At 33.4% G+C, this 288,358-nt stretch overlaps 14 protein-coding genes and 1 non-coding gene across 28 annotated transcripts; 6 read left to right on the top strand and 9 right to left on the bottom strand.

Moving 5' to 3' along the window:
* Positions 1-79,484: 79,484 nt before the first annotated feature.
* On the bottom strand, positions 79,485-81,749 carry LOC124534391 (glutathione S-transferase theta-1-like). 4 transcript variants are annotated; one of them, XM_047110245.1, is made up of 6 exons: positions 81,684-81,749; positions 81,294-81,463; positions 81,132-81,219; positions 80,671-80,821; positions 80,189-80,372; positions 79,485-79,658 (listed from the first exon to the last, which is right to left on the bottom strand). In XM_047110245.1, exons 2-6 carry the CDS (start codon positions 81,403-81,405, stop codon positions 79,510-79,512), a joined length of 684 nt encoding a protein of 227 aa, XP_046966201.1. In that variant the 5' UTR covers positions 81,406-81,463; positions 81,684-81,749; the 3' UTR covers positions 79,485-79,509. The 4 variants fall into 4 exon arrangements, with proteins under 4 accessions (XP_046966201.1, XP_046966203.1, XP_046966199.1 ...); XM_047110247.1 differs by having other exon boundaries at positions 81,294-81,455; positions 81,684-81,746; XM_047110243.1 differs by having other exon boundaries at positions 81,714-81,734.
* Positions 81,750-83,526: 1,777 nt separating this feature from the next.
* On the top strand, positions 83,527-99,811 carry LOC124534248 (ubiquitin carboxyl-terminal hydrolase 5). The gene is made up of 17 exons (XM_047109991.1): positions 83,527-83,760; positions 86,478-86,603; positions 87,582-87,767; positions 88,545-88,651; positions 89,367-89,532; positions 89,854-90,021; positions 90,796-90,957; positions 91,360-91,463; positions 92,158-92,338; positions 93,793-94,004; positions 94,632-94,754; positions 95,190-95,304; positions 96,584-96,697; positions 97,587-97,737; positions 98,236-98,454; positions 99,064-99,173; positions 99,493-99,811. The coding sequence occupies exons 1-17, from the start codon at positions 83,656-83,658 to the stop codon at positions 99,553-99,555; spliced, it is 2,412 nt and encodes an 803-aa protein (XP_046965947.1). The 5' UTR covers positions 83,527-83,655; the 3' UTR covers positions 99,556-99,811.
* Positions 99,812-101,132: 1,321 nt separating this feature from the next.
* LOC124534234 (28S ribosomal protein S18a, mitochondrial) lies at positions 101,133-102,258 on the bottom strand. The gene is made up of 3 exons (XM_047109962.1): positions 102,049-102,258; positions 101,691-101,975; positions 101,133-101,317 (listed from the first exon to the last, which is right to left on the bottom strand). Exons 1-3 carry the CDS (start codon positions 102,149-102,151, stop codon positions 101,175-101,177), a joined length of 531 nt encoding a protein of 176 aa, XP_046965918.1. The 5' UTR covers positions 102,152-102,258; the 3' UTR covers positions 101,133-101,174.
* A 2,098-nt stretch (positions 102,259-104,356) lies between these two features.
* LOC124533976 (perilipin-4-like) lies at positions 104,357-135,772 on the bottom strand. Of its 10 annotated transcripts, XM_047109550.1 has the most exons (31): positions 135,485-135,772; positions 117,621-117,632; positions 116,292-116,471; positions 113,282-113,416; positions 113,041-113,106; positions 112,718-112,816; positions 112,542-112,640; positions 112,370-112,468; positions 112,195-112,293; positions 112,009-112,107; positions 111,837-111,923; positions 111,650-111,748; positions 111,469-111,567; positions 111,302-111,400; positions 111,132-111,230; positions 110,779-110,877; positions 110,600-110,686; positions 110,239-110,337; positions 109,760-109,858; positions 109,592-109,678; positions 109,410-109,508; positions 109,144-109,242; positions 108,994-109,080; positions 108,829-108,927; positions 108,663-108,749; positions 108,210-108,308; positions 107,903-107,977; positions 107,631-107,717; positions 107,186-107,326; positions 106,562-106,755; positions 104,357-105,242 (listed from the first exon to the last, which is right to left on the bottom strand). In XM_047109550.1, the coding sequence occupies exons 1-31, from the start codon at positions 135,501-135,503 to the stop codon at positions 105,153-105,155; spliced, it is 3,018 nt and encodes a 1,005-aa protein (XP_046965506.1). In that variant the 5' UTR covers positions 135,504-135,772; the 3' UTR covers positions 104,357-105,152. The 10 variants fall into 10 exon arrangements, with proteins under 10 accessions (XP_046965506.1, XP_046965508.1, XP_046965507.1 ...); XM_047109552.1 differs by lacking the exon at positions 108,663-108,749; XM_047109551.1 differs by lacking the exon at positions 108,994-109,080.
* Positions 135,773-136,055: 283 nt separating this feature from the next.
* LOC124534490 (centrosomal protein of 131 kDa-like) lies at positions 136,056-150,504 on the top strand. Its single transcript, XM_047110392.1, has 16 exons — positions 136,056-136,280; positions 137,717-137,828; positions 138,288-140,370; positions 140,446-140,535; positions 140,640-140,769; positions 141,404-141,511; positions 141,830-141,988; positions 143,529-143,573; positions 144,542-144,747; positions 145,098-145,234; positions 146,058-146,146; positions 146,750-146,961; positions 147,509-147,621; positions 148,593-148,651; positions 148,918-149,060; positions 150,285-150,504. Exons 1-16 carry the CDS (start codon positions 136,149-136,151, stop codon positions 150,418-150,420), a joined length of 3,954 nt encoding a protein of 1,317 aa, XP_046966348.1. The 5' UTR covers positions 136,056-136,148; the 3' UTR covers positions 150,421-150,504.
* Trnae-uuc lies at positions 143,114-143,185 on the top strand. The gene has a single exon. It is a non-coding gene; the product is annotated as a tRNA-Glu (tRNA).
* A 2,786-nt stretch (positions 150,505-153,290) lies between the features above and the next one.
* Positions 153,291-155,355, bottom strand: LOC124534333. Its single transcript, XM_047110105.1, has 3 exons — positions 155,214-155,355; positions 154,889-154,984; positions 153,291-154,665 (listed from the first exon to the last, which is right to left on the bottom strand). Exons 1-3 carry the CDS (start codon positions 155,295-155,297, stop codon positions 153,577-153,579), a joined length of 1,269 nt encoding a protein of 422 aa, XP_046966061.1. The 5' UTR covers positions 155,298-155,355; the 3' UTR covers positions 153,291-153,576.
* A 10,268-nt stretch (positions 155,356-165,623) lies between these two features.
* LOC124534431 lies at positions 165,624-179,976 on the bottom strand. Of its 2 annotated transcripts, XM_047110304.1 has the most exons (10): positions 179,677-179,976; positions 179,477-179,588; positions 179,086-179,217; positions 178,741-178,799; positions 174,802-174,958; positions 172,865-173,033; positions 170,892-171,074; positions 169,145-169,292; positions 166,807-166,897; positions 165,624-165,961 (listed from the first exon to the last, which is right to left on the bottom strand). In XM_047110304.1, the coding sequence occupies exons 1-10, from the start codon at positions 179,705-179,707 to the stop codon at positions 165,769-165,771; spliced, it is 1,275 nt and encodes a 424-aa protein (XP_046966260.1). In that variant the 5' UTR covers positions 179,708-179,976; the 3' UTR covers positions 165,624-165,768. The 2 variants fall into 2 exon arrangements, with proteins under 2 accessions (XP_046966260.1, XP_046966262.1); XM_047110306.1 differs by lacking the exons at positions 178,741-178,799; positions 179,086-179,217; positions 179,477-179,588; positions 179,677-179,976 and adding an exon at positions 176,563-176,810 and having other exon boundaries at positions 165,626-165,961.
* Positions 167,714-168,893, bottom strand: LOC124534432. Its single transcript, XM_047110307.1, has one exon. It carries the CDS (start codon positions 168,698-168,700, stop codon positions 167,747-167,749), a length of 954 nt encoding a protein of 317 aa, XP_046966263.1. The 5' UTR covers positions 168,701-168,893; the 3' UTR covers positions 167,714-167,746.
* A 2,202-nt stretch (positions 179,977-182,178) lies between the features above and the next one.
* On the bottom strand, positions 182,179-197,329 carry LOC124534493. Its single transcript, XM_047110395.1, has 13 exons — positions 197,081-197,329; positions 189,376-189,534; positions 189,192-189,307; positions 188,858-189,002; positions 188,076-188,294; positions 186,205-186,340; positions 185,722-185,834; positions 184,821-185,018; positions 184,216-184,402; positions 183,934-184,049; positions 183,586-183,774; positions 182,979-183,083; positions 182,179-182,311 (listed from the first exon to the last, which is right to left on the bottom strand). The coding sequence occupies exons 1-13, from the start codon at positions 197,159-197,161 to the stop codon at positions 182,213-182,215; spliced, it is 1,863 nt and encodes a 620-aa protein (XP_046966351.1). The 5' UTR covers positions 197,162-197,329; the 3' UTR covers positions 182,179-182,212.
* An 895-nt stretch (positions 197,330-198,224) lies between these two features.
* Positions 198,225-206,036, bottom strand: LOC124534434 (arginine-glutamic acid dipeptide repeats protein). Its single transcript, XM_047110309.1, has one exon. The coding sequence runs from the start codon at positions 205,526-205,528 to the stop codon at positions 200,069-200,071; it is 5,460 nt and encodes a 1,819-aa protein (XP_046966265.1). The 5' UTR covers positions 205,529-206,036; the 3' UTR covers positions 198,225-200,068.
* A 346-nt stretch (positions 206,037-206,382) lies between these two features.
* Positions 206,383-217,798, top strand: LOC124534466 (zinc finger protein 33A-like). Its single transcript, XM_047110358.1, has 10 exons — positions 206,383-206,915; positions 207,215-208,487; positions 208,880-209,104; positions 209,347-209,513; positions 211,674-211,833; positions 212,919-213,112; positions 214,575-214,675; positions 215,071-215,181; positions 215,818-215,972; positions 216,989-217,798. Exons 1-10 carry the CDS (start codon positions 206,563-206,565, stop codon positions 217,448-217,450), a joined length of 3,201 nt encoding a protein of 1,066 aa, XP_046966314.1. The 5' UTR covers positions 206,383-206,562; the 3' UTR covers positions 217,451-217,798.
* Positions 217,799-218,371: 573 nt separating this feature from the next.
* Positions 218,372-249,692, top strand: LOC124534465 (von Willebrand factor A domain-containing protein 8). The gene is made up of 21 exons (XM_047110357.1): positions 218,372-218,711; positions 218,849-218,972; positions 219,065-219,200; positions 219,705-219,872; positions 220,281-220,445; positions 233,446-233,604; positions 234,517-234,856; positions 235,377-235,623; positions 236,615-236,755; positions 237,213-237,348; positions 237,583-238,480; positions 238,708-238,913; positions 239,771-239,958; positions 240,276-240,435; positions 241,102-241,257; positions 241,937-242,045; positions 242,457-242,577; positions 243,436-243,616; positions 244,924-245,069; positions 246,059-246,160; positions 249,305-249,692. The coding sequence occupies exons 1-21, from the start codon at positions 218,528-218,530 to the stop codon at positions 249,411-249,413; spliced, it is 4,176 nt and encodes a 1,391-aa protein (XP_046966313.1). The 5' UTR covers positions 218,372-218,527; the 3' UTR covers positions 249,414-249,692.
* Positions 221,981-225,423, bottom strand: LOC124534467. The gene is made up of 2 exons (XM_047110359.1): positions 225,159-225,423; positions 221,981-223,542 (listed from the first exon to the last, which is right to left on the bottom strand). The coding sequence occupies exon 2, from the start codon at positions 223,416-223,418 to the stop codon at positions 222,423-222,425; it is 996 nt and encodes a 331-aa protein (XP_046966315.1). The 5' UTR covers positions 223,419-223,542; positions 225,159-225,423; the 3' UTR covers positions 221,981-222,422.
* Positions 249,693-264,669: 14,977 nt separating the features above from the next.
* LOC124534425 (tryptase-2-like) lies at positions 264,670-277,885 on the top strand. The gene is made up of 10 exons (XM_047110300.1): positions 264,670-264,871; positions 269,060-269,103; positions 269,605-269,649; positions 269,805-269,934; positions 271,071-271,133; positions 272,336-272,424; positions 272,985-273,161; positions 274,355-274,574; positions 276,601-276,764; positions 277,671-277,885. The coding sequence occupies exons 1-10, from the start codon at positions 264,835-264,837 to the stop codon at positions 277,854-277,856; spliced, it is 1,155 nt and encodes a 384-aa protein (XP_046966256.1). The 5' UTR covers positions 264,670-264,834; the 3' UTR covers positions 277,857-277,885.
* The last annotated feature ends 10,473 nt before the right edge of the window (positions 277,886-288,358 follow it).

The raw sequence follows: 288,358 nt of genomic DNA, 5'->3' as shown, positions 1-288,358 counted from the left end.
TAGGTTCTCAGTGAAACGGCGGCCCAAGACTTGACATCGTCGGCGATGCGTACCCAACGTGCGACGATCAGCCTTTTTTCACTCCCCCGCACCCTGGACTACAAAAGGCGTACACTAACAATTCTCCTCTAAATTAACGATTGGGCTTTTCATTCAGTGATGAGAGCATGGTTGTTGAGCCCCAAATTACAAACAAATCTGTTGAACCAAAAGTCTGGTCTGACTCACCATGAAACCAGAATAACTTTCAATAAAAACTTACAATGTCTTTCTGCACTCCTTAACTGAACGTTAAATTTTCATTTCCAAAACATTCGAAAATAGAATCTTTTAGATTTGCGATGACAATAGAATTTCAAGGTAAAATTTGATTGCATTGCTTTCATTTGTGATGCTTCCAAATTCATGGCCCACCTATATGATTATCACCTTTGTCACTTATACTAATTACTTATAAGTCTGATTTTTTTATCTGTAAATTTTAATCAGCCGGCACTTAATTGAGCGTGTAATACGTCAAAATCCAATCATACTTTGACGGTCGGAATGAAAAACATACGAAGTTAAAATGAAACATATTCGACATTCGTATTCCCTTCATATTTTTGTTCGCGTGTGCAAACTGCACGTTGTGATGTTCGCTCGACCGTATTTATTTGAAATTTGATCTGATGCTGTAAGGAACTAAGCAAATAAATCATTACCCTATCCCTAGTTCAAAGGAAAATATTTATACATCTCCGTGAGTGCAAACTCAGTTTTTGATGCAGACTGTGTATGTAAAGTGTGTTTGTTTGTGGCAATAAATAAATCACAAAGTTTTGTTGATGAAACATTTTTATATTTTTAGTTTAGAAAGCGAAAATTAGAGAGGGAAAACTATGTATATGTTTTGCGAGTATACTTTTTGAGATAATTGTATGATGTATACGATGACAGAAATTACTTATTCACCCATTAAAAGCCGCCAGAGACCAATTCATTTTGATAACGTATTGAGCTTAAATTACTCGGGGTAAGAAAAGGCTCGTCACTTTAAGATCTATTTTCGTATGCTCAGTATGAGCGATTATCTGATTTACCGATCGAGAATGACATATTATTTGACAGTTTAAAATTCGATAAAGGAATAAATTTGAAAACCGACGCAGGTTTTCTTACTTTGACTATACACATTGCCGGTTATTACCGGTAACTATCATAATTTTTTTATCATTACAATGCAATTAATAATAACACATTAATACATATATATCAAATATTATATCACATAAAAAATTAAAGGAAATGATTAATAGAAAGACATGAGGAACCTCTATGCGTCGGAAGTAATTCGGAAACACGTACATCCGGTGATCTGAAACGGAATCCCGCAACGGACTAAACTTAGGATACGAAGTATCTCCTTAATAGATTAGGAGACCTGCAACTCCTGCTGTATTCATTACTTACATTTACATACGTTAAATTAATAGATATCAGACAACAAATAATCTTTACAAAAAGCAATTACATAATTTGAATGAATCTTACATAGAGTAGGAAAAAAATTAAGCATTTAAATTGCCGGACCTAATTAATTTCTTTGATTGCCAATCTTAAAGGTATTTTAGTATATCAATTAAATCGTCTTATTATTTAAATGTTAAATATACTAAAAAATTGGTATAAATAATATGAATGTTGTCTTAAATTTTCGCGATTATTACACATTTAAATAAATCTAGTTATAACGGATTGTATCGCGTATATTAATTATTTTGGACATCCCGACGTTTCGAGCACTTTACAGCGTTCGTGGTCACGGGTAGACTAAGGTGGCATTTGTCTATTTGAAGAAGAAAGAAATATTATTTGCAACTACCGCCAACGATTTCTCAATTGGTATCTTGAGTAACGTTCCGGTTGCACGCAGAAGGCACTGACTGTATCTTTAGGTCTTGCAGTCTGTTGGATTTGGGATTTTAAATTTTTAATAAGTGGATCCCAGGTGTTAGAAAGTCTCCAACCATCTTCTCTATTGAAGTTCGGATGTTTTTGAATTTCAATAGCCTCGCGTATCATTTTAGGAATGAATCTGTGTTCTTTAGCGAGGATCTGTGGTTTATCAAATCGGATAAAATGGTTAGGTTTATCCAGAGCATGTTCACAGACTGCAGACTTTGAAGAACGCCTATTTTTGACATCTCCTATGTGTTCCTTGACCCTGGTACTGACACTTCTCTTTGTTTGGCCTGTAATGTAAGATAAACCACACTCACATTTGAGTTTATATACTCCTGCAGTTTGTAAAGGAATATTACTCTTGATAGGTCTCAAGAACTGGCTCACTTTCTTATGAGGCTTGTAAACGGTTTTAATTGAAACGGTTTTAATAAATAATATGAATCTAAACAAACGTTTATAACAATAATAAACGCTATAAATTCCAAACAGATGCTGAGATCAGAGGTAAGAACGTACAGAGAAACCGACAAATATTTTGTAAACCTTTTCCAGTTATTACGGAGAGGAAATTCCGTTTAATCTCAACCTATTTAGTCCTGAACTCTAAGATCGCAAGGTAGCCTCGTTGCCAGACTACTTACACTAAATAGTTTCAATAATATTATTCAAGACGACTCAGATGAATCAATATGATTCTAAACCGTCTGGCGAAGCTTCACAAACTTACCTCTTTACCAGTCGCGGTTTCGATTCTTGCTTAGAAATATCAAACTGTTCATTTCTGTCCTGATTGCAGGAATTCGTATGACAAGTATCGAAGATTATAAACGGAAAAGATATCGAGTAGATATATACTTGTTTTAATTCTAAATAGTTTATCATATAACTTCGTTTAAAATCCCAAAATATTTTGTTGAAAACTATTTGCGAATAGCTAGATCAGATAACACAGATACATAAACAATATCGTTAAACAGATACCTCGGTATATAATGTAGCGTGTATGTATAAATATGATTACATAACTAGCGCACCGGCTGAATACAGAGCGAATAATCCGCCGCCCTACGCGAGCTATTTCCTAGAATTCCCGGGAAACGCATTCGAGGTATCGATTTTAAGCTTTATTTACGTAAAACTCAATTCCACAAAATATGTTTGAATATGATACTATTTTCACCAACAAAGCTTTGTGTTTTTTTTTTCTTAGTTTTTAATTCGCTTCATGGGGCGATTGTGCCTGTCAGGTGCAGGCTGTGTAACGGACAACGCAATGTTTTTGAAATAACACATCAAAGAAATTTTATCAATCAGGTGACGGTGAAAACAAAAATTATCGTAAAAAAAGTCTTTATATAATATTCTAGAAGGGATATAAGTTAACGCGAGTTTTTTCTTTTTTTATACAAACGTTTTTACGTATAAATAAATGAATATGTCCGTATAGTCTTTTTTCTAATTGTTCCAGTTCGAAAGGTATGGGTACAATACGAGTACTACTAAATCTATAACAATGGTTCACTCGCACGAGTGTTTGTTCCTGTATCGGATGACCAAAGAGCTAACAAGTATATACTTCGCTCTGAGACTTTGTTTCCCTATGCAGTAAGACAATACTGGCTGCGTCTTTAATTTGTTATAAGACCCCTAATTATACACAGCGCCGAGATGATCCAGTGGTTAGACCACATACATCTTAACCAATGTATGTGAATTCAAAACCAAGGCAAGCACCGCTGAATTTTGATTTGCTTAATTTGTGGTTATAATTCAATTCGTGCTCGTTAGAGAAAGGTAAACATCATAAAGAAACCTGCATATCTCTTATTTCAATTAAATTCTGTCAAATTCTGTTCATATATTTGCACCGACTAGCATTGGAGCAGCGTGGAGCAGTCGCCCAACCACCTCCTCAAACGGGGATGGGCGTCTTAGCAAAGTAGTGGGACATTTACTTGTTGGTACTTATTCTATATATATTACTTATAAACAGCTAATGTCTAAACCTGTAAAGCATAGGTTTGACTTCAACAACAACGTATCATTGAGAGACTCTAAGTCAATTCTTCGAAATATTTATCGCCTTTGTTACTGTAAAACTACAAGCTACTTTGTCTGGTGACTTTGTCTGGTTGAAATAATTATATTTAATTCCCATCAAGCTTAGGAACCTATTCAAATCGTTCAAAAGAGTTCAGTTACATAAATCTGCACAGATCGTTTATATGTCTATATAAATTTAATTTAATTTTTGACGACCTCCGTGGTCGAGTGGTGTGTACACCGGTTATCAAGGGTACGCCACTCCGAGGTCCCGGTTTCGATTCCCGGTCGAGTCGACGTAGATTATCATTAGTTTTCTACCTTGTCTTAGGTCTGGATGTTATTGGTACCGTCGTTACTTATTTTCCATTACACAAGTGCTTTAACTACTTACATTGGGATCAGAGTAATGTATGTGATGTTGTCTCATATTTATATTTATGTCTATATAAATGATTTGATTATTCATCTCTGTACGTATTTACCTAACAGATAGTACCAGACGCTCATCATCTTTTCAATGACTCGTAATGAGAACCATTGACGAGGAAAACATATCGAAGACTGAAATAGCTTGCAAGAACAAATTACGTCGTACTTGTTTCGAGTTAGCATGCGTCCAAGATATTCTAAGATTCGAAGAAAAACCGTCAAAGCATTCGAAGTAGGTAATAACAGGCTTATTCATTGTGCATCAAAATAAAATAAAAATATTTTGTACACAATATTCAATTTTAAAGAGCTGAACAAGGACTACAGGCAGACAAACAATAATCTACAGTTATATTTTATTATATGTCCCTTATATAATTATACATAAAATGTTTCATAAAAAAATTATAAGACACTTTAAAGTGGAGTATTATTTTTTAAAATATATTTATTCTCAACAAACAATAACTGTTCAGTTTCCTTTTTATCAATAAGTAAAGAAAACATTTCTTAGAAAAACATTTAGAAATGTAAATAGCCTACCTATTTACAATGTTTACTTGTTTTAATTTTAATCTGTTTATCCAATTAGATGTGAAAACAACGTTAAGCCTTAAAGTAAAAAATAATTAAAGTAAATTTTAAAAAATACAGTAATATTAAATTTTATCTGCATTAGATATTTCTCAACTGAAAATTATATTAGGAATTTTTAGACCCGACATAACATGAGTTAAATTTTACATTTAACAAATTATTTTACTTATCTTCTCGTGTAAAACTAAAATTAAAACTTACCAGCTTATTATGTCAGTATGACATACACTTCAATACAAACAATTATGTTTCTAAGGAATTTAATTTAGCTCATACTGATGTAGCCGGTTGGCGTAGCGTCGCGTAGCAAAGCGTAGCTTAACAAGGTGTGTGTGAAGAGACCGCATCAAGAATTCTATACCAATCTAAAAAGCTTTTATTCACTGTATATTATACTGTATTGTATTTGTCAGTCATGTAGTTTGTTTAGGTCAAATCTGCCTAGCTGAAGTAATACCAGTTATAAGTTTATTTGTAGGAATAGGTGCGGACGTGCTACTGTCACCTGATAAAAAGTGATCAGTACCACCAATAGACATTGGGGCTGCAAGAAATAATACCAACTAATTACACCTTCAATCAACCTCCAAAGTCCAAACCATAACATAACACTGCCAATACGGTACGACATTTTTGACGTCAGAATATCTACTGAATGATTGGTACCACACACGATCTTACATAATGCCACCAAGAAACCAGAAAAAGTTAAAGTATTTCAGGAATGACCCGACCACAATTTGCAATACTACTCTAATCTACATAGCAATATTCACTATTTAGTCTCTGGTTAGTATCATTAAATTGTAGTGTCTCTTGTTATACTGGTCTGGTTTTGTAGTGGACTCGCGGTCAGGTCGTTTTGCTTGATATATTTTGACACGGCCATCATTAAGTAATCAGACTAATTAAACTATTTTGTCTGACGTTAATCTTAACAAAACATTATTATGTTTAATACAAAAAATATTCAGTTGATATAATTTCATTTATAATTTTATTTTATTCAAATCAAAAGATACTATAAATATTAAGGGAAGCAAAACACATAAAAATATATTTTGATACTTTTTTTTATTTGCACGGCCTAGACCTAATTTTAAATGTCAAGCAACTGAAAAATTAATAGATTTTTTATTAACTTAAAATTTTTTTATAGGCATTTATAAAAATGTACTTCATGTCTATTGTGCAAAGCTAGACCAGGTAAAGCAGTCCTCATAAATCATATATAGTTAAACTACAAAATTTGTGAATATCATTTTTCGAAATATCACTTCACAAAGACCCGTTTGTTTTGCTTTTTTATTACGAGGTTATTTGGAAAGTTGCCATTCATTTTGGTTTGTCCGTAGTTCATAAAATTATAGTGTTATAATAAATAAGTAATAACCAATTAAGTTTGCACAATTAATTGCTTCGTTTCTCAATATATATTGATTGGCAAATCTTTTCATTATAAAATACATTTCGTTTGAAGAGAAGCAGCTGCCGCCACTTAGTACTCAAGCTTTCATTATTATTTGTCCTTTTGAAATTCTATTAACTTCTTCGTGCCCTTCTTATAAAACAATAAACAAAACCTATAATATTCCGGTAGCTGAGATGGCACAGTGGTTAGAACGCGTGCATCTTGACCGATGATTTCGAGTGATATATATGTGCTTAATTTGTGTTTATAATTCATCTCGTGCTCGGCGGTAAAGAAAAATATCGTGAGGAAACCTGCATGTGTCTAATTTCATTAAATTTCTGGCTTATGTGTATTCCACCAACCCGCGTTGGAACAGTATGTTGGAATATGGTCCAAACCCTCTCCTTAATGGGAGAGGTGGCCTTAGCCCAACTGTTACTTTACTTTACTTTTATTCTGGTAGTTTATAATTTAAAGAAAAGTAAATTAAAATTAAATTTAATGAACACTAAATAGAAGTCTATCATTAAGAAATATCATTTGACATCACCAATATTGAGATAAATTATATAAATAAGAAGAGCATTCAAATGCTAAATACTAAGGATTTAATTTCCGGTGTGTCACAACCAATGCTAAGATGTTAAAATCAGTACAACTGGCTCTCATTCAAGCTGAAAAATCAGATTTGTTTACCTCACAGGAAAGTTCGACTTTAAATAAAGCTAAATATTATGACTGGAACCAAATGATTATTATTTATCAATATCTATTTTGTATATGTATTACGAGCTGGTTCAAACCCAGGCAAGCACCACGATTTATATGTGCTTAATTTGTGTTTATAATTCATCTCGTGTTCGGCGGTGAAGGAAAACATCGTGAGGAAGGTTGAAATTCTGCCACATGTGCATTCCAGCAACCCGCATTGGAACAGCGTGGTGGAATATGTTCCAAACCCTCTCCCTAATCAGAGAGGAGGCCTTAGTCCAGCAGTGGGTAATTTACAGGCTGTTACTTTACTTTACTTTTATATGTAATACTCGCACTTAAAAGTTTTATTTATAGCTGACCTAACTAATCCTACTTTAGAAAACTTTTTAAAAGTACTAATATTTATTAACGTATCTCTAGTACTATATTAGCGGTTGATTATTTCATTCAATGTTGAATTTATTTAGCTGTACAGTTTTGATTTATTATTTTAAAATAAGTTGTGAATACGGGACTTACATTCTCGTGCCAGAAGGTGGCATCGCTTCTGGCCAGAATATAAAAACCCTGTGTTTCTGAGACTCGATGGTGCAAAACGTGTTCCAAATTACTAGTCTGTTCCTATTATTTTCAATCGAAACAATACTGGAATTATGAATCATTAAATTTACTCAAGTAATTTAACTTATTTATTTACATATATGAAAAGATAGTAGTTGCACAGAATGATAATCGCCTGATATCGCCGCTCGTACCTGGCAAAATATGAAAAAGGTTTTATTGGTTAATAACTATTAAAATTATTAATTGTTACAAAATAATTTTTATCTATTCGGATGAGTAAAATTTCATTAATACTCCTTAAAAAACTAATAATTATATTTAATTAATGAAATAAATCAGACTGTCTAATTTTTATTTGATATGTCTATATCGACGGTATTTTTATTTTCCATACCTATAGATACTATACGCAAATCCTGTAAAAACATTATTTTAATCATTATCACAATAATTACAAAATGCTACACAAGTATTAATTCTGTTTTTGCTAATCATTAATATACAAATATTTTAATTGTAACCCATTGAAATAAATCAATAGTTTAAATACATTTTATTTTATCATACAATGTACCGAACATTGTTAAATGCATTGTCATCGAAACTGCAGTTCGATTCTATAAGGGTTCATCGCGTAATTCGCTCGAGAAATGTTGCCAATCAACCTCGGTATTACACCATTTTGATACGTGTCCAATCCAATCCATCAGCCCATTTCCGCCCACTGCTGGACATAGGCCTCTCCAATTGCACGCCACTGATCGTTTTTGGGCTACTCGCATCCAGCTCCTGCCAGCCGTCTTGCGTAAGTCGTCACTCCACCGTGCCCGAGGACGTCCTACACTACGTTTGCCGAGACGCGGTCTCCACTCTGGAACACATTTTCCCCAACGGTTATCGGTTTGATCGGTATCCTGCAGATTTTAAAAATGATATAATCAATTTTGTATATCACATTCAAATGTCAGAATATGAGTTCTACGATGAGTTTCAAATGTCCTCTAATAGAATACCCCTGAAACAACATTACAAATTTCAACTCCGTATAACAGAAAAAATAGGTCTGTAAGCCTGTAACTCAAAAAATACTTACTGGTAAACTTATAAGTCTTTCTAATGTCTTTTTATGAAGTCTGTCTCCTTCTTGACCTAAATATTGAAAGTTTATAATAAAAAAAGATTTCATTTAATTCCGAATAGGCTTTATCTAAAACGCTATGTAAATAGGAAATCGTATGATCAAGTCACGTGATATGCAAAACCACGTTCCGAATTTTCATATCGTGTTCCATCCGCCACTAAAAGCTTTTTTAGCAATCAATCAAAATCATTTATTTGCCATATACAGGTGATTTCACAAATCGTCTCGTTTGCCTATTGGCTGGGTTATCTGACTGACTTTGAGGTCCGGAGTTTAATCTCTTCCTCAAATTGTTATATATTAATTTAATGACATGTATATATATAAAAGGATAAATACGTTAGTAATGATGATAATTTAAGTAAAAAATGATTAAGTTGTTTGTTTTAAAAATAAATTATTCTTAACGTATAATAGTAATAGTTTTGCATAGTCGACTAGTCAACTAAGAAAATTCAAAGTGTCGTTTTGACCATTACCTTAAGGGTCGTTTAATGAGAGTACTCGATTAAATTTAAATATTGTAGCGCTACAAAGCGCTTGAAGCGCTCGCGCTGTTCACTCACACATGGATGTTTACACAGTAGTTCAATCAACAGATAGCGTCAACAAATTGTTTATGTTTTTTCTCTGGATTATGATATTTTAAAATTGCATATCCAAATATAACTTACTTATAAATAAAGCAAGAATTAGTTGTAAAATTATAAATTATTTAAAAAATATATACTACCAAGGTCATTATGATATTCGTTATTATGTGATACAGGATACAATAAATTTTTGAGATGGCCCAGTGATTATAATTGTGAGTGTAATTTGTGTTTATAATTTATCCCGTGCTCAGCTGCGGAATACTTCGCGAGGAAAATTCTGCCACACATGTATCAACGAACCAAGGAGCAGTTAGGTAGAATAAAACGCAAACCTTCTCAAAAGACCGTGGAAGCCTTAGCCCATCTGTGGGACGTTTACAGTCCGTAACTATTATACGACAGTGGCAGTAAGTGGTCGCCTATTTCTTTATTATTTTCCTCAATAACGACAACAGCCATGTTAATAAAATACTTATATCCTGAAATTATTTTCATAGACATAAAAAACCATATTAGAAAATAATAACTTTATAACAAGACGAGTTGTAGCCTTCTCTCCTGCCCGACGTTGCCGCGAGTCGAGAAGTATGCGTGTGTCCTGTCACCACAACCTGCCCAGCGACAGGCGATACCTTTCTCACCCCTTTAGCGTTTATGTATATTCGATAAAATGAATTTTGCTTCAGTTGTGCAAATCCGAATATCTTCCAAACGTTTTGCGTTTTCAACGAATATACACAGATTTAATTATCAATATTTTTATGATATATGATATAGAATGACAGACGGAAAAATTGACCACCTGATGATCAGTGGTCATCATCGCTCATAGACAACGGTGTGGCTGTAATTACTCTGATTCACTCAGCCTTCAAACTGGAACAACACTAGTACTGCTGTTTACGTCGAATATTTGATGAGTGGGTTGTACCTACCCAGACGACCTTACACGAAGCTCAACCAAATAAACTGATTCTGTAGTTTTTTTGTAGTAAATCTTTAAAGGAACTGCCCAAGCCTGTGAGGAGGGCGTATAATAAAATGTGATTCTCATCCGTCGCCAGCACGGATTGGAGAGGCGACCGAGTAAAAACAACCCCCAAGGTCGTTTAAAATAATGCATCCGCAGCCACTCCCATAATATGCGCCGTTCTTAGTCCTACTAAGCTCTAATCAGTAAATACGTGTAAAGCTTAACGTAACCATATATTATAAAGCTATAAAAACTTTACGAGTTTTATTAAACATATTTCTCAACCGTAACTTTCAATTTGATGCCTTCAAAAATATACAGTAAAAGCGTTTTCTACGTACAGTCGGGGTAAGAAAAGGTTCGTCACCTTAAGATCTATTTTCGTGTGCTCGGTATGACCGATAATCTGCGTTACCAATCGAGAATGACATGTTGCGTCGCAACGATTTGATGTTTAGATTTAAAAGGTACTAAGAGACTCGATAAAGGAAAAAGTTTGAAAACTGACGAAGGTTTCCTTACTCTGACTGTACAATTGTTCTTAAGGTTCTCATCTCTTTAGTTTTATTAATGAGTTAGCCGTGATTATAATTATCAAAGGACAAATAAGAGACAAAGAATACGAACGCGTTTATCTTTGTAGAGCAGCCTTGAATGTTCCTTCTGATTCGCTATCGAAGCTAACTTAGAACTAGATGGTGATATTATTTTACAGGTTTATTATTCTTTAAAATGCTCTCATTAATTGTTCTTTAAAAAAACATGTAATATTTAGAAGATTAATTTAATAAGACGTAGTTAATTTTTTTAAGACAAAAGCAAATATATGAATTACTATAAATACATAAATATAAATATGAGACAACATCACATACATTACTCTGATCCCAATGTAAGTAGCTAAAGCACTTGTGTTATGGAAATCAGAAGTAACGACGGTACCACCCAGACCCAAGACAACATAGAAAACTAATGGTAATCTACTTCGACTCGGCCGGGAATCGAACCCGGGACCTCAGAGTGGCGTACCCATGAAAACCCGTGTACACACCACTCGACCACGGAGGTCGTCAAAAGCATGGACCGGTTCCTTTTTCATTGTCCTAATTTTCTATTTTTTGTTTAATTACCTACTCATAGCTATGCCAAATTTATCTTCTTGATATAATAATTAAAAAAATATGAACATAAAAAAAATATTAAATAAACACATGCAAGTCCTTTTACAAATCCCTGCCTGTGATAGTTACGCGCCAAGAAAAAAGGAAGAAAAAAATATCCACTATATCTTGATTTCTCATTGTTAGTCCTTGTAAAACGCAGTGTTACTGACAGACACTGGATAACACAGTTTTCAACAATCTCTCGTAACTTCGAGACATGAAGGCTCTGAACTTATGTAAGATCACTTCGACCCCTATAGAGGTGTGGGTAGACATAGACACTGAGATCGCTGGTTCAATATTGATTATTTATATCTATTATCATCTACTCAATGCTACATTCAAATAAAAATAACAAATAACGAGATGTATCCTAATAAAACATCTAATTAACAAAAACTACATTCGAAACTTAACAAAAGGACATGAAATCAATAGCACGCACGATTCCACATCAAATTAATAAGCCCTTCAAATCAAATCCCTAAACGCTCAAACAAGACGCCTTTGTTAGTGTCCCGTTTCATATCCTATAAACGAGTAATAATTTTCAACCTCCGGACCTAAACATTTCTCTCTACAAACAATTTTTATTCAAACGAAATCGAACTCTATATTTATCGTTATAGAATACATTATCCAACATAATTTATACGTAATCATCATATATTTCGGTCTAGACTGTAAGCTAGGTACAGGTAACAGGGCTGCAGCGGCCCCTGGAGTTGTCATGGCAACCGCTGGGATGCATCTCCGATGGCCCGGGGCGAGCTCGTGTAATAAAATTGTAAACAGCCTTTGATGTCGAATACGAACGCGTTGTTTTATGAAAATATACTCGATGCTTCTGTACAACTCCATAGTTTTATTGGTTTTACATGCAGTGACCGGTTTATCAATGTTCTTTGTTAATAGACGCGACAAAGAAATTCATATTTTATTATTCTTTTTTTTACTTTGTGATTTATGGAATAGTGATTGCAATTTTTATGAATATTAAATAAATAAATAGGGATTCTGTCGCCTATTACACCGTATAACCGATCCTGTGTCAATTTCATTAGATTCTTGAGTTGTTCGAGCGTTTCTAACGGACAAACATCCCAACTAACAAACTTTCAGATTTGTAATATGTATGTACAAGTACGACTGGAGACTTAAACTCCTGTGTCTTTACTTAAACGAACTATTTTACGGCCGATTTCCTTTCCTCTATAATTTTTACATTGAAATGGGGGTATCTACTACAATGGACATTAGAGTGTGGGATTTTGTCAAACTAAATACAATTGAACTATGCCCTAATTATATTACTTGAGTATAGAATGTCTTTAAAAGTCATACTAATCTGAGTTACGTAAATACATTTGATAACCGCATATTAGTTGGTGAATTTAATCTATAATCCCGACGTAACCAAAACGTCATAAAAAAGAGCGTACATTTGATAAATTTGTATATTGATAAAGATGATCAAAATATTAGACCGTAAATGTACCTGCTCGACAAAAATATGTTTACACTATTAAGGCCATGGGCTTTAGTTTATTAAGCATCCACAAAACATAGAACTGCATGTCTCCTTATAATTTTTTTTACCATCGAACACTAGATGAATTATTTATTTTTATTTTTAATTATTTATTTATTTATTCGTTACCACAATTTACATAGCATATTTAAGGTTGGGTCTCTCTAGTGAGCATGATTCATACTCGTGTCAGAGGGACCCACTCTTCCATAACATAATGTGTTATACATGCAACAAAAGAAAAAACAAACTTTTAATTTAAGATGAATTATGAACAACACACATGATTTGAACCGATACTCTTCGATTGAAGGTGTTATCCACTGAGAAATGGCTCAACTATTTGAACTGAAATAACTTTACGCTACTCGTTTCTGTGTACGCGTCCATATCGTTGCATATTTTATTTTATTATGTCACTGCGCCCACAACGGGGAGGTCTTTAAGCACTAAGTCTATTTCGGTACGTCCTAGTATTGATTCAGGTCTATAACGCTGGCATATTAATAAAGTGATCAATACGATCACCGGGTATAAATGTTAGTTCGCGTGCATTACTAGAAATGTCATTCTAAATTATTGTTCGCGTAGACTAGGCGTTTGTTTCATTTGCGTCTTAATGTAAATATCCATTATCAAGCCTGGTGGTTTATTTCTGTCTGTGTGAATTAGGTCAGTTTGTCATGTACTCGTTATTTACAAGTACTTAGGCTCTATGTTAAATCTTCAAAATTTCTATATCGCGATGGCAAGATTCGCTGTGATAAAAACGTTAAAAAATAATGAAATATTTAAGTCAACAGCTCTTACGCTCTTTATGCCGCTATTTTGGTTGCACGGCTTTTATTGATGCGTTTCATTTCTGGTTTGAGCTATCCTGCTTGTTTTTATAACTCATTAATATGATTAGATTTAACCGGTTGATATACATACATACATTATGTATTGATGCATAACAATATCGTTCATAACCAGATACCGTCAACGACCTCACCCCTGATGATTATTTTTTTTTTGTAAATTAAAATAATTTTTATCTGATTATTTTATAATTTTATTTTTTTTTTTCAATAAAAATTGCTTAACCAATATAGTTTTTTTTTGTCCCCGCGACAATTTGGATTTTTTACCAATGTATTTTTTTAAACGATTTGAATTTACGAAACGGCAAAGTTAAAAATGTCATGTTAGTTAAATACAGTTACACATATGTGTATATAATATATCCTGCCTGGAAGTACGCAAATACTCACTCTAAGCTTTTTATTTACGTTCCTTGCATCGCGGACAACTTTTGTAACTAAAAGGTACGGTCACATGTGCCTGTATACACTAGCTCACTCATCCTTCAAACCAGAACACGGCAATCTATATAAATATTAAAAATGTGAAAGTAACTCTGTCTGCTGTCACTCTTTCAAGACCAAATCAATCAACCGAATTTGATAAAATTTGGTGTGAAGCAAACTGGAACTCCAAGAAAGAACATAGACAATTTTTTTGCCTCACATATGACAACCCCTAAGCCGCGTGTGAAGCTGCGGGCAACAACTAGTACTATAAAATATATATATATTTCTGTTTTGGCGGTAGAATATGTAACGCGTGCGTAGTTCCTACTCAAGAGCGGTATTTGTATTTAGATATTAAATAGTTACGTGATCGGAACAATATTTATCACAAAAGCATAATAATAAATACTGAATAGAATATGTCCAGACAAAGAAATTTACATCAAATTAGTTGCCTAGTGGAGTGAATACGCTGAAAAGAAAACATAATGGAATAAAAATAAACTTCGCCGATGTCCCGCTCTATACCAAAGCTTTTAAATCAATGGATGCTTTTTAGAGTTCCGTTTCCATATGTCTTGATTTATTTTGTATAATTGTTAAAATGTTTGTGTTAATTTAAGAGCCTTGATAGCACACAAACGGCCGCGGAATTCATCCCACATAAGACATATTTTAATGATCGAAATAATAATAATAAATGCTACATATAATGAAATAAAAATAAATAACAATATGAGCCGAGATGGCCCTGTGGTTAGAACGCGTGCATCTTAACTGATGATTCCGGGTTCAAAACCAGGCAAGCACCACTGAATAGTCATGTGCTTAATTTGTGTTTATAATTCATCTCGTGCTCGGTGGTAAAGGAAAACATCATGAGGAAACCAGCATTTGTGTCTTATTTCATAGAAATTCTACCACATGTGTATTCCACTTACCCGCATTGGAACAGCGAGATGGAATATGTTCCAAACCCTCTCCTCAAAGGGACAGGAGTCCATAGCCCGGCAGTGGGAAATTAACAGGTTGCTGTTTTGTTGTTAAACAACAATATAGTTTATTGTCCCGCTGTGTCTGATATCGCTCTCAAACTAGATAAATCATTACAGGGATTAAAAACCAACCCATTTGTAATACTCAATATATAAATAATATATGCAATACCTTGTAAGCAGTTAAGCTCTAACTATCTAGAGATCTCAATACATAAATAATCAAACAAAACAAAATAAGATTACTTAAGAATGTTGGTTGGATAATGCTTTGTTTTAACTACACGCTACAGAAAATAAGATTATTCGAAATCAATTCAATTAATTAATTAAATGTTTTTAATCTGTGACAGCTTTTGTGACGTCACACTATTTCCTAGCTGTTGATGTAACAAAACACGCGCTATAATTATAAACTATTGTCAACGGGATTGCTGTCAATCTACAGCAGTTCACAATAGATCCGACATGTATGACATCCAATACCCGAGAATAATGATGGCGTGTCTCTAATTGGAATAGCCAGCCGCCGGTGCATTCACACAAAATACAAATAGCGGTTATATTAAGCGAACCAGAGAGTCAATACTTTTCACCCTCTCCGTTACAGTTTTTTGCCGATTCCTGTTTTTATAAAATGAAAAATAAATTTGTCGAATCGAGATGAAAATTCAATTCATAATATATAAGGAAATACTATAAACAATTTTAGTGTTACATGCATTGTTTATACGTAACAATCTACCACTTTAATATTTAATATTACTCTTTGTCACGTTTACCGTCACATGGAGACCTATGAAAATCAGTGCTGGGTTAATATTAGGTTGGGGAAAAAGTCTTTTCGCAAATAGTATGTATGAACTTGTAATAAAATCTATTTGGCTATACCATTTGTATCTGGCTGGTTTTGGTATCATTAAAAAGTTTTAATTTTAAAGAAGGCACTTCCAAATTCAAATTAGGAATTTGTGTGATTTTCATTTGTTTTTGTTGTTGTTAAAATGAGTGAATCTAAAGAAGAAATTCGATACATTTTAAAATTTTACTATAAAAATGGTAAAAATGCAACTCAAGCCGCGAAAAAAATTTGTGATGTTTATGGACCTAATGCAGTATCTGTGAGAGTAGCGCATGTTTGGTTTAAGCGTTTTCAAGCCGGAAATTTTGATATCAAAGATGCATCTCGCTCTGGTCGCCCTGTTACGGACAAAATTGATGCCATTTTTTAAAAGTGGAGCAAGATCGGCATATTAGTAATAACGATGTAGCTGAAGAACTGGCAATTGACCACAAAACGGTTTTGACTCATTTGAATAAAGCTGGGAACACAAAAAAGCTCGATATATGGGTGCCTCATGAACTCACTGAAAGAAACCTAATGAACCGTGTACTCATTTGTGATTCTTTATTACGACGTAATGAAACCGAACCATTTTTGAAACCCGGATTAACTCGCAACAAGGTAATGCTGTGTGTATGGTGGGATTGGAAGGGCATCATTCATTATGAACTGTTACCGCCCGGCAGGACCATCGATTCAGAACTGTATTGCGAACAATTGATGAGATTGAAGCAAGAAATTGAGAGAAAGCGGCCAGAATTGATCAACAGAAGGGGTGTGGTTTTTCACCATGACAACGCTAGACCTCACACATCTTTAGCCACTCAACAAAAATTACGAGATTTTGGCTGGGAGGTATTAATGCATCCGCCGTATAGTCCTGACCTTGCACCTTCAGATTTTCATCTGTTTCGGTCTCTGCAGATTTCCTTAGGCAGTGTCAGGTTAACATCACGAGAGGACTGCCAAAACCACTTGTCGCAGTTTTTCGATCAGAAGCCCCAAAATTTTTAAAGCAATGGGATCATGTCACTACCAACAAGATGGCATAAAGTTATGGAACAAAATGGCACCTACATACTTTAGTCAAATGTAAATAAACTATAAAAAAAACTTTTTGAATTTTCATATAAAATACGAAGAAACGTTTTCCCCAACCTATTATTATGCCAGCTTCAACTGAGAGATTGTCCATTTTGGATGCCACACCACTTTACAGTTCATTTTTTTAATTTTTTTTTTTATTGGTGTTACCATAATAATGCAATTCTCATTTTACAATTATATTTAATAGATATAGATTAAGATTTGTAAGTTAGTTATTTTTTTTTTGTTTATTTTTATTTATTTTTCTTTCTACGTCATAAATTAACTTAAATTCTGTTTTACTTTTGTCATTCCTTTTTTCTCTTCTTATTTTACTCATGTGGTGTGATCCAAATAAAGACTTTATCTATCTATCTGTCTATTAATATACACAGTTTTAAGGATCCTGTATATAATAGATAAATAAGCAACGTAAAAGAATTATCAAAGTACTTACTATACTTGTGGAATATGTTCCAAACCTTCTCCTCAAAGTGAGAGGAAATTTACAGGCTGTTGTTTTTGTTACTATACTTTTTGTAAGTTTTCCGACTAAATAATTAAAATTAGTTACTAAAACTGTGTGGCAATGGCACACAGTACCTAAAATTATGTGAAAATTGTACCAGACATAATACATAGGTCCGAACATACAAACCGAAACACAATGTACAAAATATTAACGAGAGGTCTTGGACTAACACTAAATTAATAGTTTTAACTACAACTTTAGCCGACCTTAAATTCACCACACAAATAAAATCTTTAAATTGCAAATAACTATCAAAAATTAAATAATATTTGGCATAAAAGTCAAGTTCTAATGATCTAAAAATAAATTATTCGATCAAGTAGAACTAAAGCAAAACAATCACATTGAGATACTAAGGGCATGAAGTCAAAATCACTGAGCAAATGAATTATCTGTAAAAATATCTTATATTTTTTTATTTGTTCATTGCAGAGTTCAGATGAATTGATTACAATTATGTAAGAAGAGTAGCTTCTTACATAATTGTAATCAATTCATATTATAATAACTGTAGTCAATTATGAAGCCATTTTGTGTCCTAATAAATTAATAAGTCTGGAAGATCACGTTTCGTTTTTCTTTAATTTGGTATATTTTTGTAAATAAAATCAGATTTATAATAACGTAAATGCTTCATCCCATGCTAAATGAAATTGCACAATAAATGTTGTTATACATATTCAACAAAACATTTTCATTTGGTGTGTACAGAAAATTTGTCTTTACTTAATTGAAGAAATCAAACGACAAACAAAATATAACAGGTTTTTTCAAAAACTGTTTAATTATTTCTTGTATTGTTATCGCGAGGGTTCGCTTACACCTTAAATTCGTGACACCAACAAAGAGGTATAATATTATTGATGTAATTGCGACGGTGTAAATTGAACCACTAATTGGAAATAGGGATAAACGCCACTTTTCGACATATTCACTTTTATACACTCTTACATTCTTTAGACGTAGGGCCTAAATATTATACATTTAAGGCAGGTCTGTCGGTGTCTCAGTACCCTGGGAACCCCCCCTAGGTGTTGGAGACCCGCATAGGCGGGCCAACCGTCAGGGCGTCACGGTAGCATGCGTAAGCGATTTCGTGGCGCCCGCCGAAAGACGGAGAGGGTACCGCTGGTTTTTTAGTGGGTAAACCCGGTGTGGACCTGGGCGCACTAGGCGTTCAGGAAACCGAGGTGTCCCACACACCCCCCATTTTCCATCACGTGGGGGAAGCGGGTAAAGCGTTTTTCCAGCGTAAAAAAAAAGCTCTGTCGGTGAATACATCAGGATTGATATTTCCTTAATAATCATTGATGTCCTATAAGTTTATAATTTGAAAGCAAAAAGTTATGAAGTTTTTTTTTTATTATCTCCGTTCCTATTTTTTTGTTTATTCCCTTCTTCCAATTGGTGGTTCAATTATAGTTGATGGTGGCTTAAAGTTGAACCGTTAACCGTTTATGTTTTGTCAGCGTCTTATTAAATATACGAAAAATCTATGAAGCATATGCGGATAAGTGAGTTATCTATACATATAATAAAATTTCGAGTGTCCGTTTGTAATATTAAAATAGCCCTTTTTTACTCAGTGCATATGTATTTATACACGGCAAATATACCAAAATATTTTTTTTTACAATTTTTGTCGTTCTATTTGACTGTTTATTCCGTCTAATATCTGGATCTGCTGGGCCGATTTTGACGGGATTTTCACTGGCAGATAACTTATATAATAGGGAGTATGTTAGGCTACAATTTCTTTTTGATATATTCAAAGTCGTACAAGGTCGGGGGCACAGCTAGTTTTAAATATAGCTACTCGTATGATATTTACTGTGACGTCTGATGATGTCAAGGAAGTATTGTCACGTGACTATCTGAAGAGGAAATGGAAACCGGTCCAATTATAGGCAACAAGTTTTATTCTAACAAAACCATAATATAATAACAACAGAAAGTCTTCGTTCAACTTAATGGAAAATTAGCTTTTCTTAGAAGATAGCAAATACTAAGATTTGTACTAACTTTAATTAATATCATTGATTGCTTTGTCTAGTTATAAATTGCAGAGACAACACGGCTGAGCCACACATCGCTGTAGTTAGTATATTTACAACACCTTTGAGTCTTGAAGTATTCACTGAGCACCGGAATTCCGATTCAACGGAGCAATTGCTTGCTCTTGCTACCTCTTTGAGATCTTATTAGTAACTTTTTCTTTTGCAGCAGTAGAAATACATCTACATTATATCCACTTAATATTATCTCATCAAAAACATAAATGTAAAATGAGCGCCAAGCTCAGTATTATGAAATATACCTTGGTAGTTGACTTCAACGACAAAAGAAGTGAGATCTAAACGGGTGCCAAGTTCCATTATCCTTCCTGAAATTCATTGAATACTACATAAAATAACATTTCTCTTTATAACTTAGAATAATGTATTGTAAACTAAGGTCTGACTTTTAATGATTTTATTGAAATTGGTACTTATTAATAACAAAATTACTACCAAATACTTGTTGTTAAACTATTGTTTAATTCTCTTTCTTATGTTACGTTCTATATTTTTGCACGCATTTGCCAAGTCGGGGCGGTATAACTTGCACAGACGGTTGTACTCTTTAATAGAGCTCTCTTTTGTCTTCATTTGACCTGAAACTAAATTGATAAGATGTACCTCATATAAGGTTTTAACTCTGGAGAGGCCAACGTAAGCCTGCCCTTTACTAAATATAGAGGAGCTTATATCGAGAAAAACACTGTCAAGGCTAACGTACTTGTGATTCGTGAATAGTAATAGAAGATAGGGAGCAAATAAGGACTTGTTCCCAACTTAATATCTGAAACTTAGTTTTTACTCATTCCAGTTCTTCAATTAAATTATTTATAAATTTTATTGTAATTTTAAGCACGCTATTGCTTTTGTCGACGTCCCGATGTACCTTCTCTATTTTTCAAATGGATCCATTCACAAGTCTTTTGCTGACATCAGCATGCTTGCTCGACACTCTTCTTCCAAGCAATTATATCCCCGCTTGGAGCGCTTGAGTACATACTTAAATCATCTCAGTTACGACATATATATTCTACTACAGTCTCATGAAACGTATTTGTTAAGAATATGCAATTGAATGGAAACTTTGAACTTGAACATTTTGTTAGGTGACTAAGGGCTTTCATTGAAAGGCATTGGAATATTTCTCTGTGCGCTCGGACACGTTCGTCAACATTTTACCGCAACGCTCCTATCCCGGTACTCCGGCGTCGTGTCACACGCCATGTACTGAAATAGTTTTGATCTATAGGTCAGTTAGTGATAAAAAATACGACTTTCGGACATTAATATCTACATAACCGTTTGAGATGAGTTTATTTAATTTGGAGCACATATGTATCTCGCAAGTCTTAATATATTTGCCAAATTTGATATGTTTATGTCAAACAGTTTTTAAGTTATGAAGGGGTCAAAAGTGGCTCCAAATGGTTCGTGTAAAATTACACACGGTGCTACTCGCCAGTTTTGTTAACTGAACTTGGCTAACACGCTACCGCGTGTCTAGATACACAAAAATATTATTCTATAAGAGGCAATAAACAGAGGAAAATTACTTATATCCTTGAGCTCGTTAAAACCTGTTATTTAGGCAACAGTGATTTTTTTTATGTAATAGGTAAGTGGGTTGGCAAATTGACTACATGGTGGTAAATGGTCAGTGCCCATATAATAATGCACCACCAACCTCGGCACCGAAGATGTTATGTCCCTTGTGCACACACAACAGAACACAACAGTACCAAGTATTTTGATGATAGATGAGTGGATGGTACCTAACTAAACTGTCTTTAAAACCCTACCACCAAGTTAACAGTATTTAACACCAATGAGTACAGTTATTATGTTTAATTAATTTAAACAAATGCTTATAAATTTAAAATATCCATCTTTTTTAGTTCTCAGTGATATCAAAACCGATTTCATAGAAATTTGTGATAATTCTAGTATTTTCTTAGTTTTAGTAAGAAATATGCATTACTGCTACATATATTACCAACAATGAACGACCGGTTTATTTTTAATATGATATATTCAATATAGATTATTTGTACCGAAAGAAAAGTCCATGTCAACGTATGTCTATATGTTATAGTTAAAATGCAAATTGAGAAAATATAATATAATACTAATTTTAATGTATTATCCTACTGCAAAATCTGCCGGGATTTTCCAGTAAGAACATAAGAGATTGTCGTATCTCTCGGTAAGAAGTATTAGCGCTGAATACAGGAGGATTACCTGATTGATTGACTAAGTCCTTTTAAAACGCAATACTAGCATGAATATTACACGATATATATATAGATACAAGCAGTAGATTATACTTGTTCCTAATTACCAAGCAGAAAAGTATCTTAATTTGTAATAGAATATTATAGTAACAGCCTTTAAATTTTATTTACTAAGACCTCCTTTCCTTTCCAGGAGAAGGCCAGGAGCATATTTGATACCAATGGTGGATTGACATGAGGCAAAATTTGACAATATAATTTGAAATAAGACATGAGGAAGACGGCAGGTTTCCTCGCGATGTTTTCCTTCGTCAACGAGCTCGACATGAGTTATAAACACAAATTAAGCACTTGAATATGCTATGGGTGTTTGCCTGTGTTGAACCCGCAATCATCGCGTGCATCTTAATCATCGATTAAGATGTACGCGTTCTAGCAACTAGTCCATCTCGGCTCCCAGAGCATCTCGGTTCATCTAACCTTTTTTCACTACTAATAGAAACATACAAGTAAAATGTAAACTTGACCCCTGCACGCATTAATAAATCATGATGTAATAATTACAAGTACATTAAAGACATGAAAATTGATTTGTATTTGCTTAAGAGTCAGTCTATAGTAACCTATTCATACCTACTCTGCGCGTAATAAGATTACTTAAATAGTTGTAATAACGCATATACATATAATACATTTGTTCATATTTTGTTAAATTAAAAAATGTAATTTTATTTTGTTGCTTAGCACAGCACTAGGTACTCGTTTCCATAATCATCAGTCTTTCAATAAAAACATCCTCGCGTCCTGCGATCAGTCAATAATTAATATCTGGACCCTCGCGTCCGTCTAATGCACGCCACAGCCGACGGATTGCATTTGGTGATCGATGTTTCACTCTGCACTTTTCAAAATTTTCGATCCGTTACACGTCATCTGTCTACATCCGTTTCCATTAAAACAATCCCAGTTCTGCGGTTTAACGGGGATTTAATGTTTATTGCGTATTCTTATTTCTAACTATTCAGGTGTGCATAGTATTAGTATCACGTCAATGATGTTCTAGTACACAGATATGTCATTAACGCGCAAAAAGTGAAGACTAGAAAACGTCCTAATTGGGATGTTTGCCTTTAGTCGTTTTCATCATAATACCAGTAATACGTTATAATACATCATAATTACGTAGCAATACGTTTTGCGTAATAAAAACAAGTAGTTATCCCTTTTACTTATTGTTTTTATGAAGCTATCCTTTTTACTTGTAACAAGATGTAAAATAAACGGTCCTCGGCGCGGCACACTTTTTTCTGTTGTTTAGTATGGGTATAACATATCTGTTTATTAGAATATCATTGGTATCACGTACTTTAGTGATTAAATGAATTCTTTCACCATAAAAAATATTGTGTACAAATGGTTTAATCTATAAAGATAGTAGAAACCAAAGGAACCAAACCTTACTAGAATGATAGTCCATTCTTACTTGTGTCCAACAATTTCACTTTCCGTTTTCAATGATTTCTTTAGTAACTCTATGACTGTCATCTTAAACGTCATAGTAGTATTGTCAAATGTCATTCTGTACGACTCATTCATTTTTTTCTCAGAAAATCAGAATAGCAATTCCATGGGAAAATGGTGCTGACATTCCTGCCAGCAATCCACGCGGTCATGACTTACACAGTAACTATTTTTAATTATTATATGTATATATAATTTAATATTAAAAAAAAAACAGCCGACAATTACAAAGTAAGTAAACTAGAGAAAATTTAGCAATCAAATATATGCCTCTACTCTCTTAGTTTCATTATCTGAAACGATCACAAGGGTCAGGCGCACAAACGTTTTTACATAGGTACTTTCACAGACAACATACAATCAAAGTAAATCAAATCAGAATAAACTTTATTCAAGGAGGCTTTTACAAGCACTTTTGAATCGTCATATCAATGTATTATAAACATATCTTTAGTTCTGTAGGAAAGTGTAAGCTCTCAGATATACCAGTAATAAAAATTGTAGTAGGTATATATATAAAATTTGTACTATGTGTATTATTACAAATTCCTAATACAAACAAAGTTATATTTATGATTATAAATTTGGTAAACAAAACATTTTCATGTAATTTTATATTATTATTTTTTATATTTAAAATATAAGAATAATAAAATATCGGTACTATAGTGCAAGTCACTTTGGAGCAGCTTTGAAACCTTATAGCTCAAAAACGAGTACTTATAATGAAATAAAAGATCAAAGAAACTTGTTCTTTATCTAAAATACCTTTTCAAAGTACGCGTACTCGACGGGCTTCTACATAGTTATAACTTATGTATGAAAAATGCCTATTTTGTTAGCCTGACGTTCATTCACGATTGAGTTGATACTTAATACATACTTTACAGGCTATGTAATAAAAAGTACAGAAGATACAACTCCGATGATGAGATATGGGTATTACTATATATACTTACTTATATATACAATAATCTCAGTCTCTATTATTATTCTCAGCTACCTACTATTTCTACGTGCACTTGTAATACCATTAATGTATGTTTGTCCATCCTTTATATAGAGCTGAGATGGCCCAGTGGTTAGAACGCGTGCATCTTAACCGATGATTTCGGGTTCAATCCCAGGCAAGCACCACTGTATATATGTGCTTAATTTGTGTTTATAATTCATCTCGTGCTCGGCGATGAAGGAAAACATAGTGAGGAAACCTGCATGTGTCTAATTTCATTGAAATTCTGCACATATACATTCCACCAAACCGCTTTAGCCCAGCAGTGGGAAATTTACAGGCTGTTACTACTACTACATCCTTTATGTAGATATGTATCTTTAAAAAATAGAAAAACTATTCGACGAATGTTTGTTTCAAATTTAAAAGACAGATAGCGACCAATAACATAACTAGCTTATTAAGTATATAGAAATTTGTCAAGTAAATTACATGAACATTATTCATTGTTTACAAATAACATATTACAAAATGGACGTCAGATCATTGACCAAGTGAAATCGGATACAAACTTAGACCAGTCAACTTTGACAGCCAAGATAAAAACAGTACACTAGAAAGATATTAAATTCACGCTACTTTTATTATCGGTATTAATTCGCTGTCATCAACTATACAAGCTGTCTAGAAGAGCTGAAGAATGTCGTCGACATTCTTTAGACGTCAGGTTCTCAAACAAGAAAAGAAATAACTTCACTTTTACAGCGCCCACTTCACTTTATAATTTCAACCTTAAAATTTTTGGATATTTTACACTGCGAAGATTGAATACTGTAAATTAATGTGCTTCATAAAAGAATCGCAATACAGCACTAATGACTTTCTAGTTGACTGCACACCTTGGGAATGAGATGATCGCCTCCAGGCTGTTTCAAATAACAAAAATATGTTTATTATTGTATAGTGTAAATTCATATAGTAAAAAAAACCCGCTGAGTCTCTTTCGCCAGTTCTTCTCAGTTCTTTGGTATTATATTCCGAACCGGTGGTAGATTTTCTACTGTCAATAAGAAAGTGTAAACACTTCCATTTTGAATAAAGGTTTTTGACTTTGAAAAAAAAATAGATAGACTATAAAATGTACTTGTAATATTGAGCAAAATTTGAGACCGTTTTTGGTTTACAGGTTTAATGCAAAATGATTTGCTTCGAATTTTCACGTCAACTACTCAATCGATTATCATACTGGGAAGAAATGAACATAACATAAGAAAGCACCTAATTCTTAAGAAGGGGGGTGTACTTACACGCCCATGTCACTATAATAATAATAGGCCAGACTACTAATATTATAAATGCTAAATTAACTATCTATTTGTGTTTCTTTCTGTGAGCTATTTCGGAACAAACCAAACCACTGAACCTAATTCGATGAAATATGTTAAGAAAGTAACATGAACTCCAATTAAAGACATAGTATTTAGTACTTAACACCTGAAAACTATCCTCTTAAACGCGAACAAAACCGCGTGCGACACCTTGTATAAATAAAAACTCGAGTTGAGCAATAAGAGTCGTGGAAGAAGCTGCATTCCGTCGCTCATTTAAAGACAACGGAGAGCTAGCTCAAAGAATCCAAATTAATAATACAAAAAAAACGTATCACAACCCTAGTTGCATTATTAATCTTATCCTCTTTCGAATTAATTGAAAATGCAATCAAAGGTACAAAGAGAATTAAATTCCAGTCTATTTTAAAAATATAAATCAAGCGATATATTTTCTAAGCATTCACTCCATGTAATTCAAGTCTCGAAAGTTTTATTTTGTTTTTCTTAAGTCCTGTTCGCATTTCTCTCCACTTTTAATTTTATTATAAATGCGATATTTTAAGCTTATACCTTTTAAGAGAAAAGCGCGTTTTCTCGAGTGTGTAATACATAAATATTTCTATGTTAAATGTATTGCAGGCCTAATAAAAAAATATACTTCGTAACTATAATAATAATAATATGAGACAACATCACATATGTACATTACTCAGATCCCAATGTAAGTAGCTGAAGCACTTGTGTTATGGAAAATCAGAAGTAACGACGGCACCACAAACACCCAGACCCAAGACAACATAGAAAACCAATGGTAATCTACATCGACTCGGCCGGGAATGGAACCCGGGACCTCAGAGCGACGTACCCATGAAAACCGGTGTACACACCACTCGACCACAGAGGTCGTCAAATTATCGTAACCAAATAATTATGACTTATATTTTAGTCTAACTTAGAGTCGAGAAGGACTAGCGGTTAGATCTGATTTTAAGAGTGCTCCTGAGGTCCACAAAGTTTCGTATTTCACCCACACTTTCTTTATGCAATTGAGTGATCGAAGTTCCTGCGATGTTTCCCAAGAAGACACGTCCGATAGAGCGAAGGGGAGGATAAACATCAGAGGCGTACGATCCGAATGTCAGTTGCGAATAATATAGAAGATCAATGATATTAGACACTTGCTGATTTCCTGATGATGTTTTTCCTCAACGTCGTGGACGTGATGTATTTTAAACACAATTTGAGCAGACGAAAATTCAGTGTGCGTGCCTGGGTTTGAAACCGTAAACATCGATTAAAATGCATGCGTTCCATCCCAACCTCTGGCATCTATCTTTATCCCCCATCAATTAATTTTTGGTTATAATTTGATGACAAATTTAAAAAAGTCTTTAATAATATATCTATATATTAAATATGCTAAGAAAAAACGAATGTATGACATACGATGATCATTTTTCATCCTTGAATTGATCATAACATCCAATTTAAAATATATGAAAGTTACATACTGATATTCCAACGACGTAGTAGTCGATCACATAATATTTTATAAAACGATATTTCAATCAGATCGCCTTGATATTTGTATCACAAACCTAACCACCTCTACGACGTAAAGCTTGGTTTACACTCTATCCGAAATACCTCTGCACCAACAACAGTAAACATAGCTCCATTTTTTTTTTTGTTGATTATATTCTGTATTTAAAAATAAAAAATACAATAAAGCAATCGTTGAGTGTGCTTGTAAATATCACTCTTTAAATTTCCGTTTAAATATGCAACAATGCTCGACAGTTGAAAAATTTAAACTGTTCTTCTTGTGCAAAATAAATATAAAAAGCAATCAATTGATAATTTTTTGGTGTTATCATCACAGATTATATAATATTGTTTGTGTGTATTATTTATTGATATTAATAGTTAAGGAAAAATACAAATATATCATGAAATCGACTTAGTATAGTATTCATATTATCGATAACTTCGCACGATTGCAATGCTGATACTAAATTTATTAAAAAATTTCTTTATTTACGACATCACATTAAAGAGTTCTAAAATTGTTAGTGTTTTTTTACTATATTGTCCACGTATTACATAAAAAACCATGCTCTCGAATGACTCTATCTTTTAAAAAAAACCGCATCAAAATCCATTGCGTAATTTTAAAGAAAAGCATACATAGAGATAGACAGCGGAAAGCGAATTTGTTTTATACTATGTAATAATAATGATAGTTAAGAACAAATACAAAAGTATCATTTAATCGGCTTAGTATAATTTTAATAATATCGATAAAGTCGCTATGACGATAAAAATCGCTCGCTAATGTATTGGAATCACGAGTCTACATTATTACAACGTGCAGTTAGTAGGATGCTCTGATCTATAGGTACACCTAGGTCGTCTGTGGGATGCCTATCATTGATTCGAGTGTATTTAGTCTGGAGCTTATTTAATCATTTTATTACACACACAGGAGTACACCCTTTTTGATCCGCATACAATAAGTTGGGGAGCTATTGACCAGATGCGATATTATTTTGTTTGATGTAATGACGTATACAACTATCACTATAATCCGTGCATATACAGGTAACTTTTTTGAATACAGATGATGCTTTGCTAAGAAGTATTCATCATTATGAATAAATAAATGATGAATTACTAAACGCATTATAATAAACAAATATTGCCAAATAATAATACTGAAAGATAATTCTTTCGGCTTCTTTAATATGTACGAAATGTGTTATTACATAATAATTGTTTCTCGTATTGTACAAGCTTACAGCTTACATGCAAGTATATAAATTATTCAATACGGGATATATGATCAAAAAGCGTGGAGCTAAAACCTATTGGATTTCAGGCGGGGTAACAGTTAACTGATATAACTTGTCTTTCAATTGTTAAAGTGGTAAAATTTACCGAAAGGTATTTTTAATTGATTACAAAGTAGCTGTGTTCGCATTGTTATCCTTCTAACATTTATCAATTCTATAAATCTAATCTTTATCAACAAGCATGTAATATATTCTCTTTACTAATATTATAAATGAGAATGTAATTCTGACTGTCTAACTGTCATTCTTCCAAACTTGAAACCCAAGGAAAAAAATAGGGTATTTATAACGCCCCCCATTATCGGACACCTTGACTTCGCGTCGGGTAAAAAGTTTTTTAAAATATAGTGATAAAGTATGATCAAAAGAGGGATACCAATTAAAAACTATGTTTCAAATAATTTCCGATACTATCTAATCGATATTCTCTTCATAATAGAAGGAATGTACAAAACATCTCTCAAAATATCTTTGAGATTAAAATCTAGACAAGGACTATATTCTACTAATAATTATAATGTCAATAAAAAGGTTCACAGTGCCCGATTTTCAATGTTGAATGTAAACAGTAACCAACTATTGTTCAAATACAAAATTGAAAATCATAATGTATACAAATATTAACATGTTAAATCAGAAAACATCTTTAATGAAGTCAGAAGTAACATCAATTGAAATATTGAAAATGAATTAAAATATTCCTGGAGCTTATAACTTATTCTCGCGTAAATAATAAACTTTTAAATGCAAGCATATCTTTCTTGCACTTCAAAACATCGCATACTTGTTACAGAGTAAAATTGTTAAAAACATACTTGTTACAAAGAAAAAATGTCACGTGTGCGTCTCGCTAAGAAAAATTATTTATTGAAGAACGTGTTTTCTCAATAACATACTTCGATGCTTAACGATGTTTATTACCTTCAGACTATTTTCAATTATATAACTCTTCCAATTTAAATAAATAATGAAGTAAATAAACAATTATAATTTCAAGATTACCTTCTACTGTCATTTTTTTTATAAATAAAGTAACCGCTACGTAAATTTTTAAAAAGCTTGGAACCTACAAATAGTGTTTACGATGAGTTAAACTAATCGCTGATACAAGACACGTAACTTATCTGATATAATAACTTCTTCTATATATAATCTTCGATATAATCTTCTTTTTTCCTCATAATGTATCTTTTTTTCCTGTTTATTTATTTTCTTTCTTTTAACTGAATATGGTTTTTGCCTAGTAAATAAACCAGCGTAGCATGTACTTTCTATAATTTAACATAATGTTTGTATGCGAGAGCATATAAATGATGATTTGTTATATGTATTTGTCATTTAATACTTTTAATTTCACTGTTTGTTTTTCTAATAAAATAAAAATAAAATAACTTAGATATCTTCTACTATTTTGACTAAAAAGTGTGGAATTAATACTTGTTGACTTCCAGGAGAAATTACATCCATGCATAAATAATTGTAATTAGCTGACATGACTGTATTTTTAAATGTTAAAAAAGTAACTACTGAGTTTCTTGCCGGTTCTTCTTGGTAGAATCTACTTTCCGAACCCCCAAGGTAGCTTCATTTAATATAGTTGTTAAATGACGATTCAATAGTCCTTGTGAAAGCCTACTCGAATATATTTTATTTTGATTTCGATTATCCAGATCATCAGGTAGTTTCAAAGTTGTAATCATATTTAAATCTGTGGGACGTACGAGTAGTAATAATTCGAGTCCATTGCCTCTCATCAATTGTTAGCGAATGTCAAATAGCTCTTTACATTTTTTTTTATTATAAGAAATCAGCCTCGTGTCATTCTGTTTGATCTCACATAAGTGTTACAGCAAACGCCTACCGTCGTTATTGACATGCGTTGCGCAACAAGCGGTCTCATCATCATGCTACATTTTTTTTTTCAAATGAAACATATGGAAAGAGGCAAAGACATAATTATATACATGCTACAGACGGTTCTAGTTTCTTTATACGTATAAAATTAATGAATACAAATTAATTTGACGACCTCCGTGGTCGAGTAATGTGTACACCCGGTTTTCATAAGTACGCTCCCGGTCCCAGGTTCGATTCCCGACCGAGTCGATGTAGAATATTTATTAGTTTTCTATGTTGTCTTGGGTCTGGGTTTTTGTGGTTCCGTCGCTACTTCTGATTTTCCATAGCACAAGTGCTTTAGCTATTTACATTGGGATCAGAGTAATGTATGTGATTTTAACCAATATTAAATACAGACGTGAACGATAATACTATGAGTAATATATTATGTACAGAGTCTCACAAATAGTCAATGTCCAGTAATATCTATACGCAAAGGTACGATTTAATAACAGCATTGACAAATACAGATCCGTATTTCAATTACATCCCTTTGATGATCGGATGGAGGCAGGCAACCTGGCAGTTGGTTCGCAGTCCGTCATTGTTGTTACCAATAGTCGCGCTTAATATCCTGTATGGAGTGTCTGAGCATTACGTGTGATTACATTCTCGAACAAAAATATATTGAAAATCGAATTGAAACGTAACGCTATGCATAGGCTGAACTTATGTCGTGTTGCCCTAACTAAATGGTAATGTATGGAAATAACTACCTACAAACTATGAAAATAAGTAGGAATGTTACATACCTACAGAAGTGGGCCAGGGTAGAAATAGAGATTGCTAAATTTCCATCTTATGGCTACATGTGCGTGTCCGACACGCTCTTGGTTTTTTACTCAATGCATATGTATCCACACGGTACATATACCAAAATAACATTCTTTAGAATTTTTGTCTGTCGGCACCACAAACACCCAGACCCAAGACAACATAGAAAACCAATGGTAATCTACATCGACTCGGCCGGGAATGGAACCCGGGACCTCAGAGCGACGTACCCATGAAAACCGGTGTACACACCACTCGACCACAGAGGTCGTCAAATTATCGTAACCAAATAATTATGACTTATATTTTAGTCTAACTTAGAGTCGAGAAGGACTAGCGGTTAGATCTGATTTTAAGAGTGCTCCTGAGGTCCACAAAGTTTCGTATTTCACCCACACTTTCTTTATGCAATTGAGTGATCGAAGTTCCTGCGATGTTTCCCAAGAAGACACGTCCGATAGAGCGAAGGGGAGGATAAACATCAGAGGCGTACGATCCGAATGTCAGTTGCGAATAATATAGAAGATCAATGATATTAGACACTTGCTGATTTCCTGATGATGTTTTTCCTCAACGTCGTGGACGTGATGTATTTTAAACACAATTTGAGCAGACGAAAATTCAGTGTGCGTGCCTGGGTTTGAAACCGTAAACATCGATTAAAATGCATGCGTTCCATCCCAACCTCTGGCATCTATCTTTATCCCCCATCAATTAATTTTTGGTTATAATTTGATGACAAATTTAAAAAAGTCTTTAATAATATATCTATATATTAAATATGCTAAGAAAAAACGAATGTATGACATACGATGATCATTTTTCATCCTTGAATTGATCATAACATCCAATTTAAAATATATGAAAGTTACATACTGATATTCCAACGACGTAGTAGTCGATCACATAATATTTTATAAAACGATATTTCAATCAGATCGCCTTGATATTTGTATCACAAACCTAACCACCTCTACGACGTAAAGCTTGGTTTACACTCTATCCGAAATACCTCTGCACCAACAACAGTAAACATAGCTCCATTTTTTTTTTTGTTGATTATATTCTGTATTTAAAAATAAAAAATACAATAAAGCAATCGTTGAGTGTGCTTGTAAATATCACTCTTTAAATTTCCGTTTAAATATGCAACAATGCTCGACAGTTGAAAAATTTAAACTGTTCTTCTTGTGCAAAATAAATATAAAAAGCAATCAATTGATAATTTTTTGGTGTTATCATCACAGATTATATAATATTGTTTGTGTGTATTATTTATTGATATTAATAGTTAAGGAAAAATACAAATATATCATGAAATCGACTTAGTATAGTATTCATATTATCGATAACTTCGCACGATTGCAATGCTGATACTAAATTTATTAAAAAATTTCTTTATTTACGACATCACATTAAAGAGTTCTAAAATTGTTAGTGTTTTTTTACTATATTGTCCACGTATTACATAAAAAACCATGCTCTCGAATGACTCTATCTTTTAAAAAAAACCGCATCAAAATCCGTTGCGTAATTTTAAAGAAAAGCATACATAGAGATAGACAGCGGAAAGCGAATTTGTTTTATACTATGTAATAATAATGATAGTTAAGAACAAATACAAAAGTATCATTTAATCGGCTTAGTATAATTTTAATAATATCGATAAAGTCGCTATGACGATAAAAATCGCTCGCTAATGTATTGGAATCACGAGTCTACATTATTACAACGTGCAGTTAGTAGGATGCTCTGATCTATAGGTACACCTAGGTCGTCTGTGGGATGCCTATCATTGATTCGAGTGTATTTAGTCTGGAGCTTATTTAATCATTTTATTACACACACAGGAGTACACCCTTTTTGATCCGCATACAATAAGTTGGGGAGCTATTGACCAGATGCGATATTATTTTGTTTGATGTAATGACGTATACAACTATCACTATAATCCGTGCATATACAGGTAACTTTTTTGAATACAGATGATGCTTTGCTAAGAAGTATTCATCATTATGAATAAATAAATGATGAATTACTAAACGCATTATAATAAACAAATATTGCCAAATAATAATACTGAAAGATAATTCTTTCGGCTTCTTTAATATGTACGAAATGTGTTATTACATAATAATTGTTTCTCGTATTGTACAAGCTTACAGCTTACATGCAAGTATATAAATTATTCAATACGGGATATATGATCAAAAAGCGTGGAGCTAAAACCTATTGGATTTCAGGCGGGGTAACAGTTAACTGATATAACTTGTCTTTCAATTGTTAAAGTGGTAAAATTTACCGAAAGGTATTTTTAATTGATTACAAAGTAGCTGTGTTCGCATTGTTATCCTTCTAACATTTATCAATTCTATAAATCTAATCTTTATCAACAAGCATGTAATATATTCTCTTTACTAATATTATAAATGAGAATGTAATTCTGACTGTCTAACTGTCATTCTTCCAAACTTGAAACCCAAGGAAAAAAATAGGGTATTTATAACGCCCCCCATTATCGGACACCTTGACTTCGCGTCGGGTAAAAAGTTTTTTAAAATATAGTGATAAAGTATGATCAAAAGAGGGATACCAATTAAAAACTATGTTTCAAATAATTTCCGATACTATCTAATCGATATTCTCTTCATAATAGAAGGAATGTACAAAACATCTCTCAAAATATCTTTGAGATTAAAATCTAGACAAGGACTATATTCTACTAATAATTATAATGTCAATAAAAAGGTTCACAGTGCCCGATTTTCAATGTTGAATGTAAACAGTAACCAACTATTGTTCAAATACAAAATTGAAAATCATAATGTATACAAATATTAACATGTTAAATCAGAAAACATCTTTAATGAAGTCAGAAGTAACATCAATTGAAATATTGAAAATGAATTAAAATATTCCTGGAGCTTATAACTTATTCTCGCGTAAATAATAAACTTTTAAATGCAAGCATATCTTTCTTGCACTTCAAAACATCGCATACTTGTTACAGAGTAAAATTGTTAAAAACATACTTGTTACAAAGAAAAAATGTCACGTGTGCGTCTCGCTAAGAAAAATTATTTATTGAAGAACGTGTTTTCTCAATAACATACTTCGATGCTTAACGATGTTTATTACCTTCAGACTATTTTCAATTATATAACTCTTCCAATTTAAATAAATAATGAAGTAAATAAACAATTATAATTTCAAGATTACCTTCTACTGTCATTTTTTTTATAAATAAAGTAACCGCTACGTAAATTTTTAAAAAGCTTGGAACCTACAAATAGTGTTTACGATGAGTTAAACTAATCGCTGATACAAGACACGTAACTTATCTGATATAATAACTTCTTCTATATATAATCTTCGATATAATCTTCTTTTTTCCTCATAATGTATCTTTTTTTCCTGTTTATTTATTTTCTTTCTTTTAACTGAATATGGTTTTTGCCTAGTAAATAAACCAGCGTAGCATGTACTTTCTATAATTTAACATAATGTTTGTATGCGAGAGCATATAAATGATGATTTGTTATATGTATTTGTCATTTAATACTTTTAATTTCACTGTTTGTTTTTCTAATAAAATAAAAATAAAATAACTTAGATATCTTCTACTATTTTGACTAAAAAGTGTGGAATTAATACTTGTTGACTTCCAGGAGAAATTACATCCATGCATAAATAATTGTAATTAGCTGACATGACTGTATTTTTAAATGTTAAAAAAGTAACTACTGAGTTTCTTGCCGGTTCTTCTTGGTAGAATCTACTTTCCGAACCCCCAAGGTAGCTTCATTTAATATAGTTGTTAAATGACGATTCAATAGTCCTTGTGAAAGCCTACTCGAATATATTTTATTTTGATTTCGATTATCCAGATCATCAGGTAGTTTCAAAGTTGTAATCATATTTAAATCTGTGGGACGTACGAGTAGTAATAATTCGAGTCCATTGCCTCTCATCAATTGTTAGCGAATGTCAAATAGCTCTTTACATTTTTTTTTATTATAAGAAATCAGCCTCGTGTCATTCTGTTTGATCTCACATAAGTGTTACAGCAAACGCCTACCGTCGTTATTGACATGCGTTGCGCAACAAGCGGTCTCATCATCATGCTACATTTTTTTTTTCAAATGAAACATATGGAAAGAGGCAAAGACATAATTATATACATGCTACAGACGGTTCTAGTTTCTTTATACGTATAAAATTAATGAATACAAATTAATTTGACGACCTCCGTGGTCGAGTAATGTGTACACCCGGTTTTCATAAGTACGCTCCCGGTCCCAGGTTCGATTCCCGACCGAGTCGATGTAGAATATTTATTAGTTTTCTATGTTGTCTTGGGTCTGGGTTTTTGTGGTTCCGTCGCTACTTCTGATTTTCCATAGCACAAGTGCTTTAGCTATTTACATTGGGATCAGAGTAATGTATGTGATTTTAACCAATATTAAATACAGACGTGAACGATAATACTATGAGTAATATATTATGTACAGAGTCTCACAAATAGTCAATGTCCAGTAATATCTATACGCAAAGGTACGATTTAATAACAGCATTGACAAATACAGATCCGTATTTCAATTACATCCCTTTGATGATCGGATGGAGGCAGGCAACCTGGCAGTTGGTTCGCAGTCCGTCATTGTTGTTACCAATAGTCGCGCTTAATATCCTGTATGGAGTGTCTGAGCATTACGTGTGATTACATTCTCGAACAAAAATATATTGAAAATCGAATTGAAACGTAACGCTATGCATAGGCTGAACTTATGTCGTGTTGCCCTAACTAAATGGTAATGTATGGAAATAACTACCTACAAACTATGAAAATAAGTAGGAATGTTACATACCTACAGAAGTGGGCCAGGGTAGAAATAGAGATTGCTAAATTTCCATCTTATGGCTACATGTGCGTGTCCGACACGCTCTTGGTTTTTTACTCAATGCATATGTATCCACCAGTGTTGGGCATTAATCAAGCAATTGTCAATTATTTTATTAATTGATTAAAAAAGTAATTGCAATTAAATTAATTACAATTAAATTAATCGCAATTACACTTTTAATTGCACCTTGCAATTAAATTAATTTGATTAACGTATGTCAATTGCAACTTACAATTAAAATAATTGCAATTAACTTTTTCAATTGTTTTATAAAACAATTAAAACTAACAATTAACTTTATATATCAAAATGAAATTAGTAAAGATTAAGGAAAATTAAGCTATAAGTATTAGATTTCAGACGAAAAAAAATGTGGTCAAAGGCTCTTTAAGTATAGCTTATTTTTTCTAAATCTCTCTTTCCACAGAAAAAAAAGTGTTTATTTTTATATTATATAATATAAAGTTGCATTGATCAATATTTCCGCAGCGTAGGTGTAAAACAAAAACATTTCAAGTCGTCGTCTTCGTTCAAGTCTTTTATTGGTTGCTAACATATTTATTTAACTACATGAAAAGATGGGGGGCACTATTCTACTACCCGGAACCACACGGGTATATTGTATATTTATATGTACCAGCTTTATATTATAGCAGTATTTTTAATTGTTATTTTTTAATTAAAATTAACAAAACAATTAAAAATTAATTAATTGTTAATTGTTACTAATACAGTTAACAATTAATTAATTGTTAGTTGTGATTTTCCACAATTACAATTGATTAATTGTTAACTGTATTAGTAACAATTAACAATTAATTAATTGTTAATCTTTAATTGTTCTTGCAATTAAAATTTGCCCAACACTGGTATCCACACGGTACATATACCAAAATAACATTCTTTAGAATTTTTGTCTGTCTAGCTTGTTCCGGCTAATCTTTGTAACAGGTGGACCTATTTTGACGAGATATTCACTGGCAGATAACTGATATAATAAGGAGTAACTTATGCTACAATAATATTTTTTTGTTAAATTCAAACGCGTACAAGGTCGCGGGCACAGCTAGTTATTGAATATTATATTTTTAATCGTAGTGATGTACTTTAATCGTATGATTACATCGATAACTGGGATCTTCATCGTGATAAGAAAACATTAATAGAAATTGACAACTTTTATCATCGTGTGGGCTGTTCGTCTTCGAATGAGGTATTACCTGACTAAGAATGAAAGCCATTAGGCTTGGTATATTATTGAACCAGACAGACTAAATTACGTTCGATGGAATATTAAATTACAGTTCGCATCTCCCACTCATATTTTCCAATATGTTATGCATCTGAAAATTTCATTCTACGTTATAAATTGTGAAACTTTTCTTTGAACGGAATCTCGTTTATTAAATTAATATACCTTTAGCATTTTGTAGGCGTAATTTCACGTTGTAACTTCATCTGTGCATCGTCTAGGTAATAATCTCCAGCTTTGTTTCGTGCCGTTTATATGTCAAAGCAATTTAAGCTTTATTTACAAATGAAATAAGGGTTACGCCTTTGTAATGCTTTGAGAATTTTAACTCTATTTATTTGAAGATAGAAAATCTTGTTTATTATGATTTCATACTCTCTGTAGGAGATGCTTAAGAAATATTTTCTTATCTGACCTGTTGAACGTTAAATTTTTATGACTTATTTTATAAAAAGCCTGAAGGTCAAGGAGACCGACGTTTCAATATTTACCTACTCCGTAGGTATAAGATTAAATTCAAAATAGACTGTTACTTAATTTATGTTATTATAACTATTCAAATTCCGATGTAACAGCATGTAAATTCCCCACTGCTGGGCTAATGGCCTCCTCTCCCATTAGGAAGAGGGCTTGGAACATATTCCACCACGCTATACCAATGCGGATTGGTGGAAATCTCGATGGTCCTTGTCGAAAAATATAAAAACGGCCAGTGCTAATTTCTATGCATTCTGAAAAAAATGAATTCAGATCGTATAAAATAATTAATTTAAATCAGTAATATCTATTTACGAATATCAGATACTTTTTATACAACAATCAGATCATACACCAACGCCATTATCTGTTGCATTCATTGCATGTATGCAAGCAACACTAAAATACAGGATAAAATATTGACTCCATCATATAAATGATTTACGAGACGAACCACGAAAGTTTTCTATATATGTCTAGATTTTATGAATACTATAGTATACGATACTCCGTACTCGGTACTAATCTTAATATTTTCATTCAATATAACATGAATAAGTTTACCGCTAAGTGCGATATAAGCGAGCTAAGTCCCAACACTGTTGATGTACATAATACCTTAAATCATAGCTTAAAAGGTTTTTCGAAAGAGTTGAATAAGTAACAGGAAATTCTACTAAGTTAAAAAAAACACTTCCAAATATAAATCTTCCTAATAAAAAGCCACATAAAAATATATTTCGGCAAAATAAACAAGCTTTCTTGTCCTATATTAAATTGTATATATTAAATTAATGAAGTATGGAAGGAGAAGACATGCTGCGCCGACCCCAAATAAAATTGGGATAAGAGCAGGAAGATGATGATGATGAACGCTGTCAGTTATTATGGTGACGTCATATGAAAATCAACGGTTATGTACGATAAGCACTTATTCAATGTTAAAAGCAATAAATATCTAATCAGTATCAATTGGGTGTCATGTATAAAGATACGCATTAAAACTCCAAAAAAGTTGTTTCTTAAAGTGGCAGGTGATATTGTAACAAAAATTTTTGCCTCTTTTGACGGCTTGTGTTTTAGGTCACTTGATATATAGACTAAAAATTACGACTTTTATTTCAACATAATAAATTAATACTTCTTTGAATACGTACCTTTTAATATAATATAATTTAATAAAAAATATGTTGTATGACTAAAAATGTTTTTTGTGAGTATATTTCATTCAGTGAGACATTTCTTTTGATTTTAGAATCGTACTTATTAATTAAAAATGTAAATTATAAATAACCAGTATCGATATGCCTTAAAAATTGTTGCCTAACATTATCCATATACTACAAAGCAACCATTTTTCAAGCAAATAAAATACACAATATAAATAGATCTCTTAATAACTATCTTATTACAATAAATATTCCTTACATTCATAGACCTTTAAATCATGGGCAAAATACATGCATACGCTTAACAAATAATTATAAAACAACAAGAACATCTAATAGTAAGTTCATTTTAAATAACAGCACCATCATATGTTGGTTTGGCTTCCGTAATAAAAATATGAAGTTCATACGAGAAGCAATCAAAAGAAGCTCCATCACAAGCAATGGGTTGAATTTACTTGACGGTAGATCTTTGTGCAAGCATGTCTCCAGGTATCACCTGGCTAACCGGAACTAAACAAAGTCTTAGATTACCTACTAATGTCTCGGAGTAGTCGTGACCATTAGGTAGGCTAACTTGTAAATCATTTACAAGTTAGCCTACCAATTTCTTTAAAAAAAACTGTACGAAAATAAGCTGTACGTTGAAGTAAACTGTGATAAAAAAATTCTAATCCTAGGATTTTATTTATCAAGAATATCCGATAAAAAGCTTAACGATCGTATAATTTGCAGCTCATCTATTTCCAACTTATAATAATAACAGAAATACAGGTTCATGAGCTTTTAAAGACAAGGGCAGACGTCAGACATCTTATCGGAGGCCAATTAGCGTGATTTCCTCTAGAAATGAGGATTAAAATACCTACGCGCGTCTCGTTTATTATTGATAAAAGCAAATAATATGTTATATTTTATTATAATGAAAATAAAGTTGAACATTCTTCGTACCTATTTCTTCTTTAATATTTTCTCTTATAAAATATATTTTTGCCATGAAACAAATAATCTTCACATTGAAGGTATATAATTATTTATTTGTTTTTATAAAACTTCGTCCGGTTCTAAAATATAATAACAGAATATTCTTTTTTCACCTAGATTCATACAAGCACTTTCTCAATCTTCATCTTACAGTTTTAAATTAAAAGCAAAACTCCTAGCTACATATAAATTGTATATTACCAATTATCATAAACGACACAAAACATAAAACGTTAAACAAACATTTGAATGTGAAATCCTAAACCAATCTTCAGAGTGTGGTCCCTCGACAGACATCGAATTAATTCGTACCATATTCAATAGACTTCCCCGTGATGAATTTTAGACGCACTATAGTTAGGTTTGGAACCTTTTAGGATTATAGCTTAGTTAATACCCACGTAACGGAAAGGGGTACGTATAGATTCTATGGATACGTTGGCAACTCTACAGCCAAAGGCGATTTACTCTAATAGTACTGCATGTCACACCACATTCGATGTACTGACGTGCATATCCAAACTAACTTTACCTGAATGATTAAGGGTCCTTGCACACTACGATTCATCATTACAGAAATACATTGGAACATTTTCGTATATATCAAAAAACCTTTGTTAAACAAATTAAATATACTTGTTCTAAATACAAATATGAATATTAAAAATATGAAAAATACATACAGTTAATTCTAAAGTAATTGATGTCAATTGAAAAATAAAAAGTAACAGATTACATGCTTTAACTTTGGCAAGTCCGTCTTGTTAGGTACTCTATTTACTCTACCGTCAAATGACATAACTTTGAATTGTCGTGTCCCGGTTTGAAGGGTGAGTGAGCCAGTGTAACTACAGGCTCAAGGGACATAACTTTGTTGGTTTTTGTTGGCTATTGGCATATTGGCGATGTTAGGAATAGTTAAAAAAAAATTTCCGACGGCAGTTACCTACCGATCGCTAGCCGTAAGTTGGCATATATGGTTACCATGTTATTAGAGATATTTTCCAGATTTATTATGCCCACAGATCACAATAAATCGGCGCTATGAGTCGTGGCAAATACGTAACAGTAAGTCTTCATTAGAACCTCATTTATTATTTCCTTAACAGGTAGTATCACATTAGGTAAGTCTTGTCATAAGATATTTCAGAATTCAAATCATAATTTGATGCAAATGTGCAAAGCGTACTTACATCGACGAGAGACATCTTAGTCCAATTAGCGAGATTTCAATAAAGACTCGGAATATCTGCATTGTATGGAATACATACAATCGAGTGTTTAGTCTACTCTCAGTAATATTAGCGTAATTATTAGATGAATAATAATTATTTCGAGAGAAATTACACTTTTTGTTTAATCTAAACAAAAATTATTGGAATTTCTTAGAAAATACGTAATTGGATTCACAGTGGAGGAAAATTCATAAGTCATGGAAACTTCCATTTAAAAATCTATGATGCAAACACTAATTAGAATATAAATCATCCCAGCAATGTAGATATTAAATATATACGGCTTTTTATAACATCTAAAAACTCTTGATTTATTCTTATTAGAAATGTGATTTAACCCAACATAACCAAGTTTCACATTAAAACTAAATTACCTCGGGGATTTTCCTGCAAGTGCTAAATGCTGTTTTTTTGTAATTCATTCGAGCAAAAAATAATATATTTTTGCCGGTTATATTCGATAAGTAGAATCGATATTACAATTTTATATTTCATAACCTGGGTCCCTTTCAAAAGCCTGAGCCGCCCTTCTAAATGTTTCTGCGAATTAAAAGAAAAGATTGTAGTGTTTTTACCAAGTAGCAATTATTACTTAAAAAAACATTTTGAAATATATTTTTGTTTTTAATAAACAGAATCAAATATTAAACAGAAAATGGGTACTAAAAGTAATTTTGTATTAATCTAATTTTTTCTCTTATTCGCCATGAACCTTTAAAAATATATCAACTTTGAAAAAATCTTTGTAGTAGGTATGAATTTTCAAGGCTCATAATGATATAGAACTTACCCTAATTACTACAAATAATGCAACATTAGATAGAAAAGTATTTCCCAAAGAATTACCACATTCGATCGAGCAATGTGTAAAGGGCTTTAATCCATGATATTTTGTTCTCTTGATGAGTTGATATTGGCGCTGACGTGCGTCGTATGCCAGGGGCTAAATAAACTGTAAAATGTACCGTACTGCACGCGTTAAATCAATTAAGCTGCCCGCTACAGGCTCGTAAGGTTTTCAATTTAATTATGCAGTTTTTCCGTTAATGGACGAAGAGATTATCCTAATCCAATGCCTAGTGCTCATATTGTCTCTTTCAAGGGGATTTTGTTGACATTATTTTTATTTTCCATTGCAGTGTAATTTTATTAAAAGCCTTCTGAACAAAGGAAGGCTTAGTATTTTCCGCCGACAAATGGAAATATAATTTTATACATTTTTTACACACATACTTAGTTATATAATATTTTGTATTATATTAACCGTATAAAAGCAATATTGAAATAACAAATAAAAAACGAAAAATCGTTTTAGCTAAAACATTTTATTAAATAAAACATTTTAAAAGGTAACTAAGTATGCATTTTTAATTGATTAATATTTAATTCAGCATAACGTTTTTTCATCATAATTAAATCTACTACCGAAAAATATTTTTTTGTAAATAAATATTATTTGCCACTCTACATTTGTTAGGTTAGGTCAGGTTAGGTTAGGTTAGTTACATTTTATGTTTACCCGTGTGTTATTTAAATTGTAAATAAAAACAATTATATTTGAAATTAATAATGTATAAATTAAATAAAAGTTCTAAAGTCTTGCGTCGATGCCAGACTAACCCACCCCTATTATTAATGCCAATTATGATCGCTAGATACGATCATCATACAAACCGTTTTACACACGTATTTCAAGACATCGGATAATTGGCAAAACACTTGGAGCGTGAAGCTAGCATCCCTACAAGAGTAATATAAATCAAATGTATACATAAAAAAGCAAGTAATGTAAATATAAATTATATTAATAATGTTCAATCATATATTTAACACAGAGATCAATTTATGGTAAACATAGCTCATTGAAAGTACTATTAAGTGAAACATTAGGAATTTTAATATGCTTAAATTTCTCGTACTCGGCGGTGTAGGAAGTCATCGTGAGAAAACCTGAGAGTAGCATATGATATTCAGCCAAGTGTGATTGCAATAAAAAGCTCTAAATCTACACCGTAACCAGAGAAGTTGTGCTTTTCTACACAACTGTATAACTTTTCATTGTACTGTTGAGGCTGAAAATGTTAAATAAGCTATGAAATATAAACTATTAAATAAACAGCTAACGACCTTTTTATCCGACGTGCTTGTAATGCCACTTACCCTTATAATCGGAAGTCACCAGAACAAAATATACAGAGTATTGCTTATAGCGATAGAATGACAGATCAGTTGGTTTTAAAACGTAGCTCCATATCTCCTTGGTGGTTTGGGTTTTGTGCAAGCCCGTCTGGGTAGGTAGCAACCACACTGCACGTCATATTCCTCCGCTAAGATACTAAATGTTTAATATTGTTGTGTTCCGATTTGAAGAGTGAGTAAGCCAGTGTAACAAGAACGACAGACGCAACGTCTTAACTCCCAAGGTTAATACAATTTCGCGCATTACCGATTTAAAGAATCGTTGCTATTTATTACAGCGCTAATGCCTAAGAGTAGGTCACTACCATCTGGTGTTCTATTTGCCCGCCAACCTTTCTATATCATAAAAAAAAACTTAATTATACCTTGAAAAAAATAAAGATTTAATTCTTGAAACTTCTTCAAACTTCAAAGTACATAAAAAATACAAAGTTTACACGAACGAAAGTCGCAACACGAATCTATTCTTAATACATTACAAGTTGATTAGCCATTCAATAATACAAAAGAAAAAAAATAAAAGCAATATCATGAACAAGGATAACGAACAACGTACTCGGTTGCAAGGATTCGTATTGCATATTCAGTTCGTATTCCGTTATTAAGGGTGCAATTTGATCAAATAATAGACTCAAATTAGAAGACCTAAGACGATGATATCGTAGGTACATTTTGGTTTGAATATTATTGATTATATTTTCACGGTCGACTGGGGTGATGTGCTTTCCCCTCGGAAACATATTTCTGTTATGCATACGTGTATTTGTAAGTGTCGAAATTTTTAGCATGCAAATAACACGACTTATGATAATGATAGAGCTAATACATATAATTCATATGCGTTCTATTTAAGATGCGCTACACTATAATAGTTATTGTTTATTATTATTTATGAGATGGCCCAGTGGTTAGAACACGTGCATGATTGCGGATTCAAAACCAGACACGCACCACTAAATATTCCTGTGCTTAATTTGTGTATAATTTCATTGAAATTCTGCCACATGTGTTTTCCACCAAACCGCTTCGGAATGTGTTCCAAATCTTCTCCTCAAAGAGAGCGGAGACCTAAGCCCAGCAGTGAGAAATTTACTCGAAAAAACTTAAAATTGTTATGGTTTATTATCCCTAAAAGATAGACATATACCTACCATCACGGACATTTTTTGTGAACATTTTTGAGGCACCTTATTTATTTTATTTTTTATTCATCTCGCAACGTTTTCATTATAAACAAAAAAATGTGTTTATTTTTTACGTTTCATTAAAAACTTATAAAATTATCATTGTTTCTCTAGTACATTATCCATGTATTACACATAAAAATCTTAATTTTGAATTACTCTATTAAAAAAAACGCATCAAAATCAAGTGGGAAGCGAGTTAGTTTTATACTACGAAACGATACTAATCTGATCACGTTGCAAAATATAAACTTTCATAATCTTATTACTTTGTATTCGATTAATCATTAAAAATAAAATTATTTACTACTTTCCTAATGCGTAGTCTTATAAGCCTATTTATATATTTATAGAAGTTACTTATTTTAAAGCTTGGGTACAACCATAGTCCAACGGGTTAGAATCGCTTGTTGCACAGCACTCGTATAGATTTGACTTTATTGTGATCAGTGTCGGATTTCCCAATAGGTAGGTTTTCCCAATAGTGGGCTAGGCCGGCAGATTTTAAGGGGCATCAAATGTAGCCCAACTTTGTTATTATCTTACAGAAATAAAAAATATATATAATAATATACATACTACGTCCGTAATCCGTATACTCGTCACTACATAGCCGGTACTGACAGAAATATCACCTAGTTCATAATCACACTAATAACGTGAAAAAGCCGTTATAATGAGGACGATAGAACACAAATCATAAAATTGCAATTTCTCGTAATCAATATGATTGTGAACTAAACTAACGTATTGAATATCAAGTCAGCAGGGGCGGCAAAAATTGAATAGCCTACTAGCGGCAAATTTATAAATCCGCCACTGATTATGATCTTAAATATAATTTAAATCACTTTTAAAGAGGTACAAGAACTGTAACATTACTGTACAAGAACTGTAGAAGAAAATTAAAACTTCATCAATTAAAATATTTCTAATCCTTTTTTATTGTCAAACGTGTGGTGTTTCGTATAATAATAATCAGCGCCAACGATACGGGTAGGGAGCCTGTACCTAACCTAATTAGCAGCGCTAATACATCTTATCGTAACGCCCAACATATTTTATACTGTTAAAATTACGGTAATTATAAGAAAAAGTATAAAAATGATTATGTTTTTACGAAAATGTCATTTAATATTCGTTTTGGTTAATACATGAAAGTTATTACTTAAAAAAAATCCATCAAATAATTTACAAAGAACTATTGTCTACTTATAACAATAAAAAGAAGACCTTTCATTTGTAATGTTAAAATTAAAAAAAAAAAACTGCTAATCCAATTTACCTAAAACTTATACCAGAAAATGCAACGCGTTTCGAAGGTGGTGATTCGATAGGTGCTTACAAGCACGTTAATATAATTATAACAACAATTTCCAAATCACGATTTCACCAAAAAACTCAAGAAACGCCGTATTTAATTAGAGGGTAATACGAGTATAGATATATAATACTTATTATGATATTTACCATGTTTTTATTTAATTATATTTTTTTTCTCTTAATGACATAATAAAAAGGGCTCTTGCCACCATCGACGTTCCTGCTCTTACTGAGCCTCGTGGAATTAGTCGTGATGATGGTAAGAGACCTGATGGATTAACATTGGTTCCCTGGGAACGAGGTCGGGCCCTTGTGTGGGACGCTACATGTGTTGACACGTTGGCCCCATCTCATATCCGAGAAACAATGTTAAGAGCCGGTGCCGCTGCGGAAAAAGCTGAAGCCAAAAAAATAACTAAATATTCGTGTATTATGTCTAATTACTTTTTTGTTCCATTTGCTGTCGAAACGCTTGGCCCTTGGAGTAGTGGTGCAAAAAGCTTCATCAAAAGTATAACACCTCGCCTCATTGCCTCCACTGGTGACAGGAGGGCTGGTTCGTTTTTTGCCCAGAGGATCGGAATTGCGATTCAACGGGGAAATGCTGCTAGCATTCTTGCCACCATTCCACGCGGTCAAGATTTATACAGTAAGTAGTTTTAGTTCATATTTGTATATATATATTTAAGCATTTAATGTTGTTAATTCTTATGTTAATAAATAAAAGACTCTGATTGTTTTTATTTTTGTTCGGTGGAGTTCGATATTTCGACATTATCTACGAATGTCTTGTGCACGAGACTCTCTCGTCAAACGTCAAAAATCAGTCTCAAGTCAGTCATGGTAAATATCCCGAAATTAATAACATTAATAATAAAAAAAACCATGTTAGTTTAAATTCTTATTATTAACAGTTTAATTTACAGTATATCTAACATGTAAATACTGATTACAGACATTAGTATCATAATAGTAAGGATATTCTAATTTATAGACTTAAATATATAACTTGTTACTTCAAGCTCTATTTCAAAAGGTCGTATATAAATTTTTTTCTCGAATCCCTTGACAGCAAACCTCATCCCATTTATAATATCAGTCTCATGTTCGATGTTCGAATCAAAAGCTTTGAATTCCTCATCAAGGCTATGAAGCACTTGTAAGTTACCTGTAATAAGTTCTTAGAAGCGATCTCATTTAATATGGAAATCAGGTTTTGATTGGAGTAGAAATATATAATGAATATTTATAATCAAGCGTTTCTTATATAATCAGATCGGCTACCTAGAGGACTTCTCAGGGAAACTGAGTTTAATTTTTTATTTTATGGAATGGGTTGAGCATATGGGCCATCTGATGGTAAGTGGTCACCATCACCCATAGACAATGACGCTGTAAGAAATATTAACTATTCCTTACATCATCAATGCGCCACCAACCTTGGGAACTAAGATGCTATGTCCATTGTGCCTAGTTACACTGGCTCACTCACCCTTCAAACCGGAACACAACAATACTGCGTACTGTTGTTTTATTTAATATTTTCGATTCTTGGCTGGGAAGATAGATTTGTCAAATACGTTTTAAGTTTTCATCGAAGTCAACTGAGTTAATTTCTTAAGTGACTTTTTAATAATTAAAATTAAACGCCTACTGATTCTATCCTCTCCTATATTATACTGCCATTATTTTTACTGTATCTATCGATTATTGCTGGTGGAACAGCATTACTTAAATAATTATTAAGTAAGTTATATTCATATAGAATATAAAGATAAACTTTGACACGATTCATATAAATCTACTTAAGTTTAGAGTTATCAATATATATATTTGGCAGGAACTAACTCATGCATTACTTAAAGCTTTACCTTAAGAAAAGCTCAGACAGGAAATATCTATCAAAGGACTTATAGGCATTATAATTTCATGCAAGCACCAAAGATTCTTACTGAGAGATTACAGGACAAAGACGACGTCTAACGCATTAGTTCTTAGAAATTCTTTAGCTTAACATACTTTACTATGTTTTCTAAAGTTCTCTATACTTTATTATATATTTTATTACTAATATTTCAATATTTAATAATATTGAAATATTTAAAAGCTTCTAATTATCAGCACACGAAATTTATATTTGAAATAAGAACAAAATTTTGATATGAACATATAAGTTTTATCTTTTTCCGTAATATTTAAAACATAAAAACACTGTGTAAATTTAATATTATTATTATCTAAATATGACTACACTTTGATAGTTAAATTGTTCCATCATAACAAGCTATCAGAATAACACATAATAACGTGTTTTGACTATGCGCATACCATAACAATCAAAACGCATTCAGAATGTATCCTTTAAATAATAATCCGCGGTGATTCAATAAACAATGCGAAACCTATCCCAACACAAATCCCGGTTAATGAACGTGAGGGTCCTCAAATTTACCATACAAATCGTGTAGCATTGACAAGATGATCGTGACTAAAATCACAAACAAATTTCATGTGACAGTCTAACCGAATTCTATTTTTAAAACGTAATTAAAAACACTAAAGGGAAGTTGTTGTAATTAAATTCGAACAGTGATAATGCGAAGTCTGCTCATGTCACTGCAAATTACAATTCATTAACAACGAGGGATCCACATATTAATACGTCATATAGGCGTGACGTCAGGCCGACGGCGGCGTTACGTGGACTTTAACAATGTTAACGAAGCATGTTCGCATGATCTTTATTATTTTCGCGTTGAAGTTATTATACTGTTACTTTTACAAGTAGAAAACTTTTTTTTTAATCTTATAAGGGAAGTAACGGTCTAATAATAAGCGGCTCAACTGTTAGCATCTTGAATTGGTCCAGTTGTTCAAAACTATGTTACTTGGTGGTAGGGCTTTGTGCAAGCTTTTCTAGGTAGGTACCACCCACTCATCAGTGATTCTACCGCCAAATAACAGTACACAGTATTGTTGTGTTCCGGTTTGAAGGGTGAGTGAGCCAGTGTAACTACAGGCACAAGAGACAACATCTTAGTTCCCAAGGTTGGTGGCATATTGACGACGTAAGGAATAGTTAATATTTCTTACAGCGTCATTGTCTATGGGTGATGGTGACCACTTACCATCAGGTGGCTCGTCCGCTAACCTATACCATAAAAAAATGTCACTAAGCACAGAGAATTAAAAACTCTAATGACTCAACACAGACCGATGTCTGTAATGAGGCATTAGCACTTGTTTGTTAATTTTAATATCACTGTTGTTATTTGATTGTTATTATGAATAACGAGGACGGATATCCTGATTTAAACATAACAAAAAGAAGGAGACGTATCCGTCTATATTTATACGCATACATATTTATATGTACATATGTCAATACATCTTATTATTAATATCTGTACTTTTCCACAACTTTTATCAGTTTATGGAAATAAAACAGTTAACATTAACAACTGCGACGTGTAAAGTGAAGTGAAAAGCGGTTGTTTTATCACTAGAGTTAGGCTTAAAAGAATGATTATTATTTATGTATTTTATTTATGATTTTTCAATACACACACAGTACACATTCTTAAAATAAAACAGTATAAAGGTTACACAAGTTATGTGCTCCTTCATTTATAGGAGACCAAAGCATGCTTATTATAACAAATGTGTGATAAAGTAATTTGTGAAGTATAGACTATATCTATATCCCCATGCTCCCTCTCTCATCTCCAATAAGATTACGTGATGCATATATTATTATAATCATCCACATTACATAGTATAAAAATAAAGTCGCTTACCGCTGTCTGTCCCTATGTATGCTTAGATCTTTAAAGAATACGCAACGGATTTCGATACGGATTTTTTTAATAGATAGAATGATTCGATAGAAAGCTTTTTATATATAATACATGGACATAATAGTAAATAAACATATTCTTGAGCTTACATTGCAAACAATGTTGTCTAATTATTGTTAATATTAAACTGTGAACGCTGTGAGAAATTCTGTACCATATTTAGTATCAGTATTGCACCCGTGCGACCAGGGTGGGTGTCTAGTAATTATTATAAATTATTTCAATAAAACCTTCGATTTCGATGTTTCAAAGAGACACACACTCTCCCCCTTCAATCCGGAACACACACATACTAAACTATGGCTGTTTGGCGGTAGAATAGATGTGGTGTTATTACAGTCATAGCATTGCAACTGTACCTATCACATATTTGTTAAGAATTGATATGAAATCAAATCAAATCGAAAAAATAGAAATCAGTATTATAGACCTAAACTGTAGCATAATCTATATAATTACCTACTAACTAACTCTCTCTGTCTGTCTATCGCTTTTTCACTTCCAAACCGCTGAACCAAATTTTATGAAATTTGGTATGAACTAAATTTGAACTCGAACGAACTACATAGGCTATGGACCGGGAGATGATAATGACAAAATATTTGGTCATTTTCGATTGTTTCATTGTTCGAATTACGAATAAAATCTTAGGATTTTGAAAAAATATTGTTGACATTCGCCGCCTTCCTCGTACTTCTTCCTCGTACAGGGAACTGATAAAAAAAGTTTCAGGGTGGCACAAAGCGTTTCGTGAAAAAAAAAATTACTCCTTTGCAGTTGTATGGCGGCCATTGGGAACTGTCGGAAAAGTATGGCAAGGTGATTTTCGTGAATGGCTACTCAACGATAATTAGCTATCCAAAAATTAGCCTGGTACAAATGGTTGAATTGTTTTATTAAAATTAATGTATTCGCGTCGATATGGCGGGCTGTAAGCCACACCCGAGAAGTATGGCATTACGCTACCGCCTGCTTCTTTTTTTTCGACTATCTGAAAATACAAGCATTTTTGTGGAACAAATCGTTCGACACTCGTTATTTTTCCAACGCGTTCGATTAAAGCCCACGCAATTGGGCCACCGGTGCGAGCACTATGACCATCATTTTCCTTTTTGCCTTTACGTGATTAAACCCCTGAAGAACCGCCATACTGGTACAAATGACCAAATTTTTTGTCATTATCATCTCCCGGTCGACTACTTTTTTTACCTGACACGTGACAACCAAACCTACAACTAGTAGTGAAATTGTATCTGTATTTGTTGTAAAACTTTATATAGGTAGTAATAATGAATACATTATTATTTAATTAAATTTATTATTTACTTAAATTAAAAAGTTTTTGCTACATGTTCGAATCTTACCGTACCACGTGACATTGGGAACGGACCCTAACCTAATATAAGTCACAACCCATTATACTAGCCTGGTGATACTTGGAACGGTGAAACATTCCCTACTTGGAAGATGTAATAGATGTTTGAGCAGATACCATTCTAGTCAATTGTGTTACTGATATTTTAAAATAAATAAAATAAAATAACAAGCCTTACATTTCTTTCTTAATTGTACAAATTTACAATAAAAATAAAACATTCTTAAGTATGTGTTCTTATTATTTAATTATTTTAAAAAATATAAATAATAATATATATTACTGGAATGAACAAGCAACATCAGTCTCACGTCACATAAATTCCGTTTAAAAAAAAAAGGCGGGAATTTTGCGGCTGACACATTTGGATCGCCATTATTACTGTGTAGTGTGATTATTGATGGTTATTTGTGTAGTAGATTAAATGTTTTTCTTTTGTGGTAGATTGATTGTTAATGAAAATTAAAGATAATTGATTTAGAGGTTAGCCTACCTCCTACTTCTGGTTATAACATATTTATATATTTTTAATCATATAAGTACATATATCTAAGAACCCTCGTTTCGAAGGTAAAGGCCTTCTCTAAGGTTCGCTATTGGAATTAATATTTATAGATACATAATAGGCTATTTGACAATGCGAAAAATAAATTGTGAATTATTGTAATCAGTGTATATTATGAATTTAAAAATGGTTATTTACTAACGAAAGTTGAAAATAATACTTAATTCATTCAAAAATCCATAAATAAAAATGCATTTTTTCAAACGTTTGTCACGTGACACAAAACGCTCCTGATTGGCCGAGCTTATAATGAAGTCACTTTCTTGTTAAACTTGCTTTTCTACTATATGTACCACAGATTAAAATACAAGAAAGTGACGTCACCGACCCCATTGCAGTAGCGTTTTTGCGCGCTATTTAAATATGGAATTTTTAATATGATATTTTTCAGCAAAAAATTCTAGAAACAAAAAAATATTTATTGGGTTCCTTAACTTCAATTAAATAACATAAAATGGATTTTAAAACCTAGTCAAATAGCCTATTAAGCTTAACTTTAACTGTTTTTGTACAACAGTATAAAATGCCAGTACTGTCATTCATGTACACACGGCACGTGCCTAACCTTAAATATATCAAAGAGTACTGGAAAAGTGCCGCGATCACATGTGTCTTACTGTTAAGGTAAACTCATAATAAACATTTTGCTAAAGCATTATCTTTATATATCTTCTAGTTAAAGCTTTATAAGTTATTATGTTATTTTAATAATATGTCTGAGGAATAACCAGCTATATAAATAAAATTTTAAACTTCCAATCATATATTTAAGGACAATAAATCGGTACAAAGATTTTAGAGATTTTCCATGATATTTCATCCCGATCATTTTTTATTTGTCGGAATCAATAAATTGAATTATTATTTTATATTTCAAGTTTAATTAAACAAATAATATTTAAATATATCTGTTTACTTTAATTCTGAAACTTACTTCTCAAAATGATCTATTGAGCGAGTTTCTAATTCCTATTAAAGTATTATTATAATTAACTAGCAGACCCGGCCACGCGTTGCTGTGGCTGAGTGATTAAGGAAGGATTTAAAAGACAAAATTTAACACAAATTAAAAATTTTCGTAACTTACAATTAATAACAACAATCAACTTTGATAATCAGTTTATTGTAATTTATAAATTATTGAGGCCATTAATCGAAATGAAAACTATCCTATCTCTTAAGTTGGACCAAATTACACATAAATGCCAAATTTCATCAATATCGGTTGAGTTGGTGAAGAGTTCACTGGGAACATACATTGTGACACTGGATTTTTATATATTATATTAATTAATATAAAGTGTGGGCACAAACACTGATGCACTCTCATCCTCAGGCTCACAATCCGACACGAGCGGAAACCAACTGCTCTGCGTGCTTTCCGATGCGAGGGAATGTACAAACTTTCAAATTCCAGAGACCAGACCGTTACTGAAAAGAAACCCCAATAATATTTTATAGAGACTACCTGACGCTTGAATGCAATACCTTAGGATCTGTGGTCTCATATCCAATCACTAGATCATCTATGTAATATCAATTAAAATAAAATAAAACGACTGGAGTTTCGTAATAAAAAATCAGCGTATGAAAAATATAACATTTCATAACAATTAATTTCCACTCAAAGCTGTTTAAAACTTCATTTTAAAGCATTCACAGCGTCAATGTGTGTCGAACACACACTAGAGATGCAAGGGTGACACTCCAACGATGTCACAGACATGCCAAGCAAAATTACCACCGAACTCCTGTTCGTATCGCTATTGTTATCCCCGATCACGTCAGAACTTAATTTAACAGATTATGTAACACAGGTTGAAGGTACGAAAGAGACGGAAAGCATCGCCATGTAAGAGCGAGATGAATATACTTTTCGCAACACATCCCCATAGACATAAACCTTTGTACAGTCCGCCCGGAATTTTCCAGAAACTGAGTAGAGTTATTTGAAAATATATACCGGATAAAATGCACACGTCAAAGGCTAATTAAAATCGTGTAAAAGGGACTCCGGACAGATTTCCGCAGAAGTGCAAAAAGTTTTTATGGAATTCCCCTTTGATATCTGATGCACAATTTAATATTGTATCGTGTTTCAGCAAACAAAACTTGTTCTCGCGTAAATACGACTTCGGGGAGCTGATAAATTAATTCTTTATCATATGTATTTTATTTTTATGTTAACCTTTTAATTTATTTTAATCTGTAGGTACACTTCTACCTTAGCGTAGTATAATGTACACCTATTATTTAACAATCAAAGGGAAACGGGTATATATATATATATTATATATACTTTTTCTCACAAGTTTTTTTCACCGCGAATATCTTGATGTATTTGCAGATAATTTTAGGTAACAGTCAAGTTTAGGAGTGAAATTAAAATTTGAACCGTTACATTTACTATGACGCTCTCTTCCTAGTAACATAAACACATGCACTATAGTAGGTACGTAACAGATATTCCTATTTAGTTTGTCATACTATAATCTTGTATTTTTCGACCGATTCAACCAATTTATAAGCTTTCTTTGCAAAAGACTGAGATGGCCCAGTGGCTAGAACGCGTGCATCTTAACCGATGATTGCGGGTTCAAACCCAGGCAAGCACCACTATATATATGTGCTTAATTTGTGTTTATAATTCATCTCGTGCTCGGCGGTGAAGGAAAACATCGTGAGGAAACCTGCATGTGTCTAATTTCATCGAAATTCTGCCACATGTGCATTCCACCAACCCGCATTGGAACAGCGTGGTGGAATATGTTCCAAACCCTCTCCTTAATGGAAGAGGAGGCCTTATCTCAGCAGTGGGAAATTTACAGGCTGTTACTTTACTTACTTACTTTACTTTTGCAAAAATGCTAGTAGATAATTAAAAACTTAATATATTTAACCTGTGCGACATATTACGAAATAATTATTGTATATATATATGTATACGCTATTGTCGCGTATAGACCTATTTTAAATAAATACAACGAAAATTATTTTTTAAAATGTAAATGATTTTGACAAACAATTTGGTGTCATCGATTCACAATGTTATTATATTACTAGTTCAAATTAATTGAAATAGTGTCCTTACTAATAATGAATAATATATGTACGGCACTTGTCTTTCAGATCTTCTACCTCGGGATTTCAACACACAACATCAGGATATCGCACGAGCTGATTTAGGGGTGACCAGTGACCACGGAATAGAAATGCTTTTAAGCGCGGAGCGAATTGAGTGTGGAGTTAACATTTTTCTGCCGTTTCTAAAAAAACACTACATTATCTAGTTAAAAAGTGCTTTTAGCGTGCTAACATTGTTTACGCTATCTAAACTATAAGAGATATAGAACTCATAGTGGTGGCATATGTCTATTAATAAATAATGTATATTTAATATGTTATTATTTAATCAATACATTACCATATATATTTGTGATAAAAAATGACAATTTGCAATTTGGAAAAGTAGCTTTAAAATACATTAAAGTATCATTTGTAAGTGATTGCATTATCATATGTACAATCCTACTAATATGTATAATGATTGTGCAATTTTATTTGCAATAGCAAGCCATAGAAAGCATAAAAATGAGAGAAGAAAATTGTCTGTGTTTTCAAAACAGGATTTCGAATTGAAGCCGCTAAGCGGCAGATACGGCAATGCTAATTTACTCGCAACATAGATATACAAAGTGTAAATCATAACCCTTGCTATACCGACAGTGACTGTTATTAGTGACGCCTTGGATTAAATTAATCAGACTGATAATATGCCTTAGCGATAAATGTAATAGGAATTATATTTTTCACAAACTTAATTTCATGTAATAATAATGTTTGTAAACTCACCCCAATTTAGTCCACAGCTCCAAGATTAACTAAATTATTACGATCACAACAAGCCGCCAAGACATAGCCATTATATTACTTTTACTTTCAATGTTTTTCATATATTAATTGTTTCCACATTCCGCGTTCGAAATTTAAACATATTTTAAGTTTTTTGTAATTTATGCGTGCTTATTACGTACCAGTTGTTCTTTTTAACAATGTATTTTTATTAACTTAAACGCACTTTATATTCATCTAAATAAAATCTTTTTGGCACAGATACATTAAAATAATACGGAATTATTATTAACTTATTTAATATTAAAAAAATGTAACTTAAGCAGTGTGACAATGTATTTTATTTTTCTTTTATTTTGTTGTTTCGTTCTGTTTTTCCGTTTAGATTCGAATTATGAAGATCCTAGCATAGGACATTTATAATAATCTAGTTATTGAAATATCAAATTGAATGCATATGAATATAATATTAATAAATTCAATTTTAAATTCCATTGAAACCTCTTACAAAACAGGTGCATAACAACATACACTAGTATGCGTATATCATTTTTAACATTTGTATCATGTTATTATTGTAGATTATGAAATAATCAGTTTTATCATCTTTTCTCCTATTATTATGAAACTTGAAATAAAAAATCTTCATTTCAGAATTTTCATTTTTAAGTTGAACCCAAAATTGTCTTAATTGGTCAGAACATCACTAACGAAATTAAATTAAAAGAAAAAACGTAGCGAAAATTTCCGGCATAATTTTACACCAACAAAAAATATTAAAAATATTTTAATTTAATATTATAATAATCTATATTTAACCATCAAATATCATAGATAAAAAATATTAGCTTTTGTAAAGCACTTATTTTTTGTAAATCGTCTAGGATACTTGTCAATTGTTATTAGAATATATATTTCAATAGAATTTTTTTCATTGTTTATCGATTGGGTATTATTGAACTGTTTTCATACAGAATCAGTGCAGTCTTTAATTCATATATACAATTTATTATTCGTATTTAATGATTATTTTATATGCAATCTTTAATTTATATACAGAGACAGATATTTATTAAGGGCAACAACAATGTTTATCTTTAGTCTTCAGGATACCCGCAATGTCATTAACATTATTCCTTTTCACTAAATTCTTTAATTTAACTAATTACTTTGTATTAACTTTTATATAAAAAAAATGTATCTAATTCTTAGAAATAACAGTGCGTATACTTCTGATATATAATATAAATAGCTAAATAAAGTTATTGATTTTAATGAAACTTCCAATGTAATCAGCACTAGAATTTTGGAAAATAACGGTTTATTAAAATTAAAGATTTATTATATTGAAGACAAATCGTCAGGGAGTCATAGTAGAAAGCGTAAGCTATCCCGTCTTCTTTCATAACAGATAATGTACAGCTGATTTTGAGTGAGTAGTAACAGTTCTAAGGTAACGTGAAGAAAGAAAAATATTGTCATGTTAAAATTTACAAAAACCACGCCTACCCTAAAGGTATCTATCGCCTATCGATACGCCTATCCAAGCTCTTCTATGTAGGTTCCAACCATTCATCAGTTATTCTACCACCAAACAACAATACTTATTATGAGGCGAGTGAGCCAGTGCAAATATTTGGGCTTAAATGAATTCCAAAATTGGGAGCGTTGGCGATGGTTAATATTACAAGTAATTTCATGCAAAGTCTGTCATACAAAGACAGTGCTCACCACTAAACATCCGAACACAACATAACACATTGCCCGTCACCGTAACAACATAAAAAAAAATAACTATTTGTTTCATTTCATGCCTTAATTTTTAACTTTAGTAAGATAGTAACTGCCTTACATCACGCTGATTTTACTTCGCCAGTTATTCTCGGGTCCGATATTCCTTTCCTTATTCAATTTGTATAATATTGACTTTTAATAATAACGTGTAATGCTCCTAAATCAATAAATATTATAACCAATGTTTTATATTGTACAATTATTTACCGTTGTATCGCCTATAATGATTCCTTTCCTTATACCAGTTATTTAATATTCGAGAAAAAAAGACAAAGTATTATCAAAATTTAAGTTAATATGACCCATATTAATGACCGCAGGTAAAAAACAAAATGTTTTAATATAGATTTTAATATGTTGCATTTAACTATGGAAAAGTGAATGACATCTAAACAATACTGCCTATAAAATGTTAAGTTCATGTAAATCAAAAAGTATTATTCAATAAAAAAATTAAAAGGCGCTTGTAACCTTTTGATAATTATAAAAATAAGTGATGGGAGTATAAATGTCAATTTATTTTAAAAAGTAACTTGTCAAGTCAAGCAGAAAAAAGTCGTGAATAGTGCCATTTTTTTCTTATTTCAAATTAAGAACAAATATAAAATTAGTGATAAAAATTAAATAATTGATAAATCAAAAATACTTTATTTTATAAATTGTATTTTAAAATAGAGCACATTGGCAGCTTCCAAATATATTCCTATTTTGTATGACGATCTTCGTTTGTCTACCCTTACTCCTTTTATAGCTCAGCTACATATGTGATGTCGACAAAGTGTGACGGATTTTACGGACGGCCGACAAACCTATCATCATCAACCCTTCTCTATGTCTCTCTACACAATACCGGTCGAAACGCTTTACTAAAATTCCCTTACTTGACTGTTGAAACCCAACCACGTATTGTGGTGACCTGTTCTATTCAATTCATGAGTTTTTACTTAAGAGCTAAACTTTAGCGCTTTAGATAACAATCTTGAAATTAAATTTTTATAATCCTTTAAATAATATTTATAATTTAAACTTTTAGACGTAAAACATCTCTTGACAAAGCTTTGGCAAAACAGCTCGCATTATTTTGTGACTTGTGTACCCGGTCATCAGAGCGGTTCTGTAAAAATTTAATTTGTATGTCACTCGTGAATAATATTGACAACGACGGTGAAAAGCCATATCGATCCGCGTATCCTATAAATTTTATAATTATTATAGTCAACGTTGCATCACATTTGACGTTTTCAGATTTTCCTCATACAGAATACTTCTAATTTGGCAAAGGAGGTTTGCCTCTTTTAGAGACAGATAAACAGATATATATATACATATCATTATCATTACATACGTATGCTTAGATCTTTAAAATTACTCAACAGATTTTAGTGCGTTTTTTTTAACAGACAGAGTGATACGAGATTAAGGTTTTTGTTTGGGCAATATAGTAAATAAATACTGACAATTTTAGAAGTTTGTAATGTGATGTTATACGTAAAAAAAACTTTAATTTATTTGCTAGTATATATGGATGTACTTAATTGGCGTTTCTGTTTTTTTTTAATTATTTTGTCTCAGTGAACATTTTTATTCTATCTATTAATACAGCGCAACGTAATTATAGTCAGTTATTACATAACTCATAATGGAAATGGAAATATAAATTATATTTGAACAGAGTTTATAAAACACTTTTACACCCAACAGTAAAGCCTCTATGAATAACGAAAACTCCCACGTGGGCGGGGGCACTCGAACGATAGCTGAGATACATTTTGTGTATTTCAATGCGCTTGCACCGCAAATGTGTAATCCTCTTACGAAGTATTAATGTTACACGATACGGGTAAAATATAACCATACAAGGCTAAGTAGTGTGCTGTTCACAATGACACTTATGAACAAAGACCACAAAGGATCGAGCTGACACAAAGTTTCTATAAAGTATTGACGCGACAACCATCCAGTTACTTAAAGAGAATTTTTATCTATTAAAACTAGAAAACAATAGAGCTATTGAAATACATAAGAATACGACATTTGATTGAATATATTCGAATATTAAATGTATTAATTGTTAACATACCTTCTGATGATATTTTATGCGAAGCACAAAATCCAAACATGGTACAATAACGCAATTTTAGACGATTTTTCTTTAATTATACAATTTCATTAATCTATCTTAATTAGTTACAGTCAATTGTTATGCATAAAATCTAATGAATTTTACATTACACTTAATTATAATTTGGGAAAGCTTCCAATCCTCGGAGCGTAAGTAGTAAGTAAAGAGAGTAGTCCTTCCTTAAAGGCCGGCAACGCACCTGCAAGCCCCCTGGTGCTGCAGATGTCCATGGGTGGTAGTAGTCACTTTACATCAGGCGAGCCACCTGCTCGTTTGCCACCTATCTCATAAAAAGAAAAGGTTATTCTGAATTTGTGTACTTTATATAATCATATTCCTTATATATGGCGTGCGTGTTATGTTATGGTACTAATGATTTCTTAGAATGTGCGATAGAAATAAAATCATTGAAATACAGTATTAACAACGCCTACACGTAATTTATTCTATCATAGATAGGTTGATATATATTCAGATCATTACATCTCAAAAAAGAACTTATTGTTTTTAATTTTATTTGATTCGGAAAGGAGATTCTACCGATAAGAAATTCAGGACAAATTTTCACTATTTTAATTATAGAGTATATCAGTAAAATACAATTAAATCTATATTTTTCATGGCTATATAAAGAAATAAGTTCACATTTATTACCACGAATATAATCTTCTATTGAATAATATGCATTATTTATTACATTTAAGTCTTTAATAAGTCAATATAATGTATTTATTTAATTATGCTTAGGTGTTTCAATTTATTTATTTAAAACATTTATCTGTTTGTTGGGAATGAATGATATCAAGCTTCTATTCTTAGAATACTTACTCAGGTATCGAAACAAATAATCTGGTAAACTGTGGTCATGTGCGATAAGCGAAAACAACAGGCGACATGAACGCGACGACGAGGTGCGCTGAGTCGAGGCCGGTTTCTTATTTTTCACCGTCATATCATGTCACGCCATTTATAATACTCATTTACTGTTTATCGTCTGGTAATTATCATCTTGAAGCAATTATTATGAATGAATTAAATTATAAAGCAATTATTATTATTTTTGCCTATTGATGCAAGCATTCTTGCCACCATTCCACGCCGTCAAGATTTGTTCAGTAACTAGTTTTAATTCATATTTGTACTCTACTACTCGTATCCGCGCTGTAGTCTCTGACAACCTTTGCGTTTTGTTCACTGACTCCGTCTCCAGTTGTACTTTTTTACTTACTTTTTTTACGTTCTTTTTTCACAAAGAAAAAATAATAACGAATGTATTGCATAGATACACACACTAGTCAAAAAAGATTGAGATTTTAAAAAAAATTTAATACAAAGACGGTGGAAGAAATTTCAGAAATGTTAGCGCGTGCGCAATCATACGCACTTGTATCATCAATACAAACGCAACAATCAGCGTCTACGGCGAAGACGCGCGCTCCTAATACGCGCGTCGCCTGCGCCTTTAAAATACGCCGTGTGTTAAAGTTGAGACTATTAAAACACGAATTTTGCAAAACGACGTATAACGATTTCGGCAGTTTTTTCATGTTGTCTTAAACTCTTTACAATCAGCTGAGAACACGTTCCAAACAGTAAATCCTGCCTGTTAAAATTCTGGTGTTAAAGTCAAAGTCAAAAATCTTCATTCAATATGAAAGTGATTAATTGCTTATTGATAGTCAAAAAATTTGTAACCACCGTTTCGGAAATTAACGTGAAAGAAACTTACCGGGGTATATATTTTTCAATTTTAATTTTCACATGTATACATATTCATAATATACATATATATCCAACGGATGGTTAGTGTTATGAACTATGATAAATATTTCTTCAAAAGATATACAGGTAGCCTTTTGCTTACAGGCCTATTGGTGCTTAAGACAATAATACATAATGTCGTTGAAACAGAACCAATATGAACGAAAACAAAAGTTCCGGAGCTATATAAGAAAAACAAAGAAGAGTAAATTGTGTATCGCACGACTAATAACATTCTTCTAATTATTGTTTAATTTAGATAACGAAGAATATTTTATAGAACGTCATCAGAATTTTTTTTTGCTTATTAATCTAAGACACAAAACTCATACACCGCAAGACTCAAAGTTTACTCGTGTCGTACGGATTGTACATCGGAGATTATACCCAAAAGCTTTGAGTTTTTCCTACTTTGTCCTATAAATGATGATCAAGATATATGCATGGAGTGGAAGGAAAGTCTGGTTGGAGTAGAACAATCTTGTCTCCAACGGGCAGTAACGATGATCGAGGAAGAAAAACATGTTGCACAAACTCTCAAGACGGCGCTCACTTCATCATCAAATAACGATATCTGATTTATTATTTACGAAAAATATCTTCTTTTAAGCAACGAAGATCCTCTGGTCATCTTGTGGAACCGGGCTTTGAGGTGGAGATTTGTCCCTTCAGCCTAATATGGAAATTCAAGGTTCCCGATTAATAAAATAAAACTTCACAACACTGAAATATTTATTTCACATTTAGATATTCAAAAAATTATATGTTAACATCAAGATATCGTGAATATAGCGTAACCATTAATCTAAACATCAAAAATATTGTCTATATTTTACAATTAACAATTTCGATTATATATTTTTCCTTACAGTTCTAGTAGATACAATATGGAGTATAAGATTTTATAAATTATATAAATAGACATCGAACATACAAAGGATTATATAATAGATAATAGTGAGATTAAAAATATAAGAAAAGATTTACAGGCTACTTTTATTTCACAGCCATGACGCGCTTATGAACATGTATTCAAATACATTATCGAAATTATCTATAATAGTGCATTTCCTCTGAAATAGTTGGCAACCTCTGTGTTTGCAACAGCTTGCTTCTCACTGTTAAAATTACGAACAAAACCTGATACAATGTCGACAACCTTAGGCTCTCGTTAATCTCGCCCCACAGACTGAAATGGAGTAAGCCAATTACTATTTCACGGTTGAATATCAAGTAAAAAGTTATCTTCCATAAGTTACCAACAACAACAAAACATTCGACCTTTGTTAACAACTCAAGACAAACGATTAATTTCCTCACCTCGTGTTTACAAAACAAGAGACGCCAACTTTATCTTCGAGGAAACGCAAAGTTAAGCTAATATATATAGTTAGGATTCTATAGTAATCATGTTAATATTATTGTTTTAAAAATAAAATATATTATGAACAAATTTATTTCTGACCCGTATTCACAAACAATACTTTGTGGACTTATATATATTGCTCAAGCTCGTATAGGGTCAAATATTTTATTGTCAAAATAAAAAATGAATGTCAAACTCTATGATTTAAAAAGACATTATATAGAATCGATCCAAACCAAAATACCACTATACTAAATATTGCTATATTGTTGTATAATTTGTGATAAATAGATGATACCTATCCAAGTTGGATTGCATAAAGGCCAACTTATAAACTTGTTATATTATTGTATTTTTTTTAATTGTGGTTTTTATTTGTACCGAGAGGCACAGATTATTTCGCCAATCACATGCGATGCAGAAGATATTACCGATAAAATGACAGTTGCTTTAGATTTTTTTTTATAATAACGAGATGAATTAAGGCAGTGAAATTGGAATTCATAATAATGATGACAATGCTTCCCAATTATATGCTCAAAATTACAAAAAAAGGACAGCCTTCTTTTTCTTAGTCCAAATATTATTTATAAGTTAGGTTTATCATATTGCCAAAGAGAAGCTCTCTTTGGTAATAACAAAGCATCCTTCGCTAAGATAATTTTAGTATGACTTGTGAATACGGGTGTGAGTTTGATTACTTTCCGAAATAAAAATGGTTAAGACGGGTAAAATATAGTCTAGTAATATATTTCGAAAGTAATGCATTTAAGAGCATAGTTGTTGCTTTTGTAAGCGTAGACATAAAGCGCAAACTGTCATTGGCCGATTTAAAAGTTTGGTCATACATAGACGGAGATCCGATTGTAATGCCCACGCGCATACACTCACTTCATTACGAAAACTTATTTTTTTAAGAACTGTGTGTGTGATTTTTTTTATTCCAAAAATATTTATTTAACTTTTCACTATTACTAAGTACGAAAATCATTTTACTTTCATCTAAAAATAGACTAGTTAAGGACTAACGCTCACTGAATCCTAAATTAAGTAAATATTATATGTGTACGTGATAACACACAATTCGTTAAGAATCGTGCACGCTCGTAGATAATTACGACTAAATTTGAGTCTAAGGTCAGCTCGCAAAGGATTTGTTTTGTATACTCTTTGGTTAAAGCATTTATTAAGAATGTTTTAAACGCCGACTTCTATATCAGTGCGCATCGACCAATGAGGTGCGAATATTTTATTCCCTGGAGGTTTAACTTTGGAATGGGGGAATGAACTATATATTCCTATATTTTAACGTATTGGCACTCTCATAAATATAATCATAGCCTTATTTACACGATGTCTATGTTAAGTTTTATGGTACAATGTTGTATTTTTAACATGTATTGATAAATTTATTGACTATTTCTCTGTTCTTTGAGTCACATACGACTCATATGGTAAACTATTGTATCTGCTGTGTATGCAGGAAACGAGTTAATGCTAACATCTAATACCTAAAAAATATGGAGATCTTAAGAAGTCGTAGACAAAATAGACACATCAATACTAATGCTACGAAGGTATTAGTACCTATATTATATTAAATTGCTATACACCCGGCGAATAAATTATATAGATTTAATAAGTAAAATAAATCAAAATATATAAATACTCAGTTGAATGTATATAAATACGTATACGTATGTTACAATCCAAAACCTTTTTACATGCGTAAAATTTAAACGTGCATACTTCATACACGTTAATAAATACTCATATATTTAATTAATTACATAAAAAGCTAATCATAAGGAATGTAGTATGATTATCTAAGCCTAGAATAATACATATACAATTACTGTTGGGTCATGTGACCCCAACTTATAACTACTTCATTGGTACGATAGCGAGACCACAGATTTTTATATTATATACATTTTATAGGTAGTTCATATATTTAAGTTGAGTATAATATTAAATTTTTTATTAACAAATCTACACTACTGATCTCCAGTTTCTGAAAGTACACTGGTCAACTATCAGCAGGTGACCAATAAACGTGCAGTATTTAGCTAGATTTATAAATACATATTAGACCATAATTTCAGAAACTGGCCATACTTATAATATTCACTTTATCATATTCTAACACTGCCTGATAGACAAAGCTAAGTCTACGAGTCCATCAAATAGACATGTACAAATATAGACTTTCTGAAATTTTATTTTTTAGGACTTTACGCAAAATTATTTATGGAGTTGGAGTCTACATGGAAATTGATGCTTAGATTTTTATTAATGGATAAAAGTCGGTATTTTTGGAATTTCATCATCACTCAAAATCGAAAGAAAAAAAAAACATAGTAACCAGTAAAGTTATACTGACTAAATGACTATTTATGTTGAATATCATAATGGGAATCTCTGAAATGACGATGTACAATTAAAAAAAAAAAAAACAATACAATTCTTATCAGCTCTCTAATTAGTCTGAGAGGCGTCTGCGCATGAGTGGAAAATTATACCATTTTTATTGTGTTGTCATATACACTCCAGTACATTTACCAATGCAAGTATTTTCCAATATTACTTCATATTATTAAATTTAATTACATTTATGCTGTACAATAGTGTAATATCAATTATCAAGTTAATTATTTAAATATAGACAAATATTAACACGATCAACTCCGATCTTTATGATCTAAGAAGTATATAGCTCTCGGAGTAATAATTACATATAATTTTAATGGTATTTCTATATATTATTGGAATCATATATGACACATTTATTTGGTAGTAATGATACACGTTTTAAGAAAAAACGTCACAAACGCCACGCGAATGCAAATCGACAATCGCTCATAGCAAGTCATAATAATTAGATTCAAGTTTAAATAGCACCTCGGCTAGGTTGGTGGTACATATACTCTTTTATCTTCGAGAGCTATTTAAAAAGAGATAAATAACGTTTCGAACACTCATACATACTCACAAGGCGCATGCATATAAATAAGATGCAAATAAATATTTCCTTCAGGAAAAGAGATTTGATTTTACTTCGAATTTTTTTGGACGGACCATTTGGGCTTTGGTATTTCAAAGATGTTGATGACATCCTTACCATTCTTTTAATTAATTAAAAAAAAAACTTTAAATAAAAATAAGACGGTAAAATTTTAATAAGTATAAAATAGTTTTACTAAAATTTGAACCCTGCGCATGACCTACCTGCCTCGATACCTAATTAGAAAAAAAATTATATACAGAAATTTATGTAAGTACGGATTCTTATCATGCTTTCCCTTGTCCGACTGACTTTTAAACTGCGCGGTTGTTTATTTTGTAAAAAATTCAAGTAAAAAAAGTAGTCTGCATAAATGTCGTATGTTATATAAAAATTAAGTTTTTTCCATAGACAAACCTCTGAAATATCTATTCATAGATGTAAATAAGCCATAAAATACTCTATCGCCATAAAACAATTTTTAATTGTTTTAATGCACCAAAGACACAAATATTTCAAGGACACTTTTAACTATGAAAGATAAATTAACGATTGAACGAACTTAAAATTCGATTGTTAAATCGTAATTACTAATTAATGATATGGAGTATTTTGCGAATACATTTGGCCTTGCATCTGTAAATTCTGTTGGTGAAGGTACTGTGGGTAAAACGACTGCTGGTTGTGAGGAGGCTGCTGATTTGGTACCTGATTCCCCTGTTGAGGGTACCGTTGATACGGCGTGCTCTGTGCGCTATAAGGCCTCTTGCAGGGATAGCGGTGACTCTTGCTTGCAGGTTCTTGGTTTGTGTAGTAACTTTGATTAGAGTAAGGCAGACTTGGCGGAATATTTTGCACCGGAGCTGGAGGACAGGGCGGTCTTGTGTTCTGCAAAAATATATTTAAAGATATTAGTTGTATTTCATTTGATCCTAATGAGGTTTTATTATTCTTACTTGTGCCAAATTTGGACCGGTCGTATTTGCTGGTGGTTGATTTTGTGCCATGTATAAATTATGATAGTGCTCGTAACTGTAACTGTTGCTGTTTTCTGTTGGTGGCTGAGGTTTTTTAGGTTGAGCGACTGCTTCGGTACGAGGTATTTCAATTGGTGCTTCTGGTGCAGGTTCTTTGTCCGCTCTTGTGATAATTTCCGGGAGATCAGCTGCACACTCCTCATTCTCTTCGTCGTCTTTTCTTTCCTGTTTCATTGTTTGTAATTGCAAATCTATTTCTGCATTTGTTTTTGTCGCAATTTGAATGTCTAGCTGATCGGGTCGACTGTCAGTGTTCGTTTCTTGATCACGTTTTTCAATATTGGAGTCGATTTCGTTGATAAACAAATTGACAATATTATCAAATATATCTGAAACTTTGCTCAACTTCTCGGTATTGTTACCAATCGTACCCGCTTTAAATAGCTTTCCTATCGTCAAAAATATTTTATTAACGAAAGTTTTATAATTCTGACTGGTATGATATATGTCTTTCAAGACATTGTTATCTATGATAGTCCTAGTCATGTCATTGTCTGATAATAAATCATTCTGATCAATAGTTTTCGGATTATCATTATTTGGAACCTCAGGATTTTTACTTTTATTGTTCATTTTTTTTGATGAAGAAATATTTTCATTACATATAATCATGACATTGGATGTGTTGTTGACGTTGGTTAATTCGGGTGGTTTTGCTGTTGTTGTTTTATTATCTGTCTGAGTTAAATGAGGTGGAACATAAACGTCAGGCGTGATTGCTTCGTATATTGTACCTACATTTGGTGTTAATGATATTAAATTAGGATTTGTTACTGCATTGTTATCTTCGACTTGCTTGTAAATTTCCTTTTGATCGTTTTTTGTTTCAGGTTCAATATGTTCGACGATTATTTTTTCCAATAGTGTAATATCAGTTTGAGTATTTTTGTCGGCAATTTTTTTTGGTTGAAATCTGAAACAAAGAAAATAGTTATATAAATATAATATACTAGTTTTCGCCCGCGGCTTCGCTCGATCTTTAGTAGTTGGTTGTCATGTCATGGGTTAGGCAAGAAAGTAGCCTATGTCCTTTCTTGGAGCTCAAGTTGCATACCAAATTTCATCAAATTCGATTCAGTTTCATTTGATCGTGAAAGAGTGACAGACAGACAGTTACTTTCACATTTATAATATTAGTATATATGTATATCTATACTATATCTACTGACGAGATTACTACTAGTCGTATGGCTAGTAGTAATCTCGTAGTAATCTCGTAGTAGTAGTCTCGTCAGTAGTCTACTCGCGCAGTTGTAACAATAAATTAATTTTTTTATCAGAAATACTTTTTCTACCTAACATGGATTTTATAAATTCATAGTACTTTAATTAATTAAAATATTGTATACTTAGTCTGCTCATTAAATTATTATAACAAAAATAAATCTTTTATTAAACCGTCACCGTCGCGGTTAATCATTTCAAAATGAACATCTTTTAAGATTTTCAGGCGTTAACTCTTATAAATTTTTATAGCTTAAACAATGTTCCAAAATAAAACCTTTTTTTTTAATTTTAAATATATAATTTTTAGTCAATCAATAAAATTATTCAACTGGTTCAATTATCGTAAACCTAATAATGATGATTTTTTAAATAAATGAAATAAAATTTATGAATTTGTTTATGAAGGTAATAAAAATGAAATAAAATATAATAAAGGTAACTCACATATTAAAAGGAATAGATATAGGTAAGGAAGATCGAGGGGCGATATCCTGTTTAGCTTCTAACACGATTTCATTTAAACCATCGTATAATTTGCTCCAACTTTTTAATTTTTTTTCAATTCTTATAACTCTTTTGTACGATTTCGATTTCTTTTCCATAATTTTATTGTTCGATATTACGTTCACGTGAACAAAGTTATAAAAAACTTCAAAACAAAATCAACAGATCGACTGATGCAATTAAATCAATAAGCACTTCGAGAAAAACAACACGCGTTATATTCTATCTCTTTTATTTATATATCCGTCTCTTACTAATATATACTCAAATGCAGTTCCAACTTACGACTCAAAAGTTTTCTTCAACGAACGTGCGATCAGTTAGAAGAGTGACTCCCGACTGCAAGTGCAGCGATTACGTCAAGCCCGGGAAATCAGACTTGAAGGCGGGTCCATCCCCAGTGCATTTCCCGGACCAATGAGGGGCGGCTGCGCGCGCATCTGACGCTAGACTTTTCGCGCTCTTTTTACGATGTAACATCGCTTACTCCGAGAGCTGTAAACTTTTAATTTAAAATAATAATTACATTAATTTCGTAATAGACACTCGTAAGTACTATAATTTAATAAAGAAAAATTTCGGTTTGATTTCAAATAGGATTGCCATATTTTTCCAAAATGAAATAATTGTTTTTTTATTTATTACTCGATTTTAATTAGAGACCGGAATACAAATGGTCCGACAAAAATATTCAATCATATTTTTTTTAAACTAGCTTGAATTTAAATAGTCCGATATAATATATATTAAAATAAATTATCCAATATACTAAAATTCAAATGATACTGATTAGTTTAAGTAATGAACATAAATGAGGTACTTAATTTGTTGATAAATTTTAGTGTTACCCAAAAGTCACTAACTCCTAGAATATAACATTATGATTGATTGTAAACACTGCAATGGCCAGTTTCGACCAATGGCAAGAACATACGTGGAATTCCATTTTCATTTATTTTTAGACTGCGAATCAAATAAATTGCTTTGTGTTTTATATTACAGGCACATGTATACGTCTATTGTATTATAGATCCTTTTTAATTAAGGTGGGGATTATATTACAGTACATATATAATAATATACATAATATATTACTCGCAATTATTTTGATTTGTAATGATTATCCTAGTATTGTATGTTTTTGTTCACTTACAATAATTAGTATATTAATATTTATTTTTTATTTTTTGAGTTTTGTCCATTTTTACTACTTATACAAAATTTAATGTATGGTGATGGGATTAGACCTCCTCCCCCCAAAGAAGAAGGCTTGATCTTTATTTATTTCAGCTTTGAAAAATAGAAGAATGGCATCAAAGTACTTCATTTAAAAAATAAAAAAATAGTTAATTATCACAGCTACGTAAAAAACAACGATTATTCTCTGGAAGATTCTCAGCGGGCTTGGAATGCATTCATTTTGTCGAAGAAATTTCTTACATTGTTATCTATCGCAACAGAAATAACTACTAAACTAACTAATAAAGGTGATTAAACTTATAGCCATAATATGCAGCCGAGAAAGATTTTTTTTTAGTATACAATATTCGTTATTATCATTTGTAACATCGTGCTCTTCGAAGTTTCACCAGCTTTAAATGAAGACCGTTTAGGTATAGCCTAATAGCACGTAAATTCAAATCGTTTGTGGAAAAATCATATTATTCGATACAAGATTTTATATATGATAAAAAAGCGTGGAGTTAATACCTGTTGACTTCCAAGCAGTATTAATTTAAAAAATTGTATTTAACTGACATCACTTTGTTTTTTTTTTAAATGTTAAAAAAAAGTAACTACCGAGTTTCTAGCCGGTTCTTCTCGGCAGAATCTACTTTCCGAGCCGATGGTAGCTTCACTTAATTATAAAATGACGACTCAAAAGTGCTTGTAAAATACTTGAATAAAGTTTATTTTTAATTGATTTGATTTGACTATGAAATATGGATAATTTCAGACACCATGCACTCAGCTGTCGTAAAGAACTAGCCGTGCCTATCGCCATTATTTAATGATATAACATTCCGTTGTGCCTAACCGTGCGTTGATTTCTATCACTTTAAAACGAATCCCATTATACAAATGACAGCAAGGAATTGATGGAGCAACAGTAGTCCGTGGTCGATAGGACGTATTCTTGGGTGAAATGCAACTCTCTTAGACACGCTGGCAATATGTCATATCGAGAGGGTACCGTAAGGCCATTGCAGATGTTGAAGCTGCACAAATATATCGATGCAAATACCCACTTCCTTCTAATGAATTCATACTCATGAACTTGCTGGACTGGGTTTAGAAACTTTAGGTCCTCACAACAACAGCCTGTAAGTTCCCACTGCTGTTCTAAAGGCCTCCTCTCCCTCTGAGGAGAAGGTTTGAACATATTCCACCACATTGTTCCAATGCGGGTTGGTGGAATGCACATGTGGCAGAATTTCTATGAAATTTGTCACATGCAGGTTCCCTCAGGATGTTTTCCTTCACCGCTGAGCACGAGATGAATTATAAAGACAAATTAAGCACATGAATCAGCGGTGCTTGCCTGAGTTTGAACCCGCAATCATCGGTTAAGATGCACGCGTTCTAACCACTGGACTATTTCGACTCAGGTCCTTAGTCATTAGATACCAAAAAATACATACAAGGTCTTCCTAAGAAACTGGTCGACTCTTCTAGTGACCATCGAGCTGAAGTTACTGTAGCTCAAAGACTGATTGCTCGACTGATTAATCATATAATATATAAAGTTTCGTTCACGTTTTTCAAAGAGTTTGTAAATTTATGTAAATAAACTCCGAATGAATATGGATTTCAAATGTTTCAACGATTTATTTGCAAAAAAAATACAACACTTGATAATAAAACAATCAGAGAAAATTTATTCCAAGCCCGTCTGGGTAGGTACCACCCACTCATCAGTTATTCTACCGCCAAACAACAGTGCTCAGATTTTTTGTTCCGGTTTGAAAGGTGAGTGAGCCAGTGTAACTACAGGCACAAGGGATATAACATCTTAGTTCCCAAGGTTGGTAGCACATTGACGATGTAAGGAATAGTTAATATTTCTTACAGCGTCATTGTCTGTGGGTGATGGTGACCACTTACCATCAGGTAGCCCATATACTCCTCCGGCGAGTTATACCACAAAAAAAAACAATCATAATAATTATACAGACTTCTATTATTATGCCAGACAAATATGTCACCTGATGTTAAGTGCATCGTTAAAATGTACAAGCATTCTTTACGTGACCAATGCGCACCCAAACAGGAACTATGATGATAGGTTCCTTGTATTTGTTTTTTATACTGGCTCACTAAAACTTTAACGCATCACAACAATTGTTGCTATCAAATTAGGCTTGCGCAACTATTATTTTTGTTATTGCATACACCGAAATAGGGATGTTAACAATGAAAAATTACTTGTGAAAAACAGCGTCACGAAACGATCGTTGCTTATATAAATATGAATTAATACTAAAGTATGTTTAATAGAAATTGTAATAAATAAAGATATCTCATATACTCAGTTTGATGTTTCATGGGTTACTTATTGAGAACTAGCTTGCACTTTAGGGGGTCGGTTGTGATGTATTAAGGCAAAAAACGTAGCCTATGTCCTTCCTTGAATTTTGAGTTTGCTTCACACCAAATTTCATCAAATTCGGTTCATTGCTTTGGTCGTGAAATAACGACAAATCAAATCAAATCAAAATAAACTTAATTCAAGTAGGCTTTTACAGGCACTTTTGAATCGTCATTTTACAATTAAGTGAAGCTACCACCGCTTCGGAAAGTAGATTCTACCGAGAAGAACCGGCAAGAAACTCAGTAGTTACTCTTTTTTAACATTTTAAAATACAAAGTCATGTTAGTTAAATACAATTATTTAAATTAATATACAAATATCTGACAAACAGACAGAGTTTCTTTCACATTTACAATATTAATATAGATAAGACAGATTAGTTTTCGCCCGTCTCGCTCTCGTGGTATGGGTTGTAGGGCACAGTTATAAAAACTACGTCCATCATTGAGGCACAAACTTCTTTGTAGCAAGTTTCTTCAAATTCAATTCAATGGTTCAGCCATGAAAACGTTACAGAAGGAGATACTTTCACATGATATTTCATGGATATTAGTATAGATTATGTTTTGTTTGTCAGTAACTATTAAAGGTACAATCTGGAATAGTTTATTCGAGTTAAATTTAAGGTTCCAATGTGAGAATTATTTAAGTCTAGAGCAGGAAAGAAGCTAAGAAGAGCAGGTAATTTATAAAGTATGGAAAGGTAGCCTTATGATTTAGATTTAGAGTGATATCTTCCAAGCAACATCAATTCAGGCAGGGAAAAAAACAGGCAAAATATGCAATTAGGTAATAAAATAACTTCAAAATAAAGTATACAATACAAATAAAAAAAATGTTTTATTCTTACATATACATAAATATATAAGCATCCATAAATATACACACACATACAATATATTTAAAAAAACGTAGTATTCATTATTCATGAAAAATAGAGTTTGAGTGTCGGTTTTTAACGATAATATGGATGTAAGGTCTGTATGTAATAATAATAAAAAAATATTTTTAATATGACATAGCTATTAATTGCATAATGCAAATCGTATGAGTAATTTAAATCTTTACATCAACTATAACAGGAAAAAAGACAAATGACAGCAAAATAACACGATGTCATTGGTCGAAAGCTTGATTAATCTATGATATTCACTATAAATTGGAACAAATGGCGTTTTGAACGTTGAACGAAACTGTTAACGGAAATTTGGGAATAAAATTAAAGTATATATAAATCGTGAAGGAAATAAAGATATTTTCATTTTTCATCATAAACTCTTAGTAGTGCACATTACTTTTTTTATGATATTGTCACCATCGCCCATAGACAATGGCACTGTCCATTCCTTTGCATTATCCATTCCTTTCATCGCATGTACCACCAACCTTGCGAACTAAGATGTCATGTCTCTTATGCCTGTAGTTACACTGGGTCACTCACCCTTCAAACCGGATACAACAATACCAATCACTGTTGTTTGGAGGTTGGTGCTAAGTGGGTGGTACCTATCCAGACGGGCTTGCACATAGCTCTACCATCAAATAAATACAAGATTAGTGCAAATACAGATTAGTTATTAAAAAAAACTATAAAATAGGTAATTTTAGGGTTTGTTTATATATTTTCCTACTTACATTGGAATCGGATATAATGTTTGTTTACTTTAGTTCTCCTCCCATTAATATATAAAATTGGTCTGTATATTTCCCTCGAATGCTTCCCACGTGACATATTACATAAAGAAGGCAACTCCATATGTTTTGGTATTTCCTTGAAATAATTTAAATAACGATATAATATAAAAACTTTACTTAACCATTATATATGTACTGTTATTTTATATGATATTGAGTGCAATAAAGTTTTTATCTATATATCTATCTATATAAAAACTTTGCCATTCAAATGTCAGAAGTGTCCCAATTTTAAAACAGTGATACATTTTTGCAAATCAATAAATATTATACTTTTATATTGAATGTCGACTTCAACCAAATAAACATTTATATAAGTTTTATAAAGACTTAATAAACGTCGCGAAGTCAGTTCTAAAGAAACTCGATACTAAGTTTCAAACTCGATACAAATATCTTTAATTTTATTATTCTATTGTGTAATACATTTCTATGATTCCAGCTGTTTCTCCAAGCAAAGTCAAATAGATAATACTGGGAATAGAACTACATTGTAGTTGATAATCACCTCAAAGAGTATGTATTAAAATGATTCTTAGCATTACATAGTCTGTTTAATGAAATCGTACATAAGTACTATTAAGTATAACCATCGTAACTATTAAAAGCTGTAGAGCTAAATAAAATTGATAGTTTTTTAGGCACCAAGCGGCCGCTGTACAAAACAGCAATGAGAAAACGTAAATTTTTTAGAAATTTTATGAATAATTTATTTGAAATCATAATCCATTGAGGAGACGGTTCTGGACCTCATATTTATAATGACCGACATTCAGAATTTCAAAGTCGTAGATCTGATCGGTTTCAAGATACAACACCGGTTGTGTCGAAAGTTTCACTACATGTATCAAAACTGATTGTGCCGCAGGTCACAGTACACTGTAGTGACCGTGACCGTGGCGGGGTGGTACCCTGGTTTTACCCTTACGAGATTCTCCCTACCTGTCTCAATACGGACGATGTTTAGGTCCATCGTTATTATTATTAAAATGTCATTTTTTTATTAAGTCTAAATACAAACGCCTTCGTAATGTATTCGTATGTCTAATTAAAAATATGAAAATATTCAGAGTTCTGATATTTCTAAATTTAAATAAAAAATAATTACATACCTACATGTTTTTCATATCATATTATCGACTTACCGTCATAAGTCTTCTTATGACGATAGGATTTGGAGCTACGGAACGGGCACAGCTAATATGAAGGAATAGGCTATTTGACTGCTTTTTAAAATCCATTTTATATTATTTAGTAGAGGTTAAGGAAGTCAGTAAAAATAGATTTTTTTTATTTCTAGTACAAATTTGCCCAAAAATATCATATTAAAAATTCCATATTTAAATAACGCGCGAAAACGCTACTTGGACAATATGGCGCTGCAATGGGGTCGGTGACGTCACTTTGCTGTATTTTAATCTGAGGTACATATAGTAGAAAAGCAAGATTTACAAGAAAGTGACTTAATCATAAGCCCGGCCAATCAGGAGCGTTTTGTGTCACGTGATAAACGTTTGAAAAAATGCATTTTTATTATTGATTTTTGAATAAATTAAGTATTATTTTCAACTTTCGTTAGTAAATAACCATTTTTAAACTCATAATATACAGTGATTACAATAATTCACATTTTATTTTTCGCATTGTCAAATAGCCTATTGTAGGTATGCGACACGTGTGAGATCTCATTACTATTTTCTTCACAGCTGAGCACGAGATTAATTACATAAACAAAAACGAAGCACATGAAAATTCAGTGCTGATTGCCTGGGTTTGAACCCGCAATCATCGGTTGCTGCTATAGCTGCACGAGTTCTAAGTACTGGGCCAAATTAAAAATAAAATCAATTTTGAACAAGCGATTCTGATATTTTAATTTGTGTTTATAATTCATCTCGTGCTCGGTAGTGAAGGAAAACATCGTAAGGAATCTTGTATATAACTAATTTCAACGAAATTCTGCCACATGTGTATCCATCAATTAGCAGTGGAGTAGCCTTAGCCCAGTAGAGGGAAACTTACAGGTTGTTAATGTAATGTAAAAATGTTATTTAGATCTTGACTACGTTGGTTATATACATATTATTTAAAATATATTTATTCTAGTTTTACTAATGTTCTATGTTTGACGAAGTATTGAAAGATTCATTTATGTCTCCTAGTGTATGTGGACACAACGATATAGTTTACGGATATTAATGAATTACTTGTTTGCCAAACTGAAAGAATTAAAAAGAAAGCAATAAGATTACTACGAAACTATTACTATCCATATTGATATTCAATTAACGTCTACGTATGAGAATAATCAATAAGTTTGCATATTTTCGTTGAGGGTCGAGTGTATCGTTGTGGAATAATTTGATTTTTTATTATTAACCACCTGTAATCCGCCGTGGGGCGTCCATTAAAAATTCTTTTAGTAATATCGCAAAACGCTAAATAAAATTTCGTACGTTCAAATTTTATCGCAATATTTCATAAACGAAACTCAAATATGTAATGAATATATGCACGGTTTGATTTAATTATAAAATATTAATAGTAGAAAATATTCGCAAAAACATATTCTGTATTTTTCTTTATTTTTTGGGGCGGCCATATTGTGGTAAAATGTATGATGTATGATTTATTTATTTAAAATGATTATAATTTATAATGACTACCTAGTGAAGCATACTGAGCCCAAACACTTTAAATCTTATCTCGTCGAAACTCTTCTACTTCTTCTTTAATTTAATATACAACACAATTTTAAATAATATATTTTTAATTATAATACGACATTATGGCAAAAGTAATTAATCTATGAAAATATTTAACATATTTGATTAGAGCCCCAGTTGTAGGGTATGTAACTATATTAAATCATAATATCATAAAATATAATGAATTAATAAATAATTCAACAATACATTATAAATGAATGTATTAAGTCCCTCAAAAATTATAACTATATTTTACAAAAGCTGAATATAACAAATATGCAAATATAAGAAAACAATTTTATAATAGATAATATATTATTCTCTACATAATAGTAGCAAAATATGAATCATAATCCCAATTTAATTGGTGCAACTGAATGGGAGTTGTTACAAGCGCGCTCGTCGATAGCTCTTCAAGTAAATACCTTGATTGCTATAATACCGACAAACGATACCTACTTACGTCTGAATCGTCATAATGCAGGCAATTTATTTTATTAATAACAACAGCTTGTATACAATTATGATTATTTGCATTCATTATTTTTTAACCAAAACTGGGTAATAAATACAAAAAATACTTTTGAATTTTATGCATTTAAACAAACATATTTTAATAAGCTGAATAGGGTCGGACCTCGAGCAAAACGGAGGTGATACTTTCAGCTGTTAATAGTGTCAGTGACAACTAACATTTTGTATAAATAAACAAATTTGTGTCTTATTACGTTTCAGTTGTTAAAATTATTGCAAATAAAAATATTAAAAATACTTATTCGTCTCAGAACGCCCGATAGAAGTGTTGACTTTAACTGATCTAAGATGAACTATATGCTATTAAAACTTTACGTTGCCGCATTTGCTAGTTCACATTTATTATTTACATAAAAATTTATTATCACCGGAACGCGTTACGTAACGTGGGCGGTTTACCCTCCCATAAGAATATATCCCTCCAATAAGCCTTGAAATATTCATTGCTTGGAATTAATCAAATGATTAATGAAGAGAATGTTCCAAAATGTATTAGGATATTTACAATCTAGGCATCCTGCGTCTCATTGTTTGTTACGCATACATAATATCTTATAATAGCTTATTTTGATCCTCTATAGAGAAAAGTTTATGATGCTTATAGAACCTAAAAGATAGTCATATAATAAATCATTTCAAATCGGTATCGGCATAACGATTATTCCTTCAATAATGACTCGAAAATCATTTCAAACCGGAATCGGCATAACGATTACTCTTTCAAAGACAATGATTCGAAAAACAGTATAGGTACATATATGAAAGCAAGAAATGAGTAATACGCTATTTGACAATGCGAAAAATAAATTGTGAATTATTGTAATCAGTGTATATTATGAGTTTAAAAATGGTTATTTACTAAGGAAAGTTGAAAATAACACTTAATTTATTCAAAAATCCATAAATAAAAATGCATATTTTCAAACGTTTGTCACGTGACACAAAACGCTCCTGATTGGCCGGGCTTGTGTTGAAGTCACTTTCTTGTAAACTTTGCTTTTCTACTATATATACTACAGATTAAAATACAAGAAAGTGACGCCACCGACGCCATTGCAGCGCCATATTGTCCAAGTAGCGCTATTGCGCGCTATTTAAATATGGAATTTTGAATATGATATTTTAGAAATAAAAAACACAACTTTTACTGGGTTCCTTAACTTCTACTAAATAATATAAAATGAATTTTAAAAACCAGTCAAATAGCCTATTACAGAAACGCGTTAGTTGCCCAACCCACACTAGATTTTCGATTGTCAATTGTAAAATTTCGTTTACTTTAAAAAGTAAAATAAAAATAGATCAATCTTCTATGCATTTTAATACAGTAAATGTATTCACGATTTTTTAACACGATAAATGTCATAATTACATGATATAAAAACAAAATCGCTTCCCATTGTCTATTCCTATATGTGTATGCTTAGATCTTTAAATTTACGCAACGAGTTTTGATTTTTATTTGACGAAGTTATTTACGCGGCTCACATTGGAGTGAACTAGCAAAACTCTTTACGTACAGAAAATGTTATGCTCTCTCTAATGGCGACCTTTCCCTCTTTTGCTAATGTAGAGTGTATACGGCTTTACACAAATTTGTTACTTTTAATTAACACTGGTTTTTTAATTAAAAAATATTTCTTGACAATTCATTATTTTCACACATTGTTAATTTATTCACTGCATGTGTATATGATGCAATGTATTCAATACAATGCAAAGACAGTTTCGTTCCAATAATCTCACGATAAATCTTTCTTGAAGCCTTTTTGTAAGGATAGCTATTAAATTCTATAAATGAGCAAAAAATAATGTAATAAAATTTTATTAAGTAGTATAAACCTTTACACATTATAAAATTTGTAAAAAATATATTTCTTTGTCATACAAAGACTTGAAAGGTTATAACTAAAATAAAAATAAAACCATTAAAAAAAAGTTTAATTTCAGGCTCATAGAAAAAAAATGCAATCAAAATGTGCTCAATTATTGTGATGCTTGTGACTCAATATGATTATAGTAATATATAAGCATAATTGTTATTATAAATCAAAGATACCAAGTTATCTCGGAGAGGTACAAAGTACACAAAAAAGAATTATTGTGATTATCAAAAATATACACACACTTTAAAAATTGATTAAATCACTTTTTTTTTCATTGAAACACAAATTGTATATTAAATGAGCCATTATATCTAAAATCTTTTAAATGCAAATTATTTAATTATAAAATTACATGTATTGTAACAATAATATATCAATCTCTTATTATAAAAATGTAAAAATGTCAACAGTATTCTTATGTTCTATAATTTAGCCGCTGATTTGGCTTTGTTAACAACTTTGTTTAAAATTACATGCGCTTCATCATAGTGAGGATTGAAATACTCTTGAACCTTCTTGGACCATTTAGAAATACCCTCAAAATGATCTGCGGGATTGTAGCCAGCCATTCCTAAAACAACAAAATATTATTAATATCAATCAGTACTAATAATAATATTAACCTTATGTTAATATGGTGAATTAAATAAGAATAAAGAAATATAAATTCATCGAAATTCTGCCACATGTGCATTCCACCAACCCGCATTGGAACAGCATGGTGGAATATGTTCTAAAAGCCTCCTCTTCCATTAAGGGGAGGGTCCTTAATGGAAGAGGAGGCCTTATCTCAGCAGTGGGAAATTTACAGGCTGTTACTTTACTTTTTTTAAAGAAAATATGTGCATGCAGCTTAAAAACTAAAACAGTGATTTTGTCTAGTAAAAATCTACCCTAGGATTTAAAAAATTGCAAGCAAATTACATGAAAACTGGTCTTAAAACAGATTTTATTTATTTAAAGCTCATTGGTATTTGCAAGTTTTCTTTATAAGAATATCACTATTAAGCTCAAATTAAATAAGGCATTATTATTTGTAAAAAGACTTGTATGTTATCATATTGGTGGATAGTGTTCAGAAATAATCATAAAACAAATTACTTGGTTGCTCTATTTCACAAGCCGCCAGCAGATCTGCCACTGTGATAGTATTGCCAGCTATATATTCGGTCCCATTATTCAGCCAAAGTGTATCAAACTTCTCCAATGCTGTCTCCATCCTGTCTGTGTATCCCTCGAGTGATTTTTCATCATTTTTTTTACCAAACATGATTGGATCCAAATACTACAAAATTATTTTTGGAATAAGTAACACAAGAATCATGGAGATTTAAACAGAAGTTTGCATATATACCACCTACTTATCTCTTGTTCCACTGCTATTACTACTTTACAAACTACAATAATGTGACTCTATGGTCACCATATTGGTGCTGTCCTCTTTATTTATATTTATAAAAGTAAATGTAATGATGAAAAGTACAGGACAGATTAAAATATAAGTATCATATGATTCCAAAGAATATTTTTTTAACAATATACAATTAATTCTTCGTTTATATTATAAAGCGTATATAGTTTACCTTCGTTCTAAAATACATAGCACAGTGAAGTCTCAATTCAATATGTTGCCATTCCAAGAACTCGTCAACACGAGCTTGCAATTTACTTTCTTTTGGGTATAAAGTCTCCGGTATTAAATTTTCTCGAGCTAAGTATTTAATAATTGCCACACTGAAAATACATTATATATGTCAAATATATAAATACTAATAATATAAATACAAATATATGTCATTTTAATTAATGTAAAAATATAATATACATACAAATGTATGTCATTTTGATCAACTTTACATTTAAAAAGATATATTTAAAAAAAAAATTAGTTCCAAACTAAATTCAGAACAACAAATGTTTTCATATTGAAATATAGTTTTCAATAATTGAAGTTTTTTAAATGATTAAGTTTTGATATTATGTATTATATCATTATGTTAATAATAAATTAGAACATAGTTTACATAGAAAATAGTATTCATACCTTTCACTCAATGAAAACCCATTATGATTAATTGCAGGAACTTTCTGAAATCTATTAATTGCTGCAAATTCTTCTGAAAAATGTTCCCCTGAAAAATATTTTTTTTATATTATTTTCCAAAGCACTTTGTTAACTTAGTAACTGGAAAGTCTCGGCTCTTACCTTTCATCAAATTAACTGCTTTTGGTTCAAAATTGCATTTTGCAGTTTTAAGCAAAATGTACAATGCTCTTGATGGTTGAGACATTAAATTATAGTATAATTTAAGTGACATTTTAATTTATATTCTTCTTTGCTTGCAACTTAATCGACGTTACGCCTACTCTGTGAAACTAACCAAAGTCCAAACTCCAAAGTTCATTTATATACCGAGACTAACTTGATAAAGTTAGTCACAGTATGTAAATGAACTTTGGACTCTTTTTTTCTATGGAAGATCCTTCCGAAATATATTATGTAATTTAAAAAAGAATTAAAATACTGATTTCTCAGCGTTAACCCGATTAAGACCAGGTACCAAATTGATAAATGATTATTTTAAATATTTTTTACTTTTTCAAATTTGGGCTACAACCGCACTACCGTAAACAATTCGCGCCCGGCTAGACTGACAATACAAATAGAAATAATCTATGGACTATGGACTTTATCAAGACTATATACTTTAAAATACCTACGTATCAAATATATATTTACATATTTTGACAGCATGCGAAATTTAAACAGTGTTGCCAAATATTTTGGCGACATATCTTAAACTAAGGATCGCCTAAACAATCCTCAACAAGCGGATGGTACTCATGAGACGGTCATGATGGTGACTCATGAGACGGTCATGTTGAGAAATGAGGCTATAGATATTTATTTAATCGAAGTTACTAATTGGCAACACAACTCAATATTTGTAATGAGAATCCCCTTTCTTATCCCCTTTCTCCTTAAAAATCACCTATTATATACCCTAACTTGGTTGGAAAACCCAGGTTGATAAATCCCGGAGGAAATCTCCTGATTTACATCCATGGTAATTGGTACCGGTAATACTATCGTCGATTATTTCATATTTGTGTCTTCCGAAATAAAACCTTAATATATTATGCTTACTTTTATAGGAGTAAATATATTGTTAAAAGTAAAGTAACAACCTTAGTTTCACAACTTCTCTGCAGAAGAATGTTTATAACTTATTCAATATCGCTTTTTCGCTTTGTCGTTCAATAGATATACGTATATAGTTGTATATGTAGTCAATTATTTTCCACACTTATCGGTTTGTTTTATCGTGATGTTTAAATTAAGTAACATAAAAGTAGCAAAATATAAAATATTTTCTTCTTGAATATCCGATAAAAAGTATTGATATTTTCAAACGTAACATTTTTAATTACATTGTTAAAACGGTATTTTCTTAATGGTAGCACTCTATTTCTTAAGTCAGTTTATTGTTTAGTGATGCTTTCGAGTAATCATTTTTAAATCGATTTTTTATTGTACTAAAACTTTAATCACACCAACGAAATTATAGAATAATAGTTTTTTTATAGAACAATCCATCGAGTCTCACCAAAGTTCAACAACCCCCGCTCCACATTAATCAGATAAAAAAAACTTTAAACTAAAGTGTACTCTATTATTAGTTAGTAGTTGTTTCTGCTGATTTTACGCTATCAAAAACAATAATTATATAATTTGTGTTCAGATTATAATGATTTACATACTATCTCGCTAAAGTGCCTGAACTTCAGATATATTAATAGTATCTTTAATTGCAAAAGAAAAAATAAATCATGTAGACGTTTACACAATATGTAGCTGCAAGTAGACGATTAAGAACAATAGGCTATTTGACAATGCGAAAAATAAATTATGAATTATTGTAATCAGTGTATATTATGAGTTCAAAAATAGTTATATACTAACGAATGTTGAAAATAATACTTAATTTATTCAAAAATCCATAAATAAAAATGCATTTTTTTCATAGGTCTACTTATCTATAAGTCATTATAACATATCTTTAATGTACGTACGTAAATTAATCTATGGCAGGTGATAACTTTTTGGATCGGCAAGGTATACATAAATATTTTTAACTTTATAACTATTTTACTAAGTGTTCAATTAATACTTTTCGAAAATTTAATTCAAATTATTAATTGTAAAACGTAACGTAACGTTTGAACGTAAACAGAACGAAAAAAAAAAATTATTCTAATATATTAAATAAATTACTTACAGTTATTGACAATGAATATTATTTTAAATACGTAAATTACTTTTAATAAATTATTTTGTATATTTTATGAGTTATCAAAAAGTGCCTTTTTAATCGAGTATATTAAATCGATATTAAATCCAATGTAGTTCATCACTATTAACTAGCAAATGACAACACTCAAACAATTTCAAATTTAAGATTATGATATTAATACTATAGTTCTAACTTCAAGTTGCGACGCCGATGATCATTAATATTATTGAAAAATCGTAGAAAATAAATTTTTAACGCGATAGTGTCAATAATATGGCATCGTTAGAGCTATTAACGCCTCATTTATCCAAGATAAAAGTACCATCATCTCAGCAATTGATTTACAAGGATGAGTGTGTATATTCCTTTGACAACCCGGTGAGTTGCATTTTGTTTCTAACCTCTGGTATCTTATTCAAAACCAGATAACCAAAAAGGTAATTGACCTTTATGAAGTACCGTGTTTATTGAAAATAATTAAATTTTCGATTAAGTAGCTGCTTTTAAATGTAAGTCTAATTCTATTTGAATGCATTTAACTAGCATAGAAAAAAATAATGAACAAAAGAGAATTTGGTCAAACCATTTTTTATTTTGACGATATGTCAAATTTACGTAAAAGATATAAAATTTGTACCGTATAGTTCAATTTGTGTCAAATATAGGTTATTCATCAACATTCTCATCTCCATCTAAGCCTACATTAATTTGTTAAAAGCTTGTCAATCAGCTTTTATGGTCAAGGAAACCTATCAACCAGTCAGCAAGTTGAATATTTTAAAGTAATAATATATAGCATAAATAAAACAGCATCTGTTTCATTTTATTAGCTCTTAATCAAGTACATAAAGGTTTTGAAAATAAAATTTAAATTCATTTTATGATTGTATAAGTAACAAACATTGTTTCATGGGTATTTGAACATTATTTAACACATAAAAAAAAATAAAAAAATATAGAATTTAATGGAGTCAATTCTTCTCACTTCTATGTTGAATAATAATGTTACCTATGATGTAGATTGGCAAATTATTTATGATACTTATGAGTCTGCTACTCAACACACATAATACTTTTTATTACTTCATGAATATACAAAGATATAATAAAAACATTATTGTCTGCTCTAGTAGTAAAACTGATAAAAACAAAACAGAAATATTTTTAGTTGCTATAGATCTTAAGATGGGACAATCACATTATCTTTAAAGTACCTTGTGTTCATGAAATTTTTAACAGCCTGGTATACATTAGCTATAACATTGAACAAAGATGTTCTAGTGCCGTGCATTGAGAAGGAACACATTATTAGTGACAGAAAGGTATCGAACATGACAGGACTCCAGAATAATATATTGTACAAGAGTTCTCTGGTTACGTAAGTCTTGGCATTAGGACGATTTATCTCCATGATATTGATTTTCGTCAATATGACAGTTGAAATTGTAATAGGGACGAAGTAACTTATAAATGCTAGCACAAACATGTACAGTAACATGCTTCTGTTGTCTGTAAAACATATCTGTGTACATTTTTCATTGATCTTCGGTCGCCTAGGTGATTTTGTTGTATTTGTGAATTCGAAATCTGACTTATTGTTAAAATTCTTTAAAATATCAAATACACTGTTAATTATTGAATCTATTTTATCAGATGAGTTTCTATCGTGTCTTTCTCTCTCAATGACTTCTAAATAGTTTAATGGATCTGGAGTATACTTTCGTAAATCCGTTTCATTTATCCATATACTAGTATTGAAAGTATTAGCACAGTCGTTGCTTTTTAAATCTAACATTGCCATGCAAGAATCCGCTGTATTCCGAGCTTCAACCATAGACATTTCCTTAACTCCCATTGGATACATAAACAAAGCAATCAGAATAGGTACAATCCACTGCAGAGCAATTGTTACAAAAGAGAAATATTTATTCCAAAATATGCGTAATCTATTCAATTTCACTTTACTTTCACTCCTGGAACTTTCTCCGATTGCTCGTACTAAGTCTTGTTCGTCTTTTACCTTAAGGTCCTTCAACATTTTATAATGCATGTAATTATCAATGATGAGACTCAGAAAACTATTAACTAAAGACACCACCAATGGACCGTAACTTAGCAGAAGCGAGGAGAAGCCACATCTCGAAGTAACATCCTTGCTCACACTCAGTCCTGCCATTCGTGATTCAATCTCTCCCATTTCTAGGTTGACTGGATTGAGTTCGTAAACGGCTCGGCACAGGAAAGCGATACCAATACACATTATCAGGATATTTTCCGATAAGAGCACTGAGGAGAATTTGTTCTTACTGGTCACAATACTTCTCAGATTGAGTAAACTTATCCCAAATCCACATAATACAAGGAATACTCCCAAGTACAAATCAATGGTTTTGAACATTTTGTCGCGTGCTGTTCGGGCGGGCGTGGCGACAGTTATGAACCACCATGATTTTGCAAGCTTCCGCACCGGGTGATAGCCATTATCAGTATGTAAATTATAGGGGCTGCTTAAAATGCAAACTTTAAATGGCGTAGTGAACTTTTCGAATTAGTTTTGATGTCTAATTGGAACACAGACTACGACTTTAATAGTAAAGTAAAGTAACAACCCGTAAATTTCCCATTGCTGGGGAAGGCCATCTCTCCCATTAAGAAGAGGGTTTGGAACATATTCCACCACGTTATTCCAAGCGGGTTGGTGGAATGCCCATGGGGCAGAATTTCGATGAAATTAGACACATGCTGGTTTCCTCACGATGTTTTCCTACACCGCCGAGCATGAGATAAATTATAAACACAAATATATATATAGTGGTGCTTGCCTGGGTTTAAACCGTCATCGGTTAAGATGCACGCGTCCTAACCACTGGGCTATCTTAGCTCATTCAATAACATACTAAAAATATTTGTTTGTAATAATTATGGAGTGACGATTTGCGCAAAACGGCTGGCAGGAGCTGGATGCGAATAGCCGGAGAAAGATCACAGTGTCGTGGAATTGGAGAGGACTGTGTCCAGCAGTGGGGGAATATAGGCTGCTGATGATGATGATGAATTGATGACTGATGTAATAAGTAAATATTTTGTTGTTACAGGAATCAGAGACAGGGTTGTACGTTTCACTAACGTCGTTTCTCGGCTTCGGGCGTAACTACGTAGAACAGTACTTCCAGAAGACTGGCAATGCTGTGTTCTTACACATATTTAGAGAGAAGAAACCAGTAAGTTATCACATCGTGTATTCTATTTGGCTTATTGGTGTACATTGTTTCCGAATTATGAGAAAGATTAAAAATCGAAATTTTTTATTAATAGCATCAGTATTAATACCATAACTAGTTTAACAAATATTTATAGTCATCGCCTGCAGCTTTGCTCCCGATTTCGGGATTGTCTCCTGGTTTTAGGTATAAAAAAGAACTTCATTCAAGTTGAAATTTGCTTTTTTTTTTTACAAAAATCATCAAATTCGGTCCATTGGTTTAGTTTTGAAAGCATAACAGACAGAATACTTTCGTAAGTTATAATACAATAGATATGTCGCAAAGGGGAACATGAAACCTTACAGTATGTTGAGAAGAATATAAATAGTCTCATGGTCAAACTTTACTTTGTCTGATCCTTTGGACTATTGTCTACCTATTATCTACCACCTCCTCTAAACTAACAACGAACTTGGTTGTTTATGATTTCTTTTTATTGTATAGTTTGGCGGACGTGGGCCACCTGATGGAAAGTGGTCACCATCACCCATAGACAATGACGCTGTACGAAATATTAACTATTCCTTACATCTTCAATGCCACCAACCTTGGGAACTATGATGTTATGTCCCTTGTGCCTGTAGTTGCACTGGCTCACACCGGAGCACAACAATACTGAGTACTGTTATTTGGCGGTAGAATAACTGGTGAGTGGGTGGTACCTAGTACCTACCCAGACGGACTTGCACAAATCCCTACTAGAAACACTGAAATTCAAGAGATATTCGATATTAGGATCAATTTTTATACATCCTGTTCATAAATGCCGTAATTTGTATATTTCGTTGTATTCTGACTATTACCCAATCCAAGTCTTATATTACAGCAATGTCTAATTTTATTACGATGAGTTCAGAGGCACAGACAGAATTACATTAAAATATATGTACATTTTTTTAAATCCTGCAACATAGTATGATGTCTTGAATGTCATAGATACCAGAACCAGAACAAACCGGCGATGGTCCAGAGAAAAAGATCACGCGTCTGGCGATCGGCGTCGAGGGAGGGTTCGACCCAGATTGCGGTAAACCAAAGTTCACATACACAGACCATTACAATGTGGTCGTGTTGCCTGGATTCCACACATTCCCCTGGCCGAACGACTCATTACCTGATGTGGTAAGTTTGTGCATTTAACTTCTTTGTATGTAGTAAACCATTCTTCTACATAGAATATGGCAGTAGTGAAGCCTATAAGGTTGCATGCGTTATTATTTAACATTTTCCGAATAAGTAGGCTTATATTATATTTTTTATATCTATATCTATGCAGATTCCGTAATATTCGTAGCCCTAAATTAAAAATCCGCTTTGAAATTGAATAGATACCCTAAATTGACTTTTATGTTTATCTTAAATAAACATAATTTATAGTTATAAAACAATTGAGAAATAAAATATCGATCGATGTTTTTGTCCGGAGTTTGTCAAGATTGAAAGGATCTAGTTCCGAGGGTGGCGTGGAAAGTAGAGGTCCTCACGAAGACATACGCGCCATTTCTTTAAAGGCCAATGGTGTTCTCACGATTTCAATGCTCCGAATATACTCTTAGTGCGCGCAATTTGTCGAGGTTGTATTAGTATTAGTGGACTAGTTCCTTCAGAGCGTAAATTTTGCGACATTGCTTCAATAATTGGAAACGATTCCTAGAGTGATGAAGACCGTGTATTGACAAAAGATAGACTCATCCAACTTGATGAGAAAGATCCAGTAGTTGACTGTGATTGGCTAAATTATAATAACTAGATCTTAGTTTCTAAAATGTTTGATTGTGATATTGTCTCTAGCTTGGATTACTTGGAACAAATGGCTTATATCCAAAGATGATCCCCAATTTACCACGCTAGTCAAGAATAATCAATAACTATATAAATGTGCATTATTGTGGTTCACAGGTAAAGCAATCTGTGCAAGGAGTGTTAGACGCCGAGTCGCCATTCAAAATCGCTGAAATGGAAGCTTTACAGGGCACTTGGGATGGAGAGAAACGTGAAGTCTCCGTGTAAGTTGCACGAGATATCTTTTAAAGGCTCAAAGGATTTGCTTATAAAATCATTTTTGGCTATTTTTACCAACAAATTGCATCTTAAGAGAGAAACAAACACATACTTTTATGTTTAAGTACTTTCGAACATGTAAAAGGGAAAATGTCTGTATTGTTATAATAAATTTATGTTTCTGTTACTTGGAACTTATTGATACGCTGTAGAATTGTATAGTTATGAGTATATTTTCAAAGGTTAAAATATTATTTAAATTTAATCAAATCAATATTAAAACGTACAGATGCATTTTTTTATTTAATTAAGTTTTATCGCTGATCTGAAGTATGTGATTATCTTGTATACAAAGAAATATATGTACATTGTATATTTATTTGTATACAACAATCTTAATCTTGTATGACTTTTATTCAAAACAAATAAATAATAAATATGAGACAACATCACATACATTACTCTGATCCCAATGTAAGTAGCTGACGCACTTGTGTTATGGAAATCAGAAGTAACGAAGGTACCACAAACACCCAGACCCATTGACTCGGCCGGGAATCGAACCCGGGACCTCAGAGATTTTATCTTACATTTTGTACAATGTGAAAGTATAGAGACACTACATTTCTTTAAATTATACATAAGATAGATTATGTTGTGTTTATTTTTATTCTAAAAAAAAATTCACTAAACTTGAGTTACTTATTTTTTAATTTTTAGTCACTCTGTGAGCTTAAAGCAGCTCGACAATGGAGTGAAGGTGCCTCCATCTGGATGGAAGTGTGATAAATGCGATCTCACAAACAATCTCTGGCTCAACCTCACCGATGGATCTATACTCTGCGGAAGACGCTTCTTCGATGGTTCTGGGGGAAATGATCATGCTGTAAGAATATACCTTATTTAAACACCAAGTCTCATAAAATTCAAAATATTTACTATGTTTCTGTGATCTGCATAATAACTTTTCAATATAATTTCCATTATGTAATGAGCACAATTTACAATCATATTATGTCTTTATACTAAAACATTTTGTTTTTTAGTTAATTGTGTTGGCTTGGTTAATCCTTAACTATAATACCAGAATTTAACTAAAAGTGGAATTGTAATCTTTTATTATAAATACATATTTATTTATCCCGTTACCTATATTTTATGGAATGCAAAAAATGTGAAGTTTATTTATATTATATTAATATTAAAGGTGGAACATTATCGTCAAACTGGCTACCCATTAGCTGTGAAACTGGGCACCATCACAGCGGACGGCAAGGGTGATGTGTACTCGTATGCAGAGGATGACATGGTCGAGGATCCGTACTTGGCTGACCATCTGAAACATTTCGGCATTAATGTGCAACAGCTTCAGAAGGTATTTTTGTATATAATATTATTGTATATAACTTAAATTTAATTGTTTAACAATGTCTCCACTACTTAGACAATATAGTATATAATATACATGGTTTAGTAGTAAATATAGTGTATGAATCTTTATGAACATAGCATTTAATACAAGTTCAAACCGAGGCAAGGATCACTGAATTTTATATGCTTAAATTGTATTTAATACTCGCATGCTTGGTGGTGTAGGTATCATCGTAATACACAATCTTACTTATAAAGACTTACCTTAGAAAAGACTTATATCTATCACTACATGTTATAAAACAAAGTACCCCGACCGCGTTTGTCTTTTCTGTATGCCCACGATAAACTCCAAAACTACTGAAAGGATTTTAATGTGGTTTTCAGTAATTGGCAGAGGGATTCATAAGGAAGTTTTGGGTATATAATTCATTAAGGTTTTATGTAAATAAGTTTAATAGAACTACAGTTACACATACCAGAAATATGTAACAAAATAATATAGTCTGCCAGTGTTACATATATCTATTTCACACACTCGTGAGCGGCATGTTTTGCTCTTTTTATACCCCTTAAATTTATATGGACTATGTATTATAGTCCAATGACTAATTATTGGTTGTTTTTTTTAAATTTCAAACATGTAACAAACATACGTTCTCATTTATAATTGTATATGTATTAGGATTGAGATACATCGCCTATTATATTTCAATAAAATGTATCTTGTATTTTTATGTATCGTTAATGTAATGTCCCTTCAAATCTCTAATTCCAGACCGACAAATCAATGGTGGAATTGGAGCTGGAACTGAATCGTCGCACGGGAGAATGGAACACTCTCCAGGAATCCGGCAGTGACCTGCGACCGCTGCATGGCCCCTCGCTCACTGGATTGAACAATTTGGGCAATTCGTGCTACATCAATAGTGTTGTACAGGTAAGAAATAAGTAAGAGTTGTAAGAAGAGAGCAGTGATGGGCCAGTGGTTAAAACGCGTGCATCTTTACCGATGATTGCTGGTTCAAACCCAGGCAAGCACCACTTCATCTCGTGCTCGGCGATGAAGGAAAACAACGTGAAGAAATCTGCATATGTCTAATTTCATCGAAATTCTGCCACATATGCATTCCACCAACCCGCATTAGAACAGTGTGGTGGAATATATTCCAAACCCTCTCCTTAATGGAAGAGGAGGCCTTATCTCAGCAATGGGAAATGTACAGGCTGTTACTTTAGTTTAGGTAAAAAATAATAAGTTTTTTAATGAATATATATACAAATATGTTTGATCTTATATATAAAAAAAGCTTGTGAATATATTGGTAAATTTATGTTTAAGGTCCTATTCCGAATGCCTGACTTCGTGCGACGGTACGTCGAAGGAGCGCCCGAAATATTCTCCACCTTCCCTGAGGATCCTGCTAATGATTTCAACGTGCAGACGTATGTTAATATTTTATTTTGTCTTATTAAAACATTACGTGATTACACACTAATCTTTCGCCAGTTCACATACCGTGAGATAGATTATAATTATAATTTAACGGTATTTATAATTTTATGGCGACATGTATAGCTGAGATGGCCCATTGGTTAGAACGCGTGCATCTTAACCGATGATTGCGGGTTCAAACCCAGGCAAGCACCACTATATATATATTTGCTTAATTTGTGTTTATAATTCATCTCGTGCTCGGCGGTGAAAGAAAACATCGTGAGGAAACCTGCATGTGTCTAATTTCATCGAAATTCTGCCACATGTGCATTCAACTAACCTGCATTGGAACAGCGTGGTGGAATATGTTCCAAACCCTTTCCTTAACGGAAATTTACAGGCTGTCACTTTACTTTATATAAATAAATCGTAGTTGACCACACTACGGTTACCTTCAATAACTATGTGTGTGTGTGTGTGTGTGTGTGGGACTCCAATAACTATGTGTGTGTGTGTGTGTGTGTGTGTGTGTGTGTGTGTGGGACTCCAATAACTATGTGTGTGTGTGTGTGTGGGACTCCAATAACTATGTGTATGTGTGTGTGTGTGTGTGTGTGTGTGTGTGTGTGTGTGTGTGTGTGTGTGTGTGTGTGTGTGTGGTGCCGGTTACCTTCAATTATTATGTGTGTGTGTGTGCCCCAGCGCGAAGCTGGGCGTGGGCCTGGTGTCGGGGCGCTACTCGTTCCCGGGCGCGGAGGGCGCGCAGGCGGGCGTGTCGGCGCACATGTTCCGGCGCGTCGTCGGGCGCGGACACCCCGAGTTCACAAGCAAGCGGCAGCAGGACGCGCACGAGTTCTATCTGCATCTACTGACGCTCATCGAGGTACGTCACACCTCATAGTATAGTACGACACAGCTTAGATGTCGCATCGGCAAAATTCGTAAAACCGATCACATCCGAATTGAGTACGCTATCCCAAATTATCAATATTTATTTCTCACGCGAATATGATCTTTGCACAAACGTAATAACTTGTAATATCATATGACCTAATATATTCGTCAATTTGACGCGTCGATTTACGTGCACTTTCTCTGACGCGTGAATCTATAGCGACGAATAGCGTCGAATGGCGCGATGGGGAGCTATTTCTATTGGTTGTGTAAATCGGCAGTAATCGGTTTTATTTTCGATGCTACATCTAATTAGTGTCGTATAGTAAGACAAAAATTAGATGTAGCATCGGAAAATGCAATGGAATGAAATTAAAACCGATTACTGACGATTTACACAACCAATAGAAATAGCTCCCTATCGCGCTATTCGACGCTATTCGTCGCTATAGATTCACGCGTCAAAGAAAGCAAGTGCATGTAAATCGACGCGTTAAATTGACGAATATATTAGGTCATACGATATTACAAGTTATTACGTTTGTGTAAAGATCATATTCGCATGAGAAATAAATATTGATAATTTGATATAGCGTTATCAATTCGGATGTGATCGGTTTTACGAATTTTGCCGATGCGACATCTAAGTTGTGTCACACTATACCCATTTAGATACATTTCATTTTGAGAACACTGCACGTCAATTTTATTTTCATATTTCATCACAAATAATAATCTTCGCTTGAGACACTTGCGAGTCTTATTACTAGGAATAAAACCCGAAAGTCTAAATCGTATATTATTTAAGCTACAATCGCTAGTTTCTTTGCACAGTACAAAGCCAAGTTGTAGAACGTTTTAGACAAAGACAGTTTAAATTGTTATTATGTGTTGGGGTAGTATTAAAAAAAAATATTAATAGTTGCGCCTGTGTAAATAAGATGATTGTCGCTTGTTGATATCATTGCTCTGTGAATTGTAGTAGGAGCCGCGACAAATAACATGTATGTTTAAAATTAAATTAAAATTATACGACGCTTGCAATAGACCTGACGTTTTTAAATATATTTATATGTGTGTAAATAAATTGAGCCGAGATGGCCCAGTGGTTAGAACACGTGCATCTTAACCGATGATTGCGGGTTCAAACCCAGGCAAGCACCGCTGTTTCATGTGCTTAATTCGTCTTTATAATTCATCTCGTGCTTTGCGGTGAAGGAAAACATCGCGAGGAAACCTGCATGTGACAAATTTCATAGAAATTCTGCCACACGTGTATTCCAGCAACCCGCATTGGAACAGCGTGGTGGAATATGTTCCAAGCCCTCTCCTCAAAAAGGGAGAGGCCTCATTTAGCCCGGCAGTGGGAAATTTACAGGCTGTTACTTTACTTTTTACATAAATTGAAGCTGGTATTGTATAAGCGATTTCGTTTGTATACAGCGTCACAGCCGCCACCGGTCGGACCCGTCGGAGTGCTTACGCTTCGCGGTTGAGGAGCGCGTGCAGTGCGGCGCGTCGCAGGCCGTGCGCTACACGGCGCGCGCCGAGCGACATCTGCCGTTGCCCGTGCCGATCGCAGCCGCCACAAACGCGCAGCAGCTGCGCGACTACGAACAACGCCGCGCAAGCGCCGAGGCCACCGGCCAGCGCCTGTGAGTGTGCCGCCCCCCCAGCTATGTACAAACTCAAACTCAAATAACTTTATTCAATATAGAAGCATTACACTTTCTTATTGATGGTCAATTGAAACACTACCACCGGTTCGGAAAGAAAATACCCTGACCTGAGAAGAACCGGCGAAAGAAACTCGGCGGGTTTTTTTATTTTTTTATTTGTCTCATATATTATTTAAACAATTTAATATGAGATGAAATAGCCAGGAGGCGATCGTTTCGTTCCCAAGGTGTGCTATCGATCATAAACTCATTAATTGTATAGTAACCTTTTGCACACAAGCGTTCCTTAATAATTTTCTTAAATTGTGTGCCGCCCCCCAGCTATGTACCGCTCAATGGCGCACTGACTGATGGAAAGAAAGAAAGAAAGAAAGAAAGAAATGTTTATTAGGACACAGTACAAATAAAAGAATAAGAAGTATAAAAATTTAAAACAAAAGGAAGAAAAAACAACAGAAAGATATAAACATATTAACTAACTATAATTACTTGCTAACTTAATATACAAAAAAAAAAAAAAACAACAACAATACAAAATAAAACAATGATGCTTAACGTGTCCTAAAAGGTGTACCATTCAGTTTAACGCGTTGTTACTTTCAGCGATTCGTCCCAGATGGTCCGGCCTCAGATCCCGTTCCAAGCTTGCCTGGACAGCTTCATGAAGGAGGAGACTGTCGAGCAATTCTTCAGCTCGGCCGTCAATAAAAAGGTCACTGCCAGAAAGTGAGTAGAAAGGAAAACTACTTAATGTAAATTAATAATAAATAAATATTAGACAACATCACATACATTACTCTGATCCCAATGTAAGTAGCTGAAGCACTTGTGTTATGGAAATCAGAAGTAACGACGGTACCACAAACACCCAGACCAAAGACAACATAGAAAACTAATGGTAATCTACATTGACTCGGCCGGGAATCGAACCCAGGACCTCGGAGTGGCGTACCCATGAAAACCGGTGTACACACCACTCGACCATGGAGGTCGTCCATGGTCGAGTGAATGTGAATGTGAATTAAATATTTTACCACTTTAATTTTAATTGTTGTAAAAAAAATCAATATTTCATTTAGTCTTATCAAATTGTATACTCAAAACTCAGATTGAGGAAAGGTTCATCAATACAGTTAAGAAATATATTATTTTAATTTATAGGATAACGCGTCTAGCTACTTTCCCAGACTACTTACTGATACAGTTGAAGAAATTTACAATCAAGGAAGACTGGACGCCTGCAAAGCTCGACGTAGCCGTGGACATGCCGTGGGAGGTAAGCGAATAAATAATAATATATACAAGAAACATCATATATAAACAAATAATTATCATTTTTATTTGATTTTAACTAAACTGTAAAATATATAAAGATTTTCAGACCTAAGCAGTCTTAAAGGCTTTCAACTTGAACTCAAAAAATAAAACACCATTTCGACGGGTCCCAAGAACAAAATAGTATCTGCGAAATTCCTACTTTACAGTTTGAAAACTATGTTTTTCATATACGGTACTTCATATACGGTATTGTTCTACTGGTTATCTCAAAAAGTAAACACTTAATTTGAAAGAAAAAACACACTACCGCGTAGTTAATGTTATACAGGTTAATAATCTACACTAATATTATAAAGAGGAAAACTTTGTTTGTTTGGTTGTAATGAATAGGCTCAAAAACTACTGGACCGATTTTAAAAATTCTTTCACCATTCGAAAGCTAAATTAATCCCGCATAACATAGGCTAAATTTTATTTTGAAAAAAATAGGGTTCCGTAAGATATTTTGGGTTTTTCGGACAAAAAAGGAAAATATCTACCAAAAAAGTAGTTTTTTTGCGTATGATGCCTAAACTATAAAAGATAGAACTATAAAATGTTCTAACTCCGGTCCTTAGAGGGCATAATGGCCTCCGACCCTAAGAACCTCATCAGATTCGTGGCTGATGTTGGTCTGGCTGAGGTGTTGTGATCACGAATTTGAGGTTTATCACAATAGATCCAAGCGCCGGTTGCAGTAATTCTTCAAATGTGACAGTGCCTCAGCAGTAGGGATATTAAAAGACTGATTATGAACCGTTATCTACGCGGGCGAAGCCGCGGGCGACCGCTAGTTAACAATAAAGTCGATTTTGTCTTATTTTTCCATAAGATTTTGTTCTTGGGACCCGTCGATTTGTATGTATAGTACGACACAACTTAGATGTCGCATCGGCAAAATTCGTAAAACCGATCACATCCGAATTAAGTACGCTATCCCAAATTATCAATATTTATTTCTCACGCTAATATGATCTTTGCACAAATGTAATAACTTATAATATCGTATGACCTAATATATTCGTCAATTTGACACGTCGATTTACATGCTCTTGCTTTCTCTGACGTGTGAATCTATAGCGACGAATAGCGTCGAATGGCGCGATAGGGAGCTATTTCTATTGGTTGTGTAAATCGGCAGTAATCGCTTTTATTTTCATTCCATTGTATTTTCCGATGCTACATCTAATTTGTGTCTTACTATACCCCACATATGAATAACACCCGCCTGTGAGCAGGTTGATCTAGGCGTACTGCGAGGGCGCGGCTTGCAGGCCGGCGAGGCGCTTCTGCCCGACGCGCCTCCCGACGTTCCCGCCCCCGTCTACGACGAGACGCTACTCGCCAAACTCGTCAGTACCACTGCCTCATCCAGCCTTTATAAATATAAATAAATAAATATGAGACAACATCACATACATTACTCTGATCCCAATATAAGTAGCTGAAGCACTTGTGTTATGGACAATCAGAAGTAACAACGGTACCACAAACACCCAGACCCAAGACAACATAGAAAACTAATGGTAATTTACATCGACTCGGCCGGGAATCGAACCCGGGACCTCAGAGTGGCGTACCCATGAGAACCGGTGTATACACCACTCGACCACGGAGGTCGTCAGACTTTACAACAACAACAGCCTGTAAATTCCCACTGCTGGGCTAAAGGCCTCCTCTCCCTTTGAGGAGAAGGTTTGGAACATATTCCACCACGCTGTTCCAATGCGTGTTGGGGGAATGCACATGTGGCAGAATTTCTATGAAATTTGTCGCATGCATGTTTTCCTTCACCGTCAAGCACGAGATGAATTATAAAGATAAGTTAAGCATATGAATCAGCGGTGCTTGCCTGGGTTTGAACCCGCAATTATCGGTTAAGATGCACGCGTTCTAACCACTGGGCCATCTCGACTCATCCAGCCTTTGCTAAACATTTTATTAATTATGTTACTAGATAAGAATAATCTCGTGGTACGAATATTTTGAGTGGGATGGTCCCCCATTCACAATCATTGTACTAACAATTATTATCAGAAATATAATTTTCATGTCTGTGTGTGTTGTAATAATTAATGACAAAACAGACTAGCTGCATATTTTTTAAAGTAAAATATGTTTTCGTATTCTTACTTCAAAATTTCAAAACGAAAAGGGTTTTCGTTTTAAGTTACATACACTTTCTCTTTATTTTTGACTGAGTATTATAAAGACACTTAAAACTTTCTAAATTTCTTACAGTTGGATATGGGATTCCCAGTTGAAGCTTGTAAAAAATCATTATATTACACGAACAATTCTGGCATGGAAGCAGCCTCCAACTGGCTCATGGAACACATGACTGATTGGGACTTTGATAATAAGTTTGAACCACCGGGCTCACAGAACACAGGTATTTTATCTCTTATATTATTTTTGAAAAAGTTGGACTTGCATTCATTCTACTATTTTGATTAAATGAAAAAATACAACCTCATTCCATTCCACTAATATATTTCTTATAAATTTTAAGACAGATTTCGTTGTTACTAGTTTTTTTTTTTAAGACTATACCTACACTCATGCTTATGCATTGGCAAATAGTATAAAACACTAAAGCTTAAAGCTCCACTAACCAAAACCTCACTTAACCTATAGCCCTGTTATAGGATGGAGGACATATGTTATAGTAATATTTGTATGTTACATTTATTATTTTATGTATGACAAATATATAATATATTATATGATTATATATATAATGTTTTATTTATATAAGTTATATAGTGTCGCGTTCGCCACAAATTGTATCGATCTACTCTCTCTAAAGCCTAAATATACATATGTGAATATACAATATATCAGTCCTATGAATAAATAAATAAATCAATGGGATATAATTTATTTTAAGGTGCAAGTGCAAACGCGGCTGTAGATGAGGCAAGTGTGGAGCAGATCACGAGTATGGGTTTCACGAGAACTCAGGCCGCCAGAGCACTGAGAGCCACTGATGGTGATGTGGCCAGGGCGCTGGACTGGATCTTCAGCCACGCCGACCAACTAGACAGTGAAGAGTTACCCACTGCGCCCGTACAGGATAGAACTCTGGGCTGCAGAGATGGACCAGAGAGTAAGTTTGCTTACTTGTTTTGAATTATAGATCACTTGATTTATTGCAGTCAATCAGGAAAATATGACATCCCTTTTATTAAATTAAAATAAATAAATTGACACATTTCATGAAATAGAAACATGACAATTTATAATGTTACATATAATACAGATTTTGTGCCATATCTGCGAACTGCCTGTGATATGTACTGTGATAACATAACATAACTTTTACTATTACAATCTTGAAGTGTCTGTTTAAGTATTTATTTTCGTTAATATATACCGAAATCTCTACCATTAATACGAAAGTAACTTATAGACTCACAGTAACGCAGATCTGTTGATCTTTCGTGGCCAAACCACTACACTAATTTTGATGAAATTTGCTATAAAGCAAGTTTGAACATCAAGAAAGAACCATAGCCTTACATATATTTATGCGTAAAACCTGACTACCAACTTCTAAGAGGCGAGCGAAGCCGTAAGCGAAAGCCAGTTGTTACTATTCTAAATTTACCTTTAAATGTAATATTGACTGAATACTGCGGCTTCTATATTTGCAGGTATTCCATAAAGAGTTGCACTATTGAGTGTATATATTATTATCTTCATTGAATTGTTTCAGAATACAAGCTCGTTGCATTTATTTCGCACATGGGCACGTCAACAATGGTCGGTCACTATGTCTGTCATATTCTACATGAAGGCAGATGGGTCATATTTAATGACAACAAGGTAATAAGCCACAATATGGTTTTCTTTACATAAAATATTAAATTTAGTAGTGAGGTTCTTTTTCTATATATCTTAAAATGGAGAAAAGGCCAGTTTTTTAAAACCTTTATAAAATTAAATTATTAGTTCTAATATATAATTATGCCATTATACGAGGGACTATGATTAAATAAAATAAATAATAATATTATTCAAGTAGGTAATAGAAATTTAAGAAACATAGCAATCCGATTGTAATTTTAAGTATAAAAGCATGGTTCTGGACCGGGAACAATACTGTAATCATTACATTATGCTCAAATATTGATTTCTGTTTCAGGTGGCTCTCTCAGAAAACCCTCCCAAAGATCTCGGATATTTATATCTTTATGAAAGGCTGTGATGTTTAGCGAGTGATCATTTAGCACCAAAAATGATATCAAGATGTCTTAGACTGCGCTAATGTGTTTTAAACAATTTTAAGGTGTACTAATTAATACTTTAGCGACTATTTATTTAATATACAAAGATTTATTAGGTATTAAAAATGTCTTAACAAACTAAAGAAATACATTTGTTTATCCTTATACCAAAAATGTTTGGTAATCTGCTTTTACTGTAATTGTTTTTTTTTTTAATATTAAACAAGCTCAATGTTCCATGCTTTTTTTTTGTCTAGCAAAGTTTTCTTTTAATAAACCATGGTAGTTTACATTATGTATGTTAATAAAATTTGTTGCTAAATAAATATATATTAGTGTATTATTAGAACTAATAAATAATTGTGAGAGAGTGTATTATGAATACTTATGTAAAAATATTTGAAATTGATGTCAAACTATAAAATAATCCTAGTGTTTAAAATGGAATAGACAACGAAATTAAAAATAAAAACGATATTTTGTAATTTTTCTTCTTGGTAAATAGAGCAACACTAATTGGAAAACTTCATTTAGTTAAACAAGTATATTTGATACAGTTGGCTTAATATGTATATATATATATACTCCTTTTTTATTCTCTGGAAAAATGCATTTACGCGTTGTTCCCGCATTAAAGAGTGCCGGCAACCGAGTGCCAGATATACACTAAAACGAGGGCCTAGCATCGACACCTCTCTCTTCGGTGGAGCGAGTCTGTAGAGGTACACTCCTCACACACCCGCTCGGCGCCACCTGCGGCAAGACCTTTTTGCAGAGGTGGTTTTCCCTCTAAAGAGCATTACATGTGGGGTCGGATGGCCGCCACTGTCGCTAGGCTTGCACGGATCCCACCCTCAATACATCAAATTTCAATCGCAAACATAAGTGTAAATTCAGAGTGTAATCACTTCCTTAAGCTCTCAGGCAGAACATATTTTTTGTACTATTGTATGTATTGATATTTCAAATTTTAGAAATAACTCTATAAGTTTGAAGTTTAAAATGAATAAAATATACTTCTAAAATAACATAAAATATTTATAACAAAGATAATGCGAAAACTGGAGTTTATATAAGCAATAGATGGCGCATATTACTAATGACTCATTTGAACTAAATACAACAAAACTTATGGCACAATTCAGATAAAGAGTAATTAAAACTCAGTAAAAAGTTACTTGCATGTGAAAAAATAAGAAATCCTATCTTCTATTTAAATTTTTTTAATTAAAAGTATGGTAATGTATCAGTTACATGTAATGTCAGTTTAACACCAATCGATTAATTTGAACTACTAGAATCATTCTGAATTAACGCATATAATAATACCCTGTTTCAGTAAAAATTTAATGAGTTTCATACTCATGTCATACCAAAATGAACCATACAAAAAAATTCCAATGCTTCTTCAATGTCAACTTACTATTAGGTTGTACTTCTATTTGGTATTTATCAAAATAATATTCAGAGAATAATTAATCAACTTTTAAAGTGTTAGCTAATTAATATATATTTTTTTCTAAAATAATAGATTCATCACAGCAAAATAAAAGATGTGTTAATAATCTATCACAATTTATTTTTTTACATAAATAACCATTCAACGCTCAAATCTATCTGTGGGTTTTGGTATTCTCTTCATAAATATAGTTTTTTCATCAAAGTATGTGTTGAACTTCTTGAAGCCATACCTCTTCTTGGGGTCTTTATGACAGTATGCTGGTGTTAAATTTATCATCAACCCTGAAAAACCAACATGAATAAATTTTTTAGTAAAATTGAGTACCATAGATCAGTTTTGAATAAAACTGTAAGATATTGACCTTATATTCTTATATACTATACTTCATATGTCTTATAAGTATAAGTTTTCATATATATTTTTATTTACACTAATGAACTTGTGGTAAATTTTCAGATTCTGCATTATCAGTTCTGTTAATATTATATCATTATCAAGTATAGGTTATCAGGAAAAAATTGTAAATTGCCCGCCCCACTGCCCTGTAATAACTCAAAGAATATAGATATTTAAAAGAATAACCTACATCCCACCAAACAAAAATATATAGTTTTATATTATGGTGTTTATAGGTAAGAAAAATATGTATCGAACCTGCTTTCTGTGCCATAGTGACTAGTTTTCCAATTTTCTTTTGCTGTCTTAAACATAATCCTGTTATACGTCTCGGTAACATACAACCGTCGGTCCTCACAAACTGACTCAGGATAAGTACATCTGTATGTTTCACGTCCAAATTTAAGGCACACATATAACAAGTATCTTTACATTGGTGTGCATTTTCTTGATTGTTTACCGGTTTTATTAGGAGTTCTGCCCGAGGAGAAGGAACGGTTACACCTTCAACTACTAGCGAAGAACCCTCTCTATGTTCCCGTACTAGAAAAATGCAGGTAAACTTTTAATAAGAGGTTATAAAAATGAAGACATGGAAAAGTAGTATTTTACTTACATTCTTTGAGCCGTAACTGTTTTGTTGTTGATAAAGACCGTAAAGAATTTGATAATATGGCATTTTTTGCGAAACAATAGCCAGTTCGAGTTAAAAAGGACATTATATTTTTTTCTTTGCCTCCAAAGTATAATTTGTTGTATGTTGCTCTACTAAATAATTTTTACTTGACATATGTCATATAGATTACGAAATTAATGTCAAATGCCAATTTTAAGCTATCGGTGTTACCATGTATTGTTGTTAAATAGAAAAAGTCAAAAGAAATACTGTCAAAATGAATAAAATTTTATACTTGCTTCTTATTTTTAAGAAGAAAAGCTAAAAGTATAAATAAATAAGATAATCAAAATTTGATTCTTTTCGATTTTAATTACGTATTTTAATATTTGGCTATGAATCCCTTTAAAAGTGTCGTGAAAGTAGCTAATCTGGTATAAGCGTTAAAAGCAATTATAAGATAGTAGCTACATTCGTTACGTATCGAACGATATACGAAGAAATTTGCCGCCGGGCCATGAAAAATCTTTATGATAGACCGCGAATAATAGCATCGAATTCGTAATGATACTGTAAAACAAAAATATTTTTATCATTTACATGATGTTAAACAGCGAATACAAGTAACGACTTTAGTTACTAAACTATTCCTTTCGTCACGTCATGTTCGCGTAACTGGTCGCTGCTACTACATGATACATTTTTCATATATTTTCTTCCTTCATTATAAGAAGTTATGTTCGCACTACGCGAATATTCGCTGCAGAGAATTTACAGTCACACAAAGTAAGATGTTATTGATCTTTCACTTTATACATACTATTATATTCTGTAATGTTATGTATGTACTAAAAAATATAACTGATTTTATGAGAAAATGTGATAGGTACTCATAGCATTGGTACAAGGAACAAACACAAACTTGTTACTCCTGTTACTCGACTGCATAGATTCAGTAACTCTTTTGTGGGGAAATGTATACGGTTTTACAACAGGATTCCAGAAAGCGTTCAAAATGTCTCTGTTGCCAAATTTTTTTTTTTTTTATTGAGGAATGCTTGTTTGTGTGTGGTTATTATTCAATAGGCTATTTGACAATGCGAAAAATAAATCGTGAATTACTGTCATCAGTGTATATTATGAGCTTAAAAATGGTTATTTACTAACGGAACTTGAAAATAATACTTAATTTATTCAAAAATCAATAAATAAAAATGTATTTTTTCGAACGTTTGTCACGTGACACAAAACGCTCCCGATTGGCCGGGCCTATAATGAAGTCACTTTGTTGTAAATCTCGCTTTTCTACTATATGTACCACAGATTAAAATACAGCAAAGTGACGTCACCGACCCCATTGCAGCGCCATATTGTCCGAGTATCGTTTTCGCGCGCTATTTAAATATGGAATTTTTAATATGATATTTTTCGGTAAATATGTACTAGAAATAAAAAAGACAACTTTTACTGGGTTCCTTAAGTTCTACTAAATAATATAAAATGGATTTTAAAAAGCAGTCAAATAGCCTTATGATTGATAGCATACCTTGGGAATGAAACGATCGCCTCATTTCATTTAAATTGTTTATATAATACATGAGAGAAAAAAAACCCGCTTAGTTTATTTTGCCGGTTCTTCTCAGGTCAGGGTATTTTCTTTTCCGAACCGGTGGTACTGTTTCAATTGACCATCAATAAGAAAGTGTAATACTTCTATACTTAATCAAGCAATTTGAGTTTGAGTTTGATTAAGGTTGTAGGTTATGAGTTCACGAAAACGTTTAAAAAGTTGTTTGGCTTATGACTTAAAATTTAACCAAAAGACCAATGGACTACTTACACAAAAATATAGCAATAATATTTAAGCAGTAACACCCACTAAACCAATGCATTAACCGTAGATTAGACTGTTATCATTATCTCTTTCTAATATTTAAATTTATTTAATTTATAGTTACGTGCTCATAATTTAGTTGCTTGATATCATTTTAATAAATGTCAATAAATGTCGCTATTTCCTTTTTGGAATAATGTATAAATTGACTTACTAATAAAAGTTGTATATACATTTTGTATAATTAATTATTTAAAAAATTATCATAATTTAGCTTTTCATTAATGTCAAAATATTTGAAAGTAGGAACTTGTGACAACAGACTCTTAGAAGCCAACCTACCTATAAGTAATTCATTTCATGAATAATAATTACTGTTTATCAAACAAGAGATAGTATGGCTATTTTTTAAATCAATTATTTATATTACATTTAATTTTTTAAAGTGAATAAACAAAATAAAACTAAACCATATTTGATGGTAATGCATTTATTAAATAACACGTTTTCGACGATAATTTACAATAATAAAAGTAACATATTAAAACATAACCGTATAAGAAAAGGATTTAGGTATATTAGCGACGAAATTCAACTGCGCACAACAATTAATAAGCATGACATTTATATTTCTAATATATATGTATATCTTATAACATATATCAATATAATATTTATCTTAATTTGTTTTATGTAATAAATATCTATTTTCAGGTTTAAAATGTTTTTTTTTATATAGGAATAATATATTTATATATAAAATAGACTGCAAGGCAGTTTTTTACATTCCTACGATTAATTATTTAAGCAACATTGTAACATCACACGACATTTTTGATGTAATTGTTAGCGAAACAATTCGACTGTTATAAAGGCAACATGGACGGTATACGCTAAGCATAGTTTCTGTTAAACATTGAAAAATGCACACCAAATGCAAGAGAATCCAATAAAACAAATCCTTATAAAATAACTTAAATTATTTACAACTAATGTAATGAACATAAACATATGATCTCACCAATTTGTGACATGAATAATCGTGATACTTTAGGCTGAAATTATTATATAACTAAGCTTACATTTTCGATTAATGAGTAAAATTGTGCAAGTATATAAAACAAGAAATCGGGAAATCTTTGAAAAATAATTATATGTTTTGTTTTAGACATATATTATACAGTATGTTGTTTTTATTATACATAAATAGTTATGCTTATATAGTATAGAACGTTGTATGTTTCCCGAGCGGAGAGGGTACTACAGCGGTTTATTTTGGGAAGGCTGCCAGTCCCTTGCTGAGCAAGCCCGCAGCGCCCTCGGCGCCGTCGTGCGCCGCACTCGATAAGTTTGTTACGAGCTGAAAACATATACATAACGTAAATTACCCACTTATGAGGAAAGACTTCAAAAATATAATTTAAAAAGCCTTAAGGACCGTCGAATTATAACAGATTTGTGTATCCTACACGAGGTGGCTAATGGTGGTCTGGACTGTCCAATATTGGAAAACCTATCTTTTAAAATTCCCAACAGGTCAGTACGTCGACCTCAGCTGTTTAGCATACCACCTACAACCAATAAAGCATCACAGAATAATCCTATTCAGAGAATGTCTAAGCAATACAATAATTTGGAACACCACTGTGATTTGTTTAAAGACAGCTTTAATTCTTTTAAATTGTCTTTGTATAAATTGGAATTAAGTTGTTAGATGTTATTTATTTTAGTCTTTTTTTATCCTTTTGTAGTAATTTAAGTCATTTTTATTTTTTATTTTATTTAATTTTTTTACCTTTTGTTGATTGCATCTAGTTGTGTTTACATCTCTTACAAGCTGAAGTGCTGTGTACAGTTGTAATTGGAAAGTAGATTTATTGTTAAATATGTTAAGTACTATCTCATGTATCTAAATGTTTTAATCTGTTATCTGTTACTGTACCAAACAAAATAAATAAATAAATATCTTAGTTTGCATAAAATAGAGCATATTTTATTCGCTAGAGCACGCGGGTCTTAGTTGAAGATCGTGGATTTCATTATATCGATGTAAATGCCACTGTTTTGTTGTGTTTCATAAGGTATGGTATGAGGTATGGTTAGCAGAATAATTTCTGCTTTTAAAATTAAATTATATACCCATGTTACAAACGTATGATACAGTTAGTTTTTTTGTATGGGCAGTTGGCCATAGACATTGGGGATGTTAGAAATATGAACCATAACCTTACATCGCCAATGCAATAATAAGCTAATGTGGTGGTGGTGTAGTGGTACGAGTCGAGATGGCCCAGTGGTTAGAACGCGTGCATCTTAACCGATGATTGCGGGTTCAAACCCAGGCAAGCACCGCTGATTCATGTGCTTAATTTGTCTTTATAATTCATCTCGTGCTCAGCGGTGAAGGAAAACATCGTGAGGAAAACTGCATGTGACAAATTTCATAGAAATTCTGCCACATGTGCATTCCACCAAACCGCATTGGAACAGCGTGGTGGGATATGTTCCAAACCTTCTCCTCAAAGGGAGAGGAGGCCTTTAGCCCAGCAGTGGGAATTTACAGGCTGTTGTTGTTGTTGTTGTGTAGTGGTATGTTATGTCCCTTGTGCCTGTAGTTAGACTGGCTCACTCGCCCTTCACACACAACAATACCGAGTACTGTTGATTGACAAGTCTCACCGCGTCACGTTTCTCGTTCAGGAACTTGTCGGCGTCCTTGATCTTGGCGTCGACCACGTGTCCCGCGTTCTTCAAGCCCTGGTCGGCCGCGCTCTCGACTCTCTTGAAGGTGTTGTCGACGGTGCTCTGCACGGCGCTGGTGGCGTCCGCCGCCGCCTTCTCGGCCGCTTTCTTAGATTCTTCAACAGCAGCGTCTTGAATGAAATATAAACTAATTATGTAAATCGTTTTTAGATCCTATTGTTCTTGTTGGTCATGGATGGAATGCTAGCTAGATGACGATAGAAAACTGTCAAACTTTAACTTTGGTGTTCATGGCAAGATGCGTAAAACACCAACATGATCGAAATTTCAACAAGATTTGGTCTTGATTTTGATAAAAATTTCATAACAAATGTGAATATATGATTTGAGAGTACACGAATCGTCAAAAACGTATTTCAATGATACAATCGTCTTTAAAAAAATATAGCATTGTACCAATATTGATTGATTGATATGTGGGAAGCAAATTGCGCAACTTTATTATTAGCGAAGTAACAAGACAAAGTGAGTTTGCTCTTATATACGAATTATATTGCGAATAAAAACTTTTCTGCTTAAGTAATTTAAAGGTATACTAACTGGCAGCCCTCTTAGCCTCCTCTTTAGCGGCCTCAGCGGCCAATCTTGCCTTCTCCTTTGCATCTTCAGCGGCTTTCAAAGCCTGCGCCTTAGCTTCCTCTGCGGTCTTCTTCGTCGTGTCAACCGTCGCGTTGATCGTGTCTGTTAATATTTTTTCCATTTAAATAAAAACATCCACACTTTTACGAATAACATAAACTAAGCGTACTAGTTGTTTTAGATCGGCTGCTGGAAAAACACAAGCGTGTAGATATCTCCTTTTTAATACACTGGGTTTACATGGTCGTTAAAAAGCATCTAAAAAAAAACATTATAATTGATAATTCAATTAAACACTATTTTTAGTCAGTTCGTTAATATTCTAGCTTTAAAACAATACGATTAAATCTTCGGCATTTGTTTATTGGTTTTAATGTAAGCATTTTCACTCTGGAAACTCTGGTACCGTCTAATTCCTGGGCGCTTTCCTTAACAATATTTATCGAAGATTCAGCCGAATCTTTTGCACCTTCGGTCTTGCTTGTGAATACATCTATGAATTTAACAAACATTCGGTTTTGATAGGAACATTTATCACAACTAAATCATACAAATAACAAAAATAAACCAGTAGTGCTAGTTTTTAGCGTAAGGACACACCACTGGTTTACACATAACTTACCTTGAAAGATATATGATTAGTTAGGAAATAAGCTGGTAAGTAAGTAAGTGCTGTACCTTTAACATTATCAATAATAGTTTTAGTTTGTTCATCAGCACCAGCCCTGCCAACCACCGAAGACGTTACTGTATCTACAATAGTTAGCAAAGAAATAAGAGAAGAAAAATAAACACATGCAACTATAGCAACTACATCTAAAGTAATATTAATAACAAAGCTGAAAAAATAATTATCATTTTGAAGTGTATTAGAACAAATTCCTAATTTCGTCAAATACAATCTAGTTTTCGATTTAATTGTTATAATTATTCATTATTCAAACAAACTCATTTTTATCACAATCAGCGTAATAAATAAAAGTACCTTTAGCGCCGATGACTAGTGAAGCGCTCTTATCGTAAACCGATCCAGCGACACTCTTGGTCGAGTCTAATGTATTTTGAACTGTATTCGATACGGTATCTAAAATAATGAAAATAAAACCATAGCAAAACTACAATACACTACTTAACTACTAACAAAAGCAAAAGATCTATTTTGATAGTTCCCTTAAGTTGAAAAAGTACATAACATTATATTTTATTGAATTTTTAAATATTGATTTTTAAGTATCACGTGTTTTTATTTTATTTTGGTAATTCATTTTTAAAATAAACATTGCAATATCATCAGCAATCTGCAATGACGTAGAGGTGAAACAATATAATTTGTTTAAGATTCTCAATCTGGTCAAATATTATACTTGTTATTAATACTGACTTAAATGTACTTCAACGAAACCGAATTGAAAATAAAAAAATAAATGATTTGACAAACCTTTAGCAGTACCGACAAACGAAAGGCCCTTATCTACAGCCGTTGAGGCAACATTTTTTGTTGTATCTAATGTACTGGCTACAGTATCTATAGCAAATAAAATAAAATATTCAGAAAATATATTTAAATGTGAAACTAATTCGTCGTCATTATGAACACATTGTACCTTTAGCAGATCCCACAAGGGACGATCCTTTATCGACAGCTGACGCTGCTACGCTCTTAGTTGCGTCTACGGTAGTATTAACAGTGCTCGCTACAGTGTCTACAAGCGAATACAAACATTAAGATGTCTTCTTGCAAAATATAAAAGCTGATCAATCAAATTTACCTTTAGCAGTGCCAACTATAGAAATACCCTTATCTACTGCGGATGATGCGACATTTTTCGTCGTGTCTATCGTGCTTGCCACGGTTCCTACGAGATAAATGAATTAAACAAATTGCAACGTGATATAAATCAAGTGTACTAATGATATACCTTTAGCAGCCTCTACTAATGAAGCGCCTTTATCGACAGCGGATGTTGCAACGTTTTTAGTCGAATCGACAGTGGATTGCACAGTGCTTGCTACAGAATCTACAAATTTCAATAAATCAAAATTAAATGGTGATTAATCTAATAAATTAGGTGATGATGAAAACGATTACATATAAAAATTCATTGCTGATTAATTTGATGGGTTGTTGTCTACAATAAGCGATTAAATAATTCTTTTCACAAAGATATAGTTTCATTTTATATACCTTTAGCTGATCCTACTAATGATGAGCCTTTATCGAAAGCTGACGCTGCTACGTTTTTAGTGGTATCTACTGTCGTGTGTATGGTGCTTGCTAGATTATCTACAAGTATGACAATTCAAAATAATGATCGTGGTTGGTATACAATAATAAAAGACACCAATATATACGTGAGTGCATTTTACCTTTAGCGCTTCCTATAAGTGATGTGCTCTTATCAACAACAGACGCAGCAACATTTTTAGTTGCATCTACAGTACTTGCAGCTGTACCTAGTGCAATGAAATAGTTCTATGTAAAGTTGCGAATACCAAAAAAAATATTATTTGAATAAAATTCAAGCAGTGAAATACCTTTTACGGTTTCTACTAGTGAAACTCCCTTATCTACGGCGGATGCTGCTACATTTTTTGTTGTATCTACTGTCGTGTGCACAGTACTTGCTACTGTATCTAAACGCGATATGAATTAGACGGCGGTAAAATCATTAAAGAGCTTTAATAAATAATATATAGCATAGCATGACTTCTTGTTACTTTAATAATTTAGTTTAACATATGTTACCCGCTTCGCAGGGCGTTAATGAAAACATAACATTATTTTTATTTAAGAATTAAAGTGAAATCATATTCTCTTTACATCAGACATATATGTTATCTATCTTTTATAAGAATCAGTTCAATAGTTTCAGAGTGATAAAGAAATAAACATCCAAACACACAAACTTTCGAGTTTTTTATGTCAAAATAAAGAATGGTTGCTCTTAATATTTTAATACAATTAATAAGATTTATATATCGATCTAAATTATTTGTTTTCTTTATTGTAATACCTTTAACGCCTCCTATCAAAGCTGAACCTTTATCAAGCGCAGATGCCGCTACGGTTTTAGTACTATCAACAGTTGAATGAACGGTGCTCGCTACGGTATCTATAATGCCATTAAAACATACATATATTAGCATGGGAATGACTATAGACATGAAAGAAATTATGTTGAATAGAGCATTATACTTAAATAATTCTATTATAAAATTGCATGAGAAATAAAAGTAATATAAAATTTTGTGCAATTGAATGATGTCAAAAACTTTTTAATAGGCCGCAAATAGTTCACAATGTTTACATAATGAGAATATTTTCACGGCCACGGAAAATTTAATTTCAAAATTCTCAAACCGAAGGTAACTTACCTTTGGCAGTGTCCACGTAAGATTTTCCTGTTTCAACGGAACTGTGAGCAGCTTTCACTGTACTATCTACTGTACTTGCTACTGTATCTACAAATTGCGATACATATATTTAAAATTTAAATCAAAGATGAAAACATAAGTAACGAAAAAAAACCAAAGCATTAATAACAACAGTTAACCTTTAGCACTATCTAGGTAAGATTTTCCGATATCGTAAGCAGAGGACGCATAACTCTTCGAGAAATCCAATGCAGATTGATATGAGTTTTGGGCTGAATCTAAGTTAAGCACAAACCAAAAAAAAAAAAACTATGTCAGTCACAAAACACAAAATACAAATTATACACTAAAATAAATACCCAAAATTTTACACGGATAACTATGTTAAAACTACTTCACAAATACATGACAGATAAAATAAGCTAGCTACACTAAAATACGGCTCAAAAGGGAGTATTATGGAACATAAAAATACTGAATAAGCTACAACAAACACTGGCTTTCAATAACCACACACATGAGTTCATTCTACCTTTAGCGCTTTCCACGTAAGATTTAGTCGTTTCTGTCGTTGAATTAGCGATATTTTTGGTTCCTTCGACCGTATTATTAACAGCATCTGTTACAGTATCTATTGCAAATAAACATATTTTAATAAAATCATATGAAACGAAATAAAAAAAAATAATTTAATTGTTTTACCTTTCGCACTAGAAGCGTATGATTTACCAGTATCAACAAGCGACTGTGCTGTTTTTTGTGTTGTGTCAACTGTGCTTTGAATACTACTCGCAACAGAATCTACAAAGTAATATATAAATCAATATCGAAAGAGTTACATTATATCTGATGATAAGTAATAATTTTACCTTTAGCACTAGTTGCATATGATTTACCAGTATCTACAAGCGACTGTGCCGTTTTTTGTGTTGTGTCAACTGTGCTTTGAATGCTACTTGCAACAGAATCTACAAAATAAAGATAAATAATTCGGTATAATAAAATAAAATTATAAATATATCCTACAACGATTATAAAATCGTCCTTTACCTTTTGCGCTTGTGGCATAGGATTTCCCTGTTTCAAGAGCAGATTGACCTGTCTTTTGTGTAGCATCTACTGTACTTTCAAACGTACTTGCAACTGTATCTACAATGACAATTTTATTTTTATAATTGTGGTTAAAGAGCTCATGTTAATGATTTCAGTTTAATTTTGTTATTTTTATTTTTCGTACCTTTAGCGCCAGCGACATAAGATTTGCCAGTTTCGAACGTTGACTGAGCACTTTTTTGTGCACCTACTACAGTGTTTGACACTGTATCTATAAGAGTAAAATTTTCATATAAAAAAATATCTTTCACCAAAAATAATAAAATCTTTTACGAAAACTAATGCATTAATAATACCTTTTGCATACGTTGCAAAATCTTTGCCTGTTTCGAGTGCGGAATTAGCTACTTTTTGTGTTGTATCTACAGTGCTTTGAATATTACTAACAAGTGTATCTACAATAAAACAAAAATAATGAAATGATAATTATTCATTATCAAGGAAAAATAAATTTATCACTATACTTAAAAGTCGATCTGTACCTTTTGCACTTGTAGCATATTGCTTGCTAGTATCAAACGTAGATTGGGCTGTAGCCTTTGATGCATCTAGTGTACTTTGTACGGTACTTGCTACTGAATCTACAATTACAGCAACGATAAAAATAAATATTTATTATGTTTCAATCAATGAATAAAAATAATGTAGTGTTTCTACCTTTAGCAGAAGCAACGTAATCTTTGCTAGCTGTGAAGGCAGTTTGGCCTGTTTTTTTAGTGCTATCTACTGTGCTTTCGATCGCACCAGCGGCTGTATCTACAAAATTATATTAAAATAAAATCGATACTTTTAAATACGCTTGGTGTAAAACAATCGAAGCGATTTTTACCTTTAGCACTGATAGCGTAGGATTTACCAGTTTCTACAGCGGATTGTCCTATTTTTTGCGTTGCGTCTACAGTGCTTTGAATTGTGTTCACTACTGAATCTATAATTTAATAGGTACATTTAGTAATTCATTGACTATTAAGTATAAGTTTAGCGTTCTTAATATTTTGATAATACCTTTAGCACTAGCTGCGTAAGCCTTCCCAGATTCTATAGTAGATTGTGCAGTTTTTTGTGTCGTATCTACTGTGCTTTGAACTACGCTTGATACTGTATCTACAAGCATAAATAAAAATAACTTAAAAACTAAATAAAAATTGCAAATTATCACCGTACCAATTTACTTAATTAATAAGAGAACATGCAAGCTTTGAGTGTAAAGATTTAAAGTTTATTAATTCTAAAATTGTCCCATTGCATAGATTTAAAATTAGCATTTATGTGTTTCAAATATAGGGATGCAACTTACACTATATCATACTTAGATAATAACAACTTACCTTTAGCTGTGTTTATAGCTGATTCAGCTGCCTTTTTCGTATTATCTACTGTTGTTGAAATAGTATCTACAGTAATGGAAATAAACAAAAAAAACAAAAGTTAAACACAAACGAACGAAACGAAAATTAAATTGAAATGAAAAAGCGTTAAGTTGAAATATTTATAAAAAGAAACATAAGACGCTGTACAAATTACTAAAAATTCCATGAAAATTTCGCAAGCATGTATTTATGGTCCTACCTTTAGTAGTGTCGACAACCTTCTTCCCATCTGCTAAGGCTTTGTCGGCAGCATCCTTGGCCTCCCCGGCGGCAAGCGAAACTTTCGATAGTTCTTTATCTAGCGCGTCAATCGCCGAGTGTTTCGCGTTGGCAGCTGTACGGATGGAAAATTATTTATAGTATTTTAATTTCAAATACTATAATTAGATGTAGTTTAGTTCCTGTCGAAAACATCTTACATAATGCAATTGGATTTATATTCATAAACAATTCGACTTTTTCGTTTTAATTGTTTAACGACAAAAATCTTACTAATTTTTTTTCTCGCAACAGTCCAAATCTCTCTCTTGGTATTTTGTTCTGGGGTAATAAATGCAACCTATATCAATACGATCGTAAGATTTATACAGTAACTAGTGGAACATATAACACACAACAACAGCCTGTAAATTCCCACTGCTGGGCTAAGGGCCTCCTCTCCCTTTGAGGAGAAGGTTTGGAACATATTCCACCACGCTGTTCCAATACGGGTTGGTGGAATACACATGTGGCAGAATTTCTACGAAATTTGTCACATGCAGGTTTCCTCACGATGTTTACCTTCACCGCTGAGCACGAGATGAATTATAAAGACAAATTAAGCACATGAATCAGCGGTGCTTGCCTGGGTTTGAACCCGCAATCAACGGTTAAGATGCGCGCGCGATTGCGCGTAAGAACACACAAAAGGCCACAAAGTTTGTGGAACAAATTTACAGATATTAAAATATTGTCTGTCGCTTCTCAATATTATACATGATAAGATGATATATGTTCGGTAAAACATAATATGTAGATATTTGTATGAATTGTTTCATAAATACCGTACAAGCAAAGGCTAGTTACGATTGTCTAGCAACGGTGAATAATAGTTGCTACCTTTGTTTTTCTTTCTCGAGAATGAATAGGTATATCTAAAGATTTGTGAATATGACTTTAAGTCAGGAATTTATTATTTCAAAATTTATTCATTTCAAAAGTAACATATTTTAAATAATAGTTTCCAAGTATACGTTAAACATAATACGATAAAAACTTTGCGATGCGCATCTTTAAAAAAATAAAATATTATGTTCACATTAAAAAAAATACGAAAGCCTATTATCGCACAAATGTTTGAGATCCTCAATAAGATCAGCGATTAAATTAAAATAAACTTGCAAAATACTCTTAGTGAAGTTCCTTTACCTTTTTGCACACAGCAAAGTTATTCGTATCGATAAAATATAAATTAACTTTATTATAATATTCCCTAGTACAGTTGTACTGAAGCGGTGGAGCCTGTTTTGACGCCAAACAATCGTCTTGGAAGCAGCACGACCAGTATTCGGAGTGGTCTGAGAAAACGACCAGCAAAACTGGATTTAGATCTAAACTTAACCGTGGCCAGACCAACATATAATTTACAATATTATACAAATGTCAATAAATATTAAAGGAACAATTATATGTTTATCTATGTATCATTTATTCAAATAGGCTCCTAGAATAGTCTTGTTCAAAGTATTGAATGAAATAGAAATATACCATCAGTTCGGAAAGTAGATTCTATCGAGAATAACCGTTTCGATACGTTTTTAATTACAAAGTTTATGACAATAAAATACAATTTATTTTATACATAATCTGTTTAGAAACCGACTATTACATTATTATTATATTTATATACTATAATATATATACTGTTATTAGTCTGAGTTTTGATTAGGATAATCTTTCACTGAGAAATCAGTGTTTTTTTTCACACTAAAAATAACCGTGTTGATATATTATAGAAACGAATACTGAACCCCGGAAAGTCTATAAGTCTATAAAATGATTGTCACTGCCTCTATATTATTGTATATGTACAATTAAATTAATAAAATAAAGGCACAATTTAGGCTTACAGACAGCGGTCTGTCCTACTAGCTTTCTTTAACCAATGAACGACTTGAGCTATTTTTTTTAGTTCAGATTTGGAGTTGAGATTTCGGGAATAATGTTCGTGTGTATTGCTTAATTTTAAGTTTAAAAATGTAGCAATGCCTTTGAACATAGACACAAATTAATTACAAATATGAACAATCCTTGTCTTGTCACACTATGGGTAGGCACAGTACGTCACCGCATGTAGGCCTATCATATTATTATTCATGTTGCGTTTTGACAATTCAGGTTTTTCGACTCAAATACTTAAATAGCCTATTTCTATTTCAAGGAATAAGATGCCCCAAGGGGGGTTAAATCGCGAGACATTGCAACGAACTATATTTTATGAGGATGAAGATGCAGGTTCAGCCATTCAATCATTATACGTATATAAAACATATCAAATTTGGTTATTATTAAGTATGACACAATCAGACAGAATAATGACTCATCTTGACATATATAACATAATATATTTACTTTTTATTAATTATGACACAATCAGACAAAGTACATACATATACTTGGTACTTAACTTAACGGCGATAGGTAATGTGTAAATAAAGTGATACTCTTAGAAGTGTGCTCACAGCACTTTACAATATATAAAATAAAAATTACGATCTCTCTGACTGTCAAGTGTAAAATAAAACAACGACATATCATATGATTTTTTTTCCATAGCCAGATCGATTTCACCGTTATATCATAGATCACATAGATACATAGATCAGTTCAAAATACCATCCTTAGTTCAGCTAACATGGAGACGAATACCGAAACAATAAAAGAAACTTAAAAAAAACTGGAAAAACTACTAACGACTACGACGACAACGACGACTACGAGACTACGAAAAATTACTATGAAACATCATACATAAAACTTATACCTGCAGATACAGAGCATATTGTAATCAATAGCTAATATTGTATATAAGTTGTATTCTATTATACTTCCAAGTTTCGGTCACTTTAGATTGACTTTTGAGAAGACAAGAATCAATTTCATGTTCTTATATTTCAATATAGACACAGTATACAATAATTCGTTGATATGATATATGATCGTGTACGTACCGGAGTTAGCAGCCTCAGAGGCCGTCTTCTCAGCCCCGCCGACAAGCTCTCCAGCCTTCTTGACGTGTTCTTCAACAACATGGGCGGCTTCTGCTACTTTCTCCTGAGCGATTTGTTCTGCATCCTTCTTCTTCCTCTCGAAGAGAGACGCTGTCTTCTCTCCGATGCTTCGGAACGCTCCTGTGATTTGAATTTTATTAATATTCGAATTTCAAATTTATGTTATTACCTGATATAATATAATTAATGATTAAATTAAAAAAAAAAAATTATCGCCATGTTTAGAGACATTTATAATTAAATCCAGTGATTAATTTATATTTATATAAATTAATTCCAAATTATATAATTTTCTACATTTATATATGTGTGTGTATATAAACAAAGCTGGCAACATTTTACATTTGTCTTTAATCGATCATTAGTTAGAAATGGTGGCCGTTTTTATTAATTCACATGTAACACGTAATAGACGCATTAGGTATGACCTTCACAATACTTTATTGAATGTTATAATATGGATCCGTATTTTTTTTTTATTTAAAGAAAATAGTCCAATTGTATAAAGCGTTATAAACTTATTGGTATAATCTGTGGCCTGATCCTATAAGGAAACGTTGATATTTGCCCCGACTTTTGTTAATGATAAACCTTTTTGTTTTTTTAAATTTTATATTAAAATATTATTAAAGCACAATAAATTATATTATTTGAAATAAATTGACTTTTTTCAAAATGTATTTTGATTCTATAAGTAGCAGGCCACAGATTATTTCTGAGCATTACTCTATTATATTTTTTCCTGTTTCTTTATTTAAATCCTATTTGCCTAATGTGAAATGAAAAGAAAATATATGTTAATAAACGTAGATAAAGAGAAAGAGATTTTAGGTATAACATACATTTGGTCGCATTTGAAGATTTCTTACATAAGACACCCAGTTCGTTATGCTGTATTGATCAAAGTTAGGTTAACCTTCTCCCTCCCACTGTCAGACTAGAAGTAGTGGGAGGTTAGTTCTAACTGCATTATGATATCGTACTTTTATACCACGGTATCGATTAATGCAATACCTTTTTAGAGGATAACCTACATGGTGTTATGATAAAAAAGAGAATAATGTAGACGGTTTATACCAGTACTTTTTTATCAGTAATTACTAAATTTCGGTATCATAAGTAATATACATCATCCTGTATTTTCAATTACTATTCATTATTTATACAGTGTTATATAAATAAACAGATACTAGTATATTTATAAAATAAACGTTTGCACTTATTTCATTAAATATGAATCATTATAAATAACAAAGATTTCTAACTCACCAAGGTTCTTGTCTATCGGAAAGCATGGAAATATAAATATCAATTATTTATGTTGACGTAACAAACTACATAATTATATAATTATTTATCTACAAATCCATGCCGAAACTTGTTTTTCTATACATAGCTACGAGTATGAATATATTACAGGAAATGTGGGAGGAAACTTCATTTAGAGATGATGTGTATCTTACTATTATTTTTATTTATAAAGATGCAATTTTTATTTTCTACTTTTAAATGAATATGATTCATGCTCAATATTTATTTGGAACTATCAAGAGATTACGTACTACTTAGACAAATATTTTGCTAGCAACTGTTCACTATTATAATTCTATGTAAGTTGTTCCATAATCTTATTTAGATAGACCCAGTAGCGAATATCTAGACGGCGTGATTCAGAAAAATGACATTTTCGATCAGCGCCATCTATCGGTACCGGGTTGTGACACGCAATTATACTGTTATTCGATTTATTGGAACTGATTGATGAGTCTAGCTTTACGTTTTAACTAAAAGGTGATTCATGCATAGGTTTAATACAAACTCATTCCTCTACAAATACAATAGTTATATTTTATTGCCATATGATAAAATCTTTTAAAAACTAGCACATGCATACTTTAAATTATAATTGTTTTTAAAAGTAATTCGTTATTTACCCAATACCCAAAGGATAATAAGTAGCGTGTCGAATGTCGAGTTCGTTTATAATCATTACATATGCACTATAAAATAAAGTGTTTTATAGTACGACACAACTTAGATTTAGCATCGGCAAAATTCAATACTTCTAATATATAATCTAATACAATTCTTACTATACCGGTGTCTGTTCCTATGTATGCTTAGACCTTTAAAATTACTCAACGGAATTTGATGCGGTTATTTTAAATAGATAGATTGATTTAAGAGGATGGTTTATATGTATAATACATGCACAATTTAGTAAAGAAATACTGATCATTTTAGACGTTTTAAAATGATGTCGTAAATAAACACTTTTATTAAATATATTTAGTATCAGCATTGCACCCGTGCGAAGCTGGTTCGGGTCGCTAGTATATTATAAACGCGATTCGGTCGAATTTTGTTTCCAATAAACGTCATTATTTATAAAAATATTTAATATCTAAGGTCATATCCTAATAATAAGTCAATCATGCAATCGTCTACTGTGACGTTTTAACTCAAAACCGGTTTATAAATAAAATCGACTTTAAGCTTTTTAGATTAAAAATAGATAATTCATTCTGTGAGTAAATGTAAATATTTTACAAGAAATACATTCATTTGTGTTAATATACTGTGAATTTATTGATGTCAAGGTAAGATAAAAAACCATAAAAGGCTCGATTTAAATGAGTAGATATGTTTTAATTATTGGCATCGAAAACTTTGGATACATTAATGTTAATTGATAGATAACACTTCGTAACCGAATACTTTTTGTATTCAATTTAAATATATTTTCAACCATTTTTATTCCACGAAATATTTTTAAGCAATAAAATCCGCTAATTTACATATTATACCGGCAAACAGCAATTTAATATTGTTGTGTTCCGGTTTGAAAGGTGAGTGAACCAGTGTAACTATAGGTACAAGGACGAACCATATTAGATCCTCAGGTTGTTGGAATTGATAATGTAGATGGTTAGTGTATCTTACGAGTCTAACCTATAAGCGGAGGCCACTGAACATCAGATGGGATGCACGGTATGTCCATTAAATTTAAATAAAAAATAAAACAGTTTTTTTAACAGTGTCATCTATATTAATATTATAAATGTAAAAGTAACTCTGTCTGTCTGTCTGTCGGTCGCTCTTTCACGACTAAACTACTGAAACGAATTTGATGAAATTTGGTATGAAGCAATCTTGGACTCCAAGAACGGACATAGGCTTTTTTTGCTTGAGAGATGACAATCAATACCCTAAAACGCGAGCGAAGCCCCGGGTGACTGCTAGTCATATTATATTTTTAATAACATGTCTATAATAAGAGTATAAAACAAAAGGTTATATATTGACGTATTAACAAAACGACGACACCTTTTCGTGAAGTTGTATACTTCATTTTCCGTGCGATCTTTTTGACTTTAGTTTTATAATTTCAGTTTTTCCCTTTTAATGAGCTATGAAAAAACCTTTGAAACCGTCTTTTGTCTATAATTTATTGGTTGTCTTAACGGCGCGTAGGATGACATTGGTTTGAAGTCGATATCATCGTTTAGTTTTCAACAAACGAGTCTATAAACACATACGTATAGGTATATACTCATAGTATTTCTTAGCTTCTTATATACAGATATGTAGTTACGGTAACCGAACTCTGGTTATGGGACTTCGAAACTTAGTAATTTGTCTGTATCTCGATTTTTGAATGATTCAACTCCCAGAGCTAGAGCATATCTTATATAATAGTATATGTATATCTTATATTTTTCAGGTAATAATACATTTTGAAGTAAAATTGAAATGCTGTATCTAAGAGTATTTTGATGTTAATTCCACCAGATGTTAAAAACGCAGTCATGGCATCCTTTTACGGTAGGGATGTGACCTCAACCTATTCGCAAACCGGCTCGACGCATGATACCAACATATTTCATTTACCCATGCTATATTTACTATACATTTTCTCGGAGTCCATTTAAAAACTAAATATAGACTCTGTACTATTATATTATTATACTTACTCATTATATTTAACTTCTTAGTAAGGTCTAGGTTTCTGCTAAACGGTTATATGTTTATGATATTTAATTGTGTTCAAATGAGACCCAAACAACTGTTCAATTTAATATGATCTAGCGTGCAATTTTTTGGAACATGGTGACGCGCCAAAGAAGATCTCTTATAAGATTTTTTTTGAAAATTACTCTGGATACTGCTTGCTTGCATTTTTGTACTTAAAACGGACGGTGTGCCATTTCTAAGTTACCAAAATTATCGTAATTTTTTTGTCTATGACATTCATAAAATGTCTATAGTTATCTTCAAAATGGAAAAAACAAAAGGAAATCAATTGTTGATAATAGGCATTATTCAGAGGTATAATTTAACGCGGGTATTATTGCAAGTTATTATAACAATGGGTATGGATTAAGGATTTTGGTAAAAACAAAATATTCCTTTAAAAAAAAACCTACTAAGGAGTTTCCTTCGCCACAAATTGTACTGGTGCAATAACTAAACGCATTCAAGCTATATTTTATGCTGATTATATAAATCTATTTTATTATTCTGATAATTGCTTGTTTACTTTGAAAATATAAACAATATTTGTTTGTTTATTTATATTATTCTGTGATAAAATTGTGTTTATAATATTATTTAATAGCGATATTTGTTTTCTGGATATTAACAAATGCATTATTAGCATTAACAAAACAAATAACTAACGAAGAATTCGTATTATTAGTATTTCTATTATTTTCAAAATACCGATTTGCATTCGGACTTTGTAAACGTCTTAACATATTCTTCTAAATAAATAAAAACAAATGTATTGACGTTTATAATATATCCGTTGCTAAAATATTTATGCGATTATGATGAAACTTCGGCAAGGTGTATTGCATATAAGCAGCCAATGAGATCCACGGCTTATATCAATATTAATTCAGTGTGCCTCATCTTTTGTGTGAATATTTCATTAATGTTAAACCCTGATACATCGTTATTACATTCTTGGTGGTGGGGCTTTGGGCAAGCCTGTCTGGGTAGGTACCATCCACTCATCAGTTATTCTACCGCCAAATAACAGTACTCAGTATTGTTGTGTTCCGGTTTGAAGGGTGAGTGAGCCAGTAACTACAGGCACAAGGGACGTAACATCTTAGTTTCCAAGGTTCGTGGCACATTGACGATGTAAGGAACCTCGTCCGCCAACCTATAGCATAAAAAAATCAATGGATATCGAGTGACCCAGGGTAACTACAGGCACACATGACATAACATTTAAGTTCCGAAGGCATTGACAAAGTAAAGGATTATAAATTTTGATTGTTCCAAATGTCTAAATGCTATAATGATCACATACCAACAGATGCCACACTGACTTTGAAGTCATTTTAAATAGATAGCCAGTTCAACCAAGTACAACCCAGTTGTGTAATAAAATGATTTATTTTGTAATATGTGAGTACTTTTTGACAGCGTTATGAAGTGTTGAATGTATATTCGACAATATTCTTGGCAGAGTGGAGATTGACGGGTTGTTAGCACTAGCTATTCAGATGTCACACGCGTTCGTTGGTCCAGTTTGGGTCTAAAATAGAGCTCAGTCGGTCAGTCGGGATTATTGCTCCCCTGTCTACCGAGGCGTGGTATTATTCCATTCCATTGTAAAGTCTTAACACTGGTCTTATTTTTTAACGTAATTTAAATATAGAACCTTATATTATGTATAAATATTTATTTTATTAATTGAACAAACATTTTAAAAAAGCCTGTTCTTGTTAAAAATTATTATTTCTTATAATAATTGCAAAAAAAAAAAATTAAAAATAATAAAGAAAAACTTATTAACAAATATGTTTCGTTTTATTTGTACAGTTACGTAATCGGTTCAAAATATTCAACATTGAGTTTTAAATGCAATGTTAATTTTGTAACAAATAAAAGTATTTTATTATAAGTTGAAATCGCTGCGATTACTATCAGATTCCATGGAGTAAGCCATGTAAAACGATCGATAAATATTATATAAAATTATTAATGGTGGTAATAATATTCCTCGCAAACAAAGGTACGAAACATTGGGCCTCATTGGTTCAAACCTAAAAGGCAACCGTACAGATCCTATATAGGTCATTTTCCCAACTAGTAACCCTAACGTATTAAAAGATTTGATTTATGACATTGAATTTTTTATCTTTAATTATAGTATAGACTAACTGAAAAAATATATATTTGTCTATATGTATATAACAGTAATCTGCTTCATATATTGAGAATATTAGAACGAATAAATTGAACACTTGCGTGTATCGTCAGCGTTAAAAATGTTCGACGCGATCACTGGGCTAATCTTGGCTTTCGCGGGTATAAATATTTACTTACTATAAATATATCATGAGATAACAATTCGCTATGTAGCCGTTCACATAATTTAAAAACACCGTTCGCTTCTGATTTAATATTATAATGTTTTTTTTATCTTATTACATAATGTTACATAATTTATAAAATGTTTGAAATGTCGAGATCATTGTACTTATGAGAAACATACAAGAATTTATTACATTGACGACTTAACTAGAAATATATCGATTAAAACAAAGAAAATAATAATTATTGAATCGCGATTGTTATATTCTTTCGATAAGAGCAATAACACAACTTTGCTTTCGTGCTGTATAAAATATTAAACAGCTACTTTAAAAATGATGACCTTTTGGTATGGCAGGAATGCTGGCAGTGTTGCCACTATGAATCTCAAATTCTAATACTTAGAATACTTGGTGCTCAAACTAGACTTACCGTCAGCAGTGGCGCCAATATGACGTATTATATTTTTGAGTTGAGACAATACTTAGTCATATATTTAAAATGAACGCTATTGTATTCATAGCAGCACAAAAAGTGCAAAAAACGTCGTAATCGGTGAAAATTATTTGAAATTCCGTCTAAACTTGCAAAATTTCCAAGATTATTATATAACGAGAGTACTGATAGAGTCTTTATATCAAATAAGATTCTGTACTAACATTGTAAATACGGAATTGATTCCATCTGTCGGTTGCTCTTTCGCGGCCAAACTACACGTAATAAATACATGTACTCACTTCGAGTCAACAAAACGTTAAACATATTGGAGATGCCAAATTATATGTACCTACTACTACATTGTACGTGAACAAGACTTACTTTGAATACATTCTAGAATCCCGTGATAATTTGAATCTAATGACAATGTGAATCCAAGAATTAATTGAACTGTGCAGTAAAAATACTCTTTTAGTATTTTGTGTGAGTATACCGCGCAATTTAAAAAGCTAGCTTTTCCGAAAATTAGAAACACAACAGTTGCCCTGCCTTATAAGTAGATCTATATAATATAGTCGTAGCTGAGTAATGTTGATAAATAGTATATCAAACAATCGATTAATTCAAAAATAACTTCGTTCGAACAGTTTTAAAACCTCACGAAGCTTGAGTGTTGTTTCGCAATAAAACATTCAGAGGCTGAAATCGATCGACCGCATGCAATTGAATGATCCAAATAGTCCACAGCCCGAGCATATCATAAATAAATCCCTGGTCACGAACTTACGAATTTTATTAGTAACTTTATATGTTATATAATATTGCAGTGTTCGATGCAGTATTTTCAACAATCACATTTAATATTAATTACGTGAATGACGTAAATAGGTTTAAATGTAATTCGAGATCTTTTTTGCGGATATGCTAGCAGAGAGCAGACAATAATGACTGTGTTCAAAGTCACTCAATGTTAGGGCGATAATGTACGGTATTAAAATAGTTGACAGGTCGACCGGATTTACCTGCCAGTAGTCGATGGTAAGTGGTGAAGATGAATAGACTGGTAAAGCTTTACCTTTTTTCATATACAATTCGTCATATATTATTATGCTCCTTCTAATATTGCAGAGAAAACAATTGAATGAAGTTATGAATGATCATTATTAAAAGATTTATCTTTTTTATCGTACAAAAAGAAAACCTTCACTTAGTATCACGCATTCTTCTATAGCCAAACAGATATAATTTTTTTTTGTTGTGTTTCGATTTAGTGAGTGAGCCAGTGCACACTGGCGCCGGGGTTTCCAGGGTTAGTGGCGCATTGGAGATGTATGGCGTAATAACAAATGAACGGTGCCGACCATTTCCGATTAGCTGGCCCATTTACATTCCCCTACTTATTTAATCAAAAGAAACTACTGAGACTCTTACCATACATCTGTAACTATATCTTGGTTGGTATTTATATAATATGCAACCACACCGATTTCCAATATGAAAGAAGGTATTCTTCATTTAAGTGGATTCTCAGTACAAAGTAGCATTAAATTTAAAATTACCATCGGTTCAGAATATAGAATCTACCAACGGTAGATAGTTCTTTTCCACCAATTAAGATAAATTAGGTGTCATTTAAAGAAATCGTTACTGTAATGGGCGTACTTAAAATCGGGTAAAATAGTTTAAGTCTCTAACTGAATAAAGAATAATAAACTGTAGTTGATTAAATTATTGTATGTGTAATTCCATTAGCCCATAAAACTATTCCCGGAACCGTTATCAGTCGCCAGACTGTCTGGCACTAGAATCTAGACCACCAATACTAAAGGTATTGATCGTTGCGTTCTATGGCAGCGCTACGAAACGTTGATACAAGTAAATATTACAATAGTAAAATGCTTTTGTATTAAGGTGACTTTATTCCACTGAAAATTGATATTATGTATGGTAATGAACAAAATATGTCTATGGGGGTGAGTGGGTGCTCTGTATGGTCCAAAACACATTTATGGGGGTTAGAGCCAGTGTTATTGTTGCGAAGGACATAAAATCCCAATTTGATGACTGACGCGTGTAAGATTATTGTCAAGGGCGATAAACTGTAATATTGATTAGGTGTAAATTTTTCCAGTAAGTACTTGTTTATGAAATTACTAGCCGTGACTATGTGTGTGTACTAAACACTTAGTATTTTTTTTATTGGTATAACTGAAATCATTAAGGCATGTTAGTGATATAGATTCTTATATTAATAAGTATTAATAAGAAGTTTTAATAACTAAACTAAAATCTAAGTAAATTTGTAAAACAGACACACATATGTATGTATTCTTTATTGTACACCACACAGAGAAATTAAAATCAATATTACATAGATTTGGCCTTAATAAAACAGAAGTATAATTTTATTCATAAATCGTTACAAAGCGATCTATCCACATATTGAGCTTTCCAAATATAAGAGTTCCAAAACACATGAAAAATCTCGAAGTAACTCTATGTATTTCAACGTAATTATATGTTATTTAAGATGAACATTAATCACGTGATCTGTGGTAAATATTAAGTGACGAGGTAACCACAACAACATAGAAAACAAGTAACACCTAATCCAATACATTAGAAAGCAAAGTAACGGATCAAATTACGACATAATTAATTCCAGTTGGTAATATTTTACCTTCGTCATATAAGTTTGTATTAAGTAAGTAAGTAAGAATTCAGCATAATGAAAGCCACAGTTACTGAAAGTTTACTGGTAGCAAGTCAGTCCGTCTCTGCTGGGAAATTACCAGACAATCAACAATTTGTGTTCGAGTTCAAAGAGCGAGAGAGCAAATAAGATATTATTAATTACTTATTAATTACAGTGCCAATGAAGTTGGGCAGCCTATATGGTAATGTGTATTCCATACAAAATTCTATTATTAAATTTATGCTTTTGTTACCAGTTGCAGGCTCGAAGGATGTGCAAGACTGGCGTTGTCAGCATCACTCTCAAGTCATGTGTTTTCTCAATATAAGTCTTGTATTGGCAAAAATCATAACAGCATATACTATACTTTATTGTACACCAAAATTAGTAGTATGTAGAAAAGTCAATCTATGGTTAGTAGATCGATCTCCAAAAAACTTTGGGATAGTATGTGAGATTAGAAGTATGGTAAGATGATGATGAATTAGAACGAATAAATCACGTTCGAGAGTATTATGTAAGAGTTATACGAGTATGTACGTCAATCTTGCAACTGAATTTTCAATCATCACTTCTAAACTAAGATAAAAATTTATTTATTTTAGAATCAGTTTCTATGCAATGCTATAATGTACAAAAGGAATGTTTCCATAGCGCCTACAATTTCTATATGTAGGAACGAAATTGTCCACTTGAATGATTTCTATCTGGAGGCGTCCTAACCGAATATCCGGTCTTGCCATACGATGACCTCATAGCTGTGTCAGTACTCTTAGAAACTATTTCGTGTGAGATATTTATATCTAAGTAATGAAATATTTGCAACAAAAGTAAGAAAGGTATGTATTTCCAAATATTCTGGCTGCGTAGAGGTATGTACTATTTGTTCCCTTCTAAAAGCCCTGAGGGATTCGACAAATTTTAAAGCAGATTCTTATAAATCAGAATGTAATATAATTAGTTTACATAGAATTTTAAGCAGGTAGGTAAGACAGCAAATTATGAAAGATTATGTTCATAGCTATGAAACTTACCAATGTAAGTTTAGTTAAGTGCTAGATAATCTCCCAAAAGTACTCCAAAACTACTCTCATGCTCATATTTGATATGATTAAGTTGTGTTTTTTTTTACGTAATATGTAGGCGAACGGGCAAATGGCCTACCTAACCGTAAGTGGTCGCCACCACCAATGAACATTGACGCTGTTTGAAACTATAACGATTCCTTACGTCAAACCAATGCGCCACGAATCCAGTACCAAAGATATTATGTCCCTTGTGCCTTTAGTTATTCTGGATCACTCACCCTTTAAACCGGAACCCAACAATACTAAGTTTGGAGCAAGAATATCTGATGAGTGGGAACCTACCGAGACGGGATTGCACTAACCCACCAAGTAAGACAATATATGCCGGTCAAAATACATACATGTAGATTGTACACGTTCGTGCATACACACAAATACAAAATACCTACACTTGTATACCTCTTTTGCATAATCACACTGCGACATTTTCTGAATTTTGGATTCGAACCAACTGCACAGCTTCCAAATGGAAATGTCAATAAAATAACTTTAGTAGTTTAGTATTTTTAAAGAAAATCCAGTTCAATTAATGACACAATCGATTAGTATAGTCTTGTCTTGGAAGTGCACTGCGTAGTAACTAGTACAAATGCAGGTCGCACGTCAAAGTTGAGATAAATTCATAGATAAACTAATGTCCCACTCGAAGCCCACGCAAACAATAAGTGTTTCTTTTGAATAGAGGAAACAATTTTGTCTCGGCGTTATTTTTGTCAAGATATCGGAAAACGCAGAAAGTTGGAAAAATAAATGTTTAATTATATTTGTTTGTGGTATTGCGAAATTTAAAATGTATTGCTAGTACTAAAAAAATCAACAATTTAAATATTTTTTATGATTAATATGATATTCATAAATTAAAATAATTAACTAAATTTTGGGACAGCTATAAGGGTTTTAACACCTGGCTCCTTCTACTCTGACAAAGACAGCCCAGCGATAACGGGACTCAGTTCGACTGCTTGGTAATATGTCCCGTAATTATGGCATTGTTGACATTTTGCACACTTCTAGCCAGTTGTGCTTATAGCATATCTCGTTGATATGTTCCTGATGGCTACAATGTCATAAATAATTTACAGATTGAAATGTATATGCACTTCTATGGCATTTAACAATGTAAAAATCGTCTCATAAATTCATTTCGTAATATCAATAATTCATTTGTTTTTTTTTAGATGACGTAAAAAACAAGGCAAAGGAAAACAATACCAAGCCTAAGAAAAATAATAAATAACTACTAAACATTGATATGTAAAAAGTATTACACAGTCAGTCTACTAAAATTTTTGTTAATATTCTTTTCAGATTTTATGGAACACTAATACAACTTACGTAATGCTCTGCACCAGTAAGCATTAAATAACATACAAGTAAGGAATCGTATAAATTAATTTAACATAAGAACAAAGAGTGTCTATGCATTCAAAGCGCATAATATAAATGCGCCTTGTATGTCGGGAAGAATTTTCATCACGAATCACGATTATTAGGTCATTTGCTATACACGGTAGTAAAAAGTACGAGCAGTTGCTGACATCAAGCTATTGATATTTTAGAATGTATTTGCTTTAAAAGGCTAAATAATAAGCAATATAATTTTTTGTGTATATTTAACTAGACATTCTTCGATACCCTACATCATATTTATAATAGAATTGTATCTAAAAATTTTATGTAACAAGCCTTTATTTAAAATAATAAACATGTAAAAAAAAAAGTAAAGTTTTGTTTGTAATAAAAAAGTTCTTGTGGACAGAGTAAAGAGTCACTTTGAATTCAGCACTAGACAGATTCCAATTGGAAATACTGGCATTAAGTTGCATTTATATTTTAAAATTTAAATATTTATTTTCACGTTAAACTGATGAATTTATCATCTGTTAGATGAATTTATACTCTGTTGATTCTGTTCAAACATGTTTATAATTAAATAACGTATTTCTTTGAAAAACAAATGTAATAAATAATAATTTGTGATTGTAATTCCGGAACTACAAAAATGAAAAAATGAAAAAAATATAGTCAATAAAAGTAATAACATTAAAACACTAGTTTTAAATTACCACAGCTAATACAAAGTCGCGTTATTATTAACGGCATTGTGTGATACGTTTGTTCGAGCATGAGAAAATGAATTTATTCAATCCATACTTAATCTATTCAATAAGTATAAATGAATGCCTTAGGAGTAAGACCATTGTTTATGCTGAGTATTTGAGTACTGAGTATGAAAATAAATCGATTAGAAATAAATAAATAATCAATAATAATTTTAGTAATGCCGCATAAAGATTCTTCTTTTGGGATAGTACCAATGATGTTCAAGTAAACAGATATGTCATTAACGCGCAAAAAGATAAGACTAGAAAACGTCCTAATTGGGACGTTTGCCTTTAGTCGTTTTCATCATAATTATGCCAGTAATACGTTATAATACATCATAATTATGTAGTAATACGTTTTGCGTAATTAAAACATCTAGTTATCCCTTTTACTTATTGTTTTTTATCGAGCTATCCTTTTTACTTGTAACGAAATGTAAAATAAACGGTCCCCGGCGCGGCACACGTCTTTCTGTTGTTTAGTATGGGTATAACATATCTGTTTATTAGAATATCATTGGATACTACCCTATAATTAAAATGAATATTATCGAAAGTAAAGCCACATTTAATACAGACAGACTGACAAAAAAAAATTCAGGTTAATGATATTTTACTATTACAAGGTAAGTCCATAATTAGCGCCAATTTGAAAAAAAAACTACTCCTATAAAAGTCTATTAAAAACTGATTTAATACATTAGTATATTGAGTTTTTTTATTATTCTATTGTAGGTAGTTTACTATTCAATAGAGCGTAGTGAACTTGTACCGAGGGCAGATTGCTATAATTTTATAAAATAAGTTCAAATTAACACATACCACATTCCATACAAGACCCTTGTCTGATCGTTCTGTTTTCTTCGCACGTACGACTATCAAATAGGTTAAACAGAGACGGAAGAAAAATTACGAGCCTCGTCTTGTCGACCTTGATGATGTCACCGTTTTGCTTACAGAATTTGTTTTGATTGTTCCATAACACGATGGCTTTGTTTGATGTAAACATTTTTCATTCCATACTGTTTTTTATTTAGTTAATTAAAAAAGCCTTCAAATTGTTGTATCCTTAATATATTTAATAGATGAAGTACGTGATACATTCGTACATAATTTGACAATTGAAGGTTTGGAAATGGACAGGGCAGAGTATTTTGGGTTCATTCCCTCAAAAGTCTACAGTAATTGGTCAAGGTTATTGTTTACGAAAACAATAATATAAAGCTGTTGTTTTTTGCAATCTTTACATATTTGATTTCAACATTTATAAAAAACTAACTTGGTGGTAGATTTGTGCAAGTCCACCAAGTTAGGTATCACTTATTAATAATTTACCGCCAACCAGCAATACTTAAATAGTTGTATTCTGGTTTGAAGGTTGAGTGAGCCAGTGTAAATATAGGCATATACGGAACATAACATCATAACTCAACACTCAAGGTAACATCAATAATGTCGTAAATATTTCTTAGAAAGCTATGTCTGGGTGGTGGTGACCGCTTACCATCGGGTATCTGGTATACCCATTTACCTTTATAAATAAGTAAGGTGTGCGTAATTCTGAACTACTAACTAATCGAATTACTAACTAATCAAATAGTAATACTACAATACTAATTAATCAAATTACGAGTAATGAATTAATCAAAGGCTCAAACACCTTAGACAAAGGTTAATGGATGACTCGGCCTGATCTAGACACGCGGTAGCGTGTCAGCCAAATTCAGGTAACAGAACTGACGAGTAGCACCGTGTGTAATAAAGGTTACAAGAATATTATGATATGGCTAAGTAGATCTTTGTCTTCCCTACGTATAGTTTTACACATTCGTTCCGTACACCGGTGAAACACTTGGACCTTGGAATAATCGTATCAATCCTTAAAAAAACTACATACTTTCTTCCCTCTATTGATGTTAGGATTATGTATCGACCAATTTAATGGGGTACACTGCGGGAATTCTTCTCACTATGACACACAACTTATTCATACCTTTTGTACAGTAGTTGTAGGTATTTAATTGTTTTGATGTGATGAATAAAACTTAAGTCCACGATGTAAGAAACTATTATTTTAATCCTAAAATATAGCTCTATATATTAATTATACATTTCTCTTGTGGATTTAATAACTAGCTTAAATACTGCATCTTGATGGCTAGTTCCTGAGGCCGACTCCCGATTTAGGGACAAAAAAATATTCAGGAACTAAGTTATGGTACAAGTGAGTCAGAAAGCACATAAGGCAGTTTATTCTGCACCTAAACTGATGGAATTATGCACCTGTTTGCTGAGATACATACAAAGAAGAGGGGAATAGTTGACTATGTTCCGTTAGAAGCTGCTATAATCATCAATATTTATCATTTTCTCCTTTTTGAATTAAGCAGACAATTAGGTTGTACCCTAATAAGTAAGATAGCCAAAAGCCACATTACGTTATGCAGCCAGGTACTTAGCCAGGTAGGTTACAAACTCACCCTAAGTAAAACAAACATTAATCGAAACAACGTATGAATCACAAATTCCACAATACTGCGTATCTGTGTGACCGTGACCTCCGTCCCAGTACACGTGCACTGGGCATGTTTGAGACGCCCACATCAGCGATTCCTACGTGAAAATATAAAGCACATTCCCTTATAACATAAACTCATTTTAAATTAATTGGCTTGTGGCGATGTGGCTATAGAAATAAGTTTGTGGTTGAGATTGTAATTTAAACAATAAATTGTTCTATATTGAAAAAAAAATTATTGTCTATGGACCTATATGTTTAATAAAAGAATTATGTTCTTAACTTAATACTATACTTCATGTAGTCTAATCTAGTCGATGAAGGAATTTAAGAACTAATCTTGGCTTTGATATACATATTTATACGTATTCCACGCGATTTGCTAATAGGTCAACTATAGTGTGCACTTCTATGAGTTCTTAAATCATATATCTTTATAATACAACACTAATTCGCTCTATCCACGTTATTACTGCCAAAGTTCCAAAAAAATTTCGTCAATATTAAAAACACTTGTTTTTTTTTATTAATTAAGTTCTCGGCTAATGATATCGTGTTAATTCGATGTCAAATGTCGTTTATTTGACCTTTGACCTCTCGTAGATAGAATAGACTAAAGATACAGAAATTTTGGTTATAAGTCAGTTTTTAATATTAGTGATTATAAAATAGCCTTAGAATCTCCATCCAATGTACCACGGTACTGGCAGCCATTATTGCAGTTCAAAGTTTTATTTAATTATGTTCGTAATTACTAATCTTAATTGTCTCAATCAAGTAATACAGATTCAACGAAAAGCTTCGCCTAAAAAAGAAAAAATATCAAAGAAAAAAACAATATGAATGTCACGCCATGTTTCTTTTTTTTTTTGTTTTGAATCCAATTAAGCTAATCCCTTTATAACCGAACCGATCTAAGTGGATAAATTACGTGGATTTTATCTAAAGATAGCAGGGATAAATCCGAGCGTTCATATGATTCCTAGCATTTAATCTATTACATTTAGATTCAGGCTGTGCATGGAAAATGTACATGTACATTGTACACCCACCAACATTGGAACAGCATGGTGAAAAAAGCTTCAATAATAAGTAATCCTTAAATGGTCCATTCGACCGCAAAGGAACTTTTATGGAGACTCATTGGTCAAAGGTGGAGTTATATTATTAGTAATAAATTAATAATTATAATTACAATGTTTATTTCTCACAAAAACAGAAATATTAATCATATCGATAATATGTATTCCGCCGATATAAATTATCATAACTATTTACATAAAGTTCTTTAGTTACCTATATACGATTCAAATGGCTACTACACAAGTGATCACTGCGTGGAAAAGTGGCAATTATTAAAATAATATTATAATAATCTTTAATTAAAAACCATTAGTAATCACCAACGATATCTCATAAATAACATGTAAATTTATTGAATTATTGTTTTATTTTTATGAATTTATGGCAATAGGAAATATCTCGAAGTACTTGACCCAAAAGAATGACTTCAGAAATTCGTGATAATCATCTCTTAACGTGTAAAAATTCACCTGCAATCCCCCGGTATTGCAGATATCCAAAGGTGGTTTCCAACAAGTGAGCGTCTTGATAATTCGCCACCCACAAAATAAAAAAATAAAAATTATAATCTGCGACAAAAACCTAATAATTTCAGACGGTATTAGACAAGAAATAATTTGATGCAAGTACATAATATATACAAGAGATTGAGTACCATTGTTAATGGACTATCGTATAATAAGCTTTTAGAGTTACCATATAATAAAAATGAAACGCATATATTTTGTATATAACAGGGTAGGAAGTGTATATGATGATGTAAGAGTATCGATTCAAATGTCGTGACGCAAGCGGTGCGGTGAATGCGCCATGCGGTACACTATCTTATGTGACAACGCTAGTAAACATTTCGTTCTAGCTTATTGATTTAGTCTATTATAATATTCAAGTTAAAACGTACAATACAATGTTCACAAGCGCTTTATAATCAATAAGTGCATTGCAATGGAATTTTTAGGTTAAATTGCAGCATTAGGTTTAGATTTTGATAAAGACGATCCTGGTGACGGAATATGGGCTAGGATGACCCATCTCACGCATCCCACTAATTGCACTCGTATTCTCTCTTTAATAGCCCAGACATACTCTGCAATAGATTCGACGGTAATCTACTGCGGTTAGTAAGTAGGACTAACGGCTTTACTGGATTTTTAAAACACAGTATTCAAACACTGTCAACTGTTTTTAAGTACAAGTGCTTTTAAGAATTACGCTTAAAATTTTTTTTTTTTTTTTGTCCAGTAGAAATATATTTGAACCCCGGACCACTGGATAAGCTAGCTACTAGACAAACGGGATAATTCGATTATGAGGCAGCATTGTTACTGCACATAATGTACATTCGTATTCTTGGCTCGAATTCTCAATAGGCAAACGAACGTGACTATTCAGCCACTTCGACAAAATAAACCAAATTTACAAATTTGTACTGCGTAGTTCCTTTACGACAACTGCAGATATATTTAGAGATTTTGCGTCTTATAATTTGAAATAATTTGTAGTTGACTCATAGCTTGATATTATTTAACTCTTTTCCTTTATTACTACAATAGATGACAAAGAGACTAATCGCTGACAAAGCGATTCATCTAGAATTAGTCCTTCAATTACGTAAACTCATCAAGCATAATAATTAGCAAACGTGTTTCATTCCATGATTTTTTCTTTCACTTGATCATATTTAGCGGATTTAACTTATGTAAGCTTGAGAAAATAGAACTATTAGTAGTTTTTCTTTTTGAAAGAAATTACACAACATTTTACAAAATATTATATATTTGCATAACATTGCAGTCAGGCTTGATATGCGTGATATATAGTTTTCGTATAAACAAAGCAATATCGCTTTACAAATACGGTCCACTGGATCGCCCAGGTATTATCTCTCGTTATTCGCTCTTGACTCTTGTACAGACTGACAATCTCAGACACGAATGACTCATGGAGCTAATGAACCGTTCCTTTAGAACTCATTAACAGATCCACATTCCAAAACAATTGTTATCTCATATGGACTGCGTGGTTGAGTGCCGTCCTATAACTGACCTCGTTACACACGTCTGCACAACACGAATGGACCATTTTTAAGGTCGCAAACATATATATTTATATTTATTTATAACGGTACAATTATAAACTTTGGCAGACTAAACGATGACCAGAAACCGATAAATTGAAATTAAAAAAGATGAACGAACGAACCAAAACAGGAATACAGTTTATATCCTTGTTTATTTGCCTATTTTTAGCAAGAGACCGCATGTCGTAGAGATTAGTCTTGTAAAATTGCAAAAATCACTCATAATTATTTCGATTCATTGTGATACTTACTAACGTTACAAGTTCTTTTTTCATTAATTTATTAATGTTTCATTATAGTAGGAGCTAGGCGAATGTATCTGGCCCTAAACTGAAATAAATATAATATTACACTTAGTAATATCAATGCGCCGGGATCTAAGATGTTTTACTCCCTGTGCCTGTGCACTAGTTCACTCACATTCAAACCGGAACACAGCAATACAATATATTGCTGTTTGGCGACAGAATAACTTGTGAGTGGGTGGTGCATATACAGTTGAGGGTATTATAGGTGGTCCTGCGCAAAACCCTACCTCCTGCATTTTATTCTTAATAACGATTTAATATTACTACAACTACCTACTTACTATATACTTACAAGCAAAAATAACTACAAAATTACAAAATAATACACTACGCTATTTTTAATAATGCTACAAAACAATAGATACTGCATAGAAATATTCATATAAAATCACCTGTCTCCACATGTTTCATTCGTTTTATTAATACTAACACTTATACATAAATCAAGTGTTCTGTCCCAAAAAAAATATTTTTAATAAAAATCTTACCTGCGATTCCGCTGAACATTTTTCCTGTTGATAAAAACCACAAGTTAAATTAATGATCTGATCAATTAAGTCACAGATAAATTATTTTTAACGTTAAAACGAGTCAGTGTCACACTAATTTTAAATCTACGCTATTCCAAAGTACGTAGTATGACCAAATCACCGTAATAATATCCGCAACCTTCAAATTCGTACCGCAAGTGCAAGAAAAGGCGAAATGCTGAAATCCGAACTCAACCGAACACTATTCGGTTTCCGACTGAATGATACAATATTGTAGGAAAAGCCAACAGCCATACAGCTATTTTTATCTCTTACGTCATAATACATTGCGTTTTGTTATTGCATTTTAATGATTCTCTAATGGTTTTTTTAGTATTGTTAATAAATTAAGTTATAATATTCCAGTATATAAATATAAAAATTTGTTTATAACATGTATACTAACTTGTAATACTACTTACTTTTATGATAATTTAAATAAATAATCTCGGACCAATGTTGCCATATATTACAAATCATCTTCTGACATCTAATGTCAAGAATTTGTTTTGTTGCTAAGCAACGAAAGCTTATCAACAAACATTCTAAAATGTCATTACCGTTATTTTTGCATATCGGCTTTTCTCAATAAAGTAGCTACATTTTCAAAAACGTATGTATAATGTCGAAAGAAAATAATAATCTGCGGCTCCTTGGATCGCCTGTAAATTTAACTTACAGGAGTAAAAAGAAGGAAGATAGAAAAAATTCAAGAAATCGACCAAGATCTGCCCTTCAAAATTCCTGTTCCGCGGTAAATTATAAATATTATTTACCTAATAATAATAAGAATTGTTATACTTATTACTATTTGATTATTTTCGTCCGCGTTTTTTGATTAATATTCAAGGCGTCTTTATTATTTCAATACAGAAAACAACTATTAATTTTCTTAAGAACACATGATAATTAGTATAACAGTTAATGCTAAAAAGTTAAATTAAATCTTACATGAAAGACACTTTTGTGTCTTTATTAACCAAATGACATTGAAGAAGTAATTTTAAATATTACAATCATGACACGAAATGGTGTCTATCAGTTATGACCATGAGTGCCTCTGGCAAGATTTAAGTCTGTCCTCACCGTAAATGTATAAAACAAAAATATTAATAGTATGGCCCAAAAACCCTACTATACTATACTCCAGCCAAATTCGATGTGGAATGTTTAATAACAAAGCGTTGCTTAGCAACCAACGTCAGGCAGATGCTCAAAACATTTTTAGAAATATGTACAACAATTATTTTTGATGTAAATAAAAATTAAAATTGATGATTAATAATAAAATATTTAAGACAAAGGACTAAGCGCATTCTTGGTTATAATTATAATACTTATGGTCATCTGGAATAATGTAGATCTCAAAAATAATACCTCCAATTTTAAAATGATATCAGTCGCGAATTGTAAGCAAAGCTAACAACAAAACAAACATTATGGCGGGCCTATAATGCAACAAAATTACATAGTTACGTTTCGATTAACTTTATTTGCGTTAAAAAAATATTTTTTTAAATTAATTAAAATGTAACCGCAATAAAATTTCTTAAATTTTATGTGATATATAGGTATATTAGAAGAAATTCTAAATATATGTGGTTGAAACAGTGATTATAGTGCTATATTTATGCTAGCCAAAACAAGATGTATTTTTTTTTAATCTATGTGTAATGAAACGTTGTGTGCAATGTTAATATTCTTAACCTGTTGTGGTTATACTACCATTATAATGTGACCAAAAATATACACCACCAATTACGAAGAGCCTGTATCGCTATTATATACCTTCCTAAATCTGCCAATTGCTTAAAAAACACTCCAAATGTTACAAACCTGCGATTAATTTACGTCAGTATTAAAATATAGGGTTGTTAGTTTTGTAGTAATATTATAGTGGTAATTAAAGATTTTTAAACTTTTATTTTAAGCAAATTTTCATATAAATTATGTATTGACCGGCTAAATAAAATTTTTCGATACTGTATTAAATTAAAATTTTTGTGTTTAAACAGGAAATTGTGTTATAATGAATATAGTTGTAATTATAATAATTATTATTTTTTATTAAGAGTGTATCAACCCTAATTATGATGACACATGGTTTGTTTACTAAAATTCCAGATCGAATGTGGCTGGAGTATAAGAAGTCATATTTTAAAAGAATTGATTAAAAATTTTCTTTTGTAGGATGTACAGGAAAGATATAAGCGGCCCTTCTCCGCAGATACCAAAGACCATGTACCATCTACGAGATCTTTCTTAAAAACATTCAGCGCTGAGTTACTTCAGTCATATGATAGTATGTACCTATAGTTTGTTATTAATTGTAACTGATATATATATATTTTTATTACTGTTACAGGTTAGATCAAGAATAATAAAGTCTTTGAACTTGTATCTAATAAATATTATAAAATACTTACTTTGAAACTAAATAAAAATCAAATTTTCTTGAATTGATTAAACCTAATAGAATAAAAAATTAAAATGTAAAGTAACAGCCTGTACATTTCCCACTGCTGGGATAAGGGCTTCTCTTCCATTAAGGAGAGGGTTGGGAACACATTCCACCACGCTGTTCCAATGCGGGTTGGTGGAATGCACATATGGAAGAATTTCAATGAAATTAGACACATGCAGGTTTCCTCAGGATGTTTTCCTTAACCGCCGAGCGTTATAACCACTGGACCATCTCGGCTCAAACTTATTAAGTAAAACTTAATAGAATAGCATAAATAAAAGATTTAATCCATTGTAGATTCTCCACTGAGTGTGAAAGTGCTACCACCAACTGAAGAATTATTAGCACACTCAAAGAGTAGATTAAATCCAAATCTTAAAACAAATAGAGACATAAGCAGCAATGCCTCAGACTTCGGTTCAGAAGATACTTTCATGAGTTTAGGTACTAAGATCAAAGCCAAGGCACAATCGTGCTTTAAAAATAAAAACAACAATACAAAGAATTTCAATAAATACAGAAACATTGCCAAAAAAGGACGTAAGCCAATAGACTGCGCTTCTAATGACGAAAGGAATAATAATGGACACAATTACGGTCTAGAAGTTACAATAACAGAAAAATCACGTTCACCGTCGCCATCAAGATACAGGGATTTGTCTCAAGTTAGAAGTGCTTCGCCCCAGTTCAAAAACAAAGCCTTCGAATCATATTTCCTCTCTATTGATGGTGACATTAAGAGTGGAGATGGATTATCTGGTCGGGTATCGTTTGCGCCTGTTAATTCTGAAACGGACAAACCTATTGATCCATACACACATCGCCTCGGCGTCACAAAACAACAGTTATCCTTAGTCGAAGAAGAATCGACACAAGATCTTGACAGTATTCCTTCTCAGAATATGGCTAGCTTTTCTCCTAAATCTACTCTCGATAATAACGCAAAAGTAGTTGAAGATGAAATTATAAATGTTTCAAATGTTAAAGGAAACTATTTTAACTACTCAAAGCCTCCCGACACATTAATGATGGATAGTCATAATTATAGCAATTTTTACGACGATTTTCATAAAAGTAAATTTTCTAGTACCGCCATCCACACTGATACAAGTTCAAAAGATTCAGGCTACCCTGATAGTGGTATGCGAGAGGAAAAAGTGTTATCTCCGAAATACTCTTTGCCATCAACGTCCTTCACGAAACGTTCGGATTTTACATCAGAAAGTCAAGTGCGCCCAAAGAGCTTAGAATACCCAATAACCAAAGAAGACTATCGTGGTTACGAATCTGAAAATAAATCTGTAGAGCCTTTAAATCATAGCCGCTTACTTTATAAAGATTTCTTTTTGAAAAAAGAAGGTCACGTCGCTTTACCGCCGCAGAATACACCGACTAAATGTGATGTTCCTATTCCTGGCACTAGCGAGTTTGATATTGAAAAAACGGACAAAGAACACACTAATTTAGTATATCCTACATATCTTCTAAACAGCACAACTAAAGCTTATACTTCGAAGGTTATTGAAGATTATAAAAAAGAATTAGAAGCTATAAACAATCTACATGAACTAACATTGAAAGATATAAAAACAGACGCAATTTCTCCAACACCATTGAACATTGATGAATTGTTTGAACAAGATTCCAATAACTTTTCTGACGACAAAAAGGATTCGAGTGAAAATTCACAAGAAAGTTCTAATATAAGCGACATTCCTACTTCAAGTGATAAGAATTCTCTAGAAACTAATAAACAAGATGTAAGTAAAGTCACAACAAAAGAATTAATACAAAATTATTTAAAAGTAAAGAACGATTATACGAAAGAAGGTTTCTCTAAAAACTTTAAAAAATTCGACAAGAAATTAAACAATATTAATTCTAAATCTGAAGAAAATTCAAGTTACAAACAGTTTTGGAATAATAGGAATTCGAAAATTAACGATAAGAGTAATTTACCCGTCAATATGAGACATCAAAGGAATGTATTTACATCGCGTGCTCCTTTGAGCGCTAGGATAGACAGTGTTCAAAACGATAAAGATATTGAATCTTGGATGTCTCTATCTGCCCCATCACCGCGATTACTTGAAATAAGTAGTGTTAAAGAAGAGCAGGATGAGAAGTCAATCGGATCAAAACCTTCCGAAAAGAAGATAGAAACTGTGGTCGAAAAGACAAGTTACGTTGGAACTGTGCCAGAAACTGAGACACCAAAGGAACTAAATGCAAAGTCAACGGTTCTAGACATTTACTCAATGCTGAAAGAAATTGAAAGCTACGGAGATAACCCCGTAACGTCAGTAACGAATACAAATATCATATCAGAACCCGAGAAGAAGGAAGAAGAAAGGTGTAACACACCAAAAGACAATTTTATGTAAGTGGAATAGGAACAATCGCTTAGTAGATTGTTGAAGCTAGCTCACTATGTAACCTAGCTTATATTTTACAGGGAAATATTTGAATTCTTGGAAAAAGTAGAGCAAAGTGCCAACGACGCGTTGTCAGTCGTAACGAATACCACGCCGCAAACAATTCCGAAGTAAGTATTACAAAGCACTAGCATTATATTCATACTACACAAATATTTTTTAATTATCAGTTAAATAATACAGCTACAAATTGTCTTTTAACTTTTGTAAACAGATTAGAAGTACTCCTAAAACTTCCTCAAACGGAATTAGCTCAAAGACTGGTAACTGCGACTTTGCAACTGGAGGAGAGATCTTGCTGCATCGCGTTATTGCAAGAGAGTCTTGCTAATCATAAAGAACAGGTACTCAATTTACTTGGAACTGACTCATCCTTACCCAAAGTGCAGGAGGTGTAGGAACTGGAGTGGGGCATACAACAACAACAACAACAGCAGCCTGTATATTCCCACTGCTGGTCTAATGGCCTCCTCTCCCTTTTAAGGAGAAGATTTGGAACATATTCCACCAAACTGTTCCAATATGGTTTGGTGGAATACACATGTGGCAGAATTTCTATGAAATTTGTCACATGCAGTTTTCCTCACGATGTTTTCCTTCACCGCTGAGAACGTGATGAATTATAAAGACAAATTAAGCACACGAATCAGCGGTGCTTGCCTGGGTTTGAACCCGCAATCATCGGTTAAGATGCACGCGTTCTAACCACTGGGCCATCTCTACTCTTTTACACTTTCTCCACCACGCATTGGAGGCGGATATTATAGTTTGAAGAGTCTGTCCAGTGCCAGAAGGTCTTTTAAATATATTTTTGGAGAACGCCAGTACTTACTCAGCGTGTACCGGATGCTTGCTGTGATAAATACGAGGCAGTTTTTAAATAATATTTTTACAATATTTTAACACAGGCTAAGTCTGTGTCAAGCTACTGAACTTGGCTCTTTCAGCTTAACTTAATAAATATATTTTCCATTTCAGATGATATCTAAAGTGAACAATTTGGAGAAACAGTCTCACCGCAACATCGCCAAAGTGAAGCAGGAGTGCGAGGAAACTATCAAGAGGCACCAGAACTTTATTGATCAGGTTATTCTTATACTTATAAAAGTAAAACAAACAGTATTTGGTATAAGTTTTGTCCTAAAAAAAATGTGTCCGAATTTGTCTCGAATTTTAAATTAGTTGCAATAATTAACTCTTGTCGCTTTGCCTTTTACGTAAACAATTAATTGTTTTAAAATAAGATATGAAATTGGAGTCCTCAAAATGTAGATAAATTAGGCAGTCAGGCAGACACAAACCTAAATAGATCTTTCATAAAATATGATACAAAGGTAGAAAAAAAATTAGTTACAATTTTAGGTTGCCAGCTAGTAACATAAATACTTCGTGGTATTATTTCAGCTTATAAATGATAAGAAGACTTTAAATCATCGCATAGAACAGTTAGTGGATGAGCGCCGTTCTCTGGAGGAGAGGTGGAAGCGATCTGCGCAGGCGCTGGAGGAGCGATACAAGCTGGAGCTTCGTAACCAACACGACAAGATGGCCGCCGCTCAGCAGGTACACTAACACTAGATGATTATGTACTGGAAATTTGTCTGGTAGCGATCTGGTACCGTCTTTGTATGTGGGTGTTCTGGCCTAATTACCAACCTCTAAATTTAAAATATTGGTAGGTATGAATAAAGTAAAAGTTATAGGCTCTAAATTTTCCACTGCTGGGCTAATGGCCTTTTCTCCCACTAAGGAGAAGGCTTGAATCATATTCCACCACGCTGTTCCAATGCGGGTTGGTGGAATGCCAATGTGGCAGAATTTCAATGAAATTAGACACATGCAGGTTTCCGCACGATGTTTTCCTTCACCGCCGAGCACGAGATGAATTATTATATTATAACACAAATTAAGCACATGAATATTCAGTGGTGCTCGCCTGGGTTTGAACCCGAAATCATCAGTTAAGAAGCACGCGTTCTAACCACTGGGCCATGTCGATATGAATACATTTTTGAATTTCGAATTTAAGTATATCTGTTATTTTAATTCAAATTCGAAAATCAAAAATATTTATTCAACATAGAAGCATTTTACTTTCATATTGTTTCTCAAAATTTCATTTCTCTTACATAGCATTACACCACGATACACAACGCACTGATTATGTAAGGTATGATTATTTTTGCCGGTGCGTTCGCGTGATAGTGAATCAAATAAACATATAGTGTAATAGGATTCATTTAAAAATATACTATATATATACCACCTGGGTATCATTTTATTTGATAAATTAATAAATAATAAGATTCAAATGTATTACTTTTACAAAAAAATAGCAATCACCCATAAAAGCGAAATTGTATGTACCGTATTTAGAATTACGATTTACGATTACTTTCATTTTGGGGTCGTTCCGATTACATTATTTTTTTGAATAAATAATAATAATTACATTTATTATTATTTAATAGTAATAACAATTTCCTTTGTAATTAGTTAATTTTATTGATTCATATAATTCGTTCTTTTAAATTATACTGACAGTATTGTTTTTAAGAATATATTAAACCGAAAAAATATATAAAAAAATACTAGAAATATTGTATTTGTTATTATGTACTTATAATGTATATGTAAAGTTAAGTTTCAACAATCATATTATCATGTAATTCGACTTGTCTCGTACAATCCCGTATGGTCTAGTGGCTAGGATACCTGGCTTTCACCCAGGAGGCTCGGGTTCGATTCCCGGTACGGGAAACCTTTTTTATTTTTCTTTATTTTATTGTAAAGGAAGAATTCATAAGAAATAAATAGAAAAAATTTAGTTTAATCTTTTTTTTTATCTTTTCTATTTTAAAATGTTATATATAGTTTAACTATACCAGTATTACTATACTTGCCCCGGCTTCATAACAATGAGGGTCTTTACATAGCTTTTAGATTTAAGAAAAAACAAGTTTAAACAAAATATCATTAAATTTAATATTTTTGTACACAAAACTATTTACTGTTACAAAATAAACGAAACCTCCTTTAAGATTATCTTTTTAAATAATGTATATGACATGTTTATACATGTGTATGTATATATTTCTTATAGGTAGCGAGACAGCGCTGGGTCCGACAGAAAGCTGAGAAAATTAAGGTAACCTCCTATTGATATGAATAACTGCCCTGTGGTGGTTTTTGAGAACTAGTTATTATTTTTTTAATGTTTGCATGTATTTTTCCTTTTAATTTCTAAAATATTATTTACATATGTCTTGATTACACATGACTGAATTATAAGTTCATGAAATCTTTACTGGTTACTTTAACTTCATGATATACTATATAGCTAAATTGTATACATATAATTTTTGGCTTTTCTGTTATACAAAATTATCGTGTTACTGTTAGCTTCGTGTGAGCTGGTTTAGGAACTCAGATCTGAGCGACTGTTAATTTAATAATCCATATCTCATAAATGATTAAATAATATATTTGTAAATATCAATGACATTATCCATATTCATGGGATTAGCAGTGGCGGATTTACAAATCTGCAGCTAGTAGGCTAGTAGGCTATTAATTATTATATAACTAGTAGGTTATTATGATTATAAACTAGATGATATTTCTGTCAGTTACTAGATTATTTTTCCGCTATGTAGTGACGAGTATACGGATTACGGACGTGTGTATACAATTATATGTGATTTTTTTTTTAATTTCTGTTACATAATAACGAATTTGGGGTAAATTTGCCGTCCCTCTAAATCTGCCGCCCTAGGCTCCAGCCTACTTAGCCTATTGGTATATCCGCCACTGGGGATTATAAGTAATTGCTTGAAATCGGAATCATACTAGTTAATAATACTCTCATTCCTTTCTTTGACCTAGATTTATGAGTGTTTATTTGATATTTTAAACTCTTTAAATAACAATACCCATGTCCACTTGTAGACAATATAAAAATATATACTTCATTGAGGGTATGTATAGTTATATAATAAATAGTTTTCATACAAATACATACGCCTTACAAAATTAAGGTGTATTTTTATGTATCTGATACGAAAATTTGTAAGAACTACAATACTTATTTATAAATTAAATAATTTCAATTTTCAGGAATTAACAGTTAAAGGTCTAGAAGGAGAACTAAGGGAGATGGCAGAACGGCAACAGAAGGAGATATCGGATATAAAAATGCATCATGCAGAACAAAATGGTCGACTGACAGCCAAGCACGCGGCAGAGCTGGAGGAACTGAGGAGAACGCTGGAAGAGGAGAAAGAGGTAGCGCTAGTGAAGGAGAGGCAGCTAGCGAGTTCTAGGTGAGGAAGCGAGATGGATAGATAAGTAATGATTATGATGTCCTGACCGATGGTCATAGTAGGTTATTGCAACTGGTTTTTTTATGGTATTGTTTGGCGGACAAGCATATGGGCCACCTGATGGTAAGTGGTCACCATCACCCATAGACAATAATGCTGTAAGAAATATTAACTATTCCTTACATCATCAATGTGCCACCAACCTAAAACTGTAGATTTTCCAACATTTAAAGCACTGACTATATCGTCCAAGTAAATAATTCACACAACAAAGATTCAATTATTGGCAATGGCAAAAGACAATGACCCAGCACAAATCTTAGATGGAAAATCTTGTGATTAAATTACAGAATGGAGAAACAAATCCTGGAGCTGGAGGTTAGCTACCAGGAGCAGAGAACTCGCCTCATCGCGGAAATGCGCGCCGAGAACGAGCGGATCGCGGCAGAGCTGGTCGAGAAAGAGAAACAGCAGAAAATGCAATTTGGTATAGTACGACACAACTTAGATGTCGCATCGGCAAAATTCGTAAAACCGATCACATCCGAATTGAGTACGCTATCCCAAATTATCAATATTTATTTCTCATGCGAATATGATCTTTGCACAAACGTTATACCTTGTAATATCATATGACCTAATATATTCGTCAATTTGACGCGTCGATTTACATGCACTTGCTTTCTCTGACGCGAGAATCTATAGCGACGAATAGCGTCGAATGGCGCGATAGGGAGCTATTTCTATTGGTTGTGTAAATCGGCAGTAATCGGTTTTATTTTCATTCCATTGCATTTTCCGATGCTACATCTAATTTGTGTCGTACTATACGCTCCTAATCATCTATTACGTACAGCATAGAAGGACGTTATTAATTTAGCTGTTTTTTTTTTTATGGTACCTCAGAACTCTCACATTTATGAACAGATTTGATTTTTTTATTGTTTTGGAAAGTTCGTCCCTATTTAAATTTACTAGCAAAATAACATTAGTTTTTTTATGTTATATCGAGTCTGGGTGTTTGTCGTACCGTCGTTACTTCTGATTTTCCATAACACAAGTGCTTTAGCTACTTACATTGAGATCAGAGTAATGTATGTGATGTTGTCTCATATCCTTCCGAATAATTGTAGTATTCAAAACAACTGAACATAAATAAAATGTGTTTTAAAAATACTCTTAAAAAACCTTTTTGTAACAGTAAATAAAACTTTGGAAAGTAAAATATCATGTCCCTTGTGAAGATTGGGTTGGTGTATTGCGCAGAGTCCTATATTTGTAGCTCGTTTAATATTAATAATATTTTAAAGAAAAATGGAAGGAGGCCGAAGAAAAGTTACTGGAGGAAATGAAAACTAAATTGGAACAGGATTTAAACGATGAGAGAAATAAAATCGAGGTACGGAATAATTATTCACTTCGACATAATTGTTTTAAGAAAAAATTACATTACAAATATATATTTATAATTACATCAGCGTTGCCAATGTGTTTTTGGATGTGGAATTGTTGAATGTTTTTGGATGTGGTGAAAATGTGGAAGTCCCCAAATTGCGGGGAATCGCAAGTCGATCGGGGACTGGTGTGGGGATTGACTTATGTGGGGAAAATGAGTGGAATTTATACATATGCATTTTATACCAAAACGATCGGTAATTGATTGTTTACCCGTTTTTTAGTTAGTACGAAAATTGAAAATGTAGTCGATTATTATATGCATATATATATGCATGGTAGCAAGAACACATTATATATATATATAGTAACCATGACTAGTCTTATTCAACGAAAAAAAAAGGTCGTCAGTACCATGATTAGTGTGATTTTTACCTTCGAAAATTAAATGTTATTATTAGGAAATGAAAAAAATCATGATTTTTCCTTTATTTCTGTGAATTGGGACATTTTTTCCCCAATTTGGGGAATTTCGCTTAGATTTTTGGGGAATTAGGTGAATAGGCATTGGCAACCCTGAATTACATATAATTTCCTCTTATGTCAGGAACGCTTGAAACAAAAACGTGATGAGCTTCAAGAGGAGTTCGAACGCTACAAGAAGGAGTACGAAGCGAACCAGCATGTGTTGCTGAAGAAGAAAGAGACGGATATAGCGACGCAGCACAGGTTGGAGCGGGACAAAGAGATAGAGAAAGCGATAGAGAGCATGGAGGCTGAGGCCCAAGTGGGGAGGAAGGAACTGCAAGAGGCGTTGAGGTACGATATTAGCTATTATAGGTGAAACATTTACCATCTTGTGTCCCTTTTTTATATTATTATAGGCGGACATGCAAATGAGCCATGTGATGGTAAGTGGTCACTACCGGCAATACGCCATCGATCTTGAAAAACTAAGATTTTATGTCCCTTGTGCTTGTAGTCACACTGACTCGGTGGCAGAATGTCTGATAAGTGGGTGGTACCCATCCGTATGGGGTTGGACAAAGCCCTACCACAAAATTAAATTTGTTCGCCATCTTTCACAAAATAAATTATATTAAATTAAATAATGTTCGATCAACTAAAAATCACATTTACGAGCATTGTTAAAATTTTTATTACTTTGTAAAAATCAATCATTTTTATATTCGAAGTAACAAAAACAAACACACAAACATATAACATTTTAATCAGTTTTTTTGCTTAGTTAAGTTACAAGGATATTAAATTTACTCCTTTTATGGTCATTAGTCATGGTCATCGTTTTTATTTAAAGGTGGTTAAATACCTATACATATATTTATATTTATTATGTTACTTTCAGACGCAACAAGGAGCAGTATGAAGCGGAACTGCAGGAGCTGGCAGAGACGGAGCGCGCCACCCTCAAGCGCTACCAGCAAGCGCAGGCCAGGGTGAGGGAGACGGAAGACCGCTGTATGTCTCTCTCATATGTTATTAGTTGCTTTCGTCATGTCGCTACCAGCAAGCGCAGGCCCGAGTGAGGGAGACGGAAGACCGCTGTATGTCTCTCTCATGTGTTATTAGTTGCTTTCGTCATGTCGCTACCAGCAAGCGCAGGCCAGGGTGAGGGAGACGGAAGACCGCTGTATGTCTCTCTCATGTGTTATTAGTTGCTTTCGTCATGTCGCTACCAGCAAGCGCAGGCCAGGGTGAGGGAGACGGAAGACCGCTGTATGTCTCTCTCATGTGTTATTAGTTGCTTTCGTCATGTCGCTACCAACAAGCGCAGGCCAGGGTGAGGGAGACGGAAGACCGCTGTATGTCTCTCTCATGTGTTATTAGTTTCTTTCGTCATGTCGCTACCAGCAAGCGCAGGCCAGGGTGAGGGAGACGGAAGACCGCTGTATGTCTCTCTCATGTGTTATTAGTTGCTTTCGTCATGTCGCTACCAACAAGCGCAGGCCAGGGTGAGGGAGACGGAAGACCGCTGTATGTCTCTCTTATATGTTATTAGTTACTTTCGTCATGTAATATAAAATGGTTGCTAGGATTAAAGATTTAAGATATCTATTCATCATTGCAATATAAATGCAAAAGCATAAACGATTTATATATATAACGGAGTAGCATGTCCGAGCCCGTTTTTAAAAAACATGACGTCAGTATAGCTCACGTCACTAGTGTCAGGGTTTCGATCTTTATCCATCCTCGGAGGTTTGAAATTAAACTCAGGGAATATTCTTCTCTGATTTATTCCAAAATGAGGCGGTCCGATCGCTATAAATATATAACTTGTGAAATTATAATATATATAGTTATCTTTGTACAAGCCATAAAATTTGAATGTAAATTATCATATTTAATTATACATTATGTGTGTACCGTAAGTAAAAAGATTTTTTGTTAGTATAATGATTGTTTCTTAATTAAAATTTATTTTTCAGGCGCTGAGCTCGAAGTTACAATCAGTCAACTAGAGACAAGAAACAGAGTTTTGACCGAGGTAAATCCGGCTCGAAGGATCAACTTTTAACAATGATATGACATTTAAAAAAAAATAATATAAAATTATGTTTTAACTAGCAAATATATATATATATATATATATATATATATATATATATATATATATATATATATATATATATATATATATATATATATATATATATATTGTGTCTTATTATCTGATATATAGAGAAGGACGCCTTAGTCAATATTTACATTTTTAGTATTCCAAATTTTTAATTTTATTTAATTTCTCCTTAGAAAAATTCACAATTAGAAGCGAGAGCAGAGGAAATAAGAGCTGGTTGCGAATCCTCTTGGAGGGGTAAAGTAGAAAGTTTGGAGAAGGCAATAGAAGATATGAAGAAGACTCATGAGGAACAAATGCACCAGCTGTATGCCAAGTTAGTACCTTAGATCCAGCAGTAATGACTCCATAAATATCAGCTCGTATACCGTAACCCTGTGGACATACGATTTTTCGCTGAGTAATCCAAGTACCATGCAAATATACAGGGTTATTGGTAACTCGACTTATATCCGTTAGGAGGTGATAGGGGTGACTATTTGCAATAATTATAAACCCCATATGTGTGGTGCAAAAATTAACAATTTCTGAGCTATCACTTTATTTAGCTATTTTCAAAATTAAAACTTCAAAAATTTATTTTAAAAAAGTATCGATTAAAATCATATTTTTTTTATTCTGTTTTATAAAAACGATTAAACACTGGATACTTGTAAATATTTAAATAATAATTATCTGTCCAAATTAATCCTGTATACGTAAGTAACTCTTTATGTATGTTCATTGCTTTTTCAAGGTCAAATCACTGAACTGAATTTTGAATGAAGCAAGCTTAAACTCCAAGGAACAGTTAGGGTTTTATGTATAGCATTTGGATCGATTCCTCAAACTGAAGCCGCGTGTGACAATAGGTTTTTATTTATTTATTTTTTATGGTATAAGTTGGCGGACGAGCATATGGGCCACTTGATGGTAAGTGGTCACCATCACCCATAGACAATGACGCTGTAAGAAATATTAACTATTCCTTACACTCACTCTTCAAAACGGAACATAACAATACTGAGTACTGTTATTTGGCGGTAGAATAACTGATGAGTGGGTGGTACCTACACAGACGGGCTTGCACAAAGCTTTATCCGTTCAATTTTTGAAGTTATAGCTTGTTATGCGAGGGTAAACTGCTTCGTTACATAACGCGTTACGGCGCCATTCTGTTTGGCTTACCTTTCTCCTAGCATAAGCTAGCGTAAGCCAGGTTCCTCGCTGTAATCCACAGAATTTCGGACAGTTAAATTTATGTCTGTCCGGGATCCTAAAACGCACATGTATTTGTTTTTCAAAAGAAATTGTTTTCTCCTTGAATCGTTTCGTAAATAAGCCATACTTTCTTGTAAAAAGTAAATAAGAAAAAACGTTTATTGTCAGTTTGTCCTAAGAGATGTTGCATAAATGTTGTTTTAAAGATCTTGCTTAGATCTTTAAAACTACACAGAGAAGCGACATTATTTTATACTATGTAGTAAAATATGTCTTAAAACTACTAACCTTAGAACAACTTTGTAAAAAAAAACAAATATGTATTTATTTTATTAAACAGAGTAAAAGTAGCAGTGGCCCGAAAAGACTCGGCCATACAGGCGTTAACTAGAGAGACGGCCAAGTACCAGGAGAAGATAACTCTGCTGGAACAAAAGCTGCAGCAGCAGAGGAAGGATTTCCTGAAGTCGAAATAATTTTATGTATGTTGGTAATGAAAAGACTATAGTCTGTTCGCGTTAAGAATGCAGTGAGCTGTCATTCTTTACCGGCCTGACTCCGCCCCCTTTGACCAATCGAATCTTTTCAGATTACAAAGTCAAGTTCACATCTAATTAATTATTAACTGATATTTTTATTTTTATAATTTAAATTTTGTTTATTTATATATTTATATTTAATTTATTCAAGCTGTACGCTTAATAATTAATGTAACCTATAGCTACTAGATGACGTTATGTCAAAATATGTAAATTTCTACATCGCGATGGCAAAATTCGCAAAAGATTGTATGTAGTGTTTAGAATTTTGTTGATTAAACACCCCGATTCGATTTTTTATTTTAATGTGTATTTTTTAAATTCATTATACTTAGTCTTTAAAACAAATATAATTTGTTGAAATTTTAACACAAATATGCATACACCTTCACCCAGCTGTTAAAAAAGATTTGATTGGTCAGGGGGCGGAGTAAAGCCGGTAAACAATGACAACTCACTGCATTCTTAACGCGAACAAACTATAATCATTGATGTTCGATCTCACTGTGATAAAATAATCCTTTGGTGTAATCTCTTATTTTGAATTACAGAAGAAAATATATTACACCTTATTTGATCTCAATCAACATTTCCATAATTTTGTTAAGGCTTCTCTACATTTTTGGGCAAATATAGTTAAGTCGTGAAACACAATGAATAGAATCGCGTGCGATTCAAACTCATGTTAGTTAATACAATTATTTAAATTAATATATCCTGCTTGGAAGTCAACAGGTATTAAATCCACGCTTTTTTTCATCGACAAAATCGTGTATCGAATAAAATGCCTTTTTTACCAATGAATTTTGTACAAACATAAATCGTCAATAATCGGTTTTATTTAATTTGCCGATGCTACATCTAAGTTGTGTCGTAGTATACGTTAATACGTATTTTCTTAAAATTGTCTAATGTTATCAATGTATGAAATTATTAAAATTTTCTATGTTTAAATCTTATTGTCTTTGATGAGTTTTTGTATGTCTTGTGTCTATGATATTTGAAAGTACAGGAGGCTATGTAACTATTGTAATGATTACATACATAGTATATAAGTAGCTTAATATATGTTTTATTAATATTACTATGGATTATGTTTCTACATAATTATATGTAGGGTACATATAATTATGTCAACGTCGCATATTAATTTTTAGCAAATCATAATTGTGTTTTGCTTTAATATTTTTCTTACAGTATAGCTCTTTTGGTTCTTGATTATGGAGAGGCCTTTAGCGACGCTTAAAAAAAGTAAAATTCTTTACCATACTATAAATAACTAAGGTTGAGACTCTCTAATGAGAAATAACATGCTCTACTACTATTCCATAACATACTATGATATGTCAAATTCACAGAAGAATAAAGAATTTTATGTAAGTAATATAAATATATAAAATATAGTTGCAGTTAACAAAACATTCAAAGACGATTATAAATAAGTGCGAAACTGTATGTGTGTGTGTGTGTGTGTGTGTGTTATCATAAACGTGTTGATTAAAAAATGCCAAAAGCAGATTTGTAATTCTACTAAATGATAATTATAATGTAATAGAATAATTAAGTGATATTATATATTGAGCTGACATGGCTCAGTGGTTAGAACGCCTGCATTTTAACTGATGATTGGGTTCAAGCCCAGGCAAGCACCACTATATATATGTGCTTAATTGTGTTTATAATTCATCTCAGCGGTGAAGGAAAACATCGTGAGGAAACCTGCATCTAACTTCATCGATATTCTGCCATATGTGCACTCCACCAACCCGCATTGGAACAGCGTGGAGGAATATGTTTCAAACCCTCTCCTTAGAAAGGCCTTAGCCCAGCAGTGGGATATTTACAGGCTGTTACTGTTTACGGTAAATTATATTAACTATTATACATCATTATAATCACTCAGATACGAGTATGACACGGTATCGACTGCCTCCACGGTATGGTCACTTGAATCTGCTAATTTTTCTTTATCGGTAATTTTGGTTAGTACTTCTTCTAAAGATACTCCGGCTATAGAAATTTTTTTAAATGAATTTTGTATCTTTTTAGTCTATTAACTCAATGAGCCAAACAAGTGTGGTGTCGTATGGAATGGTTAGTTAATATTAATAAAAACATATGTTTTAATTTCAAATCCGTCCAATTATGTGATTAAACTATGACAATAGGCTTGTTTTATTTAAGATATTCAACCTGTAATGATATTGTCCATGCGTACCTTATGTTATGTGAATATCTAATTTGTATTATGTATGCAATAAAATATTAAATAATATTGTTGTTTTATTTATAACTAGCTGTGCTAGCTACTTCGTGTGAGTTATTATTAAGTTCGCAGGTTTTACTATAACTTATTAATTTAGTATTAGGCAACTTCTGTGATAGTAGGTCGTTGGTAGGTGGCAATGTGACGGTGCAGTGGTGGCAATATTGAGCAGTATTTGCACATAGCAGCATGACTTTTATTATTATTTTATATATTATTCTAAAACAAACCTTAAGTAACTTACTCTTTATTATATCAGCTATCTGTGCCAGTTAAAGTCCCATCAAAATCGGTCCAGCTGTTCCAGACATTAGCCGTAACGAATAGACAGATAAATTAAAATAGTAAGAAAATATCATGTTTCACGGTTATTTCAATATTACAAAAAAACAAATTCTATAGTTCAAAATCTTTGCACAAAATATTGAGCGTAGATAACTCAAAATAAGATGAATTGTGTGCGAAGGAATAGGTCTCATATTTGGATAGAATAAAATGATTTTTGTGTAAAAATCTTAAAATAATCATTTAATAATCTTCTTTTAAAACAAGTATACCGACTGGTAAAACTTAAAGCTATTTCGCATATTCCTTACTGGAATCAGTTGAACGCAAAATATACTTAAACGTAAAATAATTGCGTTCACTGTAATCACATTACACATTTCTTAAAATAATTAAGAAATTCACAAGTATGTACATCGTTAAAAACTTCACTCAAACGAGTCAAGTATATCAAAAATATAACATCGAGAGCTTATAATCTTTTTGGTAAAATAAATATGGAAGACAAACTCTATATCGTTAAGATAAATTTCGATCTTTCGCTACCAAGGTCTCCACATTTCAGTAGATGTACTCTGCTCCGGTGACTTCGAGCTCGTATCGGCCTCCGTTTCTTTGGAATCTTTTTCTACTTTCCTCGCGTCTTGTGAACTAGACTGAGCTAGCGACACAGCCGTGTGACTTATCACTGTCCTGGGAACATGAAATCGTTTCTCTTGCGAATGTTTCTCAACCACCGCTGGTATGCTTTCAGGTAATGTAAGCTTTCTTTCAGGGTAAGGCAATATTCCCGTTACCTTTCTAAACGCAGATTGCTGTTCGGTCATTACTTTACGCTCTGTTTCTAACTTATCACACGAACCTCCCAATCTCTCGGCAAGACTTCTTTCCGGTATTGTCAGAGTCTTCTCTCCGTCTAATCGAATTAACTTAGGGACGGGCCCAATTGTCTCTACGTGCCGTTTTAACTTTTGACGCATCGAGTAATCGACTGCACGTTTCGGAGACGCGTCGATACCTATTTTATAGTTTTCAACGTCGATCACTATGGATAGGGGTTCCATAAATTTCTTCTTCCTCAGAGCTTCCTGTTTCAACGTTTCCGGAGAAATAGTTGTTGATGAAACTGTTGCTTTCTGTTCTGGACTTGAATCTTGATCCGATGCAGAATGACTGGGCGGTGTCGGGAAAGGAAACTTTTGTACCGGTCTAGGAGGAGTCTCCAGTTCCGTTGAGGAGTCACACGCGGAGTCGCAGGACAGCGGGCTGAGAGGTGGGCTGGTAGGTTTCGTGGACTTGACATAATGGAAGGCGCTTGGTCTTTCATCGTCGAGACGTAGGGGATCAGGTATAAGTGGGGGATAGTCTGAAGGATGGAGGCGTTCGATACCAGTTATACAAGTGTTCAGATGGTTTCCAAGACGATATCGAAGTCCAGTTGGAACGCTTGCGAGTCTGGAGAGGTATCTCCGGACTTCCACAGCACAATCTCCAAAGCCAGCCTTAAATCTGTGCAGCACTGCTGGGTCAGCAGCGATAGCAGCAGCGAGCTGCTGGCGTTGTAGCGTTTGCAGGTGTTTTACGGTTAGCTCCAGGATGTCTGCCTTTTCTAACTTCGAGTGACGCGCTGGCTGGAAATATATAACTTAACATTAGGATAAATTCAGAAACGTGTAGAATATAAACATTAATAACAAACATTCTAAGATCGCGCAAAATATTCTTTATAGTAAAAATATAAGTACGAATTTAAATAATTGAATGAGTTAATTTAATAAGTGATTTAGATAATTTAACTAATTTTAATTTTTTAATAATTGCTCAAAAACATTTTTAGTATTTATCAAAACTTACGTCTTTGTCCATCGCATCCATCAGTAAATCTTTGAGCTCGTTGAGACAATTGTTTATGCGCGCGCGCCGCTTTTTCTCCATTATCGGTTTATTTGTCTGAAATAAATAAATATTTGATTTTAATTTGTGACACATTTGAAACAAATCTAGACTCTATACTAGTCTGACTAATTTTAAACACAATTTTTAGCAATTTCTATGTCCATTAAGGTGTATAAAAACTCATACACATACACTGTTTTAAATATTTATCGTTATCCAAAAACTTTAATTATTCACAATAAGTTTAAAGTTTATTAATTTCACAAATAGTGTAGGTATTCACCTTGCGCAATTCCGCTTTAGACATAGAGTGAGATGGCTCCGACATGAAACCACTTTGGGAATCGTCATCTTCACTGCACGGCATTTTAAAGCTTAACTTATCCACGATCTTAACTTCACTAGAACACAAATGTCCACCCTGGACGACGTTTCACAATCAACTGACGTAGGACGATCGTGGAACAATATTTAAATTTGTCCACCATATTTGATCATCCTGTTTCAAAGATGAACCGTGAATAACCTGCTGTCTCGCTCTAACGCATGGGCTAAAGCGATGGGAACTGTATAGGAATGTTTTGTTTTCGTTCCCTCTCGCTCTGTGCGGGAACCTGCTGTGAATGGCGCCGATGGACTGTTGATTATTAGGGGTAGGTAGTTTTGAGATCGATTCCGGGCTGAATATTATTTAATTTATTTTGGCTTTGTTATTTCGATTACATAATATAATATACCACTTTCGTATCTAATAATAAAAAATATTTTTGTAATTATTGATGAAATGAAACCAATAAATTTTTTTGTTAGTATTATTATTAAATATATAATATACACTTAAATATATCATGTATTTATTAAATCAAAAAAATAATAAAAATATTTTTTTATACATTAATATAAAATGAAGCTACTTCATTTCTCCCCTCATTCACGTAGTATGGGAATGCACGGCCATACACACGTCTATCAAAAACCACAATCCCCTCCTCACATTTTACAACCAAATAATTGCATACTTTATGAATTCGCACCTTTCTATAAAGTATCGTATTAATTTATTTCACAACGTTCAATGGTAAATGCGATACTTGATGGGCACCGTAGCGTAAAAGGTGAGTATGGCTTTTTTATAGGGTTTAGTATAGGAATTGGGTTCTTTATGGGGTGTCGCCCGATTCTCACGCTGTGTGGGAATGTAGAAAGGTGCAAGGGTTCAGTTTCGGACCTTAGAGGCATGTTTGTTTGTCATGCAATCGAAGACACGTTGATTGACGATCGCGTTAAAGGGAAAATTTTACATATTATATTAGTACATATTTATATAATATTGGTAATTATTTGGTATCTACAATTATATATTTTCAATATATATCCAACTAAGTACATAATAAAATAAAACTTAAATTAAATATATATTATGTAATATAATACCTACACTAACATACCATCTTATATTTATATACTAAATTCCAAATAATTACGATGCATCTTTTTCGATACATACATTTTAAAATTTTATTATTGTTTTGTTTTTTTTTTTTAATTAATGTTATGCAAAGAAATTATACCGAGTGTTCTTATCTTAAAATACTTAAAGTTCGTTAGTGTAGCCGTACAATAATTATAAAACTCGTAACACACCGCACGTAGGCACTAACTCTTCCTTATCTATCTATTCTCTCACTGTTTAACACATAAATTAATTTTGGAATTTAATCAACATTCAGAATACATTATGATTAAATAATTTATATTTGTTACGTAATTATTAAATGCCGTTGACCGGCCCAGGTGTTCCAAATGACCTTTATGCCGTCCCCACATACCGACATACATATTTTAATATTAAACTTCAATTAACTCATTTCTCCCACGGTCTTTTCAACGATTACAAAGTTAGTCTTAAGTTGTATTACAGATTGCTGTTGTAAATTCAACCTTATTGCTTTGTGATAAGATTGGGCAAGTGTAGTTACAAGTTGTTAAAGAAATTAAAAATTAACAAACATGTTTTTATTCTTTTTTCTACATTAAATTTATAATTCTTATTACTGGGTGTTAAGAGTGAGATTGGTCTGACTAATACAGTAGTTCACGAGTAAGTGAAATTTGTTTAAAATTGCAACGAATTGCCGACCACATTCAGTTGCTGATTATATAGTCTCTATATGCATTAATATAAGGTTCAAAATGGTGTCGATAGATTAATGTGTCATTGTTTAAGGATGCATCCGAATGTGACGAAATTGCATGCGATCGCGTGATGAGCGCTGAGTGAATAACCGTTGTCATATGTCGTTAGCGCGCCCAATGAGGGTTCCAGTGGGAAAATTCGTACAATTTCAGCGCTTTTTTTTTAATTCATTGACTATAGTCTAAAGTCAAACATTTACAAATCAGTAAGTAGGTTTTAGTCTGTATATTTTATATATTATTCTAACTATTAATTTATTATAATTTTTTAAGTTATATTTTGAATTCATTAATTATTTTCCAGAACATTACGCAATATAATACGATTATTGTTATGTATATATTTTTTATTCGTAAAAGCTACTAAGGTAATAGATTTTTATTAACTTAAATATTTTATAATAGGTGGCAACAAAAACTACTTATTTTAAGAGTCAGATGTTAAGCAAGTTTCAGAAAGTGTAAGTTAAAAGTAAAAACAACAAAGAAGAACAAACAACATCTCGTTTTAATCCGAGGAGTGAGGGACGCGTGTGAACCAACTTCAAACAAATTGTAACGGTCCTTCCTTCCGCCCTGCGCCTGCGCCGGGATATCGTTAGAGGGTGACAACCTGGATTACAGTATTAGTAGATACTTAGCAACTTTAATTTATTATAGACTTTGAATTCCTTTTCAACATTAACCTTGTTTATTACAATACATGTAATAATATTGTCACAAAAAAAAAATGTTTCGTAAACCTATAAAAAACATGTTCGATTTTTTTCTACTTGCCTTTTTATAAATAAATAGAGGCACGATAGAAATTTTGCAACACAACTATATGTACAGCCTGTAAATTTCCCACTGCTGGGCTAAAGCCTCTTGTTCCTTTATGAAGAAGGTTAGGAGCATAATCTACCACGCTGTTCCAATGCGGGTGCGGAGATTAATATTTAAGCTTATAAATTCAAAATTTATAATATCATATATGATATTTAATGTATAATAAAAAGAAACAGCGAAAGTATTAATTACGTAATTGCTTTTAATAAAGTTTCCTTTATTAAACGTGAATAAAACATTGGTCACCCTACAAACATTATTAAAGACCGTACATGCAGAAATGACACACATTTGCATCATACATATATAGTCAGTCAAATATTTACCGATGGATAAGAACTGTATACTTTTTATAGGATATTGGATTATTCAACGTAATGAAATACATTAATTTATTTTCGTTGACAAATTTCGATAACAATATTAAAAATTATAAATTTTAGCTTGGTTTATTAAACTTTTTTACAAGTTTCTTAGACTATATACGTAAACAGTATTAAAAAAAAAAAAACAAAATAAGTTACCTACATATATTTTATTTATGAATATTGTTATAATATAAATACTACACTATTATTTTATGTAAAATTAAACTAATAGGTATATCTAATATGGTTACTATTTATCTATTGATGCACACGTGAATAGGTAAGTGGTTTAAACTAAACTTTTGTGGGTCACTTATATCGGAAGTACAAATATAAATTTCCATGATATAAATATTTCTAAATATTTATCTATCAATCATTATACAATAAGTTTTTTTGTAACGTTCGGTCTCGACCCGGAAATCCAACCCCGGATGTGGTTTTTTTATTCCTCTCAATAAAAACGAGTTGATAGTTATGGGAGCCCTGTTTTTGTTACACCTGTTTCTGTGAGTAAACTATGGGAATCTATGGGAACTGCGGAAAAAATGATACAGATTTTGAGACTTTTTTAGAAAAAAACAATTTCATACAATACTGCCAACCTACAAAGTGTCAGGATCCATTTTTTTGTTTATCTATCGAATGATTTACTTTATGGTAAGTTTAAATAAATTACAAATAACTATTTTGATTGTCAAAAAAAAAAAATATCAGTCAGAGAAAAAATTACCAACGAATAAAGAATATCTCTAAAATCTATCTCTAAATCTGTCCCAATGATATTCTAATAAACAGATATGTTATACCTACCCATACTAAACAACAGAAAAAAGTGTGCCGCGCCGGGGACCGTTTATGTTAGTTTATTTTTACATTTCGTTAAAAGTAAAAAGGATAGCTTGATGAAAACAGTAAGTAAAAGAGATAACTAGATGTTTTAATTACGCAAAACGTATTACTACGTAATTATGATGTATTAATTATTATAACGTATTACTACGTAAAACGACTAACGGCAAACATCCCAATTAGGACGTTAGTCTAGTCTTCACTTTTTGCGCGTTAATGACATATCTGTTTACTAGAACATCATTGATCTGTCCTATTGGAACAGATAATATTATATTATATTGAAAACTGGAAATGATCGACTGACAAAATCATTCCCGTTACGAGTTACGAGGACACGTTTATTGCACCAATCAGCTCCTTCCTCCCGACCCCATTTTCTCACGCTCCTGCAACAGGTGTGGTTTGTAATAACTAAAAGAAGTACATATAATAATGAACCTTATTCCAAAGGTATAAAAGCGAATAACGATAGATATAAAAACAATGTGTATTTTAAATTTTGCGATATCTTAAAAATGCAACTGGTTCGAAATTTAAATTTATGAATGATCAAACAGCCCTTACTCTACATGAATGAACTAATAAAATAAAAAATATTGTCTTTGAAAATTTGTCAATAGTGATTATAAGTATATACTTCAAGTGTTTGAAAGTCAATCTAAATCGAAGTTTCTGCTCAAAGTCGGAGTGAAATAATTATTTATACTAATATTATAAATGCGAAAGTAACTCTGTCTGTCTGTCTGTGTATCGGTCTTTCACTACCAAACCGCTATACCGAATTCGATGCAATTTGGTATGAAGCAAATTTGAACTCCAAGGCAACATAGGTTTTTTGCTATACGTGACAGCCAGGGCGTATATAAAAATACTAGTCGTATTTTTATATAAAAAATATTATAACATTTTTTCTTAATAACACTCCGTTTTCAATTAGCTAATAATATCCTATCGATATACAAACGTAATAGGATTAAGGTTGCTCCCACAGAAAAGTCCAGCAAGAAATTGCAAAGTTGTGGGAAGTAATAACCAATGCATTTCTCAGTTACCAATATTCTTTTGTTACGCTACACCTTGACTGTCTTTTGTGAGGCCCTTCAAAATTGCGGACCTTTGAAAAGGATACGGCTTAAAGGCAGTCATTATCGATAACGTTATGAGAATTAAAAGTCGTGAATGCAAATTATTGTCGAGTGTGTCATTTAATGTTTTTTTTTAAACGAACGAACGAACGAACGTCTTTCAACTGTATATTTTAAACTTATTTTGGGTTTTCGTCTGATAACAAATAAACTTCATAAATTAGTTACGTATATACAAATTGATTCTAATTATATATTGTTATAGAAACGGTGATAATTAAAAAAAAAGAAAACAAATAAATTAGCAAGTGTTTATATTAAAAGGTCATAATAAAGTACTGTTTTATTAAAATATTTACTGAGTTTAAAAATATAGTTGCTGTATATTTATTTAGAATTATAAAGATATAATATTATAAGGTAAACACACATTTCATTGAACATTTATAACCATACATACATCACCATCCATAAATCGTCCATAATAACGATGAACAAACAGACCATCCGAAATCCATAGCCTTCCCAATAATCCTTATTGTTAATTCGGCGCTGACTGCGGTAAGCCTGTATAACGTTTATATTTAAAAAAAAAAGAACAGTCCGTAATATCTCACAAGTGATCAAATGACTGTCTTCTTATAATATAAATAAATTACACATTTAGGGATAAATTTCATCACATGCATCCTTATTTTTTGTATGGCTTAAGACTGGATGCATAGTTATTGATTGGACACTTCCATTATTTAACTATGATCTGAAATCACCTGTATTAAATAATAACAGTATTTAATATTGATTTAATAATGACTTAACTTTATTTAAATTTAAGTATTTTCGATCCCGATTCTGTAAGAATTCACATCCTATCTCACTCTTAAAATGTGGACAAGTCAAGACTTATTCATGACATCTTAACAAATGTTTACTTTTAAAGTCGTTATCGCATATCACATTCAGATATTTTAAGATTGTCTTCTGGGGAGACTTTTGAATTTCTTATTACAGAATAGCCCTACAGAATTAGATTCTGTAGTTCATAAAATGGTTTAATTGTACTGAAACAATAGAGTAGTAACCTACTATTCTATATGTACAATCTTTAGGTAGAAATTTCCAAAGTTGATTTTCCTAACAAAAGCTACAAAAAATATTTCAATAAAATAACATTTTCTTGTCACATAATTAAGTTAAATTTTAAACTATTTTTATTCCCACAAAAACGCTGTCAATAATCTTAGTGACGTCACATTAATAAAAACAATAGTTATTTATGTACGACTCAACAGACGCAAAATCAAAATATTGAAGTCTATTGCTATATATATTTTTATTTATCTCAAATTTCATAATTTATTTTTCATTAACAAAAGTTCCCAATTGTAAGTTTATCACTATGAGGCTAGTCTTTAATCACACACTATTGACACAATAAAAAAATTATAATTGGTTAATTTTACGGTATATGGTAGTAACAGCATATCGATTTGGTTTTTACCTTCTAGATATAGTCTATGAATAGACAGAGTTAGTTTGGAATGGGATCCGTAATTGTTGCTGTTAAAATAAAGAACTTTTTTTGTTCTTTACCTAAGGTCCTTTCCTAATAGCCTTGATCTTATCTTAGATATTGTTCTTGTAATAATCTTCCAGTAAATTTATTTCCCTCATTTCAATTGAATATTTAATTAAATTATTTCACTAAAATAATTGGATTGGTGTTATGCATTCTTAATATTCTAAGCCATAAAAACAAAGAAACGATCTATTTTTTTCTATATACTATATAAAACATTGAATACTTTTTGATTTTTAGTGTTTTGAAAATATTGAAACAACAAATCCTAACAAACAATATTATTACGTAGTATTGCAATGTTCTTGAATTTGAAGGTTCAGTGAACTTTTTAATAAATGCTTTAAAAAGCAGTCACATGTTAAAAAAAGAAATAATTAAACGTGTTAAAACATCAAATGGGTTATTATTTTCTTCAAAGTAGAGTTGATAACAAAAAAAAGGAGAATATAAATAATAATTTATTTTTATGATGTAATTTCGTTGTTACTTTTAAAAAAGTGGGGAAATAAAATAAAACAATTTATAATTCTACATTTATCGACTTTTTTATTAAAGAATCCAACACTATAATATAATTCACAATATAAATGCCTTTTAGTAAATGCAAAATTACTTAAATACTTTGTCTTATTAATTTCTGATAATTTGATCAAATTACAATATTGTATACATTTTAGTAATTTTATTTACTAATTAAAAATTAAATTCCACAAAATTGTATTAAACACTATAATACAATTAATTACAAGTGAATCAAATATATTTTTTAACAATTCATACACATAAGAACTCGCATTAACTTACATAAAATGCTTTAAAAAAAAAAAGATAAAATTACTTTTTGGTTGAATATACATTAAAATTTAAAACTTATGCTAATTTTTACATTAAAAACGATGCAAATTTCACCATCCTATTCTACTTTAAACTGGCACTATGTATCACAGGATTAATTTTAATGTCATTAGGCAAACATGTGATTATATAGTAGTATTCATTCAAACGATATTAGCATTACATACAATCCGAGACACATTCTCAATCGAATTATTTTCGTTTGACATTGTAACCTTTTTTAATCTGTCTGTCAATTAAATACCAGCCATATTGGTAGTTTTTAATTACACAATTAATAGTTTAATATCATTTGTAATATTTAATCAACTCACATCATCTTAGTGCTCTTTTTAAGGGAAAATGGTATTTATTAAAATTCTTCAGTAAAATAGAATAAAAATCAAAACAGCAATATTGAGATTAAACAAAATTTTTCGTAACAAATTGAATGATTTTGTATAAATACTAACAAAATACGGCCTGTGTCTATATACTGCAGCGTCATCTAACGGCAAAATACAAAGACTATAAATAAAAGATTTTTCATGAGCTAACTGTCACTGTGATCAGTGAAACAATGTCGATATATATTAACCTCAAACATATATACCATCAATTTTTGTATATATAATAGCTTCCCGACTTTGTCTGGGTGAAATAAGAGTTATATTTACTACCCAACTAACGCGCTTCCTACCTGGTTCAATTTCAACCATCCAGGGACCAACACAAAAAAATCATCAAAATTCTGTTTATGAAGTCAGTTACATACAAATGAGTAATAGATATGTGAATATATAATTATATACAATATGACAAATATGTATAATGTACGATACAATTTAAGCACTGCAGATTATGTTAAGTTAAAATGATATGTTATCTAAACAATAAAAGTAATAAAATTAACAGTATTAAGAAACTGGGAAGACATGTTATATTAATAGAAAATGTTAACAATTAACAAATAATATATATGATCATTTAAATGTTTAAAAATATATATTAAAATATTAATGAAAAGTTATTTTACATGAACATTACAGCAGGTTAGTTAAGACAAAATTAATGTTAAGGATTATAATCTTGTGTTGTAAATAAACAATATAATAATGTCAATAAATATATAACAGACTAACAGACAAACATTACTATATTATATGTACATTCACATGAAGGATTAAAATGTTATTATTAGAAATTAATTACGGATTGTAAAAACGGATATGTTTCATCTTTTCAGTAGACACAAAAATCGAATAGACAAAATTAAGTATGTTAGAAAGAAACATTTAGAAATGAACAAATAATTATACGATTTGGAATAATAAGGTTATTCCATAGACATTAAAGGTCCCGGTTACACTAGGGACTTGTAAGTATGTGGAATGTCACTGAAACAAATGCCGGGGGATCATTGGAGACTGCACTTGTTAGTGTTTTAAAAATGTTTGTAATTGTGGTTGTTAGTACCGTGTATTATTTATTTTATTTTAGGAATATTGACACTTATGTAAGTATGAAACTGACACTTTAGGAGATTAGGCACGCTGCATACACGATTACAGTGGGTGATTAATTAACACGAAAATGGGTGACTGGGTGATTATTTATCACGATATTGTTCTAAGTTACAGTATCATTTTGCTGGACAAAATGTTCCCTAGTGTATTCGACGCTTTACTGAGATGATTACATAGCTTTGAATCAAATAAGAACGGCAAGTGTGAGAGGGACAAAGCTATGCTGTTTGCCTGTTTTTTTAATTACAGGCGAATATTTAGATAGGTACTGACTACAATGCTTTGTCTCTTTCTAAAGAGTGGTCTATATTTTGGAGTTGTTGCTCCATATCTGCTGATGATACAAACATATTTCCTGTCAAAATACTGTCAAGTTTATATTAGCAATCATTATAAATTAGTTTTTTTAATCAAGAAAAACTATACAATATTTATTAGTATATATTGTCATGAATATTCAGACAATATTTTATATAATATAGAACAACGATAAAAAGTATTAGAGATAATATTGTTTTAAATATTAACAATTTCTTATGTACTTTGTTATTTTGATATGGGTATTTCTACCGGTTATTATCATACTTGCAATATTTATTAGTTTATTTAGGTCAAATTTAAGGCAATAATCAGAATCGCTTCTTATTCAATGGTGTTCAAATTTCACACTTTTGTTCAGTTTCGTGGACAATACAATATAATAGCGTGGACACCAAATTTTATATACACAATTTTGTTTAAAAAATGACTATTCATTTATAGACATACATATGTATTGAACACCTTGAAACGAAGTGTAGCGAAAGCGTGGCGGCTCTATTAATGGTCGACAGTTGCATTCATCTCTGTCTATCATTGCTAATTTGTCATTTAAAGTAACGAAGACAATTTTACATAATGTATAGTACGACACAAATTAGATGTAGCATCGGAAAATGCAATGGTATGAAAATAAAACTGATTACTGCCGATTTACACAACCAATAGAAATAGCTCCCTATCGCGCCACTCGACGCTATTCGTCGCTATAGATTCACGCGTCAGAGGAAGCAAGTGCATGTAAATCGACGCGTCAAATTGACGAATATATTAGGTCATGTGATATTACAAATTATTACGTTTGTGCAAAGATCATATTCGCATGAGAAATAAATTTTGATAATTTGGGATAGCATACTCAATTCGGATGTGATCGGTTTTACGAATTTTGCCGATGCGACATCTAAGTTGTGTCGTATTATACATACATCGTATTGAACACTTTGAAAGTTTAAAGGTTTTATTTAATGGTTGATAGTTGCATTCATCTCTGTCTATTATTGCTAATTTGTCATTTAAAGGAACAAGACAGCCTTACATAATGTAGGCAACTTCACAACCCACATACAGTTTTTATAGATGATATATTTTAATATGTATCAAACTAAATATGATAGAGTTTACGACGCCCAATACTGTATCAGCGAGTATTTTACACGTCACTGGCATTTACATTAGTATAACACAGGGAGTAACAGACACGTAGTAGACACGTGTAGACACGTAGTAGGAGTAGTGGTGGTGGTTACATGGGCACGTCGGCGACGTACTCGACGGAGAGCAGTAGGTCGACAAAGTCGTGCGGCTGCAGCCAGCGCCACGGCAGCGGACCGCGGCACGAGCGCGACCCGCCCAGCGACAGAGCGCCGCCCAACACGCCCAGCGCGCACACGAAGCACAGCGCTGCCAGCAGCTGGAACGCGCACTTCAGCGACTCCCTGCCACGGTTATACATTATATTTTATAGGTATACATGTATAGTACGACACAACTTAGATGTCGCATCGGCAAAATTCGTAAAACCGATCGCATCCGAATTGAGTACGCTATTCCAAATTATCAAAATTTATTTCTGATACGAATATGATCTTTACACAAACGTAATAACTTGTAATATCATACGACCTAATATATTCGTCAATTTGACGCGTCGATTTACATGCACTTGCTTTCTCTGACGTGTCAACCCATAGCGACCAATAGCGTCGAATGGCGCGATAGGGAGCTATTTCTATTGGTTGTGTAAATCGGCAGTAATCGGTTTTATTTTCATTCCATTGCATTTTTCGATGCTACATCTAATTTGTGTCGTACTATACGTAGGTTGCCAGTATCGGGAATATAATGCGTCCAATATAACAAAAGAGTAGTTCTTCTGTAGACTGAATTTTTCGTCACTTGTTCTGTTTGACTGGAGGAGTAGACTATGGATAGATTTAGACTTTGGATATTTTTGGAGATAGCGACCAAAACTTATGCATACTGAAATTTATTCGAGCCCTATGAATAAAGTTTAAAAGTCTAATGCAACTGCAATATTTCTTATACAGTCAAGTTAAAGAAAAACTTATCAATTTATATAAGCTTAAGTAATTTTTAATGTTTTTATTTGCTCCGACCTTATTAATATAATTTATCCAAAATGAATGAAATTTATATATGTTCCAACAGAAAAATTCAGAGTTAATTATAACGAATTATCTCTATAGCTTTACGAAATACGACAATATGGAGATCCTGTTTTTTTTTTAATAATGCATTATTATTATATGGCAAGACATACCATATATATCTCCCGAGACTGCGATGTGGAACTAGCCGTGATGTACAGTCGGTGCAAGGTATATCCGCCTGGGTGGACACTGAGGATTGCTCTGAAATAAACACATATCATTATTATTATTTACTAAGTAATTATATAAAAGTTTTGTTTATTAATTTAAAAAAAAAAACAACTATATAAAACGATCACAACCACTATAATACTGCATGTGGACATAGTGAGAAAAAAATCCTAGTAATCTATACCAATATACAAATACAATACTATAATAGTTAAGTTAAATAACATCACGTATAAATAAATAATAAATATGAGACAACATCACATACATTACTCTGATCCCAATGTAAGTAGCTGAAGCACTTGTATTATGGAAATCAGAAGTAACGACGGTAGAAAACTAATGGTAATCTACATCGACTCGGCCGGGAATCGAACCTGGGACCTCAGAGTGGCGTACCCATGAAAACCGGTGTAAACACCACTCGACCATGGAGGTCGTCGAAATTATATATATTACGAGAGTAATTGTGTCTTTCTGTGTAATTAAATTGTTTATGAAGTCAGATTGAACTCCAGTGGGCTTCTTCTAAACTAACCAATGACAACCCACAAAACGCGAGCAAAGCTGCGAGCGACAATTAGTATTTTACAAGAGGGAAATCTTTTGATACCATCTCCAGATCTATATTTAAAAAGAAGCCTAAACTAAACCTTCCAACAAAACAAACACTAAACCCATTTATACACACTGAATTTAATATATAATTTAGTTTCCATCACCAAATCTGAACAACTACAAAATTAATAAATACAAATAATTTTTTGTACAAAAAAATACATTAAACTTTACACTACGATAAACCCTAGTTAATTTAATAGTACAGTACATTATTACACTAAATCTATATTAAGTTGATATCTATTATTCACATGTTTGCTACACTACAAAATTACCACTTTCAGTCTGAATTCCCATAGCGCTCGTGCTCTCCACATTAGCTCCCGGACTTGCGCATGCGCCTTCCAGTGTATCGAGCTTGGCTCTTAGACTATCTACAACCGTCTTCAAATACCGATTATCCTCATTCCCTTCGTCCAAGTATCGCTTCAGCATGTTCAAATTAACTTCATATTTGTCTAATTCGATTTGCATTTCCTCTGCTGTGTAATGCGCGCGCTTTAATTCCCTTTCCAATTTTGATATATATTTATTTAATCTGTCGCACTCAACACACTTGTGACATTCAATGCAATTTGGAACGTTATTATTATTGCTATAAGGTTGAATTTCAATTGAATCCGTCTGTGTACCGAAATTCATCACTTCTATGTCTTTGAACACTTCTAATAATTGACAACTTGTATTCGTCATTTTTTCTTGTGTGTCGATTCTATACTGTTCCTTATGTATATAGGCGTAAGGTTCACTTAACGGAATATCTATCGTCTGACAGGACGACGTATTGAATGAAATGTTATAATTTACTTGACATTTAATGTCATCATCGTCACAAATATCGTCTCTATTATACGAAAAGTGTACTCTTTCATCAGTTTGCGTTGTACTATTCCTTAACAGATTACAATCGTCATAAGTATCACGTTTACACGTACAAATATCGTCCTTTTTGTCATGTGAATAAAGTTCATTTTCTGTTTGGGTGGCTGCTGTTATTAGGGAGTTGTCGTGATCAGATTGCTTATCAGACGGCTGGGTAGAGTTAAGATCTGTAAGATTATGTCTGGACATGTTACAGAAACTCAATCGTATTTCATCGAAGAGGGACATATTCGTAGCCCGACCCTGGTCTTCCCGGAGAGCCTTTACGAACGATTCTTCATCCAGCAAACGGCCTTCTAAACAGTTACCGAGCGATCGTATACTAAGCATTAGTATTTAAGCGATATTAAGCTTTATGACATTACAATAAGGTTCATTGAGCTGGGAGTATAATTATAATGGCAAAGAAAACATATATTTGCCTTCAATATATTTACAGGGTAATAAAGAAGAGGATTATTTAGCATAATAAGAAGCATCTTAGTTTATTGATTAAACGAAAAAACAAATATCGAGCGTTTACCTTCATTACATAGTTTAAAAAAAAGTTGCTTACCGCTGTCTGTCTTTATGTAAGCTCAGATTTTTAAAATTGCGCAACTGATTTTGATGCGGTTTTTGTATATACATGGACAATATAGTAAAGAAACATTGATAATTGTTATTAGTTTCTAATGTTATATAAACAAATTCTGTAGTATATTCAGTATCAGTATTGCACCCGTGCGAAGTCGGGCCGTGTCGGTAGTAAAATATAAAGTGGTAATTATTTACCTTGTGTAAATCTGCTATCAGCGTTAAGAGTGTCCAGCGCTGTCAACATTTGGTCCTCCGTGTAGCTGACGTCGATGGAGCGGTCCAGGCGCATGTGTGTTTGGTTGGATTTATTCAGCATATCCTTTAGTTCCATTTCGAGAAGATCCTGAAAATATTTAAAAAGAATATTGTAATAATATCTATTTTCACAACAATTTCCAAAACAACAATCATTCACATCTCTGATGGTATCAGGTCTCAGATGCTCTTAAACCAAACCAAGAAATACTTTGATTATAATTAACAGTATCAAGACACCATTCCATCCCATTCCATCCCATTGAGATAATGGGATGGAAATCATTCATGTGAAAACAAATGATTTCACCTTGTTTAATATAAGTTTATGTGTTCAGGTAAACTGTTATAACATTTGTGTTTTCATTGAAATAAGGTAACTCGTATTACATAAAGATTGTTTTACCAGACTCTTAATAACACCTGTTTTCAATGAATATTCTGTAGCATGATAAGTACACAACTTAGATGTAGCATCGGAAAATTTAATAAAACCGATTACTGCCGATTTATACAACCAAAAGAAATAGCTTCATATCGCGCCAGTCGACGCTATTCTTCGCTATAGATTCTCGCGTCAGTTCAACCCGAGAAAGCAAGTGCATGTAAATCGACGCGTTGAATTGACGAATATATTAGGTCTTAATATATTACAAGTTATTACGTTTGTGTGAAGATCATATCCACATAAGAAATAAATATTGATAATTTGGGATAGCGTACTTAATTCGGATGCAATCGGTTTTACGAATTTTACCGATGCTACATCTAAGTTGTGCCGTACTACACCATTATGTATTTATCTGTCTACATAAAATATATATTTTTATTATATTTTTTATAGAAGACTGTAATATCTGTTGTGTAATGAACTTATACATTTACTAGAAAATGGCGTTTATTTGTAACTAATAAGATAAACATTACAATACTAGGAATAAAAGTAAGTACTCTGACCTTGAATTTAATTGACATAACAGTTATATCATTGCAGGAAATTACTGAAGGAGGTTTTATTTAAATAATAATTAAATTGATATATATTCAAATTTAATGATTTAATTATTCATTATAATTGGTATGCAAGTAGTTTTAATTTTGTTTGGTTTAATTTGAAAGTGTGAATTGTAAATGTGTATGAGTAGTGTGTACACCGGTTTTCATGGGTACACAACTCCGAGCTCGGGTTCGATTCCCGGCCGATTCCACGTTAAAAAGTTTTCTATGTCGTCTGGGTGTTTGGGGTACAGTCGTTACTTTTTCATAACACAAGTGTTTTAGCTACTTACATTGATATCAGAGTTATGTATGTGATGTTGTCCAATATTAAATATAAAGTAAAAAAGTAAAAGCAACAGCCTGTAAATTTTCCACTGCTGAGATAAGGCCTCCTCATCCATTAAGGAGAGGGCTTGGAACATATTCCACCAAGCTGTTCCAATGCGGGTTCGTGGAATGCATATGTGGCAGAATTTCGATGAAATTAGACACATGCAGGTTTCCTCACGATGTTTTCCTTCACCGCCGAGCACGAGATAAATTATAACACATATTAAGCACATATATAAAGCGGTGCTTGCCTGGGTTTGAACCCGCAATCATCGGCTAAGATACACGCGTAACCACTGGGACATCTCAGCTCATATTAAATATATGTATATATATATATATATAATATTAAACTAACTTTTTCCTTTATGATGTGTTGCATAAACTCATCCTGGTCTTGCAGACGAGCCGTTAGGTGAGCATTTTCCGTTCTCAGCGTTTCATTTTCCACTAACAGGGTCGACTGCCGAGATGCGTACATGTCGTTGATACGGTGACACTCTTCTTTGGATTTAGATAACAATTCTTGGAGGGTCAGTTTCTATAAACAAGAAAATTGAAAATTAGTTATCATTTTGTACAGTGCAAAATCAAAAATCAAAATCAAAATAAACTTTATTCAAGTAGGCTTTTATAAGCACTTTTGAATCGTCATTTTACAATTAAGTGAAGCTACCACCGGTTCGGAAAGTAGATTCTACCGAGAAGAACCGGCAAGAAACTCAGTAGTTACTCTTTTTTAACATTTAAAAAATACAACGTCATGTTAATTAAATACAATTATTTCAATTAATGTATCCTGCTTGGAAGTCAACAGGTATTAACTCCACGCTTTTTTATCATCTACAAAATCTTGTATCGAATAGTATGCTTTTTCTACCAATGTATTTTTAACAAACGATTTGAATTTACTAAACGGTAAAGTTAAAAATTTCTGCTGAATCTTATCAGTAATAATCTACAAAAATATATAAATAATATTTGCTAGGGATTTTGTTTAATGCACTTTATAATATCCACAAATTCAACAATACAATGTTTTAAAGTATTTCAATTCGTTTCGTATGAATATTCAACAGCTACTTAAAGTTTAAAGTTATATTTAAGTTTATTTAAAAACTAGCAAACCCCCCCCGCCGGCTTCGCACGGTTGCAATATTGAAACTACAGACCACAGAATATTTCTTTTTTCTTTACTTTATTGTATATGTATTATATACAAAAAAACTTCCTCTCGAATCACTCTATCTATTAAAAAAACCGCATCAAAATCTATTGCGCAATTTAAGAGACGTAAGCATACGTAGGGACAGACAGCGGTAAGCGATTTTGTTTTTACTATGTAAAGATGTAAATGATAATATAGAAAAAAATTAAACAGTCCCAAGCGAATGACAAAATTACAGACACAAGTTTCCCGACAAAGTAAAGTATCAGCCCTTAAATTACCCACTGCTGGGATAAGGCCTCCTCTCCCATTAAGGAGAGGGCTTGGAACATATTCCACTACGCCGTTCCAATGCGGGTTGGTGGACATACAGATTTCATGACATGCAGGTTTCCTCACGATGTTTTCCTTCACAGCCTAGCACGAGAATTATAAACACAAATTAAGCACATATATATACATACATACAGCTGAGATGGCCCAGTGGTTAGAACGCGTGCATCTTAACCGATGATTGCGGGTTCAAACCCAGGCGAGCACCACTATATATATATATATAATATATATATATATATATATATATATATATATATATATATATATATATATATATATATGTGCTTAATTGTGTTTATAATTCATCTCATGCTCGGCGGTGAAGGAAAACATCGTGAGGAAACCTGCATGTGTCTAATTTCATCGAAATTCTGCCACATGTGCATTCCACCAACCCGCATTGGAACAGCGTGGTGGAATACGTTCCAAACCCTCTCCTTAATGGAAGAGAGGCCTTATCTCAGCAGTGGGAAATTTACAGGCTGTTACTTTACTTAGTGGTGCTCGACTGGGTTTGAACCCGCAATCATCGATTAAGGTGCACGCGTTCTAACCACTGGGGTATCTCGGCTCTCCGACAAGGGTGTCCCAATGTCACGGTGACCCTGGTGCTAAGACTCGCCTCGGTCTAACCACTGGGGTATCTCGGCTCTCCGACAAGGGTGTCTTAATGTCACGGTGACCCTGGTGCTAAGACTCGTCTCGGTCTAACCACTGGGGTATCTCGGCTCTCCGACGAGGGTGTCCTAATGTTATCGTGACCCTGGTGGTAAGACTCCAAGGGTGTCCTATTGTCATGGGGACCCTAGTGGTAAGTAGTGACTCGCCTCGGTCTCCAGCAGCGCGACCCGCTCGGCGAGGGCGCGCGCGTCGCGGCGCGCGGCGTCGCGGTCGCGTCGCGCGTCGCCCAGCGCGCGCTCGGCGCCGCACAGCCGCTCGCACGCCTCCTCGTAGTCGCGCCGCACCGCGCCCAGCGACGACGACTCCTCGCGCAGCCTGCACATCACAACCACCGTGTCCTTCGAAGCGATACTTAGACGAAGTTAGTTAGTTCCAAATTGCATCGAATGTCACAAGTGTGTTGAGTGCGACAGATTAAATAAATACATATCAAAATTGGAAAGGGAATTAAAGCGCGCGCATTACACAGCAGAGGAAATGCAAATCGAATTAGACAAATATGAAGTTAATTTGAACATGCTGAAGCGATACTTAGACGAAGGGAATGAGGATAATCGGCATTTGAAGACGGTTGTAGATAGTCTAAGAGCCAAGCTCGATACACTGGAAGGCGCATGCGCAAGTCAGGGAGCTAATGTGGAGAGCACGAGCGCTATGGGAATTCAGACTGAAAGTGGTAATTCTGTAGTGTAGCAAACATGTGAATAATAGATGTAGATTTTGTGTAAAAATGTATTTTACTATTAATCAAGTAGGGTTTATCGTAGTGTAAAGTTTAATGTATTTTGTTGTACAAAAAATTATTTGTTGTTATTAATTTTGTAGTTGTTCAGATTTGGTGATGGAAACTAAATTAAATTCATTGTGTATAAATGGGTTTAGTGTTTGTTTTGTTGGGAGGTTTAGTTTAGGTTTATTTTTAATTATAGATCTGGAGATGGTATCAAAATATTTCCCTCTTGTAAAATACTAATTGTCACTCGCAGCTTTGCTCGCGTTTTGGGGGTTGTCATTGGTTAGGTTAGAAGAAGCCCACTGGAGTTCAAGCTGACTTCATAAACAATTTAATTACACAGAAAGACACAATTACTCTCGTATTATATATATTTTCGACGACCTCCATGGTCGAGTGGTGTGTACACCGGTTTTCATGGGTACGCCACTCCGAGGTCCCGGGTTCGATTCCCGGCCGAGTCGATGTAGATTACCATTAGTTTTCTATGTTGTCTTTGGTCTGGGTGTTTGTGGTACCGTCGTTACTTCTGATTTCCATAACACAAGTGCTTCAGCTACTTACATTGGGATCAGAGTAATGTATGTGATGTTGTCTCATATTTATATTTATATTATTTATTTATTTCACTTCCGAAGTCAGTCGTTATGTTTGAGGATCGAGGTATCGGATTGTCAATTCATTGCCTTTTATCCTACTGGATGAGTGAAGGAATACTTTACATCCATACTTTTATGGCGCAGGTAGGCAAATGGACAAATGGGCCACCTGATAATGGATGGTAATCCATCCCATTGACAATCCTTACATCTCCAATTCGCCCCCAACCTTGGAAACATTACATCCCTCATGCATGTAGTAACAATGGAACTCAGTGTTACTTACAACTAACCCTTCAAACATGCACACAATAACACTCGTTATTGCTGTTTGGCAGTTGCAATGTAAGTAGAGTAGAAAGTATTTAACCAGACGACCTTGCACAATGCCCTACAACCAATATTATGATACATACATACATACTTTTAATTGTTCCCGTTCAATACGACGTATATTTTAGTTGGGAATTAAATACGTTAGTATCACATTAACAATCACAACTTAGACTAGGTGCACATATATCTAACAATGATAAAAAGTAGTATACATAATGTTGTCTTAAATTTTCGCGATTATTACACATTTAAATAAAACTAAATAAAATAAAATAAAACGAATCGCGTATACTAATTATTTTTAAACATCCCGACGTTTCGAGCACTTTGCAGTGTTCGTGGTCACGGGTAGACCGCGATTCATCCGTTATAATTAGTTTTATTTAAAAGTAGTATAGATGGCACTAGAACGTACATATTGAGATGTGCCCTCAGCGTATCCCGCTCCGCGCTGAGCGCTGCCAGCGCCTCCTCGTGGTGGCGGTCCGAGTACTCGAGTTGCGTGCGCAGCTGATGGGCCAGGTGGGACTTCTCGCGCAGCTCGCATTGCAACTCTTCTAAGATTTGAAATCCTGACGACAAAAATCACATAAGAATAAGATTGGATCACTGGCGTGCGATACAATAACTGACGATCGTTTACAAGACATCTTAGTGTGCATAAAATAACTAACTACTAAAATACATGTAATAATTAAATAATAATTTGACAACCTGTAATGTTCCACTGTTAGGTTAGGTTAGAACATGTGTTAGGGGGGGGTCTCAGTACCCCGAGAACCCCCCCTAGGTATTGGAGTCAGGGCGTCACGGTAGCATGCGTGAGCGATCCCGTGGCGCCCGCCGAAAGACTGAGGGTACCGTTGGTTTTTTAGTGGATAAACCCGGTGGACTTGGGCGCACTCGGCGTTCAGGAAACCGGGGAGTCCCCCCCCCCCCACTTTCCATCACGTGGGGGAAGCGCGTAAAGCGTTTTTCCAGCGATAAAAAAGGTTAGAACATGTGGAAGATTTATGTATATCCAAAACATGCAGGTTTTATCTAGATGAATACCTGTACGAGCACGAGATGACGTATAAATACAAAAAAATAGTTTGGAACCGCAATCGATTGCTACTGAATGTATTTTTTTTATATTATCCGGGTAGGCATATGACTCCACTCCACCTGATGGTAAGTGGAAGTGGAGGCCAAACGCGAAGACGACTAGTACGGATAGCAAGAATGAACAGCATTAGTCAGCCTCGCCATGCCGGCCTATATCTCATACATATTATATATCTCATACATTTCAATCAACATTATTAAAAGAAGTAAGTCACGCATACGTAAAAACTAATTTAAGACATTTATTCGTACAAAAAATAATCAGAAAAAATACGTCGTAGCCTTAAGACGGAAGTAATCTGTACTGATATTATAATTGCGACAGTAACGTGTTGCGCTTTCAGAGTTAAGCAGAGAATCGATTTTTTTCAAATTTGGTACAAAGTAAGGACGGGGATAGACTACTTCTTAGAACCCTTTGAAGGGTAATAAAGAAATCGTCTTAAACTGAATTCTAAGCTGATATATAGCTAAAGCTAAGTTTTTTTATGGTATAGGTTGGCGGACGAGCATATGGGCCACCTGATGGTAAGTGGTCATCATCACCCATAGACAATGACGCTGTAAGAAATTTTAACTATTCCTTATATCGTCGGCTCACTCACCGTTCAACCCGGAACACAACAATACTGAGTAATGTTATTTAGCGGTAGAAAAACTGATGAGTGGGTGGCACCTACCCAGACGGGCTTGCACAAAGCTCTACCACCAAGAAAATGTTCAACTAGTGTTACATAAATTCGTACTAACTATTTTCAAATTTATTACTTATTTGTGGTAGCCTTAGACTTAATCCAAAACCTCTGCAGCATGAGTAGTGAGAAAATTGGGATAAGGGCAGGAGGATAATATATTTCCAAAATTATTTAATCGACCTCATTAAAGTTAGCCATATGGATAGCGTACTAAGACTAAATTTATTAGTATGCTTAGTACACTAACTTACTTTTAAATACTAGATATTAAATAATTACATATTGTTTTAAATTAGATTTAAAAATCATAGAATAACAGAAATTAATTTCACAAACATTTAACTTGTTCGAACTAAGAATATAAAAAAACTCACCATTTTGTCCGACAGTTATTAAACTTCTCAGAAACCTCCAATTAACACAATGAAAAAGTAATAAATTATATACAAACATTAAGAATACGATAAATGAAATAAAATTGTACAGAAAAACGAACATTTTGCTTTAAAATAAAACAAAAACTAGAACAAGACCGCCTTTATCAGATACAGTACAGATAATCATTTACATACTGTAGAATAAATAAAATCAAATATTTACACAAGATTCATGTGATGGAATGAGTGCAGTGATGTTTGTACAATTTTAGTTTTATTTAACGTAAAATTATTTATTTCTCATACATTTTAAGAGTTGTACTTTTATTATTTTATCGATATTATTTAATTTGTTCGTTTTTGTTTCTATTTTGTTTATTAATTTATGAAAACGGAGTATTAATATTGTGTTTAATAGTGTTTACTTGGTGGTAGGGCTTTGTGCAAGCCCGGCTGGGTAGGTACTACCCACTCATCAGTTATTCTACCGCCAAACAACAGTACTCAGTATTGTTGTGTTCCGGTTTGAAGGGTGAGTGAGCCAGTGTAACTACAGGCACAAGGGACATAACATATTAGTTCCCAAGGTTGGTAGCACATTCACAATGTAAGGAATAGTTAATATTTCTTACAGCGTCATTGTCTATTGGTGATGGTGACCACTTATCATCAGGTGGCCCATATGCTCGTCCGCCAACCTTTACCATAAAACATAAAACACACGCGGCGCACCCACGACGAATCGCTACTACAGGGGGCTTCTTCTGCACCTGGTTGGGGCTTCCCCAAGTTTTGCTACCAGGGCGAGCTTTTACTATGTATGGCCCTTCACCCCGCTGCCATTGACATCAGACTTCACGGTGCCAAAGATACAAATGGCCCTTGCTAGACTGACTACACTCTACACTGTGATAAGTCCGGATGGGGTTCCTGACGTATTTTGCCTAATCGTGCTGATGAATAAGACAAGGTCTTCGATAAAAATTCTCCCTTGTCTCATTTAGCAACCTGAAGAGGTACGGTTATGACAGATAAGGTTCACTAAACTTCAGGGTGAAGCAGATGCTCACCGCATGAGAGCTTTGGTAAGCCTTGCTTTGAGTTTCTCCGTACCCCGAGAATTACCCTAAGTAGCAATGACATGCATAAACCAGAGTATTATGTAGATGTTTCATTACTAAATGATGGATCACATTATCTAAGCTTATTTAAATTTTAAATTAAATCAAAATACTTTTTATTACACAGCAGTAAATATAGTGGTGTAGCTGAGTGAGGAAGGGCCCCGGTGCATAAACAAAGAATTGGGCACTCACCCCCTCTTTCCCAACCCTATTTAACTAATAATTACCCTTTGAAATTATAGATACCAAATAAGAAATCTTATACGCAGAGTCCTGATTTTCTAGCTTCAGAAGATTACGGTTTCATTTAGAGGGCCCCCTGAACTCCGGGGGCCTGGTGCAATGCACCACCTGGCCCTAAGATAGCTGCGCTACTGACTAAATACATTGTTTAGTAACATTTAAGAAAGATGCAGAAGGGGTGGCCTTATCGCTAAAATGCTTTAATTAAAGAGCAAGGTAGTATTCTCTCAAGGTGGTTTTAAATGAAGTAAATGATTGAGCATGTCTTACTTCAACAGGAATAGAGATCTACAGACGAACAACCTGAACAGTAAAGGAATTTGTATAGAAGTTGAATGAGGGGGATATTTAAAAGTAGAACATAAAAACTCTCCTTGGAATAGAGCGGAGTTGAAGGATGAAAAAGTATTAAGTAAGTAGATGGAAAATATGAGTATTCCTTTAGTAGCGATTTGGAAGTCACTGGAACTCCCAATAAGCAGAATATTTAATCTTACTTGGAAAAAAATTATAATTCAATTGAATTTTCTTTTCTTTATGATTATACTTTTTAAACAATAGTAGTTTCTGATTGATGTTTAGCTATCAAGGCAATTTGTGTACCTGAATATTTTTCTACTTAAAGTGATCATAAGTTAGTTAGAACTTTGTATTTTAGCATAACAGCATAACATTTGTATACATAATAGATAGATATAATATCCTGCATAGTTGGCTTTACTGATAATTATTACGGAGATTGACCACCGAGGATAAAACACCATAATTAATCAATAAATATATTTTCATATTAGTGTTCAGTACTTACCATCTGTAGATATACCGGAATCAGAATCAAGTGGGCCCTGTCCACTCTTCAGGTTAAAACTGAAAAGGATTACAAATGATAGATGACATTGGTTATTTGTAGTATAAAATATGTATATTATCTGAGGGTGTGTTCGAAATGGAGCCAATTATATGATTGAACCAAATAAAATAAAGAATTTCATCTTGGTATGACCATTACATATATATCTGATATACATCTGTTATCCTACCAATTTGTCAGTATTTAGAAATATTTCAACTTTAAAATAAACTGAATAGTTAATTTAAGATAAAAAAACTACTAAGTTTTAAGTTATTTTTTTTGATAGAACAATATAATTACCTCTCGTCCAAATCAACTTTGACTTTTTGGTTTTCGCTATACTTGTGCAGTGTTGATGCCAGCATTGAGACTGTTATCTCAGGATTGCTCTGATCCGGGTCCAGTAGAGATCGGAGATAACTGTACTCAGCCCTATGCAAAGGATAAAATTATTTTCTTTCACTTATAGTGATTGTAGATCATTTCTTTATGTTTGAATAAAAATATTGTGATAATAAACAATTCAGACGTAATGAAGTTATTATATTTTACAGTATTTTATTACATTTGGCTTGTAAATCAAATAAAGTAAAATTATAAAATGATTAAGCAAAATCTTTAGAATATTTTATAACATGTGGATATAAGTTTAGTAAAATATAATTTTAAAAATAAATTAATAGTTACTTACTTATTTGTTTTGACAGAAGGCGCGAATTTGTCCATTAAATCATCAACCCGTAAAGTATTAGTACTATTGGCTCCGCAATAATGAAAGATCTGCAGGGCCGTGACGATATATTCTAAAAATGAAAATAAACCATGCAAGTCAGTAATGAGGAAGTATACCAACGCAAAGTCACAATAATAAACATTTAAAATTACACTCACCGTCCGTGCTTCGATCACCGTCTAGACTCATTTTTTGTCGAACTTCTGACTATAATATTTACAATTATATTAACCTGGAAATTGTCACGCTTGTACGTTAGAAGTCAAATGTTTATTTTTCATTAGCCTAAATAAATTCGTTACGCTACAACGAAGTACAAAAATAGTTTTGTAATAAAAACGGTTTAACGTAAGTAGTGCTGCCAAGCTAGTATTACAAGTCCTACGTTAGTGGTCGATATCGATAAAATCAAGTGACAGATTACAGGTATTTTCCCTCGTTTCAAAATTTTAATTCTAACTATAAGATAACTGGTCTCATACCAATAAAAATATTTTTAATAACAAATTTCAGAAATTAGTTTTCCATTTTGTTTAAAACATATTTGTGAAAATTATATTTAATGACAGTCGATAATTTTCCTATGTGTACTGCACTGCTTTTTACTTTGATAAACAAAGCGCCGCAGACAGGGTTGCCAATGCCTATTTACCTAATTCCCCAAAAATCTAAGCGAAATTCCCCAAATTCGGAAAAAAAAACGTGACCCAATTCCCGAGTATTTACTAGATGCAGGGCCGTATTTAGGGGAGGGCAACCGGGGCAACTGCCCTGGCGTCTCTACATTAGTGGGGGCCACAGTTTTCAGCAAGTTAACAAATACCGAGATATAGTCAAATTATAATAATGTTATTATTTAATATTTTAAAAGTTACCGATACAAGTAAATAAATCATAGCTGAATCATACTGATTGAAATAAAAAAGTAATTAATTCATGATATAATAATTATTAGGTTGTTCACGCTTCTGTTTGTCTAGGGCCCCCACTGCTTTGTGGCCCGGGGGCCTCCAGACCTATAAATCCGGCTCTGACTACATGTTAACTAATAATCGACTAAAATTTCCATTTTCGTACTGACAAAACAACGGCTAAACAATTAATTACCCATCATTTTTTATAATATAAATATATAAGACAATTCCTCTCGTTTTCCCCGCATAATGACAATCTCCACACTAATACCCGATTGACTTACAATTTCCCGTAATTTGGGGAATTGCCCATACATTGGCAACGCTGGCCACAGATTATACCACTAATAAATTAAAATATAGGCTGCGTTCATTTTAAGTAGTATAAACTGTATTAATGCGCATTTTTGAATTAATTTAAAATGCATTACACAAAACCGCAAACAAAAGACATTTTAACGCAAATTACCTAGTAAAAGATGTGCTATTAAAAAAGATTCTAAATGGTATAAAATATTATGCAGATTCATAAATTCAAATCATTTTAACCAAACATATTATTCAATACAAGATAATATAGAATAGAAAATCGTGGAGCTAACAATTGTTGATTTCCTGCCAGGATATACTATATATACTACTTAATTGTATTTAACTAACATTTATTTTTTTCGCTACTCTTTAATTGTCATTTTACAAACTATATTTTAAAGTGTATTTTGGTTTTGATTTTTTGATCGTACATATGACAACATGTACAGTAAAAACATTTTTAAATGAATTTATGGAAAACTCAAAAATTTTGTTATGTTGAGAGACAATATTAAATGATCTATGATTTTTTAAATTAACTACTTTTCGCATAAAAGTAATGTGAAGCCGTTAATTAAATATATGTTAAATAATTAATAAGCGTGTCATTATTGCAGTCTGTAGTATTTATTGAATAGAGTATAGTTAAAAATTGTTATTGGAGGCTAACGTAACTATTAATGCTGTATATACCTATTAAGTGTTTGAAGTTGTATCTGTCTTTTTTCTGTATTCTTGTTTTAAGTGTTATATTTCAAATACAGTGGTGTATCGATTAAATAAATAAATAAATAAATAAATTTAATTCTTCTGATAAAAGTTGAAGTACTTAACCAAATTACATGACCTTATTTGCATAACCTCATGTATGTCATAATTTAAGAATTTAATTGTAAATTAATCAAAATCTTAACAATGAATATTCAGAAGTAAACATTGCGCTGTCCATATTATACAAATAAATATTTTGTTGTTTTTTTGAGAGATATACTATATAAATTCAAAAAATTAGATATAAATTCAATTTCTTTTTCCCACCAACTTTCTCCAGGATAGAGACACAAATACTATCAATGTATGTTAAAATAATTCTAAAAATTTATCAATGTCTAAGTGTATTGCATAATATAGTGCCTAAAAATCATAAAAAAAAACATTTTTAAAACACTTTTTTTATCATACTAGTCGAAGTATACTCTCTAGATTTTAGATTAAAATTAATGTTAACAAATTAAAAAAAGAGAATGGGTTTATTATTAAGAAAATCGATATCGTTTTTCCTTTTAATTGAAAATATGTAGTTAGAATTAATATTATAAGTAATTAAAATCAAAATCTTTTAAATAAAAAATGCGTTGAGGTAGGTTAAATATAATTTCATTTTTAGGTATAAAAGGTTTATTTCAACAAAACTACTTGTACAAACATTTATACGAAAATATATCAAGAAAGGTAAATAAATATTAAACTATCGTATTCTAATTGTATTTAGTACTTCTATCAGTCCGGAGTGTACTTTCAACATAGCAAGCTTTGTTTCTATCATTGTAAAGTCGCTGAGTTCCATCTGTAAACATAAAAAAAAATATAGGTAGATAGATATGAAACAGATTACATATAATATGGTAACATTTTGACAAAAAAAAATAATATTATTTGAAGGCATTAACTGAAACATCTGTGGCATTGATTCTCAATAAAAAATATCAGGCCGCTGTGATATGATCGAGAAAGTTACTCGTGATATATTCTATTGTTTTATTAAAATCACAGTTATTGGTTTTTGTAATACAAATTCAATGTACAATATAATTACTACTACTATTACTACTACATAATAGATCCTACTCTATAGCCTCTATAGCCTTCTGATGTACGCACTGTATATAATAAAACGAAAAAATAAATAAATAAACTATAGATGCTAAAAATATTATAATTAAAGACAAATATATTTAGAGATAGACAATTTTATTTATATTTATGAGATGACATTTTCCTAAAAATATACGCCAGAATATAATCGAATCATTCACTCTTTATTACTCGAAAGTAACAGCTGTAATATCGGCTGACAGTGTAAGCTGAGGTGCTATTTTCAGAAGCAAGCAGCAATAACCTAAGCCATTAGTCCTTAAAATATTTACCTTTGTCTATGATTTATATCGAAAAAAATGAGTAGGTATTTTTATTTATAATCTTTTTTTGGGAATTTATTTAAGTAAAATACGTACACCGTCAGGAGGGTCCTTGTCTCGTGGCGGAAACCGTCCGTACATTCGTTCGCAAATTGCGCACAGACCGCACCAAGTTCTATATTTTAACGTATGAGCATCAGACTGAAAATAAAGTCTTTGATTAACTATATTTATGCTGTCAACTTATTATTACTTATTACTATTAAATGTATAAATCTATGTTTTGTGATATAGTCAATAGTACCGCATGATTCACCAGTGGTAGCGAAATTGTCGAAAGGGGAGGATTAGAGAGTGCATCATGTTTTCGAAAACATTTTTACACCAAGTTGTGTATTCGTTTCCTTTGAGATTGTCTTTCGTTACCGAAGCACTACTACATGGCAGTCCACATACTTGTCAGTTATGGAAAAGATGAGTGAGTTTATACAGCAAGAAAACTTTTATGTTAGATTTTTTACAACATAAGTCTATGTATGGTGCACTAACTATGCCCTCGTTCTAAATGTCCGATCCAGTCTCTTCTGACAAACGGCTTCACGTGCTTTTCGCTGGCGTGTAATGTACTGTCAATTAATTTTATTTAAGACAATCACATAAAAAACATAAATTATTCTAATTTTAAAAATTTAGTGTTTGTAACCTCGCCCGTATCACCTCCTTCCATGTGATCGTTTTTCCTATAACCTGTGTCGAGAAGGGTAAGTTTAATTTCGTCTGGAATGTTTTCATCTTCTTCGTAATCATCCCATTCCATGATGCTACCAAACTGCTTCACTTGTTCTAGTGAAAGTATTCCACCCATCATTAGCATAAGACCTTCTTGTATGTTCTGAAAAATTATAAATTAATATTTCTTTCTCATTTATCAACTCATTCTATTTTTGTATTCAAATTTTATATAGAAAATCATGACAACCTAAAGATACATGGAGTTATCATTTAGAATTACTTAACGTGAAATAGAGTACAAAATTATTATAATACTTACTTTAATTGGCATCCTGTAACCCCTTTGTCTGAACTTTCTTAAGACTGTCAGGTAAAGTAGTTGTTTTGATTTTTGCAATACCACGAATCGAGCCGCATACTGCATTGGTGTTAATGCTAAATATTTTAATACAAAATTAATACAAGTAATTCATGCAACTGCCTAATGCTAACTAAATAAAAAATATGTGTATTCTAATAGACTACTATGTATATTTAAATTTGATTAATAGGATTTATATGTAGGTAGGCAATCGTAATGGTATATTATTTGAGTTCCTACTTTCTAAAGCGTTGGAGTCGATTGGCAAGCTGAACTGAGCGTTCTGTCTTGAAAACACTCTTGGTATGTGAAGCCAATCGCCCAAGCTCACAGCCGGCACACGTAGCTCGCGTAGAAGATTCTGCATCTCTTGACAGTGGGGTCGCTCTGGACGAGTACGTAATGCCTCTTCTAGCACATAACGACGCTAAAAAAGAATCGAAATTTTTCACAATTTTTTAAAATCTTTCTTTTTTTTTAAAAGGGAAAATCTCTTTTTTTATCGATAATCAAAATGTCTGTGATACGACAAGTTGAAAATATTATTTAATTTGAAAATATATTTTACTTGGTGTTAGGGCTTTGCGCAAGCCCGTCTGGGTAGGTACCACCCACTCATCAGTTATTCTACCGCCAAATAGCAGTACTCAGTATTGTTGTGTTCCGGTTTGAAGGGTGAGTGAGCCAGTGTAACGACAGGCACAAGGGACATAACATCTTAGTTCCCAAGGTTGGTGGCACATTGACGATGTAAGGAATAGTTAATATTTCTCACAGCGTCATTGTCTATGGGTGATGGTGACCACTTACAAAAAAAAAAAAAAATATATATTGGGACATCAAACCTTTGTGTCGAATTCTGTCTCGATAGCTTCTTCATCGACCTCCCTATGTAAATACTTCAAAATATCGTCATCAAGAAATGAGTCTGTCTTTCTCGCTGCACTGGCCTTGATCACCGGAAGAATAATATCATCCTCAACTGCTTGAGATATCGAGCCTCGGGAACTAGGATTTTGGGAGTCTGTAACTATACCTGCGATCTAATAAAGAGTATTTCTTAGGAATATTTCTAATTACTTAAAGCAAAGCAAAGCAACAGCCTGTAAATCACCCACTGCTGGGCTAAGGCCTCCTCTTCCATTAAGGAGAGGGTTTGGCACATATTCCACCACGCTGTTCCAATGCAACCTGCATTTGGCAGGTGGAATGCACATGTGGCAGAATTTCGATGAAATAAGACACATGCAGGTTTCCTCACGATGTTTTCCTTCACCAACGAGCACAAGATGAATTATAAACACAAATTAAGCACGTATACATAGGTAGCGGTGCTTGCCTGGGCTTGAACCCGAAATCATCGGTTAAGTTGCACGCGTTCTAACCACTGGGCCATCTCAGCTCTAATTACTTAAAAAATCTATATTATTTGACGGTATCTACGCCAGAAGGCAGTATATGATCAGTCTTTGTCGGATAACCTAACGATAATTCATATTAGATTAAACTGTTTGTGTTAATAATCTATTATTTTTTACTGTTCATCTTAAAATGTATTTCAATGGCATTACATTACACGTGTATTGTGGTTATTTTTCGAAGAAGTTTCTAATAGCTAGCATTTAGTCACACATTTGACTTGTACGTCAAATCATAAATTAAGTTTTAACTTTGTCATATTGAATTAAAGAGCATATTTCCCTTATCTCTTAAGGTTGATTTAAAAGGATTTAGAGAAATCCCTACTTGTGTTTCAGGGTCCTGCTGAGCTTGGGCTGCTAGCCCGGCTGAGGTCAAACGATCACTGCCTCCAGGTCTGCCCTTGCGCCGTCTTTTACCGCGGCGTCGAACTTCACCACCTTTATGAAAAAATGTATCAAATTACTTTAAAATATTAAGAACTTTTTGTAGTAATATTTAATTACACTACTTATATAGTATTACTTATTAAAAAAAATGTTAAAAATGTGTTTTTTGAGTCGAGATAACCGGGATAAGACAAAGATCATTGAAAATTGTCATATGCTTATTTTATATTTGTGTGTATTTAATGAGTTGTGATAACTAATATCGTGCTAATGCTAAAAACCGGTAGGTATCGGATGGAAATCTGGACAATGTGTTTTCACAAAATCGAAATGAAGTAATAAGATGGTAAGCGCCCAATTTGACCCAAAACAAATGCAAGATGGTAAAGCGATTATGATTATTCAGCCAGAAACAAATTACCGTTCTCATCAACGTTTCCAATATTTTCATTATCATCGTTGACATCCTTTTCTCCCACAGAACGCTGCGAGGCTGGTGTTTCACTTTTCGCCTTGTTTTTAAGCGCTTTTCCAATATTTAACGCTTTTAGTTGATTCTAAAAAAATATCTGATATCAATTGGTTTCAAATTCAATCTAACATTGAAGAGGTTAATAAAGATTACCTCGAGCTTCTTAAAAAAATCACCGCTATCGTAAGCGACTGTATTCTCTTTCTTTATAAACTTTTTTTGGATTTGAATACTAGGCAATTTAATCCTTTTCTGCTGACCCGTGGTACCCCAAGAAGTCACTGAAAACACTATATTCGACGCACCACGTTTTCTACTTTTTGGAGCATAATTCACGACTATCCTTGTCACGTGCATCAATGTACAATCACACGGTGTCGTGGAAATAGCCATGGGAATATTTAGTGGTTTACGTTTCAAGCGTCTAGGCTTGGGTTTAGCCAATCCATCAGACACTTTAAACGCAGTTTTCCCTTTTGACTTTTGCTCGTTTGGTTTTTGTTTTTTAATTTGCAATAGTTTTGTTTTCGATATCAGAAATGGTAACATTTTGAAATGCGATTACGACCCAAAGGTTTTGTTTGGAATGTGTGAAACCATACGTGAACGAAGGTTAGTGAAAGCTACACTATCTCTAACGTCAGTCAGCTATTGATTAGCACTTATCTGTCATAAAATATTAAATAGCTAACACGGTCTAGTAAATCTTGAAGCAGATGATTAAATTGCCAGGGTCATGGTGATTATTTATGTTTAGCTCACTACGTAAAAACTTTGTATCAGGGTTCCTTTAGCTCTATTGGGCTGCAGTTAAAACCAAGTTTTAGAGTCGGGACCATGTTTAAAATATATATCAGTCAGGGAAATTGAGCAATCTTATGGTAATTTATTCAACGCCCATAAACATTGGCGCTGAACCATTCCTTATATAACGAACATGGAGGGAAGATGTTGTTTCCAATAATTTACACTGGTTTATGTGCCCTAAGTAGTATTGCTGTTTGGCGGTAGAATACATGATAAGTGGATGGTAGGTATAGTACGACAAAAATTAGATGTAGCATCGGAAAATGCAATGGAATGAAAATAAAACCGATTAATGCCGATTTCGACAACCAATAGAAATATCTCCCTATCGCGCCACTCGACGCTATTCGTCACTATAGATTCACGCGTCAGAGAAAGCAAATGCATGTAAATCGACGCGTTAAATTGACGAATATATTAGGTCATATGATATTACAAGTTATTACGTTTGTGCAAAGATCATTTTCGCATGAGAAATAAATATTGGTAATTTGGGATAGCGTACTCAATTCGGATTTGATCGGTTTTACGAATTTTGCCGATGCGACATCTAAGTTGTGTCGTACTATACCTATCCAGGTGGACTTGCATAGAAACCTACTACTTACTACTACACAGATGTGGATACAGATCTTTTTTATTTTATAATATATAATATAAAAGGCATGTACCTTTTTACCTTAAATTTAAATATTTATTATTGTTATATTTAATTATTTACATTCGATTACAACACCACATTCCGGGTCTTCATACATAACATAAACAAACATTCATCAAAATCGACACATTCGTCATACACATACAAAGTTATGGACGAAATTTTACATATAAGTAAATATTCTCTTATTAAAAAATATATATTACACGAATTACTACACAAGTTAACAATATTCGTAATGAAATCAGGTAAAAGATTTTAGCCATTTTCTTTCGCTACAGTGATCTAATAAGACATTGGCTAAAAGTATTTAAAATTTAATAATTAAAATAAAATAATTACTTTACCTTACCTTTTTAATACTTCTCACGCTAATGGGATCTTTAGTAGTTCTTTTTGATAAAATTAAAGGTGAAGCCAGCGGTGGTAGCTGTTCGCATTGACCATTCACAAGACGGTTGTGAGCACTGCCAGATAGATTGAGCGACGGTAGTGTGGACCTGTCGTTAGCGCTGGGCGTGTGTCCTGTGGTCATCTCTGAAGTCGCGTAACCATGATAGTACAGAGTTTCCTATAATGTAATAAGTCAATTTAAATGCACAGTCGAACGTCCTGAATATGGCATACAGGCTCTTACTTGGTCTTAAGACTGTACCATACATTTACAGGTACATTTATTTAAAATTATAAGGACCTATTTAGGGTCAAATACATTTTGAAGTGGTTACTACAAAATTTTCAGGAGAAGACAAACAAAATGTTTAAAAAAAACCGAAGCATCAGCAGATCTAAAATGTTTCTGGTGTCATAAGACTGATAATAGGTACTCTATTATTTATGTATTCAAAATATTTCGTACGTCTTTATTCAAAATCAAAATTGAAAATCAAAATAAACTTTGTTCAAGTACGTCTTTACAAGCACTTTTGAATCGTCATTTTACAGTTAAGTGTAGCTACGTCCGGTTCGGAAATTAGATTCTACTGAGAAGAACCGTCAAAAAACTCAGTAGTTACTCTTTTTTAACATTTAAAAATACAAAGTCATGTTAGTTAAATACAATTATTTAAATTAATATATCCTGCGTGGAAGTCAACAGGTATTAGCTCCACTAACTAACTAATAACTACGTACCTGGCTATGACTTCGTCTCAAATCGAGAACGATAGCCGTCTTTTGATGTGGCTGATCGGGCGTGAGACATCTTCTCGAACCTCTGGATTTGCCGCTTGCTAATGTCGGAGCTGGCGTAAGAGGTCGCGAATCTGTTTCCGTGTACCTGAAAGACCCTAACTATAGACAATACAACCATGGTATCAAAACCTTCTTTGTATTTTATAGATTTAATTAAAATCAATTCTTTTATCAATTTTTTCTCGAAACTAAGATTTCTTGGGAAATGTCTAAACTTGGAAGAAATACAATAAGCAAGAAATAGTTCTGGTGTGCGTTTTGCCGATTTGGGTACCTTCTAAACATATCTTCTGTGACAATATCATGTGGAGTCCTATTTTTTTCCTTTTCACTCAGATCTTGAAATTTTGTTAAGTCTTCATGAAAGCCATGGACCTTGCCTTCAAGGAACTGAAAAAAAAGGAATTAAAATGTACTAGAGATAATAATATGGTAAAATAGATAAGTCAAAATTATACCCATGCATCCTTCGCTTTTTTGACGAACTCTTTAGCAGTAGAATCAGCCGGGTGGTTGCAGAGAACGGAACAAGCGTTCGAGAAAGGGTTGTAAAGGCCTGCATAAGGGCGCAGCATGAACGGCGCTGGTGTCACTTCGCATCGTAGCTCTAAATTAGCCTAAGCACACAAGTAATACGAACTTTAAAGTACAACTGAATTAATTGTAAATATAAGGAACATTTACTCACAATAATTAATTTTGTTACTGGTTAACAGAGGTAAGATTACAAAAACAATCGAAACTGTGAAAAATATATACCTTTTGGTATCCAAATAAATATTTAATTGAGTAAGTACCTATTTTTTTATTGGTTCGTAATTATATTATTATTAATTAGTTATTTTTAATGTCGTAACTTTTAGCCAAATTAAAATCAAACCTTATTTACTTTATTCATTGACATACCAGAAAATGTAATATTTAGTGAATATTTAACAACAACAACAACAGCCTGTAAATTCCCACAGCTGGGCTAAAGGCCTCCTCTCCCTTTGAGGAGAAGGTTTGGAATATATTCCACCACGCTGTTCCAATGCGGGTTGGTGGAATACACATGTGGCAGAATTTCTATGAAATTTGTCACATGCAGGTTTCCTCACGATGTTTTCCTTCACCGCTGAGCACGAGATGAATTATAAAGACAAATTAAGCACATGAATCAGCGGTGCTTGCCTGGGTTTGAAACCGCAATCATCGGTTAATATGCACGCGTTCTAACCACTGGGTCATCTCGACTAATATTTAAAGTTTTTCTTTATGTTTTAAATTTTCAATTATACATAAATAATAATTAATCAAACCGACAAATAAAACCAATATTTACTCTTGTTAGAAATAATTCTTTATGCTAATACATTTATATTATAATTATATATTTAATAAACTCATATTTTTTTAGTGTATCCGTTTTCGTAAGTGTAATCGATTTTAAAACTGGTATGGCTGTATAAAATAATACAAGATGTTTTCCCGCGAAAACGGATTATTAAAAAAAAACAAGAGAAAGTCACGCATGGAACATTTTTTAAAAATAATTATTGTAAAAGATTTGATTTGTAAACTTCGGGGCAATAATATAAAAATAAAACCTGAAATAAATAAATATTATACTTTCTACTGGCGTATTTAATATCAGAAGCGGGATAAATTTCGTTTCAAAAATGCCTCGTTATAAACGACCACGCTCAGGAATACGCGATGATTTTGATAAGCGAAAAAGACAATCTGTTGAAGACGATGATACTTCTCATAACAAAAGAGAAAACTCAAGAAAAAATAAAGATAACGCTAAGAAGAGACACCATGCTACAAAAAATATTAATATGCACATTAGAGGAAATAGAACTAGAACACCAAGTCCCATACAAAGAAATACAGCAAAAAACTCGGCGGCTAGACAAGATTATATGAATTTAACTGAAAACAGTTATGCGATGGGACACGAGGGCGTTACAAAAAGAAGGAGTTGTTCTGCGACCGGACGAGATATTGCGCCTTCAAGAGTTTGTTCTGCGACCGGACGAGATATTGCGCCTTCAAGGGTTTGTTCTGCGACCGGACGAGATATTGCGACTGCAAGAGAGTATTCTGCCACCAGACTAGATAGTGTGAACGGTGAAGGTGAGTTCCAGGCTGGAGATTTTCGTCCAGTTCGGGAACAAGCGATCAATGATGACACTGAGACAATTTTTTCTCCGAGATCATCGACCGTGTCAAAGCACATGCCATTTAATACATTAGGTGAGTCAGATTTAAATTCATCGAGAGCAATACTTAACTTTGGTGATTTAGCTAAATTTGTTCAAACATTAATAAGGCCTAGTTTACCGCATAATAATAATTTATTACCGGAATTTGATCCATCTGTAAAGAATCATCGTATCGATTTATGGCTCTCAAAGGTAAATGAGTGTGCAAAAATATATGGATGGAGTGAATCTCATATTGTACATTTTGCTTTACCGAAGTTGTCTGGTAATGCTAAAAAATGGTATAATAGTCAAAATACTGTTTTACATACCTGGTCAGAGTGGCAAATATTACTTCGAAAAGCTTTTCCATCCGAAACTAACTTCGGAGTCGTTTTAACAGAAATGCTTGAAAAACGAATGAGGATAGGAGATAGCTTAGATGATTATTTCTATGAGAAAAATAATTTATTAAATGCGTGTGATATATTTGGGAAAAAGGCTGTAGATTGTATTATACACGGTATAGATGATCGTACAATACGTGCAGGAGCGTCATCCGCTCGTTTTACAGAACCTGAAGATCTCTTGAAATTTCTTAAAGACGTTTGTAAAGAACATAAAGATATTTATCGTTATTCTAATTTAAATAGAAATAAGCTAAATAATCATTTATTCTGTAATAAATGTAATGAACCTGGGCATCGTACAGTACAATGTCGTGCCAAAAATTCGAAGTTAAATTTTGAACCTGATAGTTTTTCACAATTATGCTTTAATTGTAACGAAAAAGGGCATAGGGTTTACCAATGCTCTAAACCAATTTTAAAATGCGATAGGTGTAATAAATTCGGTCATATTATTGCAAACTGTTCACAAAAAACTAACAATGTATTGAACAACGAAAAACGTGTATTATTGTCAGAAAGTACGAGCGTAAAAAATTCTAAATATTATAAGCAGGCAGTAATAAATTCTTCATTTACAATTGAATGTTTTGTTGACTTGGGAAGTGATTGCACGCTTATACGACTAGAAACTACTACTGAATTTGGGTTACATATTTCAACTGATAATTTACCAATTATACGTGGGATAGCAAGTGTTGGAGTTCAACCTTTAGGGAAAACACATTTTTTATTACGTTTAGACTCTGTTGAAGCAAACATTATGGCATATGTGGTTGCTAACAATATTCTACACACGCAGATGTTAGTAGGGCAAAACTTTACTGAGTTACCTAATGTGATTATTACAAAGACAGAAAACACATTAAATATTTTGTCAAAGAATAATAATGACGATTTAACTTGCTTAGAACCAGAACCTAATGTAAAATATAGATTGTATGTGTCATTTGATTGTCAAGTAGATAAAATAAATTTAGTTAAGTGTTGTAGTAATGAAATAGTAGAGGCAACAATTTATATAAAAGGTGGTTATCGAAACGTTAATGATAAAGAATATTGTATCCAAGAGGGTTTATATACGTTAAAAGATGGTAAATGTCAAATCAGTGTAATAAATTTTTCACACTGTCCATTATACTTTACGAGCAACTTTGTTATAACCAGATTTTATTTGATAGAACAAGATAAAAATTGTAGATATTTGTCAAGTGTAAAGTGTTTTAAAATAGGAGCGAATTTGACACCCATTCCTCGCGAAGAAATAACTATAAACTGTAATTTAACTCACGAACAAAAAACGAAAATATATTCACTTATAGATAGATATAGGGATTGTTTCGCTCAAGACCTCTCTGAGCTTGGTTGTACTAACGTAACAGAGTTGACCATAAAACTTACTGATGAAACTCCGGTAGTTTATCGTCCTTATCGACTGAGTCAAGCAGAAAAAGAAATAGTTAGAACGCTGGTTAGAGAGCTCGAAGAAAATGATATAATTGAAGAGTCTGATTCATCATACGCGAGTCCAATACTGCTGGTATCAAAAAAGACAGGTGGATATAGATTATGTGTGGATTATAGAGCACTGAATAGAAAAATTTTAAAGGATCACTTTCCATTGCCTAGAATAGATGACCAGATAGACCTCCTTAGTGGAAATAATTTTTATACTAGTTTAGACATGGCAAGTGGTTATTATCAGATTCCTGTTCAAAAAGACTGTAGACATCTTACAGCATTTATTACTCCTGATGGTTTATATCAATTTCGTAGAGCTCCCTTTGGATTAGTTAATTGTCCTGCAATTTTTCAACGTACAGTTAACAAAATACTTAATAAATCTCCAAATAAATGTGCAATTGCTTACATGGATGATTTATTAATAACGGGTATACATTTTGAAGACTGTTTTTTAAAGTTGTAAACTTTAAATATTAAAAAATGTAGATTTTTTGAGACAGTAATAGATTATTTGGGATTAGAAATATCCGTTGATGGAATAAAACCTGGTAAGTCAAAAATCACAGCCGTAGAATCTTTTCCAGAACCAAAGAATGTACATGAAGTCCGTCAGTTTATAGGCTTAGCAAGTTATTTTCGAAAGTTTATCAAAAATTTTGCTATTATCGCTAAGCCATTGACAGATCTTACTAAACAAAATGTTAAATGGAAATGGGAGCAACAGCAAAAAGAATCTTTCTTAACATTAAAGCAAATGTTGGTACAACGACCAATATTAAGTATTTTCAATCCTGACTATGTTACTGAACTACATTGTGATGCATCTAAATTAGGTTTAGGTGGAATTTTATTACAAAAGGAAAATGATAATTCTAAACTCAATGTTATAGCTTATTTTAGTCGCAAGACTACAATTGACGAGGAAAAATTACATGCCTACGAGTTAGAAACCCTTGCAGTTGTTGCCTCGCTTAATCGTTTTCGTCCATACCTTATAGGTAAATCTTTTAAAATCCTTACAGACTGCAATGCCTTACGATCTACGTTCTTAAAACGAGATCTCATTCCCCGAGTTGCCCGTTGGTGGATAGCTTTTCAGGAATATGATTGCTCTATAGAGTATAGACCGGGGCATTCGATGCAACATGTTGATGCACTCAGTCGCAATCCTATTCTCAGTGAAAATGATTCACAGACTTATGATCATTTTACTAGGGTATTGCAAATCTCTCAAGATGACTGGCTTCTTAGTTTGCAATTATCAGATCCAAAAATACAACACATCAGGTCTGTTTTAGAAGATAATAGTTATAAAGACTTAGTTGATATAAAACAAAATTTTGTTATACGAAACAATCGCTTGTATCGTAAAGTAGGGGAAGATTTAAAATGGGTGGTACCCAAATGTGCAAGATGGCAAATATGCCAACGTAACCATGATGAGATAGGCCATTTTTCAGCGGAGAAAACTTTGGAAAAAATTAAACGTGATTTTTGGTTTCCACGAATGAAAAAATTTGTCTTTAAATACGTAAAGGCATGTTTACATTGCGCGTTTAGTAAGGAACCGGCGGGTCCAAAAGAGGGTTTTCTTCATAGTATTCCAAAAATTGCCATACCATTCCATACGGTCCATATAGACCATTTAGGCCCGTTTATAAAAAGTTCTAAGGGAAATCAATATCTTTTACTAATTGTAGATGGTTTCACAAAGTATTGCATTCTTAAAGCTCTTCGCAATACAAAAACAGCACCAACAGTTTTAGCACTAAAAGATGTTTTTAGCTTATTTGGATACCCTGTCAGAATTATTTCTGATCGAGGTACGTGTTTTACTTCATCCGAGTTTAAAAGGTTCTGCACAGAATACGAAGTTTCTCACATACTTAACGCGGTTTCAGCTCCAAGGGCCAACGGCCAAGTGGAGCGATATAATCGGACCGTTTTAGATTCGCTTAGAACGTATAATGATGGGCTAGGAGAGAATAAGTGGGACCAAGTAGTAAATAAAATACAATGGGGATTAAATAATACGATTAATAAGGGAATAGGAAAAACTCCGGCAGAAGCACTATTTGGTAAACGTTTGTTAGGACAGGGTGAAGGTAATCTAGGTGATACAGTTTCCGATACGAGACAAAATGACAAAGGTTTAGAAACTATAACGAAGGAAATAAATAATTATATTGAAAAAGATCAAGAAAAACAAAGTTTGAGATTTAATAAGACAAGAAAGAAGGCTAAGGTTTACAAAATAGGTGATTTAGTTAAAATTTTAAAAAATAATCCATCTAATGACGGTAAAAGTAGAAAACTATTACCAAAATTTACAGGACCATTTCGTATATCAAAAGTGTTAGACCATGATCGATACGAGGTTTCTAGTATTCCAGGTTCAAATATCACTAAAGGCCGGTATAGTAATGTTTGGTCAGCTGATCGTATACAGCCTTGGATAAACATGTCTTATAATGACGATGATGATGATGATAATGAAGGTAGTTCTGGTAGTGAACTTAGTCTTAATTAAATTTATAGTTATGGCTGAACTTAATAAATATGAATTTGTATAATTTTACCGAATGTAAACTCAACACAAATTGTAACAGATTATATTTTATTTATTTGGTTTGTAACAAATAATTTTATTTTTTTTTATTTTTATATATGAATTTGAAGCGTGTAAGAACATTCATAATGTTACCGAGTATGAAATTAATTTATATATTGAAACGACTGTAAAAAAATTATATTTTAGAAAGATTCTAGAATATAAGGCAAAAATATATATATATATGTATATAAATGTATAAAAATGTTGATTAGTGAGATAATGAATTATTTGTTGTTGGGAAGTTTCACACGGTCACACAGGTGATGAGGGGTGAAGTGCTAACAACATAGAGAGAATATATTTGTTGGGAAGTTTCACACGGTCACACAGGTGATGAGGGGTGAAGTGCCAACAACATAGAGAAAATATATTTGTTGGGAAGTTTCACACGGTCACACAGGTGATGAGGGGTGAAGTGCCAACTACATAGAGAAAATATATTTGTTGGGAAGGTTCACACGGTCACACAGGTGATGAGGGGTGAAATGCCAACAAGATAGAAGAGAAAAGATTTTTGTTGGGAAGTCACGCACGGTTGTGACTGCGGGAGTTTGCTAGAACTGTGGTTAGGAAGTCTTACACGGTCACAATGTGTGATGAGGGGTGAGGTGCTAACCTTTGCAGTCAATACTACCGTGGTCATTAATGAGGGGCGTGGTGCCAACTTATTAGTTGAGATGAGTAAGTTTGAGGACAAACTTTATAGTCAGAATGGCCGAATGTTAGAAATAATTCTTTATGCTAATACATTTATATTATAATTATATATTTAATAAACTCATATTTTTTTAGTGTATCCGTTTTCGTAAGTGTAATCGATTTTAAAACTGGTATGGCTGTATAAAATAATACAAGATGTTTTCCCGCGAAAACGGATTATTAAAAAAAAACAAGAGAAAGTCACGCATGGAACATTTTTTAAAAATAATTATTGTAAAAGATTTGATTTGTAAACTTCGGGGCAATAATATAAAAATAAAACCTGAAATAAATAAATATTATACTTTCTACTGGCGTATTTAATACTCTCTTTCTATTCGTTAACTTATTATAAGTACCTAAATCACTTAACTGATTTTAATTTCATTAACATATCGGTAGATGTAGCCAGAAATCTGGATAAATAAATACCAATTAAGAAACGAACTGCCCAGTGGCTAAAGATTATTCTCAAATAAAGCTAGCTTTTCAAACGTAGACAAGCACCACTTAACTTTCCTTGCTTGTTTATAATTAATCTTGTTCTTGGTGGTGAAGGAAAACATCTTGAGGAAACTTGTACCTATATCTTGGATGTATTCCACCAATCCCCATTGGAGCAGCGTGGTTGAAAATTCAAAAAGGAAAGGCTTTAGTAGAACAGTGCCTTTAGAGGCTGTTACTTTAATATAAAATTCGATATTACAGATAAAAATAAAGCCGCGGATGAATGACGTGACGCTATAGATATTAATGCATACGATATCCTGATATCACATGCGGTACTCACTTTATCAGTTTCTTTTTGTTTATTCGTTGCAGACTTTTGCAGCACGCTCGCCAATAACCCGGTGTTACTGGTTAGTCCCATGTCGTCATTTTATTTCTATTTAAGTCTGTATATCGATCAATCAATCTCTTGGTTACGTAAAATAATATCAAACTTCTGTATGCCGAATAAATTATATGTTCATTTGACAGTTACATAGGTATACAGATTTCTTCTTTTTTTATTGAATTCGAAAAACAAGTATTAATAATTATGCTTGTCATTGCGAATATTTTTTTCCTAATACGTTTTCATAGATATCCTCGTTATTGCTGTATATTCTATACCTATTTATCACTTTTTATTTATTTAAGAAGGCAGAAAATTTGACACAGTACATGCCAGTGAAAATCAAATGAAATTAACTGCTAATACAGTCAATCATGGAATGTAAAATATATATATATATATATCCTTTGTAATCATTAATTCAACCTAAGGAAACCAGCACACAGCCCTTCCACAGAACACAGAAAATAACCTAAATAAAAGTATAGTGTCCGACTTCATCTGCTCACACAACACAAATATTAGTGATGGTAAACATATGTAGTTTATTTCTGATTTTAGGCTAAATCTGAAGGCTCATGACTATTGAACATAGTTATTTCCATAGGAGACCAGACCTCGAAGATTAAGATGCGATAAGCACAGAAAGTACAAGCGGACTAACGGCATTAAATAATTTCCAAGGCAAGGAAATATTAACACAGCGCACTTGAATCCGGATTGCTTCTTAGAATATCTCAGCGGGATTTGAACCCTTGATTTTGGTGTACTGCTTTAATATTAGAAGCAAAACATGTTTTGTCGACATTACGAGATATTACTATAAAAAAAAGACACCATTTATTTAAAAAAAAATCTTTTGCAATTTTGTAGAAACGATTTTGAATTATAGAAAACAAGTTGTTTTTTTTTTATAAAAACTATTGAAATGATAAAAAATACCTGAGAATAATTTCGATCAAAACATCAAACTAACGAGGAAAATACCAAATAGGAATACCGTTGTCGTAGTCTTTAGCCTTTACGACAAAACAAATTATATACATCCGTTTTTTTTCTGCACATTAAAATTAGTGGTTATAATAGATAAACAACATAAGGATTTTTTTTTCACATATATTATTCAAAAAAATTTACACAAAAGCACTAAGACATCCATTTAACCTTATTGTCTAAATAAATGAAATTTTAATCCGACACTCAACCTCTTAATTAAAAGATATATTTTTTTTCTAAAAATAATACTCATTCTCTTTTTAAAAATCGGAAAGTAACTATGGCATTATAAACACAATACCTACCAAGCGACATTTTGAAATTCATTTAATCTAGAATAATCTATAAGTTTAATTTTATTTCATCGCTAAAGGATCTATTTATTACAAAGGGTTTTATTTTACATAGTGCAATAAAGAATATTAATGTGTACAGTGGGTGAAAAATACTAATATAATTTACAAGTATTAAATCACACTTCTATTTTTGCGACATATTTTACTTTAGATAAACAAATAATTATTGGTTTAAAACCGTGTTATTAATGTTTTCCTTTCACCGTTAAGTTTTTTTTATACAATTGCAAGAGTATTTAAGTAGGTAAAAGTAGTTAATTTTTTATCATTAAGTCAAATTGTAAGTTATTAAATAAACTACCCAAATATTGCCGACATTTATAGTTCACAAGAATATTGTGAAATATTGCGCTGGTATATTTAAAATACTTTGTACTTAATAATATTTTACGTCGGCAATAAATTTGCAGTAAAACTAATGCGTCGTAAACTAAACAGCTCTGTGTTATGACTGTTCACAATATTAAGACATCGTTATTTTATTGTACAAGATTTCAAGTAGCATTTCAATGGTTCGTACTTGAAAACAGACTGTTTTACCTAAAACATTCCCTCAGTTATGATATAAAATATAAATAACTGCAACAGATTGACACTAATATATTATTCATTTACACGCCGGTGTAAGAATCAATTAAAGATCTTAATAGGTTATTAATATTCATTGAATATATAACATACATCATTAACAGTCATAACACAGTTAATTACAATAATGGAGCTCTATACGAATTAAAAAAATATATTACTATCATTAATGGTCGAATGAGCTCACAATTTACAAGGTCGACATTTACACCTTTCCAATCTATCAAAATTAGACAGCTTTAAATAAAATTTATTGCGATCTGTCAATGTAAAGATGAACGTTCTGAAATATAACTCGTTTTAGATTTTAAATTGATATGTTATTAGTTAGCGTTACAGTGATTGCGTACTAGAGAACTAAAATATTGTATTCAAAGCGATTCTATTACAAAAAAAAGTATACTTTTTGACAATATAGATAGAAAGACACATTCTCTATTTTCAAGTACACGAAAAGGCAAGTCGATTAGAAGGCAAGTCACAGACCCTACTTTTGTCTTACAAGTTCATTAACAATATAATGATTAACTATTATTATGTCATAAACATAAAAATAAAGTTTACTCTCTACATTAATTAATGTAGCAAGTGGTCCATTCGTATATTAATGAATGTTAACCAGCACCTTAAACTGTATAATTATTAAAATATAAAACAATAATTTAGACTAACAGCACTCTATGTAAAATGTGTGACTCATCTCGTTCTCTACAAATAAAATTTAATTATGACTAGTCGTTATGAAATAAATTTGAGCATGGAAACAAGCGTACTATACGACCATGCGACTATAAAAATATTATAAAAACTTAAATACTTAAGTTATAAATATAAATTACAGGTATCGTCACACGTAAAAAATAAAAACCGTTCAGTTCTAACTTGCGTAACACTAGCGCATGAACACTTTGAAGTATTTTTACAAAGGCCTCACGACTGGAGGAGCCTCACTTCACTCGATTACCACAACAGCGTCGTCGGGCGGGAGGCGTGCGGGACACTACGGTCTCGAGGCACGTGCCGCCTCTTCGAGCGCCCTCACTTTTAGCTCACGCTCGCGCTGCTGCCGGAGGAAATCTTCGTGGTGAGCCGGATGCAAGAAGCCCCGCTCACGTTCAAGCAACAATTGTCGTTGTAATTGCTCATGAGCAGCCGCTTGCTGAGCCAGCTGCTCGGCGTATGGCCTGCCTAGCAGGTCAGGATGTGGCAGTGGTCTGTAAGGCGTGCCTGCACCTAGGCTCAATCCCAGTGCGTCCTGTTGAGCCTGAGCGGCTTGTTGTCCAGGATGAAGGTGTAAATGCGTATGTGAATGTGCATGAGTGTGAGCATGAGTGTGTGCATGATATTCTGGATTGATTCCTGCCATCTGCAACCGTACCATCGGATCTGCAGCTAATGCTAGTCTTTCAGCGGCCTCTAACTGGGCAGCTGCTACTCCGGGGTGTGGATGATGTGGATGATGTGATGCTCCTGATACCGGAACTGATTGTGGTGGGCCTCCAGCTCCCGCTGGTGGAATTCCGAGCCGTTCAAGCCGTTCTCTTTCCAATTGTGAAAGTGCTGCAGGGCCGTGTCCTGGCGGATATAGTCCAAACTGTACAGGAATGGCTCCTTGGGGTGGTGGTGGTGGCATTCCGTATCTTCTATGCATTTCAAGCCAGTGAGGATCTAGAGCACGCGGCCCAACGTTATTTTTAAGAAGTTCTTCTTTTAATCGATCGTTCAATTCGCGTTCTCGTAACTCTCTTATTTCCCTGTCTCTTTTTTCTCTTTCAAGATGTTCAAGTTCCAAACGTTCTCTTGCGCCAGCGGCGCCGTACATAGAACTTAATTGATATTGTAGCATCGGATCCATACAATGTCGAGGAATATTTCCTGGACTAAAACCTGCATGTGGCCGGGCATATTCTGATAATTGTCGTAATGCTGGAGTGTCGGGATATCCAGGAGGTCGAGGAAATCTGTCATATGGTGATGTTATCGTTTCAATAGCACCTCTTGAAGGTGGTTTTGTTTCAGGCTTTTCAGGAGTAGCTATTTTTCTATGAGCTTGTTGAGCAATCTTTTCTCTTTCTTCTCTATCTCTTTCGGCTTGCTTCCTAAGACGTTCTTCCCTTTTGCGAGCAAGCTTAGACTCCGGAACTGGTTTAAATATAAGATCAGTTCGGGTGCAAGAATTATAATCACCGCGATTCCAATGTCTTAAAAATATTGCAGATTGTGATCTATGACATTCGGTATCTTCAATTTTAGGTTCAGGACTGGGGCCATGAGGTATATGCGCAGGACTGGGTATTTCTTCCTCTTCAGGTTGAGACTGTGTTTCGAGTTTTAGTTCGGGATTATCGTCTTGTAATTGTCGCTGTGGACCACGTAAATGTGGATGACCATGTGGTAATTGATGAGGCGAACCCGATCTGTTATGCGAAGATTGTAATCCTGCAGCAGCTTGAGCGTGAAGTCGTAAACTTTCAATGGAACTTGGCCCAGGGCCAGATTGTAAGCCAAGACTTAATCCTGGATGACCCATAGAAGGAGGTTGAATCATGAGATGATTTGGGTTACCTGGTAACATTTTTGGATGATGTCTTAGAAGCATTGAGTCCGCAGGAGATAGCCGTTCTGGGTGGTGAGCAAGATGATGCGAGTGATGATGCGTATGGTTGTTTACGTTTACACTTGAAGAACTACTTGTTGTTTGCGACACACTAGCCGATAAGTGAAGAGGAGAACTTGAATGTGAACTCGACTTTTGCTGTGTATTTATTTTATGCTGAATCGATTGTGATGAACTACTCGATGTCGAATGCGATATAGAAAGAGTATGGTTGGTACCTCCACCAACGTGGCTGGGTTGTTTCTCCGTACTAGTGTGGACCGCACTATGATGACTCGTTGAATGATGATGAGTCATAGTTGTTTCATGCAACTGGTGTCTTTCTGTTGCATTTGGATTTCTTGGGTCATCAGAACTTTCAGAAATCTCTCTTAATGATCTTGTCGTTACTGATGAACTAGTGCTATGATGAGCACTAAGCATAGTAGTAGATTCTATAGTTGATGGTTTTACTGGCTCATGTCTTCCAGGTGTGCTTGACGCTGGATGCATCTGCGGTATTGGATGATGCTGCGGCAATGGGCCATACGGATAGGGGTAAGGCATAGAGTAACCGGGATGAGGGTGTGAATAGTAAGGATGCATAGCATGGGCCGCTGCCGCCGCAGACAGTTGGAAAATGGAAGATGGATGAAGTAAATGGTGATGAGGATGATGAAGCGGTGAAGCAAATGGATGTGGCGGAGGTCCATGCTGTTGAGAATGAATTATAGGACCAGACATAGTGGCTGGTATTGTAAGTGGTGTTGGATTCATTAAATTCAAAGCTGAATGTGAGACTGGAGTATGCGGTTGAACAGGAGAAGCTGAAATCTGCCTCGGCTGAGAGGGGCTCGTCAAATGCCTTGAAAAGGGTGATGTCGTAGCTGAAGGTCGTGGATGGCCCGGCGTTCCATTATGACCTGGTTGACTTTTTATAGGTGTAGGTGTATGAGGACTCTTCACGGGCGGGGCAGTACTTCCTGTGTCTGATCCACTGCCTTGACTCGTTGATACAGGTGTTATATGTGGTTGATGTAAGAAATCTGGCTCTTTCTTTATACTTTCTATCCTTGGTCCAAGGAAAGCACTTGGCATATTTGAACTTTCATTGTTAGGTGGTTGGCTGGGAGGTCGACTGTTATTTTCAACGCTTGATTCTCTGTCTCTCTCTGAACTCAAATGTTGTGCAATTGCACTTCCAATCGGATAACCAGGCACTTTCACTTCTTTGAGTGATTGCAAGGGATCCGACACATTTTGTGTGGATAAATTAGCAGGCATATTATCAGGAACTTCTTGTTTAATTTTAAGATCTTGCGGCATTGATGGATCATTTTGGTTAGACTGTTGAGAAATCAAATTTGAAGCAGAATGACTATGGGATGGAGGAACTTGTTGCATTAGCGGTGGTAAAGCAGTTGGCTTTTCTAAGCCTGGGTGTCCTGGGTGACCATATAATGATGCTGGCATAAATCCATAGGGGCCAACATTAGATCCACTTCCAACAGATATAAGAGGGCCTGGAGGTAAAAGCCCTGTCATGGATGGCTGGCTAAGCGGAGGTGGCATATTTTGACCAGGTACCGTATTGGAAGCTTCAGTTGATCTAACACCGAGATTTTCAGGTCTTGGTGGTTGAAATAATGGTTGTCTTAAATTATTATTCTGACTATCATGCTTTGACATTGGCTGTGTTTTTAAATCAGTGGGTTGTTTTTCTTCAGCATCTGATTCTTGTGATTTCATCTCTTGTGCATTAGCAGGTGAAATGGGTTCTGTATTTGTAGTAACTGGGTGTTCCATATGCGGTGGTGAAGAGGCGCGCGTATTTGTTGGTGAAGGACTAATCCTTTGCATTGAATCTAAACGAGGCGTACTAGGTGAATCTACTTTGTTGGCAGTAGATATAGTTGCAGTAAATATTTCAGGAGTATTTTGATTTTTCATATCATTAGTTTCATCTCTGGGTTCCAACTTGATAACAGTTTTTAATGGGTTCATATGAGGATTATGTTTATTAGGATCACTGTTAAAATTGATACTGGATGGATATGAAAATGGTGGCATTCCACTTGCAAAATCTTTTGTATTCCTTATAATTGAATTATCTTTGGATAATGCTGGATTGAAAATATTACTTGGCACTCCTTCAATTTTAATGTTGTGGTTAAGTTTTGGATTATACATGTGATTGTCTTTGACAAAATAATTTGTGTTTTCTAAGTTTAATGGCTTGCTAGATTGACTTAAAGCATGTCCTGAAAAATTGTGTGCGAGTGGATCTTTTTGAAATTCTTCCTTTTGCAAATTAAGCGTTTGTTCTTCCATATCAATTTCTTCTTTTATTTTAATTTTTTCCATAACTTCTGCAGACATTGGTGTTACTTTTGGTATAATTAGTTCAGTTTTAGGGAATAGAGGATGTGTTCTTTGTTCCATATTTTCCAGGTTTTTACTCGAATCAGTTTTTAAGTCTAATGCAGTTCTATCATCCTTTTCAGGCACTGCTTTACAAAGTGGAGGTAAAAGATCTTTTTCGATTTTAATAGTAGATTCAGAATTAATTTCTGATTTAATTTGTGTTTCCATAGGCTTTTGAGGCTGATCTGGTTCAGTTTCTTTATTTTGATCAGGATTTTCTTTGTCAGTTTTATTAAAACTAAAGTCACATGCTTCTACTTCTGGTTCAGCAGTTTCTGTTTCATCCATCGCTGGAAAACTATCATTGGTTAAGCTTTCTGATGGACTTTCTGGTGGTTCAGCAGCTTTCTTCTTTTTCATCTGTACATCACCATCCATAATCCCCTCAGGTTTTGTATCATCTGGTAATCGTTTTTTAACTTTTGACACGTCAACTTTACCATTTGGTACTTTCTTTTTAATTTCCTTGCTAACAGGTGAAGACAAAACCTTCTCTTGAATATTATTATTTGTACTCTGTGTAGTTTGTTTAGTAGGCTTTTTAGACTTTGAGTCATTATCACTTTCCTCCTGAACTTTCTTTCCATTAGGAGTAGTTTGTTCTTTTGATTTATTTCTCGTTCTCATTCTGCTAGGTGAATCTTCTGGATTATCAACCCTACCATTGTCAACTTTGGCAAGATCACCTACTGCTTCTCTAGAGTCACTATCATCTTCAGAATTCTCATCCTCTGTAACTGAACTCATTTCTCCTGCTTCTTTAGGAATAGGAGACGGTCGAGAACCATTTGTATCAGGCACAGTAGGAGTAGCTTCAGGTGTTTGTTCCTTAGGTGTACCTGCACGGGAATTTCGTGTATTCCGAACACGTCTCAATGATGCTTGGCGACGTCTTCTATGAGGTCTGTTGCTGCTAGCCCCTGGAGTCTTTTTCCACAAATAGTAAAACTCAACTAATTCAGCAGTATCCTTGTGTGGAAGTAAATCCTTTTTAATTTTAAAGAAATTTTTACCAAATTGACGAATACCCTTAACAAATCGTTTAGTTTCCTCCTCTGTCCATTTTTTTTCAATTCCTTTAGGGACGGGACATTTAACAAGTGCTTGAAGTGCCCTACCAGGATCGTAACCTGAGTCATGTAGGACGTCCAAAGCATTAATAGTAGTATCATCACGACTCGCTGCTACGCAGCCATCATCAGGTGAACCTCCATCACACATACCTGCAAACGCAGCCATAGAACGTGCAGCTCTCAAGTACATAACCAGATCCCTGTCTGTAGCCTGAGCTGGCAACCATCTCAACTCTTCTCCACCAGAACACGGTTCGTCAGATCCGAGAGGACCGTTTGTACGTATATCAGGAAGACAAGCGTAAATATCCTTATCTTTTACAGGTTGAGTTGGTGTCACTTGAACATCCCCTTGATTTTGGGCCATGGTATTGGTAATTATTATTTACACTGGGTTATATTTTCTCACTCACATAATATAAACACTTAAACGTTTACATAGTGTTTTGTGTAAATTTTATATTAACACACAATATAGTTCAACTTTAGAAGTATCATTGATGGTTCGTAAAACAGTAAGTATGCCAATATACATAATTATTACTCCTAATGGCCACCATTACAGGATGCATTGTACTTCAGTTTATTGACACTTACGATACACATTTACAACAATAATGAAAGTCACTTATTCACTTCATAAAAATACTTGCAAAATTTTAGTTCTTTCTTATAATTCACTAATAATTTAGCAAATGCTATCTACATGCTACCCTTTTGTTTAGCTTCACCTTTCTTTGGCTCTTACCATAGACAAATTAATATCTATAAAATGGCTGCCACGATATAACTTTTTCGTATAAGTTCCATTGTACATTGCTGTTTTTCTAAAAGTTGTTTATTTTTGTGATTCATTCATTACTTATTCACTTTCTTTAACATAAAATTTGTAAAATAACATTTTTTCTGATTTATTTTATACATAAACATAATATGCACAAGATTTGTTATGATAATTTTATGATAGTTGTTACTCTTAATAGAATCAAAGTATATTATTACGTAAAATGGAACATTTTTAGTTAAATATTTAATATGAAAATAATTTTTAGGAATATTTGCTTCGTTTAATCTTGTTTTTTTATTGTTTCATACTAATAACAAAAACAAATATTTAGAAAATAATCTTTAAAGTTTGGTTCATATATATCTAAATTATGCTCTATGGCTCTTTGGTCTGATTGAGAGATATTATTGATTACTATCTGTTACTTATTTGTTTTTTGACAGTATTGTTGATGTATTTCGAATTTTAGCTGTGTTTGATGTCCTCTGGTCCATTATCTTAAGTATTTGAAAATTAGCCAGTTTTAATTTGTTGTGAAACAGTTTATAGCTTAAGAACTACTAATACCGATTGTATTTTTGTCAATTTAGTTTAGTTATATATAAGTTCTTCAAATGGCCTCTGACGAGTCGGACGATGAACCTCTTTCTGTTTTGGCGGCGGCTAAGAAGACGAATCCTGAAAAATTTGAAGAAAATTCTGAAAGTAGTGATGGCGAACCTAAGAAAAAGAAAAAGAAGGATCCACCTTATAAAAAATTAGGTGTTACCATAAAAATTAAAAAAATAAACACCGTTATTCCACCAGTAGTCATTGCTAGACCTCTGGATGTATGGCTATACCTAAAAGATTTAAATCCGACTGGCCCTTACAGCTGTCTGTTATGCTCAGAATGGTTTATAAATAGATCTAAAATGATCATGCATTATTCCTTGAATCACAAAAAGGATTTTTGTGGAATTTGCAGGTAAAACACCCATATTTCGTAAAATTATTTCTGAAAATCATGAAGCGCAATTCACTAAGTGTTAATTGTTTATTTACATCATTTATGCTGCTAAAGCAGTAAATAAACGTATTATAATTTTTTTGAATATTTCTTTTTTATATACAATTGAAAAGTATTGTTTTTTTTTGTAATTAATGAATTCTTGCAAATAGCGAACGATATATTCAATTCAAAATTTCAAACTAAGACTGGATTTATATTTACAATTACAGTATGAAATATATACCATTTGTTATTATAACTTTTGTGGCTTTCAGATATTTTGTACCGGACAGAGAGACTTGGTGGAATCATGAGAAGTTTCACACCCCATGGCCATGTTCTCAGTGTGTTGAGACATTCCCAACTGAAGTTTTACTACGCAAGCATCTTAAAACTGTGCACAATCTAGTCCATTGTCGCTTGTGTCACTTTAGAGTCACTGCCGATGATCACTACAATTCACACTTATTCCAGAAACACAGTGTTACAAATGTATCATCAAAGAATGAAGAACTTCTCTGGGAACTTGACCACGAAGGAGCTGATAAATTCCTATGTTTACTTTGTTCTAAATCCGATAATTCAGTATCAAACTTCTTCGGACATTATATGGGCTACCATCACTTCACACTTAAATGTTTGACAACAATTGTAGCTGGAAAAGACACACCATTCTTGGTTAATGGAGCGGAAGTCAGTGACCGTTTTATAGATGAACAACTAAAAGGACATGTGAGGCTTGGTTATGTCGATTTACAGCCAAAGAATTTTGACACAAAACCAATAGTTGAATCCTATGCAGAAGAACCCTATAATGAAAGTAAAAGTTCAATAGTTGTTTTACCGGAAGTGAAACAAGAGAATGTTAGTGATACAGAGGACCAGAAGCCAGAAAGAGACAATGAAATGAGTGAAAAAGATGAACAGAGTCAAAATGATGAAATTATTGACTATAAGGGGGACGAGGATTTCGATATCACATTGACAGAATTGATAGTATTAGAAAAATGTTATTTTAATTATATTAAGCAGACACTTATTGATATAAATTCTAACCAAATGCCCCAAAATTCTAATATAGACTATGAAAAAGCTAAATCTGATATTATTATGGATGTGGAATGCTCTCTATGCAAAACAAAATTGGAAACGGCACTGACATTGACTACGCACATGAATAAAATACACAGTATTAAAACGGTGCCTGTCTTTTCTTGTAGAGTGTGTGCAACAACATTTGACACTCATAATGAACTGACAAATCATATAACAGAAGAATTGGCTGATTTTGAGGATTTATGGATATGTCAATTCTGTGATAAGGAGTTTGATAACAGAGAGGCAACGAGGGTACATTTGACAGAACACTGGAATTCCCTAGATTATGATAATTGTTTCAGCCCACACTTAGGTTTCAAATGCAAGTATTGTCCTACTTTATTTTGGAATGAACCAGACAGAGAAACGCATCAGATAAGAGTACACTTTAATAAATATAAAGAACAGTTTTACAAGTGTGAAAGTTGTTCACAAACATTTGGTGATAAGGTTGGTATAAATATTAGTGTATTTAAAAAAAAAAAAACAAACTCTTTATGTCTATACTACTCTGTACAAAAGATTACTGATAGCCCTGGTAGTTCTTATACAAAATCATATTTGATTAAAAATATATAATATTTTCTAAGTTTAAATTGACATCTTTAAGTATTATATAAAATATAAATTTATTATGGGTTAGGAATGTAAATTAAAAAAAAAAACAGGAAGAAAATCAGTAGTTGTATATTTTCAACAATACAAAGATATGTCAAATAATTTATATATTGTGTCCTAACCAAAAATCTACAAGCTCTGGCTCTACACTATAGTATTTAAATCTGTATATAATTTTGATTTCAATATAAAATAAATAAATAATTATAATTACTCCTTTTTAGGTTTGGTACATACATCATTACTTAGAAAAACACTTTGAGCAGGGAGCTCCAACCAATTTGTATTTGCTCAAGTGTTGTTTATGCTGCATTGTGCTGTCTGGTGTCGATGAAATGAGAAGTCACTTTGAAGAGACTCACCCTGAACTCAGGAAATTGTATTGTTCACTGGATTCTTGCATGTACAAGCCACTTAGTCATCGGAAGTCATTCAAATTACATGTTAAGGTATGTACTCTAGACTTACCGTTTACCTGTAATAGTTTGATAGTTTAGCCATATTTAAAGGCCAACAGTGTGCCTGCAAGCGCAACAGTGTTGCAAGTTTCCGTGAATCACAAATTCACTTGCCAATTGTCATAAAAAAGAAATGTTTGGCATTTAATGATACCGCTTTGCTAGACAATGGTCTATTACACTTGAAAATTTTTGACGCTTGTTATACATGAAACTTCTTCATTTTTTTGTAGATGATCCACGGTCCATCAGCTAGATCAGACAAGCCAGTCATTTGCAACGTGTGTCAAAGAGAATTCGGCAGCGCTCGTGCGTGCGGTACACATATGGCTCAAGTGCACGGACCTGGTAAATTCAAATGCAAACTGTGCAGGGAAGTGCTACAGACTTTAGACGAAAGGTAACTGTGTTCTTTAGGACAAATTGTTTATTCATTATTTATAACTAAAAAGGTTTCCAATTGGTCGATTTTGGCTGTCTCATTATTTATTAATAATTATAAAAAAATCGACATTACATGAGAAACTTTTTTTTGAATTATCAGTGTTACTTAACTATATTGTCTATGTATTATATATAAAAACCTTCCTCTCGAATCACTCTATCTATTAAAAAAAACCCGCATCAAAATCCGTTGCGTAGTTTTAAAGATGAAAGCGTACAAAGGGACATAGGGACATAAAAAGTGACTTTGTTTTATACTATGTAAAGAAGAGACAGCATCATCAATACACCTAGTCTGTCCCGTAGTTATTCATTGCTAGCATATGAATGAGCATTATGTAAATTTGAATTTTTACACCCCTGAATGACATGGCCCAAGTTTGCTTGATGAAAAACTGTGTTTGTTTACACTGTGGTACAAGTAAGTAAGCATAGACAAGACTTTTATAGTCTAATTACTGGCTTAATAAATGGCTTTATGTACCAGAGCGTCTCTGTCAAATTTCTATGTTTGGCCTGATATTGGTTGGTCAAAAAAAAAAATTTGACCAATTCAGTATTTGAACCTATGTTTTTCAATGTAGTTATAACATATTTGAATATAATAAAAAATATGTAATCTATTTATTCAAGTAAGAAATACTGCTCTCTGTTAGTAATTATTAGTGTTCTAGCGAAAGTTCGGTTTCGGTAAAAAAATGAGTTTCCGTTTAGTTTCTTTTCCGAAACTGCATTTAGTATTTACTGCTAGTATACTTGATACTTACTATAGTGGACTAGTGGTGGTAATATTAAGGATTAAGAGTTTCAACATTCAATTTAATTCACTAACACTGGAAAATTATTGAGAATCTTACTGAGGTAGTCAAGTTTTTTTATGAATGTACAATTGATCTGCTCTCATATAATAACATTAATTATATCAATGATATTCTAATAAACAGATATGTTATATCCATACTAAACAACAGAAAAAAGTGTGCTACGCCGGGGACCGTTTATTTTAGTTTATTTTTACATTTCGTTAAAAGTAAAAAGGATAGCTTGATGAAAACAATAAGTAAAAGGGATAACTAGATGTTTTAATTACTCAAAACGTATTACTACGTAATTATGATGTATTATAACGTATTACTACGTAAAACGACTAAAGGCAAACGTCCCAATTAGGACGTTTTCTAGTTTTCACTTTTTGCGCGTTAATAACATATCTGTTTACTAAAACTTCATTGAATTATATGTAATATCTATAAAAAATAAATAGTACGACACAAATTAGATGTAGCATCGGAAAATGAAATGGAATGAAAATAAAACCGACTACTGCCGATTTACACAACCAATAGAAATAGCTCCCTATCGCACCATCCGACGCTATTTGTCGCTATAGATTCACGCGTCAGAGAAAGCAAGTGCATGTAAAGCGACGTGTCAAATTGACGAATATATGATGTCATATGATATTACACGTTATTACGTTTGTGCAAAGGTCATATTCGCGTGAGAAATAAATATTGATAATTTGGGATATTGTGTCGTACTATACTCAATTCGGATGCGATCGGTTTTACGAATTTTGCCGATGCTACATCTAAGTTGTGTCGTACTATACTTAATTCGGATGCGATCGGTTTGTGGTTGGTTTACACTACACTAGAAATGAAAGTCACTTACTTGTATAATGTCTATATTACAAGTCCACATAAAAGTCAGAATGCACACATAGTTATATAGTACATTAATACGCAAGCACAAGAATTAGGAACACAAGCACAGATAGGAAAGCAGATGAAATTATAAAGATGGGAAGAAAATAAGTATGAAATTATGAGAGCAGTCTTAAGCGTATAGGAATAAAGTCTAAGGTTGCTTAGCAAAGTTATTAGCGAGCGCGAGCGGGTCAAGCGTATGAAAGCCGTCGGCGAACTGACGCGTTTTTTTGCAAGTTGCGTAGACAAAGGATTGTCCGATCGGCGTGTGCGGCTCGCGAGTGGTGCTTAAGACGTTGCTTCTTGGGCCGCTAAGAATGTGGACAAAATAGTCCCACAGGTTTTACGAATTTTGCCGATGCGACATCTAAGTTGTGTCGTACTATATATATTTTGTTTAATTAAAGGAAACTCCACTATCTCCTCCGTCACCCCGGTCGGCATCCGTTCGAGTGTTCGGAGTGCGGGAAATCCTTCCAGTACAAGTCGTCGCTCTACATGCACAAACAAGACCACCTGCCCAACAAGCAGAACTACACGTGCAGCTACTGTGGCAAAGTGTTTGCGGTAAGATTAATGATAAGGGCAGATCCTCACTGTAATGCCGTTCATAGTTCGTTCTCAGACAGCTCTCGGTCTATCTCACATCCTAGTGCATTCAGTCTTGTCAAATTTAATTGCAACAACAACAACAGCCTGTAAATTCTTACTGCTGGCCTAAAGGCCTCCTCTTCCATTAAGGAGAAGGTTTGGAACATATTCCACCACGCTGTTCCAATGCGGGTTGGTGAAATGCACATGTGGCAGAATTTCTATGAAATTTGTCACATGCAACCTGCATGTGACAAATTTCATCCTCACGATGTTTTCCTTCACCGCCGAGCATCAGATGAATTATAAATACAAATTAATCACATATACATATATAGCGGTGCTTGCCTGGGTTTGAACCCGCAATCATCGATTAAGATGCACGCGTTCTAACCACTGGGGTATCTCAGCTCTGTGCAGTGTTCTATCCGCACGTTAAGTGCACGTTTACCAATATGCATGTGTCAGAATTTTATCCGATCCAAGCAAGATTCCTATGATGCTTTTCCTCCATGTCCAGAACTTATATTTAATGTATAGTATAAAAATAGAGTTAATAAGTAAGAAATACTGCTCTCTATTAAGATATATTAAATGTATAGTATAGAAATAGTGTAATCGTAATCGTAAGTTTGATCCGATCCAAACAAGATTCTTATGATGCTTTTCCTCTATGTCCAGAACTTTTGAATGAATGAATGAATGAATGAATGAAATATACTTTATTGTACACCAAGGAAAGTACATAAAATTTTAAAACAGAAAAAAAAACAATGTTATAGAGTATACAATCGGCGGCCTTATCGCTAGAAGAGCGATCTCTTCCAGGCAACCGGTTGGCATAGGACATTATAATAAATAAATAAATTTAGGGTGGAGGTGTACTATAATACAAATATAATAAAGTAGTAAAAATAATACATACACATATAATGAGAAAATACACACATAACTAGCAAGAAAAACATACACATAATTTTAAAATAAATGAGGATTGGAGGAGGAGAAAGGTAAGGGACTTTTAAATGTATGGTATAAAGATCGTAAGTTTGTATTACCAGAAGAAGGACTCGTACCGCGAGCACGTGCAGATCCACGAGGGTCCGCGGCACGCGTGCTCGTACTGCCCCATGCGCTTCGTGCAGCGCTCCAACATGCTGCGGCACGAGCGCCGGCACACGGGCGAGCGGCCCTACCGCTGCGCGCACTGCCCGCGCGCCTTCGCCGACAAGGGCGCCTGCACCGCGCACACCAGGTAGAAATAGCTCCCTATCGCGCCATTCGACGCTATTCGTCGCTATATATTCTCGCAGAGAAATCAAGTGCGCGTAAATCGACGCGTCAAATTGACGAATATATTATGTCATATGATATTACAAGTTATTACGTTTGTGTAAAGATCATATTCGCGTGAGAAATAAATATTGATGATTTGGGATAGCATACAGTACGACACTAATTAGATGTAGCATCGGAAAATGCAATGGAATGATAATAAACCCGATTACTGCCGATTTACACAACCAATAGATATAGCTCCCTATCGCGCCATTCGACGCTATTCATCGCTATAGATTCTCGCAGAGAAAGCAAGTGCATGTAAATCGACGCGTCAAATTGACGAGTATATTAGGTCATATGATATTACAAGTTATTACGTTTGTGTAAAGATCATATTCGCATGAGAAATAAATATTGATAATTTGGGATAGCGTACAGTACGACACTAATTAGATGTAGCATCGGAAAATGCAATGGAATGAAAATAAAACCGACTACTGCCGATTTACACAACCAATAGAAATAGCTCCCTATCGCGCCATTCGACGCTATTCGTCGCTATAGATTCTCGCGACAGAGAAAGCAAGTGCATGTAAATCGACGTGTCCAATTGACGAGTATATTAGGTCATGTGATATTACAAGTTATTACGTTTGTGTAAAGATCATATTCGCATGAGAAATAAATATTGATGATTTGGGATAGCGTACTCAATTCGGATGTGATCGGTTTTACGAATTTTGCCGATGCGATACGATACGTAACGCAATTTCGGGGAGGGGAGGGGGTCTCGTAAAACGTTACGATGCTTTACAGGGGCGGATGGGGTCTTTCGTACAACACGTTACGTATCATTGTTTTTTTTTTTTTTTAATATAAAATTAGGGAATTAATACCCCAAATTGGCAACCCTTTTCATTTACGTTTTATGGGGAATCCCTTGATCCTCGCAAGTTGGCAAACCTTTTTGTTTATATTTCACGGGGTACTATACTATGTTACAAGGGGAGGAGGTGGGGGGGATTTCAAAAATCTTTAAAAATTGCGTTACGTAAAACTTGAACGCTCCCTTATAAATAAGTTTTTTTTTGGTGCAGTAATTTCCTGTAGTCCCATGTGGGCATTGTCAGATTGTGTGCACACCCCGCTAATAATTGTTAGCATAATTTAAATCGTAACGTTGTATTAAATTTTAAAATTTAATTTTGCTGAGCACGAGCTTAACTGTGATTGAGCAAAAAATCTGCTCAAATAATACGCCACATTAATTACGTATACAGTATATATCCGCCATTTATATCCCTGAGCGTACATAGCATAAAAAAATTGTAATATTTAAAAAAGAAATAAAATTTTAATTTTATTAATTATACATCGCCCTTATTTTGAAAAAATATGAAATAGTATTATAACTAATAAATATTTTATGATTCCAGAACACACTCAAGAGACACGTCATATGCGTGTTTATACTGTGGACAGACATTCGTCCAGAAGTCTAAACTCACATATCATATTCGGAAACACACCGGAGAAAGTAAGTCATTTCTAGAAGTAATATTCATGATTAAATTTATTCAAGCCATAATTGTGTAATAATATAATTATTGTATTGATCGACACTGTTATGTCTTTACACACATCTTTACATATATGTAATAAAATTGGAGTGTCTGTTTGTAATATTAAAATAGCCCTTTTTTTCTCAATGCAGTATGTATACATGCTACATATACCAAAATATCATTTTTTACAATTTTTGCCTCTGTCTGTCTGTTTGTTCCGGCTAATCTCTGGGACGGCTGGACCGATTTTGATAGGACTTCCACTGGCAGATAACTGATATAATAAGGTGTAACTTAGGCTACAATAATTTAAACGCGTACAAGGTAGGCACAGCTACTAAGTAATGAGACAAATATTTTATTTCAGATCTGGAGTCGTGTACAGTCTGCTCCAAGCTGTTCACAAGTGCGTGTTCCTTAAGAGAGCACATGAAAACACACATTGAGAAGAGGCAAATCGTCAAATGTCCGCTTTGTGGTAAAGGCATTTTATATGTAACAATAGTGTCATAGAATTGAAATATGGATTTGGCTTTCAAAGCTTAGTAAAACCTCATTTTGCAATTAATTTAAAGCTCTTTTACAATCTCAATGGTGTAGAATTCATTCCTCGTGTAGTTTCAATGGGCTTTGTGCAAGCCCGTCTGGATAGCTCAGCACTACCCACTCAGGTATTTTACCGCCAAATAACAATACTCAGTATTGTTGTGACAATATGGCACCAAACGAATTAACAAAAGTCATTGGTAATATCGAACGCCACAAAATTAAATGGAATTTGGTAGAAGTATGTTATGTATGTTAGTAATGTTGCAGCGAGTGTTCCCCAGTCATTGAATGACGACCTCCGTGGTCGAGTAGTGTGTACACCGGTTTTCATGGGTACGCCGATCCGAGTTCCCGGGTTCGATTCCTGGCCGAGTCGATGTAGATTATCATTAGTTTCCTATGTTGTCTTGGGTCTTGGTGTTTGTGGTACCTTCGTTGCTTCTGATTTTCCATAACACAAGTGCTTTAACTACTTACATTGGGATCAGAGTAATGTATGTGATGTTGTCTCATATTTTTTTTTTTTTTTTTTTTTTTAAATAAAAATTGAACGTTCTGTTTGCAGACAAAGGGTACCAGGACGAGCGCTACATGCTGCGTCACCTTCGCACGTCGCACACTCGCTCGCAGTTCTCGTGCCCCATCTGCCACAAGTTGCTCACCAGCGCCGCCGGCCTGAGGCACCACGTCATCACGCACAGCCCGCTGAACACGTTCCGAGTATGTATATACAACAACAACAACAACAACAACAACAACAGCCTGTAAATTCCCACTGCTGGGCTAAAGGCCTCCTCTCCCTTTGAGGAGAAGGTTTGGAACATATTCCACCACGCTGTTCCAATGCGGGTTGGTGGAATACAGATGTGGCAGAATTTGTAAGAAATTTGTCACATGCAGGTTTCCTCACGATGTTTTCCTTCACCGCTGAGCACGAGATGAATTATAAAGACAAATTAAGCACATGAATCAGCGGTGCTTGCCTGGGTTTGAACCCGCAATCATCGGTTAAGATGCACGCGTTCTAACCACTGGGCCATCTCGACTCTTCTCTTCCAAACTCTTCCAAATTCCATTTAATTTTGTGGCGTTCGATATTGTATATAGTATAAGGCAAAATATAATATACCCGTCTGGGTAGGTACCACTCACTCATCAGTTATTCTACGGCCAAATAACAGTACTCAGTATTGTTGTGTTCCGGTTTGAAGGGTAAGTGAGCCAGGACAGCGCTGTAGCCCATTCTAATGAAGACAAAATATAAACTAACTAAATATAATATACCTGTCTGGGTAGGTACCACTCACTCATCAGTTCTTCTACCGCCAAATAACAGTACTCAGTATTGTTGTGTTCCGGTTTGAAGGGTGAGTGAGCCAGTGTACTTACAGGTACAAGGGACATAACATTTTAATTCCCAAGGTTGGTGATAGACGATGTAAGGAATAGTTAATATTTTTTTCAGCGTTATTGTCTATGGGTCATGGTGACCAGTTACCATCAGGTAGCTCACATGCTAGTCCGCCAACCTATACCATAAAAGAAATAGTCAATAATATGTCTTTATTTAAATATTATATATATACAATTCCACTTTAATATAATATATATACAATTCCACTTGAGTAATAATAATCCCGTTAGTTTTATAATTGCCATTTTTTTTTGCCGACATCAAAAACATTATTTATAAAGAGAATAGTTTTTATTGTAATTTGCTTATTATTTTTTTATAGTGCAAATGTTGTCCTAAATCCTATGCGGTGAAGAGGACCATCGTCAAGCATCTGAGAAAACGACACGGATTAAAAGGAACGGAAATTAATATAAAAGATTATTTCACCCGATTAGAACCTAGAGAGTGCAAATTGAATCTGGACGAATCAACTATGAACAGCATATTTGGACCACCTAAGAAGAAAATGTCAGATATATTGATAGGAGATTTCGTTACATTCTCGAAGAAGTTGTCGTTTGCCCAAAATGCAGCGGGTAAAGAGTCCGATGATGATTCTGAGGACGAGGAGGAAAACAATGATACCAAAGATGGTGTGCTGACGGACAAGGAAAGCGAAAATGATGAAAAACCAGAGGTACCGGTAATAAAGCAGGAAGTTCCATCTGCAGAAGAGGAATTAGAACCTACAGACTTTGTCAGCGTTAAGATAGAACCACTAGATGATGAACACATAGAATAATTCATAATATATTAGTGTTTAAGTTTACAAATATAAATTTGATCACCATTTTTAATAATTTAACGTTAGAGGAATACCAGCTCATTTTTAAATTTCTTAGTTGTAAGTTTCAATATTTGGGGTATTGTATTATTATAAGTCTTCGCACCATTTCTGTATTGCCTAAGCAAGCACAAAAAATATGATATTAGAGATTATAAGATTTATAATTAAATGTAAATTATTAAAAATATATATTAACATAGAACATGCTACAGAATAATTTTCTGTTGAGCAGAGAAAGATATTCTTTTCTGATGGTTTATTATTTGTACTCTATAGTTTTTTTTTTTATATTATAGTATTCTCAATGTGCGCATTCCAATTGAATGATTTAGTAAATATATATTGTACACAGAATATTATTAAAAGATCTTAATCATCAATGGTTTTTTATATATCCTTTGACTGCCATCCCTTAAATTGTTACCAACTTCCTACGCTAGTATTATTCATAAAATATATAATTTTATAAAACATGGATTCGTTCGTTGAATCTATTGATAATATGGAAAAATTCTGATGAATAAGTTAGAGATGTTATTGGTTATTTTTACTAAAAGATATAAGATAGGGGTCGTAGTAATCTTATAACGAAATAAATCGTGCGCGATATTTTAGTAGATTACGTAATAAAATCACTTCCTTTTAATTCTGTGAATAGTGAAATGCGTTTCTTTTATGTGATAATGAAATATCACTAAATGATTTTGGATAACGAATATAACGAGAGCATACATATTTTACCTAATGTTAATTTTTGAAAGTTATTGATTACACATATAATATATATTAAGAACTTAAATGGTTAAGAATTTACAAGCTTGAACGTAGCCATACTATAATCAGCTGTATTGCGTCACTTTGACATTTCCAATAATGCTTAAACCTTACACTTTAGTAGACTTTGAACTTGCGGATTATTCGCAATAATTATAGTTTTTTGTATTAACTTATAAATTAAGATAATAAAATGAAATGACGTAAGCCTAATTGAGTATTTCTGATTAACATTTTTTTTAGTATATTAAAGTTAAAATGTATAATCCAGCGGTAACTGTAAAACGAATCGATGTTTTGATTCGTATTTTGAATGGTCGTAAAACGATATTATCCCCTAATTTTGTCCGAGCGTATTCGTCTGAAGGTAAAATTACGATAGGAAATGTAAGTAAGGAAATTACGAAGCCACAAAAGCGACAATATGTGCCACGAAAATATCGTAAGTTTTTAATGTTTACAATATTTATAACCTAAAAATTTTTACTAATTCCTTTGAATTATACATTAATTGAAAACTATATAGGAGAATTACAACATGAAAATGAAATGTGCACTTAATAATTTTGTTTGTTGTAGTTATAAGTGAAGATTTAGAAACAAAGTCATTATCACAAAGTACTCTCCGCAATTTAAGATGGATGATGCAAAAGGATATTTTAGGACAGGATATGTTTTTATTAGGAAGACCTGGACCTAGTCGGTGAGTTAAATTCCAAAATAGTCAACCAATATTTAATTTATAGAAATGAAATACATCATCCATGAAAATTATATTATTATTTTATATTATAGGAGAAAAGTGGCATTGCAGTATTTAGAGTTGACTCAGAGAGAATTAGAATATGTTGCTTTATCAAGGGACACAACAGAAGCCGACCTTAAGCAGAGAAGAGAGATACAAAGTTCTACAGCTACATACTTTGATCAAGTAAATATATTATGATATGGCAAAAAGTTTCAAGTCACTGATGTTATAGACATACATTAATTTTAATATTATATAAACATTTTAAGACTGGAAATAGATAGTTTGTAATTTTTTGTTAGTGATTAACCCTAGCCTAGTGATATATTTTAATTTGTCATCCTATAGGATGACATAAATGTGCTTTTTATAAAAGTGCAACATTTAAATCGTATAATTTTTTTTTTACTTTATTGAAATATGAATTAAGTGCATAAAATATCAATAATCAAATCAAATCAAATCAAAATAAACTTTATTCAAGTAGGCTTTTATAAGCACTTTTGAATCGTCATTTTACAATTAAGTGAAGCTACCATATATCATAGATACTATTTAAAGACATTTTATGTAAAAAAATTACATAATTGTAACTTTGTAATAACATTGATTAAAATATTATTTTAAATAATAAATATTATTTTGTATACAAGTTTTGTGTTTAAAAGTTTTGATCATTTTCTTTAGAGTGCTGTACGCGCGGCAATTAAAGGTCGCGTCCTTGTAATAGAGGGCATTGAAAAAGCAGAACGCAATGTATTGCCAGTGCTAAATAACCTTCTCGAAAATAGAGAAATGCATTTAGAAGATGGAAGATTTTTAATACCAGCTTCAAGATATGATAAATTGCTACAAGTAAGTTAAATTGGCCTCTGTTTATAAATTAATAGCGATCAGCTCTGGCTTCGTACGGGTGAAATGCTGATACTAAATGTAATACAGAATTTTTTTGTTTCTTAACTATATTGTCCATGTATTATATACAAAAACCTACCTCTCGTATTACTCTATTTTTAAAAAAACCACATCAAAATCAGTTGTGTATGTTTAGAGATTTAAACATACATACGGACAAATAGTAGTATTTATGTATTTATTTATTACAAATTTCATGACTTCACAAAATAAAATGTTACTAGATTTTTCTTTCAAAAAATTCTAACTTGCATGTGAAAATTATAAAAAGTAAAGTTATCACTTAAAGCCTCTTAAATGTCATTAAGTAAATTTAATTTTAGTTAGCATTTTCAATTATTTTGTCAGGAACATGGTGCAGAAGAGGTCTCAAAGTGGCGCTTAGTGCGTGTGGATGAAAACTTCCGCGTTATAGCGCTGGGGTTGCCAGTACCGAAGTACACCGGGCAACCGCTAGACCCGCCGTTGCGTTCGCGGTTCCAGGCGAGAGATGTCGCTACTGTTGGGTTTGGGGTAAGAAATAACAAAAAAAATTAATACATTTTTAATATAGACAAAGAAATCGATAGGAAATATTAACAGGAATACATATGATACGATTAATATTTGTCATGGACTTTTATATTTTTGTATATATTTATTTTATAAAAGATATTCTAACCCATACGATAACCTAGTCGAGATGGCCCAGTTGTTAGAACGCGTGCATCTTAACCGATGATTGCGAGTTCAAACCCAGGCAAGCACTGCTGATTCATGTGCTTAATTTGTCTTTATAATTCATCTCGTGCTCAGCGGTGAAGGAAAACATCGTGAGGAAACCTGCATGTGACAAATTTCATAGAAATTCTGCCACATGTGAATTTTACCAACCCGCATTGGAACAGCGTGGTGGAATATGTTCCAAACCTTCTCCTCAAATGGAGAGGAGGCCTTTAGCCCAGCAGTGGGAATTTACAGGCTGTTGTTGTATTCTAACCCATATTAACCAATTCATAAATTACAACAGTTACAAAAGTTATGTAAGTACTAAGTTTTTTGTAACCTACATTATAGTCCTGAGTGCTATATAGATATAATTTGTCTTTATGATTTGATTTATTTATATATTACATCCGTGCGAAGCTGAATTATATAGCCGAAGTCTTTAGTATAAAAAAGCAATATTACTTCATTCAAAATATAGCAATCATCCTCAAGAGCACCTGCCCAATAAATATTCATTGTTCATACTATTAGTAAAGATAAAATATTAATCTTAGTTCAAGGTTCCAAAACTAGAAAATCAAGAATGAAAGTGCTTGAAATTTGACCAAGCGTGTTTTCGAGCAAAATGGCTGAATAAGGTTGCAACTTTCTTCTTAAGAGGAACGGCTTTTTACTGGTGGGATGAGGTGTTAGATGATACAGGGTTATTGGAAATTCGCCGAATTCCCGTTAGTAGGTGATAGGGGTCAAATAGGGGTGCAAATAGGGGTATTTGCAATAATTTTTATCCCTTTGTGCATAGTGCAAAAATGAACCATTTTTGAGTTATCACGATTTTAGCTTTTTTCAAAAATGCAACTACAAAAATGTATTTTAAAAAACAAATTAAATATATTTTTTTAAATGATTACTTATACACTGGACATTTGTCGTTGTTGTTGTTTATATAATATTTTTTTGATTTTTTTCCTTAAAAACAAAAAAGTCATTACGAAACTTGCCCTGCAGGTTATTTTAAAAACATAACCGTTTTCTTAGATCTCCAAAAATGTATAAAAACTAGGAATTTATTTCAAAACAATTGAAACAAAATGACCAGAGAGGACGCTGGTGAAAATTTGTATTCGAGCATGAACGAATTCGTACTAAAGATCGCTCTTTAAAATTCCCACAAAATTAACAAAGAATAACATCCAATGAAAAAAAACTGACTTAGAAACAGTAACAGTTCAAAAGTTAAGTTATAAGTAAGACGTTTTGTAATATAGCCTAAATAAATTATTGATAAGCGAATCGAAGAAACTCTATAACAGAGCACAGCACACACAGCATGTTAGACAGTTCATAATGCAGAATTTTTCTTATCATTATCCTCACGAAGAGTTCCCTGAAAGGAATGTTATTTTTTGGTCGAATTACCAATAAACCTGTATATATATTTTTAATTTGCAGTAAAAAACATACGAAATTTGAATAGAATGTAATGTTTATTAAGCACGATTATTTTTTTAATGTTAAAATTTACACATTTACGTTATCATAGTGTCTAAGAAGTCATGAATAAATAAATGGAATGAAATTAGGCAATTTATATCTATTTATTATCATAACGCAATTTCAAGTTAATATATACGAGTATATTGTAGTACATATATAGATATCTTTCGCGAATAGCTTCGTCGTGTAATTCTTCGACGTTATTTACGGTCCATCGTCAAATTGCCCAACGCGCTCAAAGACGTATTCAATAAAATTACCATTAAAAATATAATGTTACTGTTATTATGACTTCTGTGACAGTGTACTCTCGGTGATACTAGACGGGTTCGAATTGAATTTCTTGTTCAGCGCTTCAGGCATAAATATATGCACTTGCTTCTTCACCTTCCCTACGTCTGGTATGAGCTTCTTGCTGACCATTTCAGCGTATTGCTTTTCGACAGCGCTCCTCTCGTTGGCCACTTTGAGACGCGTCTCCATGACACTCGCCCTCATGTCTTTGACCCTTTTGTTTTCCTTAATCTTCGTGTCATGTCGTGGCGTGCCTTTCGCGTTTCGTGACTGTCGCGCGTAGTTCTCGATCGTGTTCGCCGATGTCGGCATGTAAAACTCCTGCCGATCGATATTACCATTCGTTTTCGCATCGACAACCTGTTTAACTTCTTTCGATCTTAAGTCTGTTGCGGTTTTCGATTTCGTCAGATTGCGCTTTTGGATTTCGGGCCAGCTGTGCCTCGGCTGCGCCATCCTTTCCACGTTGTCTATGGTTAAGAGGTTCACTTTCCCGGCTAGGTCCAGCCATTGTAGGACCCTGTCTGATAGTTCTGTGTTTTCTTTGACTTCGTTTCGCACGGTTCGGTTGCTCTTAACAGCCCTCATGTTACTGTCAGTGTCCAAGTTTAGACGGAAGTTGTTAATGTCGCACAATGGTTGAGGAGACGCTTTGACAATGAAATCGTCGTCGAAATCAACATCGGATAAATTTAATTTCTCTATTTCTGGTTCTTGATCGGGTCGTCTCTTGTACTTTTCATTTGTTATAACGAAGTTTAAGTTTCTAAGGCAGCCGTTCAAGTCGTTGCGGTGGCTAAGTGAGCTTCTAATGTTTCTGCTGAACGTAGATTTCGTACAACTAGCGGATGAATGCGGTCTTCGACGTTTAGCGACGAGTTTCAAGAAGTGGGGATCGTCGTGGGTTAGTATCGCGTGTCGGAAGCCGTCGACCCATACGGTCCTTATGTACATGGGGCGCTGAGACGACTGCCAGAGAGCTGGCATATTACACCACCCGCTGGTTAAAATTTAAACCTTCTAGACACGCGATATACTTTAATCGGTGCCAATGTTTGTTTTTCCTTCATAATTGATTGTTATTTTCCTCGATGATTAAACGGTTGACGTGCTGAAAGAAAGCGCAAAGATTAATATCCTGTTATCACGAATATTTGTTGATATTTATAAATAAAAAATGCATATAAATTATTGCTAAATAAAGATTAGTACTTAATTTGTAAATGAAAAAGGTATATACACTTTAAAAAGCTTATTTTTCCCTCTGAATATAATATGTCGGATTTTTTGTGCCATATTAAACGTTAATATATTTTTTTATTTAATTATCATAATTCACTTAATCGGATCATCAAATCAAATTTATAGTAAATTAGTTAATCAAATTAAATGTCCCTTTACCCTTAAACTAGGAGAGCGCGTATCTTTGGAGGCAGTGACTAATTATTAAGTTATAATTAAAATATCATAATTTTCTTATTTGGACTTGATTCTATAACAACTTTGTATAAGTCATCCCCTTAAATTGCTGCATTGCATCTACTTCTTTAGTTATGTAGCTGATAAGAATATGGTGAATCTATAATTTCATTGTACCCAAGTTATACCAAGTATTATAAACATTTTCTGAACAAACAAATTTTCTGATAAAAGTTAATGTAATGTAATTAATTATTTTTTATAAAAACCTTTGACAAGAATCGTTTAATTGAAACGTGTTAAATAACCTGTTACCGCGAGTCCTTTCAATTCCCTTGCCCCTTGGATTGATTAATGTGAGTCACGTGAGGTGAGGTAATTAGATGCAACGTGTAGAGGGAGTTTTACTGAATGAGTGTTCAAAAACTTGGCACGTTATTAAAGTTACGTTTCATTTTCCATAGTTTTTTTTTCGTATAGCTATAAAGTTTAATTAGCAACAAAAACTTTTAAAAAAGGAATATTGCATAGCATCAGCATTAAAATCGTCTGAAGAATTATATTCAATCAAAAATCGGTTGTGACGCTTGTTTAAAATGTATATTCAAGATTTGAGGCAAATTAATAAACAGATGAAATATGATGGAATATGTTCCAAACCTTCTCCTCAAAGGGAGAGGAGGCCTTTAGCCCAGCAGTGGGAATTTTGCAGGCTATTGTTGTTTTTGTAATAACAGAAAATTTTAAATTAAAGAAAAATGTATCAAGTTATTATTTGAAGTTAAATTGGAAAGCCTTTCTTTCACAACGACACGACAAACAACAAGACGTTTACAATGTAATGAAAAGAATCTGCTTTCAAGATTAAGTTATTATATCTATTATATTATTATGGCTTATAAAGAAGCTACACAATATAGGTTGTGTTAAAAAATCTACATTTCCACCAGCCCCCGAATAAAATAGCAATATAAATTTTGAGAAAATAATGGCAGATAAACACTTAGCTAAATATATATTATTTAAAACATATTGTTAGTTATGGCTAATTTAAATTTTAAATATAGAAGCAATTTAAAAATAATATATTTAATAATTACTACACTAGCTGAAAAAACCCTATAGCTATTTCCAGATCTAACGATGTTTTGCCGTAGATGACTGCAGTTTTTTTTCAATATATTTTTAAGTGTACATTGTACAAAGAAAGATAAACAATTGAAAACGAAAAACAAACAAGAAACTATCGTTAAAAAAATATTATTAAGTCACTTTTTAAATATCAGAAAATATATATTCTATACTTACCAAAACAACACGTGCATACGATATAATTTGCTCAAAATATTATTCAAGTAATAATGTTGCCAGCATTTTTTAAACTAAATAACAATGACAATTGTGTCAAGTACAAGAAATCATTGATATTTGTTTTAAATGTATTGATTCGATTAATATAAATAGCTTCAAATTGATAACAAATTTATGTTTATCATCGATATTATTTTCTAACAAATCGCTTCGATTTATTGCAATGCTAAGCAGTTAGTGACGTCGCAACCAACTTCCGCGACGCGAGTGACTGGAAAATCCGATGTTACGTTCGCGAGTTTTGTCTCGAACTTTGCTGTAAAGCTCGGTTCACAGTGACACATTTACCGAGCCGACGACCGATCGTATTATGCCGAACCGTAGCGTAAGTCTTACCGAAGCATGTAGCACGGTTTTTAGAAGTAAATAATATAAATGCATTAAATTTTAAATTTGGCCGTTTGTGTTGTGTGTCGAAGACATCATCATAGTGAATTAAAATTGGGTAAAAGTAAATAAATGTCTTTGTAAATACATCATTGCTGGGCCAATGCTTTTTCAATCATGCTTTCTCAGTACGTTGAGAGCCGAGATGGCCCAGTAGTTAGAACGCTTGCATCTTATCCGATCAAACCCAGGCAAGCACCACTGAATATTAATTTGCTTCATTTGACTATGTAATTCATCTCGTGCTGGGCGGTGAAGGAAAACATCGGAGGAAACCTACATGTGTCTAATTTCATAGAAATTCTGCCACATGTGTATTCCACCAACCCGCATTGGAACAGCGTGGTGGAATACGTTCCGAACCTTCTCCTTAATGGGAGAGGAGGTCTCAGCCCAGCAGTAGGAATTTTACAGACTGTTGTTGTTTTCTCAGTGCGGGTTTTTATACAAATGTCTTTTTTAGCTCCATGTTCCTTTAAAGTCCGATGGAAGTTTCGTTAATTAAGCATCTGATAAGTCAATGGATCTTCCTTGAATCTGAACCCGTTATCGGTTCTTTAGGGTCATATCGGATTTTTCTTTAAAACAACATTTAATTTCTTTTTTATTGACGTTAAGAAGAGAGATTCCGCTAGAACTTTATATGGAACCCATGAAGTACATCAGAGTCGGATTTAAAGGTGTAGACAAACAGAAGCGTGAACACCCTAATAATTATATTATTATGAATTAATTAGTTTTTTTTATTTCAATCAGTAAGCTATGAATTGTTTCGTATTTGTATCGGTAACTTTTAAAATATTAAATAGTAACATTATTATAATTTGACTATATCTCAGTATTTGTTAACTTGCTGAAAACTGTGGCCCCCTCTCATGTGGATGCCCCCTCTCATGTGGAGGCCCCAGGGCAGTTGCCCCGGTTGCCCTCCCCTAAATCCGGCCCTGCAGTACATGATGTCTTGCTTAGTTATATATTTATTATGAACAAATCTTTATTAACTTCAACCTCATTCCAGCTACATGTTATTTTTTTGTGATGCAATTTAAGTAAAGCGTCGTCGCTGAAAAATGTTGAAAAACTTACCGTAGCTTGTTCTATATTTAAATTAATAATTTAAAAAAGATTTTTTTTTATTGATCAGTTCAAAAGATTTTTTATGCGTTTTATGCAAATGTTATCTATACTGAATAGAGACTGATATATTTAAAAGAAGATTTGCAGTAAAGACAGATTAAGTCGAATACATAATAAGATTTGTCTGTTTTGGATAAATCATATGATTATATGAAAATAATGAATGACCCAATTAACGATATACTCTGGTGGTGGTACAGTGATGTAGTCACTGTAGTTGACGATCATTATGTCCAAATGTCCGATACAAGTTATTACTTATTTTGCCGAGAGAGAGAGAGAGAGCACTGAGATGGCCCAGTGGTTAGAACGCGTGCATCTTAACCGATGCACGCGTTTCAAACCCAGGCAAGCATAAATATATAATATATGTGCTTAATTTTTGTGTTTATAATTCATCTCGTGCTCAGCTGTGAAGGAAAATATCGTGATGAAACCTGCATGTGTCTAATTTAATCGAAATTCTGCCACATGTGTATTCCACCAACCCGCATTGGAACAGCGTGGTGGAATATGTTCCAAACCCTCTCCTTAAGGGGAGAGGAGGCCTTAGCCCAGGAGAGGGAAATTTACGGGCTGTTACTTTTTACTTTAAACTAATTTTGCCCACTAATAAGTTTTAAGTTGCATTGTTGACTCATTTTGAGAAAGGCTACAAAACGTGATAACTCAAGAATGGTTTAATTCAGCAATATACATATGGGAATTAAAAAGATTGCAAATAGTCACCCCTATCACCTCCTGGCGGGTAATAAGTCGAATTACAAAAAGCCCTGCATATTTAATGCGGTAAAGTGACGTTATTACTGGGACTCACTGTTGTGGAAATATATCATGCAATGTTACTTTATTTGAATATTTCTCTATCCAAAAGGACGAGAGTTGTAAGTTTTTATTACCATTTCTGTTTTTGTAATTATGAAATAGAATTAAGGAGGATTTGCATGTTTTAAAAAGAATTTTTCGCCGCCATATCCTGTGGTTTAGCGACTTAGGACTGACGTCCTTCTTCTTTATTTATTTATTGTAAAAGCTACACCATAGACTTAAGTCTATGGTGTAGCTTTTACAATAGTGAGTGTTAGTGAGTGTTAACACTAAACACTTATAAATAATATTTAATATAGCAACATTCGAGGTGATATGTCTTAACATGTGAAAACAAAATCGAGTTATTTTTTTTTATGGTATAGTATGGCGGACGAGCATATGGGCCACCTGATGGTAAGTGGTCACCATCACCTGACAATGACGCTGTAAGAAATATTAACTATTCCTTACATCGTCAATGTGCCACCAACCTTGGGAACTAAGATGTTATGTCCCTTGTGCCTGAAGTTACACTGGCACACACCCTTCAAACCGGAACACAACAATACTGAGTATTGTTATTTGGCGGTAGAATAACTGATGAGTGGGAGGTACCTACCCAGACGGGCTTGCACAAAGCCCTACCACCAAGTATTATTGCTCTTGGACTGCGTTCTGCATGTGTTCCACTAATTAGATTTGGATTATTAATGAATAAATTAAATACTCCAAACTCTGATTGATGCGGGAGAGGATGATCATAATTTCCTATTTCCTTTATTGGAAATGGGTCTGAAATGCTCCAAGGAAAGGAATCGATGCGTCGTTTCGATGATGATAAAAAGGATGTCGGTGTTGGTGGTGGAAATATTATTAAGGGAAGATTATGAATGGCATTTAGCTTCGTCACTAAAATGACCAAAAAAAAGATATCTGTCATTATTAAAATCGTGTATCAAATTGCGATTAATTATATACGATTATATTATATGTCTACTAAAAGGAATAAAATTATGATTGAATTAAAAGTCTGTGCATAATTTCACCTGAAAAATGAATGGAATGAATGAATAGCAAACAAAAAATGTAAATAAACTTCTCTGTGCGGATCGTAATTTATAACATAAGTAAATATTAGTCACTTGTCAAAAGCCAAAATTTTAAGGGCCAAGTTATAATGACTCCCTATTATTGATATTCGTGCGATCGGGAAGCACGCGATAATATCGACGAGAGACATTATAAATTCAATGATTTTCGTGTAATGTCGGAACAGCGAAACTGTTAGTTTGCACGATACATTAAGTTTTATGCGCCAAAATTAGTAGTTTGGGAACGTTCGAACTCCCTAATGGTGATCTTCTGATAGGCTAATAATCTATGCGAAGTTACGTTTCGGGTAGGGTTGCCATCCGCCCGCGTTTCCCCGTATTTGTCCCAGTTAAGAGGACACCCGGGGATCGTTCGGGGAACGCTTCAAGTATTTAAAAAGCAGTTTTATATGAACAATTTGTAACAAATTGTAATATGATTCTGTTATGTTAAAATTCATTATTTTGAATGAATAAAAAAGGTGATTTATGATATTTTCAACTGTTTTTTATTACATTGAATATGTTTAAAAGACCTTGTTGATATGTCCGGCATTCGGACTCTAAAATCCGGGGTTTTCACGCGTCTTATCCTGTTTTCCAAATTTTAGAGATGGCAACCCTAGTTTCTGGGATACTATGTTGGAAATGTCTATTCGAATATTTAATGCGCATTTTCGTATATTTTACGTATTCCTGACTTCAGTTTCAGGCATTTATTAAAATAAAATATGCAAATAACTGCTTCTTTGCCATTAATATTTTTATTTACAAATCTGTTAACGTCATCATTCATTAGTTAGTCTTTTTAAATGGAACAATGAAGTATACGTAACTTCTAAGAAATAATATATAAAGAGATCTCTATTAAGTTTATACTAGTGTCGCCCGCATCTTCGCTCGCGTTTCCTGGGTCGGTCGTCAGTTATAAAAAAAGTTTCTTTGCTTGAATTTCAAGTTTGAATTATCAAAATCGATTTAGTTCAGTGGTTCGCCGCGAAAGAGTAACATACAGACGTAGTATCTTTTACATTTATAATATAAGATTTTTTTCCAAAGTGTCATTAATGTTGTGATGACAATATTTTAGAATTTGACTTGTAAGCGTTTCAAAAACCTCAAATATTATTTATGCAGCAACATGATACGTATATATCTTCCCCTGTAAAATATAAGCTTATTTATTTATCATGACATACAACCTTCCTCTCGATGTTTTCCTTTACCATCGATGTTTTTTTGTTTGCTTGGTGGTAGGGCTCTGTGCAAGCCCGTCTGGGTAGGTACCACCCACTCATCAGTTATTCTACCGCAAAATAACAGTTCTCAGTATTGTTGTGTTCCGGTTTGAAGGGCGAGTGAGCCAGTGTAACTACAGGCACAAGGGACATAACATCTTAGTTGCCAAGGTTGGTGGCACATTGACGATGTAAGGAATAGTTAATATAAGTATATGAAATGGCATTTAATTGCAAAAGCAAAACAAGATTGAACTCATAAACATCCATTTAGCTTTACGTGTTCTTAGTTTAAATATAAAACAAAAGCAAGCAGTTGGAAAATCCAATATGTGAAGTAAAACGAATAAATAAACATAGTCTAGGTATAAATAGTTAAACTAGAACTAGACTATTCAAATGAGATCCCTATCACATGTCATCGCGACTTGTATTGGTACTGTTTGTGAGCTAGCTAGACCCATAAATAACTTACGTGACCTAACTTATCTAAATACGACACGTAATATGCTCATAAAACAAATGGTATTCTTTTTTCAAATAATATCAGACTGCGATTAGTGAATGTTTCTAGTTTTAAAACGGATTCCATTTTTAAATAGTGAAGAAATTCGAGTTTTGAATCTGTGGAACTATTCTATAAGAACGTACTCGAAACTCATCGCAGAACACAATCTTAACTGTCAAATTAAATGAGAGCTGCGAAATGTCAATATATATTCTTAATTGATACGATCTTTACCATAGCGACTTAGTTTAGTAAAGTAAAGGGAAAGTAAGATATTTTATAAATTATAATTTATTATCAAAAACATCCCGGTAACTATTTTATTAAGAACAATTCAAATGCAGTGTTATTCTGAAAGAACTCACTTCACATTTCACTTGACTTATCAATATTGGACAACATTACTCTGATCCCAATGTAAGTGGCCAAAGCATTTGCGTTATGTTAAATCAAAAGTAACGACGGTACTACAAACACGCAGACAAGAGAAAACATAAAAAACTAATGGAGTTTTTCTACATCGACACACTACTCAACCCTGGAGGTCGTCATGAAATAATATTTGGTTATCTTGTGTGCACCAAGATGCAATATTTTTTGTTCTACTCCGGATGGAAGGATTCTTTTGTCCCGGATTCAAAGATGAGTGACCCAGAGTTATGTGACGACCTCCGTGGTCGAGTGGTGTGTGCACCGGTTTTCATGGGTACGCCACGCCGAGGTCCCGGGTTCGATTCCAGGTCGAACCGATGTAGATTATAATTAGTTTTCTGTTGTCTCGGATCTGGGTGTTTGTGGTACATTAGTTCTGATTTTCCATAACACAAGTGCTTTAGCTGCTTACATTGGGATCAGAGTAATGTATGTGATGTTGTCTCATATTTCTTAACTACTGCATACCTCATTGTCGAAAGTCGATAGTGACGTAATTTTGATGATGATTGCACAAAGTCCTACCAAGTGAAATAATTATTGGTAAAGTTTTTCTATAGTCGTTTAGAGGAATACACGAAACATTACCTGTCATTATTCAACTAAAACAGATTAAGTTACAGCTATAAACGAGTCGGTGGAATTAATTTTCCTCGGTAATCGTGGTGAATAGTTTCCGTGGAGCGGTGAGCGCTTAAATGGGCGTAGACATGAACGCGTGATAATTCTTGTATTGTACGGGAATTTATAATCGGAACTGTGTTATTTGAATTTTGTAATTCCAACTTGTCTATTGTTAAATCTACACGTTTATATATATATCAGAAGGTGTTTTTTTTAAATTGTAATTGTTAACGAAAAAAACTTAATCTAATATACATTTATGTACAAGGAATCGAGATGGCCCAGTGGTTAAAACGCGTGCATCTTAACCGATGATTGCAGGTGCAAACCCAGGCAAGCACCGCTGATTCATGTGCTTAATTTGTCTTTATAATTCATCTCGTGTTCAGCGGTGACGGAAAACAAACAACAACAACAACAGCCTGTAAATTTCCTTCACCGCTGAGTGCGAGGAAGGAAAACGTCGTGAGGAAACCTGCATGTGACAAATTCCATAGAAATTCTGTCACATGTGTATTCCACCAACCCGCATTGGAACAGCATGGTGGAATATGTTCCAAACCTTCTCCTCAAAGGGAGAGGAGGCCTTTAGCCCAGCAGTGGGAATTTACAGGCTGTTGTTGTTGTTGTAATTGTATATATACATACCATTATGTAGTGAGTTTAGGCGAGCTTTTGTGTATATAATATTATTATATAACTTGCTGTAATTTGCAGTTATCCCCGAGTTAATTTTTAAACTATTGACGTCAGAAAGCGTCAATTACATTCTATAAAAGATCTTTATTGTATGACTCAGCAAAATAATCAATGAAAATAAACTTTATTCAAGTAGGCTTTTACATGCACTTTTGAATCATCATTTTACAATTAAGTGAGGCTACCACGGGTTCGGAAAGAAGAACCGACAAGAAACTCAGTAGTTACTTTAACATTTAAAAAATACACAGTCATGTTAGTGACAATACCACAAAAGTTACAGAAAACAATGCGATAAAAAGCGAGGTCTTACAACTCAGATAAATATAAGATTTGGTCTCACCGCGTTCATATTTGTGAGGACTTAAATAATCTTTAAACAAACGGTTTAGGTAAAAACACTAAAAGCTAAATATTTGACGATTTGTGGCGTTCGCGTGTGTTACTTCGACTTGTTTATAAATCTTCCAACTTCGCGAACATCGCGACGGACGTGTTGTTTGTTTTACACCAGAATTATATATTTAGATTTATAGTATTCGTTTTATCACTTTCATCGGAGAACGAAGCACGTAGCGCTTTGATTATTTCTTTCAAATGTAACAGTTCATAATATATTTTTTGGTCTGACTGTTAATTTCCTACTGCTGAGCTAAGGGCTCCTCTCCCTTTGAGGACGCGGTTTGGAACATATTCCATTTGTTCCAATACGGGTTGGTGAAATACACATGTGGCAGAATTTCAATGAAATTAGACACATGCAAGGTTTCCTCACGATGTTTTCTTCACCGCAGAGCGTGAGATGAATTTTAAATACAAATAAAGCACATGAATATTCAGTAGTGCTTGCCTGGGTTTGATTGCAATCATCGGTTAAAATGCACGCTTTCTAACCAATGGGCCATCTCGGCTCTTTTCGGTAAACGCAGATTAATTTGACTAATTTGAGTAGAAGATTAATTTGAGTAATTCAATCATATGAAACGGAAGTCTAGCGCCTATTTTACATTCAAATTAAAATAAACGACTATGTTGAATTTCCATTTAAATACACTTTTTGATTTCTTATATACACAGATGCTATGATAAGATAAATAATAAATAAGCGAAATACCACTGACTGATTCATCACGAGATCTTCGAAGCTATTGTTTTGTTTTTATTGACATTTATTAACTACTATTATTAAAGTATTACATAATTGTAAACGCTCTCAATGTTCTTAGCTGAATATGTAAAATATACAGAGAAAGCAACTTCTTCCCAAGTTTTTCAACATATGAAACATCCAATTCCAGGAACATCTAAACGCCTTGAAAGATGAGGCACCCCGTGTGGACACGGTTAAGCTGGAACAGTTATTGTCTGCCGCCTATGCACTAATCAGCCCTGAATTGGAGCAAATAAGCCTACCAGACTTCCCAGTGGATAGCTTGTACGCCGCTGCACTTATTTTGGTAAGGTTCCAATTCGTTTTTAGTTTTCTATTTACATACACTTCATTTATAGGAATTATAAGACGATGTCTTATTTAACATTCAAGGTGATACATCTCTTATACAAAAAAAATACAAAACTAACCTATATAAAATCAAATTTTATAATAAATTAAATTGAGACATAAATAAGACCAAACATAAAAGTAAGTTGTAAAAAATAAGAAAAACGAAATTTAAATATACTACTTATAACGTGTGAGATCGAACTATGATATCATTGGAATGTTTAACAAAATAAGTTATATCAAGATGAGTCATTATCTAAGTATGGAGCACCTTTATCAAATTAAAACGTTAGAAAAAATATATATTTTTTTAATTTTGTACAATTTTGAAATGACAATACATTTTTTTTGCGTGTTTTTTCGCGTGAAAAGATTCTTGCCTTTTGATTTTCTATTGGAATAAAGTAAATTTCACATTGACCTTGAAATAAAGTTAGACGACGAGGAGATCGCGTGAAACGCGCATCAGTAATGGATATCAAGGACGTGTCAACACGCACGCACCGTAAAATATTTGCGAGTGTATTTTATGAACCCTTAATCGTTCTTATGATGACAGTTTGATTACTTATTTTTTATAGATCTCCATTTTATTAACTCCATTTTAAACAATTAAATGTATAACCTTACCCAAGAATTAAGACTTATTAGGGACTACTTTCCTCTTAAAATTGCGTTGAAACACTGCTTGTTGGTTTGATTTACATATTGTATTACATCTACTGAGATATGCAGGTTTCCTCACGATGTTTCCCCTTAGCGTCAGTCACACAAGTTAAATTCATAGAACACAGTGGTGTTAGCTTTTGAACTATCTCTATTCCAAAGTCAATGTCTTCCTTATCGAACCAAATTTTGTTTTCAGGAAAGGAACCCAAATATACCCGTGCACAAACTCTTATACTTTTTATACCCATACAACACATTCCTTTCGAAAGACCACGTGAAGAATGTGAAGGCGGTTTTACATAACCTTAATATGGACACAAAACCAGATTGGAATATATCTCTGAAAAAGGTAGACTTTAAACAAAACCAGGACATCATAGATATGGAAATAAATGGTCAGACCTCACAATTTGGAGTTGCCATCGGCGATAGAAAGAGTAAGACGGAGAAGAAAGGATTTGTCAATACAGAATACCAGACCCAGTTGCTGAATGAGATACTTCTAAGCCATAGTGTCGGAGATTTCTGTATTATTGGTAAGTGCTCAAATATTTATGGTGTGGCAGGTGAAAGAAACTGCAAAGGATCATTGATTATATTATTATTATTTAGAAAATGGTTAGGTTAGATGAGAAAAATAGCCATTTTTTGGTAAATTGGCACCAACACCCGTAGATATTGTACTTGCAAGAAATTTTATCAATGGTCCTCAAACCTAAGGAACATATTCATAAATAAAGGTCATATTCCTTATGCCTGCTGTTACACTGGCAACAATATTAATTATTTCTGATTGGCCGGAAAAAATATGACGATAAGTTGGTACTTCAACATAAGGGTAGTTGCACAAAGCTCTACCACCGAGTAAAATCTATCAATTTAAGACATTATGTCAAAAATTGCATATGTTATGATTTTATTTTAATGTTAATGTATATCATTAAAGTGTCTAAAGAATAGAAATCAAACAAACACGTGATTGAAGTAAAACCTTTAAACATGCAGAAGCGAAGAAGATGATTATTTATAAGTAACTTTTTTCATTTTCTCCTAAAGGTCCCAAAGGATGTGGTAAAAGTCTTCTTGTGTCTCAAATGGCGTCCTTATTAGGTTATACAATAGAGCCTATAGTCCTGTATCAGGATATGACAGCTAGAGATCTAATTCAGCAGCGTACAACCTTGGACAACGGGGATACTGTTTGGCGAAACTCTGCTCTAGTTGAAGCAGCTTTGAAAGGACATTTGGCAGTGTTGGATGGATTACATCGCATACATGCCAGCACTTTAGCCGTTCTGCACAGGTGATTTGAATCGAGCTATCATTTATTCAAAATCTAAGCTTTCACAACTTTTGTATCGTCTTTATATACGATTGAATTCAATTTTAATCAATGTTTGGTCTTCAAATGTCATAAAAATATGCCATATTTTATTAGGATTATATATCATTTAATTCATTTACTGCACAGTCACATTTCAGTTCTAAATTAAGTCTTTATAACTCTAAATATTAGTGATGGTTTGCGCTCTGATTTTGTATTACTTATGTGCTGCTTGTATTTTAAGTTAAATAATTAGTTAATAAAATATCGTTATGAGAAAACTTCGTCAATTATCAGACTGATGATATTATTGTAGCTTTCGCGTGATTGCCGTAGATACGAATTTACAAACTTTATAATTACTTGATTTTCATGAAGTTTAACCGTGTTATAGAATATTTAAATTTTAACAGACACGCAAATATTTGTTATAATTACAGACAGTTGAACATAATTGTATACAGTGTCATGGGGCCCATTGTATTTAAAAAAAAATAGTATTTTTTTCCTTTAAAATATTTGTATCTGTTTTTTCAATAAACAAAATGCAATTTTAAGTCATAAAATCCAGGAGTACGATTTTTTAATAATTAACTTCGCATCTCATTCGTGAAACCACCGGCTTACGGTAATTCGTCATTTTAAAATGGCGAATTACCGTAAGCCGGTATAATTACGCGTTTCTTAGAAAAATATAAGTATTATAGTTAGTGTCGCATATGCTGACATTTCACGCTCGTGTTCAACGGTGAGCTTCGAATTTCTTGTAATAGCATAGCAAAAACAATTTTATTGAGTAAAGAAGTATTCTATTTTATTATTAGTTAAAGTGGAAAACATTCTGCTTTAAGCTATGAAAATCATTGGCATTAATTTAAAATAACCTGTATTATATCTGTTTTATGTGTATATAGGAAATGTCTTAAACTAAAAAAGGTGTTATTTCAAGAAATCTTTTTGCATGTAACAGGTTAGTCCACGACAGAGAGATCCAACTCCACGACGGCACCAGACTACTTCGCCACGATAGATACGATGATCTGCTATCTTCTGGAATATCTCAAAAAGAATTAGAAGAAAGCGGCGTTAAGAGAATTCATCCTTCATTCAGGTAGACATCATAACCAAATCAAGTATTCGGTAAGACAAACTTATCACTATAAAAAAAAAAAAATAATAAATGAAAAGCCGAGATGGCCTGTGGTTAGATCGCGTGCATCTTAACCGATGATTGCGGGTTCAAACCCAGGCCGGCAATTTGTGTTATAATTCATCTCGTGTTCGGTGGAGAAGGTAAACATCGTGAGGAAATCCGCATATGTCTAATTTCATAGAAATTCTGTCACATGTGTATTCCACTAACCCTCTTTGGAACAGCGTGGTGTAATGTTCCGAACGTTCTCTCCAAAGGGAGGGGAGGCCTTGGCTAAAGCAGTGGGAAATTTACAGGTTGTTGTTGTTGTTATGAAATAAACGAGAATCGCTTAAGGAGAATGGTGGAGGATTTTTTGGGCATGTGCCCAAAATAAGTATCATGAGTTCTATAACCAATGTGTTCCTTTTTCCAGATTAATAGCGCTAGCCGAGCCTCCCGTCCCTAGTCGAGGGCAACAGTGGCTGTCTCCTGAAATACTCAGTCTGTTCATATTCCACGAGATGAGAAATTTGAGTAAAGACGAGGAGATATTCATTATTAATTCATTGGTAAGTTTATATACATAATTTGCAAGTAATTTGTATCGTCACTTTATAGAATTGTGTTAAATGTAAAGCTACCACCGGAAACTTAAAAGTTTGACTTTTTTTTTCATTTGAAATACAAAGTTATATCAGCTAAATAGAATTCAATTTTTATGTTATATCCTGCCTAATAGTCAACTAATATTAGCGCCTCATTTATTTTTAATAAAAGTAATTGATGTAAATACTTTTTTACAGTATGGAGACATCTCTAGTCCGTTACATTCTATAATAGACTTAGCCGATCAATTAAGACAGTCGGAAGACAGTACTTTAAAGAATCTCTCATCGTCCTTATCTACGAGACAACTTCTGAGAATAGCTAGTCGGATGTCCAAATATCCCGCTGATTCAGCCTATGAAACCGTACAAAGAACGTTTTTGGCAAAATTCCTTCCTAACTTAGCCAGGCGAGCGCTTGATGGAGCCAGTCAGAAGATTGGTATCACACCACCAACGAAATTCGGTATTTTTGGTCGAGATCCCAAAAAAGTTGGATGTTCTGTCCAAAATGGAATACTAACTATTGGCAAAACTAGCACCGAAATATTTAAAACTGACGCTTTAACCAAAGTTCCTGATATTCTGTTCTATGACGTACCCCAACATATAGCTCTTCTGGAATGGCTCCTGCAAGATTTCCTTTTGGGAAACCATTTACTCTTAGTCGGTAATCAAGGCGTTGGGAAGAACAAAATAGCGGATAGACTTCTTCAATTATTAAACCGTCCGAGAGAGTATATACAGTTACACAGAGACACGACAGTCCAATCGTTAACGGTTCAGCCAACGGTGCGAGATGGTGTGGTCATTTACGAGGACTCCCCATTAGTCAAGGCTGTTAAATACGGCCACGTGTTGGTTGTGGATGAAGCAGACAAGGCCCCCACTCACGTCACTTGTATACTGAAAACGTTGGTGGAAAGCGGAGAAATGATCCTCAGCGATGGAAGACGTATCGTGCCTAAGGATATGATGGAAAGTTCTGGAGGGGATGTGTCCAGTTTTATACCTGTGCACGAAGATTTCAGGATGATTGTGCTAGCCAATAGACCAGGATTTCCTTTCTTAGGGAACGATTTCTTCGCTTCCCTGGGTTTGTCTTTATTATTATAATTATATATTTTTTTACCTTTTAAAACATGTACATAAATTGAAAAGACGTAATATCATTCGTGTATTAATTTAAAACTGAAGGAACTCATGACTCAGCTCTTAAACTTAAAAAAGTATTGGTTTCTTAGAAACTTTAAAGTATAATTATAAAATAAATAGATATGTTTTCTCAAAAACAAATTTTGAGGACTTATTGCTTTATTGCAGGTGACCTTTTCTCCTGCCATGCAGTGGACAACCCGTCAATAGATTCAGAGCTAGAGCTACTCCGGTCCTATGGACCTGATGTGCCCCAAGATGTAATGAAGAAATTGGTCGAAGCATTCGCAGTACTAAGGAATATGGCTGACCAAGGTCAACTGACTTACCCCTACTCCACAAGAGAACTTGTGAACATCGTAAAACATTTGCAGGTAAAACAAGATCTATCCTCTTAATCAACTCGTAACTGTTATCAACATGTTGTCAAAAGCTTGTCTGTCAGATTCTTAATATGTTAAGTAACATTATAATCTTAAGAGCATGTACATATTTATTGAAAGTTTAAAATGTATTATTTCTTATACTCTTACTGGCCCAAATTTAGTTAAACTTATTGAGGTATAGTATTGTTACCTGGCCTGGTAAATAATGTATCTTGGGAAAGTAACGATTAACGTTATCGACTGTAACTGTCGATACTATCGATAATACTATCGATAATAGTATCGATATCCTGAATAGTTTTCGAGGTCAACTATCAATAGTTTGAGTATCGATAGTTCTGCAATACAAGTACTAACACACCACTGGTGTGTTAGTGCTTGTATTGCAGAACGTAAAACTGGTCGTTTCAAGTGGATCCCACCAAAAACATTAAATGTTAAAAAATGCCAAGTAAAAAGTTTTGAGATCTCATAGGAACCAAGTCCTATTCAAATTAATGTGTAGTTATAAATCAACATTTAGTAACTGTATCAATAGTTTTCTTTATATTATAATTATAGTGAATTGGCAATGCGAAACAAAGGCGAAACAGCCGCGAATCGCTTCGAGAAAAGATGGTACGGCCGTGCCCGTTTTGCTCGAGACTTGGCTGCGGCACTGTCGTGCCCCCAGATTTGACAAGAATGACTGAGACTATAATTTTTTTTGTCATTTTCGTATCAACGCTTTGTATACATATACCTAATACAAAATTCTCCAATTAAACTTAATATTACTATAAGCTTCCGTCTCGTTAGTGATGTGTTCATCTCTTTTCGGAGTTTTGACGTCTTTGTATTTCCAGAAATATCCAGAAGAGGACTTAGCAACAGCGATCGGCAACGTGTTCGATTTCGATCGTTACAGCAAAGATATGGCGGACACTTTATTAGAAGTTTTACACGCCAGTGGATTACCCACTGAGGGGGTGCTGGAGGGGAGGTCAAAGGAAGCCTTGCAAAGGATACAGATGACCATTGAGAGGACTAGTGGGTGAGTGTTTTATATTAACACACTTTATATGTTTATCATTAATCAAGAGACAGACACATCTTGTGTTCGGGTGTGTAGGATACTATTTCAAGGAAAACTTGCGTTATTCGATACAGTTAGACACTTTTCACCTACCAAATAATATTGGAACAGCGTGGTGAAATAAACTCATTAGAATCTGGGACATGTATGAGCTATACTACATGTCCCAAAGCCACCTCTAACTAACTTTGTCTCATTGTTTTGTATCGTACTTAATCACAATTCAACAACAATAATGTGAAAAATGACCTCTAATTTGCAATACTTATTTTTAGCAAAGACGTGTCATCTCCCAAGCATGGTAAAGAAGACCCGGATAACCAGCCTCATGTAGGTGGAAACACGTGGGCCGGTGGAACCGGGGGCAGGGACACGGCGGGGCTCGGGGGAAAGGGGGGACCGTACCGGCTGGATAAAGGGCATGATGTCCATCAGGTATGTAGTCTTTTTAGATATTGCTGAGCTGTAATTTTTGGTTTGATGATTTGCCTAATTATTGTTACTATAGTCTGTTCGCGTTAAGAATGCAGTGAGTTGTCATTGTTTACCGGCCTGACTCCGCCCCCTTTGGCCAATCAAATCTTTTCAAATTACAAAGTCAAGTTCACATTTAATTAATTATTAACTGATATTTTTATTTTTATAATTTAAATTTTGTTTATTTATATATTTATATTTAATTTATTCAAGCTGTAAACGTAATAATTAATGTAACCTATAGCTACAAGATGACGTTATGTCAAAATATGTAAATTTCTACATCGCGATGGCAAGATTCGCAAACGATTGTATATAGTGTTAAGAATTTTTTTGATTAAACACCCCGATTCGATTTTTATTTTAATGTGTATTTTTTAAATTAATTATACTTAGTCTTTAAAACAAGTATAATTTGTTGGAATTTTAACACAAATATGCATACACCTTCACCCTGCTGTTAAAAAAGATTTGATTGGTCAGGGGGCGGAGTAAAGCCGGTAAACAATGACAACTCACTGCATTCTTAACGCGAACAAACTATAGTAAGCTTTGAAGTTTTGAGAAATGAATAGGGCTATTGAATATGTATTAATATTAATTATGTAATCCTTCCATTTTCAGCTATCAGATGCGGAGAAAGATGATATTCCAGAGCACGTGAAGAAGGCGGCGCGGGAGATGAACAGGAAGGCTTTCGAGGAAAGATTGAAAGAGATTAAGATGAGTGAATATGACGCGAAGTTGTACGGGCAGTTCTTAAGAGCTGTACAGCCTCAGGTTCGATTATTGACAATATTTTAAAATTTCTTACGTAAATTCACGCTTTGAAATCAGGCGAGGTGGTTAGCTAATAGTTAGTTAAGAATTCTGGCAAATGAGACCTCCATCTCATTTCCAAATCAAACTAAATTCACGCGTTGCGTACGATATCATACAAAGGAGTTGTCTTTCGAGCGAATACCTCAATGGAACATGCAGACGTCTCAACCGAAAGTGTTGAAGTTTGCTACCAAAAGAATTGAGGGTTGAGCCAAACAGACAAGCGACTGGCCTCTTAATTGTAGTAATTTTTTTATCTATATTTTCTCGATTATATCATTTCGAAATAGAAATGTCCTCTTTAAACACGATGACTACGACGCGATAGATACCAATACACTTTCGTACATATTCGGTTTTATTTAGATCTTGTTTCATTTTGATCGCTTGCTTTCTTGAGTTATAATATGTATAAATATAGATAGGGTTGATTAACGACTACATTTTTAAACCTTTAGAAAATTGTACCAAATCATATTCAATGCGGATTGGTGTATTCCACATTTTCGCATTGGAACAGAGGGGTGGAATATGTTGCAAACCTTCTCAATTGGAAAGGAAGCTTTAGCTCATCAGTGGGAACAGTTAACAGGCTGTTGTTGTCGTTGTTGTTGTACCAAATCTATATGATGTATAGATTGGAGCTCTTCGAGGAGTTTTAGCTGAATTACAAGCTAAGAAAAAGGAGCGACAATGGAGCAGGCATCAGACCAGCGGTGAACTAGACGATGGAAAAATAATTGAAGGTAAGTTTGACTAGTGAACTCCAAATATCAGAATCGATTGTTAAGGGCTTATATATTTTATATATATATGTATATTTCTTTATATTAAATACCGACTTTATATTGTTGGTATATATATATATATATATACGTAGTTTAAGCAGTTGTTATAAAGTGGTGGGGCAATTTTATAGAATTTCTGTATAATAAGCTACTGGAATATAGCCACAGGCGACATAACATCATGATTCTGTATTTGGAACAGAAATATATATTAACGGAAGATATATCATATAATTCGCTTGTATGTTAGTAAAGGCACTTTTGACCAAAAAGGTCGCCATCCATTGCATATGGAAAGGGTTAATTTTTTTTTTTAGTATATTTTGTCCCAGAACTTTGTGCAATGTATTAAGAAGAATTTTGGTTCAGGTATAACAGGTGAAAGATCCATCTACAGGAGGAGGACGGAACAGGACCCGCCTCCAGGGGCACCGCCAGACAAACCCAAGCGTCTGAGACTAGTTGTGGACGTATCCGGCAGTATGTATCGGTCAGTATTGCAGGAGCATCTAGAAAGTGGAAGATTTTTTTTTTTTTTATGGTATAGGTTGGCGGACGAGCATATGGGCCACCTGATGGTAAGTGGTCACCATCACCCATAGACAATGACGCTGTGAGAAATATTAACTATTCCTTACATCGTCACTGCGCCACTAACCTTGGGAACTAAGATGTTATGTCCCTTGTGCCTGTAGTTACACTGGCTCACTCACCCTTCAAACCGGAACACAACAATACTGACTACTGTTATTTGGCGGTAGAATAACTGATGAGTGGGTGGTACCTACCCAGACGGGCTCGCACAAAGCCCTACCACCAAGTTTTATGGCATACGTGGCAAACGAGCAGGAGGCTCACCTGATGGAAAGTGACTACCGCCGCCCATGGACATCTGCAACACCAGGGGGCTTGCAGGTGCGTTGCCGGCCTTTAAGGAAGGTGTACGCTCTTTTTTTGAAGGTTACCATGTCGTATCGGATCGGAAAAACTGCCGGCGAAAAGTATACATTAATTTCGATTTTAATTGTTCGATTTAAATTTAAAATCTCTATTATTAGAGCTAATTAGATTTAGAAGTGGTAAATCTTTTCGTATTTCTATTATCACACACTATTAGACAGGTATGTTGATGTATAGTGATTTGAAAAGCTGGTGCAATTTCAGACACAAGGGTGTATTCTGCACTTTATTACACATTCACAAAATATGATATGTATATTTGAAATTATCAATGATTAAATAAATGAAGGTCATTTACCAAAAGATGGATACTTTAATCACAAATTAACAGTTTTTTATTGCTTTATGACGTAAATTGGTAATTATTTAAGAACTTAATGTTTAACAGGTTTAATTCATACGACGGGCGTCTCGAGCGTTCCATGGAAGCTGTAGTCTTGATGACGGAAGCTCTGAAGGGTTACGAATCGAGAATAAGATACGACATGTATGCTCATTCGGGAGAGGAGTACGCCTTGGAATTGATCAAGGTGGACAGGCCTCCTGAGAATGAAAAGGAACGATTACAGGTGAGCTATAACGTTCTGCTAAAATATTTACGATAACGATTTTTGAATGTCAATTTTCACTCTGCAAATAATAATCTTTTTCAAATATTTTATCTTACATAACAACAAATGATAGGTAGAGATGTATCAAACTCTATTAAAACACGTCCGAAAAGAATAAGGGACCACGGTTTGACCCCCGTGGCACTCCTGTAACTATTACCGATAAAGAAATGTACCATTTAGTAGAAATCAATTACACCCTTCTGTTTAAGTACCTAGTAGTATTTGCATAATGGAGTAAGCAACAATGTATTCTACTAGCAAGCTATGAGTTTAAAACAAAGCAAAACATGGTTCACCTTATCGAATGCTTTTCAGAACTCGATATAAATTGAATTGAAAAATCTAAATTGCTCTAAGAAGATAACTTACTGCTGTTACTATATACACTATACATAATTAATTCTAAAACTTTAATAAGAGACATGCAAATGAGGACTTTATAGCATATATATCTACAATGAGTTCATCATTCACCTCCTGCCCTTATCCTAATTTAGTTGGGGTTGGCCGGTCGGTCTGACGTCATCTCACAAATAACATTCTTTCCAGCCATATCATCTTTCACAAAACCCATCCATCGTTTCATTGGTCGCCCTCTTCCTCTATATCCATCCATATTTATTCTCAAAACCTTCTTCATAATATGTTCCTCATTCCTCCGTATAATATGCTCATACGATGATAGCCGCACATGACTTCTCGGCTATCTATGCCACTTTCAAACTTCCTCTTTATCATTCCTATTATAATATCGTCAGTAAAAAATGTGTGGTACATTTATATCAACATTATAATCTCAGCTAAATGAATTTGTCTTTCGTTCATCATTTTGGTGGCCCAACACTCTGCTCCATATAGGACAGCAGGTCTGACCATGGTGTTATAAATCTTGCCATGAAGTTTAAGGGAAGAACTGGTTTCAAAAGTTCTTTGTATGAGTCTAAATGTGACCGTGAATATTTTTTTTTTATTTTTATTATTCTTTATTGCACTGATCAAAGATGTACAAAGGGCGGACTTAACGCTATTACAGCATTTTCTGCCAGCCAACCCAGAATAGTGCAGGAGAGAAGTCAGTAGGGTGTGCACAGAAGTTAAAGAAAAATTTAAAATATATACATAGCTATAGAGCCCTATACATATATATAATAATAATACAGTAAATTAATTAAATCGATGTTATACACAATATAAAATGCATAAATATACATATACATAATATACATAAATATAAATATATATATATACTTGTGCGTGTGCAGATAATTCGCACGATGCACGCGCACGCGCAGTTCTGCTGGTCGGGCGACAACACTCTGCGCGCGGCTGCGCATGCGCTGAGCGCGCTGGCGGCCGACGACGCCGACGAGGCCGTGCTACTCGTGCTGTCCGACGCCAACCTGCGCAGGTACGCTCCCTCGCACTCCACTCAAAACCCCGAAATTTATTTTATACAACAATATATGATAAGTAGAGATGTATCAAACTCTATTAAAACACGTCCGAAAAGAATAAGGGACCACGGTTTGACCCCCGTGGCACTCCTGTAACTATTACCGATAAAGAAATGTACCATTTAGTAGAAATCAATTACACCCTTCTGTTTAAGTACCTAGTAGTTTTTGCATAATGGAGTAAGCAACAATGTATTCTACTAGCAAGCTATGAGTTTAAAACAAAGCAAAGCATGGTTTACCTTATCGAATGCTTTTCAGAACTCGATATAAATTGAATTTTGAAAAAAACTCACTCGCTTTTTCATATCGATTGATTGATTTTATATATTTAAGTGTCCATGTTTCTTATTTTGTTTTAAATTAAAACCACACGATTTGTGTTTATATATAACCTTTCAGTTGCTTACTACAATATTTTTATTCAATATTCTACCCTTTAGAATTGAGTCATTTTACAATAAACATATTTTTTTAAATGTCGTGTTGTCGATGTTTATAATTTAATGACTGCTTTGCTATGTTAAAGAATGGCTTGAGTTTTGCCAGATATTATTAGGTTTTTTTGTCATGAAATGCTCAGTGCACTGACTTAGGAAATTGACCCATGACAGTTGTATTGGCTGATAATTTTTGAACAGTTATTATTTTTAATTCAACCTTTTAGACTCTGACTCTTGCAAAATTGTTCTGAAAGGTTTTCTTAAACAAACAAGTTTTACTGGCAGAAAATTCTAAGAATTTACCCTTTTAAACGTTATGACACTGCACGTTATTAATAGAATTCCTAGAAAATACTATTAATTAGTATAAGTAATAGTCTCGCAATTTTGAAAGCGAGCTAGACAGCGGACTCAGTTCCAAAAAGTTGTAACTGACTCAAGTATAACCAAAAAATATTATGGTACTACATCGGTCTTATCGCCGGTTTTATCTTTTGCAGATACGGCATTCGGCCAGAAGATTTAGGTGCAATATTGACATCCGAGCCTAGAGTACAGGCGCACGTGATATTCATTGGAAGTCTCGGCGATGAAGCCACTACGTAAGTTTTCTAATTTTGACGAGGAGTTGATAATGTGAAATGTCAAATCAATGTCAAATTCGTTCAATACGTAAGAGGTTTTAAGAGGACGAGGGGCGAGGAGTGAGGTGGGTCGACCATTTGTTATGATTTCTTACAAGGAGGTGGGAAGGAGTTTCGACAGTTAAATGTAAAATACTTAAAAAAATTAAAACGTAGAAAAAAAAATGCGCAAAGTAAATATTATTTCAAAAAGTGCGGGAAACCGCGTGACTGTGAATGTATCAATGGAACCTTTGAAATTACAAATAAACATTTCAAAAAATTGTTACTTTCAACCAAAAATTCATTCATTTTTTCCTTTAAATTCTTACGTAATAAATATTATAAAGGGGGGGGGGGTTGTTCGGCCTATTCCCATATTTTTTTATCATAGGAGGGAGGGAACAAGTGAAAATAGTATTACGTAATAAACGAATGGCCCCAATGGCTCTGTATCAATGTTTGAATTTTGAAAGTGGAAACCTGAAATCAAATATTATCTGGTATACATTTATCAATAAAGCTTAGCTTATTATTATTAATGTTTGTCGACAAAAAATTGTGGCCAACTCTTGGCCACTAAGTATACAAGTGACGTGTGTAACAAGTCAAAAGTATACATAGATAAAAAATAGACTTGTTTTAGGCTCTTGTATTGCCTCACATTATTAAAGGAATTATATAACTACCAAAGCAATATTCATCATCATCATCAGCTTTTTGTTGTCCACTGTTGAACATAGGCCTCCCCCAGAGCGCGCCACGCGGCTCGGTCCTCTGCCAAAAGCAATTTTATTTTTTATAATATAATAATAATAATAATATTATAAAGAGGAAAACTTTGTTTGGTTGTAATGAATAGGCTCAAAAACTACTGGACCGATTTTAAAAATTCTTTCACCATTCGAAAGCTAAATTAATCCCGCATAACATAGGTTAAATTTTATTTTGAAAAAAAAATAGGGTTCCGTAAGATATTTTGGGTTTTTCGGACAAAAAAGGAAAAAATCTACCAAAATAGTTGTTTTTTTGCGTATGATGCCTAAACTATAAAAGATAGAACTATAAAATGTTCTAACTCCGGTCCTAAGAGGGCATAATGGCCTCCGACCCTAAGAACCTCATCAGATTCGTGGCTGATGTTGGTCTGGCTGAGGTGTTGTGATCACGAATTTGAGGTTTATCACAATAGATCCAAGCGCCGGTTGCAGTAATTCTTCAAATGTGACCGTGCCTCAGCAGTAGGGATATTAGAAGACTGATTATGAACCGTTAGCTACGCGGGCGAAGCCGCTAGTTTTTAATAAAAACTTATTCCATATAAAATAAGTAAATTAGTATTCATACCAATGTTACAGAGGTGTTTTGTTTGTCTTGACTTGTATTACAAAGAACTTCCTTAATCGGTATATGTTTGTATGAATATATTGTATATGTTTTGAGAGTACATATTTGAGATTTTATATGTGTGTAGTTGAAATTGTCTTCCCTCACGTTTTAGAGGCATATGGGCCAACTGGTGGTAAGTGGTCGCCATCACCCATAGACAATGACGCTGTAATAAATATTAACTATTCCTTACATCGTCAATGCGCCACCAACCTTCTAAACTAAGATGCTATGTCCCTTGTGCCTGTAGTTACACTGGCTCACTCACCGTTCAAACCGTAACACAATACTGAGTACTATTTGATTGTCAGGTATTATTCACACAATATTATAATATATTTATCAATACCATCCTTTGTATTATTCTGATATATTAGGTTGGGGAAAAAGTCTTTTCGCATATAGTATGTATGAACTTGTAATAAAATCTCTTTGGCTATACCATTTGTATCTGGCTGGTTTTGGTATCATTAAAAAGTTTTAATTTTAAAGAAGGCACTTCCAAATTCAAATTAGGAATTTGTGTGATTTTTATTTGTTTTTGTTGTTGTTAAAATGAGTGAATCTAAAGAAGAAATTCGATACATTTTAAAATTTTACTATATAAAGGTAAAAATGCAATTCAAGCCGCGAAAAAAATTTGTGATGTTTATGGACCTAATGCAGTATCTGTGAGAGTAGCGCAAGTTTGGTTTAAGCGTTTTCAAACCGGAAATTTTGATATCAAAGATGCATCTCGCTCTGGTCGCCCTGTTACGGACAAAATTGATGCCATTTTTGAAAAAGTGGGGCAAGATCGGCATATTAGTAGTTACGATGTAGCTGAAGAACTGGCAATTGACCACAAAACGGTTTTGACTCATTTGAATAAAGCTGGGTACACAAAAAAGCTCGATATATGGGTGCCTCATGAACTCACTGAAAGAAACCTAATGAACCGTGTACTCATTTGTGATTCTTTATTACGACGTAATGAAACCGAACCATTTTTGAAGAAGCTGATAACTGGTGATGAAAAGTGGATCACATACGACAAGAACGTGCGAAAAAGATCGTGGTCAAAGGCCGGTCAAGCTTCACAGACTGTGGCAAAACCCGGATTAACTCGCAACAAGGTAATGCTGTGTGTGTGGTGGGATTGGAAGGGCATCATTCATTATGAGCTGTTACCGCCCGGCAGGACCATCGATTCAGAACTGTATTGCGAACAATTGATGAGATTGAAGCAAGAAATTGAGAGAAAGCGGCCAGAATTGATCAACAGAAGGGGTGTGGTTTTTCACAATTACAACGCTAGACCTCACACATCTTTAGCCACTCAACAAAAATTACAAGAGTTTGGCTGGGAGGTATTAATGCATCCGCCGTATAGTCCTGACCTTGCACCTTCAGATTTTCATGTGTTTCGGTCTCTGCAGAATTCCTTAGGCAGTGTCAGGTTAACATCACGAGAGGACTGCCAAAACCACTTGTCGCAGTTTTTCGATCAGAAGCCCCAAAATTTTTACAGCAATGGGATCATGTCACTACCAACAAGATGGCAAAAAGTTATGGAACAAAATGGCACCTACATACTTTAGTCAAATGTAAATAAACTATAAAAAAAACTTTTTGAATAAAATACGAAGAAACTTTTTCCCCGACCTATTATAAGTGTAATTAGTTTTACATACAAAGATTCTTATTTATAATTAGTATGTATGAGTATTGTATGACCTATGTATGTTCTTGCAGGCTCCTTCGTCGGCTGCCTGTGGGTCATGCCCACGTGTGCATGGACGTAGCCTCCCTGCCGCACATCATGCAGCAAATATTCGCTTCATCGCTAATGCAGACCTCGTAAACGAGATACTACACGAGTATTATCGAAGCTAACTTCACATTTCCGTATTAAATATGTATGTTATTCTCGTTAAGATTTCTAGATTAATATGAAGACAGAAGTTATGGAAAACGGTAACCGTTATAGGACGCCCTTCAGATTAGACGATTCGAAACCGCGAAATTGATTCTATAATTTTGGGTAATGAGCAGAGGCCCAGTGTTTAGAACTCGTGCATCATAACCGATGATTTCGGGTTCAAGCCCAGGCGAGCACTAGTGTATATATGTGCTTCATTTGTGTTTATAATTCACGAGATGAATTATAACATCGATAGGAAAACATCGCGAGGAAACCTGCATGAGACACATGCATCGAAATTCTGCCACATGTGCATTCCACCAACCCGCATTGGCACAGCGTGATGGAATATGTTCCAAACCCTCCCTTTAATGAGAGAGGAGGCCTTAGCCCAGCTGTGGGAAATTTACAGGCTGTTACTTTACTTACTTTACAAATGACTCCACTCGGTCTGATGGTAATTGGTAGACTCCACGTCAGTTAGAAAGAATGAACTCACTTCACACTGAGATCATCTGCCTTCACCAGGCTGTCTCGCATCGTTCAAAGGAACCCAGATTTTATGAGAGGAGAACAAGTGTGCTGGTAGTGATTATCTTTCAAAATATACTTTTTATCAAGTAGGCTTTTACAGAAGCATTGAAACTATTATAAGTGAAGCTACCTATTTGGAATGCAGATTCAACCGATAACCTGCAAGGAAGTAGTTACTATTTTCCAACATTTAAAAATACAAAGTCCATTTGTAATGAAGTATTTCTTATTATACAAGTAATTTACATTCAAGAATTAGACAATACAAGCACACACACACAAACACACACACATGGATGAATAGGTATGACAATATAAGTACATGATACGAATACATTTTTCACATAAAGGAAAACAATGTATAAGATTTTCCATAACTGTCTTTTATTTTTCAGCTTAGCTATGAATGTAGTGTATTGAAATATTATGATTTTGAAACTTGTATAAATAGTTTATGATTATAAGTAGCAAATGTTATGTTATCATAATGAAAGATACAATTAAGCGATATTCTTAGGTGATTTTACAGTACATCACAATTTGGTCGCCTTATACATATGTAATGTACAGTCGGGGTAAGAAAAGGTTCGTCACCTTAAGATCTATTTTCGTGTGCTCAGTACGAGCGATAATCTGTTCTACCGATCGAGAATATATCGTATATAATTTAAATATGTAATGACTAATTACGCCATTAAAAATATTTCATGTCGATATAAAACTAGGCGTTGTCCAAAAATGTTACACTATTTTGAACCATGTTATCATAATATGTAAGTTTAGTTTTATATACAGTTGTCAGTTTAGTGCTTTAGTTTCAAAAGGTAGTAAGAGTTTAGGACTTGATAAAGGAATGAATTTGAAAACTGACGAAGGTTTTCTTACTCTGGCTGTACACATAGATTTTAACGGAAATCGGTTTTGAATATTTTAAATTGGAATCAAACGATATAACGCATACGAAGAAGGATTTTGTTTTATTATGTTGGTATATTAAATAAATATATTTTTAGATTTATAATAGTAATATATTTTTATATGATTTTTAGATAATAACTTAGTTATTACAAAATAATAATATTGACCAAATGAAAATAAAAATGTAATTTCTAGTAAGGATAATTGTTTTTTTTTTTTTATATCTGATATGGGTAATAAATAGGCTGTGTTCTGATGTTACATAAATGATTTATTAAAATCGACATTAAATATATTTTGTTATGATTATAACTTGTTTTATTTAGTAATAAGTTTATTCACATATTATAAAGGATTACAAATAATATTTAATCTTTACCAATAAGATGTTAGAAAAATCAATAGGCTATTTGACTGGTTTTTAAAATCCATTTTATATTATTTAGTAGAAGTTAAGGAACAGTAAAATTTGATTTTTTTTTTTTGTAACATATTTGCCGAAAAATATCATATTAAAAATTCCATATTTAAATAGGGCGCAAAAACGCTACTTGGGCAATATGAATGAATGGGGTCTGTGACGTCACTTTCTTGTATTTTAATCTGTGGTGCATATAGTAGAAAAGCAAGGTCAACAAGAAAGTGACTTCATCATAAGCCCGGCCAATCAGGAGCGTTTTGTGTCACGTGACAAACGTTTGAAAAAAATGCATTTTTATTGATGGATTTTCGAATAAATTAAGTATTATTTTCAATTTTCAACCGACTTCCAAAAGGAGGAGGTTATCAATTCGTCTGTATTTTTTTTTTATGTTTGTTACCTCATAACTTTTCACTGGGTGGACCGATTTTGATAATTTTTTTTTGTTTGAAAGGTAGTGCTTCCCGTGGGGTCCCATTTTTTTAATTTTTTTTTCCGATGATGGTATCCATGTGAAAACGACATAAGTCTTAAATTTGCATTACGTATATGCGCGACAAATAGGTGAATAACTGAAAATCACGTTAACCAATTTTGATAATTCTTTTTTTATTATAAAATATATACTTCAAGGGTAATTTGGTGAAAGTTTGGTAAGGTTCTGAGCACAGGATCCATGACAAAGTAACGGAACGGAAGGGAACGGAACAATTCTGAGGAGCACGTTAGCGATACTCGGTCGAATCTTTTATTTATAGGTTATTTGGATATTTGAGTCACCTTCCGTAATGTGGTTATGTTTATGTAATTATCATAGTCGAATATTATAATCAACTAGCTACGCACCCCGGCTTCGCACGGGTGCAATACTGATACTAAATATACTACAGAATTTGTTTATATACGACATCACATCGCAAACTTCTAAAATTATCAGTGTTTCTTTACTATATTGTTCATGTATTATATACACAAACCTTCCCCTTGAATCACACTATCATTTAAAAAAAACTGCATCAAAATCCGTTGCGTAGATTTAAAGATATAGGGACAGAGAAAGCGACTTTGTTTTATACTATGTAGTGATGGAACTCCTATACGGCTCGCAGTTAGGGTGCGATATGGGGCAGAATTTCTTACTATCTTTAATCAAATTTTGTGTATGTGATGTGATGTCATATGATGTACGAAATATAGTTGGTCTTTTTCAAAGTTTTTTTGCTGAGTTCGATTACAGCTCTTTCGAGGGATCCTTGTAGTTTACGCCGCGTGACGTATTAAATCCGCATTTTCGAAAGTCTATTTTTGCTTTATTCGCAAGTTTCCTTTGAAATTGTCCTCGAAGTAGTTTCAGACTCATATAAACGGAACGCTTAATCTATCCATATTAAAAAAAATTAGTTAGTCAACATCAGCTTCACTTAAAATCAAAAAATAAATAAAATTTTAACAAAAAGAAAAACCGACTTCAAACAAAACACTATTTTAAAACAAATGAATATGCACGAAAAAGTAAAAAAAATAATTGCGTATTCAACATATTTTTTAGAGTCTTCCTAAGTTAAATGAAATGAAAAATATTAGACTACTTAAAAGTCGATTAACGATTATATCATGTAGTTATAATTATTTATATATATATTTTTCGTGCATATTCATTTGTTTTAAAATAGTGTTTTGTTTGAAGTCGGTTTTTCTTTTTGTTAAAATTTTATTTATCATTAGTAAATAACCATTTTTAAACTCATAATATACACTAATTACAATAATTCACAATGTATTTTTTGCATTGTCAAATAGCCTATTGAATTTTTTTATGATATACTGTTGTTCGTTAATGGAATCACTATATTTTATCTGAGATCAATTCTATGCTAATCAAAAATCGATTGAATGCTATAGATGCGAAAATGTCTGAGGCGTTTTATTTTAATAAATTCATATCCAGTAATGTAAGAGTTGATATGGCCAGTGGTTAAAACACGTGCATCATAACCGATGATTGCGGGTTCAAACCCAGGCAAGCACCAGTGAATTTACATGGGCCCAATTTACGTTTATAACTCATGTCGTGTTCAAAGGTAAAGGAAAACATCGTAAGGAAACCTGCATGTGTCTAATTACAATGAAATTGTTCCAAGTGTGAATATACCATTAGAGCAGCGTTGTGGAATATGCTCCCTAACCTTCACCTCAAAGGGAGAGCAGGTCTTAGAACAGTCGTGGGAAATTTACAGGCTGTAGGTACAAGTTGTATATCCAGTAATTGTAGGGTTATCGCGAATGACTATACATTTATTTGCGTAATTAGAAGCGTAATCAGTATTTAATATATCAAAATAACCTTGCCATTTTATATATTTATGTACATAACATAATATAATATAGTTTAAAAAGAAAACGTCCTGTTACTGAAATTTTGCATAAAATAAATCAAATTTCGATACCAGTACGATGTTTCTTTATATAATTTTAATTGTTCATGATTTTGGCAGATACGAGAAGCATTATCGATAACGCAAACCATTTTATTTGTCATCCTCTTAATTTTGTTTTGGTTGGCGGACGAGCATATGTGCTCCTGATGGTAAGTGTACTAAATATTAACCATTCCATTCATCGCAAATGCGACACCAACCTTGGGAACTAATATGTTATATCCCTTTTGCCTGTAGTTACACTGGCTCACTCATCCTTCAAACCGGAGTGTCTTGAGTCGTTCACGAGTGTCTTGAGTCTCGTGAACAAGACATTCGTAGATAACGTCGAAATATCGAGCTCCACCAAACAAAAATAAAAAACTTGGTAAATATCCCGAATTTAATAACTTTAATAATATAAATAACCTTGTTAATTTAAAATTTTATATACAAAAATACCAAGTACTCATGTTTGGCGGTAGAATATCTAACGAGTGGGTGGTACCCAGACGGGCTTGCAAGCCCTACCACCAAATAAGTAAAAGTAAATACTTTTGTCTCTCTGGGCAGTCAGAATAAATACTCCTAAGCAGATAAATATATCAAAACCCTAATATAAACAGAGAATGCCATTTGATTTGAATTCCGAATAACAATTTCTGAAAGTTCTGAAACCAGTTCCAAATTAATTGGTTAATTTTGTATAGTACGTCACAACTTAGATGTAGCATCGGCAAAATTCGTAAAACCGATCACATCCGAATGAAGTACGCTATCTCAAGTTATCAACATTTATTTAATTTCTAAATATGATTTTTACCCAAACGTAAACGTAAACTTATAATATAATATGACCTAATATATTCGTCAATTTGACACGTCGATTTACATGCACTTGCGTTCTTGGGTTGAACTGATGCGAGAACCTGTAGCGACGAATGGCGTCAAATGTCGCGATAGAGAGCTATTTCTATTGGTTGTGCAAAATCGGCAGTAATCGGTTTTATTGAATTTTTCGATGCTACATCTAAGTTGTGTCATACTTTAATTTCTATTGACATTACCATTCATTTCACTAAAAGCAATTAGAAGACAACTTGAACTCTAAATTGCTTTGACGCCGAACACTTCAAACATTAACGGTTACTAGACGACTCTCCTCTCAGACGAAAACTATTATCATAAACACACACTTTCATAAGGGTAACTAACGTGAATACAAGTTGGTTATTTTTTTGGCCGAGTAGTAAAAGTAAAAGTAAAGTAACAGCCTGTACATTTCCCACTGCTAATATAAGGCCTCCTCTTCCATTAAAGAGAGGGTTTGGAACATATTCCACCACGCTGTTCCAATGCGGGTTGGTGGAATGCACATGTGGCAGAATTTCGATGAAATTAGACACATGCAGGTTTCCTCACGATCTTTTCCTTCACCGCCGAGCACGAGATGAATTATAAACACAAATTAAGCACATATCTATATTGGTGCTACTTCATCGGTTAAGATGATAATCCCTATTGAATTTAATCCCTAATTAGTGGAACTGTTAATAAATATATTTCATTGTTATTTGTTATATTTTATATGGCCTTAGAACATCATACATATATTGTTTGTTCTATCAATTAATGTGAGCACGCCAGGGCCGTAGCCAGGATTTCATTTCGGGGGGGGGTTCGTGCTCCGGGAAAAAAAGCAATAGGTTTTTTATTTAAATAAGCATAAGTAGGTATGTTAAAATTAGATACAATTTATACACATTTATTTAAAAAACAACCGATGGCTTATTTTATGTTATAGGGGGCAAACGAGCATGAGGCTCACCTGATGGAAAGTGATTACCATTGCCCATGGACATCTGTGGGGCTTGCAGGTGCGTTATCGGCCTTTAAGGAAGGAGTAAGCCCTTTTTTTAAGGTTCCGAAGTCGTATCGGTTCGGAAAAAACGTCGGCGAATGCTGGTGCAACAGAGTGGTTGTGCAAGGTAGAAAATGTCTTAAAAATCGTGATGTTGTGGTTTTTTGAACATTAAGGTGGTGCGGGTGAAACTTAGAATTTTGACGAGTTGTCCGAAAGTGAAATTCCGCAGCCGGGATTAATCCAAAAAATGCGTCCGAATATTTTCCGTGAAATATTCGAAAGTAGAAGATGCAGAGTGATCTAATATCTCTACGCAAAGCTAAAGGATCAAGCAGGTCGAAAAGGGCTTGATCGTCGATAATTCGAGCCTCTCTGCGTTGGATACGGACAAATGGAAGAAGCTGGTATTGGGGAGCACCCGCCCAGAGTTGTGACCAATATTCGATGTGGGGTTCAATTTGCGCCTTGTATAGTTTTAGGCGATGGGCCGGCGTGAAATACTGTCATGGCTTGCTGAGCACACCGGGCTTTTTTGATGCCAATTTGGCTTTGCGTTCCAATTGACCGCAGAACTGAACGAGGTTCGAAATATCCACGTCAAGTATTCCAATACTAGCTGTGGTGGCTATTAGAATCTTCTGAAATCGTGGAGAAACGAGAAATGGTAATTTTTTAGCAGCTAACGCGCGAACTTGCCTCTTTTTGGGATTGAAGTGGACTAATTTTAGCCAGGGGGTCAGAAACTACTAAGTGAGCCTAAGGGACTACTAAGGGAAAGTACTTCCCCGCCATCAGATATTTTAATAGCAAAATAGCAATCATATATGGCCTAAGTTTAGCCGGCCCCAGTTAGAGACTTTGTTTAATGAAGACTCGATTTCAGACGTTTTCCCGAGAAATAATAGCCCGGCCGATGTATGAGGTGTCTACAGTACTGTCATCTGCAAAGCAGTGAATGTTACAGATTTGCAACAAATCACTGATATGCAGAAGAAACAGAAAGGGTGATAGAAGGCAGCCTTGTGGAACACCAGTAATGACGAATTTTAAATCAGAGAATGCACCATATAACGACTTTAATGTTCCGATCTGCCAAAAAGTTGGTGACCCAATTGCATAATTCCCTGGTAAGCCCGTAGGAAGGGAACTTCGAAAGGAGTGCTTTGTGCCATACGCTATCGAAGGCCTTCGCTATGTCCAGACTGGCTGCCAATGCTTCCCACTTGCTCTCAACTGCTTCCGCCCATCTATGACTAAGGTAATCTAGAAGATCACTGGCTGAACTACCCCGATGGAAACGAAACAAGGAGGTGATGGCTTTTGGCCTATAATTGGACGGGTCTGGGCGGTTGCTCTTTTTAGGGATAGGATGCACCAAAGTAGTCTTCCAGGAGTTCGGCTGCTTTCGTATTCGGCGACTATTCGGTAAAGAGTGCCGAGTATCTGTTTTTAATAATACAGTATGAATATTCTCAATAAAATATACAGGGTTATTGGTAATTTCACGTATATCCATTAGGAGGTGATAGGGATGACTATTTAGACTATTCAGGAGGATTTCATATGAGGATATTTTTGTACAATTTTTCACTCCAATGAACATGTCATTATGATAGTTAGTAATCCCATCTTGATCAAGTGTAGCTTCTAATGGTTCAGAGTTATTTTCCAAACAAGACGCGACTCCTGAATACGCGTTAAGCTTAAATTTATAAAAAATAAATTTCCTTTCAGGGACTTCTTCGTGAGAATAGTAAGGATAGAATTCTGCATTATACACTGTAAAACATGCTGTGTGTGCTGTGCTCTTTTATAGAGAGTTTCTCGGATTCGATTATTAATACTTTATTTAAGCTATATTACAAAATGTCTTATTTATAACTTAGCTATTGAACTGTCTCTGTTCCTAAATTTTATTTTAAATTTGTTTAGATAATTTTGAGGAAATTTTAAAGAGCGACCTAGTAGTAGAGTACGAATTCGTTCATGTTCGACTACGAATTTCCACCCGCGTCCTTTCTGATCATTTTATTTCGATTGATTTGAAATAATTTCCTTCTTTTTATAAATTTTTGGAAAGCTAAGAAAACGTTATGTTTTTAAAATAATCTGCAGGCCAAGATTTATTATAATGATTTTTTTAGTTTTTAAGGCATTTTTGAGGAAAAAGAATCAAAGAAATATTGAAATAATTTCGTTTTCCGTCTTGCATTTTTAAATTTGGACCAATAATTATTGTTTAAATATTGACAAATATCCAGTGTTTAATCGTTTTTGTAAAACAAAAGAAAAAAAAAATAGATTTTAATTGACACTTTTTTAAATAAATTGAAAAAAGCTAAAAAACACGATAACTCAAAAATGGTTCACTTTTGGATTATGCATATGGGGGTTAATATTATTTCAAATAGTCACCCCTATCACCTCCTAACGGATATACGTCGAATCACCAATAACCCTGTACATAGAATGTATCAGAAATTTTACAATCTGTCTTACACATTTCAAAATGTAATCGCACTCTGTAAAAGGTTTATCTTCTTTAGTATCTAAAATTACTAACGTGACATTATGACATCAAAAATTAGTATCTTAGTAAAATGTTAATAAGGGTATGATTATTATTGCCTCTATTGCGTCTTTGCGTAAAATGATTCATTTTGTTTAGATTTATTGTTGTATCTAGACAAAACGGCTTAATTTTCTGAAGAAATCAATGAATATTTTTTTGATAATACGATAGCGGTAAGCGAAAAAATTTCGGGGGGGGTTTGAACCCCCAAAACCCCTGCCTGCCTACGGCCATGGAGCACGCAATCTTTACATGTATAACTCATATTATAAATCGGAAAGTAATTGTGTCCTCAAGCTAAACTGAAATGGCTGAAATAATAAAATGAAAGACGTATTTTGGTGTGTTGATAGTTTGAGTTCCAGGGACGAACATAAGCAACTTTTTCATTTATTTCGGAAAAATAATATATAAGAGGTTCATGTGTTATAAAGTTTTATAAATTTCGTTAGCATAATATAATATAAAGGCATAATAAAATGGCGTACATGGTGTATAAATATTATTGATATATATATAACAAGTAATTGTAATTAAACGAATATAAATAATATTATAGAATCTATTATTAACAAGTTTAAAAATACTATAACCTTTTAAGCTATTAAAAAGCTAAATTAAACATTTTGAAATTTTAATTGATAGTCTTCACGAATAGAAAAGTCGAGAGATTAAATTTAAGAGTTTTATTTCTTGGTTCGAAATGTTTCGAAATTACGACGGATAAAATATATTTTCATAATATTAAATCTAGAATCCAATTTGAACAAAACGAGCATGAGTATTATGATACAATTTTTGCTAGAAAAGACCGATAAGCGAGTAAGAATTGTACAATTATTATATAAATATATCTAAAAATTCTTTACTTTCAAGTAGGCTTTTAGAAGTATTTTTCTAACGTCATTTTCCATAATATAATTAAACCAAATTGTACCACAGGTTCAGAATCTAAATTCTACTTAGATTGACCTAAAAACCAGTTAGATACAAATAGCTGATTTTATTACTTTATCCATATAGGTGTGGACAGTGGCGGATATACAAATCTGCCACTAGTAGGCTAGTAGGCTATTCAATTTTTGCCGACCCTATTTTTTTTCCATTTATGATTTGTGTTCTATCGTCCTCATTTCATCGGTTTTTTCCCGTTATTGGTATGATTATAAACTAGTTGACATTTCTGTCAGTTACTAGATTATTTTTCCAACCCGCTATGTAGTGACGAGTTAAGTTAGTAAGTTAATCATCGGTAAAAGCATTCCAGGACAAGCACAACCTTCAGTAATGAAGCATACGAAAAAGAAGAATACATATCATAAACCTGTAATGTTACCCTCAAGGGGTTAATTAAAAAATAACTTAAACTAAAACTTAAACTATCTCCGTACAAATTTGATTGATCATTACTATTTACTTTACTTGGGGGTAGGGCTTTGTGCAAGCCCGTCTGGGTAGGTACTACCCACTTATCCGTTATTCTTCCGCCAAATAAGAGTACTCAGTATTATTGTGTTCCGGTTTAAAGGGTGAGTGTCAGTGTAACTACAGGCACAAGGGACATAACATCTTAGTTACCAAGGTTGGTGGCACGTTGACGATGTAAATAATAGTTAATATTTCTTACATGGTCATTGTCTATGGGTGATGGTGACCACTTACCATCAGTTGGCCAATATACTCGTCCGTCAACCTATACCAAAGAAAAATTTAAAGGTATTATAATGGGTATAGGTAACCCTGCTTGAAAATCAAACATTGGATTACAGTTCAAAATTTATTGATAAGAAAACGAATAAAGTAACTCGTATACTCATTGGAAAATAAAAATGTCGTTTCCAAACGAATCGCTGTCGGCGATGTTTTCAGATTTAGTGTTTTCGTTATTTCAGCGTCTAGAATGTCTGCGACGACAAATACGATCGCACAAATGCTTTATCATATTACGACAATAGTGGTAAATAGTTACGACTGCAGTCAGTTCCGATCATGTAAAAATAATAAAATTTATTAGTTTGAAAGTAAGGTTCCTCTTCACTACATAGTAATAAAAACAAAGTCGCTTTCTGTGTCCCTATATCCCTATGTATGCTTAAATCTTTAAAACTAAACTCGGATTTTGAGGCGGTTTTTTTAATTGGATAGAGTAATTCGAGAAGAAGATTTTTATGTATAATACCTGAAAAATATATACCTGGATAATTTAAGAAATTCCACTGTGATGTCATATCATTGAACCCGTGCGAAGCCGGGGCGGGTCGCTAGTTCAAAATATTCCACTTTATTTATTTTGGGACAACACTAGATACATTAAAGTAAAGTAAAGTAACACTCTGTAAATTTCCCACTGCTGGGCTAAGGCCTCCTCTTCCATTAAGGAGGTTTGGAACATATTCCACCACGCTGTTCTCTCTCATCTCAGCTCAACCTAGATACATTGTCACATCAGAAATATTATAAATTACAAAGGTAGTCTCACTACGCACTTGGTTGGTGGATGAGCATATAGGCCACCTGATGGTAAATGGTCACCATCACCCATAGACAATGACGCTGTAAGAAATATTAACTATTCCTTGCATCGTCAATGCGCCACCAACCTTGGGAACTAAGATGCTATGTCCCTTGTGCCTGTATTTGTATATTGCAGTGGAATATTAGTATAAACTTTTTTACCGGCTTTAAACACCAGGAGTTCACTTTAGTCGCGTTGTATCTCAGTCCATGGGCATCAGCATACCTCTCACATATACTTAATAATTTTGGTAACGCGCCGATTGAGGGACTTAGCAATACCATATCGTCAGCGTAAATTATGTTATTTGCGCAGATTCGCAATTCAAATGCATTTGGATTTAATAATAGATCAAATATTATAATCTAAAATAACAGGAAGTTGTATTTGAAAAAAATAACTTTTACAAATTTTTGTAAAAACAATCTGAGATGATGTTACGAACCTTTCTGAATTTCAGATATGACTAGTAGTCGCCCGCGGAGTTTTAGGGCGTTAGGCAAAAAAGTAGCCTATGTCCTTTCTTGGAGTCATGTTTACTTCATACCAAATTCGGTTCAGAGGTTTGGTCGTGAAAGAGCGAGATAGACAGACAGACAGACAGAGTTACTTTTACATTTATAATAATAATAAAGATAAGCAGAGTTATTGAGAGAAACGACACACCAAATTCGATGATGGTCCGATTGTGTATTTCGGCAGAGACTACAATAATAAATTCACTCGGAGTGTCCTCGTAGGCCGGTACAGTATTATTTAGTCTATAGCCGTTGTCAATTAATAGGCTATCTTGTACAAAACAAACTTCTAACTATCAATTTATGTCTATTTGTAGATTTGGAACAATCAAATACTTCAGTTTTATATTTAGGCAAATTGTAGGCGCTTTCGTTAATCGTTATTGCCCCCGCTAACGTTGCTGTAGTCTACAACCTCTCTCAATTAATAGGCTATTCGTTTCAACTCGTACTCGTAATCAAACAAACTATTCAGCTACACTATTTTACTGCCAGTTCAGGTAGATTACACATGCGTTAAATGTTAGTGATCTTGGTTTGATGTGATATAGTCAAGTCAAGTAAGAGTAAATCATTTTCAATAAATGAGCTAAAGAAGTCATAAAACACGTTCAACGTTCATTCAATCAAACGACTACACTCTTCAGCTTACAATATCTTTAGTATATTGAACTTTGTATATAAGAGTATGTTTATATATAACGTAGTCATGCATCGAGTTTCAAATTTGTTTCGTACTTAATAACTTCGGGGAACTATAATGGGGGAACCGTAGAGGGGAGAACTACGTAACAGGAGAAACGATATTGTTATTTCGTTCTCTGTACTTCGCGTAGTAGTTTCTTTAGTTTTTTTATGAATAATACTACCTACCTATATTTTAAAAGCAATTGTTTTATTTTATTTTTATTAGGACAACCAACAGTACATACAATATCACATGCAAAATAAATTTCATTTCGAAATTATCAAAATAAAAGTTCTACTATTTACAGGTGGTCTCAACGTGCCTATTATTGAAAGTATAAATTAAACATTATTTAAACTAAAATTATATAATAGAAAATAAAAAAAAACGATTAAAATTGAGTACAAATAAAATTCTTTACGTTTTGATTAAATTGAGGGCGACTATCATGACATATGTCTAAATCATTTACTTTGTATGTATGTATGACAACAGTAATCTCAATGTAATGGAATTCCTACCTAGTTGCGTTTTCCAAAATCTGGTATAAAAGAAATGGCTCATACTACGGGAATAATAATAATAATAATTATGATTAGCTCAATTAAAATTTTAATGGAAGTCTTTACACGGGAACATTGTTATTACTTTTTATTATAAAAATGTTACTTTTTACCAATGTGAAGTATTAGAAAAGTGTATGTACTGTTTCCGAATATTTTTTATTTCCTTTTGTGTTTAGTTGAGTTAACTAATTCGCGCTGTTAGAAATATTAACCATTCCTTGCATCGTGAATGCGCCTCAAGCTATAGGAACTGAGATATTATATATTTTTCCTGTAAACTAGCTCACTTTTAATGGTATAGGTTGGCGGATGAGCATATCGGCCATCTGATGGTAAGTGGTCACCATCATCCATAGACAATGACGCTGTAAGAAGCCCTACCACCACTATACTGACTTCAAATCAGAATAAAACAACACGAAGTATTGGAGATTGGCGAAAGAATATATTATTATGACGGGTAAGTACCCAGAAGGGCTTGTAAAAAGTTCTACGACCAAGGAGACTAGTATATATAATTTAAAAGCAGAGAAGAATTTGTGAAAATTTGTAAAAATGGATGCTGTTTTTTTGTAATAGATTGAGTGGTTCGAGAGGAAGATTTTTGTATATAATGCATGTACTATATAGTAAAGAAACAATGATAATTTTAGAAGTTTCTAATGTGATGTCGCAAATAAACGAATTCTGTAGCACATTTATTATCAGTATTGTACCCGCCATGTTATCTCGCCAAAATTCTAAGTTTCACCCGTACCACCTTGATATCCGAAAATCCACAACAGCGCGATTTCTCAGACATTTTCTGCCTCGCACAACTACTTTGTGGAACCAGCTTTCGCCGGCGGTTTTTCCGAACCGATACGACATGGGAACCTTCAAGAAAAGAGCGTACTCCTTTCTTAAAGGCCGGCAACGCACCTGCAAGCCCCCCGGTGTTGCAGATGTCCATGGGCGGTGGTAGTCACTTTCCATCAGGTGAGCCTTCTGCTCGTTTGCCACCTATGCCATAAAAAAAACCCGTACGAAGCCGGAGCGGGTCGCTAGTTTACACTCATTAATACGTAAGATATCATTGATTTAAAATCGCGCGCAACAAAAAAAATCGTCTCCTTCGAAACGGGTGGTCGGACTGGTTGTTTGATATAATTCTGACCTTGGAACTTAAAACTAGAATCTATAAAACGAGTAAAAAAATGCTATGTAATAAGAGTTATACAAATGCTCTCTATAGTTCTATGTATAAATTATTCTGATAATTAACCCATAATGTTATTAATTACACTTTTCGCTTCAAGTACTTATAGTCCACTAAGACGGGACTTCCCTCCTTACCTATAAGATAGAGCAAATGTATCGTCAAGTTAAACAAGTATGTAGACAGTGTTCGTGTATTATTAACATAACTTGGTATCTTTCGCACGGGGCGTTTAAACGCTTACTCAGCAGCAATGCTGGTTGAATCGATTTTAGAAAATCGATGGAAAATAATATTCTAATCATATTTTTGCCAAATATTAAACAAAAGGCAAAAGATTTTTAGCAAAGTAAAAAAAGGACATCAGACATGATCCTTCGTTGCTCAGTGGATATCCCACAGCCGGTATAAAGCTCTGTTTGAAGACTTCTCGTCCTATCTCATATTTAAGTGTGGCTGTGGAGTTGGAAATGATCGTCCTTCTTGAAAGACGTGAGTCAAAGTCAAAGTAAAAAAACCTTTATTCAAATTGAAAATGTTTACACTTTCTTATTGATAGTCGTAAATCTACCACCGGTTCGGAATATAAAACCTCAGACCTGAGAACAACCGGCGAAAGAACCTCAGCGGGAACTACATATATTTTTTTATAATCTTTATTTACAATGATATATATATAATGATATAATGATAATTCATAACACGCACTTATGCTACTCCAAGACTCTAAAAGATTTAGCGCAAACCTGTGGGCCCTGCTCCGTTTTTGATCAAAACACAGTCTCCCCGACTCTGATAGCGCGTGTGTGTAGATGACTTGAGGCTGAATGAATGATCCTTTCTGAGGAACCCACCGCTTGGAACATTTTAAGTATGTATATTCAATCTTAAGCCGTCAGTAGTATGTTTAGTTTTTTACTTTTACAGAAACGCGCGTTTAAATAAACGTCCAATGTGAGAGCGACCTGTGAAGCGAAATAAATACAAAACACTGGCATTTGTTTTGTTAGTATCACTCGTAACACAGCCGCGTCCCATTATACGAAGTTAGCTTAAGTTTATTTTTGAAGAAGTGAATATAACTGTGTTAAAGTTAATAATGTATTGTGATATTGTTTTATTAATAATTTAAATATTTGATATTGTTAAAATGAAACTGTGGATAATAACTATTAGTGTTTTAATAGGTAGGTTATTTGACTTCTTTACATATAACAATCATTATTATTATAATAATCAGAAAACTTAAGCGTTCCTTCTTATTTATTAATATTACTAAGATGTACTAATACTAAGTACAATGAATTGAGTTGGTTATGTGTAATTCTAACTCGTTGGGGAACATGTGCATGTTTGTATGGCATGAAAAGTTTTGCCATACAAACATTTTTTTTCAAATTTAAATTTGGAAGGTTGATGCCCTCAATCGCCAACCATTGAAATCATATATAAACAGAAATATCTCGAAGTCCTTACATCTTTAATGGACATATGGGATCTAACTAAGATTCCTTGATCGGCGTAAGAAGAGTTTTATTGTCGTCTGTTGTTTTCAAAGCAATTGACACGTGGCCCAGTGGTTAGAATGCGTGCATCTTAACCGAAGATTGCGGGTTCAAAGCCAGGCAAGCACCGCTGATTCATGTCCTTAATTTGTCTTTATAATTCATCTCGTGCTCAGTGGTGAAGGAAAACATTGTGAGTAACAAATTTCATAGAAATTCTGCCACATGTGTATTCCACCAACCCGCATTGGAACAGCGTGGTGGAATATGTTCGAAACCTACTCCTCAAAGGGAGAGGAGGCCTTTAGCCCAGCAGTAGGAATTTACAGGCTGTTGTTGTTGTTGACAGTCACTCGCGGGCTGTGTTTTTATTAAATTAGTATTTTGTACGAGCCAATCTGGGTAAGTTCCCCGATATATTTATATTCAGTACTGCTTGATCGCCTATTCATTTCATAATAAAATATTTATATTAAAACGTAATTTGTGATTAAAAGAACGGCAATTACAAGCACTGTAATTTATTTATTTTGTTTATTGTTAAACTGTAAATTCTGATAGATTATAATCTTTCTCTATATATAGAGATCATATGTGAAAAGGTTATCGTTGTGTTAATTCTATCTAAAACATTTAATTATTTTATTCAGCAAGGTTATTTCTTATCCTACTGGATCTATGATGAGCTAAGATGCTAGCTATAGCTATGTCCCTAGCACCTATAGTTACACTGGCTTACTCCCTTCAAACCGGAACACAACAATACTAAGTATTTTTGTTTTGCGGTACAATATACAAATATAAATATTACAACAATATAGTAGTAGTAAAGTAAACAGCCTTTAAATATCCCACTGCTGGGCTAAAGCCTCTTTCATTAAGTGAGAGTTTGAAACATATTCCACCACGCTGTTCGTGGAAGGCACATGTGACAGAATTTCGATGAACACATGCAGGTTTCCTCACGATGTTTTCCTTCACCGTCGAGCACGATATGAATTATAAACACAAATTAAGCACATATATATAGTGGTGATTGCCTAGATTTGAACTCTCTTCTCGTTTTTTATTTTTAAATGAATAAATTAGTCAAAATCTTTCACATTAAATTATGAAATTAGATGTTTCCTTATAGTTTCGTCATATCTGTCTGTCCTGGCTCGTTCTCCGCCGTTTTTGCACCAATTGCCACGAAAATTGATAGAGATTTACACTTATAATCCAAAAAGTGGTTTTTTAAAATTATCGAAAAATAATAATTTCAATTAAGGTCGCGACAATTTTTTCAAGCGCTAGACACGAAAATCCACCAGAATACGACTTTCGTAAAGTTAGAGAGACGTACGTAAATTACCCCATGGGCTCTGTTCATGCAGTTTCACACACTGATTCTAAACCATTGGGATGAGTACAAGTGAATGATGACGATGACAATTTTTTTTCATTTGAAAAATAATTAAAATAATAAAAAGACAACTCTTTTTAATTGAAAACTAAAAGTTTTGGACGCAAGATGGAATTCATAAGACTTTAAAAATTCAAATTTCGAATTTATTGATGAAAAATATGATTATAAACGCTCGTGACAACTTTAAGAGCTTCATCAAGGCCTTTTCCTTGTTTCATGACATTTTCCTTAACACGTGTACCCGAGCTGAGTCAATTTTATTAAAATAAAAGCCAAATGACGTAACGATGAAATTAATTACTGAATGACATTAAAAAGGGAATGTACCTTAATGGGTATTTGCTACATTTACAACAAACGACTCAAAAAAGCTGCTGACATGAATCAGCAGTTGAATACAAATCAAATGAACGAATGAATGGATACGACCGAAATCTCTATTCCAGCTGAGCTGGTCTCATAACTAAAATATAATAATTAGAATTAATTATTATATTTCTTTTAAAATATTTATTTTATGGTATAGCTTGGCGAACGAGCATTTGGGCCACCTGATGGTAAGCAGTCACCACAACCCATAGACAATGAAGTTGTAAGTAACATTAACTATTCCTTACATCGTCAATGTGCCACCAACCTTGGGAAATAAGATGTTATGTCTTTTGTTCCTGTAGTTACACTGGCTCACTCACCCTTCAAATTGGAACACAACAATACTGAGTACTGTTATTTGGCGGTAGAATAACTGATGAGTGGGTGGTACCTACCTAGACGGGCTTGCACAAAGCCCTACCACCAAGAGAAAAAATATAATAAGATATTCAGTTTAACTTGATAATTAGCACATGACTTGTAGGCCAGTGCCAGATGTCATTGTCATGTCATCACTCTTCAAATATATATGTTACGATACATATTTAAATTGATTATGATTTACTTTTATAATTACAAATAATAAAAAAAAAAAATTTAAAATGTCGAACTATTATCATATAAGAAATGTCATAAGTATTGGTTTTATTCGAATTGTATCCATTCGTCTAATCCTGCATGGTTAAGAATATCTGTGAAACTTAACAGTTATTTTTTCTTCTCTACCTTCTAAGAACCAAAGGTCATTAGCCGATTAGCCATAAACTTTGTAATCTTATAATCACGACTACGTTATTAAGATGAAGGCAATTTGCCTTTTTTATTATTACGTAGTTTATAAACTCGTTTTTGCGGATGTGAATCTCAATACAATATACCTACATTAATAGTAAACAACATAAGCTACATTATTGTGAAAACATTCAATAATAAAAACGATTTATATTTATGATCACTATTAAAAGTATATGCACAACGTAATTATTAATATTTAAGAATTGATTATTTGAAATGCTTTTACTGAATGCATATGTGTGTAAACACAGTACGTATACCAATAAAACATTTTTTTTTAATTTTATCTGTCTATCTGTTTGTTTGTAACTGTTAATCTCTGGAACGGCTGACCGATTTTGACGGAACTTTCACTGGTAGATAGCTGATATATTAAGGAATAACTTAGGCTGCAAAAATTTTTTTTTTGTTAAATTTAAACGCGTACAAGGTCGCGGGCACAGCTAGTCTTTGTATATAAAACAACACAATTGCTCTAAGTCTGTACCCACTTTTTATGTCACTTCCAGAGTTTCGACATGAACTTCGTCGATATTCAAAACGAATTGTTTTCTCGAAGTTATTTCAAGAAAAATAACTTCGAGAAAACAATTCAAAATAATTCAAAATATGGTCATACAGGACAACGACCTTATCGATATCCAAGGGTTTTGTATTTGATTAGATGACCTGTAATAGTAGCTCGAACCCTGGTATACGGGAACCCTCACACGCATTCTTTGACATTTTTTTTCCGAATTCACAAATTACTCTCTTAGAGTTTGCTTGTGAAATAGAAAGCATTTGTTTATTTTTTTGTTCAAACCCATATAGACACCAGTAATATATTAAAATCTCTACTAAAAATACTACATTTAGTTAACGAGATTACATATTATGCAGAAATATATAAAAAAGAAAAAAGATACTATATTCTACTACCAAATATAGTAAGTTAGTTATAGTACGACACAACTTATATGTAGCATCGGCAAAATTTGTAAAACTGATCACATAATTAAGTACGCTATCCCAAACTATCAATATTTATTTCTTATGTGAATATGATCTTTACACAAACGTTATAACTTGTAATTTAATATGACCATATTCGTCAATTTGATACGTCGACTTACATGCACTTGCTTTCTCATTGAACTGACGCGAGAATCTATCGACGAATAGCGTCGAATGGCGCGATGGGAAGCTATTTCTATAGGTTGTACAAATTTATTTAATTTGCCTATGTTACATATAAGTTGTGTCGTAATATACTTGTGTAAACTTTTGGTAATTTTTCTTTATCTACTTTACAGGATGTGGTGGCAGCACGCCCTTAACATCGACGAGAAACAAAAGGGTATGTAGAAGAAATTATTATCAAATAAACAAATTTAGAGGCGTGTAGAACATCGGAAGATTGCTTTGACGTCACAGAATTATATCGCTCTGACCGATTAATCAATGCTATTATCATTTAACTTAGCTATAATAGTGCCTATAAACAGAAAACAGTTTACTTGGTGGTAGGGCTTTGTGCAAGCCCGTCTGGGTAGGTACCACCCATTCATCAGTTATTCTACCGCCAAATAACAGTACTCAGTTGTTGTGTTTCGGTTTGAAGGGTGAGTGAGCCAGTGTAACTACAGGCACAAGGGACATAACATCATAGTTCCCAAGGTTCATGGCACATTGACGATCTAAGGAATAGTTAATATTTCTTACAGCTTCATTGTCTATGGGTGATGGGACCACTTACCATAAGGTGGCCTATACGTTCGTCCGTCAACCTATATCATAAAAAAAGTAAATGTGTAGTATATATAGATCAAGTAATTAATTTCATAAATTCTTATTGCAGCAAGAACGTTGGCTTTGGCTTGGCAGAAAATTCAATGAAACTGTCGTAAGTATATTTTACACTATTGATTCATATATCTTGGAATGAGTTCCAATGCATTTTACATTGCAGCATGATGAGAAAACCGCCTTATTTTTTTCAATTATTAATAATATAATTCTAGCAAAGTTCTCAAAATTCAAATGTATATTTCTTTTCAGGCAAATTATGATCTCGATCTGTTACCTCCATTCGTGACCTCGACTCCAGCCCCTTCAACAGACGATCCATGTAATTATGACCCACCTAAACCAAATTTCAAGAAACCGGGCCGCAGGATAAGTGAAGCTAGTAATGTCATCCTTTAATTATTAAAATCACATAATTAAGACGGTAATATTAAATATAAAATAAATTATTACACTAAGTCTTTAGTCTCTCTAATTCATTTAAATGTCCTCATTCAATGAATGCTGGTCATACAATCAAACAGCAGATTCAACCAGATGACTGCGACATATAGATGACTAATGAGATAGATCTTATCAAAGATATTAAGGTGCTATACACAATAATTATTTTAAATAACTACGAAGACATACAAGTGTCCACTCAAATCAAATCAAAATCAAATCAAAATAAACTTTATTCAAGTAGGCTTTTTTATATTGATTTTACAAGCAGTTTTGAATCGTCATTTTAAAATTAAGTGAAGCTACCACTGGTTCGGAAAGCAGATTCTAGCGAGAAGAACCGGCAAGAAACTCACTAGTTCCTCTTTTTTAACATTTAAAGAATACATGACAATACATGATTTTACAATGAAGCTTGTCACATTGCGCTGATAAAAAGGAAGTTGATGACAAAATCCTCGGTCCCTGAACGATTTAATGTTTTAACACAAGCTCATTCACATCTCCATAGACTCACCAAGGCTACTTTCTCAAATAAATTTATATGTTCCGAAAACTATTCCTCGATATCCAATTAAAAGCACCTTCGCCATTCCTAGATATCGCACAAATGTTGGAAAATTTTCTCCATTAATTCGTTGTATGAGATCCTACAATGAACTTGGCTACCATGTCATCGACATATACGAACTAAGTAGTGATAGTTTTAAGAAAAATTTAAATACTGTTTTAGTTAGTAATTAATATTTAATATTTAAAAATATTAGTGTTATTGGTAAGTCAAATAATTATAATATCCTTTTTGTTATCAAAGATTGTTTGTTATCCTATATATATATATATATTTTATGTTAAAATTTATTCTCACAGATTTTATTAAATGTTTGAGTGTAGTGTTTAGTTACCTTTGTTACATGTAAGTTGTAAAATGTAAAATGTAAATACCTGTAATGGTGTATCACACTGTACAAGTTTTCTTTGTTGTTTTTCCTAAATATGATTTGTGAATATGCCGATGGTATTTCTAAAGCAATAAATAAATAAATCGAATTAACACAGAGATTTTCTTTCCAGAATGTTTTGAATATATATGGGAACGAACGAACAGAGAAAACAAGAACAAAAAGAGTAATGAATGTGAGTAGCTTTCTTTTCTGGATTCCTTTTTAGTATGTATGAGTTTGTTAGATATTTTTTTATTATGGTTTTGTATAATGTCAGGATATTAAAAAAATAACTTATATTTCTTTATAACTTTATAAAGATAATATGAGTAGCAAAATATGTTTAAAAATCAGAATATACGTTATGCAATTGTAGTACGACACAAATTAAATGTAGCATCGGAAAATGCAATGGAATGAAAATAAAACCAATTACTGCCGATTTACACAACCAATAGAAATAGCTCCCTAATGCGCCATTGCGACGCTATTCGTCGCTATAGATTCTCGCAGAGAAAGAAAGAGCATGTAAATCGACGTGTCAAATTGACGAATATATTTAGTCATATGATATTACAAGTTATTACGTCTGCGCAAAGATCATATTCGCATGAGAAATAAATATTGATAATCTGGGATAACGTACTCAATTCGGATGTGATCAGTTTTACGAATTTTGCCGATGCTAGATCGAAGTTGTGTCGTACTATAGGCTTTTCTGAATCTTCATTCAACAACTATTTTAAGCGAACCGGTTCAGAATGTAGATTCTACAGAGAAGAACCGACAAGAAACTCCGTAATTACACTTATATATGTTTGTATATTTATTTAACCATTATAGGATCTGTAGAAATCGTAATATTATATTATTTAATATTTACATTCAAACTACTATAATTATCTCAATATTAATTTTGATCTTATCAATAATGTAACAAGCAATAACAATAATGCTTTATCACAAAGTTATATCGTACCTTAAATGTAAACACCTCCCTAGTCGGGAAAAGAGTCTTCTAAAAGGAGCTTCCATCACTTATATGAGCCTCACTACTAATCACGCGATTCACAATATTGAACAGAAAAGTCAAAGTAACCTCTTATTGAATATCAAATAAATATTAATGCAATTCAAAAATAATTTAGATCTAATTATTATTGAATAATCGATTGGAACTTTCAAATAAAGAATGTAAATGTTTTTATAATCATCTAATTATTTAATAATTTCTTAATTAATCTACAAAGCCCATTGTTAAGAAAATCCACTCAATTGAGCTGAAATATTTCATAACAATCTGGTGTTACTTAGGACCTATAATACCTGCAACTTGTTAATTATTATTATTAAATTGATAAATGTGACGTTTTAAATGTTATTTTTTTCGTAAAGGTTTTCAGATATGGCTAAGTAAACTCGCAAGCAAACCGCACTTTGCAATTGGCGGTAGGGATACAACACCCGGGGAATTCCCACATATGGTGAGTATGGCCGACGTTTTATTATTTCGTTTACTGTAAGTCGAGATGGCCCAGTGGTTGGAAAGCGTGCATCTTAACCGATGATTGCGGGTTCAAACCCAGGCAAGCATCGCTGTGTGTATTCCACCAACCCGCATTGGAACAGCGTGGTGGAATATGTTCCAAACCTTCTCCTCAAAGGGACAGGAGGCCTTTAGCCCAGCAGTGGGAATTTACAGGCTGTTGTTGTTGTTGTTGTACTGTAACTAAGAGAAAAGATGGTCCTGTTGTTAAAATTTTCTCATAAGCTCAAAGTAATAATGCATTAGTTTATATGACCTCCGTGTTCGAGTGGTGTGTACACCGGTTTTCATGCGTACATCACTCCGAGGTCCCGGGTTCGATACCCGGCCGAGTCAATGTAGTAGATTATCATTTGTTGTCTATGTTGGCTCTGGGTGTTTGCGGTGCCGTCGTTACTTCTGATTTTCCGTAACACAAGTGCTTTAGCTGCTTACATTGGGATCAGAGTAATGTATTTAATGTTGTCACATATTTATTTATTGTTTATTAATTTTTAGGGAGCAGTCGGGTGGAGGGTCGTACACGGTACGTGGATATTCAAGTGCGGGTGCACGCTTATCAGCTCTAAGTTCACCCTGACTGCTGCTCATTGTACAAAATCACCGCGTGATCCGAACTTAGCGAGTCCAGTACCGGAGATTATTAGACTTGGCGACAAAAATATAATCGATATAGTGAGTTTGTTTTCCATGGCAATATTACGCCCAACTTTCAATATGGCTGTGAAACTCCAACGTAATAAATAATACCCCTAACAATATATGGCGCTTGACTTCAAAAAGGAGGAGGTTATCAATTCGTCTGTATTTTTTTAATGTTTATTACCTCATAACTTTTCACTGGGCGAACCGATTTAGATCTTAATTTTGGTTGAAAGCTAGTGCCTATGTGGTCCCATTTTAATTTTGGTCCAGTTCTGATGATGGCATCCATATGAAAACTATAATATAAGTTATATATTTGTATTATAAAATCACGCCAATCAATTTTGATGGTTCGTTGATTATTGGAATCGGTGACAGCCAAGAAAACTACAATATATCTAGCAAAAAATATTCGAGAATTCTTTGAGAATATATTCTATGTCAATCAAGGGACTCGTATCGCTTTTTTCTTTCGATTTCTATTATCGTAATTATTTACTAAGGTTGAAAATTGTGTTTCCCTTTGCTTTATTATCCGTGTTAATTATTTTGTTTTGGACTTTCACTTTTTATTAAGCATTAGTTTTTTTTTGATAATTTTATCAGCATTATATCAATGAGTATTAATCATTGTTTCCTTTATTGTGATGATGTTGGCGCAACTACGTATTTTTTTTTTGGATTATTTCTTTTGAAAATTTATCTATCTGTATATCTATTCATAATATCTATCTATATATAATTTTATCTATATCTTTTTGGTATTCTAGAACCAAACGAAAAGACTGATATTTTTCAGTCATAATAATACATTTAAGATTTAGTTTTTAAATTTTAAATCTTACCATCCATTACAAGTTTGATTAACATCAAAATAAGAAATTATATTATGTTATTATATTTTAACTGTCTATATAACTGTACTAGTGACCCACCTTGCCTTCGCACGGGTAATGGTGATATTAGCATCAGATAAACTACAGAATTCATTTACTTACGACATCACATAGAAGCTTCCAAAATTATCAGTAATTTTTTATTATATTATACATGTATTATAATAGAAAAAACCTTACTCTCGTATCACTCTATCTATTAAAAAGCACCGCATTAAAATCTGTTTTGTAAATTTAAATATGTAAGCATACATAGCAACAGACAGTGGTAAGCTAATTTGTTTTATACTATGTTATGATAAACATAATGTGTTTGTTTTATTACAGCCCGTTTATTTCAATAAACCAATAGATGCAAAGATTTCACGAATCATAGTACACCCGCAGTATGCTGCCCCGAAGAAATATTATGATATAGCGTTAATGGAACTGGCTGCACCTGTTGAATTCACAATGAATGTGCAGCCAGCCTGCCTCTGGAACACTTTTAATACCGACACTCTCGGAACATCAGCTACTTTAACTGGATGGGGAGTTGTTGAAACAGGTATTTATTACGAAATCGAAATAAAGATAAATTTTACAAGCACTATTTATAGAAATGTAAAACTCTTAACTCTTTATGAACATTTGTATACCTTTTTTTTTTTCTCTCTGGAAAAACGCTTTACGCGCTTCCCCCACGTGATGGAAAGTGGGGGGGTGTGTGGGACTCCCCGGTTTTTGGACGCCGAGTGCGCCCAGGTCCACCGGGTTTACCCACTAAAAACCAGCGGTACCCTCTCCGTCTTTCGGCGGGCGCCACGGGATCGCTTACGCATGCTACCGTGACGCCCTGACGGTCGGCCCTCCTATGCGGGCCTCCAATACCTAGAGGGGGTTCCCAGGGTACTGAGACCCCCCTGGTCCCTGCGGCGCCTATTGAGGCGGGGGGAGATACGTCTACGGCGGAGCCGGTCTGCAGCGGCGTCCTCTTCCCGCTCCCGCTCCGCGGCTTCCTTCTGCGACATCACGTTTTCGCAGAAGGAGCGCATCTCCAACCAACACGTCTCGCTGCCGAGCATTTCGTTGATGATGTGCGACAGCGAGAGGTCTCCGCCCATAGACGCCGCCAAGGAGTGCCTCTGGGGCCCCCACGAGGCACACTCACTCAGGGTGTGGTGCGCCGTGTCGACTGGCGCACCACACTCGTGGCATGAGGGTGACGCCTCCCGCCGCGCTATCCGTGCAGGAACTTACCGAAGCATCCGTGCCTGGTAAGCACCTGCGTCATCCTGAAGGTGAGCGTGCCCTTCTTCCTCGCGACCCAGCGACAGTCGCCAGGCCCGCCGTGGGTGACCCCAGGTCCTCCTGCCATCGGGCGATCAGGGCCTGCTGGGCTAGAGCCCTGATCCGCCCGATCTCCGCCGACCCTGGACGGTCGCCGCGGTTCCTCGCCTCGACCCGGAACCGGTACACCTCCGCGAGCACCTCCGCCTGGAGCTCCGAGGGCGGATCACCCGCGAGAAGTGTCGCCGCAGTCCACGACACCGTACGGTACCCTCTGATGCCTCTCACCGCTATGACCCTCTGCGGCTTCCGCAACAGGGCCCGATTGTCAGCGGTAAGGGCGTCGACCCAGATCGGGGCACCGTACAGCGCCATCAACCTCACTACACCGGCGTACAGACGCCGGCATAGCGATCCCGGCCCACCTACATTCGGAAGGAGGCGGCTGAGAGCGGCGGCGGCGTTGATGAGCCTCGGGCCGAGATGCACAAAATGCTGCCCGAAGCTCCATCGACCGTCCAGGATGAGGCCCAGATACTTCATCTGGGCCTGCACCTTAATCACCGTCCCCCGGACGGTCCACGGTGAGAGCCGTTCCGACCTCGGCGAGGCGAGCCGCCTCCCGAAAGTCCCGCCCAGTCGCCGTGACGAGGGTGTCATCGGCGTAGCACAACACCCCCATCCCTGGAAAGACGGAAGCTCGTAGGAGCCAGTCGAAACCGACGTTCCACAGGATTGGGCCGAGTACCGACCCCTGTGGAACGCCGCAGACCACCCGACGCCGGACCAACCTCCCGTCGACCCCCACCCAGAGGACCTCCCTGTCCTGGAGGTACGCCTCCAGCAGCCTCCTCAGATAGGTCGGCACCCCGTGGTATCGGAGTGCCTCCCGTATCGTCTCGAAAGGGAGACTGTTGAAGGCGTTCGCCACGTCAAGTGACACCGCCAGGACGACAAAAGGGAGTCGAGTTGGCTCGAGAGCCTCAACGCCGAACCTCGTGGTGAAAGGGTTGATGTGTTGTAAGGAACACTATCGGACTGTGACAGACTGAGGTCACGGAATATCTCATACGGTAAACTCGTTAGAGTTTCATATGAATGGGTTGTCAAATCAGACCAGCTTGACGACTGGCTTCCCACGAAGCGGGTGACCCTAACATTTGTATACCTGCTTGAAAGTCAAGAAATATTAGCTTTACGTTTTGTTATCATCATATTGTGTTACGTTTATGTTCAAATTTAACAGAAACGTTGGGTAATTTTAAGCATTTCAATTGATGTATTCTTGGAAATAAAAATTGCAGCCACCAGAAGAACACCTCCAGAATTACAGGCAGCAGTAGTTGACATCATAGATTCAGAGCAGTGCGACACATTGCTGATGGCGTCGTGCAGCAGACATTGGTGTGGTATCCAGGACCACCAGATATGTGCTGGGAAAATAGAAGGCGGTGTCGACGCGTGTCAGGTGGATATAAAAGAGTTTACTTCGTTTTTTGATTCGAACTAGCTAACTTCTCGTCATCCTCCTGCCCTCATCCCAATACTTATCCCGTTTTCCCCATACTTTTCTGTCCGACATCACATTTGACGTTATCTCACAAATAACATTGTTTCCAGCCACATCGTCCTTCACACAACGATCAATCTTTACTTTAGTCGTCCTCTTCCTCTATATCCATCCAGATCTATTCTCAAGATCTTTCTCACATGGGCCTCATTTCTCCTTATCACTTCTCGGTTATCAGTGTCACTTTCAGATTTTCTTTTATTCATTACTCTATCCATTCGTGTAATACCACACATTCCACTTAACATTCTCATCCGCTCCATGCTGTTGTCTTTCATTCATCTCTTTTGTGGCCCAACACTCTGATCCTTATAGGACAATCAGATAGGTCTGAATTAATTTTTATAGAATACATTACATTTGATATTTAATAAATCTAAGCCGGCCTTTACTAAGTTTTATTAATTGTAACAATTTGATGCTGTATCCTATTTTAACATATATTATTTCTTTAAATATTGTGTTCTCAAAATAGTAATTAAAGGATTTACTTTAAACAAAACAAAATAGGAAAAGCGCGTAAAATAAAACTTGAATTTAATCATGCAAACGACATATTCTAATAATTTATTACATAATGGATTTGATTTGACTATTCACAAATTCTATACAATTATCTAAAATTTACAAATTATTGCAATATCTACGTTTCTTTTATTTTACAAGCTCTTAGAACAAATGAGGTATTTGACATTTTTAGTTAGCAAAAGGTTTTGAAATCAGGGCTCAGCTTTGAACTAAAGCTACCTATATAGGCAAGTTTATTGTTACAGTATAGTGGAATACAATGAGTTTTTATCACAGGGTGACTCGGGCGGACCTCTTCAAATGAAAATACCTCTTAGTGCATCTAGGGAAGGGTCAATGCACTTCGTGATTGGTGTGACGTCATTTGGGATTGGGTGCGCTCGACCAAACCTGCCCGGCGTCTACACCAGAGTTTCCAGTTTCGTTGATTGGATTGAGGGTATCGTGTGGCCTGGTGAATGAGCTGGATCTTAATAAATAACTTGGAGTATCAATATTTTCTTTCATTTTTAATTTTGTCAATGAGCTAAGACTTTTTAAATTATTTATTCCTTAGAGAAAGGGTAATAAGTACAAGTTTCTTTATTCTAATACAATTAATTTCCTTTCAATTTATATCAAAAGAAACTTTATTCAAGTGGGCTTTTATAAGCACTTTTGAATAGTCATTTAACAATTAAGTAAAACTACCACCGGTTCGGATTCTACCGAGAAGAACCGGCAAGAAACTCAGTAGTTACTCTTGTTCAACATTTAAAAAAATACAGGCATGTTAGTTAATACAATTATTTAAATTAATATATCCTGCCTGGAAGTCAACAGGTATTAATTCCACGCTTTTTTATCATCTACAAAATCTTGTATCGAATAATACGCCTTTTTACCAATGTATTATATACACCTATATGTATTCAAAAGTAATAAGGATATATATGTAGGTACTATATAGGATATATAGCAATGTAATATAATTTAATTAACTTTACCAACGACCCACCACGGCTTCGGACGGTTGTGAGTTATGAATAAGGAAAATGAAATGTGTGTTTAGCGGGAAAATATTACTTTATAGAGCTTGTTTTTTAAAGTACATGTCATTAATTCAAGCTTTAAGGAGGAAATGAAGTCATCTGCAATTTTTTTTTAATTTTCGGAATAAAATGTACAGATGAGAATGTATGCTAGTTATAAAATATTATCATAAGGGATAGTAATAAGGGATGAATATAGTGGGATATAAGCTAGATATATTTGTCAAGAATAGATAGATTACTAATATTAGCTACAACTAATAAATTGAAATTCAAAAAAATAAGTAATTTTGACTATTATATAAAACCTTTTTTATATTTACTTTACCTTTTTTATACACGTGAATGTAAAATTATTTTTTCAGGTTAGTATCTTAAAAGATATTTAAGGAAGAATCAGTCAGTTGAACTTCTTCATAAGATATAAAATCTTAGTTCCCAATTGTCTAATACTTAGACACTGGAGTCCGAACTCAAATAATACGAATTCAATTAAACAATAAAATGATTTAAAAAGTAGTTTATATTAATAATTCTTGCAATTTAATTGTACATTGTTACGTTGTAATTAGTAGCTAATAAGTGAATAAAAAAACAAAAGAAGTACACAGAACGTTCGATTTTACACATTACTTTTTCTCTTTGAATGTTGTAAAAAAAGGTTTTATATATGGCAAAATAATCTTAATTAAAATTAAATAAATTTAGATGTTTATATAACATAGATATAATTAAAATAAAAATCGTAAGCGCGAACACCAATGTTGGTCTTGCGTTTTCGATGTGAGGAATGATTATGTTTTTATGGCGCCAACGTCTGGACAGAGGTGAAAATTTAACATGTGGCGGCACATTTGGCCGTTCTTTAGATATGATAAGTGGTTTTGTTGTCAACGTTTTTGTTACTCCACTATAAGTTTAAATATAATTTCATTAGTAAATTTAAAAACAATTGATTGAATTTGGAATGGGCAGGAGGCCCAGTATTGGAAAAGTATTCACTCTAGTGTTACAGAGTAACCCTAGCCTTCAATACGGTGTTATGACATTTGATTGTATATCATAATTTATCACATTATTATTGCATATTATGAATATAGCAGGGGCTATTGAATTTACTTTATTATATACGATTATTAAAAATAATATATTTTTTTTTTATTAATTAATTTTTTTTTAATAAATTATTGGGTCGAGATGGCCCAGTGGTGAGAACGCGTGCATCTTAACCGATGATTGCGAGTTTAAACCCAGGCAAGCACCGCTGATTCATGTGCTTAATTTGTCTTTATAATTCATCTCGTGCTCAGCGGTGAAGGAAAACTGCATGTGACAAATTTCATATAAATTTTGCCACATGTGTATTCCACCAACCCGCATTGGAACAGCGTGGTGGAATATGTTCCAAACCTTCTCCTCAAAGGGAGAGGAGGCCTTTAGCCCAGCAGTGGGAATTTACAGGCTGTTGCTGTTTGTTTGTTGTTGTTGTTATACGATTATTATTGTAATTAATTGAACAATAATTTGTAAAACTGTAATTAATATTATTTTAAATGGCAGTATGTTACATGCCAGTTTTAAATAGCATTTAACACTATTTCTTATTTTAAATATGATTGACTGCTATCATTAGAAAACAACTGGATGATAGCGTGGCATTGTAACAAAAGATAGAGAGATTGAAGTATCATTGTAAAACGATAATATTATTTTGGCTATCCGAACTACTGAAATTACAATAGCTAACCCTGGTTGAAGTCAAGACGTGTTACGTGTTTTGCCTTCAACCAACCGGAAAGTCAGATATGCCTGTCTTTCTTTATTTTTTGTGTTGTCTAACAGTCTCCACAATATACAATTTATATTTGTTCTTATTGGAATATTACCTAAGCTTAGAAATAGACTTTTACGATGATAATAGATTTTCAGTACAGTACAGTACAGTAACAGCCTGTAAATTTCCCACTGCTGTGCTAAGGCCTCCTATCCCATTAAGGAGAGGGTTTGGAACATATTCCACCACGCTGTTCCAATGCGGGTTGTTGGAATGCACATGTGGCAGAATTTTGATGGAATTAGACTCATGTAGGTTTTCCTTCACCGCCGAGTAGGAGATGAATTATAAACACAAATTAAGTACATATATATGGTGGTGCTTGCCTGGGTTTGAACCCGCAATCATCGGTTAAGATGCACGCGTTCTAACCACTGGGCCATCTCAGCTCAATAGTTTTGGAAAGTTGAACGTCGTAGTCGTTTCAGCTGGTTGTAAATAAAATCCTAAACAAAGAGAACCATCAATTAAGAGAAAGAGAAAAAGCAATAAATGTACATTTATAGCAAATAAATATAACAATTGTAACATATAAGAACTTTAAGATAAAACGCGAGTTCGAGCTCGTGGAAATCGCTTAAAGGGTAATTTTTCCTAATTCGCTCGAACCATTTCAGTAATTCTCACGAGCAAACCTTGGCCCATTTCTGTTTCCTATTGTTGTAATCTCTTTTACGATTTAAGCTGCATTGCTTTCAGAACAAAGCTACGATTCATTAATATCCATTTATTTTACTTTCGTTTATTTAGTGATACTATTCCTTTGTTACAATTTATTGGTTGTAGGCCATTTTGCTATCCGTAGGTACCCACATCGCATCGCATCGCAATCAAATATATGTAAAGAAAAAGTATTTTCTTTAATTTGAATTCCACGTCTGAACTGTCTTCGAACGCATCATGACAACTAAATTTTGTTAGCTATAAAAATATCAATAGAGAATTCTTAGAAATGTAAAGAATTTTATAATTTAGTACAAGACATTAAATGTAATCATACGTAACATTAAATGTCGTTTCTCTTACAGGTGCGTAGATATAATTTTTTTTGAAAAGCAATACAATTTTATATTATTTTATTTTTATTTATGTAAGGTATGTAAAACTAACCATTTAATTTTCTCTTAGAGAGAAACTCAATTTTGTTTTATTAACCGTGTCATCCTAGTAAAAAGAATAAAATCTTATATATATATAAGAGTGTCCCAAAAAAATCAAAGTCGTTTTTTTTAACGCATACCCTCGTATATTTTTTTCCTTTTAAGTCAAAACAATTATAAATAATGTATCGATGTGCTTGTGATTACTCATTATTTAGTTATATAATTCGCATTGTTTGTAATCAGTAACCATGTCAGTGCAATTACGCTGTTCAAAAAAGTTTAAAAGGAGTATATTTTTTAATATGTGACATCTCTTAGAACAAAGTTTACCTTCAATTAACGATATCTAAAGAAGTCACGTTCATCATTTATAGTATTGTCAAATGCACATTGAGACGTGACAGTTGATATTTATATTGAATCGTGCAAGATTAAGATCGTATACATGCAATGACGTATTAGGTTGGGGAAAAAGTCTTTTCGCATATAGTATGTATGAACTTGTAATAAAATCTCTTTGGCTATACCATTTGTATCTGGCTGGTTTTGGTATCATTAAAAAGTTTTAATTTTAAAGAAGGCACTTCCAAATTCAAATTAGGAAATTGTGTGATTTTCATTTGTTTTTGTTGTTGTTAAAATGAGTGAATCTAAAGAAGAAATTCGATACATTTTAAAATTTTACTATAAAAAAGGTAAAAATGCAACTCAAGCCGCGAAAAAAAATTGTGATGTTTATGGACCTAATGCAGTATCTGTAAGAGTAGCGCAAGTTTGGTTTAAGCGTTTTCAAGCCGGAAATTTTGATATCAAAGATGCATCTCGCTCTGGTCGCCCTGTTACGGACAAAATTGATGCTATTTTTGAAAAAGTGGAGCAAGATCGGCATATTAGTAGTTACGATGTAGCTGAAGAACTGGCAATTGACCACAAAACGGTTTTGACTCATTTGAATAAAGCTGGGTACACAAAAAAGCTCGATATATGGGTGCCTCATGAACTCACTGAAAGAAACCTAATGAACCGTGTACTAATTTGTGATTCTTTATTACGACGTAATGAAACCGAACCATTTTTGAAGAAGCTGATAACTGGTGATGAAAAGTGGATCACATACGACAAGAACGTGCGAAAAAGATCGTGGTCAAAGGCCGGTCAAGCTTCACAGACTGTAGCAAAACCCGGATTGACTCGCAACAAGGTAATGCAGTGTGTATGGTGGGATTGGAAAGGCATCATTCATTATGAGCTGTTACCGCCCGGCAGGACCATCGATTCAGAACTGTATTGCGAACAATTGATGAGATTGAAGCAAGAAATTGAGAGAAAGCGGCCAGAATTGATCAACAGAAGGGGTGTGGTTTTTCACCATGACAACGCTAGACCTCACACATCTTTAGCCACTCAACAAAAATTACGAGAGTTTGGCTGGGAGGTATTAATGCATCCGCCGTATAGTCCTGACCTTGCACCTTCAGATTTTCATCTGTTTCGGTCTCTGCAGAATTCCTTAGGCAGTGTCAGGTTAACATCACGAGAGGACTGTCAAAACCACTTGTCGCAGTTTTTCGATCAGAAGCCCCAAAATTTTTACAGCAATGGGATCATGTCACTACCAACAAGATGGTAAAAAGTTATGGAACAAAATGGCACCTACATACTTTAGTCAAATGTAAATAAACTATAAAAAAAACTTTTTGAATTTTCATATAAAATACGAAGAAACTTTTTCCCCAACCTATTATTTCATAGATGGTCGTTGTGTAAGCATTTCTGTTTATATAATAATTGACTTCTACCCAATTGTCTGTAGTCGCTTACGGCTTCTCTCTTTTAAGAGCGTTGATTGTCATGTATCAGACAAAAAAAGTAGCTTATATTTTTACTTACTTTCACTTTGATAATATTAATATGGATTTGAATAGACGTCTTCGCGTTTGGACTGCACTTCTACTAACCATCAGGTGGAGTGGAGTCATATGCCTATAATAATATGTGAAAAAAAAATAGTAAAGAATCCAAATATATATTAGAATCCGCAATCTAAAGAGGAAACTCTAACGTGTCAACACAGACGCTCGGATCAACTCTGCGATGATTTAATTGTTTGCATAACGAACGAAAAACCCTTTGTCACAGTCATATTGAAGTTTAAAACGAATCCTTCGGATTATTCGACGATCGAATAAACAAGGTAATCGGATTTTCGAAGATTAAATTAAATCTGATTGGTTTAAATATTTGTATTCATTTATCGTTTTAACAAATTTTAAATCTTCGATTAAATTACAATCCGCGTAAGGATTATTTTAACTAGTGCATTTGTTTCGAAAATACATTCTCTTAATCATATTAATATGAGGCATAAATTGATAAGTTTGTCCCTTGGTGATTTCTGGTTTTACAAAAACATATTATTTATTATATTCTTAAGCAACTGGGCGACCTGATGGTAAAAGAAGAAATATTAAAACATTCCTTATATCGATAATACACCATCATCCTTGGCAACTAAGATCTTGTGTCATTTGTGAATACACTGGCTAACTTATCCTTCGAACTAGAAGACACGAACATTGAGAACTGTTTGGCGGTAGAATATATTATGATTAGGTGGTACCTACCCAGACGGGCTTGTACGAGGTCCTACCACCAAGTCAACTAATTATTTGATTGATATGAATTTTAAATTTAGAATGCAGACATAAATTGCACAGGATGTGTTGTGAATTTTTGAGATGAGTTCAATAATGTAATTAAATTGGGGTCGAAAATTGTTGGTTCAAGTGCTGTTAAAGCAATTACTGACACGAGAAAATGAAGTGTTAATCTCTGTAATTATAGCCAGTTTTTTTTAATTTATCCATTAATTTTAAATACATAACAAGGGAATTATTCTTGTAATGAATATGTATAATGATTACGTAAATTATACATCATCGAGCTGAGATGGCCCAGTGGTTAGAACGCGTGCATCTTGACTGACGATTGCGGGTTCGAACCCAGGCAAGCACCACTATATATATGTGCTTAATTTGTGTTTATATTTCATCTCGTTTTCGGCGGTGAAGGAAAACATCGTGAGGAAACCTGCATGTGTCTAATTTCATCGAAATTCTGTCACATGTGCATTCCACCAACCCACATTGGAACAGCGTGGTGGAATATGTTCCAAACCCTCTCCTTAATGGATCAGGAGGCCTTATTCCTTATGGGAAATTTACAGGCTGTTATTTTACTTTAATTTATACTATACATCATCATTAAGCCGTATTACATTTTAATGACTTTGCGATTTTGTTCGGAATTTATTTCATTACAATTTAACTTACGATTCCAAACATAATATGATCGTTAAGATGTATGGCGATTTTCATGTTTCTTTCGATAATTGTTGTTAGGTTATGTTATATATATTAGAATGATGTTGATAGAGATATATGAGGAGTATTGGCATCGATAATCAAAATATACTTCTTTAAGTTTAGTTGACAAGCACTTTTGAATCGTTATTTGATAAACTATATTAAATGAAGCTACCACCGTTTCGGAATGCAAGTTTTACCCAAAAGAAACTCAGTAGTCACTCTTTTTAAAAATTAAAAAAAACCAAGTCGTGTTAGTTACATATTTAATATAAGAGAGAACAAAATTAAAAATAATATTTATTTCATATCAAAACTTAATACAGATCAATAAAAATTTTCTAGTACCATAAACGCCTATAGACATTCTGATGTCAAACAAAAGTTAGTATAATATATTTGTCGGCGCGAAACCATGAATTTAAGAAAAACACGTGATCAGAAATGATTATTTTAATAATTTAAAACTGTTTGATTTGATTGTTGGAGCGATCGGACCCCCTCCTATTGGAATAAATCAGAGAGGATTATTTCCTGAGTTTAATTTCATACCATCGAGGATGTTTAAAGACCGAAACCCTGACACTCGTCACGTCAGCAATGCTGACGTCATGTTTTTTGAAAACAGGCTCCGACATGCTTTTTCCGTTATATATTATGTACTGTTATGGAAAATTTTAAAATGAAGGTTTAGACGTAGATTTTTTATGAGGGTTGGTTGAGCTACCACACCTGATCATTCGAATTAGGAGGCTTGCCTCTTATTATACAGATGCGATGTTTCTTCCATATAAAATGTTTAATATAAATTTAGCCTCGCTTGCTTGGGCTTAAGATCGAAATAAGATAAATATTTGTTTTCTCACCACCAAACAGTAAGATAAAATCCGCTGCCCTATTAATATTTTTCGCGTGTGATATTAATTTTTCATATGAAATAAAATAAATATTTTTTCCTTGAAGTGTAGGATGAATTCTCAATATTAGCGAGCGATGTTTGCCCGAAGGTTCTAATGAGAATTTTTATTACTCTCACACGAGTTTGGGTATGCTTAAAGCTTATACCTTTGCTCGTCGCGGTCTTAGTGACTAACTACACTCATATGCTGTGACTCAGGGTTGTAATCGAGGTGAGAGCTGTGTGAATATTTTAAACAGAAAAGCTTTTTAAATAAGATTAGCTTTGTTGCACATAGTAGTATTGCACATTATTTTATTCATATGCATGATTGGATATTATTCTTAAGATATCAATGCAAAAGACTCAATTATATTATGAATTATTATGTATGGATCAAAATCGACTAGTAATATGGGCAAGTATTGTTTAAACGCCTGAATTGGCTTTAAAATCTGAATGAAATTCATCAAAAAAGAACTTTAGAAAAGCAGTTAATTATTACTGGTATGACTTTAGTCATACAAATATTTAAAAATGACGAGATATAAAAAAAAACACAAATATTACGGCTATTCATTTTTCGTAGCTCTGCTACGATATCGTAGCGAGCAGATATATGCTACGCTATAATAAAATGATACGTTAAATAAGTAACGTAAACATCTTAGAAGCATTTTAAATAAACCTATAAGAGGTTATCCAATGACTAGAAACAATGTCACATTTCGAAGTGTAGGAGAGGAAATTGGAGGTACAGATAAAAACACGTGTTTTAAAGACGTTTCGATACCATAGCTTCTGTACTCATTTGCTTCATAAATCCTGTTTTATGTCTTTTATAACTTTGGCCCCACGAGGAATAATATACTATATTAACGACTAATACTATACTAGAATTATAGCCTGACACTATATAGTTTAACAATATTATTCAGTATTTAAAGATTGCCTCGAAAATAATTACTATAATTTGAATCGTTTATAAAAATAAAATATTTCACAAACACGTGTAACAAAAGAAAAATTAAAATTTATCAATAAAAAAATCCATAGATATGTAATGTTGTATGTATGCTAAATAAGTAGCAAATTTTTCACGACTTAATAGAAAAACTAGCAACATCGAAAACGTATAGCAGATTAAACGTTTAGATGTCAATTTATACAATGGGTTATAAAATAAAGCTAGCAGATAGCCAACACAATAGACCTTTTAAGAGTAATAGCTCTTATCTCAATAATAATAAAAGCTATAATACAATAGAATATATATTTTCTGTGAAAGTACCGTTGGATGAATAAGAGAATATCTCATATAAATTTAATTAAATGTCTTTATTTATAGCTTGTGTATAAATAAACTCATTCTCTTATTTTTTTATATAAACTCTATATTTAAATATGCAATCGATTTTGTTTAAATATATTATGATGTATAATGTTTTAGATAACCACAGTTTTTCCTATTAAAGTTAATAAATACGGGATATTCACCGTGTTTTTTATTTTTAGTTGGTGGAGCTAAATATTTTGACATTATTTACGAATGTCTTCTTCACGAGAACAGCCTCGTGAACAATGTATAAGATGTTTGTATATGTAGAGCTTTGGGCAATTCCGCCTGGGTAGGTACCATCCACACGTGACATAGTCTACCAAGATTTCCGTATTCTGATTTTAATAGCTTGAACATTGGTGAGCCAGTGTAAGGCACAAGGGACATCATATCTTAAGTAGTTTCCATGATTGCTTGCTTAAAACACCAGTTTTCATAAAAATAAATTGAAAGTATCACGAATTAAAAAAAATAAAATCATTTTTTTGTTGACAGTATTAGCTGGTAAGTGGGCCAAATTGAAGATTTATCGTTCCCTGGTGGTGGCCCATTGGCGCACGTACTCCGCAAATTGTTCGCCTAGCACCTGATCATTGGACGATTACAGACTATAATAAATTGCAATGGAGAATGTGGTCAATTTTGTTGAAAGCATTCTACCGCGACGATTAAAGTAAATGTTGATTGCATTGTGGTTTTTGAAAGTTCGAAGGCAAATGCAGCGCATTAAAATGTTCTTTTTAATCTCAATTTTTAGCTCCCAGTGTACAAACAGCGGTTGTCTAAGTGTACTGTGTATTTATCTCTACGCTGCCGACATCGTCCATTCAAAGCGGATGAACCATTTTAATCCAGGGTTTGACAATACCATAATAATCCTGACCTGATTCTGCGACAGACGTTTGAATAAGTGTCATTGATATGTTATCCTTGGAACATTCCACCAACCCGCATTGGAACAGCGTGGTGGAATATGTTCCAAACCCTATCCTTAATGGAAGAGGAGGCCTTATCTCAGCAGTGGCAAATATACGGGCGCTTACATTTACATTACATTTACATTACATTACAAAGTAAAAGAAAACAAGTAAATGGCCCACTGCTGGGCTAAGATCTTGTCGTTTGAGGAGAAGGCTTGGATGTTTACAGATAATTATTATATTTAAATACTTATTTTACACAATTCTTTCTCGTCTTGTGTAAACTACAATAAAATAATTACTGCGCCCTCATGAAATTTATAAAGCATTAATTAATTAATTAAATTAGATTTTTATATTTTATTCCTCATTAATTATTTAACAGTATTCTCTCATGTAACGTACATACTTTAATAGTCTTATTAGTTAAGGATAAATGATATTTTAGAATTTAATCTGTAACATAAAGTTATT

The sequence above is a fragment of the Vanessa cardui genome, chromosome 12 (genome assembly GCF_905220365.1).
Source record: "Vanessa cardui chromosome 12, ilVanCard2.1, whole genome shotgun sequence".
Classification (NCBI taxonomy): Eukaryota; Metazoa; Arthropoda; class Insecta; order Lepidoptera; family Nymphalidae; genus Vanessa; species Vanessa cardui.
This window is presented reverse-complemented; position numbering and strand designations above follow the sequence as displayed.

What these genes read in the sequence shown, in the direction of transcription:
- LOC124534391 (XM_047110245.1), bottom strand. Translation starts at nt 81,405, where the DNA reads ATGTCACTTAAATTATACTATAATTTAATGTCTCAACCATCAAGAGCA. An exon ending in AGCAGTTAATTTGATGAAAG is followed by an intron (nt 81,220 to 81,293) that starts GTAAGAGCCGAG and finishes AATATTTTTCAG; the next exon opens with GGGAACATTTTTCAGAAGAA. An exon ending in TTGTGAAATAGAGCAACCAA is followed by an intron (nt 79,659 to 80,188) that starts GTAATTTGTTTT and finishes TTGTTGTTTTAG; the next exon opens with GAATGGCTGGCTACAATCCC.
- LOC124534248 (XM_047109991.1), top strand. Translation starts at nt 83,656, where the DNA reads ATGGCATCGTTAGAGCTATTAACGCCTCATTTATCCAAGATAAAAGTA. An exon ending in AATGATTTCAACGTGCAGAC is followed by an intron (nt 91,464 to 92,157) that starts GTATGTTAATAT and finishes TGTGTGCCCCAG; the next exon opens with CGCGAAGCTGGGCGTGGGCC. An exon ending in GAGGCCACCGGCCAGCGCCT is followed by an intron (nt 94,005 to 94,631) that starts GTGAGTGTGCCG and finishes TGTTACTTTCAG; the next exon opens with CGATTCGTCCCAGATGGTCC.
- LOC124534234 (XM_047109962.1), bottom strand. Translation starts at nt 102,151, where the DNA reads ATGTCCTTTTTAACTCGAACTGGCTATTGTTTCGCAAAAAATGCCATA. An exon ending in ACAGTTACGGCTCAAAGAAT is followed by an intron (nt 101,976 to 102,048) that starts GTAAGTAAAATA and finishes GCATTTTTCTAG; the next exon opens with TACGGGAACATAGAGAGGGT. An exon ending in CACTATGGCACAGAAAGCAG is followed by an intron (nt 101,318 to 101,690) that starts GTTCGATACATA and finishes TTGGTTTTTCAG; the next exon opens with GGTTGATGATAAATTTAACA.
- LOC124533976 (XM_047109550.1), bottom strand. An exon ending in ATACGCTTCTAGTGCGAAAG is followed by an intron (nt 111,231 to 111,301) that starts GTAAAACAATTA and finishes TATTTGCAATAG; the next exon opens with ATACTGTAACAGATGCTGTT. An exon ending in TGAACGAGAAACGTGACGCG is followed by an intron (nt 105,243 to 106,561) that starts GTGAGACTTGTC and finishes ATATGTTTTCAG; the next exon opens with CTCGTAACAAACTTATCGAG.
- LOC124534490 (XM_047110392.1), top strand. Translation starts at nt 136,149, where the DNA reads ATGTCGAAAGAAAATAATAATCTGCGGCTCCTTGGATCGCCTGTAAAT. An exon ending in GTTACTTCAGTCATATGATA is followed by an intron (nt 137,829 to 138,287) that starts GTATGTACCTAT and finishes AATCCATTGTAG; the next exon opens with ATTCTCCACTGAGTGTGAAA. An exon ending in ACCAGAACTTTATTGATCAG is followed by an intron (nt 141,512 to 141,829) that starts GTTATTCTTATA and finishes GTATTATTTCAG; the next exon opens with CTTATAAATGATAAGAAGAC.
- LOC124534333 (XM_047110105.1), bottom strand. Translation starts at nt 155,297, where the DNA reads ATGCCGTGCAGTGAAGATGACGATTCCCAAAGTGGTTTCATGTCGGAG. An exon ending in CTAAAGCGGAATTGCGCAAG is followed by an intron (nt 154,985 to 155,213) that starts GTGAATACCTAC and finishes TATTTATTTCAG; the next exon opens with ACAAATAAACCGATAATGGA. An exon ending in TGGATGCGATGGACAAAGAC is followed by an intron (nt 154,666 to 154,888) that starts GTAAGTTTTGAT and finishes ATATATTTCCAG; the next exon opens with CCAGCGCGTCACTCGAAGTT.
- LOC124534432 (XM_047110307.1), bottom strand. Translation starts at nt 168,700, where the DNA reads ATGCTTAGTATACGATCGCTCGGTAACTGTTTAGAAGGCCGTTTGCTG.
- LOC124534431 (XM_047110304.1), bottom strand. Translation starts at nt 179,707, where the DNA reads ATGAGTCTAGACGGTGATCGAAGCACGGACG. An exon ending in CTGAGGGCACATCTCAATAT is followed by an intron (nt 173,034 to 174,801) that starts GTACGTTCTAGT and finishes TGTGATGTGCAG; the next exon opens with GCTGCGCGAGGAGTCGTCGT. An exon ending in TGATAGCAGATTTACACAAG is followed by an intron (nt 166,898 to 169,144) that starts GTAAATAATTAC and finishes TGTTTATTTCAG; the next exon opens with AGCAATCCTCAGTGTCCACC.
- LOC124534493 (XM_047110395.1), bottom strand. Translation starts at nt 197,161, where the DNA reads ATGGGACTAACCAGTAACACCGGGTTATTGGCGAGCGTGCTGCAAAAG. An exon ending in GCGTGAGAAGTATTAAAAAG is followed by an intron (nt 186,341 to 188,075) that starts GTAAGGTAAAGT and finishes ATATTTTTTTAG; the next exon opens with AATCAACTAAAAGCGTTAAA. An exon ending in TGGAAACGTTGATGAGAACG is followed by an intron (nt 185,835 to 186,204) that starts GTAATTTGTTTC and finishes TTTTTCATAAAG; the next exon opens with GTGGTGAAGTTCGACGCCGC.
- LOC124534434 (XM_047110309.1), bottom strand. Translation starts at nt 205,528, where the DNA reads ATGGCCCAAAATCAAGGGGATGTTCAAGTGACACCAACTCAACCTGTA.
- LOC124534466 (XM_047110358.1), top strand. Translation starts at nt 206,563, where the DNA reads ATGGCCTCTGACGAGTCGGACGATGAACCTCTTTCTGTTTTGGCGGCG. An exon ending in ACTGTGGCAAAGTGTTTGCG is followed by an intron (nt 211,834 to 212,918) that starts GTAAGATTAATG and finishes TTGTATTACCAG; the next exon opens with AAGAAGGACTCGTACCGCGA. An exon ending in TCGGAAACACACCGGAGAAA is followed by an intron (nt 214,676 to 215,070) that starts GTAAGTCATTTC and finishes ATTTTATTTCAG; the next exon opens with ATCTGGAGTCGTGTACAGTC.
- LOC124534465 (XM_047110357.1), top strand. Translation starts at nt 218,528, where the DNA reads ATGTATAATCCAGCGGTAACTGTAAAACGAATCGATGTTTTGATTCGT. An exon ending in CGATTTCTTCGCTTCCCTGG is followed by an intron (nt 238,481 to 238,707) that starts GTTTGTCTTTAT and finishes GCTTTATTGCAG; the next exon opens with GTGACCTTTTCTCCTGCCAT. An exon ending in ACATCGTAAAACATTTGCAG is followed by an intron (nt 238,914 to 239,770) that starts GTAAAACAAGAT and finishes TTGTATTTCCAG; the next exon opens with AAATATCCAGAAGAGGACTT.
- LOC124534467 (XM_047110359.1), bottom strand. Translation starts at nt 223,418, where the DNA reads ATGCCAGCTCTCTGGCAGTCGTCTCAGCGCCCCATGTACATAAGGACC.
- LOC124534425 (XM_047110300.1), top strand. Translation starts at nt 264,835, where the DNA reads ATGAAACTGTGGATAATAACTATTAGTGTTTTAATAG. An exon ending in CATCGACGAGAAACAAAAGG is followed by an intron (nt 269,104 to 269,604) that starts GTATGTAGAAGA and finishes TTCTTATTGCAG; the next exon opens with CAAGAACGTTGGCTTTGGCT. An exon ending in GAAAATTCAATGAAACTGTC is followed by an intron (nt 269,650 to 269,804) that starts GTAAGTATATTT and finishes ATTTCTTTTCAG; the next exon opens with GCAAATTATGATCTCGATCT.